The sequence below is a fragment of the Dasypus novemcinctus genome, chromosome 1 (assembly GCF_030445035.2).
Source record: "Dasypus novemcinctus isolate mDasNov1 chromosome 1, mDasNov1.1.hap2, whole genome shotgun sequence".
Classification (NCBI taxonomy): domain Eukaryota; kingdom Metazoa; phylum Chordata; class Mammalia; order Cingulata; family Dasypodidae; genus Dasypus; species Dasypus novemcinctus.
In genome coordinates this window covers 25,167,981-25,456,338 of record NC_080673.1, presented here as the reverse complement: position 1 = coordinate 25,456,338, position 288,358 = coordinate 25,167,981, and the positions used below count along the sequence as shown (strand labels likewise).

Sequence of the window (288,358 nt, the reverse complement as noted above, 5' to 3'; positions counted from 1 at the left end):
CTGGAAAATTCACAAATATATAGAAATTAAGCAGTGCCCTATTAAACAACCAATGGATAAAATAAATAACAAGGGGAGGTAGGAAATATTTTGAGATGAATGAAAATAAAATACAACACACCAAAATGTATGGCATGTAGCAAAGGCAGTACTCAGAGGGAAATTTGCAGCTGTAACTCCTTACCAAAAAAAAAACTCTCAAATCAGTAACTCAACCTCACACCTGGAAGAACAAGAACTATTGGAGCAAACTATACACAAAGTGAACAGAATGAAGGAAGTAAGATTAGGGCAGAGATAAATGAAGTAGAGAATAAAATTACAATAGAGGGACTTGATAAAGTCAAAAGTTGGTTCTTGGAGAAGATCAATAAAATCTACAGATTTTTCGCTAGACTTATAAAAGAAAAAAGAGAGAGGATGCAAATAACTAAAATTAGAAATGAAAGGGTGGGGGGGGACTTTACTACTGAAATAAAAAAATATAAAAGAATGCTGTGAATAAATGTATCCCCACAAATTAGATAACTAAGAGGAGATGAACAAATTCCTAGAAATACAAATTATCTAAACTGACTCAAGAAGAAAGAGAAGACATCAACAGAGCACAATAAAAAGTGAAGAGATTGAATCAGCACTCAAAAAACTCCCAACAGAGTTTCTGTTTGGTGTGATAGAAAAGTTTTGGTAATGGAAGGCAGTGATTGTAGAACAGCATTGTGAATGTAATTAACACCACTGAATTATATATTTGAATGTTTTTAAAAGGGGAAATTTTAGGTTGTATATATGGTACTATAATATAAATTAATTTATAGTAATGCAAATGTTTATCCTTTATCTGTCCATAATATATTGGAAGCAGTTAAATGATTTTGTAAGTTTCACAGGTCTACAGCAGACAGGACTTTGCCCCAAGACAAACTGTATTTCTTTAAACTGATTGTGATATGATTTTGTACTTATCATTGTACTGATGTAAGGTTTGTTTTTTTTTTAATATTGTAATGTCTTTTTGGAATTCAGAGGGTGGGTGTGGCAGTTTGGTATTATTTATAAACTCCAAAATTAAATATTGGATTGTTTGTAAACTGGTCTGTTCTGGGTGTATGAAATTCTGAGTGTATTAAATTCAGAATTTTCACTTTTACTTGATTAAATTATGATCAAGGTTTTGATTCAGCCATGTCAGTAATATGTTGAGTCTTCATCCCCTTGGTGGGCAGGGACTCACAGAGAAAACAACATGGCAAAAGAGAGAGTGGGTGTTTTGATGCTGGAGCCCCAGAAAGTAAGCACAGAGAAGAACACAGAGGAATAGAGAAGGCTCCATAGACACAGCAGAAGCCCCTACAAGAGAGAAAGCATGAGAGTCTACAGCCATCCTTGTGGACAGAACAGAGAAGCTGAGCCCAGGAAGAAATGAGCCCTGGGGGGAGAGGGGGAGGAGCCTTATACCAGACTACAGTTGAAACCAGAAGACACTGGGACCACAGAGCCTGAAGAGGAAGGCTGAACCCTTCCAGAGACCGGCAGCCATCTTGCTCCAACACATGGCAACAGACTTTGGTGAGGGAAATAATTTACTCTTTATGACCTTGTGACTTTATGCTTTTACCCCAAATAAATACCCTTTATAAAAACCAACCGATTTCTGGTATTTTGCATCAGTACCCCTTTGGCCGACAATACAGGCATCAACTTCAGCTACTGATTAGTATTTCAGATGGCTAAAGTATAATCCTAAAAATAGCTAAAATTTGAACCTGCCCAAGTTAGAAAGAGTCCAGTAGCTGCTAATTGTGCCCTTAGCATGAGGGGGAAGCAAGGCAGACTAAAAATCCCAGGGCTGGTATGGATCAGCTTCTTTCCATCCAGAACAGATTGCAGCTCTAGCCTAAGTCCCAGCCCCTCCTCCCGCAGGGAAGCTAGGGGACCTGCACTAACCTGTCCAGGGAACTAGAGGCCATGCTGGGAAAGCTGGTGACGATCCTACTTTGGCAGCACAAGCCATGTTATGGAAGCTGGTTGTCACCCTACTCTGGCAGCACAAGCCACCTCAGGAACTATTCTGTGGCAGAGTTGGAAGCTCCATTTGCCTAAATCAGGGGAGGAAGAGATAGCTGGCCACTGACTTCAGCTACTAATCAGTAAATTCAGCTAGGTAGAGTATAACCTTAAGAACAGCTGAAGTTTGAAGCTGTCCTAGTCAGAAAGAGGCTGGTAGCCACCATTTTGTCTTTACCCCTGGAATGAAGGGAAGTGGGGCTGACTGAAAATCACAGTGAAGGTAGGGACCATTTTCCTTCCATCCAGATTGAACTGCAGCCATAGCCTAGGCTTCTGTCCCACCTCAAGCAGGGAGGAAGCTGGCAGGCCCTGCATCAGCCTTTCTGGGTAACTGCAGGTACATTCAGCTGGCACAGACTAAATAGTCGGAAGTCTACCTGGGCAACTGCAGTCATTTTGGGCCCACACAGCATAGACTGCTGCCCACAACTGCAGTTCCATCCCCATCCCAGACAGGGGAGGAAGGGGCAAGAAGCTTCAGACAGTCTTAGACTGCATGGCTTGGATAATTACACACAGCTGTGGCTCTGTCCCAAACCCTGGCAAAGGAAAAAGGTGAGAGAAGCTTCATCAGTTCCGGGGCAATGTGGGCAGCTTGAGCCTCCACAGCTTACAGCACCAACTACATCAACAGCTTCTACTACACCACCAGCAAGTGAGAAAGGGCAAGAAAGTCCTAAACTAAAGAGGGAAACTACACTGAGAATAAACATATCTAGTAGACCAGATGCTACGACACCAACAAAAAACTGCAATCCATACCAAGAAACAGGAAAATATGATCCAGTTAAAGGAACAAGTTAAGCCTCCAGATGACATAAAGGAGTTGAAACAACTAGTCATAAATGTTCAAACAAATTTCCTTAATAAATTCAATGAGATGGCTGAAGAGATTAAGGATATTAAGAGGACATTGGCATGAAGAAGAATTTTAAGTGCACAAAGAAAATTAGCAGATCTTATGGAAATGAAAAGTGCAATAAATGAAATTTTAAATATACTGGAGAAATATAATAGCAGATTTCAGGAGGCAAAGGAAAGATTGGTGAGCTAGAAAACATGGCCCCTGAAAAGGAACATACAAAAGAACAGATGAAGAAAAGAACGGAAAAAAATTCTGAGGAAAGTCAGGAAAAAAGTTCCATTTACAATAACAACTAAAAGAATAAAATATTTAGGAATAAGCTTAACCAATGATGTAAAGCAATTGTATTCAGAAAACTACAACTCATTGTTAAAAGAAATTTTAAAAGATCTAAATAACTGGAAGAACAGTCCACACTCACGGATTGGAAGACTAAATATCATTAAGATGCCACTTCTGCCCAAATTGATACACAGATTCAATGCAATTCCAATAAAAATTCCACCAGCATTTTTAAAATAAATGGAAGACACAATTATAAAATTTATTTGGAAGGGTAGGGGGTCCTGAATAGTCAGAAACATCTTTAAAAAGAAAGGGAAGTTGGAGGACACTCACATCTGAACTTAAAATCACATTACCTAGCTATAGTGGTAAAAATAGCATAGTACTGGCATAAAGACAGAAACATAGACCAATAGAACCATAGTGATGTTTCAGAAACAGACCTTCACATCTATGGTCAAGTGTTTTTTGACTAGCCTGTCAAACCTACCCATATTAGGCAGAACAGTCCATTCAACAAATGGTGCTAGGACAACTGGATATCCACAGCTAAAAGAAAGAAAGTGGACCCCTATCTCACACCTTATACAAAAATTAGCTCAAAATTGATCAAAGACCTAAATATAAAAGCAAGAACCATAAAGCTCCTAGAAGAAAATGTAGGAAAACATCTTCAAGACCTGGTGGTAGGTGGTTGATTCTTAAAAGGGATAAGAAAAGAGCTGAGAAGGACTACTGAAGTTTAATGTATGTAGAAGTTTTGATTAACTTTTCTGTAAAAGTGTGGCAATGTATAGAGTTGATGGTGACATGTTACAGTGAGTAACAACTGGTTTATAAATGAGAATGTGACTAGAAAGGGTTATCTATGTTTGTAAATGTCAACTGAAAGAAAGCTAGAGAGCAATCTAGGGACTGAATAACACAGTGAACCCAGAGGTGGATGAGAATTGGGGTTGATGGTACAGATGCAAGTGTTCTTCTCTGGACTAGAGCAGATGCACATCCACTATTGCAATGTGATGGGAATGTGGAGAAGCATGGGAAAAATACAACTGTGTTTAACAGCTATACTGTAATATTCATGCATGTATACCAAACATGTACTGTTAATAATGGGAGAGTATGGAAAAGTGTGCCAAATTATACTATGGACCATGGTTGATGTTAATAGTCTAATGATATTATAGCATAATCTGTAAAATATTCCATCATGGTGTGGTATGCAGATGAAAGGGTAGTGTATGGGAATCCTACACATGTGCATGATTGTTTGGTTAAGTTCACAATTTCTGTAATAAAAATATATTTTAAAAAATAATAATATGGTGGGTTGGGGGGGAAACACACCAAATGTAAGATACTGTGGTTAGCAGTCCTATTCTGAGGATGCTCTTTCATCATTTGTTAAAAATGTTTCACAACAATGCAAGATATTGGTGGTGGCATGAGGTATGAGAACGCTGTAGGATGTTATGCATGTTTGTTATGTAAGTTCACAACTTTTACTAAACACTTATTATTTATGTATATTTATGTATGAACGATATACTTCAATACATTTTTAAATGAAAAAAAATTATACATCATGATCATTTGGCCTTTACACCAGGTATGCAAGGGTGGTTTGACAAAAGAAATCATCAATGTAACACACCACACTAATAAACTGAAGAAGAAAAATCATAATCTTTTCTACTGATGCAGAAAAGGCATTTGACAAAATACAACATCCTTTCTTGATTAAAAAAAAAAAACACTCCAAAAGATAGGAATAGAAGGAAACTTTCTCAATTTTAGCAATGTGACAGGGTACAAGATTAATACACAAAACCAATATTGTTTCTATACATTACTAAAGAAATCTGAAGAGGAAGTCAGAAAAATGTTCCATTTACAATAGCATCGAAAGGAATAAAATATTTAGGAATAAATTTTTCTGAGGATATAAAGGACCTATATTCAGAAAACTATACAGCATTGCTAAAAGAAACCAAAGTTGTACGAGGTCGTGCGTTCAATTCCTCCTTTAAAAAAAATAAATTTAAAGCATATTGTCTAGCTACACTGGTAAAAACAGCATGGTACTGGCATAAAGACAAACATATTGACCAGTGGAATTGAAGCAGGAGTTTAGAAATAGACCCTCACATCTATGGTTAAGTGATTTTTTACTAGGCTATCAAACCACCTCAGCTGGGTCAGACTAGCCTATCATTAAATGGCTCTGGGAAAACTGGGGTCCCTTATCTCACACCTTACACAAAAGTTAATTCAAAATGGATCAAGAACCTAAATATAATAACTAGAACTGTCAAAGTGTAAGGAAACATATTCAAGATCTTATGCTTGGTGGTGGTTTCCTGGACCTTACATCCAAAGCATGAGAAACAAAAGAAAAAATAGATAAATGGGACTACCTCAAAATGAAATACTTTTGTTCTTCAAAAGATTGTCAAGAAAGTAAAAAGGCAGACTACTCAATGGGAAAAAAAAAACCTACAGAATCTGTATATCTGATAAGGGATTGATCTCCATGTTATATAGAGATAACACAACTTAATGGCAAAATGATGAGCAACCCTATTAAAAGATGGGCAAAAGAATTGAACAGACATTTTTCCAAAGTGGAAATACAAATGGCCAAAAGACACACGAAAAGATGTTTAACATCAATAGCTATTGAGAAAATGCAGATCAAAACTATAATGAGCTATCAATATAGTTTTGACCATTACTCAAAGAAGAGAAAACTTCAAGAGCTGAGGAGGATGTGGAGAAATAGGAACACTCCTTCACTGTTGGTGAGATGGAAATAGAGCAATCTCTGTGGAAGATGATCTGGCTGTTCCTCAGGAAACTAAGTATAGTTTCAGCAACACAGCTACTGAGATCCAGCAATCCCACTACTGAGAATATATTCAGAAGAATTGAAAGCAAGGATGTGAACAGATATTTGCATACCAATCTTTATAGCAGCATTATTCACAATTGCTAAAGATGGAAATAATCTAAGTGTATGTCAACAGATGAATGTACATAAACAAATGTGGGATATTCATACAATGGAATATTACTCAGCAGTAAGAAGAAGTCAATTGGGGAAGCACATGACATCACAGAGGAACCTTGACTATATTACATTGAATGAAGTAAGCCAGACACAAAAGGATGAATAGTGTATGGTCTCACTGATAGGAACTAAACAGAATGAGTAGACTTCTGGAGTTGGACTCAAATGTAGATTGGTGGAAGATGGCAAGTGGGATGAGAAAGGGGAGAAGATGATGGTTGCATGTAAAATGTTTAATAAGGTCAAATGTAAATATATGGTAATAGTTGGACTTGATGGTAACACATTTTAACAAATATAAAAAACACTTGATTCATGGATGTGATTGTGACTGAAACAAGTAGTCTAGGAAGATTAATGCAGTTCGAGGACAGTTGGAGCATAATATTGGGAATGTATAACAATGATTTTGGAAGTAGATGAGGATTGCGAATAATAATATAAATATTATTATAAGTATATATAATATTCTATATATAAGTATATATAAGTATTCTACTATAGCGTGTTAAGAACATGGTGATACATGGAAAAAATATAATGTAACTTATGGAGTATAGTTAACAACATTGCAGTGTATTTGTAGCAAAAGCAAAATTGGTACTATATTAATTCAAAAGGTAAAAAAGAATATGGGGTTTAGTTTTGCAAGGTATGAATACAATTACACATTTTTTCCAATTTTTTCATTAATAAGGAGAACTTGACTGTGTTATTTAACTAATCTGTGTTCATCTGTGTATCTTTCCGAACACTAGAGAAACAACTGAGTTGGCAATTGGAATTAGGAAAGAACTTTTTAGGAGTAATGTTTTCAAAACTTGTTAAGCTGCCTTTTTCTGTTCTTTAGTTTTGTGAATTTGAAATAAAGTTGTTAATAAAAAGGATTCATATCAATGCTGCTCAAAGTCTTCCAAAAAATTGAGTTGAGAGATGACTTCCTAACTCCTTCTATGAGGCCAGCCATCACCCTAATTCCAAAATCAGATAAAGATACTGAAAATATAGAAAACTACAGACCAATATCCCTTGTGAATATTGATGTAAAAATCCTCAACAAAATATTAGTAAAGCAAATAAAAATGGACATTAAAAGTATTATACACAATGATCAAATGGAATTTATCTTAAGTATGCAAGGGTGGTTCAACATAAAGAAAATTAATGTCTTATGTAACACATTAGAATGGGAAAGAAAAAAGCCACATGATCACTAAGATTGGTGGTGAAAAGGCATTTAACACAATCCAGCACACTTTTTTAAATAAAAATCATAAGAAACTACTAATGGAAGGGAAATTCATCAACATGATAAAGGACATACATGAAAAACCCACAGCTAGAATTACACTCAATGGTACAAGACTGAATGCGTTCCCTTTAAGTTAAAGAACAAGACAAGGATTGCCTCTTTCACCACCGCCATTCAACACATACTAGAAGTTCTAGCCAGAGCAATTAGACAAATAAAGGAAATAAAAGGCATCCAAATTGAAAGGAAGAGGTAAAATATTACCTATTTGCTAACGACATGATCCTAAATATAGAAAATCCCAAAGAACCTAAAAGAAAACTATTAGAGCTAATAAATGAATTCAGCAAAATGTGGGGTACAAAAACAACACACAAAAATGAGTGTTGTTTCTATACACCAGCAATGAACAATACAGAAAGGAAATTAAGAAAAATTCTACTTAAATAGCAAACACAAAACTTAATTATCTAATAATAAATTTAACCAAGGGTGTAAAGGACTTGTACATGGAAAACTGCAAAAGATTACTGAAAGAAATTAAGGAAGACATGAAAAGATATTCCATGCTCATGGATCAAAATGCTTAATATCATTAGGATGTCAATACTACCCAAAACAATTTACAGATACAATGTGATCTGAATAAAAATTCCAGCAACCTTCTTTGTAGAAATGGAAAGCTATTCATCAAATTCATATGGAGGAAGGAAGATAAAACTTGTAGAAGAATTCCACAAATGCTGAAATGAAGGAATAAAAAGACACAAGAGGGAAGCGGATGTGGCTCAGGTGATAGGGCCTCTGCCTACCATATGGAAGGACTGAGGTTCTATCCCTGGGGTCTTCTGGTGAAAAAGAAGAGAAAGCATACCTGGACGGCAAGCCAGTGCCTGTATGGCAAGCTGAGCACCCACACGGTGAGCTGAGTGTCCTCGTGATGGACCAAGTGCCCGCATGGTGGACCAAGTGCCTGCGTGGTGGACCAAGTGCCCATACAAGTGCCTGTGTGGTGAGCTGAGTACACATGTGGCGAACCAGTGCCCAAGCAGTGAGCCAGTGCCCACATGGCAAGCCAAGTGCCTGCGCAGCAAACTGAGTGCCCACGTGGTTAGCCAGTGCCATGCAAGTAAGTCACGCAGCAAGATGATGACACAAAAAAAGAGATGAAGGGAAGAGTCAAGGTAACTCAGGATGAGTCAAAGACCAGGAACTGAGGGGGCGCAATTAACAGGGAAACTCTTTCCACATCACAGGATCGAATCCTGCTGAAACCTAGAGGAGAAAGCTGAGAAGAAGAGACAAAAAAGAGGAATAGGATCAGAAGATCACAAAGTGAATGGACACAGACAGCAAAAACATCAGGGTGGGGAAGGGAGGAAAAAAAGCACTAGAAAAGGTAGGAATTCCGTGACTTGGACCTGCCAGCCTGGCCCCTCCTCTTCACTTGGCCGTGCGTGGCTTGTGCCACACAGTGGCAGCTCTGATCTGAATACCTCCTACCACAGAGCCACTCACACCAGCAAATTAGAAACCCTTGGTCCACGCAAAGGGACCAAGGTCACAAGACCAAAGGTGGAATGCAAGCTGCTGATGAACACCATTCACACAAAAGAGCCCCACAGGAAACAAGAGAGACCTGCAGTGGACTGTTGGCAAGAGGTGCAAACACCCAAACTGGCCTGTAATTGCTGGAGCACCTAAAGGAAAAAACAGGTATTTTAAAAAATTGACCTCATCTGTCTCCCAGGGGCAAGACACCCTACTATGGAAACAAAACAGATTCATGGGTAGAGCATTTGGCAAAATGTGTACACACCCAACCCAGACTCTAACATCTGGACACATAAATGAAAACATGGACATTTTTTAATGCTGATCACATCAGGCTCCCTGGGGTGGTATGCCTTCATATGGAAGTTAGCAGAGGCAGGGAACCTTCACAGAAACAAGGGAAAGCTGAACTGCTGTAAGGCAGGACAGGTTCTAGGACTGAAAAGTGTAATGAAACGGAGGCTTGAGTGAGGGAAGGCAGATGAGCAAATCACAGGAGCTGGTGAGAAAAATCTGCACAAAAACAAACAGAACAGCTCAGGACTTCCAGAGATGGAACAGGGGAAAGTAAGCCTTCTCTTGGATGTGAAACAAATGCATATAAATGGACAATCTTAAAAGTTTCACTGCATGTGCAGGGTGAGAAACAAGTGCAGAAGACCTGAGAAAATCTGAACAGTTAAACATAGGCTCTTCTAATGAAGCTGCCTGAGCTGGCCCAAGCATCAAATAAGAGGTTTAACACATAGCCACGCTACAATAAGACCCTAGTCAAGAGGGAGAAACTGACTTTCAGAATTAGTACATCAAAATAATCAGATGCCTATATATCAGCAAAAAATTACAAATCATATTAAGAAACAGGAAGATATGGCTCTGTCAAGGAAACAAATTAAAATTTCAGAAGAGGCAATTAATCAAAGACATTCAGTCAAATCTCTGAAATCAATTCAAGGAGTTGAAGTAAAATATGGGTAGAAATAAACTAAATATGGATATAAAGCTAAAGGATATTACAAAGAAAATGTGAACAAAAAAAATTTGAAAGCTTAAAAAGAAACATAAATTATGGAGGGAAGTGGACTTGGCCCAGTGGTTAGGGTGACCGCCTACCACATGGGAGGTCTGCGGTTCAAACCCCGGGCCTCCTTGACCCATGTGGAGCTGGCCCATGCACAGTGCTGATGTGCGGAAGGAGTGCCCTGCCACGCAGGGGTGTCCCCTGCATAGGGGAGCCCCACACACAAGGAGTGTGCCCCGTAAGGAGAGCCACCCAGCACAAAAGAAAGTTCAGCCTGTCCAGGAATGGCACCGCACACATGGAGAGCTGACACCACAAGATGATGCAACAAAAAGAAACGCAGATTCCTGTGCCGCTGACAACAACAGAAGCGGACAAAGAAGAAGACGCAGCAAATAGACACAGAAAACAGACAATTGGGGCGGGGCAGGGAGGGGAGAGAAATAAATAAATAAATAAATCTTTAAAAAAAAAAGAAAGAAATTATGGAGAGGAAAAGCACAAGAATGGAGATTAAAAATACACTCAAGGGGAGTGGTTGTGGCTCAAGCAGTTGAGTGCCTGTGGAGGTCCCAGGTTTGGTTCCCTGTGCCTCCTAAAGAAAACAAAGAAACAATGAGCAAACCAATGAGCAAAACAATGAATAAACAGACAAGGGAGTCAACTCAAAGGAACCAATGTGGCTCAGTAGTTGAGCACCAGCCTCCTGTATATGAGGTCCAGGATTCAATCCCCAGTCCCAGCACCTCAAAAAAAAAAATACACTCAAAGCATGTGAGAGCTGATTTGAACAGGCAGAAAAGAGAATCTGTAAACTAGAAGACAGAATAATCAAAATCATATAGTCAGAAGAACATATAGAGAAAAGAATTTTTAAAACCGAGTAGTGGGAGTAGATGTGGCTCAAGCCATTGAGCACCTGCTTCCCACATGGGAGGTCCTGGGTTTGGTTCCTGGTGCCTCCTAAAAATAAACGAAAACAAACAACAAGCAAACAAATGGAAAAAACAACTCAGGGGAACTGATGTGGCTTAGTGGTTGAGCGCTGGCTTCTCACATACAAGGTCCTGGGTTCAATTCCCAGCCCCAGTACCTCAAAAAGAAAACAAGTCAGTAGCATCTAAGGCACCTGTGTGAAAGCATGAAGCATACCAACATACTCATCATGAGAGTCCCAGAAGAAGTAAAGGCAAAGGGGGCAGAAAGAATATTTGAGGGAATAATGGCCAATAATTCCCCAACTCTTATGAAAGACACAAATACGCATATCCAAGAAGCACAACATACTCCAAACCAGGATAAACCCCAATAGACCTAGTCTATGGCACATACTAATCAAAATGTCAAATGCCAAAGATAAAGACAGAATTCTGAAAGCAGAAAGAAAAAAGTGATTTGCCACATAAAAGTGATCTTCAATAAGACTAAGCAGATCTCTCATTAGAAACCATGGATGCAGGAAAGCTGTTGTATGCTGTATTTCAAATACAGAAAAAGGAAAAACTGCTAGCCAAAAATTCCTCAGGAAAATGAGGTAGAGTTTAAAATATTCACAGGTAAACAGAAACAGAGAGAGTACATCAAGAAAAGACTTGCCCTATAAGAATTGCTAAGGGAAACTCTTCTGGTTGAAAGGAAAAGACAGGAGAGAGTGCCTAAGAGGAGGAGGAAGAAGTGAAAATCTTTGGTAAAGGTAACTAAATGGGTAAATGCAAAATCCAATAGTACTGTATCTGCAATGTATAATGCTACACTTAATAGAATATAATTGAATAAAAATAAGCATAGGAAGCAGATGCAGCTCAGTGGTTGAGTGCCTGCTTCCCATGTACGTGGTCCTGGGTTCATTCCCTGGAATGAAAAAAAAAAAAGCATAATACCTGATAATGACCATGCAAAATGTAAAAGGATAATATAAGGCCAAAGCACATAGAGGGGAAACAGAAGAATATGAAAGCAGAGAACATGCGTGCTATTGAACTTAAGTTGGTGTTTTTAGTCTCCTTGGCCGCTTATCAAGTATCAACACAATGCTTGGTTTTAACAGGGTTATTTATTTGCTCTCGCTGTTGAGGAAAGTCCGTATCAAGGTGTTTTCTGGGACTGGCTGCTGGTGATCTTTGGTCCTAAAGTTGTCACATCACAAAGCACATGGCTTCTCCTGCTCTCTCCCCTCTCTTTTGGGTTATGTTGATGTTCAACTTCTGGCTGCTCCCTCTGTGACTTTCTATTTGTTTGAATTTTATTCTCTCATAAAGGACTCCAGCAATAGGATTAAGACCCATCCAGACTGAGGCAGGCCACGCTATAAATGAAGCAACCTCATCAACAGGTCCTCCTTACAGTGGGTTCACAACCACAGCAATGGAATAGGATTAAGAGCATGTTTTTCTGGGATATGTACAGCTTCAAACCACCACAGTTGGAATCTTTTCAAACTAGTAGGTTTTAGACTTAGGCTGCATAGTACAAATTCCATGGTAACCACAAAGAAAATATTTTAAAAGTATAAAGAAACAAATGAGAAAGGGAACAATCGGATATATCACAAAAGATCAACTACACAAAAGGAGGCTATAATAAAGGAAGAGAGAGACAAAACAGATATGACATATAAAAAAACAAAGAATAAAATGGATGAAGTAGAACATTTACAGCAAAAATATCGAATGTTAATGGATTAAACACTCCAATCAAAAGATGCAGATAGGTAGAATGGATAAAGAAGCAGGATCCAAGTATATTTTGTTTACAAGAGACTCACTTTAGGCCCCAAAACATAAATAGGTTGAAAATGAAAGGATGGGAAAAGATAATCCATACAAATATTAACCAAAAGAGAGCTGGGGTAGCTATACTAACATCAAACAAAATGAACTTTAAGTCAAAAACTGTTACAAGTTTTTTTTTAGGATAATGCTCTTGCATAGTTTATAACCAATGTATCACAACAACGGAAGATATTGGTGGAGAGGTGATATATAGGACCCCTACATGGTGCTTTGTATATTTATTTTGTAAGTTCGCAACTTTTACTATACATTTATTGTTTATGTATGTTCATGTATGAATATATACTTCAATAAAAATATATTTTTTAAAAACTTATGAGACTAAAAACTATACTATAGATTAAGAAAAGGGCCAATCCATCAAGAAAATATAACAATCATAAATATTTATGCCCCTAAACACAGAGCACTAAAATACATGAGGAAATCACTGGCAAAAATTAAGGGAGAAATAGACACCCCTACAATAATAGTCACTCATTAATATATAGACCATTTAGATAGAATAAGGAAGCAGAGAACTTAAATAATATGAGAAATGAACTAGATCTAACAGACATATACAGAACATTCCACCCAAAAACAGCAAGATATGGATTTTTCTTCTCCTTAAGCACATATGGATCATTCTCCAGGATAGACTACATGTTAGGTCACAAAACAAGACTCAATAAATTGAAAAATATTTAAATTATAGAAAGCATCTTCTCTACTACAATGAAATGAAGCTGGAAATCAATAACAGGCACAAAGCCGTAAAATCCACAAATACTTGGAATTTAAATAACATGCTCTTAAACAACCAATGGGCCAAAGAAGAAATCACAAAGGAAATCTTAAAACAAATGAAAATGAGAACACAGCATATCAAAAGTGATAGGATGCAGCAAAGGCAGTGCTCAGAGTGAAATTTATAGCCCTAAATCCTTATATTAAAAACATGAAATAGCTGAATTAAAGACTTAACCATATAACTGAGTGAACTAGAAAAAGAACAACAAACTAAACCCAATTCAAATAAAAGGAAGGCAATAACAAAGACTAGGGCATAAATAAAGGAAATAGAGAATAAAAGCAATAGTGACAATTAACAAAACCCAAAGTTGGTTCTCTGTAGACATCAATACAGTTGACAAACCTTTAGATGACTGACAAAGAAAAAAAGAAGGAGGACCCAAATAATTAAAATCTAAAATGAAAGGAGGGGGTAGATTATAGAAATAAAGATGACCATAAGAGGATACAATTTAAAAATGTATACCAACAAATTAGACAACCTAGATTTAATGAAAAAGTTCCTAGAAATACACAATCTTCCCTGACTCTAGGAAAACTAGAAGATTTCAACAGACTAAATACAAGTAAAGAGATGAAAGCAGTAATCAAAAAACCTTCCATCAAAGAAAAGCCCAGAACAAGATGGCTTCACTGGTGAATTATACCAACCCTTCCAAGCAGAATTAACTTCAATCCTTCTCAATTTCTTCCAAAAAACACTATCTTACTCTTTTCATGAGGCCAACATCACCCTCACACAAATGCCAGGTTAAGATACTACAGGAAAAGAAAATTATAAAACAATATCCCTTATTGCTTATGAATAAAGATGCAAAAACTCCCAACAAAATACTAGCAAACCAAATCCAACAGCATGGTAAAGAATTATAGAACATGATCACGTTGGTTTTATCCCAGGAATGCAAGGGTGGTTCAACATAAGAAAGTCAATTAATGCAATACATCACATTAACAGAGTAATGGCATAGAGAAGCAGGGTGCCTAAGAGTTACCACCTGAGAGCCTTCATGTTGCTCAAATGTGGCCATTCTCTAACCCAAACTCAACATGTAAATGCATTACCTTCCCTCCAACATGAGACATGACTCCTGGGGATGAGCCTCCCTGGTGCTGAGGGATTATTACCAATCACCAGCTGGTGATGCGACTAGAAAAAGACCTTGAATAAAAGGGGGAAATAGTAAAGACAAACAAGTTTATATGGCTAAGAGACTTCAAAATGAGTTGTGAGGTCATCAAAGGGGTCACACTTAAGCATGTCTCAGCAGGATTCCAGAGACAGCTAAAGTAGATACAGCCCCAGGAAGTGGTGCTGCTGAAGGCTACAGAGACACACGGGTTCTATGGTCATGGCAGATGGCTCTGGAGTTCAGTGCCTTGCCAGTGGGCCCTACTTTGGAATTTGTGTCCCTGAGTGTAATAGAGTTGGACTCATGTGACCTTTCTACACATGCCTCTTCTGTCACTTTTACTGAACCTTTGGTGGGTGCCAGGGTTGGTGTATACTCAGGAGACTTGAATCTCTGAACTGGCCATTTGCCTGTTGGGCCCTGAGTCTCAGCAGAGTTGTAACACCTACTTTCAGTTCATTGGACTTAACCAGGCCAGCTAACAGGGAGGTGAAGATGGTCAACCACCACACCAGGGAACTGAGAGTGCCTACAACTGCAAACAGGAGAACTGCAGCCATCAGCCACGTAGAATCTAAGCCCCTCTTGATTTAGAAGTGGAGTGGAAAACACCATCCCAGGGTCCACAGGATGGAGGAATAAAATATGGATTAGAGTGGACTTACTGATATTCTATTATAGAACTATTGTGACTCTAGCAATGGTAGAAATTGTATCATTGATGTGGAAACAGTAGCCACAGGAGTTGCTGAGGGCAGGGAAAGGGAAGAAAAGGTGTGATGTGGGGGCATTTTTGGGACTTGGAGTTGTCCTGAATGATATTGTGGAGACAGAGGCAGGACATTATATATCCTGCCATAACCCACTGAATGGACTGGGGGAGAGTGTACACTACAATGTAAACTATAATCCATGTGGTGTAGCAATGCTCCAAAATGTATTCACAAAATGCAATGAATGTGCCACAATAATGAAAGAAGTTGTTGATGTAGGAGGAGTGGTGGGAGTTGGGGGATGGGATATATGGGAACCTCTTACACTTTTTAATGTAACATTTTTGGTGATCTATGTATCTTTTAAAAAAGACAATTATATTTTAAAAATTAAAAAAATATATGTCTAATCACAGAATAGTATTATACTCTCAAAAAACAAAAAAAACCATGTGACCATCCCAATTGATGCAGAACAGGTACTTGACAAATTTGAGCATGCTTTCTTTTAGAAAATTGGGAACAGAAGGAAACTTACCTTTCATTTAAAAAACTGAGAATAGAAGGAAACTTACCTCAACCAGATAAAAGCATATAGGAAAAACCAATAAAACATCATGCTCAATGGTAAAACACTGAAAACTTTCCCTCTAAGATCTCAAACAAGACAAAGATGACCACTGTCACCACTGTTATCAACATTGTATTGGAAGTTCTAGCTAGGCCTGAAAAATTAACCAAAGGCATCCAAATTGGGAAGGAAGAAGCAAAAGTTTCATTAATTGCAGATAATATCATACCATAAATAGAAAATTCCAGAAAATCTACAACACAGCTACTAGAGCTGATAAATTCAGCAAAATGGAGAGGAGGTACAATATCACCATCCAAAAAATTATAGTGTTTCTATACATTGGTAATGAGCAATCTGTGTAGGAAATTAAGAAAAAATTCCATTTACAATAGCAACAGAAAGAATCAAATATCTAGGAATAAATTTAACCAAGGATTTAGAGTACTTATACATGGAAAACTACAAAACACTGCTAAAAGAAACTAAAGAAGACCTAAATAATTGAAAAGTCACTCCATGCTCATTGATTGGAAGATTGAGTATTGCTAAGGTGTCAATTCTACTCAAAATGATTTACAGATTCAATGCCATCCCAATCAAAATTCCAACAGCCTATTTTGCAGAAATGGAAAAGCCAGTTCTTAAGTTTATTTGGCAGATAATGGGACTCAAATAGTCAAAGACTCTTGAAAAAAAAAGAACAAAGTTGGAGGACTTAAACTTCCTGTCTTTAAAGCTTATCACAAGAGTGGGTGTAACTCAGTAGTTGAGCTCATGCTTCCCATGTATGAGATCCTGGGTTCAATTCCCAGTACATCCTAAAATCAAATAAAAAATTAAAATAAAAAAATAAAGCTTATTAGAAAGCTACAGTGGTCAAAAATAGCATGGTACCAACACTAGGATAGATATAACCATCAATGGAATCAAATTGAGAATGAGAAATAGACTCCTTGCATCTATACCCATAGCCAATTGATTTTTTACAGGGTTTCCAAGTCTATTCAACTGGGAAAAAAATAGTCTCTTCAACAAATGGTGTTGGGAGAACTGGATATCCATATGCAAAAAATGAAAGAGGACCCCTATCTCATACCGTATACAAAAACTAACTCAAAATGGATCAATGACCTAACTATAAGATCCAGGACTATAAAATTCCTAGAAGAAACTGTAGAGAAGCATCTTCAAGATGTTTTGTTAGGCACTGGTTTGTCAGACTTTATGCTGAGGGCACAATCAACAAAAGAAAAAAATAGATAATTGAGACTTCATCAAAATTGAAAACTTTTGTGCATCAAAGAGCTTTAATGTGAAAGTGAAAAGACAACCGACTCAACTGGAAGAATATCAGAAACCACATATCTGATAAGGACTTAGTATCCAGAATATATAAAGAAATCCCACAGTGCAACAATAAAAAGATAAACAACCCAATTTAAAAAATGGGCAAAAGGTTTGAATAGACATTTTTCCAAATATACAAATGGCTCAGAAGCCCATGAAAATGTGCTCAACATCACTAGCTATTAGGGAAATGGAAATAAAAACTACACTGAGATACCACTTCACCCCTACTAGCATGGCTACTATTTTAAAAAACAAACAAACAAAATGAAAAATTACAAATGTTAAAGAGGATGTAGAAAAATAGGAACACTCATTCATTGTTGGTCATCATGTCAGGAAGCTAAGTATAGAATTACCATATGACCCAGCAATCCCACTACTAGATATATACTGAGAAAAATTGAAAGCATGGATTCAAAACAGATATTTGCATACTGATGTCCAAAGTGGCATTATTCATAATTGCCAAAATATGGAAGTAACTCAAGTGTCCATCAACCAATGAATGTATAAATAAAATGTGGTATCTACACACAATGGAATATTATGTAGCCATAAAAAAGGAATGAATTTCTGACATATGTAACAACATGGATGAATCTTGAAGACATTAGGCTGAGTGAATTGAGTCAGACACAAAAGGACAAATATTGTATAATCTCACTGATATGAAATAATTTGAATAAGCAAACTCATAGTATTAGAATCTACAATATTGGTTACCAGAGCCTGGGTTGGGGCCAGCAAATGAGGAATTAATGCTTAATTTGTACAGACTTTCTATTTAGGTTGTAAAGTTTTGGATAGGGATGGTGGTGATGGTAGCACATTTTTGTGAGTATAATTAACAGCGCTGAATTATATATGTGTGCGGGGTTAAAAGAGGAAATTTTAAGTCATATACATGTTACTAGAATAAAAATTAAAAGATGAAATATAGGACTCCAAAATGCAGTAAACCCCTATAAACAATAGACTATAGTTAATAGTACAGGTATAAAAATGTTCTTTCATGAATTATAACAATTGTACCATGCACATACACATACACACAAACAGTAAAAAAACAAACAAATACCATGCAATGCATTGATTGGCTTACTAACAGGAGGTTATTGGTTCATATTCAGACACTAAAACACTTGCTTCCTCCCAGGGTCAGTATCTTTTGGCTGGCTGGCAATCTTTGGGGTTCCTTGGATTCCCCGTCATACGGCAGTGCACATGGTGGCATTTTCTTCTTTCTTTTCCAGGTTCCATTGACTTCTAGCTTCTGGCTGCTGCTTGCTGACTTTCGGTCTGCATATAAAAGACTCCAGTAATCTGGATTAAAGCCTAGCCTCACTTCAGTTGGGCCATACCTTAACTGACAAACATCTTGAAGATACTTTTTTTTTTACAATGGGTCCCCACCCAACAGGGTGTGGATCATGACAAAGAACATGTCCAAACTGGATACATAATTCAATCCACCACAGACACTACTAGGCTGAATTTCTATTTCACAAGTTAAGTTTGGTAGATTCTTTTTTTTTTAAAGACTTATTTTTTATTTATTTCTCTCCCCGCCCCCCCCCCCCCCCCGCCCCCGTTGTCTGCTCTCTGTGTTCATTTACTGTGTGTTCTTCTGTGTCCGCTCGCATTCTTGTTAGCAGTACCAGGAATCTGTGTCTCTTTTTGTTGCATCATCTTGCTGCATCAGCTCTCCGTGTGTGCAGTGCCACTCCCGGGCAGGCTACATTTTTGTCATGCCGGTTGGTTCTTCTTGCAGGGGTACACTCCTTGCACGTGGGGCCCCCCCACGTGGGGACACCCCTGCATGGCACGGCACTCCTTGTGCACATTAGCCCATGGGCCAGCTCACCACATGAGTCAGGAGGTCCTGGGTTTGAACCCTGGTCTTCCCATATGGTAGGCAGATGCTCTATCAGTTGAGCCAAATCCACTTCCCAAGTTTGGTAGATTCTTGACTCTCTGTTGATAGTTAAAAAGAGCAAAGTGGCACAAGGAATCCCAAAAGGTCAATGTAATACATTCATATTTCCAACATTGTCTATGAAAAATGTTGAGAATTAAGCAATCAAAATGTTATGAGTTTATTTAATCTCCAGTTCAAAACTTGAGAATCCTTCATTAAGGGATTTTAAAAAATATGTAATAACCCACATAAAAAGAGAATGCATTAGGAAAGAAGGAAGGGAAGCAGACGTGGCCCAGTGGTTAGGGCATCCGTCCGCCACATGGGAGGTCCCCGGTTCAAACCCCGGGCCTCCTTGACCTGGGTGGAGCTGGCCCATGCACAGTGCTAATGTGCACAAGGAGTGCCCTGCCACGCAGGGGTGTCCCCCACGTAGGGGAGCCCCATGCGCAAGAAGTGCGCCCTGTAAGGAGAGCCTCCCAGCATGAAAGAAAGTGCAGCCTTCCCAAGAATGGCACCGCACACACGGAGAGCTGACACAAGATGACGCAACAAAAAGAGACACAAATTCCCATGCCGCTGATAAGGATAGAAGCGGTCACAGAAGAATACACAGCGAATGGACACAGAGAGCAGACAACCGGGGTGGAGTGGGGGCGGGGGGGAAGGGGAGAGAAATAAATAAATAAATCTTAAAAAAAAAAAAAAGAAGGAAGATGATAATTGGGAAGAATTGAACAGAAAAATATAGTTAGCTCGCTATTAAACTGTGAAATTTTTTTTGGATATTGGGAAAGTAAATCTAAATAAATGATAAGAAGAAAAGTTAGGTAAAGCTAAAGAGAAAATAAATCAAAGCCAAAGAATAAAGGAGACTATGCTTTGATAATAATGGAAAACTAAAATGAATCTCTTTTTACAGGAGGATAAAATTTAAAAATAGAGTAAATAACTAATTTTGGGAATTACTGATAGAATAACGAGTTAAAAATAAGGGTAAGGCTGACAATAAAATATATGAGTATGTTCAAGTATAAGTAGTATTTTAGAAAGAAATGTACTTAACAATTGTGGAAAACATAATGAAAGAGAGAGAGAGAGAAGAAAAACAGAACTAGATAGTGAAAAAATCTCATAAATAAGTTTAATTTCAGTTTCTTTGCAAAACTTTGAGCACATAAGCCGATAACCCTTTGTTCATAAGTTGATAATTGGTGTCATGCACCTTATTAAATGAATATTAACTGCTTGTCTAAGTGAAGGGAAGTGCAGAGCAATTGTTTATCTGGTGAATTAAATACATATTTAAAACCAAGCCACGAAAAGCAGTAACTGTATTTGTGGTAGTTTGAAGCTGTATGTATCCCAGAATAATATGATTGTAAGCCTACTCCATTCCTATAGGTGTGAACCCGCTGTAAGCAGGAACTTTCCATGAGGTTCACTTAAGGTATGGCCTGCCTCTATCAGGGCAGGTCTTACCCCCAGTAATAAAGAACTGGAGTCCTTTGTAAATGGAATGAAATGTGGACATAGAGAGAGAAAGCCACAGGAAGCAAGAAGCTGAGCATCAGTGGAAGCCAGAAGAGAAGGGAGAGACCAGGAGAAGCCACCAGGTGCCTTGCTATGTGACACGCTAAGGACCAAGGATTTGGCAGCCAGCCCCTGAACACCAGTCTTAGGGAGAAAGCGATGCTTGGATAATGCCTGATTTGGAATTTCTTTTAGCCTCAAAACTGAGTAAATTTATTTGTCCATTGTTTAACACAACCTATCTCATAGTATTTGCTTGAGCAGCCCCTGGAAACTAAAACAATATTGTATTTTAGAAAATATATTTTTCCTCCAAATAGTTTTGGGGAACCTAGTTGACCTGAACTATACCCTAAACCCTCTACTCTGCCAAAAGGCAGAGAGATGTGGATGAGACTATCAGTTGAAGGGTGAGCTTTCCTGCAATTAGTAGGATTTGTTCTCATTTGAAGGATGCAAGCCAAACCAAATTGCTTTGATTCATTGGTGTCTGCCTAGATTCTTAAATAAAAATATTAACAGAAGGTACATGAACAGAAAGAATAAAATTGTAATGCATTAATCCTAAAAGAGAACACCTAAACGCCATTCTTATGATTGTGCTATTTCATATCATGTCTGCTCTCACAAGGTATTGCAGGTGTGTGTCTTGCAGACTAAATGTCTAATTTCCTAAACATATATAAACCATATACATATATAAAATTTCCAAGAATACATTCGTGTAATTGAAGCGCCACTTCATCCTTCTCCTCCTAATTAGGATAGTTTTCCTTTTGTATTATTCATGGTGGTTGTTCCCCAACAGAGATTTTGCTGTTTGTAATTATTACATAAACAATACACCTGACATTCAAAGCCATGAAAATAAGGACAGTAGATCAGAGTTACATGATATGTATACTTTACTAACAAAGTACCTGAACTTTAGTTTGTTATGTGGAAGTTAAGAGGTTCAGGAACTTAAAGGCTCAGAGGCAACAAAAACCAAGTCTAAGTACCGGGTGGAAAATTGGGCAAAGGCCAAGCAGACCTATGTTTTCCAAATGTATCCCCAAACACTACATCTGTGTACCCCAGCCTAATTACCTCTGTGCATATTTATTTCCAGACCCATTCATAATCTCTTTAAACTCATTTCTCTTAAAGTATAAGCTTGGTGAACTAATTTTTACTTATTCTGTAACATCTCTAAACTGGGACTAAAGGCAAATGAGATGGAAGGAAAGCATTTCCAATCTCCCATTACCTTATGGAAAAGGCTAGCACATAATTATGTGATATGCACTTCAATTTTAGTGTAAACAATAATGTTTATTATTTCAGTTTTTGATACAAAATATACTTTCATTTGCCTATTGCTGGTCTACTTCCTACGGATTCGTTTTTCTAAAACTGTTTTATGGAACTGGTAAAAATTTTATCACACCAAAAAGACCTTAAACCACACATTTTACTTGGATCATTTATGGAGTAACAATGCACTTCCATATGACAATAAACCTCCCTGAAATAAATCCAGCCTTAGAAAAATGGAGTAGTCTCTGAATGCTTATATTTCTCTTTACAGACATATTATATTTCCAGACAACTTACAGAGAAATTAAGGGGTAAGGCAGGTGTTATGGGGGAAATTATGTCCCCTAAAAGATAGGTTCAAGTCCTAACCCCTGGAACCAGTGAATGTCTCCTTATTTGGATATAGAGACTTCGGAAAAATGATTAGTTAGGATGAAGCCAAACGGATTAGGATGGGTCCTAATCCAATATGACCGGTGTCCTTATTTTAAAAAAAAGGAAATTTGAACATGGGGCCAGACAGACACAGAGAGAAGACAGCCATGTGAGGACAGAGGTAGAAATGGAAGTGATGTATCTACAAGCCAAGGTACGCAAAAGGTTGCCAGCAAACATGAGAAGCTAGAAGAGGCAAGGAAAGAATCTCCCTTACAAGTTTCTGTGGGCCCTGCCAACACCTTGAATTTAGACTTCTATTCTCCATAACTGTGAGAAAATAAATTTCTGTTGTTTTAAGCCACCCTGTTTGTGGTATTTTGTTACAGCAGCTCCAGGAATCTAGGACAGTAAGAGGATGATGAGGTATCCTACATTTGGACATATGATTTTTCCTTTAACAGTAGTTTTTTAAAAGTGAATTGTTTCAAGGGAAAACTTAGACAGCCTGCTATTATATGTTTTCGTTTTCTTAATGATCACTAAATCCACACCTTTTTGCTTCCACACATTTAGAGCTGTTAAAGGCAGTTATAGTTTCTCAAGCACTTAAAGTGAGATTATCTACCTCTGGTTTCCTGTTATCGCTACTACTTCCTCTTTTTTCTCGCATAATCACCACCAATTCACCTTTCACATTTACTAAACATTTATGATATGCCAAGAACTACCCAAAAGACAAAATATCTTCCATTGAGATAGCAAGTTAGTGTAAATATAAGAATGTTCTTTCATCAACTAAAACCAATGTATATCACTATTACAAAGTATTAATAATATGGTGCTATATGGGGAAAATATGACTAAGGTAAATTATGGATTATAGTTAACAGTAATATTGTTTCATCAATTCCAACAAGGCACTAAGGTACTAAGGATCAAAAATACTTTTCTTTTTGAAGTACTGAAAATGTTCTAAAATTGACTGTGGTGGTGAATGCACAACTCTGTGATTAGACTGATATCCATTCAGATGGAATGTACAAAATACGGGACTGTGTAACACAGTGAACCCTGTTGTGGATGGACTGTGGTTAATAGTACAAAAAAAGAATGTTCTTCCATGAATTATAACACATGTGCACCACTATTACAAGGTGTTACTAATAGGGTGTTACATGGCAAAATATACCTAATGTAAACTATGGGCTATAGTTAACAATAATATTTTCATATTCTTTCATCAAATGTACCAAAGGTACCACACTAATACAAAGTGTCAACATTAGGGGGTTATATGGGAACATTGTATTTTTTACATAACTTTTCTTTAAACCTATACCTTTCCTAATTAAAAAAAATTACAGTAATTTTAAAAATTAAGCTAAGTGAAAGAAAGCACACATAATGTATGATTCCATTTATATAAAATGCAAATATAAATAAACGTATAGAGTTGGAATCAGATTAGGGGTAATGTAGAGCTGAGGAAGGATAAAGGGTTTGAGAGGTGACTGCTAAGGGTTATGAGGTTTTTCTTTTTGGAATAATGAAAATGTTCTAAAACTGGTTGTGGAGATAAAGGCACAACTCTGCGATTACATTAAAAGCCACTGATTTGTAATTATTGGATGGATTATAAGGTTTGTGACTATATCTCAGTAAAACTGCTTTTCACTTGGGGCAGAAGAAGAACTTGTAAAATATTGGTTGTAGTATTTTAAAAGACAAACCACTAGAAATAAACAATAACGACTGCTAAAAGAAACTACTTATATAAAAAATGAGATTTACTACCTCTGGCTCCCTGTTAAAGCCAGCACTTCCTCTTTTTTCTCCCCTTAATCACCACCAAATCACATCTCACATTAACTGAACATTTATGATATGCCAAGAACTACATAAAAGACCTAGCAACTTAAAGCATTCCATTATTTTTGACATGTTATTATAGGTATTTGGAGAGCATTTTTCTCTATTGCATGTGCACGCATTTTCAGAAAATAAAGGAGCTGGTATACATCTGAGAAAGGGAAATTTTATGCACAAATTAGGCTGATTGTGAAAGCAATGGGTATCTAGGCCGGGGCTCCCAGTATCGGCAGTGCTGGACTAGAAACTGGAAAGACCAATATTGACAACATGGAGCATAGGAGAGAGGCAGAGCCAAGGAAGGGAAAAGGGAAAGAATGAACAAGCTGATGCAGAGAGCCAGAGAGAGAAAAGCAGCCCTACCACCTGGTGAACATAAAGAACTCCCAAAGCACAAATGTCAGATGAAATCGCTCTGTGACTGCGGGAAAGGGTTAAGTTTAATTTTCACAAAGGGGAGAGCCGGAGTCACTCTGCCTTTGGGGGAGGGTGGGAAGGAAGGGGGTTGCAGGGGCTTTGGCAGCCAAGAATTTGAAAAGTGGCCCCAAAAGGAGGGAGGGCCAATGGTGAGTGCTGGGGGTGGGGCCAGAGTGGGGAGGGCCAATGGTGAGTGCTGGGGGTGGGGCCAGAGTGGGGAGGGCCAATGGTGAGTGCTGGGGGGTGGGGCCAGAGTGGGGAGGGCCAATGGTGAGTGCTGGGGGTGGGGCCAGAGTGGGGAGGGCCAATGGTGAGTGCTGGGGGTGGGGCCAGGGTGGGGAGGGCCAATGGTGAGTGCTGGGGGTGGGGCCAGAGTGGGGAGGGTCAATGGTGAATGCTGGGGGCGGGGCCAGAGTGGGGAGGGCCAATGGTGAGTGCTGGGGGTGGAGCCAGAGTGGGGAGGGCCAATAGTGAGTGCTGGGGGCGGGGCAAGTAGTGAAAGGGGCACCAAATTTGAAAATCTACCAGGGTTGAAAGCAGGGCCAAATTTGAAAAGCGAGCTGGGGGTGGAAGCTGCGCTGAGCCAGACCCGTCCCCCCTTCCCCACCCCTCACCCCCAGTGTAGGGAACAGGGGAGCCGGGAATCAGAGCAGGAACCTCGTGAGTTAGTTAGATGTCTCCCATAGGCTGTAACCCCTGAAGTACCCAATCAATGGGGAACTGGGGAGGGACCTGCATGTTAAGTTTAGGTTATAAATATCACTCTTTCTCCTTGTTTGGTGGCAACCATTTTATCCAGGTCCAGCACCCATTCTTGCAAGATTTTTAGTAAAATTCTTTTCTCCTCCACAATCAGGTGAGCTTTTGTTCTCTTACAGGTGCAGCTTTCTTACAGATGCAGCTTTCTTTCTAACATGGCCATGAAGACGTAAGTCAAAAATAAGACCACTCCATAACTATGTCTGAGCACAACACAAAACGAGGAAACTGAAACCAAACAAATGATCAAATGTCTCCCTCTCCCAGATATGAGTACCTGCTGGCTCTTTACCAATTACAATGTTAGCCATTCTTCATTCCTCTTGTTTTCCAGATAAAAAATTACTAAGGGTAAGTTGAGCTCCTGCCTCCCAAATGGGTGGTCCAGTTCCAAGTGCTTCCTGAAAAAACAATAAAACAAGCAAAAACAAATGATAACGCCAACTTAGGGAAGCAGATGTGGCTCAGCAGTTGAGCGCTGGCTTCCTGCATTCGAGGTCCCAGGCTCAATCCCCAGTTCCAGATAACTAAAATAAAATTTTAAAAATTACTAAGCTGCCCAATCACAGAATTGTTCCTCTTTCCACACAACACCCAAATACATAGCAAATTCTTGCTTCTTGGACCTCCTCCTCCCAAATCATCAAACACAAGTCCAATTCTTGCATACATCTTTTCTAACCTTTGTTTTTCCTATCATTTTTTTCTCTTTATTTTTTTAAAATGTTACATTAAAAAATATAAGAGGTCCCCATATGCCTCCCACCCCCTTCATCCCACTCCTCCCATCAACAACCTCTTTCATCCTCGTGGGACATTCATTGCATTTGGAGAATACATTTTGGAGCACTGCTTCACCACATGGATAGTGGTTTACATTGTAGTTTACACCCTCCCCCAGTCCACCCAATGGGCCATGGCAGGACATACATCTGTCCCAACAGCACCACCCAGGACAACTCCAAGTCCTGAAAATGCCCCCACATCATATCTCTTCTTCCCTCTCCCTACCCTCAGCAGCTACCATGGCCACTTTCTCCACATCAAGGCTACAATTTCTTCCATTACTAATCACAATAGTTCCATAGTAGAATATCAGTAAGTCCACTCTAATCCATACTCTATTCCTCCATCCCATGGACCCTGGGATGGTGATGTCCACTCCACCTCTATATCGAGAGAGGGCTTAGATTCCACATGGATGATGGATGCAATTCTCTTGCTTGCAGGTGTAGGCACTCTTGGCTCCCTGGTGTGGTGGTTGACCTTCTTCACCTCCCTGTTAGGTGTCTGGGGTAGTGCCAATGAACCAGAGGGTAGGGGTTGCAAGTCTGCTGAAGCTCAGGGCCTGGCTGTCACATGGACAGTCCAGAGATTCAGATCTCCTGAGTATACACCAACCCCAGCGCCAACCTCATAGTTCTGCTCCAGTGTGTGGTCTCCTTGGTTGCATCTAGCTAAGCCAATAACCCAACTCTGTTTGACTACAGATGTGTTATTGGTGGTCTTTGACTGAAAGGTATTAATAAAAGGCAAGCCATGTAGAATTTGTATATATTTTCTTTTCCAAATACGTCAGATCACCCAAGCCTGCTTTTTTTTAGTGTTTAACTTTTTGTTTGTTTCTTTATTTGTTTATAAGCAAAGTTGCTATAATGTTTTTTAAGCTGATTACAGAACAATCATGTAGAAAATGCAGGATTCCGATACACCACCCCACCCCATGCCTTCCATTGGTGTGGAACATTTATTACAATTGATAGCAATTTTTCTTTATGTGACTTATTGTTTTAACAATAGTAGTCATAGGGAAGCATACTTGGCCCAGTGGTTAGGGCATCCACCTACCACATGAGAGGTCCGCGGTTCAAACCCCAGGGCTCCTTGACCGGTGTGGAGCTGGCCCATGCGCAGTGCTGATGCGCACAAGGAGTGCCCTGCCTCGCAGGGGTGTCCCCCACGTAGGGGAGCCCCACGCACAAGGAGTGCGCCCCGTAAGGAGAGCTGCCCAGCGCGAAAGAAAGTTCAACCTGCCCAGGAATGGTGTTGCACACACGGAGAGCTGGCACAACAACAACAACAATAACAACAACAAAATAGTAGCCAGCATTTTTTTTCCTGCTTAATTATTTTTAATTTAAGTACTTTTTTTATTTTAAAAGAAGCTTTAGATTATATAAATGTTATATTAAAAATATAAGGATTACCATATGCCCCACTCCTTCTTCCCATACTTTCCCACATCAACAACATCCCTTGTTAGTGTGGTACATTTGTTACAATTGATGAAAACATATTGAAGCATTGCTACTAACTGTGGGTTACAGTTTAAATTATAGTTTATACTCTGTTCTGCATAATTTTTTAGCTTATGACAAAATATACAGTGGCCTGTGTCCATGACTGCTGTGTAATGCAGGACAACTCCAATGTCTTGAAGATGCCCCTATATCACACCTATTCTTCCCTACTTTTAAATACTAAGATGTAGCTCAGGGGTTGAGTGCCTGCTTCCTATGTACAAGGTCTGGGTTCAATCCCAGTACCTCCTAAAAATAAAACAAAAATAAAATTAAAAAACAATGAAGATTCCTGGGCTTAAACTGAATACCTGAACCTGATTGCCTGAATCTGAATCTCCATTGAAGTCCAGGAGTATGAATTTTCACAAGCTCTCCAGGTGATTCTTACATGCATGAAATAGTTCTTCTCGGCTTTATAGATTTCTGCTGTGTGTGGAAGAACTGTATAGCCAGGTAAAGCCAGAATGATACTGTACACTTTACTCAAATCTGTACCTATCTCCTTAGGAGATGACTTCCAAAAACCGACAAACTTAAAGATATAATTTAGTAAATAATTAAAATAATTGGAAATAATTAAGAAGCAATATAAGACAAAACCTGCCATTTGATGGACTCAGAATTAAGTGACAGCTCGCAAATTTTGAAGGAATTCTGCTGTTTGAGCATCAATTTCCTTTTAATAAAATACTAATTTTTGTCATTCATTTTTCAAAAAACAGGCAGACTTCATTTTATTGCACTTTGCATTATTGCATTTTTTTACAAACTAAGATTTGTGGCAATCCTGCCTTGACTCCAGTGTAATTTTTCCAACATCATATGCTCACTTCATATCTCTGTGTCACATTTTAGTAATTCTCATAATATTTCAAACTTTTTCATTACTATTATATCTGTTATGGTGATCTGGGATCCTTTTTTTCTTTAAGATTATTTTAGTAAGATAGAAAGTTATATATTGACATCTGTTTATAACAGCATTATAACTTAAATTTTATAAATACAACTGAAGTTTCTACTGCCTGCCCAATTGACATTCTTACAATCTATCCTTTCTTTTTGGCTGATTTTAATGTCTTTTCTTTGTCTTTGGTATTCTTTAGTTTTGTAACAGTTTGTCTAATGCACATTTCTTTAAAAAAAAAAACTTTTAGTCACATGCCATACAATCCATCCAAATTGTACAATCAGTGACTCTCAGCATAATCACAGCGTTGTGCGTTCATAACCATAATTTTAGAACATTTACATTGCTCAAAAAATAAAAACCTCATATCCTTTATACCCTCTATTATTGACACTTGGCATTGATATGGTACCATTTTTACAACTGATGAAAGAATATTGCAATATTGCAGTTAACTATAGTCCATAGTTTGCATAGTTTGTATTTTTCCCGTATACTACCCCACTAACACCTTGTAATAGTGACGTACATTTGTTCTTGTTCACAGAAATGTTTTCTTATATTTATACTATTAACAATAGTCATCACCTACATCAGGGTTCACTATGTTACAGAGTCTCATGTTTCATCTCCTAGTGTTCCTTCTAGTGATATACAAGACCCTAAACTTCCCCTTTAAACCACAATCACACCAATAATTCAATGCTATTACTCTCACGATAATGTGCTACCATCACCTCTATCCATTTGCAACATTTACAATCAATTTTATTAAAATTTTGCACAATTTAAGCGTCAGATCCCCATTTCCTTTTCTTTTCTTTTTTTTAAAGATTTATTTATTTATTTAATTCCCCTCTCCCCTGGTTGTCTGTTCTCTGTGTCTATTTGCTGCGTCCTGTTTCTTTGTCCGCTTCTGTTGTCGTCAGCGGCACGGGAAGTGTGGGCGGCACCATTCCTGGGCAGGCTGCACTTTCTTTCGTGCTGGGCGGCTCTCCTTACGGGGAGCACTCCTTGCGTGTGGGGCTCCCCTACGCGGGGGACACCCCTGCGTGGCAGGGCACTCCTTGTGCGCATCAGCACTGCACATGGCCAGCTCCACACGGGTCAAGGAGGCCCGGGGTTTGAACCGCGGACCTCCCATGTGGTAGACTCCCTAACCACTGGGCCAAGTCCGTTTCCCCAGATCCCCATTTTCTACCTTCATTCTATCTCCTTGTAACCTATATTCTATATTTTAGGTCCACGCATTTGTTCATTATAATTAATTCATATTAGTGAGACCATACAGTATTTGGCCTTATTGCACCTGGCTTATTTCACGCAACATAATGTCCTCTAGGTTCAACCATGTGTCACATGCATCAGGACTTCATCCCTTCTTACAACTGAATAATATTCCATCATATGGATATACCACATTTTGTTTATCTCTTCATTGGTTGATGGGCACTTGGATTGTTTCCATCTTCGGGCAGCTGTGACTAATACCTCTATGAACAGCAATGTGCAAATGTCTGTCTGCATGACTACTTTAAGTTCCCCTGAGTATATACCTACTAGTAGGATTGCCAGATTATAAAACAATTCTATACTTAGCTTCCTGAGGAAACGCCAAACTGTCATCCACAGCAGCTGCACCATTTACATTCCCACCAGCAGTGAATAAATGTTCCTATTTCTCCACATCCTCCTCAATACTTGGGGTTTTCTGTTTGTTTTTTTTAATAGTGGACATTCTAGTAGGTGTGAAATGGTATCCCCTTGTGATTTTGATTTTCATTTCTCTAATAGCTAGTGAAGTTGAGCAGCTTTTCATGTGCTTTTTAGCCATTTGTATTTCCTCTTTGGAAAAGTGTCTTGAGTAGACACTCTTGAGAGACTTGAGTAGTCTCTTGCCCATTTTTAAAATGGGCTATTTGTCTTTCTATTTTTGAGATGAGGATTTTTTTATATATGCTAGATATTAGGCTGTTATCGGATAAATGGTTAACAAATATTTTCTTCCATTGAGTAAGTTGCCTTTTCACTTTTTTGACAAAGTCCTTTGATGCACAAAAGTTTTTAATTTTGAAGAAGTCCCATTTATCTATTTTTTTCTTTCATTGCTTATGAGTTTGGTATAAAGTTTAAAAGCCATCACCTACTTCAAGAAGCTTCCCTACATTTTCTTCTAGGAGTCTATGGTCCTGACTCTTATATTTAGGTCTTTGATCCATTTTGAGTTATTTTTGTATAAGATGTGAGATAGAGGTCTTCTTTCATTCTTTTGAATATGGATGTCCAATTCTCCCAGCACCATTTTTAAAGAGACTGTTCTGTCCAAGTTGAGTGGATTTGGTAGCCTTGTCAAAAATCAATTGATCATAGATGGGAGGGTCTATTTCTGAACTCTCAATTAGATTCAACTGATCAATATATCTATTTTCATGCTAGTATCACATGCTGTCTTGACCAATGTAGCTTTGTAAGATGCTTTAAAATCAGGAAGTCTGAGTTCTCCAACTTCATTTTACTTTCTCAAGATATTTTTGTCTATTTGGGGTCCCTTACCCTTCCAAATAAATTTGATGATTAGGTTTTCCTTTTCTGCAAAATAATCTGTTAGAATTTTGTTTGGGATTGCATTTAATCTGTAAATCAATTTGGGTAGAATTGACATCTCAATGACATTTAGTCTTTGAATTCATGAACACAAAAAACCCTTCCATTTATTTAGGTCTTCTTTGATTTCTTTTCAGCAATGTTTAGTAGTTTTCTGCGTACATGTCCTTTACATCCTTGGTTAAATTTATTACCAGATATTTGATTCTTGTAGTTGCTAATGTAAATGGAATTTTTCTCTTGATTTCCTCCCCAGATTGCTCATTACTAACATACAGAAACATTACTAATTTTTGCATATTATGTGATCTGTGATCTTTGATATTACTATTTTAATTGCTTGGGGACACTGCAAAATGTACCCATATAAGATCCATATTTCTGCTCCAGAGATGGGCCATTCACTATCTCTTTTCCTCTCCTTGGGCCTCTCTATCTCCTGAAACACACACAAAAAATTGAAATTAGGCCAATTAATAGCCCTACAATGACCTCAAAGTGTTCAAGTGAAAGGAAGATTCACACATCTCTCACTTCAAATCACATGCTAGAAATGAGTAAGTTTATTGAGGAAAGCAGACTGTCAAAAGCCAAGATTGGCCAAAAGCTAGGCCTCTTGCAACAAACAGTCAACCAAGCTGTGAATGCAAAGGAAATTTCTTGAAGTAAGTTAAAAGTGCTACTCCAGTGAACACATGAATGTTAAGAAAGTGAAACAGCTCTTATTGTTGATATAGAGAAAGTTAGAGTGGTCTGGGTAGAAGATCCAACCAGCCACAAGCTTCCCTTAAAACAAAGACTAATTCAGAGCAAGACCCAAGTCTCCTCAAGTCCATAAAGGCTGAGAGAGGTAAGGAAGCTGCAGAATAAAAGGTTGAAGCTAGCAGAGAGAGATTGGATCATGAGGTTTAAAGAAAGAAGTCATCTCAATAACATCAAAGTGCAAGGTGTAGCAGCAAGTGCTGATGTACAGTCTGTAGCAAGTTATCCAGAAGATCTAGTGACGATCATTGATTAAGGTGGCTACACTGAACAACACATTTTCTATTGGAAGAAGATGCCATCCTATACTTTCACAGGTAGACAGAAGTCAATGATTAACTTCAAATGTTCAAAGGATTGGCTGACTAGACAGGGCTTAAGGGCTAATGCAGCCAGTGAGTTGAAGTTGCAGCCAATGCTCATTGACCTTTCAAAAAATCCTAGGACCCTTAAGAATTAAACTAAATTTACTCTGTCCATGCTCTCTAAATGGAAAAACAAAGCCCGGATAACATAACATCTGTTTGCAACATGGTTGACTGAATATTTGCAGCCCACTATTGAGACATACTTCTCAGAAAAAAAGATTCTTTTCGAAAGAGTTACTGCTCATGGACAATGCATCTTGTCACCCAAGAGCCCTGATGGAGATGTACAATGAGATTAATGTTGTTTTCATGCCTGCAAACACAACATCCATTCTGCAGCCCACAAATTAAAGAGTAATTTTGACTTTCATGTCCTATTATTTAAGAAATACATTTCATAAGGCTATAGCTGCAATAAACAGTGATTCCTCTGATGGATAGGGGCAGTCAATTGAAAGCCTTCTGAAAAAGATGTGCCATTCTAGATGCCATTAAGAACATTCTTAATGCATGGGAAGAAGTCAAAATATCAACATTAACAAGAATTTAAAGGAAGTTGATTTAACATCCAAACTCACATGGTTGTTGGGAGGATTCATTCCTCGTAGGCTGCTGCACTGAGGGCTTCAGTTCCTTACTGGCTGTTGGCTGAAGCACCCCCTCAGTAACATGCCACATGGGCCTGTGCAAGGAGGTGCTCACAACACGGCAGGTGGCTTCCTTCACTGCAGAGAAGAATGACAGAGACCTCTTGAGAATGCTCAAGACAGAATCTACAGTCTTCTTTGCACGTTTCTCTTGAGAGTGGCCTCCCATCTCTTTCCTGTAGTCTATTGATTAGAAGCAAGACTCGAGGACCATCCCACACTCGAGTGGAGGGGATTCCACAAGCATGTGACTATCAGGAGGCGGGGGATCCCTGGAAGACATTTTACAGGGTGCCTACTCCAGAGTCAAAGGAATCGGGATGAGCTGTCAAACTGTGATATAGGACCGACTCCTGTGAACAGAAGGAAGACATTAGGGGTGGATAGGCATAGTCTCCGACTGCAACACAGTTCTGAGAATGTTTCAGCTAGGCTGATATAAAGTCCTCAAGCCAAAGCTACCCCATCAGAGGAGACTCAGTATCACAGGAACAGTCTTCTCTTTATATCCCTGCCATCCTTAGTCATTGGCTAAGAGCAGCATGTGGGAGGCCTGGCTTGGGAGGGAATGAGGTGGTGGATTTAGAGTACAGAAGCTGGAGGGGAAGTTACACACCTGCAGCAAATCTAAGTGCTGCAATTTCATGGCCGCCACAGGGAATAAAAATAGTACTTTCCTCAAAGGGCTAGAGGATGAAATGAATTACTATATGAAGAGCATGCAGGATAGTGCCTGGCCCATGTAAGTGCTAGTTATTATTATTATTACCCTACAAAATATATAATTTTGCTTTGTTTTTTAAAATTTACATCAATAGAATATTACCATAGGTAATATCTTGAAGCTTGTTTTCAAATTCAGCATTATGCTTTTGAAGTCTCATCTTTTGTTGCATATCATTCTAATTAATTTCTTTAGGTATTGAATAACATGACATAATATGAACAGGCCACAAAATTGATTCATTTACCTGCTGATGAACATTTGGGATGTTTCCAGTTTTTCACCATTAAAAACCATACTGTGATTAATATTTTTGACCATGACTCTGAAATACATGTGTAATAATTTCTCCAGAATGTTTCAGGGAAAGATAAAATTGCAGCGTCATATGGGGCATGCACATTTTCAGCTTTACTAAGAATTGTCAGATTATTCTCCAAAGTGGTTGTATTAGCTTACACCACTACTAAATGCTTGGGATTTTCAATGTTCTCCCATCCTTAATTATTTCTTTTGTGCCTTATTACAATCAAACAAATGTAGGAAAAGAAGGAAAACAAACATTTACTAAGTGCTCAAATCTGTGCCATGTAAGTTTTCACATCCTGCTTTCATAAATGCCATTACCTGTGATTCTACCCCTCTTTATATTATTTATTCCCTTCTATCTTCATTTTCCACATATTTCCCCCCATACACACAAGTTCTTGAAACCTTTCTAATATGTTTAAGGTATGTCATTTCGTTTGTACAAGTTCATATAAGATTGTATTGCACTTTTCATGCATGGATATTTTATGTACATAAAAGATATGCATAAGGCATCTCATGCTGTTTCTTGTTCTTTTTAATCAGCATTGGTGGTTGTGAAAACCACTATTGTTATATGTATACATGGTCCTTTACTTCCAACTTCTGTGCTTCAAGTTGTGCTTACTTCTTGGTGTGCCCATCTGCTCCCACAGTGATGGATATCTAGTGGCTTCCAACTACCACCACCACGATCAGTACTGCAATGAACATTATTATCCAAGTCGCTTCATGGACCTGTGTGAGAAAGTCTTTGGCATATATACTGGGGAGAAAGTTTGTTGCGTCACAAATTCTACATGTATTTAATCTAAGTACTGCCAGATAGTTCTTCAGAATGGCACATGAGTCTTTCTTTAGTCCTACAGCTTCTTCATCAATTTACATTAGCCAGTTTTTAAATTTTTGCCAGTCTAATACATGTAACATGATATCTCATTTTTGTTTTAATTTACATTTCTCTACTTATTAATGGGCTTGAACATCTCATTAGCTTCTTGGGTTTCTTGGCTGTAAATCACCTGTTTCTTATTCCTTGCCGAAACTTTACCAGGACTTCTTTCCCCTGTTGGTCTGCAGGGTTTCCTTGAATATTCTAGGTTAATCCTTTGTTGGATTTAGCATTGCAATTATCTTCTCCAGTCTGTTATGATTCTGATAGTGCTGTGTATCGTGTTTTTTGTTTGGTAGAAATCCTCAATTTTTATGCAATTAAATTCATCAATATTTTGCCTTTCAATATCAGTGCTTTTAAAGTTGGGATAATTCCTTCCCCATCTTTAGGCTACAAAAATATTTTTTTCTTCTACTAACCTTAGAGTTTATAGGTCTTTCCCATTTAGGTCTTTAATCCAGCTGGAGTCCACAATTGGATGTGGTGTTAGTAGGCATCCAGTTTTATATTTCCTTATTTAGCAAGCCAATTTGCCCAACACTGTTTCGAAACAATCTGTCTCCACCCTTTTTTTAAAAATTTGCTATACCTTTGTAGTACATCTTATTATCTGATAGGAAAAGTGCTCCTTTATTTTCTTTCATCAAGATTAAAACTTTTTTTGAAAAATGTAAAATACACAGAAAAAGTACATTTAAAAAACTACAGTTTAATGAATTATTACAAGGAAAACAAACCACATATTAACAACAACAACAACAAAAGACTTGATTGAGGTGTAGCCAACAGCCAGTTCAAAAACAAAACAAAACAGCCATTTCCAGTACTCCCTTCCCAAATATACTCTTCTCACTCCCGCTGAAGCAAGCCGCTCTCATAGTTTTAGTCGTGATCATTTCCTTGCTTTCCTACATGGTTTTATTACCTTAAGCAATAGAATTACCTGTTTTTAACTTTATGTAAAATGGGATTTTACAATTATACTAAGGTATCTTTTCTGTCTTGATGGTTCACTCAATATTATATTATTAAAACTGAACCATGATTTTTAAGTAGCTGTAATTTTTCATTTTCATTACAGTATATATTCTATTATTCTTAAATCTTTATGCTTTCATATACATATTAATATAAGTTTATTAAGTTTCTCCAAAAAATCCAACTGGAAATTTAATTGAAATTGCCCTAAAAATATAGATTTATTTAGGAAGAATCACCATGTAAATAAAGTTACAGTGCCCAATTCAAAAACATCAAATTTTTCTCCATTTATTCTGTCTTCTATAGCCACTTTTAAAGTCTAAAAGTATTTTCTATAGAAGCATTGTGTGGTTTTTTTGTTAAATTAATTCCTAAGTGCCTTATAGATCTATTACTGTTGTGAATAGTATCTTATTTTGGTAATATTTTGTTTTTTAATACATTGTTTTATCTGGTGTAGAAAAATGATATTGATTTTCTTAAAATTAATCACATATCCAGTGCCCATGCTGAGTCTATCTCATTAGCTTTAATAATTCATCGATTGATTTTGTTATTTTATCTAAAAAAAAAAAAAGACAGTTTTGTCAGTTCCCTTGGTGGTCTGAAGCTGTAGGTAGCTGAGAAAAGTGTGTTCTTAAAGTTAATCCATCACTTGGGGTGCAGACCCATTGTCAGAAGGATCTTTAAGATGTGATCCACCTCATTCAGGGAGGGTTTTAATTCTCTTACTGGAGTCCTTTATAAGAGAATGAAATTCAGACAAAGAGCCAGAACACCAGGGAAGGAGGAAACCAAAAGCAATGAAACCCAGAAGAGAAGGGAAAGACCAGTAGATGCCACCATGTGCCTTGCCATGTGACAGAGGAGTCCAGGTAGCAGCAGCTGGTCTTCAGGAAGAAAGCATCACCTTGATCATGCCTCGATTTGAACATGTTCACAGCCTCAAAACTGGAAGCCAGTAAGTTAATAAATTCCCATTTTTAAAGGCCAGCCCATTTTTATGGTCTACTTTCAGCAGCTTAGCAAACTAAAGCAGTTCTTTTCTAATTCTTATACCTCTTACTCCTTTTTGTTTCTAATAGCTTTGTCTACTAGGAATAGGTTAAAAAGCAAAAAGAGTAGGCATTCTTTCCTCTTTCTGAACTTAACAGAAATTTATCTATCAAATTTTCCTGCATGTTGATATATAGCCTCTAAGGAAGTTTTCTTTCATTCCTGATTTATAAATTGCTTAGATCACAAATAGTTGCTAAACATTTTCAAATGCTTTTTCTGCATTGATTTAGATAATCATAATTTTTCTCCTTCAGTGTACAATGTGGCAAATTGCAAGTAATTGTTTTCTCTGATGCTGAACTACCCCATCATTCTTAAGATAACTGAAGCCAGTTCATGATATACTATTTTTTAATGCACTGCTGGTTCTAGAAAGTGAGTATTTTATATAGGCCTATAAGTAAAATGGGCCTATAATTTTCTTTTCTTGAATTGAGCTTATCTGGTATTGTGGTTGAATTGTGTCTCCCGGAACAGGTATGTTGAAGTCCTAACCCCTGATAGGTTTTTGGAAATAGGGTCTTCGCTGATGTAATTAGGTTAAGATGCATTCTTATGGGATTATAAAGGATCCTAAACCCAATGACTGTTGTCCTTATAAGTAGAGAAGTATTTGGCAGTACACAGACACACACAGAGGGAAGAAGGCCATGCGAAGATGGAGGCAGAAATTGAAGTGATATAGATACAAACTAAGGAGCACCAAGGATTGCTGACAACCACCAGAAACTAGGAAGAAGCAAGGAAGGATTCTTCCTTAGAGCATTCAGAGGAAACAAGTTCCTGCAAATACCTTGATTTTATACTTCTAGACCCCAGAACCATGAGAAAACAAATGTCTGTTATTTTAAGCTGCCCAATTTATAGTAATTTGTAATGGCAGCTCTAGGAAACTAATACATACGATTTTGGAATAAAGCAAGCCTAATTTAGCCTGACAAAATGAGCCATATATCTCTCTTTCTCTTTGTGGCAGACAATTACCTGTTTACTTTCAGCTCCATTTCCAACCTTCTGTGTGTCCTGCCAGTGCAAGTCTTATAGTAGGAACTAGGTAAATATTTGTTGTCATTGAATAAGAATATCATCAAGACATCAGAAATGGGTCCAGCTTGAGGAGGCTTTGGCAGTAAGCCAGCATCTTGCTGATATCACTCTTGTTGCCTACTTGTATCATTTTTCATCCCAACCCTAGATCATCAATGAGAAAGGAAACTAGAGGCTGGTGCTCAGATGGTGTATGGATTTCTAGTTTCTAACTTTCAGAGACACCTACCAATGTCTTATTTTGCATTAATTCTACAAATTTGGATGGCTACCACTCAAAAGTGACCCCTAAACACCTACATATTCATTTTTCAGGCCAGATATGTGATACAATAAGATACAGAATGGGTCAGCTCAACCACAGAGAGAGAAATAATGACATTAGCTGCTGCTAAAACATTCATTTGTGTTGCAAATAAGAATTCATAATTTTAAAAGTCACCTAAAGAACCAAAGGAATGCTAGGGGAGCAATATATCCTTGGTCTTTGTCTTTTCCAAACTTATTTCTCCTGTTTACCTTTGTACTAAGAATTTTCATGGTAACAAGAGCCCACGTTGAAGAGTTTATAAAGATGGCAAACACCAAGATTTGGTGTACATGTGTGAGCATTTCAAATAGGCCTTGGGGAAACATAAACCATACTTCTTCCATTGTAACTCAAAGATACTGCCAAATAGTCCTTTCTATAAAGCTACAAATATGCAAATTTAAAGGTTTATTAAAATAAATCAATTTTATTGGTACATATTAATAAAGCATAAATTCATCCAAAGTGCACAATCAATGGTGTTTGGTGTAAACACACACTTGTGCATTCATTACTTCAAACATTCTCAAAGCACTTTCATTATTCCAATAGCAATAATAAACAAAAAACAAAAAAACAAAAATCACCTCTCAACCGCTCAATGCTTCCCCTGCTATATATAGTTACTATTCTTTTTCCTTCTCTCTAGTATATATTTATATTTTGCAAAAACAGTCTTATAGGAAGCAGACGTGGCTTAAGTGATTAGGCTTCCATCTACCATATAGGAGACCCAAGGTTCAATTCCCAGGGCTTCCTGGTGAAAGCAAGCCGGTCCAAGCAGAGAGCTGGCCCACACAGAGTGCTGGCCCATGTGGCAAGTGGGCCCAAGTAAAGTGCTGGCCCATGCAAGAGTGCTGGCCCATGCAGCAAGCTGGCCCCAACGGAGAGCTGGTTCAAAATGATGATGCGACAAAAAGAAACACAGAGGAGAGACAATAAGTGATGCAGTAGACCAGGGAGCTGAGGTGGCACAAGAGATTGAGCACCCCTCTCCCACTCTGGAAGGTCTCAGGATCAGTTCCTGGTGCCACCTAAAGAGAAGACAAGCAGACCCAGAAGAACACACAGCAAATGGACACAGAGAGTAGACAACGGGGGTGGGAGTGGGAATAAATAAATAAATAAATAAATTTTTTGAAGTCATATATGCAATATCACCTATATTTGTGTTTTACATGAGGTTTCACTGTCATATATAGTCCCATGTTACAGTTTTTAGCTTTCCTTCTAGTAATATACATGACCTTAGACTTTCCTTTTCAACCACTGTCATACCCATACAATAGCACTGCTAGTTACAAACACCATGATATGCTTTCACCATTTCTAGTCATTTCCAAAGATTCACAAACAACCTTTTTTACCAATTTACCTTTTTTTAAGAAATATACAAGTTATAAGAGATTTTAAATATATATATACGTATTCTGGATTTAAGTCCTTTTCCAGATAAGTGTTTTGCATATATTTTCTTCCAATTTGTGTCTTACCTTTTTATTTTCTTAATTATGTCTTTTTAAGCATAATTTTTTAAAATTTTGGTGTATTTATATGTGTGTATGTGCATGTGCATATATATATATGAGATATTGTAGGTTTACAGAAAAATCATGCATAAAATACAGATTTCCCATTCACCACTCTATCATTAACACTTTGCATTAGTGTGGTACATTTGTTAAAATTCATTACAACATTTTTATAATTGTACTATTAACTATAATCCCTCATTTACAAAAGGGTGCACTGTTGTGTTATACAATCCTACGGGTTTTTAAAAAATTTTAATCTAATAATATATGTACAACCTAAAATTTACCTTTTTAACCACATTCAAATATATAATTCAGTGACGCTTTACATATTCATAAGATTTTCTGCCATCACTGCCATCCATTACCAAACATTTTTCATCGAACCAAATAGAAACTCTGTACAGTTTAAATCTCCATTCCCTACCCCAACACTGGCCTCTGGTAACTTACATTCTACTTCTGAGTCTGTGAATTTGCTTATGCTAATTACTTTCATATCAGTGAGATCATACAATATTTGTCCTTTTGTGTCTGGTTTATTTCATTCAATAGGATGTCTTCAAGGTTCATTCATGTTGTCACATTTATCAGAACTTTATTCTTTTTGTGGATGAATAATACTCCATTGTGTGTGTGTATATGTATATATGCATATATATATCTTTTTTTTTTTTAATCCATTCATCGGTTAAAGGACGTTTGAGCTGCTTTCATCCTTTGGCAAATGTGAATAATGCCACTATGCACATCAGTGTGTAAATATCTGTTTGAGTTCCTGCTTTCAATTCCTTTGGGTATATAGTTAGAAGTGGGATTGCTAGGTCATATGCTAATTCTACACTTAACTTTCTGAAGTACTGCCAAACTCTTCCACAGCAGCTGCACCATTTTACATTCCCACCAAGTATGAATGAGTTTTCCTATTCTCCACATCTTCTCCAACACTTTTAATTTTCTGTGTGTTTTTTTAAACCAGTAGCTGTTTTAGTCAGCCAAAGGGGTGCTGAGGTCAAATACCAGAAATCTGTTTGTTTTTATAAAGAGTATTTATTTGAGGTAAAAGTTCACAGTTACGAGGCCTTAAAGAATCCAACTCAGGTACCATAAGAAGTACTTTCTCACCCAATTTAGTTGCCACATGTTGAAGTAAGATGGCGGGCCTGGTCTCTCTTTCCTTCTTCCTCTTAAGGCTCTGTGTACCTGTTTCTTCTGATCTCAGCTGTCGGCTGGCATAGAGATTGTTTCTTTCCAGGCTTCCTCAGTGCAGCCACTCTGTTCTCTTCAGCTGCAATTATCCAGCTAATGACTCATCTCTTCCTGCACCGCAGGATCAAAGTTCTCTTCTCTGGCATATCTACAGCACTCTCTTTCTTCCTGTGCCGCCTTCTGTGTGATTTCTTGAGTGTCCGTCCATTTGTATATCAGCTTACCAAAGGGTGGGGACTTAACCTGAGTTACACCCTACTGATGTGGTTGAATCAAAGCCCTAATCTTAACATAATTGAATCAAAGACATCTCAGCTGAACCTATTAAAATCAGAGGGGCTCACACCCAAAGGAACAGACCAGTTTACAAACAACATCTCTTTTTGGAATTCATAAATAATCTCAAACTGCCACAGTAGCCATTCTAATGGGATAAATCGGCTGTGACACACATGTACTCCAGTATGCACACAGGGGCCACACTGCTCCCTCTGGAACAATGCCAGCGCCCTGCAATTGGAGTGTGAGCTGGCTCTACCCTGCATGGTGGAGGGGATGGACGAGAGGCCAGCCAGGGCACCAGGAGCACCTTCTATGGCTCTTGAAGCTATCTTTTCTCAACGCAGCCCTTGCCTCATTAATGCGACCCTTTAACTGTTTTCAGTAGTTTTGAGGAATGTTGCAGTCTTAAGATTACTCTGGAGTGTTGGTACAATGGCTACCCTCAAGGCTGGCTTCAAATTTTTTCTTATTTGGTTTCTGCTCTTCATGTATTCTAAGAATTCTTTCCCTAACCAGAGGTTACAAAGACTTTTCCTGTGTTTTCTTCAAGTTTGAGCTCCTATATTAATTCAAGTTAATATATGTGTATGGTGTGTATGGTTCTTGTTTCTTCCATAGGAAGTCAAACTGTTGTGGTCCCATTTTTTCTGAAAGACCATCCAGTTTCAGTAAAGTGGCCTTGGTACCTTTGTTGACCATCAATTAATCATATATGTGTGGGTCTACTGATAGACTTTCTATTCTGTTTCATTGAGCTATAGATCTCACATTTCATTACCACAATCTCTTGATTACTATAGCATTATAGCAAGTCTTGGATTTAAGTAGGGCACATCCTTCAAAATTTGCTCTTCAAACCATTAAACTTTATAAGTAAAAGTCAATTATTAGGTAATTTGTGCAACAGTCGCCCTTACCCTAAAACTATTTCTTCACTCTCCCTATCACTGAGCTTATTGGTCCATGAATTTGAGGAAGGGTTGAGGGAAGGGATTGTATAGCTGACACTGTTGTTTGTCTGACCCAACACAAGCCATAACCCTGATCTTCTCAATCAACCCCCTTACAAAAAGGTATCCATGTGATATGATATATGTCATCAGCTCTCATACCTGTCACACAAATATATCCCTTATGAGAATATCTTGGCAAGAAAGTGATAAGAGGTTAGTACAAATTCATCACCACTGTAGGAAAAATCTTAAAATTTATTCTTAATAAACAGGCACATCTTCATCCATGAAGACATATTTTTAACAGATTTTCCTTCTCTGGGGTGTTTGCTAACATAATAAATTCTTCAGTGCTCTTCATTTGTTTGCTTATCAGGCCTCCTATTCTTCTTTTAGTTTAAGTCTAAATATACTAGACAAGGACATACCTACATTATTATTACTATTACTAGTTGTAGTAGAAGTAATATCGTATTTTACTGCACTTTTAAGAAAATATCAAACATTTTCCATTGTGTAAATTTGTTTCTTGAAGCAGGCATGTAAGACAGAAATCCAGCCTGAACAACTAACGGTAATAAAAACTCCTTAAAATGGCTTTCAAAAATTAAATCCAAGTCTCAAAGACATAGGGGTACATATTCAAAAAATTTTTCCTATGTGAGAACTGAAACCAATGCTACTGCAACCTTGAGCACTGTAATTTCCAAATTATTCAGTGCTCATTAACACACCTTGCTGAATTGGAAATTAAGTATTTAAACACAGACTTGATTACATTTTCCTAAAAAATCCCTAGTCCAGATTATAACTGACTGATTGCCTGAAACAACATGATCCTTTAGACAACAATAATAAAAGAATAACTGAGTTTTTATACATGTCTTACATGAATTGATGTGGTCTTTTAGGGATTTTAGTGAGAACTGGAAGTCTTAGGATAGTACTTGGGTCTGACAGCAAGTATGGTAACCTTCCCAACAAAAGTATAAAGCTTGGAGAAAATTTTTATGGATTACAAGCATCCTTCCCTGACAAACATGTCACTGTTTTCCTACACGTCTATCACTGTTGACACTTTGTCGACCTTCTCCACCCATATACCCATCAACCACTCCCAGGAATTTTCTTACTACCTTGTAGTACAAACAGAGCAGAAGATCCATAAAATCAACTAGATTCATGCAAATGTATTTTAAGTTTATATCTTTTAAAATGCAAAGCCCTGAGTAATATCATGAGAAATGACAATACAGAAAGGACTAAGGGATAGTCCTCCAACCAAAGCAAATATTGGGCTAGAAAGCAATTTGAATAAACTATTTTGCAAGTCTGGAACCTTATTGGATGCTTATGATGACCAGAGGAGCACTTGATGAAGGAAGAGGCTGCTACTTCCTTCTGCTACTTCCCAGCACTGCTGTTGAACCCCTCTAGTGAATTTTTCATTTCAGATATTATACTTCTGAGCTGCAGAATTTCTGTTTTGTGGTTTTTTTGTAGTTTCTACCTCTTTACTGATATCTTCATTTTGTTCATGTATTATTTTTCTAATTTCCTTTATTTGTCCATAGTTTTCTTTAGCTCATTGGACATATTTAGGATAGTCGATTTAACATCTTGAGTAACTAGTAATTCCAATATATGGACTTTCTCAGGAATGGTTTCTGTCAAATGCTTTGTCAACCTTAATTGATGCAGAAAAAAATTTTGACAAAATCAAACAACCTTTCATGATAAAAACACTCAATTAACTAGGAAAACAGGAAACATCCTCATTATGACAAAGGTATATGAGAAACCCACAGTTAACATCATATATCATTTTCAGTGGCAAAAGTAAAAAGCATTTTCCCTAAGATCCAGAACAAGACAATGATGCATGCTTTCACCACTTCTTCAGCATAATATTGGATGTTCTAGTCAAGAAAGAAAATCTGTTTTAGTCAGCCAGAGGGGTCCTGATGAAATGTACCAGAAATCTGTAGGCTTTAATAAAGGGTATTTATTTGGGATAGAGCTTCAAGTTGTAAGGCCCTAAAGAGTCCAACTCAAGGTTACTTCCTTTCCAAAGTCTATTGCCATGTGGTTTTTTTTTAAAGATTTATTTATTTATTTATTTCTCTCCCCTCCCCCCCTGCCCCAGTTGTCTGTTCTCTGTGTCTACTTCTGTTGTTATCAGTGGCATGGGAATCTGTGTTTCTTTTTGTTGCATCATCTTGTTATGTCAGCTCACCATGTGGGCGGTGCCATTCTTAGGCAGGCTGCACTTTCTTTCATGCCGGGCAGCTCTCCTTATGGGGCGTACTCCTTGCTGGGGCTCCCCTATGCAGGGGACACCCCTGCGTGGCAGGGCACTCCTTGCACGCATCAGCACTGTATGTGTGCCAGCTCCATATGGGTCAAGGAGGCCCAGGGTTTGAACCACGGACCTCCCATATGGTAGACGGACACCCTAACAACTGGGCCAAGTCTGCTTCCCTATGTGTTGAAGCAAGATGGCAGGCAAACTAGTCTCTCCTTTTTAGTTTCTCTTAAGACTCCATGGACCCAGCTTCTGATCTCAATTGTAGGCTGCCACAGAATTGATCTCTCTTCCTGGGGCTTAAGCTGTTTAAGTCTTCTCCTTTCTGTCACATGGCAGGACTGAAATGACCAAGTTCTCTCCTCTTCTGTGTCATGATTTCAAGGCCTCTGGCATCTATGGAGCTCTTTGTCTTTGCTCATGTATCTTCTTCTGTGTGTTTAAGTGAGTGTCCATTTATATAGCACATCAAGGGGGGGGGGGGGCCTTAAACTGAGTTATACCCTACTGACACGGTCAAATAAAAGCCCTAATATTAACATAATTTAATCAAAGACATCTCAGCTGAATCTTATACAATCAAAGGGTATCATGCCCAGGGGAACAGATCAGTTTACAAACATAATCAAAATCTTTTTTTTTAATTCATAGATAATATCAAACTGCTACAGCATCCAAATTGAAAAGGAAGAAGTAAAATTATTTCTCTTCACAGACAACATGGTCATCTATGTAGAAAACCCTAAAGAATCCACAATTTTAAAAAAAAACTGTTAGAGCTAATAAACAAATTCAGCAAAGTTACAGGCTACAAAATCAACACACACAAAAATCAGTTGTAGCTCTATACACTAGCAATGAACAATTCAAGAAGGAAACTAAGAAAACAGGTACGTTTACAATAGCGTTAAAATTAATAGAATACTTAGCACTAAATTTAACAAAGGCGGTAGAAGACCTGTACACTAAAAACTACGATATATTGCTGACAGAAATTAAAGAAGATCTAAATGAAAAGATATCCCATATTCATGGACTGGAAGACTTAACATTACATACTTTAAAATGTCTAAATTTGAAAACATTAATTTATGTATATTTTACACAATAAAATGAAAAAATGTACAGTCCTTTGTTGGCAAATTTTTAGACAAAGAAATCTTGCCTACAGTTTTCTAGTGTTGATCTACAGTTTGTGGTTGGAAATATCATCCGTTGCTCAATCTGCAATAGTCAGAGATTTAGAGTGTTCTTTTCTCCTCTTGCAGTAAAGCCTCAGCTTTTAAAGGGGTTTTCAAAATTCCTAGAATAGTCTTTAGAAAGAGAAAAGAAAAGGAGCAAATAACTTCTTCTCATCTGTGACTTCAACAATTCCCCCCAGATAATATTTTTAAATAACCACTTCATTAAGATATTGAGATATATTTCTTTACCATAAAATCCAGCCTATTAAAGTGTATAGTTCAGTAGGTTTTAGTACATTAACAGAGTTGTACAACCATTAGCACTATCTAATTTCGAACATTTTCATCACTGCAAAAAGCATCTGATAGCCACTGGTAGTCCCTCCCCACTCCCCAGTCTACTCAATCCCTGACAACCACTAAACTATTTTCTGTCTCTATGGATTCCTCTGAACTGGACATTTCATTTAAGTGGAATCATACAATATGTGGGCTTTTCTGAATAGCTCCATTTACTTAACACAATGTTTTCAAACTATTAATTCATGTTGTACCATGCATCAGTATTCCATTTTTTATTTTTACAGAAAAACAGTTTTATTTTGATCATTTAACAATTGTACAGTATTCAATCTCAAGAGATTCTGAAAGACTTTACACTAAAAATGGTTTTCCTGTCAACAGATTAGAAATTGAATCTGAGTTAGCAGAATTCATAAATTACACAGCTAATGAGAAGTGGAATACTAAAATCTGATTCCAGATTCTACCTTGTACCTGATAATGCAAGGAAAAGTGTTTTTTCACTTTAATGTTGTCAAAGTGTGAGGACCATAATCCTGATTTTTTTTTTAAAGATTTATTTATTTCTCTCCCCTTCCCCTCCCCCCACCCCGGTTGTCTGTTCTCTGTGTCTATTTGCTGCGTCTTCTTTGTCCGCTTCTGTTGTCCGCCCGTGTCATCTTGTTGCGTCATTTCTCCGTGTGGGTGGCGCCATTCTTAGGCAGGCTGCACTTTCTTTCGTTCTGGGCAGCTCTCCTTAAGGGGTGCACTCCTTGCGTGTGGGGCTCCCCTACACAGGGGACACCCCTGCGTGGCAGGACACACCTTGTGTGCATCAGCACTGTGCATGGGCCAGCTGCACATGGGTCAAGGAGCCCGGGGTTTGAACCGCGGACCTCCCATGTGGTAGACGGTCGCCCTATAGGTAAAAATAAGATAGACAAGTCCCATATTACAGGAATGAAGAGATTGATCAGACAATTTATACAGTAAATGTTAAAGAATTGGCAATAGAAAAGGCCTGGTCAAACAGCCAACACAGCCAGTCGGCAAGGGCTGCCGAAAGTCCATATATGCCATGCATCATTTTCCATGTAATGGTTTGGCTTTGTTTAGAACATAAAGACAGATTGACAATGTAAGCCCTATTAAGTACATCTATAAGTTTCTAGCTCCTTCCGAAATTATTTGAATGCAACATATATTAGGAACTTATGCAACGTTAGTTTTCTGTTGAAGTTTAGGAAATCAGGTTGGCATCAGATTTACAGAAAATGTTAGACGTGATTTCACATTCAATAGCTCAGAACTATAAGATAATACTGGGTGATTATTTTCAAGAATGAGCTATTGGTGTACTGTAAAAGCCCACATGTAGAAAAAGTTTCTAATTTGATACTTTCATACCACCTAGAAGGGGGGGAATAATTTGAGAAATTAAATGTTACTGCCCCTCACAGGTGTTAAGACCGAGCTCATCAGCAGTCAGCCCAGAAAACTCCTCAATTCCTAGTAAATTAAGTTAGAAGATTTTACCTGAAAGATCAGCCTTAGAAAAAACTAACACCTACTTTTCTTTTATCCCAGGATACTCTAACTCAACATGCACAGCAGTGCTATAGGATAAAACACACAACCTGTCTTCTATGTGGCCTCAACTTGGCTAATAGCCATGCACAGGTTGGAATCAAAAACACATTTAAAAAAAGTTTCTTTTTAAGATTTTTAAAATTTGTTTCTCTGTCCCACCCCCCGCCCCACCCCCATTGTCTGCTTTCTGTGTCCAGTCGCTGTGTGGTCTTCTGTGACCACTTCTATCCTTATCAGTGGCACCAGGAATCTGTGTTTCTTTTTGTTGCATCATCTTGCTGTGTCAGCTCTCCATGTGTGCGGTGCCATTCCTGGGCAGGCTGCACTTTCTTTTGCACTGGGTGGCTCTCCTTATGGGGTGCACTCCTTGCCCGTGGGGCTTCCCTACGCAGGGGACACCCCTGCATGGCAGGGCACTCCTTGCACGCATCAGCACTGCGCATGGGCCAGCTCCACACGGGTCAAGGAGGCCCAGGGTTTGAACCGCGGACCTCCCATGTGGTAGGCAGATGCCCTATCCATTGGGCCAAGTCCGCTTCCCTAAAAAAACATTTCAATTCATTAAAGAAAATGCCTCATCTGTACAAGTTTAACTATAGTCACCTAGTAAATATTGAATAGGCTCCCATTAAGTAGTAGATTAAATCATTTGTGTTTGGTGTAGAAATCAATGAAGTTCAGCTGTATTAGGCTTTCAGCTTGACAGTTCAGTGTTTACTTGCAGGTAAAATGCCAGTTTTAGATACAAAAAGTAAACTTTAAAATCTGCCTTGCAGCAGTGAGGATGACATCGTCCAACGGCCTTGAAGGTTTAACCTTGCTGAATCCAACTAGCTTAAGGGTCTCCTCACTCAAAAGCCAAATTTACTCCTGGTTCAGATGTAGGAGAATCATCTATAGCTAACTTGCTGGCAAAAACCAAACACTGACAAGATTTTTCACAAAAATCCTACTAGCCTCTTGTCTTAGATGTCCTCTTTCTAGGCAATTCCACTAGTAATATTATTAACAGGACCCACTGAGGTAGCTACACAGTTTAAAGATGCCATCAAAGAATATCCCTATTAGGGTCAATTTATGGTATAGCAGGGTGATGTTTCAAGTAGCTGAAAATAAGAATACATCTTCAGTTCACTTAGTAGTCAGCATCCAAAGTAAAGGAATTTTCCACTGAGCTCACAGCATTCCCATCCTCTGATAGTAGTCCATTCTCTTCTCAGAGAAGCTGGTCTTTCTTCCAGTAAAACATTCCCCATGAAGTCAAATGGATTCTCTACACTGAAAACCTTGCTGACATCCAGTTCCATTCAGTATAAATCTGTCTGCTATGAATTCAATGGACAGCTTCATTAAACCACAATTCATTCCAGTCAGCTTCACAGGCAGGGCCTCAGTGAGGAACTCCTGGTCTACCCTAACAGGGTTGATAATTATTTCTTTTACTCTCTACGCTGAAGGTTTGTTGAAGTAGGTGTTTTTGAATATTAGGTAGTCAAAGTTACAGGGTAAAAACTCATCTCTGGTAATAAGTTCATTGGAAAACATGAAGCCAGGCATCAATCCTCCTTTCTTGAACCAGAAGATCGATAAAGAAGAGCCAGGAAAGAAGAGTCCTTCTATTGCTGCAAAGGCTACATCCTGTTCTCCACTGGTAACTTCTTCGTTTCCAATTCAACACAAGGCCTAGTCTGCCTTCTTCTTTACACAAGGCATCATTTCAATTACATTGAAAAGAAATTTCCTTTCTTCGGGATCTTTAATGTAAGTATCAAAAAGGATACTATAGGGAAGCGGACTTGGCCCAGTGGATAGGGCATCCGTCTACCACATGGGAGGTCCGCAGTTCAAACCCCGGGCCTCCTTGACCCATGTGGAGCTGGCCCATGTGAAGTGCTGATGCGCGCAAGGAGTGCCCTGCCACGCAGGGGTGTCCCCACGTAGGGGATCCCCACGCACAAGGAGTGTGCCCCGTAAGGAGAGCCGCCCAGCATGAAAGAAAGTGCAGCCTGCCCAGGAGTGGCGCACACACACGGAGAGCTGACACATGATGATGCAACAAAAAGAAACACAGATTCCTGGTGCTGCTGATAAGGATAGAAGCTGACAAAAAGAAGAACATGCAGCAAATGGACACAGAGAACAGACAACTGGGGCGGGGAGGGGGGGAAGAGGAGAGAAATAAATAAAATAAATCTTAAAAATAAAAAGGGATACTATCCATTTTAGAATGTATATTTCCCATGGCAATTGGAAGCCATAGAAAGAAACAGTGGGTTTCTGTAATCTGAACTTCTTGGCTAAATTGCTCCACCAAGTTTTAATTTACTATGCGATCACTTGCTGCAAAGAAAGCCAGAACATGTGGTACAAAAATATCTCTACTCTCAGGCTTCAGGGTTTCCCAGTGCTGAATATCCTTGGAAAGATCCACCTCCTCAGCTGTCCAAGAAGAAGCCTCACCTTTCTTATGTATCTGCCAAATATCATGATATTTGAAAGGAAAATTAACAAAGACCCGGGATTTTCTCTCAGGAGGCATTCAACCTTCACACTGGGGGCAGGTGTTTTGATTTTCTCCAGCTGGCCAGGACACAGGGGCTGCTAAGTGCAAGGACATGATCTCCTTGTCCACTAGAGTGAGCCCCTGCAGGAGTGAGAGTGGAGCTGCTGCGGGTCTGCCAGGATGCAAGCAGAATGCTGACCGAGAGCATGGCAGTCGCAGAATGGCCCGTGATGATGAGATCAGGCGGCACTTCCATTTTATTGCTGAATAATATTCCATTGTATGGATATGCCACATTTTGTTTATCCATTCATCAGTGGATGGATAGCTGGGTTGTTCCTAATTTGGGGCTATTATGAATAATACTATGAACATTCATGTATATATTTTTAGGTGGGTATATGTTTTTTATTCTCTTGGGTATATATATACCTGTGACTTCAAAATTTTAATGCAATTAAATTATTTAAACAAATTCACATAGACTGGTTCACTTCATAAGGGTGAATTCACACATAGGTTCTGCCCTCGCCCCCATTTTATAGTACATACAATATTTTTAATTATGACTTTGAATTTACTACTTGAAGTAGGAGGAAAGAAGGTGAGACTGTAGAATTAAATGTTAGATAAATAATTCACAGGCGGCGGATTTGGCCCAGTGGACAGGGCGTCCTTCTACCACATGGGACATCCGCCGTTCAAACCCCGGGCCTCCTTGACCTGTGCGTTGCTGGCCCATGTGCAGTGCTGATGCCCTGCCACACAGGGGTGTCCCCCGCGTAGGGGAGCCCCACGCACAAGGAGTGCGCCCCTTAAGGAGAGCCGCCCAGCGCGAAAGAAAGTGCAGCCTGCCCAGGAATGGTGCCGCACACACGGAGAGCTGACACAACAAGATGACACAACAAAAAGAAACACAGATTCCCATGTCGCTGACAATAGAAGAGGACAAAGACGACGCAGCAAATAGACAGAGAGAACAGACAACCGGGGTGGGGGTGGGGGAGGGGAGATAAATAAATAAATCTTTTAAAAATAATAATAATAATTTATAATCAAACTATAATACAAAACTAATCTTGAGTATCTTGAATTGAATCCAGAAGTACCTTCCAAGATGAATACGCCATCACCAAGTGGAATTTATTCCAGAAATGTAAATGTGGCTTATAGCTTTTAAAAAAACTATTAGTATGATTTACCATATTAATAGGTCAAAGGAGAGCAACCATATGATCCTCTTGGTGGATGCCATGCATTTAATAAAATTTTACATGCATTTCCAATGCAAATACATAGTAAAGTAAAATTAGATATATATCAAACTCATTTTTTTAATGAAAATTTCTTAACTCATTAAAATCAGGAGTAAAATAGAGGTTCAATTAATGTATTAAGCCAAAGAATCAAAGAAGAACTTAATGGAAGCAGCAAAGCAATCATTTTTGCAAATGATCTTAAACTATATTTACAAAATTACTAGTTTGCTTATACACAAAATACAAGCTGTTAGATAATATTTTGGCAGAAAACACATCAACCTCAATAATAACAAAAAATGTAAATTACATAAGAAAAACTAACAAGAAGTGCTTTGTGAAAGTAATGATGAAACTCTATTGATACCTGTCTGATCTCAAATACAATGCTTTAACCGCTACGCTGGATATAGTCATATACAGTCATTATTTGAAAAGGGTGGCATTTCAAATAAGTGGTAGAAATGGAGTTTCAGTAAGAGAGTTGGAACAACAGGCTGGTTATCTGGAAAAAATGAGCAGATCAAGATTTCAATACCTTACCTCCAAATACCTTCTAGAGCAGGGGTTCTTAACCAGGGATCCATGGATCCCCAAGGAGTTCATGGAGAGATTTCAGAGGGTCCATGAACTTGAATTGAAAAAAAAATCAGCTCGATTAAATGTCCAACATGTTATCTTGCCAAATAGTTCACCACAGTTTAATGTTCTTATTCAAGGTGAACAACAGTCTGCACACTGACATGATTTTAACTTTCCTATGTTTTTGACATATTGGACTACTATGTTAAGAAAAAAGCAGGGAAGCAAACATGGGTCAAGTGATAGAGCAACTGCCTACCATATGGAAGGGTCCAGGGTTCGACACCCAGGGCCTCCTGACCCGTGTGGTGAGCTGGCCCATGTGCAGTGCTGCCACATGCAAGGAGTGCTGTGCCATGCAAGGGCTGCAAGGAGAGCTGCCCTGTGTGAAAAAAGCACAGCCCACCCAGGAGTGGCACCACACACATGGAGAGCTGACACAGCAAGATGACACAACAAAAAGAAACGCAGTTTCCTGGTATCACTGAGGGTGCAAGCAGACACAGAACACACGGCGAGTGGACACAGAGAGCAGACAACAGGGGCAGGGGTAGAAATTTTAAAAAATCAATCTTTAAAAAAGAAAAAGAAAAAAAGCACATATGTATAATATTATATTGTATATTTTTTTATTTTACTAACCATATTTCAATATATGTGATTGATTCCCTTTGTAATTTTTTTTTATGCATTTAAAATATCATTCTTGTGGGATGTATTTGTACGGGTGTGATTTATTTATAAAATAGTACACAGTAGAGTGTGGGCTTAATATGATTTTTGTTTAGTGGATAACTGCCTGTAAAAAGGTCAGTAAGGAGGCAGAGATGGTTTTATGATGCCATAGGAAAACTCAAATTTCTAAAGGTTTGCTGAAAATGACCATTTGAACAGATGTTGAACCGTCTTAGGCAATCAGCTATTGAAATTATGGGAAAGTTGTGAAACATAATTTTGAGTAATCCTAAAATTTAATTTAAAGACATGTCAATATTGAGTGTCATAAAACTATCTGCTGCTACATTCTGAAAAGGGGTTCTGTGGTTTTCACCTGACTGGCAAAGGGGTCCGTGGAACAAAAAAAGGTTAATAACCCGTGTTTTGCATGGATCACAGATATAAATATGACTGATGAAACATTGGAATTACTAGAAGAAAAAAAATTGGATAGATATTTTTTCCATTTGGGGTATGACTTTTTCACAAAAATTCAGGAACCAAAGGGTATAAGATTGTAACTTTGACTTTTTAAACTTCTGTTTTGCAAAGAACCAAACAAATAACAACAAACAAACTCATAACTCACACTGTAAAGAAAGGAGGAAGACAGATGACAAATTGGGAAAAGAGTTTTACAGCATGATGCATAATAAAGGATTAAAAAATATGTATATACAAATCTGTTTTAGTTTCCTAGACTGCGCAAAGCAAACACCATGAAGTAGTTTGGCTTTAACAATGGGAATTTATTTGTTCACAGTTTGAGGCATCACTGAGCCAATACTTTCTCCCCAAAGTCTCAGGCTTCTTGGGCTGGCTGCTGGAGATGCTTGGTCCTTGATTTGTATTATGTCAAAGCACTTAGTGGCTTCTGCTGGTCTCTCCCTTCTGTTGCTTTCAGCTTTTTGCTTCCATGGCTTCATCTCTTTGTCTGAATTTCACTCTCTTACTAAGAATCCCAGTAAGAAGATTAAGACTCATCCTGTCGCGGTGGGTTACACCTTAACCAAGGCAGCCTCATCGAAGGTCTTATTTAATGGGTCCATACCCACAGGAATGGATTACTTTTAAGAATATGTTTTTCTGGATTACATATGGTTTCAAACCACCACAGTATATAAGGGAAAAAATGAAGAGAAAAAAGACATAATATGAATAAGAAATTTACAAAAAGAAGACATCCAAATAACCAATAAGAACATGAATTAAACAATTTTTTTTAATTTAAATTATTTATTTATTTTTAAAAATTACGTTAAAAAAATATGAGGTCCCATTCAGCCCCACTGCCCCCACCCCCCACTCCCCCCACAGCAACACTCTCTCCCCTCATCGTGACACATCCATTGCACCTGGTAAGTACATCTCTGAGTATCACTGCACCCCTAGTCAATGGTCCACATCATAGCCCACACTCTCCCACGTTCCATCCGGTGGGCCCTGGGGGGCTCTACAATGTCCTGTAATTGTCCGTGAAGCACCACCCAGGACATTTCCTCGTCCCGAAAACGCCTCCACATCTCATCTCTTCCTCCCATTCCCCAAACCCAGCAGCCACTATGGCTACCCTTCCCACACCCATTCCACATTTTCTCTGTGGACATTGGAATGGTTGTGTCCATTGCACATCTATGTCAAGTGGAGGCTTAGATTCCACATGGATACTGGATGCACTCCTCCTGCTTTCAGTTGTAGACACTCTAGGCTCCATGGTGTGGTGGTTGACCTTCTTCAACTCGATGTTAGCTGAGTGGGGTAAGTCCAATAAATCAAAGTGTAGGAGCTGAAGTCTGTTGAGGCTCTGGGCCTGGGTGTCATATTATCAGTCCAGAGATTCAAATCCCCTAAATATATCTAAAACCCCAGCACCAACTACAATTCCATTAAAGTAGCATGCAAGTCTTGTGAAAAGAGATCCCCTCTGAGTCCAATTCCATCATGCAGAAACACCAGCTCCAGAGAAGGGCCATCTGCCATGGCAGTGAACCCCATCTGCCATGATCATAGAACCTGTGGGTCTCTTTATTCCTCAAAAGAACCAATACCTGGGATTGTATCTACTTTATCTGTCTCTCAGACTCTGCTCATTTGTGCATAAGGGCATTCCTTCTGACAGCCTCCAGACTCTTTTTTAGAGACTCATAGCCTTATATTCTCATTTCTCCTTTCCATTTCCCCCTTACATTAGGTCAAACAGCATTTTGAAGTCATGTTATTATATGTAGACAGGGATATTCTGCTGATCCATGTTGAACCTTTAATTCAAGGTCCTTTTCTAGTTGCATCTTCAGCTGACATGTGGTAGTGATCCCTCGGTGCCAGGGAGGCTCATCCCCGGGTGTCATGTCCCACGCTGGGGGGACTGCACTGCATTTACGTGCTGAGTTTGGCTGTGAGAGTGGCCACATTTGAGTAACATGAAGGCTGTCAGGAGGAAACTCCCAGGCACAGTGCTACTCTAGGCCTTATTCTTATTGGAGGTGTATAGGCTCAAAAGCATAGCCATAAGTATCAGGAGCCCACTGTTGGGCCCTCCTTCCTTCCTAGTTCTTGCCGTTGCACCTGGGGAACTGCCGCTGCTCCCCCAGGGTCCATGACAGTGACCCCTCGGCCAGGGGCCCAGTACCCCCCCCCAGCTATTGTTTTTAATTGTTTCCACTATGAGTATATCTAGACATTACTATATACGCTGGGCATATGCCCTTTATAACTCCCTGTCAACCATATATATCCTGTCAATAGCATCCTATATCAGTATTCCTCCGCTGCCATTGTTGAACCACTCTGTGATCCAAAACTTCCTGTAAATTCAATCCCAGCATAATGTCAGCTTCACAAGAGTCTTAGATCACTGAAATTCATATATACAATATAGAGTATTTCCCCAGATTCACCATAAAACCTTTTCCCTTCCACAGCAATAATCTCTTAACTTGTTCATATCATATTTCCTGAAACTGATGTACAGATTCTGAGACAATAGCTTTCAAACAAGGTGACTTCTGTGCTTACTATGTGGTCCATACTTTAGGTTGTACAGTTTTCTAAATTTTTTAGTTATCCTATGTTTTGCCTTATGGTTTACATTATTTGTCTGTCATCTCCTATATGTTTTTGGAGTAATATTACATGTTTTATATTCATCTTCGTGTATTCTCACAAAACTCCTCTCTTGCCCCCATATTTACCTTGGTTCCATCCATTCCACATCCATTTTTCCCTCCCTTTGGGGCCCACAACGCCAGCCAATCTCCCTTTCCCGAGAAGCCATGTCCAGAGATACTTGCAGCAGTATTCAGGGCCTGACTTTCTCAACTGCCCTAATGCCCTGGGAGCCATCCTTTCTCACTAGAGATACAGTTCTCTCTATTTGATGGCATTAGTCCTCCCCAGGATGTGGGTCCACCCCAACTCTCACTTCTTGGGTCTCTTCCCAATGGTACAACCCACCTTGGCAAAATGAGCCTTCAGCTATTTGCCCAGAGTCCGTCCCACAACAGCCCATACCCCCTGAGCATCCTAAACAGGTAACCCTCCTACTTATATTTTGATACTATTTTCTCAACATTATGTTCTCAATTAACACCTGACACTCTCCCATGTTCGTATGTTGCCCCTCCCTCCCCCCGATTTTTGGACAATATTATCCCTCTGCCCATCCCCGGCCCCCCTCAAACCCACAAAGCCCCACCCGAAGGTAACCCCTTGCCCCCATTTTGTCCCTTCTTTGTGCTCATACTTACCGCCAGCTCATCACAGATTCCACCCCTCCAGACGTTAACTCACATCCTTCCTCCACCCCCCGATTTCCTGTAAGCCTCTTTTCCGGTGTCTAGCTCTCTGAGTCAGTTTGCTTATTTCATATCATTGAGGTCATGTAGTATTTGTCCTTCAATGCCTGGGTTGCTTCATTCAACATAAGATTCTCAAGGTTCATCCATGTTATCACGTGTGATTGTAGTGTATTTGTTCTGACAGCCGAGTAGTATTTCATTGTGTGTATATACCACATTTTATTGATCCACTCATCTGTTGATGGACATTTGGATTGATTCCAACTTTTGGCGATAGTAAACAATGCTGCTATGAACATTGGTATACATATATCTGTTTGTGTCCTTGTTTTCAGTTCTGATGGGTATATAACCAGCAGTGGTATTGCTGGGTCATATGGCAAATCTATGGTTAGTTTTTTGAGAAACCTCCAAACTGTCCTCCAGAATGGTTGGATCCTTCTGCATTCCCACCAGCAGTGGATGAGTGTTCCCCTTTCTTCACATCCTCTCCAGCATTTGTATTCTTCTGTTTGCTTCATAGCTGCCAATCTTATGGGAGTGAGATGGTGTCTCATTGTAGTTTTGATTTGCATTTCCCTGATAGCTAGAGATTTGGAGCATTTTTTCATGTGCTTTTTAGCCATTTGTATTTCTTCTTTGGAGAATTGTCTGTTTACATCTTTTTCTGTTTGGAGAATTGTCTGTTTACATCTTTTTAAATGGGTTGTTTATCTTTTTGTTTTCAAGATTTATGAGTTCTTTATATATGCAAGTTATAAGCCTCTTATCAGATATATGGTTGCCAAATATTTTCTCCCATTGTGTGGGTTCCCTTTTTACTTTCTTGACAAACTCCTTTGAGGTGCAGAAGGCTTTAATTTTGAGGAAGTCCCATTTATCTATTTGTTCTTTTGCTGCTCGTGCTTTTGGTGTGAAATTCATGAAGCCATTTCCTATTACGAGGTCTTGTAGATGTTTCCCTACACTGCTTTCCAAGATCTTTATGGTCTTAGCTCTTATATTTAGGTCTTTGATCCATCTTGAGTTGATCTTTGTATAAGGTGTGAGATGGTAATCCTCTTTCATTCTTCTACATATGGCTATCCTGTTCTCCAGGCACCATTTGTTGAATAGGCCATTCTCTCCCAGTTGAGAGGGTTTGGTGGCTTTATCGAATATTATATGGCTATATACATGAGGTTCTATATCGGAGCTTTCAATTCGATTCCATTGGTCTGTGTGTCTCTCCTTATGCCAGTACCATGCTGTTTTCACTACTGTAGCTTTGTAGTATGTTTTGAAGTCAGGAAGTGTGATTCCTCCTATTTCGTTTTTCTTTTTCAATATGTCTTTGGCTATTCGGGGCCTCTTTCCTTTCCAAATAAATTTCATAGTTAGTTTTTCTAGTTCCTTAAAGAAGGCTGTGTTGATTTTTATTGGGATTGCATTGAATGTGTAGATCAGTTTTGGTAGGATAGACATCTTAATAATATTCAGTCTTCCTATCCATGAACAAGGAATATTCTTCCACTTATTTAGGTCTTCTTTGATTTCCTTGAACAGTCTTGTATAGTTCTCGGTGTGTAAACAATTTTATTAGGAATCAAAACCAGCCAAATAAAATATCGATGAAATATTACATTTTTTTGTCAGATAGGCAAATAATAAAACAGTTAATAACATTCAAAGTTGGAGATGGTTTCAGGAAATGGATAGTTTCACGTCCTATTGTTGAGACTGTAAATTGCTAAATCATTTCTAGAGGATAGTTTAGCAATATAAAAAAATTGATCCAAATAAATTCCACATGTAGGAGTTTTTCCAAAAGAAATAACTGAATGAATGAGAACAGATGCAACCATAGGGATATGGGTTTCATTTTTGTTTTTCATTGGCTTTTTAATTTTTTATTTTTTTATTTTTTAGGAGGTACTGGGGATTGATCCAGTACCAGGGAACCTAGGACCTTGTACATGGGAAGCAGGTTCTCAGCCACTGAGGTACACCCACTCTTCAGCTTTGTTTATAATAGTAGAAATTTAGAAACAGCTAGATCATTAAGTAAACTTTGATATGTACATTCAACAGAATACCCTGCAGCCTGTAAAATAGTGAAGCAGCTCTGTATTTATGGATCTGGAAAGATGTCTGAGACAAATGGTTGAAGGAAAAGAAGCATGTTTCAGAACAGAGTGTACATTATGATTTCATATATGTAAATTTGCATTCATCTAAAATGTGTATATAGGCATAAAGAAAGGTTTGGAGGATGTTTACCACATGATAACATAAATCTTCTCCAGTGGTAGGATTTTAGGTATATTTTTAGTTTCCTCTTTGTACTTTTCTGTCACGTTAGAATTTTGTTTACAATGAGCATGTATCATATTTTAAAGCCAGCAAGTTATTTTTAATATATTGACACTAAGTGCAGCTTCTTTTCAGCATGGCAATGCATGTGTTAGCAGTTTCACACAGATATTGGAACTACCATCATTCGTCAGGGGTGTTTCTCCCTGAAAACACTTAGTCCTAAAGAGAAAAGTAAACAAGCTCAGAGGCTAGAGGATATATTGGGAGATATTTAGTACACAAGAAATAACGTGGTTCATATAGAGTCAGACAACTCCATACCTAAAAATGTGGCCTCAAAGAGTTCATGTAGCTTCCATGTATCCCTTTAAAAAATTCTACCACCAAAATATCACATTTATACTAAAAAGTGGCATTCAATGTTCAGAAACTTAAATGTTTTTAATTTATACACATTCTCATGGTAGAATATATATATATATATTCATATAAAGGACCAAAAAAAAGCGTCACTATAATATATGCTCTGATAAAGGAGACTTGGATTTGCAGTCAGAGGCAAAAAAAAGCTAGTATCAAGGCAAGGCCAAGTACACTGCACATCCTTGCCAGATACATATTTCTGGCAAAGTAACAAGGATTGGTAATTGAACTATCAAACATATTTCAAGAGGGTGTTATGTTGTGGAGGAAATGGAATAGATTTAGAGAAATATATATTCTTTTCTATGACCTGAGAAGTTTCTGAACACCGGAGGAGTTAGGCAAATTCTAATAATATTAAAAGCAATATATGGCATGCTTTATTATATATTTCCTAGAATTTTTCACATACATTTATTTAGGAGGTATTGGGGTTTTGTTTTGTTTTGTTTTGCTTTTTTGAATGTAATGATGCCAATAGCTAGTTTGTTTGAAACTATACATATTCAAGTTAATTTTATATCCTACTAAAACTTGATTGAGAAATTTTCAACCCTATAGTTTTGAATTCTATTTCCAGCTCCAGCACTATTATACTGTTGAAGTTGGCTAAACTTACTTTATTTCTAGAAGCTTTGGCCAATTCAAGAAAGGAGAGAACAATCCCTTACTCCACAGGGTGGCAGTAGGGTTAATGAGATAATATTGAGAAACCGTTTTTAACACAAGGGAAAAAATGCTCCGGATAGGCCTACTGCATATTGACATCTAAAACACAAAATGTAGTTTCATGAATAAAGGCATGTGTCATCTTTAATACTTTTTATTAAAGCAGTTATAGTCATAAACCATATCTTGAATATTTTTAATGTTTCACGTCCATAGACTAGTCCTAAATCAGTACCTTGCCAAGGAAGCTAAAAACCTCAGCTTCAGAAATGCAGAAATTCCCAAGTTCAGAGAAATGCTAACAGAAGGCAAGCCTATCACATTGTTCAAGTGTTTTCTGCCTTATCCGTTAGTCAACCAGGAACTTTTGGATCTCATTTTTCAAGAATGTGCATAAGCTAATTTTCTATAAAAACTGAAACACAGAACAGCGTATTTTGGAAAAGGGATTGAAAATAGAAACTCATTTAGACTCGACAATCACTTTAAAACGGATGGAAGCACAAGGATTATCATGGACTACTAGTTTTTATTAATTGCAAAAGCTAAAGTCTTTATTGCAAGGTTCTTGCACCAACTGTACAGCCTCTTAGAAAACTAAACATTTTCTCAAGGGACCAGCTAAGTCCCTATTTACAGGCTCAAACTCTTGGTTGAATGCAATTTGAATTATCTACAACAATAGGACTTATTCTTTAGAATTTTTGCAGATTTACCAAGTAAGTTACAAGAAGCAGTACAGTTAGACCAGTGATTCTCAAAGAGGGTGTGGTGGAGAGTTGGGAAGCTATTCTATCTTCCCCTTCTCCTCACTCATGGATAGATAAGAATCTCCATATGTGTATGAGTAGAAAGAAGTTCAATATAGTAATTTTATATTTGGGGGAAAATCTCTAAAATTTAGTATAGTATAACAACTATGGAAAGTAAACCTCGGGAAAAAATGCAGTTACATAGGTTAAAAAATTGAGCAGCTCTAGTAAATAATGAAAATTACTATAAAGGAAAGAGCATTGAAAAGAACTGGTCATTTAGCTGGGATTGTAAGAAAATTTTCTTGGTAAAAAAGGTGGCAGAGGGACAAGGAGGATCATGCAGTACCCAGAATGTTCCAGTTTCCTCCTCCATCCCACACTTGCCTAGTTTGTGAGCAAGCTGTGAATTTGGATGGCTTAATCTATGACTTGATTAGGTTGATTAAAGGCTGAGTTAAATTGAAATCTTTGGCACTGTGCATTTCAAACAGATAAACATAACACTTGCCAGGAGGCAATTCTAGAAGTTTAACATTTTTTATTGGGTTGGAGATAGAGAGATTTGCTTGTAGGAAACAAAAGGAAGCCGGCAAGGAAGAGGAGGAGAGGGCGAAATAGGAAAATTTTACTTGATTTAAAATTCTTAAATCAAAAACAATAAATCATCATAAAGTTGAACATATAGTAATAATTAAAAAAAAAAAAAAGCCTGCACAATGATTTAACATTTTAGGGTAAATCTATTGCTGCTCCAAACTAGAATTCAAAAATAATAATGAAAATCACATATTATTTGGAGTCAATAGCACAGCAGGCACAACATATTTGCTTTATAAGAATTACATTGACCAGTTAGAGAAATGCATTTCCTAGAGAACAAATGAGGACATTCCACCCATATCTTTTAAGATATTAGGAGAGCCTCTTCTGGAAAGATAATGCTCGTATCTTTTTGTGTTTCTCATGACCTTTCTTTTCACACAGTGTCGTGCAGTTGGGTTCTGCACTATGCAATGGGGTTTGTCTCGCTGACTTATCTGGGTTAAAATACCCAAAGTAATTTTCCATTTGCTCTCTCTCCTAAAATGCTTTGTTAAAAGTCATCAGTAGGTGGGTAAAATTGTTTAACACAGTGAAAACTCTAATTCAGAATAATTATCTGAAACTCAAGTGAATTAGTTAAAGTCTGATTTATAAAGTTCTTTCTGAGATCTACAAGTTTGTATTTTAAAGCTTTCCTGGAACTTGAGCTGATTCTTAAATTTCCAAGGAGAGCTCCTTTGGACCTGCTTTGGCAAACAGTTAAAAATCAGTTTTTGATTAATTCATCATTCATATGCAAATAAATGCCGCTACAAAATTTCAAGAGTGCTTGAAAGGATTTCCTAAGGAAGGTTAATAGTTCCCTCCGGAAATTTTTTTTCATTAATAATTTATTTAGCAAACATTTTCCTCAGAAAATGTACAAAGGCCATGATCTTGCCATACTAAAATTATTCCAACTTCTTAAATACCAGGTTTATTTAGTGAGATATTACTAGAATCCTTGCCCCTACTTTCATCACATGAGAACGACAGTTGTGTTGTGTGTATAAACTGTGTGGAAAAACAGTCCAGAAGGTAGTTCCTTATGGCTTGATTTTAGCTATTTCTAGGATTTGTTTCAACATCAAAGAGGATTCTGGAAAATTTTGTATTGATTTTTACTAATGATTATTTACCTGTATCATTTTCCATCTAAACAATGTGCTAGGAGATGGTGTAGACACAGGTAAGGGCCTAGAACAGTGTTTGAAAGTGATAATGAAAACAAACTAGAGCATGCTGAGGCTGGAGGCTGACGCATGGCCGCCCATCCAAGTCCAGGCTCTATCTGCTTCCCCAGAAATCCACGAGTGTGAGGATCAATGCTGTAAACTCTTAACTGGTGGGGTGCTTATATATGCAGCGTGTTGGCAGCAATGGCTGTCAAATGCACTTACATAAGCTGTAATAGTGTCATTACAGACATGAAGATAAAAGGAAGGAAACAAAAAGAAAGAGCATAAAAGAGAAGACGGGTAGCAACTATCGAGATCCAAGCCATATTATGCAAAGTTCAACTGAAGTCTCTATTGTATGACAGAGCAAGAGATGGAGGTGGAGGTGGGGTGGACCTTCCAGAGCCTCAAAGCCTCTTCTTATAGAGGAGGATATCTGTTCTTAATCTGGGTCTCACAGTAACTTCTTTCACATTTTAAGGGGGATTGAGTGAAGTGATGACTTTTCTGGTAAATGGTACATTGCCTCTAAAGAGGATAAATCAGAAGGTTGCCAGGGTTCTAGAGACTACTACTGATTGGAATTTGGTCCTAGAGTTTAATGGCTTCATTCCCAATCTTTGGGACTCTGGTGTGTGTGCAGAGTAGAGGGCATGGAATGGCCCTCACCAGAGTGCCTGCCCCACCTGCTCTTCCTCATAGTCCTCTCTGTTTCAGCACTAACCAAACCAGACAGTTGTCTAGAGAGTCTATAACATTTTAAAAATAATGTTCCTTGATTTTAAAAGTAATCTATTTTTATTGCTAACAAGTGATAATAAAGAACTGTATGGAACGAAAAGGAAGAGTCCCCACCCTTTCCCATACGTTGTCCTCAATCCATTCAACTGAGGTCATAGATGATAAAAACCTAACTCTGAGAGATTCAGACAGATTACACCAGTGCCAACATTTGAAAAGAGAAAGTCTTACATTCAGAGGAATTCCGTGTGTCTTCCAGTAATTCATTTCTTAACTTTGATAAGCCCTGGTTAGGTTCTTTAAAGGATTTTTAAGTTTTTACACCCAGTGCACCATGTGTGGTGCAAACTGCCAAATGTACACCTTGTATTATCCTTCTTACATCCTGGATTCCTGGGGAGAGGGTGTATGATGTGGGCGTGTTTCGTGTGCTTGATATCTATAAATACACTCAGAGGCAGCTCAAAGCTGCTCACTGTTATTTCAGCACATTGACTATTCCCGGTTTCTGCATACACCCGCACCCTCACACAAAAGGAGTAAAACTGAATTTTATTTCTGCTATGGTGACCACGATTCCAGATAGTTACAAAACTAGATATCATTTTTTAGGCCTACCCCACTCTCAAAATGCAAAATTAACTTCTGATTTTTTAGCAAAAAATTTTTTTTGCCTTCCTTCAATGTTGACTTGCAAGATGTTGACTTCTATTTATGCCTCCACCTGACTTTTGTAGTTTGCTTCAGGGTTCATTTCCTCCCAGCCCATGATTCTGACTGCATTTTTTAGCTAAGATGTTAATCTCTCCTTTTTCCAGAAATCCCAGCCTACAGAGCCCTGCCCACTGTTGCCCGTACCTTATCCTTGCAGTCTTCACTGACCTGAAAGATGTAACCTTGCCGGTTTCGAGGCCTTAGTGATCTCTCCTTAGACACCTCTCCAGGCTCACTGCCCTGGCTTTTCCTCATGAAAAGCATAGTCATTGAGAGTCCAATCTCTGGAGCCAGGCTGTCTGGGTTCAAATCTTGGTTGTGCCCCTTCCTAGAATGAGTTACTTAATCCCTGGTTGGGCTTTAGTTTACTCATCTTCAAAAATGTGATTATCAACCCTCCCTACCTCACAGCGTATTTATAAAAACTGTGGTGGATTGTTGCAGTAATAGAAAGTCCAAAGAATCACGCCTCTCTCTGTACCCATCCCCTTGTCACATCCCCTCCCACATAGACTTTGAGCTTGGCCACATGGTGTACTTTGGCCAATGGCACAAGCAGAGGCTTGATAAGTGTTTACACATTAGGACTTGCCCTCTCTTACTTGCTGCTTTTGGAACCTAGCCTCCACATGAAAAAGCCTGGTTTAGCCTGATGGTTGATAAGAATATCCCTCCCAGTTGACACCACTTCCCTAGCCAACCTCTGGACATGTCAATGACACCACCTAACTTGTCAAGTATTTGTATAAACATGAGTGAGTCCAGCTGACCCTACATGGAATAGAGATAAGTCTTTCCAGCAAAACCCTGCTCCAATTGCCAATCCACAGAATCTTGAGCAAATAAGTGGTAATTAAGTCATTAAGTTTTGGGGTGGTTTGTCACACAGCAATAGTTAACTAATACAAAGGCAAGTGAGCTTTACATGGCACATGGAAAGTGATTAGAAAAGTGTTTGGTGCATAATATCAGTCATTGTTTATTATTATTTCTCAATAGTTCAAGCCATACTGATCATTCTGGAGACTCATCAATTTCCTGAACCTTCTTATGCAACCATGCCTTTGTACATGACTAAAACTTTCAGGCTGAATCACTGACTGCCTACCTTCTACTTGTCCCTCAAGCAGGGAGATATTCAAAATATTTAACAACTGCTATGGCCTGGTACCAATTAGGTGTGTTCCACCTGGATATCAGCTCTGTCTTCAAGACTCACACCAAACATCATCACCTATCACCTGGATTACTACAATACTTTACCAGATCTCCCTGTGTCTGTTCTTATCCCAACCCTCTATAGTTATTTCTCAACACATTAGTTCTTTTAAAGCATAGTTGATCCTTTTAATACAAGCCAGATCATGCCACCCCTCTGTTCAAAACTGCAATCTTTATCTAATTCATTCAGAGTAAAATATAAGATCCTTATAATGATTCATTAGCCCTACATGATCTGGGCTCTCTAGCCCCACCCCTTACCTCTTTTACCCCCTCTTTTACTACTCTCCTTCACTCACTATGCTCTAATCACACTGGCCTTTTTGCTCTTCCTCAAAACTTTCTACCTATGGCTTTTACTCTGGTTGTTCTCTCTGCAATGCTCGTCCCAAAGGAAGATACTTGTCTAACTTCTGTATCTTTTTCAAATCCTTGCTCAAATCTAAATTCACCCCTTGTCAACTTGGAACACATACATGTCTCCATGAACTATACTTAATTTACAAATAAAGACAATAACAAAATCATACTTCTGCTTAACCAGATACAACTCTTCTGTGCACAACTGAAAATGTACTAACCCTTTCCCCAGAAGAGGATGCAAAGTGGTGATTTTTAATCTTCTGCTTTGATGTTCTGTAATTTAAATAACTGATCAAGCAACAAAACCACATCTGGAGCAGGAACCACAGTTGGAGTTACCACCTGGATAATTGTGGGGACCCAGATCTACCCCCCACATCCTCAGCATGTAGCCACCTGTGCGACCTCGACATAAGTTAAAGGTTAACAACCCTCTCTGAGGGGAGATAATGCATAGATGGTATCCTAAACTATAATCTCCCCAAAGCAGTAAGCATCCTTGACAAATGTCCTTCTTACAAGCATAGTGAAAACATCACCACACCCCATGTGTTCACTTCATGTGACCCTGCGGGAACTCTGTTCTCATGCCCTATGGAATGTCCTTGTTCTGAAACTCTTTATATATATCACCCCTCATTTTCTCATCTCGTTGCAGAGCACGATCTTCATTCCCTGAATTGCCACCTTCAGAGATGCTCTCCTGTCTGTAAGTCCCAATAAAGCTTATGCCTGACTAAGTGCCAGATGTGTTCTTTGATCTTGTGGCTGCAGCAACTCGTGCCCTTCAGGACAATAATCCATTGTCATTCTCCAAGATCAATTTGTTTTCTGCACAGGCCAAATAAGTGAGTTGAATGCAGCTATGGTAGTAATCACCAACACTGTCTTTCAACTCCTTGATGATGGCACTAATTTCTGAAATCCCTCCAAGAATGTGGTATTGCTTTTGGTGAACTGTTTTCATGGGTAGAGGCAGTTCTAGCAGTTTCTGTAGAAGCTATCCACAGGTCATTAAACCATATGTAGACTATGGTAGTTGCTGAATATGTCTATTCTACTGATATATTCCAAAAATAAGAAAATAACTACAGGATAGTTTCAGGGACCCACTGACCCTAATGTTAAAACTCTATTGACCACCTGACCTCCATAAGCCCTTATTCTGACTGATAGACCATCACGACATCTTGGGTCTCCTGAAATTAGCATCAGTTCAGAGCCAGCATGCAATAATACCCCAAAGTCTGATAATTTCCCTTTTTCTAAGGCACAGTCACTTTGGTAAATGGCCATAGGGCCCTTTGGAGAAGGTAGGAAGAATGATTAATAGTATAAAATTTGGGCAGTGAAGCAGGATCCTTCTTCAAGGGGACCTAACCTCTCATTCTTTCAAGGAGTTCTGGGTTGATAAACTGACTCAAGTCTGGAAATTGATTGAGAGGCTGTAACTCTCTGTTTTGATGATCCACATTAGGCTACTGTTCACTCAACCTAGAACTATTTCACTTAGAGTTATTACTTATATTCCAAGTACTAATTGATAGATTGCCCATCTGTTTCTTTTCTAGGGATGTCGATGCCATAGGTCTCTCTGCAAGTCAGACTGTTTTGGTTACTGCTTTGACAGCACTGTATATTAATCATGCCTACCTTAACTTTTGTGATTAAGTGCTGTCACTTGCCCCTCCTATCCCAGCATCTCATTATCCGCCTTGCATTTAGGTATTTCACTTCATGGTAGTAGTTTCCACTGTAATTTCTGACCCGCAGAGAAGGGTAATCATGGAGCTCTTCAAGGATGCTGGGGCTCTCACACAAATTTATTTCCCACAGTTGTGGTTGAAGGTGTGTCCTGTGGATCCTCCTAGTGTGGATGAGCTTGCCTTACAAGGTAATTCCACTCTAACATTTCCATCTCCCTGAGCCTTTGGCTTCCTTCCTCTGCCATATACCAGGGCGGTTCTAGCGTTTGAATTTCATTTAGTGTAGGCCACCTTTCATTCCATGTTTGAGCCAAACAAACAAACAATCCAAGCCCTTTCTAATCCCTTGAGCTAAAACATTAAATCTAGATCTCTGCTTAGTGACCCCATATCGATAAATTGGCCCTGATCCAACGTTACGTTCCTTCCTTAAGTGATATTTTGTGAATGGTATTGCCTTCATTCATTAGTTTAACTCACATGTTGAATTGGTCTGTTTGGAATTTTATATTTAAATCAATTGTCAACATTGGAAAGTTGGTACATTTTACATAAAAATCAGAATTTCTGGCTTGCCTCAAAATACCAGAAAATCCAGCAACACAACTTGTATTTCGATATAATACAAGCAGGCCTGAGGTGTAACTGCTCCCTTCTGACTCAGCAAGAGCTCTCTATCTCCAGGCCACAACATTGACTGCCACTATACATTGCATCCCCAACATGAAGGTCACATGGCAGTTGCTATTCATCACCTCACACCTGGCCTGATTCAATCATTTAGGCTACCTTCCTGGTGTCCCACAGGCATTAACTCTTTGGATCCCTAGTCTAGTAAGTCGTATTTGATAGTCTACTCCTTAAGCACTTTTTAACTCTGCAAAATTATTCTGTTTCTATGATATAATTTGGTATTCACAAAAAATCTGAGATGTAGGTAGACTAAGTATTATTACTTCCGTTTTTCGCACTAGAAAAATTGGAGTGTTTAGCTCACTAGTCCAGAAGGTAGAAGTGGTCATAGAATTCAAATTCCCTGATTGGCCATCCTAAGTCTTAAAGAGTATTGCAGAGGGATCACGTCCTCCCCTCATGTTGCCCCCACACATGGGACCATACTTTACACAGTATATTGTAACTTGCTTTTTCCATTCATGAATATGTCATCTCTTTCAGACGTTGATTGTTCTTATATTGTATCAATTGCGATGGTCTCACAGTAGTCCACTATAGGGTGGTATTATAATCTATTTAAGAGGTATATATTGGTCAATTGGGCCTGTTTCCAATGGATTGTTATACAAATACGCTGCATGATTGTAATATATTCTGTAGCTGACTCACCATGTGTACCTATGAATTTTAGGAAAAACTTCTAGAAGTGCAATTGCTGTGTCAAAGTGTATTTCTAATTTTAAACATTTTCGATGCATATGTAATGTCTCCTTAATCAATACCTTTCCATCTAGAATCTCTCAACTCCAGTTATCTTCACATTTCAGCCAGATAAATTACCCTAAAGTAATGCTTGCATATTCTACTCCCTTGTTAAAAATTCCCTGTGACTTATTAGCTTATTAGATCTATTTCAAACCACCTCTCACCCAGGTTTTGGGAGCACTTGGGGAAATGCCTTGCTTTGCCTGTCCAATCTCACCTATTACACTTCCACTCCAGTTAGTGCAGGCCTGTAACTACTGCCAGTCCACCATTTGTTTTTCTACTTCCCTACCAGAGGAATGTGCTCCTTTTTCTTCTTTATCAATCTAAATCCATTGTGTCCATTTAAAGCTCAGATCAAATTATACCTCTTCCAGAAAGTTTTTGTTGGATAATTCCACCCCAAATGCTTTTTCATTCATGAATCATATTGCCCTATAACTTTAGGTATGTATATATCATTTCCTCAGGGTGGGCAAGCTTTCCCCAGGCAGTTCAATTTTTTAATCTGTTTCCACAACAAACACAGTGTTATATATGAATCTTGAAAAGGACTCTAAAATTGTAGAATGAATTACTAGGGAACATTCTGGAATGCCTTTAAAACAGGTTATATTCCTTTATGAAATCAGGTGGATGGACTGGATGAGTTTTCAAAGTGGCTTTCAACCATACCTTCCTACTAATATGATTATAATAAGTTACTGTTGAAATATTTTAAATAATTTTCAGCTGGATCTGTGAAAGACACCTCTACTTAAGAAAATTGCTATGGAATTCAGTACAGGAGAAAAATCTTTCAAAGATGATTTAATCACCACAATTATCAAAGCAGTAAGTGGTAGTCATATCACATGGATTTTGAAAGCCACATTAGTGAGGCTCCATTGTATAAAGATATTTTTATTCATAGCTTATGATATAAAACAGAACCAAGGAATTTAAAAATTACCCTAAATACTGAACATTTAAAAAAAACACACAACTTTAGTTCATTAAAAATACATAAATTATTTTGATTCCAGCCCCCCCAAAGTATGATACTTCACTGTTCCAAAAATATTACACATTCAAATAAACTGTAATTATGAACATATATAGCTTCCCACAGTTAGAATTTTAAAAATGGATTGTGCTAAATAAAATGCATGTTACAGCCATTTTTAAACACACTTTAAAGTAAATCATTTATTATAAGTAGACATGTAATTACTATGGTTTTAAGAAGGTTTAACCAGGAACGAAAATACAAAGAGAATGAAATTTTGGCAGCTCTTGACCAACATCTGATAAACAGATAGCTACTGTAACTTAACTTTCCTAACCTCTTATTCAAGATCTTCCTTATAACCCTGTGTTTCCAAGAGAAAGCCTTTCCAGATGAGGTAAATGGAATGAAAAATTATGAAGAGAAAAAGCACAGACAGGAAAAAAGATATGAAAAAATACCAATAGAGAATCTAGAAAGACTTAGGTTCAGTAATGTAAAATGAACATTTTCAAAACTTCATCTTTATTGGAGAAGTAATGACTTTGAATCTTGCTCCCTGAAGATTGGAGTAAAAATATGATTTCCAACAGAGTGTGTATGTTTTGGTGAGAGGGGAGGAGAGAAAATGCCTGGGGTACCAATATGCAGTGGAGTCTCAACCTGACTGTATATTATTTAATTCAATGCATATGTCAACCTTCTGATGTTCAAAACCTTGCCTGAAATTAGTATCAGTTTAAATCCTGGATGTGTTGGCAACTAGTAGCTGAGCCCTCCTTACCTCGGTTCCCCCACAGCTACAGCAAATTGGCAGTGAAACTTCCTGAGCAGCTCCTAATGGGCTGATGATACCATACAGCATGATTCCACTTATCTAAAACAAACACAAACCTGTACATTTTTATATTTTATATGTACCACATACATATGTATCTGCACAGAGAACTATCAGGGAGGACACATGTACCATAGTTAACATGTGCTATTTCTGGGGAGGGGATTGAGGGGACAGGATAAGGAAGAGCAAATTTCATTTTATGGTTTGAATTTTTACGATGAGAATGCAATCATGTTACTATTTGCCTAATAAAAAAAAAATAACAACGAAGAAAGCAGTGCTGGGACGCCAAGCTTTCCAAAGAGAAATGTGGAGAAACTGTTGGAGGGTTTGCATCTTGTAACAGATTAGCTCACCACAGAAAGGAGCATTACCAGTTTCTTCAGGGACCAATAACTTTATGAGTGTGATTCTATCCTTTGTACCAGGTGTTTTTGCCCCAGTTCATCTACAACTTCCTGCTGGACATTTTACTTGAATATCTTGCCATTACTGCAAACTCTGAAAGCCTAAAACCTGCACGTAAGTATCTAACCTACATGAATTTCTTATTTTTATCAATTCTGTCACCAGATTCTCAGGCTCAATACCCTGAGATATCTGACTATTTCATCTTCCTTGCCCCAGGATTCAGTTAGTCAGTTCATACTGATTCCACCTTTCCCATTTGGCTTTTCCTTTTAACTGCATACTATACTACTCCACTTAAAGCTCTTGTCTCTCACACATGAACTTTTTTTTGGGGGGCGGGGGGACCGTGGCTGGGTTTTGAACCCACGACCTCGTATATGGGAAGCCAGTGCTCAGTCAGCTCCCCTGACTTGGTTTGTTCATTTGTTTGTTGTTTGTTTTGTTTGTTTTTACTAGCCACCAGGAAGCAACCATGTGGGAAGCAGCACTCAACTGCTTGAGCCACATGCACTCCCCTTGAACTTTTTTTAAAAATTTATCGAAGTAAAGCACTCATACATAAACATACCTAAACAATACGTGTATAGTAATGGTTGTGAATTTACAAAACTAACATACATAACGTCATACAGGGCTCTCATACCTCACCCTACCAGCAATAGCTTGCATTGTTGTGAAACATTTTTAACTAATGATTGAAGAGCATCTCAAAATATTACCACCAACCAAAGTATCTTACGTTTGGTGTACTTTTCCCCAACCCACCCCATTATTATTATTATATTATTATATTATATCATTTATATATGAGCATACACAAACAATAAGTGTGTAGTAAATGTTGTGAACTTACAAAGCAAACATGCATAACATCATACAGAGGTCCCATATATATTCCCCCACTACCAATACCTTCCATTGTTGTGAGACATTTGTTACAAATGATGAAAAAATGTCATCAAAATCTTACTACTAACTATAATCCTTATCTTACATTTGGTGTATTTTTCCCCCAACCCACCCTATAATTATTCATTAAATATATTTTTATGACAGAAGTTGTAAACTTACAAAAAAAATCATGAACATGTGCAGAATTCCCACACATCACACTGTCGTGGAACATTTGTTACAGATTATGAGATAATATCATCAGAATATTACCAGATCCGTAGCGTATATTTGGCACACTTTTTTCCATACTCCCCCATTATCAACACAGTACATCTTTGGCATAGATGCATGAATATTGCATTATTACTGTTAACCACAGTCCATAGGTCACTCCAGTTGTATTTTTCCCATGTTTCTCCACGCTCCCACCAATGAGCCATAGTGATGTACATCTGCTCTAGCTCACAAAGGACAATCTTGCATCTGAACCATTAACCACGATTCTCATCCACCCCTGGGTTTACGGTGTTATTCAGTCCCTAATTATTACCTAGCCTTCTTTCAATTGGCATTTGCATCCCTAGACTACCCTTTTCAGCCACATTCTGATTTATAAACCCGCTGTTACTCACTATAATGTGTTATCAACTCTATACACTTCCACACTTCTACAATAAAGTTAATTAAAACTTCTATGTACATTAAACATCAGTAGTCCATCTCAGTCTACCTCTTATCTCTGTTGAGAACCACCACCAGAAGCAGATGTGGCTCAGTGGATAGAGCATCTGCCTACCACATGGGAGGTCCAGGGTTCAAACCAAGGGCCTCCTGACCCACGTGGTGAGCTGGCCCACACACAGTGCTGATGCACGCAAGGAGTGCCATGCCACGCAGGGGTGTCCCCCACATAGGGGAGCCCCACACACAAGGAGTATGCCCCATAAGGAGAGTTGTCCTGTGCAAAAGAAGTGCAGCCTACCCAGGAGTGGCACTGCACACATGGAGTGCTGACACAGCAAGATGATGCAACAAAATAGAGACACAGATTCCCGGTGCCACTGACAAGAATGAAAATGGACATAGAAGAACACACAGTTAATGGACACAGAGAGCAGATAACTGGGGCAGGGGGGTGGAAGGGGAGAGAAATAAATAAGAATAAATAAATCTTAAAAAAAAAATCCAACACCTACAACCAGGTCTTGAAGATATTTTCCTACATTTTCTTCTAGAAGCTTTATGGCTATTGTTTTATATTTAGGTTTTTTATCCATTTTGAGTTACTTTTTGTATAAGGTGTGAGATAGGAGACTTCTTTCCTTCTTTTGCCTATAGATATACAATTCTCTCAGCACCATTTATTGAATGGACTGTTCTGCCTGAGCTGGATGAGTTTGACAGGCTTGTCAAAAATCACTTGACCATATATGTGAGGGTCTGTTTCCGAACCTAAAATTCATTCCATTGATCTATGTGTCTGTCTTTATGCCAGTACAATGCTGTCTTAGTCACTGTAGATAGGTTATATGACTTAAAGTCTGTAAGTGAGAGTCTTCTAATTTTGCTTTCCCTTTTTAAGATGTTTCTGGCTATTTGGGACCCCTTACCCTTCCAAATAAATTTGATAATTGTGTTTTCCATTTGTTAAAAAATTGCTGGTGGAATTTTTATCAGGATATTATTAAATCTGTATATCAATTTGGGCAGAGTTGACATCTTAATGATATTTAGTCTTTCAATACATGAACATGGAATGTTGTTCCAATTACTTAGGTTTTAAAAAAAATTCTTTTAACAATGAGTTGCAGTTTTCTGAATACAAGTGCTTTATATCCTTGGTTACATTTATTCCTAAATATTTGATTCTTTTAGTCATTATTGTAAATGGAATTTTTTCCCTGACTTCCTTCTCAGATTGTGCATTGTTAGTGTCTTTTACAGTCTATTTCATCTAATATAAGTATAGCTACTACAGCTTTTTTTTCTTTCTTTCTTTCTTTTTTGTTACTGCATGCATGGAATATATCTTTTTTCAGACTTTCACTTTCAATCTATTGATATCCTTGGGTCTAAGGTGAGTCTCTTGCCGACAGCATGTAAGCAACTCATATTTCCTTTTCCATTCTGCCAGTTTATGTCTTTTGTTTGGGGAGTTTAATCCATTATATTCAATGTTATCACTGTAAAGGCAGTTCTAATTTCACCCATTTTGATCTTTGGGTTTTATCTGTCATATTTTTTTCACCACTCTTTTGATACTTTTAGTTACTTTTAGTGATATAATCTTCATTTCTAGACTCTTTTCCAAGCCTCTCTTTCCTGTCTTTTCTTTTCAGACTGTAGGACACCCTTTAGTATTTCCTACAATGCTGGTCTCTTGGTTACAACTCTCTCAGTTTCTGTTTATCTGTTAGTATTCTAAACTCACCCTCATTTTTGAAAATCAGTCTTGCCAGATATAAGATTCTTGACAGGAAGTTTTTCTCTTGTAGTATCTTAAATATATCATACCCCGTCTTCTTGCCTCCATGGTTTCTGATGAGAAATCAACACTTAATCTTATTAAGTCACCCTTATATGTTATACATTGCTTTCCTCTTGCTGCTCTCAGTATTCTGTCTTTGTCTTTGGCATATGACATTCTGATGAGTATGTGCCTTGGAGTTGGTCCATTTAGATTCATTTGGATGGGAGTACACTGTGCTTCTTGGATATGGATATCCATGTCCTTCAATGAGGTTGGGAAATTTTCTACCATTATTTCTTCTAATATTCATTCTGCCACTTTTCCCTTCTCTTCTCCTTCTGGGACACCCATGATATGTATGTTTGCACATCTCTTGCTCTCATTTAGCTCCCTGAAAACTTGTTCAATTTTTTCTGTGCTTTTCTTCATCTATTTTTTGTATGTTTTCTTTCTGAGGTTATGTTTCCAAGCTCACCAATGCTTTCTTCTGCCTCCTCAAATCTGCTATTACATGATTTCAGTGTATTTTTTTTTTCATTTATTTTACCTTTCATTTGCTAAGATCTGCTATTTTTCTGTGTGTGCCTTGAAATTCTTTTTTGTGCTCATCCAATGTCTTCTTAATATCTTTAATCTCTTTAGCCGTCTCCTTGAATTTATTAAGGAGATTTGTTTGAACATCTATATCTATGATTAGGTGGCTCAACTCCTTTATGTCATCTGGAGGCTTACCTTGTTCCTTTTACTGGGCCATATCTTCCTGTTTCTTGGTGTGGATTGTAATTTTTAGTTGGTATATTGGCCTCTGACTTACTATATATATTTATTCTGGGTGTAGTTTCTCTCTTTAGTTTAGGGCTTTCTTGCCCTTTCTCCCTGTTGATTGTCTAGTAGGAGCCAAGGGTATAGTTGGTGCTATAAGCTGTGGAGGCTCAAGGTGCCCACATTGCCCAAGAGACCAATGAAGCACCCAACTTTCTCCTTTGCCGGGGTAGGGACAAAGCCATAGCGATGTGTAATAATCCAAGTCGTGCCGGTCTAGACTCTAGTTGCCCAGAGAGACTAATGAAACTTCACACCCCTGTCTCCCTTGCCTGTAAGGTTGATGAAGCTGCAGATGTGGGCAGCAGTCTATGCCATGTGGGTCCAAAATGACTGCAGTTGCTCCAGTAGACTTCTGACTATTCAGTCTGTGCCAGCCAAAGTTACCTGTAGTTACCTGGAGAGGCTGGTGCAGGCCCTGCTAGAGTTGGGGCTGAAACCTATGGTTGGGGCTGAAGTCCAACCTAGGAGTAAGGAGCCGATCCCAACCCTCACTGTGATTTCTAGTCTGCCTGGTTTCCTCTCATGCTGGGGGTGGGGCCAAAATGGCTGCTGCCAGTTTCTCTCCGACTTGGACAGTTACAAACTTTACCGGTTCTTAAGCCAGCCAAATTTACTAATCAGTAGCTGAAGTTGATGGCCAATCATCAGTCCCTCCCCTGTTTTTGAGAATGGAGCGTCCAACTCCACCCAGAGACTATCTCCTGAGGCGGCTTGTGCCTTGAGAGTAGGATGATCACCAGCCTCTATGGCATGGCCTGTATTTTCCCAGAAAGGCTGGTGCAGGTCCTCCCAGCTTTCTCCCTGCTGGAGATGGGGCTGGGGCTTAGGCTTGAAATGCAATCCAATCTGGGTGGAAAGAAGGCGGTCCCTACCAGCACTGTGATTTTCAGTCTTCCCTGCTTCCCCTTGTGCCAAGGATAGAGTTAAAATGACAGCTACCAGCCTCTTTCTGACTTTGATAGGTTCAAACTTTAGCTGTTCTTAGGATTATACTTTAGTCCGCCAAATTTACTAATCAGTGGCTGAAGTTGGTGCCCAACTGTCTCTTCCTCCCCCATGTTTGGGAAACGGATCTTCTAATTTTCTCTGCAGAATAGCTCCCAGGGTGGCATGCGCCACCCGTGGAGGATGGGCACTGGCCTGTGGAGGATGGACACTAGCCTCTGCAGTGTGGAGTGCTCTACTTACAAATCCTCTCAGCAAATAGTCAGTCTCCTTCTTCCATTCTTTCATGGATGTTGCAGGATGCTCTTCTGCTCTCCTGGAGCTCCCAGACAGGTGCTTTATATAGCTCTGGGTGGATTACTAAATGCCCTGTAGCACGAGCTGACTCTGGGAGCACTTAACTCTGCTGCCATCTTGCTGGTTGTTCGCCTAATGAACTTTTGTAATAGCTTCCCAACAAATTTTCCTGTTTCCAGTCTTCTCCATTTCCCAGTAATTTTATACACCAACACTAAATAAAAAGTCTTACAATAGAGTTTATTCCACTACCCAGCAAAAGGGCATGTGTGTACGTCTACATATACTCACACTCATATGCATGCATGTGCTCCTTCAATTATTGTCTACTTACTTAAAATAAAGCCCCCAATCCATTCAAGGATCCCCCAAACCTGACCTTAACATTTTGGCTTTATTTCTTGGAATCATATGTCTAAAATCCTCCCTTTCCTGCCCACTCCACACATCCCCTTTCCCACTAAGTACCTTTCCTTAAGTGCTCAGGACAGCATTCATGTTACTTGTTGTGACAATGAGATTATTTTTTGTGAATCCCCAAGATAGAAATATTATGTTTGTAAACTAACCTATTCTTCCAGGTGTGATACACTTTGATCATTTTGGATTCTGTTGAGGGGCCCTTGATTAAAGTACGTGTTAAGATTAGGGCTTTGATTTGTCCATGTTAGTAAGGCATGACTCAGTTTGAGTTCCTGCTCCCTTGGTGGGCTGATATAAATGAATACTCACTCAAGAAGACACACAGGAACAGAGCAAGCCCTGTCATTTTTTTCTCCTGGGGCCCCTGGGAGAGATGAGCCATTTGCCTGATAGTTTTCAGCTGACCTTGGGAAGAGACCAGAAGAGCTGAGAGCATAATATAAAAGATGTATAAAGAAACAAGCCCTGGGTCAGGAGAGAGAGGAAGCCCTGAGAGACAAGAACTATGCCAGCCTTCAGGTGAGAGAGAGGAAACCCAGAGGGGAAAGCTGGACCCTCACAGAGATCAGCAACCATTTTGCTTCTTCACCATGAGGCAACTGACTTTGGTGCGGAAGCAACCTTGAGTTGGACTCTTTTGGGCCTTGTAAATTTTACCCCAAATAAATACCCTTTTAAAAGCCAACAGATATCTGGTACTTTGTATCAGCACCCCTTTGGCAGACTAATACACTTGTGAAAACTTTGTGTCTGGTATTGTCGTTTAATATGTTGGATTTATATCTGAAGTTGATAGCAAGTCTCTTAAGGATAGAAGCCTTCCCTTAAACTTTCTGTTATTCCTGCCCCCATTCTGGCACCTATCAGAGTGTATTCACTAAAGAAAGCATTCATTAAATGATGGTTGATTGAAAAATTTTTTAAAAAGTTTCTCTGTGCCTTCTTAAAATTCTTCTAAAGGTAAAAGAAGAAGAAAATGTAATATATAGATTTGGTATATATCTATTAAAATGTACATTGCATAAATTTGAGTTAGAATATATATTCCTGGAGGTAATATAGTTTGTAGAATGAATTATGCCAGTACATTCATTCAAAGATCTGTTGTATGCATACTAGGGGCCAGATATTCTTCTAGGGCCCAGGATATGGCAGTAATCAAACACATTAAAATCCATGCTTTCATGGAGTTTACTTTCCAGAGGGAGAGGATAGACGACAAATGAAGTACATAAGCAAACTGTATAGCTTGTCAAATTGTGATAAGTACCATTGGGGAAAAATTAATCCGAAAAGGAGTTTGTGGGGTGTAGAAGGTCAAGGGATAGTTGGCAACTTTAAATAGAGTGGTGAGTATTTTTCCTATCTGGATAGTGATGAAGTTGATATAATACAATTAAGATTGGTTTGAATCAGTTTGCCTTAGAAAATATGACTGGAAATATTTTTCCCATGTTTTAAATTTCATTCTCTCTTAACAAAGACTCAAAATGGCAGCTTAAGTTCATTTTTAGTTCAACGAAGAATAGTTCTCATACATATGCAGTCTGGATTCAATTCTATTTCTTGGGTTGGATTATTACCAAGATCTTAACAAGGAAAATGAAGAAATATGGGTGCCTCAGGAATTGACTAACCGCTTATATTATGCATTATACATGTTCTCAGCATCCAGAAGCTGACTAGTACCAGATTAAGAACTAGAAAGGCTTTTTTGGCAAAGGGTCCTTAATTGAAACTATAATCCCAAGGCTTGGGAAGAGCTCAAAGTTTAGGATTTATGGGGAAATTCAATATATCTTTTGACTTTACCATTTGAACACATAAGAAAACTCCAGAGATTTGGTCTCAAAAGATCTAGAGTTCAAAAATATTCTTCTCACCCCTAATCAGGGTTGTCTTTTATTAAAGTAAAATATTCCATTCACAGTGTTAGAGTAATATTTCTATTAATGAAAAAGGCACATTTTAACGTCAACTTTTTTTTTTTAGGTACTGGGGCTGGGGATTGAACCTGGGACCTTGTATATGGGAAGCCGGCTCTCACCTGCTTGAGCTACAGCCACTCCCTAAATCAACTGTTATAAAAATTTTGTGATTAAAATAATACAGAAGGCATTGGAATGCATTCAAGAGGAAGGAGAATAGGATCTGAAGATATTATTTTGTTAAAGTAATACCAATATGAAGTTACCTTGTGTCTAAAAGCCATTTATATTAAAGCATAATTTTCTAGTCAGTATGTTAACTGACTGATAGATAAATTCTAAGTTTAATTAGGGATGAAGAGAAGACACTGCAGACTTGCAGATGGTAGGGGTCAGAGGTGATAAGTGAATTGAGGCTAACAGGAAAAAAGGAAACAAAATGGGGAAAATGAGAATACCCAAAACAAACTTTCTTCACATTTTTACTTAGGGTCTATGCTATTAACAGTTCAGCTGTACACAGACAAACAGAAGCTGTGATTAGAAGTTTTGTGTGTGTGGTGTTTTCATATGCATAACTTGAGATGAATGACAACAAGCTAATAATGCTTCATGTAATTTGTCAAGAATTTTCACTTATTTTTTCTCCCTGCAGCATTGCTGACTGTGTAGAAAAATGTTTAGTCCCAGATAATTCTATAATGAGGTTATTACATCACCAAACTACATAAATAGATACCATATAACTACATACATATAAAAATAGATTAAGTAAATTTCCTTTTCTTAAATATAGTACAGAGAAACTGCTTACCTGATATACATTAGTGTGAAACCTATTTTTGGGTAGTTCCTGTACCAAATGCAGAAGATTTCCAATTAAACTTTGAAAGAATTTGCTTTCATTTCTCAAGGAAATTCTGATAGAGGATAATGGGCAGGGATGGCGTGCTAGAAGTAAGATTTGTATCTTAAAGACTACAAATGAAGCAAGTATTTGAAAATAGGGTACATATAAACAAGCACCCCTCCAATGAAATATTTCCTATTAGTCCAGATTAGAAGACTCGTATCACCCATTTGACATCACAAACCTTGTAACAAATACCTTAATGTATTGTCAAACCCATTTGATAAATAGCAAAATATTACAAGAATATTTTGAAGCTTCATAATATGTACATAATGTTGCCTCCAAATCAAAAGGAGCAAAAACCCAAATTCAAAGGTAGAAAAACAACTCAAGTAATGCATTTTAAGCTAACTTAGCATAGCAAATAAAATATCTTAGAAAGTCTCCATCTTTGTTAGAACCATATTTTTTGAATGAGTGGTCCTTTTCATACTTGCCTTCTTTACACCAGAAGGAATTACAAAAACAGAATCTTACAGTTCTATATTCTTGGTTGAAGTTATCTTTTCTTTTTTACAGGAGCAATTCTCAGTTCCTAGACTCTTGCTGTTAGATGCTTTTTTGCATAATTTACCTAACATGTGTCTAATGTACCTAATATGACTAATGTGATATCATTAGTTCTACTGTAACATTTTATTTCAACTCAATCTAGCAATTTTTGCCAACAGCTGTTGCCACGGACTTGTCTCCTCTGTGTGATTTCTTGTTCTTTACAAGTGATGATTTGTATTTGATTTAGATTATGGTTACTAATATGTCTAAGAAATTGAAATATACTTCTGTTTCAACAGAAAAAAAAATAGATGGGCTCTTGTAAGATCTCATCCCTGTGTGGAGGTGAAGGGCTCATCTAAAGAATGATCCAAAGGTGGGTTTAACTAATAATCTAAGTGGGATGGGTTAAACAGCCGTGTGTATCAAGTCAGTTCTTCTGCCAAGGGGAAATGAGAAGTCCTTGATAATCTTGGGTAGGTTGCTCCTAATTCTTTGTGTCTTTTACTTGAGAAGACGGTGAAACTGACAGACAAAGAATGTGTTACAGGATTTTCCCCACAGTACTGACTGATTAGTGTTCATCCTGTCAAGCTTTTTTTTAAATTTCCTTTTTCTTGGGAATGGTAAGGAAGGATTAAGGGTTGAGGTGGATTCTGGCTGCTCATCAGCTTTGTGAAGTGACTTGACCTACACATAGATGAAAATGGAGGGGGGGTGGGGTTGAATGGGACCTCACATATATATTTTTAATGTAATATTATTACAAAGTCAATAAAAAATAAAAAAATTTAAAAAAAAAAAAAAAAAAAAAAAAAAAAATGGAAGCTTTGGACTCATAAACTGCTACTGATTGTACGTAGGTCTACTATTTCTGAAAGCCATGGGTTCCATCACCGTCTTGTCAGAAAACAGCAAAGACTCAGTGTGGATGCACGGATATTTTCAAATTGCTTCAAGATTCTTAGAAGAGAAGTGTATTAGTTTGCTAAAAGCTGCTGGGAGCAATATACCGGAAATGGGGCAGCTTTTATAATGGGAAATTTATGAGATTTAAAGCTTACTGCTCTGAGGCTGTGAAAATGTCCACATCAAGGCATCATCAGAGATGCTATCGCGCAGAAGGCCAGCTGCTGGCAACCCTGGGCCCCTTCCCTGCGGAAAGGCACATGGAGGCATCCGCTTCTCTTCCTGGTCTCCTTGCTTCAGCTTCTGGCTGTTCCGTCTGTGGCTTCCTCTCTCCCGGGTTCTTCTCTGAGATCCTGGGTTCTTTTTCTTCCTGTGACTTTTTTCTCTGTGTATTTCTGCATCTTTCTCATATTTATAAAGGACTCTAGCAAGAGCACCTAGACCCACCCTGGGTCACACCTCACTGAAGTAACACACTCAAAGCCCTCCCAATGAATCCAAGCCAAGCACAGGGCCCACACCTACAGGAACGGATTAGCTTTAAGAACACAATCTTTTCTGGGATTCACAAAAAACTTCAAACTGTCACAAGAAGCTTGATTGAGTCCAAGTCTCATCTAGGTTTCAGGGTCAGGGTGGTGGTTCAACTCTTTCTCTTTTCTGCAGGGAATGAAGTCCAGGGTAGCGACTTGGGTTAGGAACACAGACTGTCTTTGAATCTACTCAGTGCCACTACACTAGGATGTTAGAATTTGTGGACCAATATTTAATTCTTATCCAGTTTGGACTATAAGTTGGTGAAAAAAACAACAGCACATCTCTTCTCCATACAATTGTGTGTGTGTGTGTGACACATGAAAAAGAAAATGTCTGGTAGACATTCAGCATGCTCCAACCTGAACTCTTTTTAAGAAGTAGAGAACTGTGACAGACAGGGCTAATTCCGAGGAGGATATGAAAGGAGCTGTTTGGAGATGTGTGTGTGTATATATATATATACCTGTCAGATGGACATATCCTAATTTTTAGTATTTATTTGTACATATCACATTTATTTCAGATAGGAGTGTACAAAATACAAAAACAATAGATGAGGTGGCTTTTCCCCTCCGAAAGAGCTCCTGAAATGGCTGATCATACATCCCTGCTCACTCAGCTAGCAAGAAGGAAGTTAGGACAAAGGTATGATCAAACCTAATTTAGTGAGTACCTCCTGGCTCTAGCATTTAACCACAATTCCTACCTGAGTCAGATGTTACTGATGGTCAAGAAATGTACAGAAATAATACTGGCAACTAGCACTTAATAAATGCTTTCATTACATACTTATGTGCTACAAGTTTTACAGGTAAAGTCCATGTCATCTATCACTACTGCCTCCACTCCCACTCCTACCTGTCTCCTGTACTCATTCAGCTTCCATTACACCAGTGGATCTTAGCTGGCATCAGCATCTGGAGGGCTTGATAAAACATACTGCTGGCCATCATAAAGGATTTGGCATCTATCCTGAGTGAGATGAGAAGCAATCAGAAATTTGGGAGCAACTTGATCTGATAATTAATAGCATGGCTTTTCTTTTTTTTTTTTTTTCCAAAGATTTATTTTATTTATTTCTCTTCCCTTCCCTGCCCCACCCTGGTTGTCTGTTCTCTGTCTATTTGCTGTGTCTTCTTCTTTTGTCTGCTTCTGTTGTTGTCAGCAGCACGGGAATCTGTGTTTCTTTTTGTTGCGTCATCTTGTTGTGTCAGCGCTCCATGTGTGCAGCACCATTCTTGGGCAGGCTGCACTTTCTTTCACGCTGGGTGGCTCTCTTTATGGGGCGCACTCCTTGCGCATGGGGCTCCCCTACGTGGGGACACCCCTGCGTGGCAGGGCACTCCTTGCGCACATCAGCACTGCACGTGGGCCAGCTCCACACAGGTCAAGGAGGCCCGGGGTTTGAACCACGGACCTCCTATGTGGTAGGCGGGGGCCCTAACCACTGGGCCAAGTCCGTTTCCCCAACATGGCTTTTCTGATAGTGCTTTTAAAATACTTTACTGGGAAGTGGCTGTGGCTCAATCGATTGGGCTCCCGTCTACATATGGGATGCCCTGGGTTCACGTCCCAGGGCCTCCTTGTGAAGACAAGCTGGCCTGCGCCTGTGGAGAGCTGACGGCCCATGCCCACGGAGAGCCGGCGCAGCAATAGGACGCAACAAAGGGAGACAAGCAGACACAGAAGAACGCACAGTGACTCCACACAGAGAGGAGACAGCGAGCAAGCTGCAAGGAGGGGGAATAAATACAAATAAATAAATCTTTAAAAAAATACTTTACCAAAAAAAAAGGCAGGTAGAGATGGAACAAGATTGGTATATTTTATTTTTTTGGCTGAGTGCATGGGGTACACGCATGCATGAGTGCATGGAGGTGGTCATGATAGGATAAGGTAGTTGTAAGAATTAAATGAGATAATCTATGTAAATATTATGAATCTGAACAAAACCACCACTAATACTAGAGAAATAATTCATCAAAATGCCACCAGGATATAGAAGTTAGCTCATGCTACAGCCTGCTTAAGAATTGCCTTTTCTTGGAACACTAGGCTTCCTTCTCTGAATCATTGCTTCTTATTTTCTAAATGTTGGGGTGCCTCATGACTCAGGTCTTGGTCTTTTCTTCTTTAGCTACATTATCTAGTTGACCTCAAATCGTCCTGTGGCTTTAGAAAATCTTTAATTGAAGGAGCACTTTTTTCTACGAACACTGTTTACAAATACTTGCTTCATTTTTAGTCTTTAAGACACAAACCTAACTTCCAGCACAAAACACCTGCCCATTACCCTCTATCAGAGTTTCCTGGAGAAATGAAAGCAAATTCTTTGCTGCAGTTTAATTGGAAATCTTCTGTAGAAGAGGAGTTAAAGTTGATTCCAAGGGTTTTGGTTTGAACACTTGGGAGAATGGTGTCATTTACTGAGATGGGGGAGATTGGGGAGGAACAAATTGGGGGGGTGATCGACTTGTGCACTTTGATTTAAACACGGTAAGTTTGAGATGTCTGTTTAATATCCATATGAAGATCAAGTGTCCACAATTAGATACTTGTGTCAGGGCGTTACAAATCTGGAGGGCGTAGCATATGTATGGTGTGTGTTTTATGTTTACTCCTATCCTCAGTTCGCTTCTTTTGCACTGGTGGTTTTTAGTCTGCATCTCATCACCCTGGAGGGCTTGTTAAAACAGATCACTGGGTCCTACCTCCAGTTTCGGATTCTGTAGGTCCCACAGGGGGAGGGGAGAGTGCGCTCAAGAATGAGCATTTCCAGGCACAGCTACTGTCCAGCGGATACGCTGGGAGAACCACCTGCTACATTATTCTCCTTCCCGTTCCTCAACAAGCCATGGCAGTATCTTGCCTAGGGGTCTTTGCACTGCTCTTATTCTCTCTCTGTTCAAATGACACTTTTTGAGAGGCCTTCCAGATCATTCCTTCTAAATAGCATCCCCTCCTCTCACCCTGATCTCTCCTCATAGCAGGCCTCATTTGTTGTTTCTTTCTTCCCGGTTTAGATCTACAGCTTTTCAAGCACAGAGGCTTGGCACTGCCTCTCCCCTGACTCCAGCACCAAAACCTCGTCTAGTAGGTGTTAGCTCACTCATCCAACGAATGGATAGCATTTTGAGCAGGGAGGCCCCGCTTCTTGGGTGGAAGCCAAATCATATCTTTTTGCCTCAGTTTCACCATTTGTAAAGGAAGTGGTTGGTTGTGCCTACCCTTCCCTACTCCCTGGGCACAGGCTCAAGTCAAAAGAGGATAACGTGAGCAGTCTGTGAGGCAGAGCAGTAAGTGAATACTGAGTTATCTGGGCTTTTGGCAGCCCCTTTCCTGCCCAGAGAACCCCCTCTTATCACATCTCTCTCTCCACTCAGGTGACCCAGACTCTGCTGCAGGGAGGGCCCGCGTCTGGGCACGCCCGCCCCGCCCCGGGCTCGCCTCCGCCGCCTTCCAGCAGCAGCGGCGGCGGCGGGAGGAAGAGGAGGTGCCGAGGGAGGGGGCCCGGGCGCCGCGGGAGGCCGCATCGCGGGCCCGTCACGGCGTCGGCGCCGGCGGGGCTGAACCCGGAAGTGGCCGAGCCCGCGCGCCCGCCGGCCCCGCCGCCGCCGCCCCGCACTCGGGCCAGCGCGGGAGGCGCGCAGTGGGACGGAGCGCTCTCGGCCGAGCGGGCCATGGCCGCCGGGGCCGCCGCCGCAGGTGGTGGCGCGCGGTGAGGCGAGCGGGGCGCCCCCTTTCCGGGGCGCATGGAACGCGGGTCGGCGGGCGGGCTGTGCCGGCGTCCGCGGCTGGAATGGTGCTGGCGGCGGCGGTCGGTGCCTGCGTTCTGAAGCCCGGGAGGAGCCACAATGGAGACGCCGCCGCTGCCTGCCGCGTGAGTGAGCGGCCGGACGGGCCGGTGCCGTTGCGGAGAAACGCGGGGCTGCGGCGACGCGCCGGCCGCCGCTGGGGCCGCCCGCCCGGTTCCCGCCGGCGGAGGATGCCCGGGGCCGCCGGGGAGCGGGCGCCGGGGGCGGCGGGAGGTGCACGCTGCGGGTCGTGACGGGGCGCGGTTGTCCGCAGTCCCGGGGAGGACGCGGACGGAAACTCAGCCTGGCCGGGCAGTGATTTGAAAACGCGGCTCGGAATTGCCTGGCACGGGTCTTCCCAATCCCGGGCGAAAGGAAGATTCGGGATGGGACTGTGCATGGGGACTCGCCCCATCCTGGGTACAGATACCTCCCTGAAATGCACGCGCTGCTGGTGCCCAGCTTGTCGACCCTTTCCTAGGGGCTAGAGAGAGAGGATGCGCGCAAGTCTGTTGGTAAAAGGAAACTGGAAAGTACCAGGAGGGCGTCTGAAGCAACTGATCTTAGGTTTTTTGCTTCCTCGAATTTCTAACAATATCTGAGGAGCTTTTGCATCACTCTCATTGAGCCGCTGCTTTCTCGGCATGTGACCTCCTTTACCTGGCACTGCAGAAAATTTTATCCAGAAATCAGAGTTATCTTCCGTTTCCTTGGTGCCCTGAGCAAATTAATGGTGTAGTGACCAGCCAGGCACAGGTGTCTTTTTCCTTAGTACCCAAATACAGTTATGATCACGTTCAACAAAATTACTTTCCAGAAATAATTGCTTAAAATTTATGTGGCAAGTATTGCATTGTTCATCACAAGATTAAAAAAAAAAACATTTTAATAAAATTAGACTACCGTTGAAAGGTTTGAAAATTTCAGGTTAGATTTGCTCTCCTGAGTTTAACATTTAGGAAGAAATAAGAGCTCTTTGAATCCGAATTTACCGACTGTAGACAACTCTCAATCTGAAGAACTGTGTGCCTTTTCGTGAGAGCTTATTCTTGGAGCCTTATCATTTTTCATTTAGATTTGGCTAGTGTCACTCCTTGGCAGTTGTACCACACCAGCCTCTTGTAGTTATGGGCAAAATTCCAGCCAAAATATGGATATTTGGTTTGAGCTGAATAGTTTTTTGATATTGAGTCCATTTAGGAGAGCTAATAAGGTCTGGAACTACACAATTTCTAAAAGTGCCTTCCAGAATTTTTAGCTTGAGTGGAACAGGTCATGTGGAATCAAAGGAGTAGATGAAAAGACTCTTGAGTTGACCCTTCTAGCCTGATAGAAGCAGGGGCTCAGTGGCTTCTTAACCGCTGTGGCTTTGACATCTGGTCATGTTCTTTAGCAAGTTCTGGAAGGCTTCTTAGCCTCCAGGAACCGTGGTGAATTGTCAGCATCATGACCACAGTGCTTGGACATTAGGTTTCCATCCAGGCTCAGGGGCACCTAAGACAGGATATGCCACCTGTATGTAGATAACACATAGCAAATAGGATATACCGTGTAGGTATGTTCTCTGTAGTCAACTTGTCCCTTCTTATCAGTTATCTGCAGTCCCTTTTTACTTTTGGAGCAGAGGGAACTAAAGGAAGGAGCAAGGTGATCTTAGAATACAGGTGAAAAGAAGGGTATGAAATAGCGGACTATGGAGGGAAGGAGTAGAGACATAGAATATGATTTAAATCAAAATAATTAAACGTGAAACATTTGCGTGAAAATACTGGTAATTGAATCTAGGGTAGATCATAATTTTGGTGTCCAGTAAAATTCTTTGGTGTTGAGACCCCATCGGTCATGCCAGAACAAGGAGACTCTGAGATATATTGGAAAGCCTGGAATGCCAGCGTGGATGGAAGAATTGTTAAAACTCCTTTCAGTCATGGTTGGCTAAAGTTCCAAGACTTTTTTCATTGTTTCTGTCCATATAATTATAAATATAAATAGGTTTAGTTTCATTTGTCTATCCAGGGTTTGCTATAATTCCAGAGCTTATTATACTGTTATTGCATTCCTGTAGGCCAAAACTTATTTTGTTTTCCTTTTGCCCCCACTCCCATTCATTTGTTTTTCCTTTCACACTGGAACATGGTTGGCGTTCTGAGAAATTCAGGCAGTGTCTTTGGGAAGGAACTTCATCAAGCCCCACTGTGCTAGAGCTGATCTGGGACAGAGGCCAAGGGAAGTTATTGAGAGGGCTCAGCTTTTTAAAAGGTTAGACTTTTAGCCTGAGCTTTAAGGTAAAGAAAGTTGTTTGACCTGGAAGCAAAGTGCCTTGGATGATGTGGTTGGTAGCAGGGACTCAGATCCTTTTTGTGTGTCTATTTATTATTCATTCATTCAGCAAATATTTGAATGCCTGCGTTGGTCTGTTACTGTGTATGTGCTTTTTCTTGTGCTTCCCTTTTCCAGCCAAGTTTACAATGTTCTCAAAACCCACTTTGGCTTGTTAGCTCATTGTCTTGAAGGGATAGCCGTTCTCTCTACCCAGGCTCCCTGCTACCTTTGGGGTGGGCTCAGTGAAATTAGGTTTTTATTTGCTCTGCTCTTTCCACTCCTTGCCTCTAAGTACTTTTTCAACCTTTTAGATTCTCATATTGGCTGTCATTGGACTTTATATCTCTACTTATTGCTTTTGCATCCTTGAGTAAATGTGGCATTTAAGCTTCTGTGGCACTTTGGGGTCTGGGTGATATTAAGACCACGTGGCATTTGCCTCTGAAAGGTGTGCAACTGGAAACTAGATGTAGATTAGTGAACGATTTTGGGGATCAGCTCACACCTCTCGAATGTTTTACACTTTTATAGTAACTGTAAAAGATTTTCACAGTTACTAAATTGAAGGAAGAGTGCAAGGGATGGGACTGATTGCATCCCTTTGACCTCCCCTCACCAAACAGTTTTCTTATTGGCTCCTTTTTCATAAGTGGATTTATTCTCCACAGGACTTTTTTGCTTTTCCTTCATAAAACTAAGCAAACATGCTTCAGATACAACCACATTTTTTTTTTCTGATTGATGATTCCACGTCACTGAAGACTCTCATTGGTGGTATTTAAGCATAGGCAGATAAACATCTTGTCGACTGTGTGCTAAGGGATTTAGGCATCAGAAGATTTGTTAGATTAGAGCAGAGGTTCTCAGATTTTGGATTTCTCTAACCTGTCGCCTTTTTAAAAAAATAATTGGAGCCCAATATAGAATTAACATTTTTTTATTTTGCTAGGTAAAATAATTACTGTTAAAAACAATTATCAACTGCTATCACCATCTTCTGGTGAAAGGACATTTTAATTTCCATCTTCAAATAAAAGAAGAACATATTTCAAACTAAAGAACAGTCCTTAAAAAAAGAATAAATATAATTTTATGAAAATTATATTATCCTCAGTAAAAAGTTCATAGAAGCCTGACGTGTTTGATCCACTGGACCAGATGGTCTTTAATGTTCTCTCTAAGATTCAGTTACTGTGAATTTGGAACCTTACTATGGGTTACCCAATATTTATTTGTCTTTTGTAGCATATTGGATTGTACTCTCATTTTTGTTTATGTAAATTGGGCATCTCTCAGATCACAGTGAAATCTCAGTAATAGGCAAAGATGTTTAAAGCACTTAGGAGCAATAATGGTCCACATGGTAATATTGGAAAGAAGAAATGGATCATTGTGTGTTTGTGTCATGAGGAGAATTTTGAGGTGCATTTTGAGAACTTAAGAAGTGGATTCTGAAAATTGGTAGAATTTATATAGTAGTCTTAGAATTTTCTGATGCTGGGACACCACCTCCATCCCCACCCTACCTTTTTAAAGAAACAAAAACAGAAAAATCAAAGAACACACCCCAAACCACTTGTTTCTAGTTTACATTTTTTAATGCACCTAGAGAATATTTAACAAATAATAGTAAGTGTGCTTTTGTGAAAGTGACTTTAAATTTACTCGTATGTGCCGATTATGGACCTGCACCTGGAGTGTTTATGAAAACCATTTCTTAAGATCAGACCGAAGGCTCTTTCAAGGTGTTAGAATGAAAACTGCCTTTCAAATGCTCTTCTGTAGGATTGTATCAAATTCAAAATATATTTAATAACTTTGGGGCTATCTCAGAAAACAAAACAAAGTTCATTTTTTCCATGGTTGAAACTGATGGTAAAAAAGATATAATATTGATAGTGGTAAGTACTGTGAAAAAAAATGAAGCAGGCAGAATAAGGGGCTAGAGAATCTTGAGGGGCAGGGGACACTGTTTCAGGTAGGGTCAGGGCAGCTCTGATGAGGCGATATCTGAGGAGAGAAGAGGTCGTTAAGGACATTTAGTCAGAGAATAACAAGTACAAAGGCCTTTTTGCTTTCTTTCCCTCCTCATGTAATTTACATGGACAAATCCTCCACCCCCCCACCCAGGAAAGGTGGTGAGTGAGTCCATATACTTTCTGTGTAGTATGCAGTGAACTTTATTACATTGCAGACTTGGCATTTGCGAAAGTATACTTTTGACCAGTTCTTTTCACTGATTGCCTTGAAAAACAAGCCCTTGTTTTCCTTAACAACTCATTTTCCTAGCATCTTTCTTGCTAAATGTGATTCACATAGTTTATTACTTTGTTTCATTTAATCTTGTCAACAATCTTGTAATATTGCTCTCATTTATTTTTTTTTCAGGTGAGGACATAGAGGTTAAATTGCTTTCCCAAGCTCATCAAGAATATAAAAGCTGGGACTCTAAGGAAAAAAGCTGGGGCTCGTCATCCCTTTTTTTCTGATGGCTTACGTGACTTCTCTTCCTTTACTGTTTGTTGACAGTAGCTGTTCCTCACAGACTCAGCCTTCGCCTACTCTTCTTTTCAGTCCACTCTTATCCTCAAGGTTATGGTTCCATCTCCATCTCCATCTCCATCTCCAGCCTGGGCTCTGGATCTGTGCTTCAGTCCTAAATTCTGAGCTTCTTCCAGAATTCTCCCCTCTTAGCTCATCTTGCAAGCTCAGCACATCTAAAATTGAGCTCGTAATCTTTATTCTCAAACTGACTTCCCTTTACAGCTTACTCAGTGGGATAATCATTCTTCTAGTCCCTGACACCCCAAACCTTGAAATTGTCTTTGATTTAGTTCTCTTTCTTTTTCTGCTGTGTCTTATCAGTCCCTGGGCACTGAGAGTCTTGGTTTCTACTGTCCATTCTGACTGCCACTATTCTGATGAACAGATTTTGTCACTTGATACCTGAATTTTTCAGTAGTTTCCTCCTGAACTCTGTATTTTCTCTCCACCATTTAATCCACCTCTACTTTAATTCTGACCTTTCAATATCTTAGGGCCATGTCATATGGTATATCAGAACCAGAGAGTTCAGCCAGGTTGTCACATACCTCTATCATTTAGGTCTGATTTATATGTTCACAATCTTTATGTGCTTTGTCCTCCCACTGTAAATTCTGGTTTCCTACAGGCCAGGATTTGCCCACCTTTTTCCATGATTCTCTAACCTTTTTCCTATGCTTCCATCCTCTTGTCCCCATTTAAAACTGGGGTTTGTCCATGGTCCATTTGGAGCACCATCTCCTTCCCAGAGCCTTCCTTATTATGTACTCCAGCTTATTCCAATTCATTCCTATAGTATTTGCAATCTGTAGTCTATAGTCTTGCACCTTGTAATGAGTTGTGCCATTCCCCGTGGTTTCAGATGTGCCTCCCCTGTTAGATGGTAACTGGAGAAGGATCCCTATTCAGCATTCTTCATATCCCTCACCCTGATTAGTACAGGGCATGCAGGGGGCAGCTAGGCAGTGATTGCATATGATTTATTAACAGCTGTGGTCATGTGGAGTATTGCTAATAATTTTATTTATTTATTTAATATGAAATCTACTATGTTTTCAGGGAATTCTAGTGCCAAAGAAACTGTAAGTCTGGATTTAATAGCGCTGATGATTTTTTTTAGGTGGTACCAGAGAATGAACCCAGGACCTTGTATATGTGAAGTGTGCATTCAACCACTGAGCTACACCTCCTCCACAACTTCTATATGAGTTTTGCAATTAAAAATGAGGAATACCAGTGAAAATCCATAAAAATATATGTCCTCATTTCAGTTTAACCCATCACCTCAACATTTTTCTTCTAAACTTTATATTTAAAACCAGTAGTGTTTAGTGAATATACTGTTCCTGAGCCAAGTAGGTATCTTTGACTTTCATATTGCGTTTCACATTAGATATATTTATTGGACAAAAATTTATTGTGTAAGTAAACAGTCTGAAGCCCTAAGAGGCTAAGTGACTAACCTACTTGGTTGGTATTTGGCATAGGCAGGACTAAAATTCAGGTCACCTGCCCAATTCAGGTCCTCTTCTAGTATTTTTTCATTCAAGAATGTGATAGAAAACGTAGCCCAGACAGTTCAGTTACCAAGTGATGGCAAGTCTAAGGAAAGTGGGAAAAGAAAGGTCAAGAAAATGAGTGATCAGAGACATGGAAATGTTTAAAATAGATCATCTTCTTCCTCCTTTCTGTTTTAGCCCCTCACAAATATCACTCTGACAGTGTTTTGCCAGTTGTTTATAAAATATTCTTTAAAAGATAGATATTGCATAAGATGGTCTTTTACCCTAGTCCCTTTCCTTGTAATAGTCACTGTCAGGGACAAAAAGTGCCTGATTGTGCTGTTTGTCATGTAAGTGGGAGGGAAAAGGAGAGAGAGTGGAGTTGAAGTGAAGCAGAGCTTTTTACAGCTCTATTGTTCTAGTATCAGGGAGCAATTATACTCCAGCTTCCATCAACCTCTCCACCTCAGACATCCTAACACCTCCTCCTGCCAGTGCTTCCCCACACAGTCGTCGCATGAAGCCACACGGCCAGTTCCTGGGGGAGTTTAGGGGTTGTATGTAATACCTCCCTCTGTCCTCCCATAGGTTCAGCACTCTGGTTTTTAACTGCTAACTCATTTTAGCAAAAGTGGGCATTCCCAGCATTTTTAGGTGTTTTCCTTTCTACTGTGGGAAATCAGAAAAATAACTTCTAACAACATATGTATTAAAACTAATGTGTTGTGGCATCATTATTATGTTGTCTGTAAGGTATTCCGTGAGTGAGTTGATGCAGGATAGGTGGTTTTCATCTCACAAGATGTTTTGTATTGAATTCTAAGGATCTACATACCAAAGGTATAATCTGAGTTCTTACATGTCTATAGGGCTGCCATTCACATTTTTTCCTTAATACCTCTATTTAGTTGATGATATGGCCATATGTTTGTCTATTATAGTTAGAATACTGGTTCTGTCCCTAAAAAGATTTTAAATTCCAGACACTTGAAGAAAATTTGCAGAACATGTCTCTTTGCCTTTAGTTAATTGCAAAACCCGAAACCACAACCCTACCACAAACCAAAACATATTTCCAAAGGAGAAAACCCTCTACTTTCATAGCCTCTAAGTATTATTGTAGCTATTTGGGTGAGATGAAGAATCTGAAAGTGTTTTGGGGGGTAACTATAGCGTAACATAAATATTAGTTAAAATATTGGTTATGGTTGACTCTCTAATATCTTGGACTTGTGTGTGAGAGCAGTGTTAGGATACCAGCTCCTTCAATCCTAGTTTAGCTGAGAAGGCAGCATAGAAAACTGGAGAAATATTATAAAGTAATGAGAAACTTCAAAGCAGTGAAGCACGGATGGTGACTTTGAAAACAACAGCTGTTGACATGAACTTGGCAGAAATATGTGAGCAATGGTGGGTGACTCATTGCAAGCAGGGGAGTCTTGCAGCTTTTGAGGTGAACAGGCAGAGGGAAGAGCAGATATGGTGGCCACCCAGAGGCCAAATATTTATGTCCTGCATGTGAAAATCTCCTCGGTTCCCTGTTAAATTTTGTAGCTGCATCACTCACATGAACTGTAGCATTGTTTCTACCAGAAAACCCTAGAAATCTAAACACCCCATATTTTCTAAAGTGCCTGTTCTAAACCTGGGATAGGGAGGTAAGTGTGGTGGGGCATACTATATCTCCTTTTGTTGTTGTTTTAAATCATATCTGGCTTCCTTCCACCACTACTCCTGTAGGTGCTGTCATTCTGATATAGCCAGTCCTAAAAAGGGCCTGCCTGAATCTTCTAGGTGAGGAGGGGTGGTTAGTTACTTGGGTGATTCTTTTTTTTTTTTAAGATTTATTTATTTATTTATCTCCCCTTCCCCCCCCCACCCCGGTTGTCTGTTCTCTGTGTCTATTTGCTGCGTGTTCTTCTTTGTCCGCTCTGCTGTCAGCGGCACAGGAATCTGTGTTTCTTTTTGTTGCGTCATCTTGCTGTGTCAGCTCTCCGTGTGGGTGGCGCCATTCCTGGGCAGGCTGCACTTTCTTTCGTGCTGGGCAGCTCTCCTTACGGGTGCACTCCTTGCGCATGGGGCTCCCCTACGCGGGGGACACCCCTTCGTGGCAGGGCACTCCTTGCACACATCAGTACTGCGCTTGGGCCAGCTCCACGCGGGTCAAGGAGGCCCGGGGTTTGAACCGCGGACCTACTTGGGTGATTCTGATCCTTGTGTTTTCCCTATGTTGAAAATCACTATTCGAAAGCAAGTAATATAAATCTGAAGAAATTATACCTCATTTCCAAGGTTTCCTCGGAATTGTTGCGGCAGGTTTAAAACTTTGCTGGCTGTAGAATCTTGAGTATTCGAAGGAGACAGCCCCGTTAGAGCTTTATTTTCTTCCTTTCTGAGAATCAGTTAAGTCAGTGGTGTATTCTTAGGCAAAGTCAGAATGTCACCTTGTCTGAGAGGCTACCCTTGCCCACCGCAGGGACTTTGCAGAAGAGTCAGTCATTGAAAGAAGGCTTTAGGATTATCTATTGTAAAGCATACCAGTGTACCGAAGCCCAAACCCTTTGAAATTATGTTAGAGTGTTCTTTCCTAACAGTAAGCTATTGGGTGATTCTAAGACTTGTCATAATGTGTAGTAGAGCTGGGAAAACTTAAAGAAGAATCTTGAAAAAGTATCTTCTCCAGATATTTAAGAAAAGACAGTTCTCAGAATGAGAAGTTTTTGGTAGTAGGCTAGCTCTTTGCTTCTTAAAGAAAGCAGGGAGAAAGTGTAACAACTCTGGACTTCATGGTATAACTTAAGGGGTAAACCTTTACTTTCACTTCCTGCTTGTTCTTAGTATCCGTACGTGTTTTACATCTATAGTTTTAGACATGGTGCGTCATTTTCTGTTAACTCAGTTCTGCTTCTGAATGACAGACTGTCTAACACAAAGCCACATAGGAAATGGAAAATTATGGAAAGGGCATTAGTGTTGAAAATAGACCTTTGCAGCAGGGGTGCTGTATTTGCAAGTGGCTCTCAGTACAGAGAACACTTTTTTAAAAATTCAGTGTTTTACTTATTCCACTAAGCCTTTTGAGTGAAGTCTTTTCTTTGTAGAATTTCTGGTCCCTAATGTGTTTTCCCTGCCCTAGAAAGGAGTACATCAGAAAAAACAGGAGCTGAAAATAGCTTTAAGGAAGCACCAGTGTGGACATTGATTATTGTATGGTTGCTGTTTTAAAGTTAATCCTCTAGTGCAGGGAGTTTGCAATCCTAATTTCTTAAGCAAATATAAACACTCTTGATTCTTAAATAAGGATGCTCTTTCCAGGACAGAGCTGCTTTCGTTTCCACTGTGAGCACTGAAAAGTCTTCTCTGATAGTTTTGCCAGTCTTTAGTATAATATTTTTCCTTTCTGTTTGCATCCTCTAGATTATTAAACTGGAAGCAGGTGTCGGTAACTATATTAACTTGTTTTATATGTGGACATTGTTAAAAATTGAGAAAGCTTGCATAGACTGCTTATATCTATGTAATTCCTCTTTTTCTACTGTTTTCTTTATGATAGGATTGTGAGAAATGGCATTATGAAAATTCCTGTTTTACACTGGGAAGTGCTTCCTCAGCTGCTTCCTTCAGATCTGGATGTTCTTCCATCTTTTGTCTTCTGGACTCACCAGCTCTTTCCATTTTTTCGGACCAGGAGTAACTCATCCTTTGCACGAGGCCCCCAAGACTCCAGGGAATAGAGCGTACCCTCCCATAACCCACTTTATGTGCGAACTTTGTCACTGGGGCAGTGCCTTGGCCTTCTTCATTTATAAGACTCCTTGAAATAGTCTTAAGAAGAGGGGAAGCAGGACTCCTGTCTACTGCTGGGCAAGCCCTTGAGGAATCTGGTGTTTCACCTAATGTTGGTTCTGGGGACGGGGTGAAGAGCAGGGATGACTTACATGATTGATGTTGGAGATTACCACAGTGTAGTCTGTGGCTATCTTCTCTTTTCAGTCTGCATTTATTCTTAGTGACCAGTTTCAAGATTTTGTGTACCAGTCATGTATCTAGTGATTCCCAAGTTTGTGTATGCAGCTAGACCTTTCTGTCCAACTCTAGCCTTGAATAACCAACTGCTGATTTGACATCTTCACTTCGATGTTTGATCTTAAAATCAACGTGTATAAAAACTGGGCTCTTAATGTTCCTCCCCCAGACCAGTTCCATTTGCAGGCTTCCCGAGGTCGGTTAATGGAAACTCAGTCCTTCCAGTTGCTTGGGCCCCAAAAGTTGGGACCATTTACTTCCTTTGATGTCTCACATCCATTTTGTCAGCAAAACCTGTTGGCTGTACCTTCACAGTATATCCAGAACTCAGCTAATTCGATCGCCTTCACTTTCCTACCCTCCTCTGAGTCACTGTCAAATCTCACTGGATTACTGCACTCATATGCTGAAGAGTATCCACCTTTCCATCTTTGACCCCTACAGACTATTCTTAACCAGGAGCCAAAGTGGTCTTTTTAAAGCATAAGTCACATCGTGTTACCCTTCTGAAATGCCTCCCCGTTTCACCCAGGGTAACAGGCCGATGCTTTGCAGCGTCCTTCGGGGCCCTGGGTGATATGTAACCTCAGGCCTCCTTCCTCCTCGCTTTGTTTTGGCCACTCTGGTCTCACAGATCCTGGAACACACCAGGCACTTAGTAGCGCTTCCTTCTCTGGACGTTCTTCCAGATATGTACTTGGATAACTCCTTCACCTCTTTAATCATTGTTCAATTTTGAATTCTTCTTCCTTCCCTGATCACCTTATTTAAGATTATAAATTACACACCTTTACCACCATTGCCTCACACACCTGACTTTCTTTGCCCTGCCCGACTTACTCTTTCTTCCATGCACTCTTTTTCTAATATGCCATCTCCTTTATCGATTTGTTGTATTTATTGTCTCTCCCCTCCCAGCTCCACCACTAGACTCCAGATGCTGTGAGGGCAAGGATCTTTGTTTTGTCCACTGACAGGTTTCCAGCTCCTAGAATAGTACTTGGAAAGTGGTTGGCCCTCAAAATTTTTGCTGATTGAATTAATGAAGGACGATATTTAAAAAATGAATCATCTTTTCAGAAATGGTTCAGGAGAGGAAGAGGTGTGAAGAGAAATGTAGCAATAAATAATGATGTCTTCCTTCTGTTCTTTGTGTGATATGTATATGTACACTTATAAGTGTGATAATTTTTAGGTTTAATTCGGTACCCTGATTTTTTTTTTTACCTAATAGCTTTTTTGAAGTATGATTTTCATCCCTTCAAATTCACCCACTATAATTGTACAGTCCAGTGATTTTTAGTAAATTTAAGGAGTTGTGTAACCATCATGCCACAAAGTTCCCTAGTGGTCATTTTCAGATCCCTACTCCCACTGTAGTTTCCTGATTTTACTCATTAATTTTTTATACCCAAGTCTTGAAAGGACAGTGCAAAATTTTAAAAGTTAAACATGAGGTTAAATATCCATTGCTTAATATGTAAGAAGTGGTACTAACTGATTAAAAGCATGAGATCAAAAGTCAGTTTGGCTGCACTCTTGCACAACTGTACCACTTTCCATGTTACCTATACTGTTTTTGCCTCAGTTTTTTCATCTGTTAATGCAGATAATAATAATTCAGTAGAGTTGAGGTGAAGATTAACCAAATAATGAAACAAACCACTTAGCACAGTGGCTGCTGTGTAGTAAGTACTCAATAATCATTATTGAACATGGTTTATTTCTTGTTAGAGTAGGTCCAAAACATAGGGTGTAAATATCTTTGCCAGGTGGAGAGCAAAATTTAGTCAGATTCTAAGTTTCTGAAGTTTGTGTAAAATATTTTGCGCTAGTATTGATTTGTAAATAATGTATGACTCTAGCAGATTGTAAAAGCAAGCTAATTTCCAAAAGAGGTGATCATTTCATAGTATTTGTATTTGGAGGTATCTGCTAACTGCCTTTACTGAATTTTCTGTGCTTATCTTTTATAGTTGACACCAGAGAGGTGACTACCCACTTTTTATTTTGAAACTATTGTGATCATTAGAAAGTTTTCTGAGTTGTGTTTCAGTCTTACACTGGGTATACTGTGAAATTTCTTCCACATGAGGGGGGTGGAAATATTTCTTTGTACCATTTTTAGCCTGATAAGCCTGAACTAAATTATCTTTAATAAGGCCTTTCCTTTTTTTTTTTGTTCTTCTCTCTTATGTACAGATGCACAAAGCAGGGTCATCAGAAGCCTCTCGATTCAAAAGATGATAATACTGAAAAACACTGCCCGGTGACAGTGAATCCTTGGCATATGAAGAAAGCTTTTAAGGTCATGAACGAATTAAGAAGGTATCAGTATATTAATGTTTATGTAACTTTGGGTCTCTGCCCTTTACTTTCATTTGTTTACACTGAATAGCCACCTTGTATCCTCATTGTTTGTTTGATACAAAGAACATTTTGGCAGCTTTTTAAAGAAAGGAAGAGCACAAGTAATTTATAAAAAATGTGCTTGGTGTGGGGCTGCTCTATCCACATGTGGCCACTGAGCATGTGAAATGTGGCTAGTCCAAATTGAGATGTTTCGTAAATGGAAAATATGCGCCAGATTTCAAAGACTTAATACAAAAAAAGAATATAAAGTGTTTTATTAATAATTTTTAAGAAGATTTGATAATGTTAAGATGACAACATTTGGGATACTTTTTGTTTGATAAAATATATTAAAATTAATTTTACTCCCCATCTTTTACTGTAACTCTTAAATTTGTAACTTGTAAATTTGTATAGGTGGCTCACATTTGTAATGGACAGCTCTAGTCTAGACTTCTAATTTAACACTGCAAATAATATGGAAAGAAAACTTTTGGCTGGGAAAAATGTAACTTTTTTTGGTGGTGGCGGTGGTGGTAGTTTGGGGAAGTAGTGGCATACTCCATTGCTAGGTAATTCTCAAGGGTGTTAAGAGCCACTGCAATGAAAAGAGTCAGTTTAACAGTTGATTGAAAAATGAGTAGCTTTTTTTTTTTTTTAATGAAAAGGCCAGTGTATGTATCAACAGTCTTGGTTTTGTTTTCTTAGCACTTTATGAAAGACATTTATTTTTCTTCTCACTTCCTTTGTGACAGTATTCCACACATATCTTCCTGAAATGCTGAAAGCTTGAGTTAGAATGGAGTGGCTTAACTTTTCCCTTCACATCTCTGTTCTGTGTATTCCTAAAACTCTACTCTAATTTAGGGCCATCATCTTTCCATTTATTTGATCATTTCTTCTTAAATTAAAGACTCGATAAATATTTATCTACTAGGTGCTGGGGATACAGTGGGGAGCAAAGACAGTCATGGTTGCTCCCCTCATGGGGCTTATGGTTGATGGCAGGAAAAAGGCATTAATCAAACAATCACACAAATAACTGTACATTTTAATGGTAATAAGTGCAGTAGGGGAGAGCTGCCTGGTACAGTGAAGGTGGACCACAGTGGTCAGAGAAGGCTTCCCTAAGAAAAAAGGAATAGGGAAGTGGACTTGGCCCAGTGGTTAGGGCGTCTGCCTACCACATGGGAGGTCCGCGGTTCAAACCCCGGGCCTCCGTGACCCGTGTGCAGCTGGCCCATGCGCAGTGCTAATGCACACAAGGAGTGCCCTGCTCCATGTAGGGGAGCCCCACGCTCAAGGAGTGCACCCTGTAAGGAGAGCTGTCCAGTGCAAAAGAAAGTGCAGCCTGCCCAGGAATGGCGCTGCACACATGGAGAGCAGACACAACAAGATGACGCAACAAAAAGAAACAGATTCCTGGTGCCACTGATAAGGGTAGAAGTGGTCACAGAAGAACACGCAGTGAATGGACACGAAGAGTAGACAACGGGGGGGGGGAGGGGAAGGAGAGAGAAATAAAAAAATAAATCTTTAAAGAAAAAAGAATAATTGTGCTGAGATCTGAAAGTAATAGAGGTAAGGAGAGAAAGTTAGAATGGAGGTGGGAGAGATGAGGGAACAGTGTTCCAGCATGGGGAACAGCAGTGCCAAAGTCTTGTGGTGGGAGAGCCGGCCTCACCGGAGGAACTAAAAGGCTGGCTAGAGTGCAGATGGCCAGGGGAAAACAGCGCAAGGAGGCTTGGAGGGGTAGCGGAGAGCCAGCCTACTTAGGGCCTTAAATGTTTTGGTGTTTATCGGGAGTTGCCATGGGAAGAACCCATTGGAGGGTTTTAAGCAGGGATGTGACATCAGATTTATATTTTGAGAGGAGCATACTGGCTACTGGTTGAAAGTGGGGTTGGAGAGGGACAAGAGAAAGTTGAACCGAATATTGGATTATTTGATTTGCTTCTTAGTACTACTTATCTGACAACATTTGAAAAGTATAGGCTTTCATCTTTTCTTGGGGAGAATATATAGCTGAGATAATCCAACAGGTCTGGCCGTGCTGTTTTAGTTTTTTAATTCTCTTGTGAAAGCACTATTAGAATGTAAAATGCAGTTAGTTATTAATTAGAACTGAAAAAAAATAGTCTGGTTATTTTAAGACAGATGTCTTTAATGACTTTTCTTTTTGAAAAGGCAATAAAGACTGACTTTGAAAAACAAAGTCATAGTAGGGAAGTTGTAGTTTACAGAAAAATCAAGCAGCAAATACAGAATTCCCCTATACCCTCCTCACACATGCATTTTTTGTTATAAATGATGAAACATTATTATTATTATTATTTTTAAGATTTATTTTATTTATTTCTCTCCCCTTCTCCCCTCTGCCCCAGTTGTCTGTTCTTTGCATGCATTTGCTGCGTGTTCTTCTTTTTGTCTGCTTCTGTTGTCAGCGGCACAGGAATCTGTGTTTCTTCTTGTTGCGTCATCTTGCTGCGTCAGCTCTCCGTGTGTGCAGTGCCATTCAATATTATTATAATTATGCTATTAATTGTAATCAGTAGTTTACCTTGGGGTTGTTTGTTTTGTACAGTCATGAGTTTTTTAAAAAAATTAGTGTCATTCATACAATGTAAAAAATTAGTGTCATACATACAACCTGAAATTTCCCCTTTTAACCTTCATATATGTAATTCAGTACTGTTAATTACATTCCTACATCTTGTGCTGCCATCACCAAAACTGTCCATCACCCAAACCTAAAGGCTATACCAATTAAGTATTAACTTCCTCTTCCCCGCCTCCACTCCAGCCCCTGGTAATTCTTTATTCTATCACTTTGCTTATTTCAATTATTTCATGTCGGTGAGATCCTACAATATTTGTCCTTTTCGCTTGATTTATTTCCCTCAAGCTGATGTCTTCAAGGCTCATGCTTGTTAGATAAGTCAATACCTCATTCCTTTTTACAGATGAATAATAGTCTGTTGTGTGTGTATACCACACTTTATCCATTCCTCAGATGATGAACACTTGGGTTGCTTCCATCTTCTGGCAATTTTGAATAACGCTGCTGTGAATATTGGTGTGCAGATATCTTTTTGGGTCCCTGCTTGAAAGAATGACTTCACATTTCCCACCCAACTCTTGTAGGTCATGGATAGTCTTGGCTTCCTACTTGGGTTTGGGGGTGGGTCTTTTGACCCGGGCTTGACTCAGTAAACTGCAGGGAAGGTGACACCTCATTTTCTCTCCCCTGAAGTGAATGACAAGAGTTTTGAGACACTCTGTGGCCTCCCACCAATTGTTTTGCTTCTTTAGATTTAATTATAAAATGAGAGTGAGCAGGATGGTATTTAAGGTTTCTTGTTACTCTGACATTTTCTGAGCCTGTGAGATTTTTTTCCTTGCTTACTTGTAAGTCTCGCAGTATTCTTGCCTCTTCCTAGGGATTATTTAGCTCTAGCTTTTCTGCTCCTATTTGCCAGGTTTGGCGTGTGAACTACATACCAGCAAAATAGTACCACCTTGTTTTTTTGTGCTGTACCATTTCAGGAGATAGTGTCTCACTAGACTGGTAGTTGATGCTGGTTTTGAGAACAAAGAATGACCTTTGAGTAGCCAGAGTGTTGGCTGCCTGGTCGATAACCAGGATTGTTTTAATGAAGCCATAAACTGTCAGTGTTTTTAAAAATGGACTGTCTTTTGGGTTCATCAGAATCTTTTTTTTTTTTTTAATGTTAGTCTCTTCCTCTTTATCCCTTATAGCCCATTTGAGTAATTCTTTAAAATTAAAAAAATCTACGAAGAGGCCTACTCCTTACGGAGCTGGAAATCATTAATTATTTCCTGTCCTTGCACCAGTTTCCTGCTGCCAGGAAAGGGTAGCTGAGAGTGGTTTCCTGACTTCTGGGAAGGGAGAACTTCTTTGTTCTCACCGCTTTGCTCTTTGGCTGTAGGTGGTAAAATACCAGCTATATGCTAGATGGTGTTTTATGTACCTTTGGCTGATGGAAGCTGAAATTTTAGTATAAGTCACTTGTCTTTGAACTACGATTGGTCTCAGGTGTGGTTGGAATGGGTGTAGGGGACAGGAACTTTTTAAAGGTTTAAGGTATAGAATTCAGATTGCTCTATAGTAAAGAAACTTAGCATTTTCTTTTATTATTATTATTATTATTATTATTATTATTTTAAACAGGAGGCCCAGAGGCCTAGGTCTATATCCTAGCCCAGTGTGGGCTTGTAGAATTTAAAAGTATTTGGTTTAACATTAAAATTTCCAATTAAACCCAGCAGTTACTTCTTTACCAAGTATTTGTAAGCAACTGCTGCGCTCCTGAAGCAGTTAGTAGGCCCAAAAGGCTGTGAGTGATCCAAATACAGTATTAGGCTTGGCCAAAGCCCTTCAAGTGTTTTGAGAGCTTCAGGGAAGTGTTCAGAGAAGAGGATGAGGTGGTGGAAGATTGTGTGAAAAGTGGAGGTGCTGAGAAGGATTCTCACAGGATTCATTCGCAACAGCCGGCAGAACTGGCCTTCGCCTGGGCCTTGAAGAAAGTGCAGTAGGATTTAGATAGGGGAGGGGAGAGGGAAGCCGGTTCCTGGTTTGGATAATTGCACAAGCTCTAGGGAAGGGATAAACATAACCTGTTTGCATAAAGGCCTCATGTTAGGGAGTCTGTAGAAAAAGTTAGGAAATGGGAGAAGGATAGTAGCGTGGCAGTATTAAAAAGTGGGAGAAGGATAGTAGCGTGGCAGTATTAAATATGATGATGAATTTGGACTTAATTCTTTGGACAGTGGGAATTGGTAAAGGTTTTTGAGAAAAGGGAGTACAGCATTGTAAGATTAATGATGTTGGAGAAACAGTCTGGCAGAGATGTAAAAGGCCGGATCTAGTGTAGTCATAAATCTAACTCAGCTCTTAACTTTAAATTTTCCAAGCGTGGTAGGGGATGTGTTCAAAACACCAATATTTGCAAAAGCAAACCAGTAGATCTTTACAGAGGATTTATTATGTGTAACACTTAGTGTTGGGTTTACCTGGGGAGACAAAGAAGCAGCTTTATCCCAGACTGAAGTTTTATTGAGAAAATTAGACTTCAGGCTTTTTGAGATGATCAAATAAGAACTGTCAACAGGTAGCATTTTAGCCTTTATATAAATTTGAAAGACTGCTTTTTCTTTAAAAGTTTCAAAGAATATCAGTTGAGCCCACCGTGTTTAGTTTTGTATTTGTTTAGAACAGGGGTTCTTAGCAAGGGATCAATGAGCTTGAATCTTTAAATTTAAAAAAAAAAAAAGATATTTCTTGTGGGAGTGTGTTGGTGTGGTGTGATATATTTATTAAACAATGGACAGTATAGTGTGGACTTAGGAAGGGGTCCATGGTTTTCATCTGACTGGCAAAGGAATCTGTAGAACAAAACAGGTTAAGAACTGCAGGTTTAGAAGGTAGGTAATTTTGATCCTTAAATTACATTTAGAAGTTGGATCTTTTCTGTAAGGGTAAATCATGAAGCAATTTAAATATTCACTTACATGTTACACACAAGCCGTAGTTCAGTTATATAGCAGTTCTTACTTTCCAGAAGATATTTAAACAAAACGACCTGAAGCTGTCTCTTATTGGAATGGTTATTGTATTCCCCTTTGGGACTTTTAGACATCAGGGACCCGGATTACTACTCAGATTAAATTATTGTGTGTATATGAAAAACTTGAGTTCTGGCTATTCTTTGGTTATTTGTACTTTGTTGCTTAGATGGCAAGTAATTTAAACAACAGATTAGCTTTAAGTGAGTTTGCTTTTCTCTTCATAGTTTTACATCACTGTTTTAAAAAGGGATTTTAGAAAGATACATAATGTTTTTTGTTTTTTGTTTTTGGTTATTGCACTAACCTATATATTTTATTTCTGTAATAGCATATTGTCAGGTTCTTCCTATTGTGCTAGAGTAAAATATGAAACATTCTTTGAAGGACAGAGCAGTTGGGAAGATCCGTCAAATAAAGCAGACTTCTTTATTGAACAAAGTTTGAAGCCTACAGTCTCATTTAACTTTAATCTTCCACAGTATTTCTTAAGCACTTGTGATTGATTTCTTTTTAAGTGGTCTTTTTTGAGCATGGATAGAATCATTAAATATGTGAAGAAAAGAATGGATACTAGTAAATGAATTTATTAAACCAGCCTCATTTTCTTCTTCCGTGCCTCAGCATTACTAAACAAACACCTACCAAATTTGAGTCACCATGCTACTTTAGTTGGCCTTCAGTACCTTTCTTAAATCAGAAAATTTACTTACTTTGGTGATTTTTTAAAAAGTTATTAATAGCCAAGAATATCTCTCATGATTTATTTCAACTTAAAAAAAAAACTTTTGGGGACGCGGACATGGCTCAACTGATCGAGTGTCTGCCTACTATATGGAGGGTCCAGGGTTTGATCCCCAGGGCCTCCTGACCCATGTGGTGAGCTGGCCCATGCACAGTGCTGCCGCACGCAAGGAGTGCCCTGCCACATGGACGCCCCCGCGTAGGGATACCCCAAGCGCAAGGAGTGCACCCCACAAGGAGAGCTGCCCTGTGTGAATAAAACTGCATCCCGCCCAGGAGTGGCACCACACGCATGGAGAGCTGACACAGCAAGATGACACAACAAAAAAGAGATGCTGGATGATGCAAGCAGACACAGAATCACACACAGCGAATGGGACACAGAGAGCAGACAATGGGCGGGGAAGGGGAGAGAAATAAATAAAAGTAAATCTTAAAAAGCCAAACTTTTAATGGGGAAGCTTTCTTTGTACATATTCTACATTTTTGTTTTTGTAGTCATGATTTGCACCCACACATTCAGAAACTCATCTTTGTATTACTGTTTCTTCCTCTGAAATCCTTTAGCCTTCTCATTGCTTTACTCTGCCTGCTCCCCAGCATCTCTTCCCTGTCTCTAATCCTCCTTCACTCTTCTCCTAATTATTCTTTTCAACTTTTTCTTCTCTCAACTGTGACAAGGTTTTCTTGCAAGTCTATATGTTACCTTACCTTCTCTTCAGATATATACAGTTATCATGTGTATTAGTCAGCCAAAGAGGTGCTGATGCAAAATACGAGAAATTGGTTTTTATAAAGGGTATTTATTTGGGGTAGGAGCTTACAGATACAAGACCATAAAGCAGAGGTTACTTCTCTCACCAAAGTCTTTTGCCACATGTTGGAACAAGATGGCTGCCAACATCTGCCAGGGCTCAGGCTTCCTGGGTTCCTCTCTTCCCAGGGCTCATTTCTATGTGGCTCAGTTCCTCCGTTTTCTCTACTGTAGACTATGAGTCTGTCTAGGCTTTGCCTCTCTCTGCAAGACCAGCTATAGACTATCAGGCAACTGGCTCTGTCTCTCTCCCTGGGGCTCGATTCTCTCCAGGCTCAGCTGCTCTGCTCCTGTGTGTGCTCACTTCCCAGGCTCCAGCTCAAAATTCCCAACTCTGTCTTTTGCTCTGTCTTTTATCTGTGAATCCCCACCCCATGCCGTACTGACATGGCCCCATCAAAACTCTAACCATAATTTAATTAAGTAAAAGTGAAACTTCAGACAGACCAGTTTACAAACATAATCCAATATCTATTTTTGGAATTCATAAACAATATCAGACTGCTACATCATGCTCTCCCCTTTTTAAATTTTTATTTCTCTCCCCTTCCCCATCCTCCCTTGTCTGCTCTCTGTCCATTGTCCATGTATTCTTCTGTGTCCACTCGCATTCTTGTCAGCATCACTGGGAATCTTTGTCTCTTGTAGCATCTTGCTGCGTCAGCTCTCTGTGTGTGCGGCACCACTCCTGGGCAGGCTGCGATTTTTTCGCATGGGGCGGCTCTCCTTGAGGGGTGCACTCCTTGCGCGTGGGGCTCCCCTACGTGGGGGACACCCCTAGGTGGCATGGCAGTCCTTGTGCGCATCAGCACTGCGCATGGGCCAGCTCACCACACAGGTCAGTAGGCCCTGGGTTAGAACCCTGGACCTCCCATATGGTAGGTGGACGCTTTATCAGTTAAGCCACATCTGCTTTCCCCCAGAATCTTTTTTATAGCTCTATTTTGTTTGTGATTTTTTCACTGTCATCCTGCTATCTCAATACTATCTGAAAATAATGATAGATTCTCTATTTCTGAGATCCTTTATTAGTTTAAAGCAGTTTCTAAATCACTGACTAGTAATTTCACCTATGACTTTCAAGTTGAGTGTCATTTCTTCCTGCTTTCCTCTTGGACAGTCTCAGCCGGTATAAGTCTGTTGAGGGAACTAATGTTTTTAGGACTCTGATTGTGGTAGTAAAACTTATTAAACCCAGTATCTTGGTTTTTCCTGTATTTAAATGCCACAGAAATTCAAAGGTGCTACCTATGGGTGCTACCTACTATCATGATTTTCAGAAGGAAAAGGAAGATAGCATGAACACTGTGTTGTTCTGTTGCTCGTCCAGGTTATTGACATTCTAGCCAGGTTGCATCTTCCTTGTCTATTAAATGACGTTGCCAGTTATAGGAGGTTGGATTAAATATGATGAATTTAAATTGACTCTCAAGAAGGCGTTTACCTTTAAATCAGTTCATTTCCCTATCCTACCTCCCTCTGGTTTCTTTTTATGCCTTGCTCTTGTTTCTTTCTTCTAACACCTGATACTCTTTTTCCTGATTTTCCACAGTTCCTCATCTGCTTCAGGTCTCCGTGCCACAGCCCATACTGTTCTCTCTGCTTGGTGTTCTTATGTTCTTTCTAGATTCCCATCGTGTGATTTGTGTTTGCCCAGTGGTCTCTGGCTAACAACTAATCTTACCAGTCTGGCACCTTAAGTATTATTTCTGATTCTCTATGTGGCAGGAAGAATCTCCAGATTTCCCTGGTGCTTGAGGAAAAGAGACACTTTCTGCATGTTTGATGAATTAATGAATAAATGCAGACTTTACTAAGTAACTTAAAAATTCCATTCTGCAATCCTTTTCCTTATTAAGTTGCAAACAATAGGAATATAAACTCAGCAACTCACCTTGCAAGACTCTGGGCCTGGGCTGCTAAAACAAGTTTTTCTTACTTATATTGCCATCTTATTATCCTTAGCCCTCTCTACCTCACCCAAAAGTCATTTACCTTCTTGTAAGCATGCATATTTGGAAAGAGGTAAGGACCAGAAGACTAGTTGAAAGATAGGAAGATTTTTCTGATCTCTTGATTTCATATGCCATTTTAATTATGTGATGGCTGGAGAAAAAAAGATTTTTTGAACACTAAAATTAAATATGTTCTTGATTTGTATATGTAGCCCTCAAAGTCAATGTGACCTGACCCAGGTTGTGCCTACATAATATTTTGGCACTGTTTTAACCTTATTAGTTAACTAGCATGAACTAATAAACCAGGAGGCTGAGCTAATTACGTGACAGCTAGCATGTGCTATGCTAGAAGGATGGGATCACTGAGTAATTGTAATTGAGGCTGAATATAATTAATTATGATTTTGAGGTATTCAAGTGTAATTCCACTTAAGTTCCATCATGAAATTGGAACACTAGAAAGGATTCTGACAAAAGGAGAATTGGCATAAAGATGCACTTGGCTCATGTTTGAATTATGCCCAAATTCCCTGGCCACAATAGAAAAATCTGGATGGCCCTCTTCTAGAGAGACTGCGAACTCTGCTGACATTGGTCTCACTCCCACCTGTCTTCGCTTCCTCCCTTTTCTCTCTCTACTCTTACCATTCCACAGTTCCCCGTTGTGCTCCCCCACTTCCGGTGTCCACGTCACAGCCCAGACTCTTCTCTTTGCTTGGATTCTCTTGTTCCTTCTAGATCCTAACTCTTTCTTGTTTTTAGAACTCAGCTTTAATGTCAGCAGCTGAAGGAAGGCTTTTCTGACCGCCAGTCTGAATTAGGTGTTATTTATTATGGTGCTTTCCGTTTTATTCTTTAATTGTTGCCTTGACAGTTTTTTCCACTAGCCTCCTTAAGGGCTCTGCTTTGTCGAATGAGTAAATAAACTTTATTTGAATTTTCTAAATATTTTGTAGAGGTAGAGTTAAAAATTCACTAAAATTTCAGGCCTTTTTAAAGTTACGTGTAGTTTCTAATATATAGTATGTCAAATAATAGTTACTTTATGTATCATTTCTAGCCCATATTTTATTCGAACTTTAACACATTAAGGCTTTAATCTTTAAAATCCATAGCTCTGGGTAGTAGTTAAGAGGTCTGGAGTCAGGCTCCGCGGATTTGAATCCTGGTTTTGCCATTAGTTGGGGAACTTTAGGAGGGTTATTCATCTCATGATTGGGTTTCCTCAGTTATAAGTTGGAAATAATAAGAATAGTTCATGAGATTATGGTGGGGATTAAGTGAAATAAAACATGTAGATAAAGCTTCTGCATCGTATCTTCCTGAAAACACCACTGACTTTTCCCATGTGGAATTCATGGACTTGCAGAGTGATTCAGTTCTCTCAGGGCCGACAGTAGACTTCGTCAGTTCTCCACACTAATCTCAAGAAATGACAAATTAGCGACATCGGGCCACCTTTTATGACTAATATGGGACCTGCCTGGCGTCTCATACAGCATTGTGAGCCATTAATTCTGCCTCGGCATCGCCCATGAGGCACACTTCAGTCTAAAAGGCACAGCAAGCTCATCAAGAGTGAGGCGCTGGGACGCGGTTAGCACTGGTGCTGCATACTCCTGTTGCTGCAGTTTGTCATAGATGGGAGGGAGAATAGATGCCTGTAGGACTCCAGAAAGTTTCAGTGTGAACTCAGCAGGAACACAGTGTAGACCAGAGGAAAACTTTTATAACTTGATTAAGTTTGTACAACAGTGTTGCTTGTAAGTCACCAGAAAATTACAGAAGCACTTAGCCACCCTGCTAGGAAATAGGCGTAATAGTTGGAGGGTGCAGGGAAGTGTGACCTAAGAGTACTTTACACATGCACTGGAATACAGTGCTCAGAGATTTGCCGTGTGGTAAGGGCTTCTGGTTTCACCACACTTGTTTCAGCCACAAGTATCATGAAAATGGTCATAATTTGTCAGCAGGATTTAGAGGCTGAGCACTCTTGCTTATTCTGGAATAAGCATCAGCAACCTTTTATTTTATTTTATTGTTTGCCAAGAAAGATACTCTGTGACATTCTTAATTTAGCTGGAGAGACTGATTTAGCACCACCTGTAACATATAAAAAATGCTCAGTACATGTTTTTGAATTAAAAAGGATGTTTTGAAGTTGGAGGTGTAATTATGGTTGCTGAATAATGGTTTGTTTTAAGGTAACAAAATGCTTTTTAATTTTATATATGGTAATATTTTCTGGTCTTGGGAACTGCAATATTTTGTATTGGTAATATGTTCTGATTAAATTAAACTTCAAATGCTCAAATACCTTTTAAGCAGCAGGTGATGAATATATTTGAATGTAATTTTACTTTTGCTCGATGACCCACAGTCATTTCTTTTTCTGAACTCTGACCCTATTTAGTTTTCTGTGAGTGTTATTTTTACTTCATCTTAGTATCTGTCACATTTGACGTTTTTGTTCTCAGTTCAAACAGCCTCCCCTCCTGTAGTTCGTTGGTGGTTTGCTGTCAGTAATTTCCTTTAGGTGGAAAAAATCAATAATCACGTTTGGAAAGATTTCTCTGTTAAATAAAGGGAAGATTTTGAGTGAGGGCCCAAGGAACATTGGGCCTTCATCACGAGTCATTTCTATGTACTCTGTGTTTAGGGAATCCTGGTCTAATGGTTGGCAGGTAGAGTTAGTCTCACCTTCAGAAAAATGGGCATCTACTGTAATAGCTTTGCACTGGGTGTTCAGTACGTTTATTATTGGTATCATCTTAAATTTTTTCTCCTCTCTGCTTTGTAAACAGTCAGAATTTGCTGTGCGATGTCACAATTGTGGCGGAAGACATGGAAATCTCTGCTCATAGAGTGGTGCTGGCTGCCTGTAGCCCTTATTTTCATGCCATGTTTACAGGTATGAAATATTTTAGTTACGGGGTATTTTGGTAATGTACACAGATCTCATGTTTTCTTTCTTTTCACATTTTCTTTTGTTATTAATATTTCATTTTTATGAAATTCAACCTTGTAATTGGAGAAACCACTTTAGTCTCATTCTGTATTCTTTCTCCTGTTGCTTTTCATTGTTGTGATCCATAAACAAGTACATCTACTCTCAATCTTATGCTCAGCTTTTCATCTTTATATGTATCTTTACATTTATTGGTTCATTTCACACACACACACACACACATACCCCCCGCCTTTTGTAACAGTTTTTTGGGCTCTTCACAATTTCGGGAAAAGGAAAGTCTTTTTAGTATTTTGTATTTTTTCAAATGTTTCTCACATTTGCTTCATCCAGTGTTTATAGTGAACAAAGAGCTGTTTAATGTCCTTTACTTTGGAATTATATGAAAGTAGGATGGTTTTCCATAAGCTTAGATTTTACTCAGGCAACTGGCTATAAAAATATGTAGAATAATTTTAGTACTTCTGGAAAAGAATTCATTTATGTCCACTAAACTTAAAGCCCTTAACTGTATTCTTAAAATTAAATATATAATACTGCACAAAGAAATTAAGTTTTCAGTTCCATCAATGATTATCTTAAGGTTTTGGTAGAACAAACAGAAAATACCAATAAATATAAATGTTGTTATATTTAAAAAAAAACTCAAAACATAAAAGTACAAAGCTATTCATACTTTAGTAATTAGTAAGTGCCTCCTATTTTTCTGGGAGCAAACGTTTTACTTGATAGTGTAAGGAATACAAAGGCAACGTAACTATGGTCCTTTCCCCAGTAGCTCACTGTATAGTTGAGGAGATGAGCTGTGCATTCTTTAAGTAAGTAATAGTACATTGAAGATCTGTATACCAAAAATAGTGATACAGCCAGTGGGGGCTGTGATGGGCAGCAGTGTGTGGAAGCATTGGGCGCCCTGGCTGTTGGAGAAAATGCTGTGAGAAGAGGGTCCGACATTTCCTGATATTTAATAGATGTAAAAGATTTACACTGGTACTGATGCAAGCCGGAGGCAATGTGGAGAGAATGGGCTTTCTGTGGTGTGTCTCAGGAGTTGAGAGGGGGACTGGAGTCTCCCTTGCTTTTTTTTTTTTAAAGATTTATTTTATTTATTTAATTCCCCCCCTTCCCCCCGGTTGTCTGTTCTCTGAGTCTATTTGCTGCATCTTGTTTCTTTGTCCGCTTCTGTTGTCCTCAGTGGCACGGAAAGTGTGGGCGGCGCCATTCCTGGGCAGGCTGCACTTTCTTTCGCGCTGGGTGGCTCTCCTTACGGGTGCACTCCTTGCGCGTGGGGCTCCCCTACGCGGGGGACACCCCTGCGTGGCAGGGCAATCCTTGCGCGCATCAGCACTCCGCATGGGCCAGCTCCACACGGGTCAAGGAGGCCCGGGGCTTGAACCGCGGACCTCCCATGTGGTAGACGGACGCCCTAACTACTGGGCCAAGTCCGTTTCCCTCCCTTGCTTTTTTGTTGTGTTGTTGCAGTTTTGCTGTTTCTGAGCAGAGTTAAATAATCAGGAGTGTAGAATGGATAGCAGGAGTTGGGAGCAAAGTTGTGTGGGTGTAATTTGGGAGGGTGCCTTCAGCTGAAGCTGATTTGAAAAGCTAATACTAATGAAGTGGGACTAGTCAGATTTTTATGTGTTGGGGTGCACTTCAGTCTCTTGGTTTATATCTTATTTATTGCTCCTGCACACTGTTTAGGAAAGTATCTAGGTTTGCAAGAGGAGGACTCAGTCTGGAAAGTATTGGTCTGTTTTAGGAATTCCCTAGTGATACGCTGTCCCCTCTAGGTGGCCTTGCCTCAGATGACACTGCTATTTATTGCCACTTCATTTCCAGAATTGAGGAACTCACTTGATCAATCTGTGCTTCAGTTTCTTCACCTGGAATGGAGTGGCACTATTACCTACTTCACAGGATTTTTGTGAGGCTTAAATGAGATCGTATATATAAATTTCTTAATACTTTACTTGGTACAAAGAAAATGCTCAATTAATCTTGGCAGTAATTATGATCATTATCTTTTTTTTGTTTTACTCTGAATTCCTAAATTTCTTTATTCTGTATTCTGCAAGAATAGAACATTGAGAGAGACTTAAACTAGACTTTTTTTTTTAATATTTTATTTTCAACAGAATACACAAAAATACAATATTAACTTAGAACTATACCATCAGTTAGTTTCCTTTCCCCTCTAAAGGCTGCACTTAGAGTCTACAAATTCCATGAGTCCCAGACACCCAGAGAAATGAATACTAGAGGGAGAAGGGAGAGCCTGGTATGTCTTTAGATTTTCTTCTGTTTACTTTATAGTCTAAACTGTATTTCAGTTTTCCTCTTCTGTTGTCTAATGTTTCTCTCCTCTTCATGTTTTAGTGGCATACAATTTATGAATATGCTGTGATTTGCTTAACAAAGGAAATGAGGTCCTCAGGACATTCTGATTCTATAAACATCAATATTTCTAGTGTATCTTAGTTAACTAGTCAGTGGGTATTTCTTGCAGTTCGACTTGTTTCTGCCTGAGAGTATACCTGCTATACTTGGTCAAGTTTTAGATTGCCATTTGCTGAGGTAGCTTTTCTTTTTTAGGTATATTGTATTAGTTTCACATGTAAAATATGAAATTACTTTGAGTACCTAAATTGCAATTATACAACTTCAGTGAGGTATATTTTATATATCATAAAACATACCCATTTAAAATGTACAATGCAGTGAACTTAAGTAAATTCACTGAGTGGTTCAACCATTACCATAAATCGGTTTTAGAACATTTTCATTCCCACTTAATGTTTTTGAAGTTCGTCCGTGCCATTGTATGTCATTAGTTTGTTCCTTTTTATTGCTAAATAGTAGTCATTGTATGGCCTACCACACTTTTGACCACTATTCACCAAATGATGGATGTTTGGATTGCTTCCAATTTTTGGCTATTAAGAATCATGAATCATGCTGCTATGAATATTTGATTGTAAATCTTTATGTGGAGATATATTAGGAGGTCCTGTGGATTGAACCCAGTAACGCATACATGGGCAGCAGGTACTCAAGCACAGAGCCATATCCGCTCCCCAAATGAGGACTTTTTAATTAAAAAAAAATTTTTAAGGAGGTACAGGGAATTGAACCTGGGACCTTGTACATGGGAAGGTACAAGCTCATACCACTGAGTGACACCTGCTCACTTGGACATATATTTTTGTTTCTCTTAGGTAGACCTGAGAGTGGCATTGTTGGACCATACAGTAAATTTATATTTAACTTTTTAAGAAACTGCTAATTGTTTTACAAAGAGGCTATAACACTTTACATTCCCACCAATAATGAATGAGGGTTCCCATTTCTCTATACCTTCAAGTAACACTTGTTACTATCTGTCTTTTTTATTATAGCCTTTCTAGTGGGTGTGAAATGGCATTTCATTTTGATTTTTAATTTGCATTTCCCTAATGCTTCTTTTCATGTGCTTTTTAAGAGTTTTATGGTTCTCCAGCAGTAAGTGCTGTTTACCTTTCTGGCAGTCTTTGTACTGTTTTCTGCTTTTGAATCCACTGTATCGTCCACAATTTGCCAGGAATTAGGTAAAGAAGACACAGAGATTCAGGATTCAGTCTTTGTGGTTTAGTGTAAGTGTATTCTTTTAAGTATTTGAAGAGTCAGTTATTTCTTTATCTGTTTTTCTTGGTCTGAAGTCCAGTTAAACTTTATTGTAAAAAATATATCGAAGCCATTGAGTAGACCTGGGGGTACTTCCATTCCAGCAAACACCACATGTATTTCTATTCTCTTGCACATTAGATGATCAGTAGTGTTTGTGTTGGCAGAGTGTGACCCTTCCCTTTTGTTTTCCCGTGACTCACATAGTAGGAAATGGAGAATATTCACATGTTCTTTCTTGACCCTTGTTTTTAATCTCCCCTAAACTTTGGTGGGTTTTTTCATTCAAATTATATCTCCCTAAAAAGAATTCTGCTAGTTGTAGTAGTTCCAAGTGTTTAGTTAGAGAGGGAGGTGAAAAGTAATTCTTTGATGTAGTCCCACGTTTTTACTCTGTGAAGTATGGGCCTATTTAGAGCGAGGCCAGGTTGCTTAACTGTATAACTTGTGTAAGACCGTATCAAATTGGGTTCTTTTGTTTTAGTATTACTTTTTTGTTGCAAGTGTGGCATTTAAAATGTTTTTTATTTAATTTACTAGGTGCCACAGACTATAACTTCTGATATCTGGCAAGAAATATTTTTTTACTTTTATTCTTTTTCTGTGCTCTTGTCATTTTGAACGTAATTTTTATGAGGGGAATTTGATAAGAAAAGGTAGAGTATTTGAATAATTAAGAAGTTAGGCTTTTTAAAGTTGTATGCATGATTATGTATCTCTAAGGTTCATCCTTTCATTCATCAAGAAATATTTATTGATCATCTTCTATGTGTTTCCTTGACTCTGGAAAATATAGGCATATCTCAGAGATATTGTGAGTGTCATTCCAGACCACAGCAATAAAACAAATATCATAATAAAGCGAGTTACACGAATGTTTTGGTGTTCCAGTACATTTTTAAATTATGTTTACAGTATACTGTAGTCTGTTAAATGTTCATAGCATTGTGTACATAGCTATATTAAAAGATACTTTGTTGCTAAAAAGTGCTAACCACAATCTGAGCCCTAGTGGAAATCTTTTTGCTGGCAGAGGTCTTCCCTCGATTTTGATGGCTGCTGACTGATCAGGGGTGGCTGTGGCCAGTTCTTCAAATGAGACAACAAAGAAGTTTGCCACGTTGATTACTCTTTGTTTCACAAAAGATTTTTCTGTAGCATGCTGTGATAGCGTGTCACCTCCTGTAGAACTTCTTTCAAAATTGCACTCAGTCCTCTCAAACCCTACTGCTGCTTTATCAACTAAGTTGATGTAATATTCTAAATTCTTTGTTGTCTTTTCAATGATGTTCATAGCACCTTCACCAGGAGTAGATTCTATCTCAAGAAACCATGTTCTTTGTTCATCCTTAAGAAGCAACTCCTCATCTATTAAAGTTTTGTCATGAGATTGCAGCAGTTCAATCACATTTTCGGGCTTCACTTCTGAATCTCATTCTCTTGCTCTTTTCATCACATCTTCACTTACTTCCTCCACTGAAACCCTCAACTTCAAGTCACCAGCTGCGTTGTCCCCTAACAAGAATGTCAGCCTAACTGCGCTCTGAAGCTTTGAAGTCAGCCGTTGACTTCTCTCTAGCTAGGAAAGTCCTGTATGGCATTGTCTTCCAAAAGAAGGCTATTTTGTCTACATTGAAAATCTGTGGTTTATTGTTGCCACTTTTAACAGTGATCTTAGCTAGATCTTCTGGATAACTTGCCCCAGCTTCTACATCAGCACTTGCTGCTTCACCTTGCATTTTGATGTTAAGGAGATGGCTTCTTTCCTTAGACCTCCTGATCCAGCCTCTCTCGGCTACCTTCAGATGTTGATTCTGCAGCTTCCTCACCACTTTCAGCCTTCATAGAAGTGAAGAGAATTAGGGCCTTGCTCTGGATTAGACTTTGGCTCTTCTCACACAGACATGAAGTGAGCACATTTTGTTGAAAAAATGACATAGATTGCTTACCACAGTCCTTCAATTTGTAAAAAAACACAATATCTTTAAAGCACAATAGAGCACAGTGTGATAATATCAGGTATGCCCCTATAGAGGTATACAAAACAAAACAGACACGCCTCTGTTCTTATAATTCAAGTTGCAGAGAAGTAGTAAGATTAGAAAGACACTAAATACCTAAGGAAAAGATAATTTTGATATTGGCGAATGTTAGGAGGATGAGAAAAATAGCAGAAGTTCAAATGCCTTAGGCTGCATGTAGCCAAAAGCTCTACTCAAACAGGTTTAAATAGGAAGTGTATTATCTCATAATTGGAATGTAGGCTGTGCAGCAGGCACTATTGGATCTACAGTCTGAGAATTTCAGCAGGAAACTACTTCCTTTTGTCTCTATACCCTGTTATTTTCCAATAAATATTTTATCCTAAGGCTTGTTCCCCTCTTGGATACAAAATGCCTATGAGAGGAAACTCAATCTCTTGAGGAAGAAATAGGATCAGCCCCTTCCCCTCCCCCTTCCCTCCCTCCTCCCCCTCCCCCTCCCCTTCTTCTTCTCCCTCTCCCTTTTCTTTAGGAAACCTTTCTCAGAAGTTACCGAGACCAGTCAAAAACTGGCAGGTACCAGGTTTCCTTTGGTTAGGTGTAGAGTTAGGAGTTACCTACCATGACCACCACAGAGAGTGGCTGGTGCAGGCATCTGAGTCAGCTTACCAGACTGAAAATATAATGTGTGCCAGTAGCTTTTTTACAGTCTGGCAATAATAGTGAGCAAAAGGGCAATGATGATTAGGGTAGATGACAAGAGGAACTTGAAATGTAATGGAATAAAATTTATTTATTGAGTGCAGCTGTAAATTTGTCATTCACTTCTTACAGTTTCTGCTTAATAGAAGCCTCTGTATTATAGGTTTTTATTTTCATATATTTTTGTATTTGAAACAGAAACTAAAGTTGGAATCATATAATTTTTAAGTTGAAATGGATCTTAGGGTTTTTCTTCTTTAAATCTATTAACTTTTTAGAACTTCAGAGTAGATAAATGAAATTTACCAGTTTGTGCTAGGCTTTGGGAGCTCTCCTTTCAGATGCTTGAGGTGGAAATGATTTCAGCTATATATGTGTCCTTAAGCTTTTACAATTCTGGAAATCTCATTTCTTTTCTCAAAAAAAAAAAATATGTAGAGATGAAGCGTTCAGTAGTAAAAGTCCTTGGCTCAGGTTGGAATGTATAGGGGATGTTTGATACATGTTTCTTGACCTAAACCCTTTGTTGCTAGAATACCTGTTTTCAAGTTAACTTAAATGTCATTAATTGTGTTAAGTAAAGATGCTACCTTTCAAATTGGACTTGCTTTACTCTTCATTCATATAGTCATTCATTCATCTAGCCAAATATTTATTAGGTGTCTTCTCTATGCCTAGAATTGTGGAATACAGTGATAAGAAAGACTTGATCCCTGTGCTCAGGAAGCTCAAGAATGCAGGTGGGGAGAACCAGGTAAAGAGTTGGTTCTGATAGTGTGTCCAGGGTTGAGAGCCTAACCCAGGCTTGCGGCAACGATAGAAAAGGTTTCCTGGAGAGGTTCTGGTTGAATCTTGAAGGATGTGTGGGCATTAGCTTGGGGAGTGCGGTGGGTGGGGAGACAAGGAGGACAAAGGCATCATGGTAAGAAATGGCTGACCATTTTCTTACATTAGTTAAAAAGGCTCTAAGTGAGAGAGGGAGAGAAAGACAGATGAGGCTAGACAGTGAACCTGGGGCTGGACAGGGAAGGAGTTTGAATGCCTGGATTTTTTCCCTAGGTAATGGGCAACAGCTGAAGGATTTTGAACACCACTGTCAGATTTGTGGAATCAGTCCTGGAGGCAGGAAGAGTTAGGAGGTTGCTGCAGTGGTGTTGGCAGGAAATGATGGAAGCCCCAAAGGGCACAGCAGCAGAATTTATGTAGAGAAGGAGAGGGATTGATTTGAGATCTTTCTGAGATTAAATCTCCAGGTTGTGGAGAATGTTGGGGAGTGAGTGGAGAAGGAAGAGGGGAGAGTCAAGGAGGACTCAGATTTATGGGTATTCTCATACAGCTGCAGAGTTCTACATGATCAGAACATAGAAACAGAAGACTCTTAATTAGTAGAAAGATTATGGGAAGTTACAAATGGGGCAGAATAAATTGTACAGTTTCATTTAAAATACAGTATAAAAAATAAATCTCACAAAGCCAGACTGTTTGAAGATTTCATCTGTAAATACAGTGAAGGGCAATAACTTATATAACTTTTGCAGTTCTTTTAGGTGTGTGTTTCAATGCGTAATAGTTACTGGAATTTTTGTGCTACTAATGCAGTCTATTGTATTTCTCATTGTTTTTGGTAAATTAATATAAAAAGCAAGATTAAAATGCTTGAAAACAGTATATGATTGAGAATGAATTTGTTGGAAGTAGATTTAGTTTATGGAGGGATAATATTACAAATGACACTTAAGAAATATATGAATTATAAAAGTACATCTTTCAGCAATACTTTTTAAACTATACTATTTTTTTAAAACATCTTAGCAGATGACTTTTTCAGGCATATCTGTAAATTAGTTACTTGTTTTTGTCTGTGCTAAATCGTGCCTAATTCCTGAGGCTCAAATACATTCCTTGAGAACTAGGTAAACGACTTTATGCCCCATCCCCTGAGAGCTTTGCATGTGACAGCAGACCTATAGGTGATTAGATGTGGACTTTGGCTAATAATATCTGAGTAAGTATCACAAAAGGGTCTAGTTTTAGACACAGAGGAGCTTCCAGATTATATAGATTTTGTCTGTCTCTACGTGTTACAGAGAGGGTTGGATAGAGGAAAGTGTCTTCTATGCAGATGAGGAATTATTTTTTTATATTCCTTGACCTTGTTTAGCCCTTTCTATGAGGGAATAAAATACTCCTTTATGGTTGCAACAGACAATAACCCAATCCCCTTTCTCTCTGCTCTGTAGGCTCTTTCTCATTAACTCTCCTTCCCTTATAATATGGACGGATGCCCCACGTTGGAGGTAGCAGGGTAGTTTTTGAGACATTTTAGCTCTTAGAAAAGCAGCTTCTTTCAGAGTTCTTGTCAGAGATAATCTCCAGGGAAGCAATAGTTAAATGTACCTCACTATTATTTCACTCCTCAAGGTTTGTGTTTGCAAAAGAGTTTTGTGTAATTTTGGGTTCCCATAGGCTTTCTGATAGTTTACCATCACTGATGGTACACTGTATCTGAAAAAGAAATGAGCTTTCGAGAAGTCTTGAGGCCATTGTGTCCAGGTGATGCTGGATTAAAGTGAGAGTGATGGATGGTGGTGTCGTTTTCCATGCTTCTTTTAACTTTGAAACCTAATGAGTTTTGGAACCAAACATTTTGCTAAGGGTGTCCTGTGGCACTCTGTAATTTTTAGACCCCCATTGTAGATTTTAACTGAGTTTCCACCCTCCCCCTGCTATACCATTCAGTTGCCTGTGGTCTCCCTATATCTTGGGTCAGTCTGTGCCGTCCACACATAGGAGCTCAGACCTTCTTTTCCTCCTCCAGTCCCTTTGGTCTAAGGGCCATCCCTTCTCTTGTCTGCTTCCCTCTCTTTCCATGAGGAAGTGTCTTAATTTGTAATCCCTGAACGCTTGAATTAACCCACTGGGTATTAGGAGTGGAGTCTTGTAGCACTTTTCGGGTAGCTGTGATGTAGAAGGGTACCTGGCTTTAGTTGTAAGTGGTGGTAAAAGATGGCTTCAGGGTGAAGTTACCGCAGGTGACACACAGGAGGTGAGCTTGGGCTAGAAGATTTCAGTAAGAAGCCTTAGCCGTTGACTGAGCCCTTTATGATCCCTTTTTGCCTTGTAGTCCCTCAGCATCTTTGAAATATGTTTTCCAGTTGTTTCCTGCATGAGGGTGTGTTCCCTTCTGAGGGCAGAGGCTGTGCATATCCATATGGGCATTCCTGCGCTTGCTGAACAAATGGTGCTAACCAGCAAGGAAGCCTGCCCAGAAGCATGGGCAGCCTCATCTTGCAGCTGCAGGTGTTGATTTTCATGCAGTTGGACACATGGCATGTTCTTTGTTGTGATGTGATTTTCAAGTGCATTTTACAGTTTGCTTAGCTATGCTTTTGTGGGGGGGTAGGGTCGTGTTTCAGGCCTTCAAATAATGGCAGATCTAGTTGCCACTTGATACAGAGAGTGGCAAAATGTTGGATCAACCTAACTTTGGTATTACTGTTATTTCCACAGCTGTTCCTTGCTGTAGCTTTATTCTTACTCCTTTGTGTTTTAGGTGAGATGAGTGAGAGCCGAGCAAAGAGAGTTCGAATAAAAGAGGTAGATGGCTGGACCCTGCGGATGCTAATTGATTATGTGTACACTGCAGAAATTCAGGTTACAGAAGAAAACGTACAGGTAAGAGTAACACTTTGCACAGTTTAGCTCTTTTTTATGCCAGTGGTTTTTTTGTTTTTTTGTTTTTAATCCAAAAAGCATGCCCACACAGTATCTATTTTGTACCAAAGTAATAAGATTTGTTGTTAAAATCGTATTTCCAAAAGGCATTTGGAATGACTGCATCATTTTAATAATGTTTTTTTTATTTCATTATCTTTTATGTTCTTAAAGTTGTAGGATACAAGTGCTTTAGTTCCCTGAATGATGTTCATCCTTTCATGAAAACACTGTCATATTCATTTATAACTGCTGATTGATGCTGCCCACAATTTTCTTTATTCCTTTGAAGAGTGAAGTCTACAAAGGATGTTTTTGACTGCCAACAGTCTTACTTCTTTTACTATTTAAAACATCTTCTCTCAGTGATTCTAGAGTTTAGATGGAACTTGACATTACATCTTTCTTATTTTCTATAAAGAACAAACGTGTTATATATACAGCTGACTTAAACATTTAAATAGTACAGATGCATATGGAGTAAAAAGGGAGAGTCCCTCTTCAAAAGTGCCCTTCCCCTCTGGACCTGCCCCACCACAAACACGTTTATCTACTCTCCTTTCCCAGATAGGAACCTCTGTTCTCAGTTTGGTCTGAATCCTTTCAGACCATTTTTCTGTGCATTTATTCATACACGTACACGCACACCCTTTCCTTTATAAAATGTATTTTTACTATACATTTTGTTCCGCCACTTGCTTTTTTTCACTGAACAAAATGTCTTACAATTCTCTACACATCAGCACATATAGATCCAACTCATTCTTTGTGTAGTATCCTGTATATTTATCAGCATGTATGATTTTTCATCTTTGCGAAAATTCTACCATGAATACTTTTTGTATTTGCAGCCATACATTTTATAAGCTGGATTCTTCAATATGGAATTTGTGGACCCAAGAGTACATGTACTTTTTTTTTTCCCACAGTGTATATATATATACATTTTTTCCACAGTATATATTTACATGCATATTTTAATTTTTAATAAAATATGTCAGAGTGCCATCTAAAAATTTGTATCTTTTTCTCTTTCCCATAGAGTGTTTGGAGGACAATGAAAAGAACTAGGATTGAACAGTTAAGAAATAATCTCTAAGTTTTCTTGTACGAATAGGAAATTGTGGGGTCAGTCTTTTGTCTCCTCTAATTAGTTAGATATGCTACAAAATACTTTTATTTGAAGACTTAGTTCTTTGCACTTTAACTTAAGAAATGCTGTTGATTGTTAAATCTGAACTGTTGACAGTGATAAGGTCTCCTGTTGATATTTCCCGGATGGCCTCATTGCTTGAAAGTCCCATTCATGAAGTTAGGTATTTGATAAACTTTGGTCAGCATAAAGGTGCAAATCAGAGGCTAAATGAACTTTTGTTCTTTGACATGAGAGAAGGTATTTGGTATAGGACATGCAATAACAGTGCACTGATCTGTCATTCCATTTTGTTCTTTCCTATATAGTTTTTTGTTTGCCGGATTCCAGGGCATTGTTTTCACAAGAATTTGTCTTTTGTTTCTATTTGCTGCCTCTTTTTATCAGTTGTGTGTATGGACCACGTTATACTCTATTTCTGACCTTGAACCAATGAATTACAAGTTAATTTCTTTAATTCACATAATGGGCCATATGGGAGAAAACTGCTAAAGGTGGATTTGGGTCTAAGAGACTAGACCACATGAGCTCAGCTCTGAATGTCTGTAGTAGTTATGGGTTAGGAGACATGTGCCTGTTAGGAACCAGGAGAATGCTTCTCATGTTTCTTTTAATAACTATCGTGTTCCAGTCCTAAAATATTAGTCATCACAGCCTTTCAGAAAATCTCTTGCTGTGCTAATTTTTAGCCTTTTGTGTATATTGCTCAGCTCTTACAGGAACATATATGAAGAGTTGTATTTGGCGGACGTATTAAATGCTTCACATTTGTATAGTTTTTTTTCTGTTTTGTTTTTTGTTTTATCTCTTCAGCATAGGGGTATCCTGGTAATTAAAATGTTATTTTATATTCCACTGAAAAATACTTGCTTCGGAAAAGGCAGTTGAGAAATAAAATAGATTAAAATAAACTACCTTTTCGGAAGCAAGTATTTTTCTTGAAATACAAAGGAAGACATTACATGCCAAGATACACCAAATTGCTCTTTGCCCTGTTCTGTGTATTCTTGTCTATCTAAACTTTGCTAAATTTTCCTAGTAAGTGCTGTTTACCTTAAGGAAAGGAGTGTCATGGGGAAGATATCTGCTGTTCTTATTAATGTTAAACTAAATTTTAAAATAGGCCAATTGGAATCCCTGCTTTCAGTGTACCTGCCTTTAGTGTGCTCACAGTAGGGGCAGAACTTTGTATAATTCAAGTGTTTATAGTTGTAGGTATATTTGCTCATTAGATCTAGAAACAGTTCTCATGTCATATGGCCTCCCTTTGTAAATACCTGTTTTAGTAATAAAGTACAATATTAGGTATGTTAGTCTTCTACTTTGGAATTGCATGTTTCCATGTGCAATCATAAAGTCATGGAATGCTGCGCTCCAGTTATCTTGTGTCATTTGGTGACAACAGGTTCATAATCCTGGTTTCCTGATTCCTAGTTTTGGGTTTCCTCTGTGATTACCATTTAATCTCCTCATTACCCAATAAAAAATATATATACTAGCTATTTGAAATGACATTTGTTAATATTGAGTCAGATTGAGGGAATAAAGTAATTTGAAAAATTAACTCCAAAGAAGGAATAATTCTTACTGTATGATACAAGCAATAGGGCTTAAATTCTTGGCTATTTTAGATTTTCCTGAATTGTTGTCATTATTGCTACTGTTTTTTGTTTAGGTTTTTTAAACTTTGGTTCTCAATTTGGATATTAGGGTTTATTTATGGCAAAGATGGGGGATAATTTGAGCAAAATGAATATATGCTTATTTTTTTCTTTAAGGACATATAAGAACATATATTTACCATGACCATGCTTTTAATTCAGCTTTTTTGTTCTTGTTGCTGTTGTGCGAATTAAAATTTAACCTAAAACATGTAAATGTACAATTGTATATCAGTCTTTTGTGAAAAATTAAGTGTGGTAAGCTGATTAGAGTGCCATGTACTCTCTCTTGTACAAACCACACCATAACAATGCATCAACTGCTAAGGATTTAAAAATCTATAGCTGGACTAGGCTAGATGGGGCAAAGTTTAGTAACCATATTTCTGTTTTTAAATATGAATTGCTCTTTCCCTTTCCAACTTCCAAGCTATTGAGTTTGCCCATTCTTTTAGTGGTAGTATTGATCCTGATGAACTCCAGCTTTTAATCAATAGTTCATTAAATATTTATGGAGTATATTTTATCTGCCAGGCACTTTTCTAGCCTTTGGAAATGCAGTGCTAAGGAAGACATGCAAGGTCCCTGTACTTGATAGCCTTTACATTGTGTGTTTGTGTGTGTGAGTTAGAGAGACAAATAATAAAACACATTGATAAATAAACAGTTAATTTTACATTATCACTCTCTGAGGAGGAGTCATTTCAGTAGAGAGCTGAATGAAGAGGAGGAGGGAGCCATGCAAAGACACAGGCAGAGAACATCCAAGTAGAAGGAACATCACGTGAAAGGACCCGAGATGGGAATAAGCTTGAAATATTTAAGGACCTGAAAGAAAAAGGTGATTGTGATTTAAGTGGAATAAGTGATCGGGAGAGTAGAGAATGATAAAGTAGGATTTGTAGCTCTTGGTAAAGAGGTTGTCAAGAGCTGAGCTGGAGAGAACTGAGTTGCCAGGTGTAGAACTAGTCAATTAAAACAAACCAAAACTAAAACAGACAAACCTTTAATTACTTACCGTGATAGGATAAGCAAGAGACTATCAAGGTGGAAGTTCCAGTATCCCAGGGTCTTCCCCCCCCACCTAATGAAACACCCCATGAGAAAAGTGTCTTCAGGGCCTTTCCCACCCCCTGCAAAGGAGTTCTCAGGAGAGGTGCCTTGTGGAGACCTGGGCTGAGGCCTCTGTAAAGGAGGCCTCTGATTGGAGGTGTTGGGGTTAAGATGCGGATAAGCATAAGAGCGTGGTCGATCAGCAGGCCTGAGCTTTGATTGCAGTTCCCTTGATACTGCAGTGCACTGGCTGTGCCCCAAGTTTGGTGTGGGAGGACAGTTTTCTCCTGTGAGGCCTGCCAGGTAAATCCTTTGTAATTACCTATGGTTGGACCTGAAAAATTATACATAGAATTGTGGCCAGAATCCAGATTCCTTAGAGATTGGATTTTATTCAGGTTTTAGGGTTTTATAGATTTATGCTTTAGACAGATTGCTCCCCCTCCTTCAGCTGCTGGAGAGTGGACTTAGGGGGCATTAGTAGAAGATTGGGAATGCCTTTAATATCTGTTGGGGTAGGTTATGTGAGATATTATGGTGGCTTGGACCTGGGTTGTTGGCATGAGACAGTGCACAGCTTGGGAATATACTTGGAGGTATGGCCAACAAAGCTTACTAATGGATTTGCATGAGTGGATGGAGTAGGAGAATGATTAAGGATGGCTCCTGGGTTTTTGGCCTGCATAACTGGGCAGATAATGGTGCTATTGTATGTGATGGTGAAGACATGGGATGGGAACATGTTTTTGGGGTGGTGGGTAGTTCTTTTGGCCATGTTAACTTTTGCCTTTTGGACATATATATGGAATGCTGGGTAGACATTTGGTTTTGAGATAGGAAAGGGTCCAACTAAAGGGGTAGGTTTGGCAATATGAGCATGTGGTGGTTTTTAAAGTCCTTGAACTGGATAAGATCATTTCGAGAAGTAGTATAGACAGAGAAGGAAAGAAAGCCAAAGACATATTCTGGGGCATTCCAGATTTTAGATGAGCAGATCAGGGAGACTGAGCAACTAGTGACAGGAAAACCAGGTGTATGTGGTGTCATAGAGCTGTAGTTTAGAAATGTTCCAGTGTAAATGATAAATTAGAAGATCACTGTAGTCATTGGTAACCTTGATAAAAGCTGTTTAGATGTGGTGATGGGATTGGATTTGAGTGAAGAGGGGTAAATAGAGTACAGGTAACTCTTCAGGCTAGCTGAAGGGATTGATGGGATCAAGGGAGGTATTTTGTTTGTGTGTATTCTTTGGATGGGTAATAATTTAAATCATGCTTATATGCCAGTAAGAATGACTCAATAGAGAAGCAGAGATTGAGGAGACTGAGGAGATAAAGGGGATAAAGAATAACAGTAAGTGTGTAATTGAGAGTCTTTGCAAAAGTGGGAGGGGTTGAGATGTAAAACAAAATGGGGTGGGGAGGGAAATGCATACCTTTTGCCTTGTTAACCTGATGGAAGACAGAAAATATTTGTAGATACAGGTAGGTTAGAGGATTGGATCATGGAAAGCTTAGGCAGTTTTCTGTTGGCCTTTATAAAGGCTGTGGCAAGACTCAACCAAGAACAAGGCAAGGAAGTGAGATGAAAATTTGAGGAGAGAATAAAGATGTTAAATCATCATTGTTTTGAAAGGATGAAGGTGAATTTACCAGTAAAACAGTCAGGCCAGTTTGAGAGCTCACTTGAGGTTTGTGGCCATAAATTTGAGTTTAGTGGTACATGTGAAATGGTTGTGTGATTTTCTTCAGCCAAGTTCAGTCACTTAAATATAGACATGGAGATGATGAATGTATCGGGTAGCTTTTGCCACAGAATTGCTGCAAAACAAACTATGCCAGAGCTTAGCGGCTTAAAACAATAATCATTTGTTTCTTAGAGTTCTGCAGATTGGCGAAGGATTGACTGATCTAGACTGGGCTTGGCTGGGTGATTGAGTCTTTAATGCTTCTCCTGGGATGGCAAATTCTAAAGCAAGACCATGTGAGGAGGAGGAGTATTTGAGGAGGCCTGGAGGAAAAGATTACTGGAACTCAGGAAACTGAGGTGTATGTGCGGATGTTGAACTCACCAAAAGTTGTCAAATTGTAATGGAGAGAATAGTGACTTAAGTTTTGAAAAGATATCAGTAAATGATTGAGGGTGACTGAGGTATCGTGACATAATCCCAGTAAAGAAGGTGAGGGGACATGTGCTTCAATGGAGCAGGAGTTCTTAGGAAAACGTAGACGGAAGCAGCAATGTGGAGCTACATCTCTATGCTTGAAATTAGTATTTTTGTTTTTCATGTGTGGATGACAATCAATTAGTAGGTCAAGAAATAAATTTCCTGGGAAACGGACTTGGCCCAGTGGTTAGGGCGTCCGTCTACCACCTGGGAGATCCACGGTTCAAACCCTCGGCCTCCTTGACCCGTGTGGAGCTGACCCATGCGCAGTGCTGATGCGCGCAAGGAGTGCCCTGCCACGCAGGGGTGTCCCCGCGTAGGGGAGCCCCACGCGTAAGGAGTGCGCCCCGTAAGGAGAGCCTCCCAGCACAAAAGAAAGTACAGCCTGCCCAGGAATGGCGCCCCCCACGCTTCCCGTGCTGCTGACGACAACAGAAGCGGACAAAGAAACAAGACGCAGCAAATAGACACAGAGAACAGACAACCGGGGGAGGGGGAGGAATTAAATAAATAAATAAATCTTTAAAAATAAATAAATAAATAAATTTCCTAATCATTGTTAGTATTCAAAGGAAAAAATTAAGTAGAGACTAGAATAGAAAATAGATCCTAGCAAGACTCCATGTTTGTAAAACTTAAAGTCTGGGTTGTGATGTCAAAAGTACTTTTTACCATGGATTGTGGTAAAAAATGTTTGAAAATTCGGTCATAAGTTACATGGTGTGTAAGAGAAGAATTGCCATGCTTTAATGAGCAGTAGGTATGTGACTCAATATGTTTGATTGCATAAATGTGTTGATTTTTGTTATTTGTGTATGTTTTGATCCATGGACTTTATTTTTTAGACGTTTTTTGTTTACAGACCTATTGAGCAGAAAATACGTAGTTTTTACATACCTGACCCCCTTCTCAGTTTCCCCTATTATGAACATCTCTCATTAGTGTGATAGATTTATTCCAATTAATGAACCAGAATTAATACATTGATATTAACAAAAGTCTATAGTTTATCATAGGGTTTACTCTTTCTATTTTACATTTCTGTGGGTTTTGACAAATGCAGACTGTCATGTATATGCCGTTACCGTGTCAAACAAAATAGTTTCACTGCCTTAAAAATCTTCCTGTGCTCTACCTAGTCATCCGTCCCTTGCTTCTCTTTCTCTGTCCCCTCTAACAACCACCTATCTTTTTATTCTCTCTATAGTTTTGCCTTTTCCAGAATGTCATTAGTTGGAATCAGGGTATGTAGTCTTTTCATCCAGGATTCTATCACTAAACAATACGAATTTATGGTTTTTCTTTGTCTTTTTGTGTAGTTTGATAGCTGGTTTTTAAAAAAATCACTGAATAATACTCTATTGTGTAGCTTGTACCACAGCTAAGTTATCCATTTACCTATTGTGGGACATCTTAGTTTCTTTGATGTATGTTTTTTATTCCTTTTTCCTAGATTCTTTAAAGGAACTTGTAACATGAGAACAACAGGTAACTAATAAATGTTGACTGCTTGAACATCAGGAAGACGTTTGTACTCAGTAATAATCCAGGAAGTATGTTTTGTAATCTGCGGGCTCGCGGTGCAGTCCCCAGCAACAGTGCAGAGATGCAGATGGACCCAGTTGGAGATGCATAGCAGTGAAGATGATGTCAGAGTGAGGGGCTAGGCATTACATTCTGGAGTTTATTTCTTGGCTTTGCAGGTCTAAAAACTATTTTGTCACCTCTCTCAGAATATACCAAACTCTTGGGGAATATTTCAGACTAGCCAAAATAACAAGACTGACATATGAACCTTAGTGATCTTTGATTGAGTATCGGTGGGGTAATAGGCATTTCTAGTGACTATACATATGTGTAAACATTATCCAAGTGGCGTCCCAAGAGACAGAATCAGAGGATGATTTCATGAGCATGGAATTAGAAGGAAGGGAGGTCAGTGATTTGCTTCAGGGGAGTGTCCTGATAAACTATCATCTGAATACAGAAAACAAGTTTCTAGTGACCAAAAGATGGATTGAGTGCTGCCAAATTCAATATCTCACCTGCTTCTGGATTTTTATAATCTGCTTGTTACCTTTTTCTCTTCTCAAGCATTGGAAGTTATGACAAACTCTGCTAGCCATGGTGCCTCTTCGAGGTAGAGGGCCTGGGTATTTTGAATTCTCATCCATATCTCTATATGGAACCTTAATTATATGGACCATTTTAAATAGGCTATACACTTGATTAGTTTTGTTTTTTTTTTAAGTTACCAAGGCTGAAGATTTGGAGATTGAACCCAGGACTTCATGTGGGAAGCTGTGCTCAACACCGAGCCACATTGGCTCCCCTGAGTTGGTCCTTTTGTCTGCTTGTTATTTTTTTTTGTTGTTGTTATTGTTTTGGGAAGCACCGGGAACTGAACCCAGGGCCTCCAATGTGGGAGGCAGGCACTCAAATGCTGAAGCTACATCTCCTCCCTTGATTAGGTTTTAAGCTTATAGTCGTATTCTAGATCTGCTTCTCTACCACTGCCCTCTTGATAAGACGGCCATTCTTCATTCATAGCCACACATTTAGAAGTTGCCCCAGTACCAAAGGAGTTCAGGAGAAGGCTCATCTTTAAAATGAACTGACATCTACGGGGCAGTTTGGTAAAATATTTAGAAAAATCATTTGAATTAAGTGTATAATGCCATATTATTAAAGTACTGTTGAACAACTTAGAAAGTGATAATGAGCCCTAGATTAACCCTCTGCTAGAAAACTTCATGGTCCGGTGGACTCTAACTAATTATCACACTAGAATTCAGAGCTCAAATCTTGAATTTTCCGTACACTTCAAGAATGGCCTTGAGCAAAACCTTTCTATATGTTTCTCAGCTATTAAATGAGGCTAGTAATGTTCTGAATGTTCTAGAAATGCTGTAAAATATACCAGTCAAAGCATATAAAAATATTTAAGTGCTTTATGAATGTTGAACAGAAATAAGAAATTGGGCAACAGTACAAAGACTTGAGGCTGTGAGGAAGAAAAACTCATTAAGATTGTTTTGGATCACTAGATAGAAAATGGCTCATGTAACTTCTCTTTCACTTTTTATATTCTGAATCAGAATAAAAAAAAAAAAGAATCCTTAATTTGCTGTAGATTTCTGTGTACCCAAAGAGGATTGAATACTTGGGTTAGTATAGAGACAGCACTCTGGGGTGATTGCAGTCGTGTCTCTATCTGTGTTTAGAACAGCTTTTTCCATTGGTTTGATATGGTGGCTGGAGGAAAAGTGAGGTTTCTCCCAGCAGTCTATGGAAGACTTATTATTTTTCCTGTCATCTTCTGTTTCTCTTATAACATAGAGCTTAAGTTCTTTGTGAGTAAAAGAATTTGGCAGATATGTGCCTGGAAAATGCAAGTTACAAAGGAAAAAAAAATACATGAATATTCCTTAAATTAAACATTAGTGATTGGTTATGGGATAGCAGTGGGAAATCCTATCATTACAGTGAATTTATCTGGTATTTTAATTCACAGAAATCTGCTAAGGTGATGTTTTATCACTTTTAAGTTTACCTTAGTGATACTTGAAGTTTATTATCCAGATGTGCAAAATGATTAATTTTTTTGCATTAGTAATTATAAAATTTAAAATTATTTACAATTGAATTTTCTTTAATTAAAAAATTATTTTTTCTTCATTAGAGAAATTGTGGGTTTATAGAAAAATCATACATAAATTATAGGATTCTCTTATACCACCCCACTAACAACACCTTGTATTGGTATAGAACATTTGTAACAATTGATAACACATTTTTATAATTGTACTATTAATTAAAGTCCATAGTTTATGTATTAGTCAGCGAAAGGGGTACTGATATAAAATACCAGAAATCGATTGGTTTTTATAAAGGGTATTTATTTGCGGTAGAAGCTTACAGTTACCAGGCCATAAAGCATAAGCTACTTACCTCACCAAAGTCTATTTGGAGCAAGATAACTGCTGATGTCTGCAAGGGTTCAGGCTTCCTGGGTTCCTCTCTTCCTGGGGTTCATTTCTCTCTGGGCCCAGCTCCTCTGTTTTCTCCACAAGGCCAGCTGTAGATTTCAGGTCACTGGCTCTGTGTCTGTCCCTGGTGCTTCAAAACTCCAACTCTCTCCTTTGCCATGTCTTTTATCTGTGAGTCCCCACCCACCAAAGGGTGGGGACTGAACACCCTACCGATATAGCCAGTCAAAGCGCTAATCATAATTTAATCATGCCCAGGTACAGACCAGTTTATAAACATAATCCAGTATCTGTTTTTGGAATTCACAAACCATATCAAATTGCTACAGATTAATTTAGGGTTCACTGTTTGTATAGTGCAGTGACATGAATTTTTAAAAAAATTTTATTCTTTTACCACATAAACAAGCTAGCATTTCCCCCTTTAATCATATTCAGATATACATTTCAGTGCTGTTAACTGCATTCACAATGTTGTGCTACCATCACTACCATCCATTACCAAAACTTTTCTATCATTCCAAATAGGAACCATGTACATTTTAAGCCCTAACTTCCCATTCTCTAACCATCCCCTGGTAGCCTGTATTTTAGATTCTGACTCTGAGTGTGCTTATTCTAATTGTTTCAAATCACTGAGGTTATACAATATTTGTACTTTTGTGCCTGGCTTATTTACTCCACATGATGTTATCGCATGTATTGGAACTTTGTTCCTTTTTATAGACGATAATATTCCATTGTATGTTATACCATAACATTTTATTTATCTCTTCATCATTTGATGGATACTTGGACTGCTTCCATGCATTTGGCAATTGTGAATATTGTTGCTATGAACATCAGTGTGCAAATATCTGTTCAAGTCCCTGCTTTCATTTCTTTTAGGTATATACATAGTAGTTGGATTGCCACGTCATGTGGTGGTTCTGTACTTAACTTTCTCAGGAACCACCGAACTGTCTCTCATTGCAGCTGTACTATTTTACATAGCCACCAGCAGTGAATGAGTGTTCGTATTTCTCTGCATCCTCTGCAACACTTGAAATTTTACATTTTTCTTCTTTTTTTCTAGCAGCCTTTCTAATGGGTATGAAGTGGCATATCATTGGGGATTTTGCTTTGCTTCTCCTGATGGCTAATGATGTTGAGCATCTTTTTCATGTGCTTTATGGCCATTTCTGTATCTTCTTTGGGGAGAGAGTTGTTCAAGTTTCTTTGCCCATTTTTCAAAAAACTGAGTTGTCTTTTTTTTTTTTTAAGATTTATTTATTTATCCCCCCTCTCCCCTATTGTCTGCTTTCTGTATCTATGCGTTGTGCATTCTTCAGTGTCCGCTTGTATTTTTATCAGGTGGCACTGGGGATCTGTGCTTCTTTTTGTTGCGTCATCTCGCTGCGCCAGCTCTCCATGTGTGTGGCACCACTCCTGGGTGGGCTGCGATTTCACACTGGGCGGCTTTCCTTTGTGTGGGGGCCACTCCTTACGCGGGGGGGCATCCTTATGTGGGGGCATCCCTGCGTGGGCCAGTACTCCTTGGTGCGGCAGCACTGCGCATGGGCCAGCTTACTACATGAGCCAGGAGGCCCTGGGCATTGAACCCTTGGACCTCCTATATGGTAGGCAGATGTTCTATCTGCTGAGCTACATCTGCTTCCCTTGTTGTCTTTTTGTTGTTAAATTGAAGTGTTAATATGTTCTGGAAATTAATCCTTTATCGGATATGTGGCTTCTAAATATTTTCTGCCATATTTATGTTGTCTTTTTGCTTTCCTGATAAAGTCATTTGAGTAACACAGTTTTTTAATTTTGATGAGGTCCCATTTATCTTTTTTTTTTCTTTTGTTGCTTGTGCTTTGGGTATAAAGTCCAAGAAACCATTGCCTAAAACCAGGTCCTAAAGATACTTCCCTACATTTTCTTCTAGGAATTTGATAGTCTAATGCTTATATTTAGATCTTTGGTTCATTACAAGTTGATTTTTGTATACAATGTGAGGTAGGGGTCCTCCTCTTTTTTTTTTTTGCAAATGGAGATCCAGGTTTCCCAGCACCATTTATTGAAGAGACTATTCTTTCCCAGTTGAATGGATGTTGCTACTTTGTCAAAAATCTTTTGGCTATAAATGTCAGGGCTGATTTCTGGGCTCTTAATTGTATTCCATTGGTCTGTATGTCTGTCCTTTGTGCCAATATCATGCTGGTTTTTTTCTTTAAGCTATTTTATTGAGACTTATTGGTACACCATGCAAACTATCCAAAATGTACATTTATTGGGTTTTGGTATAATCACAGAATTGTTTATTCATTACTGCAGTCAATATTAGAGCATTTTCATTTCTCCAAAAAGAACCTCGCTCCCACCTTGGCAGTTACCTTTCAGTCCCTCTGTCTATCCCTTGCCATATATATCTGCTATTCTATTTCCATCTCTGTAAATTTATTTATATTTTTAATTTAAATAAATGGAGACAATATGCAGTACTTTGTGTCTGGTTTCTGTCACTTATGATAATTTGCTTTTTTTTTTTTTTTTTACAATTGATGAAAAAATATTACTATATTACTATTGATTACAGTTCATAATTTGCTTTAGGAGCATTTTGGATTAGATACTACCCTATTATTAACGTCTTATAATATAAAAGTATGCTTTTTCTGATTCATTGATGAACATTCTTATATCTGTACTATTAAACACACTGATTCTCTGAAACAGAGTTTACCATGCTATATGATCCCATGTTTCAATCTTTTGCTTTTCTTCTAGTGACATATACAATCCTAAACTTTTCCTCTCAGCCACAATCATACCCACATATTGGTGGTGAAAATTACATTCATTCTAATGTTGCTATAATCACCTCTCTCCAAGTCCAAGCATTTACAATGAACCTTATTACCAGTTGTGCACACATTAAGCCACTGCTTCCCATTTACTATCATCATTCATCTTCTGGTGATGACTCTTCTAGCTATTAACTCTATGACTGCTCATTATATTCAGTTCATATTAGTGGGGTCATACAATATTTATCCTTTTCTGTATGGCTTGTTTCATTCAATAGAATATTCTCAAGGTACATCCATGTTCTCATGTGCATCATGACTTCATTTCTTCTTACAGCTGAATAATATTCCATTGTATGTGTAGACCACATTTGTTTCTCCATTCATCTGTTGATGGATGCCTGGATTATTTCCATCTTTTGGCAATTGTGAGTAATGCTGCTATGAACAGCAGTGTGAAAATGTTTGTACTTTCAGTTCTTCTAGTATATTTACTTATAAGTGTGATTGCCTGATTGTATGGAAGCTCTATATTTAACTTCCTAAGGAACTGCCAGTCTTCCAGAATGGCTGCACAATTCTACACTCCTACCAACGGGGAATAAGAGTCCCTCTTTTTCCACATCCACTCCAACACTTGTAGTTTTCTGTTTTTTGTTTTTTTAAAAATAGTGGCCTTTCTAATTGGTATGAAATGATAGTCATTGTAATTTTGATTTGCATTTCCCAAATAGCTAGTGGTGTTGAACATCTTTTCATGTGCTTTTTTGCCATTTGTATTTCCTCTTTGGAAAACATCTATTCATGTCTTTTGCCCCATTTTTCAATTGGGCCATTTGTCTTTTTATCATTGAGTTGTAGGAGCTCCTTAATATCATGGGTATTAAACCCTTGTTGCATATGTGGTTTCTAATATTTTCTCCCACTGAGTAGGCTGCCTTTTCAACTTCTTGACAAAGTCCTTTGATGTACAAAAGCATTTATTTTGAGATGATCTCATTTATCTATTTTTTTCTTTTGTTTCTAATGCATAGAAACACTACTTATTTTTTGCATGTTGATCTTGTATGCTGCCACTTTGCTGAATTTATTGCAATAGTTTCAGTGTTGATTTTTTTGTGGCTTTTGAAATAGAGCATTATGTCATCTGCAAATGATGAATATTTTACTTCTCCCTTTCTGATTTGGATTCCTTTTATTTCTTTTTATTTTTCAGTTGCTCTAGCTAGAACTTCTAGTACAATGTTGAGTAACAGTAGTAACAGTGGGCATCCTTTTTTTGTTCCCGATCTCAGAGGGACAGCTTTCAGCCTTTTCTTCATTGAAAATGATGTCATTGTCTGAGAGTTTTTCTTATATGACCTGCATCACATTGAAGTGTTTTCATCAAGAAAGGATGCTGAATTTTGTCAAATGCCTTTTCTTTACCAATTGAGATGAGCATGTAATTTTTCTCCTTCAATTTGTTAATGTAGTGTAGTTCATTAATTGATTTTCTTATGTTAAAGCACCCTTGCATGCCTGAGATAAAATTCACTTGGTCATGGTGTATAATTTTTTAAATGTGCTTTTGGACTCTGTTTGCAAGTATTTTGTTGAAGATTTTTGCATCTATATTCATTAGAGAGATAGGTCTGTAATTTTCTTTTTGTAATATCCTTATCTGGCTTTGGTATTGGGGTGATGTTGGTTTCGTAGAATAAATTAGGTTATGTTTCCTTCTATTCAGTTTTTTTTGGAAGAGTTTGAGCAATGATTGGTAGAATTCCCATGTGAAGTCATCTGGTCTTTTCTTTCTGGAAGGTTTTTGATTCCTGATGCAGTTCTTTTACTTGTGTTTAGTTTGTTGAGGTCTTTTATTTCTTTCTGCCCATGTTGATTGGTTTTCTGTTTCTAGGAAGTTGTCCGTTTCGTCTAAGCTGTCTAATATGTTAATATACAGTTGTTCATAGTACATCTTCTGATCTTTTTTATTTGTGGGATCAGTATTAATGTCCCTCCTCTCATTTCTGATTTTATTTATTTGCATCATCTCTCCTTTTTTCTTAGTCAGTTTAGCTAAGAGTTTGTCATTTATGTTGATTGTCTCTGAGAACTAAATTTTGGATTTGTCAATTCTCAGTTATTCTTTGTTTTTGCATTTCTTGTATGTGATGAATGCTTTTTTTTTTTTTGCTGCTTCCAGATTTTTCTCTTTATGTCTGGTATTTGACATTCTGTGTAGTATGTATCTTCAAGTTTGCCTGTTATGATTTATTCTGTTGGGATTACATCTTCCTTCCTGGATGTTAATGTTTATGTATTGCATAATGATTGGGAAATTTTCAGCCATTATTTCCTCAGATATTCTTTCTGCCCCTTTTCCATTCTATTCTCCTTCCAGACACCCATAGAATATGCTTGTGCATTTTCTGCTTTCATTCAGTTCCCTGAGACTCTGTTCAATTTTTTACCATCTTTTGTCTGTCTGTTCTGTTTTTTCAAGTTCAGATGCTATTTTCTAATTTGTTTATCCATTCTTCTTCCATCTCTGATCTGCTGCTGTATGCCTCTTATGTATTTTAATCTCACCCATTGTGTCTTTCATTCCCATAAGCTTTGTTATTTTATCTTTGCAAATTCTTCATTTTCATCCTGTGTCTTCTTAATATTCTTTATCTCTTTAGCCATATTTTCCTTCAACTCTTTGAATTGATGTAGGAGCTTTGTTTGAAAATCAATGATTGATTAGTTGTTTGAAATTTTGTGTCTTGTCAAGTTTTTTGACAAGATACAAAAATCCTTTGGCTGAACCCCATTTTTTGTTTCTTTGTATGGCTTGTAATTTTTTGCCGCTGTCTAGTTATCTGGTTATGTTGGTGAGTTTACTCTGGCCAATGTCTCTTTCTTGCCTAGAATTTTACTGTTGGGTGATTTTTGTTTCATGGCTCCTCTTTCATTTTGGCTCAGCTTGTTCTAAACCTTTAAAATTGCCCTGCTTAGGTTATCAAAACACAACCAGATGCCCACCAATGGGGTGCATACCAGATCCAAGGGGTCCTGGGAATAAGGGATAGGAGACTCCAAAAAGTCCTATTTTCCTCCACTTTCCTGGCCTGCTACCAGATAGTGCTCTTCTTTCCATGGGTGTGTCTCTTCCAACCTCCATTGCCTGGTGTTTCCCAGCCAGTCAGAACCAGGATTCAAAGCTGGGCCCTGCTGTTTATACTTGCTGAAGAGAAGCCACATTCTGTTGCTGTTTACACTTGTTGAAAAGAATCCATGTTCTCTGTGCTGCTCCTTCCCTTTTCCAGGGAGGAAAATGTCTGCTCCCCTCCATTGGTGGCAGTTAACCATAGGTTTTACCTAGGTCGCTCGCCTTGAGGGTGGGGAATGGGCACTCCCTTGTTCTGCAGATCCCCAGAGCAGCTGTTTCAGACAGCTTCTGCCCTTCTGCTGTTTTCGTAAGAGAGGTGAGCCCTGTTGACCTACTGTGATGCCATCTTTCTGGAACTCCTCCATCCTGTTTTGATTACCTTGGCTTTGTAATAAGTTTTAAGTTTGGGGAGTGCAAGTCCTCCAGCTTCATTTTTCTTTTTCAAGATGTCTTTAGCTGTTTGGGGCCCCTTACCTTCCCCTATAAATTTGATGATTGGCTTTTCCATTTCTGCAAAGAAGGTTATTGGGATTTCGATTAGGATTATATTCAGGGAAGTGGACTTGGCCCAGTGGTTAGGGCATCCATCTACCACATGGGAGGTCCACGGTTCAAACCCCTGGCCTCCTTGACCCGTGTGGAGCTGGCCCATGCGCAGTGCTGATGCGCAAGGAGTGCCCTGCCATGCAGGGGTGTCCCCCGTGTACGGGAAGCCCACGCGCAAGGAGTGCCCCCCATAAGGAGAGCCTCCCAGTGCGAAAGAAAGTGCAGCCTGGCCAGGAATGGTGCCACAAACAGAGCTGACGCAGCAAGATGACGCAACAAAAAGAGACACAGATTCTCGTGCCGCTGACAACAGCAGAAGCGGACAAAGAAGAACATGCAGCAAATAGACACAGAGAACAGACAACTGGGGGAATAAAATAAAATAAATAAATCTTACAAAAAAAAAAGGATTATATTCAGTCTATAAATAGCTTGCATAGGATTGACATCTTTTTTTTTTTTTAAAGATTTATTTATTTATTTAATTCCCGCCCCCTCCCCCGGTTGTCTGTTCTCTGTGTCTGTTTGCTGCGTCTTGTTTCTTTGTCCGCTTCTGTGTCGTCAGCGGCAAGGGAAGTGTGGGCGGTGCCATTCCTGGGCAGGCTGTACTTTTGTTTCACACTGGGCGGCTCTCCTTACAGGGCGCACTCCTTGCGCGTGGGGCTCCCCTACACGGGGAACACCCCTGGGTGGCAGGGCACTCCTTGCGCGCATCAGCACTGCGCATGGGCCAGCTCCACACGGGTCAAGGAGGCCCAGGGTTTGAACCGCGGACCTCCCAGGTGGTAGACGGACGCCCTAACCACTGGGCCAAGTCCGTTTCCCAGGATTGACATCTTAACGATAATTCATTTTCCAATAGATGGACATAGAATATCCTACCATTTATTCAAGTTTCCTTTAAGTTCTTTTATCAGCGTTTTGTAGTTTTCTGCGTACAGTTTCTTTATATCCTTGGTGTATTAGTCAGCCAAAGGGGTGCTGGTGCAAAATACCAGAATCTGTTCGCTTTTATAAAGGGTATTTATTTGAGGTAGGCGCTTACAGATACCAGGCCATAAAGCATAAGTTACTTCCCTCACCAAAGTCTTTGGACATGTTGGAGCAAAATGGTTGCTGATGTCTGCCAGGGTTCAGGCTTCCTGGGTTCCTCTCTCCCCGGGGCTTGCTTCCTTCTGTGCCCAGGGTTCCCAGGGCTTCCTTCTCTTTCCTCACAACCAACTCTGTGTGCTTACCTCCTGGGGCTCCAGTTCAAGACTCCAACCTCCCTTCTCTGCATTGCAGTTTCTCTGTGGGTCCCCGCCCACCAAGAGAGTGGGGATGCCACATCCTACTGACGTGGCCCAGTCAAAGCCTCAATCATATTTAATCAAGTAAAACCTCTCAGTCCAATATACTGTAATATGCCCAGAGGAAAAGACCAGTTTACAAACATAATCCAATAATTCTTTTCGGAATTCATCAATAATATCAAACTGCAGCACCTGGTTAGATTTTTTCCTAGATACGTGATGATTTTAGTTGCCCTTGGAAATTTTTTTTCTTGATTTCTTATGCTGATTGTATATTGCTTGTGTATAGAAATACTACCGGTTTTGTGGTATTGGTCTAGAACCCCACCATCTTCTTGAATTCATTTTTAGTTCTTGGAGCTTTGTTGTAGATTTTTCAGGATCTTTTGTATATAGGATCATATCATCTACAAATAAGGAGCACTTCTTCCTTTCCAATTTTGATGAGTTCTATTTCTTTTTGTCGACTGATTGCTCTTGCAAGAGCCTCCAGCAGAGTATTGAGTAACAGTGGTGACAGTGGACATCCTTGCCTTCTTCCCCATCTTAGAGGGAAAGCTTTCAGTGTTTCACCATTAACTAGGATGTTAGCTATGGGTTTTTCTTATGTGCCTTTTATCAAGTTAAGGAAGTTTCCCCCTATTCCTAGTGTCCTAAGTGTTTTTATCAAGAAAGGGAGCTGTATTTTGTCAAATGCCTTTCCTGCCTCAATTGAGGTAATCATGTGTTTTTTTTCCTTTCCTTTGTTAATGTGGTGTATTACATTAATTGATTTTCTTATGTTGACCCAACCTTGCATACCAAGGATAAATCCCACTTCAGCATGGTGCATACTTAGTTTAATATGCTTTTAAATTAGATTTGCTAGTATTTTGTTGAGGATTTTTGCATCTGTAGTCATAAGAGATATTATTGGCCTAAGTTTTCTTGTGGCATATTTATCTGGCCTTGGTATGAGGGTGATGCTTGTTTTTTAGGATGCATTATGGAGTGTTGCTTCTTAGTTTTTTAAAAGAGTTTGAGCAGAATTGGAATTAAGTCTACTTGAAGGGACTAGTAGAATTCTTCTGTGAAGTCATCTAGTTTCTTTGTTGGGATTTTTGATTACTGTTTCAATCTTTTTACTTGTAATTGCTTTGTTGAGATCTTCTATTTCTTCTTGAGTCACTTTAGGTAGTTTGTGTGTTTCTAAGAATTTGTCCATTTCATCTAGGTTATCTAATTTATTGATATACAGTTCATAGTATCCATTTATGATCCTTTTTATTTCTGTGAGGTTGGTAGTGTCTATCTTTTCATTTCTGAATTTTGTTATCTCTATCCTCTTTTTTTCTTAACTCTAGTTAAAGATTTGATTTTATTGCTTTTTTCAAAGAACGAGCTTTTGGTTTTGTTTATTCTCTCTTGTGTATTAGTTTTCTAATACATTTATCTCTGCTCTTTGTTATTTCCTTTGTTTTGCTCACTTTGGGTTTAGTTTGCTCTTTTTCTAGTTCTTACACGTTTGAGGTTAGATCTCTGATTTGAAGTCTTTCTTCTTTTTCAGTATAAATTTCAGATATAAATTTCCCTCTTAGCCCTGCCCTCACTGCATCCTATGTGTTTTGGTATGTTGTCTTTTCAATTTCATTTGCCGTAAGACATTTCTGAATTTTGCTTCTGATATCCTGTTTAACTCATTGGTTGTTTAATAATATATTGTTTAATTTCCATGTATTTGTGATTTTTCCCTTTTTCCCTCAATTTTGATTTCTATAAGCTTCATTCCTTTGTAGTTTGAAGAATATACATGGCATGATTTCAATATTTTCAAATTTAGTGAAACCCTTTTTGTGTTCTAACATGTGCTTTATCCTGGAGAATGATTCATGTGCACTCAAAGAATGTGTATGCTGCTTTTCTTGTGTGCAGTGTTTTCTATATGTCTCTTAAATCAAGTTGGTTCGGTGTATCATTAAAATCCTGTTACTTCCTTATTGATCTTCTGACTATGTTCTATCTGTTATTGAAAGTTCTGTGTTAAAATCTACTATTAATGTAGAACCAACAATTTTTCTCTTAAAATCTGTCAGTATTTGCTTCATATATTTTGGGGCTCTGCTCTTAGGTGAATATATATTTATAATTGTTATACCTTCTTGTTGAGTTGTTTCCTTTATCAGTATGCATCTTTTTCTGTTGTAATTGTTTTGACTTAAAGTCTATTTTATCCAGTATTAGTATTGCCACCCCAACTCTCTTTTGGTTATTACTTGCATGGTATATATTTTTTCCATCCATTGCCCTCAACCTACTTGTATCTTAGGCTTTTATGTGAGTCTCTTGCAGACAGCATATAGGGGGCCTTTCTTTTTTATTCATTCTGCTGGTCTTTGTTTTTTGGCTGGAGAGTTTTATCTGTATACATTTAAAGTCAAACTGATGATATAGTATTTTTTCCTGTTTTGTTGTTTAGTCTTTGTTAATCTTATATCTTTCTTTGTCTCTCACTTCTATTAAACCCTACTTTTATGTTTGTTTGCTTTTTTATGTTCTGCCATATTGAGTGCCTTCTCATTTCTGCCTGGATATATTTTTCATCTCTTTTCCTTGTAATTACCGTGGTGTTAAAATTTAACATCCTAAATTTTAATATACACAGTTATATTTGGTTTGATGCCCACTTAACTTTCATAGCATGCACATATACCCCTCTCTTCCCCCACCATTTTTTGTATTTGTAACCACTACATCTTTATGTATTATACATCCAAATACCTAGATTTATCATTACTTTTAATGCATTTGCATTTTAGCACCTGTGGGAAGTAAAGGGTGGAGTTACATACCAAACAATTCAATACAATAATACTAGCATTAATAATTACCAAATGGTTACATTTACCCCAAATCTTTGTTTCTTTATGCTGCTTTAAACCACTGTCTAATGTCCTTTCATTTCTGAAGAACTCCTTTAGCATGGCTTATAGAGCAACCCTTGTGGTGATGAATTCCTTCAGCTTTTGTTTATCTGAGAATGCCTTAATCTTTCCCTCAGTTTTGAAAGAGATTCTCGCTGGATATAAAATTCTTGACCAGCGTTTGTCTTCCTTCAGTACTGGAAGTATTTCGGTCCACTGCCTTCTTGCCTCCATTGTTTCTTATGGGAAGTCACCACTCAGTTCTAATTGTGACTCCCTTGTACGTAATACATTGCCTTTCTTTTGCAGCATTCAGAACTCTTGCCTTGTCCTTTTATTTGATAGTGTAATCAGCATATGACTCAGTGTATTTTCCTTCACAGTTATTGTGTTTGGTGTTCTCTGAGCTCCTTAGATGTACATGTTCATTTCTTTTGCTGTTTGGGAAGTTCTATCATTATTTCGTAACTATTTCATAAGTTTCTTTCTCTTTCTCTTTTCCTTCTGGGACTCCCATAATGTTTATATTTGGGCACATATTGTGTTGGATAGCTGTCCTAGGCTATTTTTAAATTTCATTAGTTCTTTTTCTTTTTACTCAGCTGGACTCATTTCAAGCATTTTGTCTTCTAATTCACTGATTCTTCTGCCAGCTCCAGTCTGTTCTTGAAATCTTCTGGGCATTTTTCATTTCAGTTATTGTGATCTTCACCTCCAGTAGCTCTGTTTGCTTCATTTTAAAATTTCTAACTCTTTACTTAGACTCTTTTATTTATTTTTTTTTTATTTAATTTTTTTATTTTTTATTGACTTAGTAATAATATTACATTAAAAATATATATGTGAGGTCCCATTCAACCCCACCCCCCCACCCCCCCTCTCCCCCCCCCCCCCAACAACACTCGTTCCCATCATCATGACACATCCATTGGATTTGGTAAGTACATCTTTGGGCACCTCTGCACCTCATGTACATTGGTTCACATCATGGCCCATACTCTCCTCTATTCCATCAAGTGGGCCCTGTGAGGATTTACAATGTCCGGTGATTACCTCTGAAGCACCATCCAGGGCAGCTCCATGTCCCGAAGACGCCTCCACCTCTCATCTCTTCCTGCCTTTCCCCATACACTTTGTCCATTATGTCCACTTTTCCCAATCCAATGCCACCTCTTCTATGTGGACATTGGATTGGTTGTGTCCATTGCACCTCTATGTCAAGAGGAGGCTCAGATTCCACCTGGATGCTGGATGCAATCCTCCCATTTTCAGTTGTAATCACTCTAGGCTCCATGGTGTGGTGGTTGTCCTTCTTCAACTCCATCTTAGCTGAGTGTGGTAAGTCCAATAAATCAGATTGTAGGTGCTGGAAGACTCTTTTATTTTCATTCATTGTTTTCCTGGTATCTTTTACTTCTTTTTTCATATGTTCCTTCATCTCCTAGCACATTTTTAAGATCATTTTTTAAAAGGTTTTAAAGGTGTGTCGTCATTATCATCATCTTTGTTGGTATTTTCTCTATTTTTATTCTCTTAGTTTGGATTGGTCATCATTTCCTTTTTCTTTGTCTTGTTCCCTTTTGTTGTACACTGTACGTTTTCATACTTTAAAATACTAACTCTTGATTTTACTCCCTGGGATGTCTGTTTCTTGGTTTTGCCACCAGCTGTTGATAAGAAAGAGATATTCTTGAGCTACAGCCCTCCTATTGGGAAGGTCTGACCGAGGCAGATGCAGTGTGCAGGGTTTTCCCTGGCTTTCTGGGCTTTTGCTTGTTCCTTGTTTTGGAGATCCCCTGTTTAGATGAATTTGATTGTCTACTGTTTTTCCCAGGGCATACACCTTCCTCTCCCAAGTGTTTGAAGCCTGCAACCCTTTGTCCCAGACTTTTCACTTCTATAGTTTTTTTTTTTTTTTACACTCTTTTATTGTTTCATGCTACTTTTTACTAGAGTCCAAATTCTGAGAGGAAGACTGCTCCATGGAGGGAGGACATTCCAATTCAATCTTGCCCAGCCAAATCAGGGTTAGACACCCATGAATGGGGCACAGACCATCTCCAAAGTGTCATGTGGAGGGGTACAGGAAGGGCGCCAACACTTCGTCAATGGCTTCTGAGAGCTTAGCTTTTCTGGCTTGCCCAGCAAATGGAACCCTTTAACTAACTTCCCCCTGCAGCCCTAAGGAGACCCTGCATCTTCCAGCGTCCACTGTCTCTGCCCATGTCTGGGAAGGATTGAAACAGTGGCTCCTGCTGCCTTTGTTGGGGGGGAATGGGGGTTGAAACAATTGCCCTCAGAGCCAGGAGCTTAGTAATTAAAAGTTGTGACCAGTAATTGGCCATGCACACACCCTTGTTCTTAGGGAAGAGGATTTTTCCGTCCCTTTCTGTCAGTGGCAGTTAGCCAGGGACTGGCTCCACAGTGGCCTGCAGCATACGTGGGTGATGAGTGCCAGTAGCTACCGTGGGGAGAGAACAATTTATAGTTCTTTACCATAATTTATCAGTTTCTTCCTTTGCTCTTCCCTGGATGCAGTACAATGTTTTTCTGGCCTTGGGAGTTTCAAAATAATTGTTTCTGGCAGTTTTTGCCTGTTTAATTATTGTTTGGTAAAGGACTCAGTACTGGGTCGCCCTACTCCACCATCTTCCCTGGAGGGCTCCCTACAATTGAATTTTGATGTTGATGTATTTCATTATATATAAAAGTCTTTGAATTTGTCGGTCCACATAATTTTTGTCAAATGTTTGATGAACTGTAAATCCATTTTCTAACCATGCCCGTTAAATTGTATTTTATTCTGTGCAAGTTAGGAGTACAGAACAAATGAAATGTTTCTTATGTAAAATTTAGGATGGACGAGCCTACTAGTATAAGAAAAATAGAGACCCTATCATCAGAACATCTTATGCTAGATATACATGAAATGGTTTTTTAACCAAAACCAGGTACTCTGGAAGTGTTATAGTAGTAATTAAGTAACTTGTCATAGCTTTAAGTCATTAAAATATATAAACTTTGAAGATGTCTACATAGTTGAGTTATTTTGTGATTCATGTTTTAAGTAGCTTCATATGGTACATAAAAGGCATTTATCCTATTTTTTAAAGATATCTTTTTATTAGAGAGGTTGTGAACTTACAAAACAAGCATGCACGAGTGGAATTCCCATACAACATCCCTCCATCAACACACTACATTGTTGTAGAACTTTTGTTACAGATTATGAGATATTACACTAGTACCACTAACCTGGTCTATAATGTACATTTGATATATTTTTTCCAAACCCCCCTATTATTAGCACAGTACATCTTTGGCATTGATGCAAGAATATTACAGTATTGCTGTTAACTATAGTCCCTAGTTACAGTAATTATATTTTTTTCTTCTCCTCTCCCACCCTTCTGTTTTTGCTGTGTCCATTTGCTGTGTGATCTTCTGTATCTATTTCTCTTTTTTGTCTTCTCTTCTTGTCTTTATCTCTAGGATTCACTGGGACTCAATCCTGGGGATCTCTGGAGAGAGATTCCCTGTCAGCTGTGCCACCTCAGTTCCTGGTCTCTGCTGTGCTTCACCTTAACTCTGTATTAACTGTATTTTTCCCATGGTTTTCCACATTCTTTCAGCCTTGCAGTAGTGATGTACATTAGTTCTAACAGGTCATAGAAGTACATTCTTGTATTCATACTGTTAAACACAATTCTCATCCACCTCGGGATTCACTATGTTATTCATTCCCTAGATTATTCTCTAGCTTTCTTTTGATTGAAATTTACATCCGTAGACTACTGTATTTGTCCACAATTCCATTGATAAACCAGCTGCATTAGTTCTACTCACTATGATGTTATCAACTCCATCTCCATCTCCATAATTTTACAGACAAGTTAATTAAAACTTCTACATGCATTAAGTACCAGTACACCTTCTCAGCCTCCTCTTATCTCCTAATAACCTATACTCTAGGTTTTAACTCCATGTGTTTATTCTTCGTATTAGTGAGAGCTTGCAATATTTGTCCTTTTGTGTCTGGCTTATTTCACTTAACATGATGTCTTTAGGGTTCATCCATGTTATCATATATGTCCCAATTTCATTTCTTCTTACAACAGCATAATAGTTCATCATATGTATATGCCACATTTTGTTCATCCATGCATCAGTTGATAGATACTTGTGTTGTTTCCATCTTTTGGCAATTGTGAAAGATACTGCTCTGAACATTGGTGTGCAAATGTCTGTTCACATCATAGTTTTCAGTTCTTCTGGATATAATCCTAGTAGAGGAATTGCATGATCATATGGCAGTTCTATATTTAGCTTACTGGGAACCATCAAATTGTCTTCCACAGAGGCAAGGGTCGGTGTACATTGTTTGTATGGTCCTAGGAATTTTTCCATTTCATCTACATTGTCTAGTTTGTTGTCATACAGTTGTTCATAGTATTCTCTTATGATCTCTTTTATTTCTGACTCCATTTTCATTTTTGGTCTTCTTGAAGAACCAATTTTTGCCTTTAATTCTGTTGTTTTTTGCTGTTAATTTCATTTATTTCTTCTCTGATCCTTCTTATTTTATTCCTGCTGCTTGCTTTGGGAATAGTTTGCTGTTCTTTTTCTAGTTCCTATAGTTATGTAGTTATGTCATTGATTTTAGCTCTCCTTTTTTTTTTTAACACTTCTTTATTAAAGTTAATAGATCACAAAGAACGTTACATTAAAAAACCTAAGAAGTCCCCATATAACCCACTCCCTACTCCCCCACTCCCATCATTGTAAAATGTATTTTTTGAAAGATATATACATCTTTTAAAATGTTACATTGCAAACCATAAGAGGTTGCGGTATACCCCCCACCTTTCCACCCCCACTCCTCCCACACCAAAAGCCTCCCCCATCATTGTGGCACACTCATTGCATTTGGTGAACATATTTTGGGGCACTGCTGCACCACATGGATAATAGTTTACCCTGTAGATCACACTCTCCCCCAGTACATTCAGTGGGTTATGGCAGGATATATAAAGCCCAGCATCTGACCCTGCAGTATCATTTAGAACAACTCAAAGTCCCCCAAATGCCCCCATATCACATCTCTTCTTCCCTCTCCCTGTCCTCAACTTCTGTGGCCATTTTCTCTACCTCAGTACTACAGTTTCTTCTATTATTAGTCACAGTATTTTTCTACAATAATATCAATAAGGCCACGCTAATCCATACTTTATTCCTCCATTCAGTGGACCCTGAGATGGTGATGTCCACTTCACTTCTAGATCAAGAGGGGACTTAGATTCCGCATGGATGATGGATGCACTTCTTCTGCTTGCAGTTGTAGGCACTCTTGATTCCCTGGTGTGGTGGTTGACCATCTTCGCCTCCCTGTTAGCTGACCTGCGTAAGTCCAACGAACCAGAGAGTAGGAGTTGCAACTCTGCTGGGTCTGAGGGCACATGGGCAGTCCAGAGATTCAAGTCCCCTGAGTATATACCATCCCTAGCACCAACCACAGGTTCAGTAAAAGTGACAGAAGAGGCATATATAGAAAAGTCACATCTGAGTCCAGCTCCATCACACTCAGGAGCACAAATTCCAAAGTAGGGCCCTCTGACGTGGCACAGAACTCCAAATCCATCTGCCATGACCATATACCCTGTGGGTCTCTATAGCCTTCAGGAGAACCAGTACCTAGGATTCTATCTGCTTTGGGTTTTTTTGGAGTACTGCTGAGATGTGCATAAGCGCGACCCCTCTGATGACCTCCCCACTCTTTTTTGAAGCCTCTTAGCCATATAAACTCATTTGTCTTTGCCATTTCCCTTTACTCAAGGCCAAAAAGCAGTTCTTAAAACATGAACCTGCATGTAGGCTTAGGTATTCTGCTAGTCTGAGTTGACCCTTTTATTCAAGGTCTCTTTCTGGTTGCATCACCAGTTAGTGATTGGTAGTAATCCCTCGGCACCATGGAGGCTTATCCCCGGGAGTCATGTCCCACACTGGGGGGAAGGTAATGCATTTACGTGCTGAGTTTGGCTTAGAGAGTGGCCACATTTGAGCAACATGAAGGCTCTCAGGAGGTAACTCTTAGGTACCCTGCAGCTCTAGGCATAGTTCATATTTGAGGCACACAGGCTCATAAGCATAATCATCAGTATCAAGGGCTCATTATTGGACCATCCTTCCTTGCCAGTCTTTGCCATTGTACTTGGGGGATTATTGCTGTTCCTTTGGGAATGTAACAGAGCTCCCTTGGGTAGGAACTCGGCATTCCCTCAGTTGATGTTTGTAACTGTAACTACTATGAAAATACCCAACATACATCAGAAGGTTTTTATGTTCCCTATATATGTGCCCTGGCGAACTCCCTTCCACCCATGTGCCCCCCATCAATAACACCCCACACCAGTATTCCTTCCCTGCCATGATTGAACTTCACTGTGGTCCAAAACTTCTTCAACAATGAAACCTAATATAATGCAAAATTCAATTAATAGGAAATTGAAATATAGTGAAATAGAATACATACTAATTTAGAAATAGTAAAAGAAAGTAAAAATAAGTTGGTGTATTAAAAAAATGAAAAATATTATAAAGCTTTGTTTTTAATGTTTTGCCTTTCATCTCTGTAATAGGTGTTGCCCTGTATGTACAGTGGCAAGGCACTTTCTTTCATTTCTTCCTCAGTGTCTACTTCTTTTTCTTTTTTTTTTCCTAATTTTTAAATTTGTCTTCAAAAAAGTTTTAGATCACAGTAATTCTCACATGCAATATAGGAGACTCCCATTTATCCAACATCAAACCCTTTTCCCCTTTCCCCAGCAATGTTCTTTTTACATGTTCGTGTTATATTTGCCACAGCTGATGTACAGATTTTGAAATATAGCTGTCAAACATGGTTCTATTTTGGTTTATATTTTAGACTTTACACATTTTTAAATTTTTAGTTTCCTTATGTTTTACATTATGGTTTACATTTTAGCTTATAAACTTTTATACACTTTTGGTGCAAGTTATCATGTCCTATATCCATCATTACATGATCTTGTGGAGCACTTCCATTGCCCCCCAGTTGTCCTGCTTTCATATATTCTACACCTCTACCCCCCTCCCCTTAGGGCCCACAGTGACAATCATGCTTCACTACTTGAGTAATCAGATTTACAGATACTTGCAACAATGCTGAGGGCTCGACATACTAGACTGCGCTAACCGATTGGGAGACCCTGATTCTCTCGAGAGACACAATTCCCTGTTTGAGAACATCAGGTCTTCTCAGGATGTGGATACACCTTCACACTCATTGTATGGGTCTCCACCCAATGATATAATGCACTATGGCAAAATGAGCACTCACATACTCCCTTGAAACCTGCCTCTGTACCAGATGCCCCCTTTAAGCACCTTAAACATGTAATCCTTCCTTATTATATTTTCTAAAGAGTTTTCTCAGCATTATAGTTTCAGCCATATACCTGACAATTTCCCATATTCAACTGTTACCCGCATCCCTCCCCGCAATTCCTTGGGCCATCTGACCTATCCTCCCAAACCTAGCCCCTCTTAAGCCTACAAAGCCCCACCCAAAGGTATCCCTATGCCCCCATCTTATCCCCTCCCTGTACAAGAACTTACCTCCAGCTTATGATAGACTTCACCCTTGTAGGTATCAGCTCACAACCTTCCTCTTCCCCTGAAATTCCTTTAAGCCTATCTTCCAGTCTCTAGCTCTCTGAAACAGAGTGGTTTGCTTGTTGCATATCAGAGAGGTCATGTAGTATTTGGCCTTCAATGCCTGACTTGCTTCACTCAACATAAGGTCCTCAAAATTCATCCATGTTATCACATGTGTTTGTACTGTATTCCTTCTTATAGCTGAGTAGTATTCCATTGTATGTATATAGCACATTTTATTTACCCATTTCATCTATTGATGGGCATTTGGGTTGATTCCAACTTTTGACAATAGTGAATAATGCTGCTATGAACATTGGTGTGCATATATATTGGTTTGTATCCCTATTTTCAGTTCTTCTGGATATATACCCAGCAGTGGAATTGCTGGGTCATATGACAAATTTATAGCTAACTTTTTTTTTAGTAAGTCTTTATTTTTTTTTAAGATTTATTTATTTATTTCTCTCCCCTTCCCCCCCACCCCACCCCGGTGGTCTGTTCTCTGTGTCTATTTGCTGTGTCGTCTTCTTTATCCACTTCTGTTGTTGTCAGCGGCACGGGAATCTGTTTCTTTTTGTTGCGTCATCTTGTTGATGTCAGCTCTCCATGTGTGCGGTGCCATTCCTGGGCAGGCTGCACTTCCTTTCACGCTGGGCAGCTCTCCTTACGGGGCGCACTCCTTGCGCGTGGGGCTCCCCTACGCAGGGGACACCCCTGCGTGGCACGGCACTCCTTTGCGCGCATCAGCACTGCACATGGGCCAGCTCCACACGGGTCAAGGAGGCCCAGGGTTTGAACCTCAGTCCTCCCATATGGCAGATGGATGCCCTAACCACTGGGCCAGTCTGACTCCAGATAGCTAACTTTTTGAGAATCCTCCACACTGTCCTCCAGAATGGCTGGATCCTTCTGCATTCCCACCAGTGGTAGATGAGTATTCCCATTCCTCCACATCCTCTCCAGCACTTGTAGTCTTCTGGGGTTTTATTGATAGCTGCCACTTTTACGGGAGTAAGATGGTATCTCACTGTAGTTTTGATTTTTATTTCCCTAATAGCTAGTGATTTTGAGCATTCTTTCATGTGCTTTTTAGCCATTTGTATTTCTTCTTCGGAGAAACGTCTGTTCAAATCTTTTTTCCATTTTTTGAATGGGTTGTTTTGCTTTTTATTTTCGAGATATAGGAGTTCTTTATACATGCAGGATAAAAGTCTCCTATCAGATATATGTTTACCAAATATTTTCTCCCATTGGGTAGGCTCTCTTTTCACTTTCTCGACAAACTCCTTTGACAAAAAGGCTTTAATTTTGAGGAAGTCCCATTTATCTATTTGTTCTTTTGCTGATCGTGCTTTGGATGTGAAGTTCATAAAGCTGTTTTCTATTACAAGGTCCTGTAGATGCTTCCCTACATTGTTTTCCAAGGTCTTTATGATCTTGGCTCTTACATCTAGGTCCTTGATCCATCTTGAGTTGATTTTTGTGTAAGGTGTGGGATGGTAATCATCTTTCCTTCTTTTGCCTATGGATATCCAGTTCTCTAGGCACCATTTGCTGAAGAGGCCATTCTCTCCCAGTTGAGTGGGCTTGGTGACCTTGACAAATATCAGATGATTGTATATCAGAACTATCTATATCAGAACTCTGAATTCAGTTCTGTTGGTCAGTGTGTCTGTCCTTGTGCCAATACCATACCGTTTTCACTACTGGAGCTTTGTAGTATGTTTTGAAGTCATGTGGTTTGGTTCCTCCATTTCATTTTTCTTTTTCAATATGTCTTTGGCTATTCTGGGCCTCTTTCCTTTCCAAATAAATTTCATAGTTTTTCTAGTTCATTAAAAAATGCTGTGTTGATTTTTATTGGGATTGCACTGAATCTGTAGATCAGTTTGTGTAGGATAGACATCTTAATAATATTTAGTCTTCCTATCCATGAACAGGGAATATTCTTCCATTTATTTAGGTCTTCTTTCATTTCCTTTAACAGTATTGTGTAGTTATCTGTGTACAAGTCTTTTACATCTTTAGTTAAATTTATTCCTAGGTATTCGATTTTTTTATTTACTATTGTAAATGGTGTTTGTTTCTTGATTTCCTCCTCAGACTGCTCATTATTGGTGTGCATAAATGCTACTAATTTTTGTGCATTAATCTTATAACCTGTGACTTTACTGAACTCATTTATAAGTTCTAGAAGCTTTGTTGTAGACTTTTCAGGGCTTTCTATGTGTAGGATCATGTCATCTGAAAATATTGCAATTTTGACCTCTTCCTTTTCTATTTGGATCCCTTTTATATATGTGGTTCTTGTCTCAGTTCTCGAGCAAGTAACTTCTAACACAATGTTAAAGAGAAGTGGTGATCGTGGGCATCTTTGTCTTGTTCCTGATCTTAGAGGGAAAGATTTTAGGATTTCACCATTGTAAATGATGTTGTGGGTTTTTCATATAACCCTTTATCATGTTCAGAAAGTTTCCTTGTATTCCTATCTTTCGCAGTGTTTTTATCAAGAAAGGATGCTGTATTTTGTCTAATGCTTTTTCTGTATCTATAGATATGAGCATGTGATTTTTTTCCCCTTCAGTCTGTTTATATGACATATTACATTAATTGATTTTCTTATGTTGAACTATCCTTGCATACCAGGAATGAAACCTACTTGGTCATGGTGTATAATTCGTTTAATATGTTATTGAATATGATTAGCAAGTATTTTGTTGAGGATTTTCCCATCTAAGTTCATTAGAGAGATTGGTCTGTAACTTTCCTTTCTCGTGGTGTCTTTGTTTGGCTTTGGTATTAGGGTAATGTTACATCATAAAATGAGTTAGGCAGTGTTCTTTCCATTTCGATTTTTTTGAAGAGTTTAAGCAAGATTGGTGTTAGTTCTTTCCGGAATATTTGGTAGAATTCACCTGTGAAGCCATCTGGCCGAGGGCTCTTCTTAGTTGGGAGGTTTTTAATGACTGATTCTATCGCTTTACTTAATTTACTTGATTGATTTGTTGAGATCATCGATTTCTTCTTTCATCAATGTAGGCAACTTCTGTATTTCTAGGAATTTGTCCATTTCTTCTAAATTGTCATTCTTGTTGGGATATAGGTTTTGAAAGTATCCTCTTATGATAGTCTTTATTTCAGTGGGTCAGTGGTGATATCTCCTTTCACATTTCTTATTTGGTGTATTTGCATCGTTTCTCTTTTTTTCTTTTTTAGTCTAGCTAAGGGTTTGTCAATTTTATTGATCTTCTCCAAGAACCAGCTCTTTGTTTTGTTTATTTTTTCAAGTGCTTTCTTTTTTTCTATTTCATTTAGTTCTGCTCTGATCTTTGTTATTACTTTCTTCTTTTCTGGGGGTTAGTTTGTTGTTTTTTACTAATTCCTCCAATTGTCCAGTTCTTCCATTTTAGCTCTTCTTTTTTGATGTATGAATTTATAGCTATGAATTTCTCTCTCAGTACAGCTTTTGGCTGCATCCCATAAGTTTTGATATGTTGTGTTGTCATTTTCATTAGTTTCAAGGTAGTTATTAATATCTGTTGAGATGTCTTCCTTGATCCACTGTTTTTCTAAAAGTGTGTTGTTTAATTTCCATATCTTGGTGCCAAATCTGGATCTTTGGCCCTTCCAGATTTCCATCTTCATTCTACTGTGGTCAGAGAAATTATTTTGTATGATTTTAATATTTCTGAATTCATTGAAATTTTTTTTGTGGCCTAGCATGTGGTGTATCTTGGAGAATGATCCATGTATGCTTGAGAAGAAGGTATATCCTGCTATATTTGGGTGTATGTCCGTTAGGTCCAGATCCTCTAGTATATTGTTCAAAGTCTTTGTTTCTTTACTGATTCTCTTTTGAGATGTTCTGTCCAATGGTGATAGTGGTGTGTTAAAGTCCCTCACTATAATTGTAGAGGCATCTATTCCTTCCCTTAGTTTCTCCAGTGCTTGCCTCATGTATTTGGAGGCTCCCTTGTTAGTGGCATAAATGTTTATGATTGTTCTTTTTTCTTGAAAGATTATTCCTTTCACCAAATGTAGTGTCCATCTTTGTCTCTCAAAAAAATAGTTTTGCATTTAAAGTCTATTTTATCTGATATTAATATACCTACTCCTGCCCTTTTTTGGTTGTTTGCCTGTCAGATTGTTTTCCAGTCATTCACTTTCAATCACCTTGAATCCTTCGGTCTAAGATGTATTTCTTGTAGACAGCATATAAATGGGTCATATTTTCATATCCAGTCTTCCCATCTGTGTCTTTAACAGGTAGTTTAATCATTCAGTGTTATTACTTTCAAGGAATTATGTATATTAGCCATATTGTCTTTGGACTTGTGTTTGTCATATGTTGTTTGATTTTTTTTTCTCTTTTTGTCAGTTTACTTGTTCTTACACTTTCCTCCAACTATGTCTCTCCTGTTTTTTTTCCTTTCCTCCTGCAGAACTCCCTTTAGTATTTCTTTTTTTAAATTTATTTCTCTCCCATTCCCTGCCCCGCCCCACCCCACCCCACCCCACCCCACCCCACCCCAGTTTTCTGTTTTCTTGTGTCCATTTGCTGCATGTTCTTCTTTTTGTTCGCTTCTGTTGTTGTCAGCAGCACGGGAATCTGTGTTTCTTTTTGTTGCGTCATCTTGCTGCATCAGCTCTCCATGTGTGCAGCACCATTCCTGGGCAGGCTGCACTTTCTTTCGCGCTGGGTGGCTCTCCTTACGGGGCGCACTTCTTGCACATGGGGCTCCCCTACACGGGGGACACCCCTGTGAGGCACGGCACTCCTTGCGCGTATCAGCACTGCGCATGGGCCAGCACCACATGCGTCAAGGAGGCCCGGGGTTTGAACCGCGGACCTCCCATGTGGTAGGCGGATGCCCTATCCACTGAGCCAAGTCCGCTTCCCCCTTTAGTATTTCTTGAAGGACAGGTTTCTTGTTGGCATATTTTCTTAGTTTCTGTTCATCTGTGAATATTTTGAACCCTCCATCATTTTTGAATGCCAGCTTTGCTGTTTAGAGTATTCTTCATTGGAAATTCTTTTCTTTTAGTACCTTGACTATGTCATACCACTGTCTTCCTGCCTCCATGGTTTCAGATGAGAAATCACACATAATCTTATGGAGCCTCCCTTGTCTGTGATGGTTCTCTATTCTCTTGCTGCTTTTATTATTTTCTGTTTGTCTTACACATTGGATAATTTGACAAGTATATGTCTTGGGGTAGACTTTTTGGGATTTTTGCTGTTTGGGGTGCGTTGTGCTTCCTGGCCATGTACTTGCATCTCCCTCAATAGGTTTGGGAAGTTTTCAGCCATTATTTCCTCCAACACTGCTTCTGTCCCCTTTCCTTTCTCTTCTCCTTCTGAGATGCCTGTAATGTGTATATTTGTGCGTTTTGCATTGCTATTCAGATCCCTAAGTCCCTGCTGGATTTTTTCTATCTTTTTATCGATAAATTCTACTACCTGTTTGATTTCAGATGTACTGTCTTCCACATCACTAATTCTTTCCTCTGCCTCTTCAATTCTGCTGTTATTTGCTGGGAATTTTTTTTTTTTAAGTTCACATCAAAGTTTTATTTTAGATAGTTTCATTGCATTATATTTTTTAAGTATTTTATTTTTATTAGAGGATTAAGTAAGTAAGCATACACATTAAATAAGTTTCAGTTAATGAAGGAAAAAAGATACATTTATGAAACTATCCTGTAATGTTAAATTTGATTTGGCAATATAAGTTCATGATCTTTATGAAAAATAGCTTTCCTAGCTCTCTATTCAGAAGCCCCAAAAGAATATAACCTCAGAAGCAATGGGACAGTTCATCCAGCATTTGCTTCCTCAAAATTGCAGCAACTAAGTGGAAATGTATTTTTGATTTCTTGTGTTGTGCTGTTGATCCCCATCATATCTGTTATCTTTTTGTGTATGATTACGGTTTCTTCTGTATGCTAAGTTTTTTCTTAATATGCTTAATCCCTTCCTTCACTTCATTAAATTGGTCCATGATACATATTTTGAGAGCTTTAATTAGTTGTTTGATATTTCACTCTTCTTCCTGGTTTTTAGTTTGTTCATTGGGTTGGGCCATGTTTTCCTGATTATTGGTATGATCTGTAGTTTTTTGTTGCTGTCTGGTCATCATTTTATTTTGTTGGGTTTAAGCAGTTGATTAGCTTCTTTGTCCCGGGGTTCAATTAGTTGTTGTTTCTGTGTGCTTGTTATGTCTTCTCTTTGTTACTTTGTTCTTCTTATTCTCTTTCTTTGTTGTTGGTTAAGTTCCCTTGAAGGAAAATATTAGGGCCAGAGAAAGCAAAAGGGGTAAGAAAAAAATATATAGTAGTAGTATTGATAATAAATGTTAGCAGAAGATCCATGTCAGATCTAGTAGAATGGATGTTGAACTCATGTAAGCTGTGTAGAGTTATAACAGTAAAAAGGTAGAGTACCTATAATATGATTGTAAACTCAATATGGGGAGGAATATAGTATGAATTAAAAGGCCAGTGTGGTCAGGAGAGAGGGAAAGAGAAAAGAAAGGATAATAATATAAAGAGTGAGGGAAGCGGACTTGACCCAGTGGATAGGGTGTCCATCTACCACATGGGAAGTCCGGGGTTCAAACCCCGGGCCTCCTTGACCCATATGCAGCTGGCCCATGTGCAGTGCTGATGCACGCAAGGAGTGCCGTACCATGCAGGGGTGCCCTTGTGTAGGGGAGCTCCAGGTGCAAGGAGTGTGCCCCGTAAGGAGAGCTGCCCAGTGTAAAAGAAGGTGCAGCTTGCCCAGGAATGGCACTGCACACACAGCAAGCTGATGCAGCAAGATGATGCAACAACAAAAAAGAAACACAGATTCCCATGCCGCTGACTACAACAGAAACGGACAAAAAGAAGAACACGCAGCAAATGGACACAGAGAAAAGACAACTGGGGTGGGGGGGGAGGGAATGGGAGAGAAATAAATTTTAAAAAATAGTATAAAGCGTGAGTAAAAGATCGTCATTAGATAAGAGGTATTAGAGATTAAAAAGTCAGGAATATTGGGGGCTTAACAAAGAGGTGGAATGTAAGAGAAACAATAGATGATGGAGGATAGAAAGATGTAAAGGAAAGGGGATAGCGTTGTTAGCCAAAACGAGTACACACAGAATAGAGGAAATTGAGGGTGAAGAAGTACAGCAAATAAGAAATGTTGCCTCCAGCACCTAATATAAAAAAAGAAAAGAGAAGAAAAAAAGTGGGGGGGGGGGGGGAGAGAGAAGAAAACTAAAGAAAGGGCAAGCAAGAAAAAAAGGGTTGTGGATGGAATGGATAAAGAGAAGATAAAATAAGAAAACAAAGCAACAAATAAGACCAGACAAGGCCCTCAGACAAGGAACCCTCTTTGCAACTGAATAAACTGCTTAGGAGTCTGACCTTCCCCCTTTCTCCCTTCCTCACTTTCCTCTCTCCCAGGCCAGTAGGAAGGCTTTGTGAGGGCTCCCGTAGATCAAATGGGTCCCTGGTGAACCAACTCACCTCAGAAAATCATGACTCTTAATTTCTTGAGAGAGAGCTCCCACCCCTTGCCAGGAACCCTAAATATGCTATTGGAAGCCTGCAAAGCATGTCCTACTGTCTCTCCCTGAGGCGTGCTACTGGGGGGCTAGTTAGTTTTCTGACTCCACCTTCTCCCAGACCAAGTTTCCTATCCCAGGGTGTTTAGGTAAATTGGGCTCTCTCAGCAGATTCGCCTCTCCTCTCTTCCTAGGCTCTCTGCAAGTCAGCTGATATGCTCCTCCAAACTCAGTAAAAAGGGGGGAACCAGACACTTGAACCTGCACTCTTCAGGCCCCTCTGCCCCTTCCCTAAACCCTCCCACCCCTGGAGTTAGTCCAAGACTGGAGGGCTAGGGCAGTGCCAGATTTCTGGCGGTGCTGGGCTTGGGAAACAGAGGCCCCAGAGAATGTGGATTCGGGGTACCTAGGTCTGTGAAATGGGGTTGTGGGGGTTCAGGGAACATGGCCTTGGGGTTCATGTGTTTGGGGAACATGGGGCTTGGGAATGCTGCCACACGACCGGCAGTTCTCAGGGAGTATTGCGGCCCTTAGACCTGGGGAGAAGGGATTTACCTTCCCAAGGCTTCCGAGTTCAGTGTTAGAAACCCGCCGTTTTACCTTGAGCAAGTACTAATTTTGTTGCAGTCTGTCCAGATCGATGGCCAGATACCTCCTGCTTTGTAGTTTTCCGAAACACCCTGCTCCTGCAGGATTCCATCATGACTCTGCTGCCCTGGTGTCCGTGTGGGTCTTTGGCGGAGAGCTGTGCAGACGCTTTTTATTCATCTGGCAGGAACTTGGTGCGCCTGCGTCCAGCTCACACTTGCACTCCTGGGATGGTGGGGACTGCAGGGTGGGGTCCCTGCTCCTAGTGGCCTGTCTCACAGTGAACAGTAGAGGCCCCTCGCTGCGCCTGAGACGGGCATGAATCCAGCTCCAGAAGGCGGGCACCACCTGCCTGCCTGTGCCTCCTGCTCTCGCTCTCCCTCCCGTTCTCTTCTTTTTTAATGTAAGTATTGAGGGCTATAAATTTCCATTTCAGCACTGCCTTGGCTGCATCCCACAGGTTCTGATATGTTGTGTTCTCATTTGCATTCGTCTTGAGATATTTATTGGTTTCGTTCACAATTTCTTCTTTGACACATTGATTATTTAAGAATGTGTTTTATCTCCATATATCTGTGAATTTTCCTTTTTCTGCCTGTTGTTGATGTACAGCTTTCTTCCATTATGATCAGAGAAAGTGCTTTGTATAATTTTGGTCTTGTTGAATTTATTGAGATCTGCTTTTTTACTCAAAATATAGTCTATCCTGGAAAATGATCTGTGAGCACTTGAGAAGAACGTATATCCTGTTGTTTTGGGGTGCCATGTTCTATATATGTCCATTAGGTTTGGTCCATATATCATATTATTCAAGCTCTATTTCTATATTGATCCTCTGCCCAGATGTTCTTTCCAGTACTGAGAGTGGTGTATTGAAGCCTCCAACTATTATTTTAGGGACATCTATTTCTCTCAAGTTTTGCCAGTGTTTGCCTAATGTAATTTGGGGTATCCTTCATATACATTTATGATTGTTATTTCTTCCTGGTGAATTACCTGTTTTATTAGTATATTTCTTGTCTCTGATAAAAGCTTTGCTTTTAAAGTCTATGTCATCTGATATAAGTATAGCTACTCTAGCTTTTTTTTTTTTTTTTTTTTGGTTAGCGCATGCTGGAATATTTTTCCAACCTTTCACTTTCAATCTGTTGCTATCCTTGGGTCTACAGTGAGTCTCTTGTAGACAGCATATGGATGGCTCATATTTTCTTACCCATTCTGCCAGTCTTTATCTTTTTATCGGGGAGTTTAATCCATTAACATTCAATGTTATTACTGTTAAGGCAGTTCTTCACCCATTTGGCCTTTGGATTTTATCGGCTTCTTATTTTATCACTCTTTTTATACTTTTAGTTACTTTCACTGGTATAATCTTCATTTCTAGACTCTCTTCCAGTCCTCTCCTGTCTTTTAAAACTGCAGCACTCCCTTCAGTATTTCCTTCAAAGCTGAACCTGTGGTTCCAAACTCTCTCTCTGTTTATCTGTGAGTATTCTAAACTCACCCTCATTTTTGAAAGACAGTTTTGCCAGATATAAGATTCTTGGCTGGCAGTTTTTCTCTTGCAGTATTTTAAATATATCATACCACTGCCTTCTTGCCTCCATGGTTTCTGATGTGAAATCAGCATTTAATTTTTATTGGGTATTCCTTGTATGTGATACATAGCTTTTCTCTTGATGCTCTCAGGGTAAAGACATTTATCTTGATAACAAAAACAACTCCATCCCGAGTATGTCTTAGCATGTTGTAATAATTTGAGCAGGAATGAGAAAAGTTAAAAATAAATTGGAGTTCTTATTAGGTGGATTTTTTTTTTCTTGAGGTTTGATATTTGTCTCATACTGTTTAGATTTGTAACCCAGCTGTGGGTGGGATATTACATTTATATTAGGCTTGTTGCCTGTTTTCAGGGTACCTCTCCCAGGACAAGCTGCTCTTTTCCTAGGATCATTAAAAGATGGTTCAGTAAGCCAGTTTAGGTGGTGAGAGTCTAGAGTTTTTAGGTTATCTGTGGTTCTGGCATGCTTAGGTTGAAATGACCTAAGGGTTTTTATAAACTCCAGAGTTACTGATAAATAATTTAAAAGGTATTACCTTTTGGACCTCAAAGACCTAGTCCTAGTGTCAGGTTAATAAAGTTAATATGTTTCTTATAATTTACTTTGTGTATTGTGGCTTTCTCTGATATATAATTTTTGAAAGCTTATTTATTGTGAAAACTAGTATAACTAGTATTCTTAAGCTTCTGTTTTAAATTAATTTTTTGAACGTACATGTAGACATATTGGTCACTTAAATACCTTTGGTAGTTTTTTATTTACTTTCTTATTTTGGATATTATCATAGAATTATTTTGCATTTAAATTTTTTGGTCCATAGTTAATAAGTGCCTTCCATTACTCAATGGGTACTCTCTTAGTGTGACTTTAAAACACTCCTTTTTTTTCCCCAGTGGCGTATAATTTACATACCATAGATTTTAACTGTCCGGTTTGATAAGTTTTTAAATTTAATTTATTTATCCCTCCTACCCACCCCCACAGCTTGCGCTCACTGTCAGCTATTTGTGTCCATTTGCTGCGCGTTCTTTGTGTCTGCTTGTCCTCTCTTCTCATCTTTAGGAGGCACTGGGAACCAATCCCGGGACTTCCCGCTCTGGGAGAGAAGCACTCAATTGCTCAAGCCACCTCAGCTCTCTGGCTTGTTGTCTGTTTCACTGTCTGTCCTCTGTGTCTCTTTCTGTTGTGTCATCTTGTTGCTCCAGCCCTCCACACCACGCGGGCCAGCTTGCTTTTTACCAGGAGGCCCCGGGAATTGAACCCAGGACCCTGCATAGGGTAGACAGGAGCCCAGTCTCTTGAGCCACATCCATTTCCCGATATTTGATTAGTTTTAACAGTGCATATCCCTGGTAAACCCACACCCAAATCAGGATATTGAATATTTTACACCTTCATTTCCCCTCCGAGTAAATGCTGTTACCCCACCTGTCCCTGGCAACCAACTGAAATGATTCTATCACTATAGATTAGTTTTGTCCATTCTTTAATTATATATGAATGGAATCATACAACATTATTTTTTTGAGACTGGCTTTTTTTTTTAATTTAACAAATCAATATTATTGATACTAATAAAGTGTATAATTCATCCAAAGTGTATACTCATTGGTAATTGATATAATCATATAGTTGTGCATTCATCATTTCAGTCTTTATTAGAGCATTTTCATTATTTCAATAATGATAATAATTAAAAAACAGATAAGCAAATTTTTCACCTTTCAGTGTCTCTGTGTTTCTCCTGCTGTACATAGCTGCTATTTCTGGCTATTCATGCATATTTATTTATTTAGCCATTTTATTGAGATATATTCATATACCATACAATCTATACAAAGTATATTATCAGTGGCTTTTTAGTATAATCACAACAAAAAACTTCAGAATAATTTCATTATTCCAAAAAGAAAAACTCCATACCCCTTGGCAGTCCTTCCCCAGCCCTACATAACTACTAATCTAATTTCATCTTTTAAGATTGATTTATATATTTATATTTTATATAAATGGAATCATACAATATGTAGTACTTGTGTCTGGTTTCTTTCATTTAGCATGATTTTTTTTTGTCTGATATTAATATCTCATAGTATTAACACACATTTGTTTAGCTTCAGAGAGAATGTCTTATATATACAATTTTACTCATATTCATATTTCACATGCAGTTTTACTAGGCTAAATAGTTCTGCTACATTTTTAGCTTTCCTTTTAGTAATACACATGACCTTAGACTTTCCCTTTGAACCATTTTCAGACCCACATAATAATACTGCTAGTTACAAACATTATCTTGAGCTTTCACCTTTTCTGTTCATTTTCAAAGGTTAACACACATTCTTTCACCAATTCTGTACAAGTTAACCCTCAGCTTTCCATTCTCCAACCTCATTCTATTTCCTGGTGACCCATATTCAAGTTATTAACTTGAAGAGATTACACAGTATATTTAGATCATAGTAGTGCAGTCACACAGTACTTGTCCTTTGTGTCTGGCTTTCTTCACTCAACATAATATCCTCCAAGTTCATCCATGTTGTCATATGCTTTATGACTTCATTTCTTCTTGTAGATGCATAATATTCCATCATGTAAATACACCACTTTTTGTTTATCCGCTCATCAGATGATGGACACCTGGGGTTGTTTCCAACTTTTGGTAATCATGAATAATGCTGCTCTGAACATCAATGTGCAGATGTCTCTGTCACTGCTCTCAGTTCTTCTGGGTGTATACCCAGTGGTGGTATTACTGGGTCATGTGACAAATCTATATTTAACGTCTTTAGGAACTGCTAAACAGTCCTCCGCAGTGGCTGTCCATTCTACATTCCCATCCACAGTGAATAAGTGTTTGTCTCTCCACAGCCTCTCCAACATTTGTAGTTCTCTGTCTTTTTAATAGTGGCCATTCTGATAGGTGTGAAATGATATCTCATTGTAGTTTTGATTTGCTTTGCTTTTCCCTAACTACTAGTGGAATTGGAACATTTTTTCATGTGTTTTTTCGCCATTTGTATTTCTTCTTTGGACAAATGTCTATTCAAGTCTTTTGCCCATTTTCTAATTGGGTCATTTGTCTTTTTATTGTTGAGTTGTAACATCTCTTTATACATCATGGATATTAAACCCTTATCGGATATGTGGTTTACAAATATTTTCTCCCATTGAGCTGGCTCCCTTTTTTCCCTTTTGACAAAGTCCTGTGAGGTACAAAAGTGTTTAATTTTGAAGAGGTCCCATTTGTTTATTTTTTTTGTCATGTGTGCTTTGGGTCTAAGGTCCAAAAAACCACCACATATGACAAGAACTTTAAGATATTTTCTTTTGGTTGCTATTGTAAATGGAATTTTTTCCCTGCTTTTCTCCTCAGATTTTTTTAACACTGGTGTACAAAAGTATTACTGATATTTGCATGTTGATTTTGTATCCTGCAACTTTACTGAATTCATTATTCAAGTAGCTTTGTTGTAGACATTTCAGCATTTTCTAAATACAGGATCATGTCATCTGCAAATGAAGTTTTACTTCCTCTTTTCCTGTTTTGATGCCCTTTATTTTTTTCTTATCTAGTTGCTCTAGGTAGAACTTCTAGTTCCATGATGAATAACGGTGACAGTGGGCATCCTTGTCTTGTTCCTGGTCTTAGAGAGAAAGCTTTTCAACCTTTTCCCCTTGAGTACGATGTTGCCTGTGAGTTTTTCATATATACCTTTTTATCATATTGAAGTATTTTCCTTCTGTTCCTATCTTTATAAGTGTTTTGTGTTTTTTTTTAAATCAAGAAAGGATGCTGGAATTGTCAAATGTCTTTTCTGCATCAATTGAGATGATCATGTGGTATTTTTTCCATTCAATTTTTTTATATGGTGTATTACATCAATTGATTTTCTTATGTTGAACCACCTTGCATACCAGGAACAAATCCCACTTGGTCATGATATAGAAGTCTTTTGATATTCTGTTGGATTTGATTTGCAAGTATTTATTGAGAATTTTTGCTTCTATGTTCATTAGAGAGATTAGTCTGTAATTTTCTTTCTTGTAGTGTCTTTATCTGGTTGTTATTATGATGATGTAACACATAAAAAGTGTTGGGTAATTTTCCCTCCTCTTCAGTTTTTGGAAGAGTTTAAGCAAGTTTGGCATTATTTCTTCTTGAAATGGTTGGTAGAATTCACCTGTGAAGCCATCTGGTCCTGGACTTCTTTGTTGGGAGATTTTTGATGACAGAATCAATCTCTTTAAATGTGACTGGTTTGTTCTTGTATTTCTTGTAGAATCATTATAGGCTATTTGTGCATGTCTAGTATTTGTCCATTTCATCTAGGTTGTCTAGCTTATTAGCATACAGTTTCTTATAATACTCTCTTATGATCCTTTTTATTTCTGTGGGGTCAGTTGTTACTTCATCTCTTTCATTTCTAATTGTATTTATTTGCATCTTCTCCCTTTTTTCCTTTGTTAGTGTAGCTAGTGGTTTGCCAATTTTACTGATCTTCTCAAAGAACCAGCTTCTGGTTTTGTTGATTTTTCTCTTTATTTATTTTTTGTTGTTCTCTATTTCATTTATTTCTGCTCCAATCTTCTTTATTTCTTTCTCATTGCTTTGGGAATGGTTTTCTGTTCTTTTTCTAGTTTCTCCAGTTGTTCAGTTAGATCTTTGATTTTGTTCTTTTTTCTTTTTTAATATAAGCATTTAGGGCTATAAATTTCCCTCTCATGATTGTCTTTGCTGTATCTCATGAGTTTTGATAAGCTATTTCTTGTTTTCATTCGTCTCAATATATTTACTAATTTCTGTTGCAATTTCTTCTTTGACCCACTGATTATTTAGCAGTGTATTTTTTCAGCCTCCACACATTTGAGAATTTCCCTCTTTCCTGTCCATTATTTCTTTTATGCATCTTTATTTTTCGTATTTTGAAAGAAAGTGTAATTTATATAAATTTCGCTGTTACAATACAGGAGCTTCATTTTATCCAGACTCAGTTCCCTTTCTATTAATGATTTCCAGTTTCATTCCGTAATGAATTGAGAAGGTGCTTTGTATAATAATTTCACTCTTTTTATATTTATTGAGACCTGATCTTTGGCAACCCTCTCACTTCAGTGTCTGGTAGGAGTGTGTTTGCTGCAACAGGGACTGGATCAATGTGACAAAGGTTTCTGACTGGAGGCTAAAAGCCTGGTATTTCAAACTTTCTCAGAGGCAGTTCTCCAACCCTGTCTGGCAGCTCCCTCCCTTTTCCTGGGTAGGAAATAGTTCCAGTTTCCTCTGCATCCTCACCAACCAGTCCTGGTCAATAGAGAGGGAGATTGAGTGGATGGGTCTCTTTAGTCCCTTGGGGGTTCTCAAGCAAAATAATGGCTTAGACTCACTGGCCTGGAAGGGCTCATGGGTCACAGCAGATAAAACTTTTGGGTCAAAAGCTGAGTCACCCTTCAACTCTGTACCTGTCACTCTCCTTTCTTGGGGAGGTGTAGGTCCCTGGGGCCCTTTCTTCTATAGCTGCTGGCTCTAAGACCTGAAATTTCAAAAGTGTCTTTAATATGGGGGAGGATACTGGCATTTGCAGCTGTGATTATTAACTCACAGTTTGCCTTGGTGATTCTTTTCCTTTGCCTCTTTCTCCTGGGCAGTGTCCTAAACCTTAGAAGATTTTTTTTTTCCAGGCTGCCTGTCCTGTAGATATTTTTCTGGGAGAGAAGAGAGTCCCTTGCTTTTCTAGTCCGCCATTTTCCCCAAGACTGGCTTCCTTTGTGAAATGTAACATTTGTGATATTCATGAATGTGATTTTAGTTTTTGCTTAACATGAGCTTTGCTATTATATATTTCTCATAATACATAATAGCATACATCTTCCAGCATTTAATTTTTTTATAACCTCTCTTTTTTTCATCTCAGGCATTGACTTTGAGAAACAACATTGGTAGGAAGTATATGAATACTGATTGCGGACAGGGTTGGGAGGAGAATGTGTAAAATAATTTCTGGTGAAAAAATCTTTTACTGTGGAAAAAAGCTATTTGTATGGGGGTAAGAAATTATATGTATTTTGTTTGAGCGTTAAGAAATCAAAAAATCTTTTAATTATTAGCAACCTTCTCAGCCTTGAAAAAACTCATTGGAGTCAACTAGTAATCTATGGGGGCCATTGGTGTAACTCATTTTAGAAAGATGAAAAAAAGATCAGACCCAGAAGTAAAGGCAGGAGAAAAGAACAGGTAAAAGGAGAGAAAGAAAAGGGAGTTTTATATAGGAAAGTAATACCGTGTCTTAAGGAACTCTTTGGGTTGCTTTCCCTGTTTTAGAGAATGACTCCACAAAAGAGAAGGTAGAGAAGATAAATTACTTTGATAGCTGTATTTGGGAATTAATAATGATCAACAACAACTGTAAATGTCCCAGTGCAGCCCCTTTGTAAGGCCAGAGGTGTCATTAGTCCCATGTGTTAAGAGATGTCTTACCTGTGATTTATAGTCTTAGTCCCTTAAACTTGCTTTTTAATATTTTAATTGTTTTTCTTTTTTTCTTTTTTTTTTAAGATTTTGAGGGCTGCTGAATGTACTTGTTGGTCCCTATATTCTCTCTTAGACAGTGAGTCAATACTTCAGTCCCAACACTGATTCAGCCAATTTAAATTCTGTTTTTGGAATGTGGATGTGGGGTCAGTGAAGTCAGTTAGTCTGTTTCTTTATTATTCATGAAATTCTGAGGTTGTGGAAAGGAGGAATAGTTTTATTCTTTTGGGATCCTGAAGGATTCAGTGGAGATACAGAAGAAAATTTTGAACTGTTAGAGTAAAAGTTCGTGTTTAGTTGGTCGAGAGACTGGCAGTTATGTTTTTTGATTTGTTGTCATTTTGAAGAGGCAATAAGTATATCAATTCAGATAAGTGAGAACAGAAATAGAATAAAATATTCATGTTGGAAGAAGGTTTGTATACATTTTGTATTCCAGGTGCTTTGCTAAGTACTGACTTTATTTAGTTTTACAACATCCTGTACAGATAAGTACTTTTATTAATACAAATGAGAAAAGAGCAGCTCAGAAGAGCGAAGTGACTTTCCAGGGTTCCTTGAGATGAAAGGAAATTATGGCTGTTAAGCTTTTCTAATATGATTATAGGTTTTCTAATGTGATTGTGGCTGTGTCCATTTAACTTTATAATATTATATGCTATAGCAAATATTTATAAAATGGTAGTTACTTTTAAACTGTTATTAGTTTTCATTTTCATTAATTATACTTTTCATCATGTGGATTTACCGTATTTAATCACTGATATATTGTTTGATCTTTACTTGTTTCTCTTTTTTCCCTATTCTTAAAAGTATGCAAAAGGAAAATTTATGAATGTATGTCCCCTATTTAGAATTATTTTCTTGGGATAGAGTCCCAGAAACAATTCCAGGGTCAAAGGCTTTAAACTTTACTTTTTGGTGGCTCTTGATGAATATTGTCCATTTGCTTTATGAGAGCGTTGACTGGTTTACGTTGACAACAAAAAATACACCAGAGAACCAAGTCTTAACTGTATCTTGACTTGAATGTGTGTTGTTTAAAAACAAAAACATATCAGTAATAATAAAATACTCTCTCATTGTTTTAATTTATATATATGATAACTAATGAAGTGTCAAATACATTTTCCATTTTTGTATGTTTGGATTTCTTCATTTGCAAATTGTCCCTGCTTATATCTTTTACTTTTGGAATATTTGATCAAAAAAGAAAACAGCCTTATGCTATTGTGAATGATCCAGTTTAAAATGTCATGCTGTGATAGAGAAAGGATATTCTGATGGCATTCTGTTGTAAAGGGTGGAATAGTCAATTCAATCCAATCCAAGAATAAAACATTGAATTTGTGCTAATCTATCCTTGTCATGTATACTGCATTGAATTTTTTTGCTAGTTTATTTAATTTTTTTGACAGTGCTACTAGGGAAGTACCAACTTCATTATACATTTGAGAAACCATTATATAAATAGAAGATTTTAGAGAAATCTTGGGTTAGAAATAATGGAAGAAGGTATCCAAAGAAAGAGAGTTTAGGACAGGTGGCTGGAGAGACAGGCCCTCAAAAAGAACCTGTTAGTCACACTGACCCAAATTTCTTCTTTCCATATCGCCAATGCTTTACCACTTCATTGATTATACTGTTAGGAATTCCACCAAGTAGAGATGTATTCTTCTTAAGAGTCAGCTCTCTTAAAACTCCACATGCCCCTGTAAGGTGTTTGCTCTGGAAGGTCTGATTTTATTGACCATGGACATGAATTAATAATAAAACAGCTTACCTTTTAACCATGCTGGCAGGAGCTGTCCCAAGGGAAGAAGCGTGGGTAAGGTATGTTGGGAAGAGGGAGGAGAGGTGGGAGTGTTTAGAGGATGAAACACATAGGAGTCAGGAAGGACAGACAGATTTAGGTGGAAAGTAATTGTGGGGTGCACAGATCACCCCACAATGGCTGAGGCCTAGGACTTGTTAGTGCAAATAAGGGGGTGGCAGGGTGCCAAGGACAAACATTTCCTATTTCAAAACTCAGCTGTGAGTCAGCCTTGCATCCCAGAAAGAGGAAGGAAATTTTCTTACTCCTTTTTTCCTGTACCCCACACCCCCTGAGAGCAGAGCAGCCAGGTATTTAATATTATGCTCATTGGTATTGTGGTTTATAATCATTTAGAAATCTGTTTCTGCAAGTGAATATGCAGTGTTAAGCAGCCAATTAAAAAAAATAAACTTACAGAACATGACATTTACAAGTTGGGGACTAATTGCAGATTTTAAAAGACATGTGCTAATCAAAGGTACAGATTCTATTTTATAACAACACATTTTCAGCCCAATAACATTTAGCTTCTTTAGTTTGGGGACAGTTTCTTCCCTCTGCTCATGCCCTTTAGACAGCTGTTTCCTTGTTTTTTTTATTTCTTATTTTTATTTTTTCAGATCATTGCTGGCACACAAGACCCTTGTACTTTAAATAAAAAGCTGTTTCTGGGATATTATAAAATGGCTGAGAGATTAATAAAATATCTACATTTTAGCAGTGCATTTGCTGTAAAATTAACAGTGACTGAGCTCTGAATTTGCCATGTTTGCATGTTTCTGTAGACATCTGGGAGTCTTACTTTATATGTGGAAGAATCAGACCCTTTGGTAGTCTTTAATAATAAATGAAATGCTGATGGCTCTGGATTGAAAGGACCTACTACATAAATTATTTCCCCCTATGGAGTAAATGCCCAAGCTGAAAATAAACTACAGATCCTAATAACCTAGCAGAAGGGGTGTATTTGTCTAAGCAAAACATCTTATGTGTAATTTGGCTTGTCAAACACCATGAAGTAGGATGAAAGCATCTTACTTTAAAATGTGCAGCTGGCGTACGAGTATCACACGGATGCGAATTGTTCAGCCAGGGTGTTGTCCTTCTCTGGTCTTCTGCTGTCCTCACTCATCAGTGGTCTCTGACTCCCCTCTTCTTTGTGCATGGCAGAAAGCATCTCCACAATATAAAATGCTTAGCCTTTTATGTGTCTGCTTGTTGGAAATTGACATATCTAGAATGAAAATTTTACAAAATGATAGCACTTAAGGGTAAGTTTGTTTAATCAACTGGCCATGAGTCTTTTGGTTCATGTTTCTCCAAGGGTTTACAGATACTGCTATTTTCATGGACAAGTAGAGTCATGTGTAGAACTACATCCTTTTTTTTTTTTTTTTTAATAAGTTTGTCGTTACAAAAGTTTTAGATCACAGTAATTCACGTATGCAATGTAGGGTACTTCCACATATCCAACATCAAACACTTTGTGCCTTCCCCAGCAATGGTCTTTTTACATGTTCATATTATATTGGCTGCAGCTGATGTACAGTTATTGAAACTTAACTTTCAAACATAGTTCCATTTGGGTTTACATTATGGTTTATGTTTTAGACTATACAATTTTCTAAATTTTTAGTTTATGTTTTACATTATGGTTTACATTTTAGCCTATAGACTTTTATACATTTTTGGTGTAATTTAACATGTCCTATATCCAGCATTGCATGATCTTGTGGAACACTTCCATTGCCCCACAGTTACACTGATTCCATCTATTCAACACCTTTTTCCCCCTCCCCTCAGGGCCCACCCTGACAATCAGTCTTCATTACTTGAAGGACCATATTCACAGATACTTGTAACAATATTGAGGGCTTAACATACTCGATTGCCCTAACCCATTGGGGGCCCCCAGTTCTTTCGAGAGACACAATTCCCTCTATTTGAGAACATCAGTCCTCCCCAGCATGTGGGTATACCTTCACTCTCATTGTATGGGCTTCTACCAAATGATATAATCTACTATGACAAAATGAGCACTCACTCCCTAGAAGCTTGCCCTGTGTCAGATGCCCCCCTTAAGCATCTTAAACAGGTAACCTTCCTTATTATATTTTCTAAAATGTTTTCTCAACATTATAGTTTCAACCACATACCTGACAAATCTCCTATGTTAAAATGTTTCCCCCACCTTCCCTAATTTCTTGTGCCATCTGACCCATCCTCCCATCCTTAGCCCCCCAAGCCCCACCCAAAGGTATCCCTATGCACCCATTTTATCAAGAGTCATGTGTAGAACTTACTTAACATTCTACCAAACACTGACTTGATGATCAAATGCCTTTGACTCTCTTGTTCCTAGAGGATAGGCCAATGTCAGACCATCTCCAGTGAGCTGTGACTGATGGTCACTGGAGAAGCCATATTCCATAAATAGTCTCTGCTACCCACTGCCACATTGGCTAGAATTCTAGAGATCTATTAAGACATTCCTTTGCTTGCTTCTCCTGACTTTCTTTTAAATAATGTGTGACCATTTAAATGATTCATACTCATTATTGAACACTTTAAATAGACAAAAATAAGTAAATGGAAAGTCTAAAAATTATAATACCACTCACTGGAGACAATCCTTGTTAACATTTGGGCTATATCCCTGCAGTACTTTCTCTTTGTTTATGTGTGTATGTGTTCAGAAAAAAAAGGGGGGGGGGGCGTTGTACTGTATATTGTGTTTAGAAACTAACCATTTATACTTAATATATAAAGAACATTTTTCCAAGTCATTAAATATTTGTCCACCATATCTCTTTTAATAGCTTATTGATAGCGTAGGACTTATTTCATCTATCTATAATTAATGGACATTCAGTTTCTTTCCAATTTTTGATATTATAAAAAGCACTATAAATAATATTCTTGTGGCTAAGTTATTTCCACATTCACTGCTTGTTGCACTGTATATTCTAATAGCCTGGGTTCCCTGAAAACAGTACTGTGTGCCGTTAGTTTGTTTGGGAAGTGGTCCTAGGGAGCAGGAATAAGTGAATGGGGCATTTGAACTAAAGAAGAGGGAAAGCCAATTCAAAGATCCAGTATAGACCTGGCCATAGCTAAATAGGATGGTTTTTATTCTAGCTAGGATCTTTTAAGAAGCCTTATGAAATGTCTCAAAACTGCTTGGGGGAGTATGGGGGTGCATTTAAACCATCTTCTTTTGGACCATTCTCCATTAGCTGAGGGCGTCCCCACAAGCTTTGTCTTTTGTGCTTGCTTGCAGGCATGAGTGCCCAGGACCACACCAGAGTCCTGGGATAGGAAGCCAGAAAGAAGTGTGACAGGGGCTGGGGTGAGACACGATGTTACATGTTCACAAGCCTGCCGGTGATCCAAGCCTGCCGGGGCCTGGTTGCTTCAGTGGTGGCTTGAGCAAGAAGTGGGCTGAGAGGATTTACAGTAGGACCCAAGAACTCTGGGTCGGAGGTCCTGCAAAATTGTATCTTCTGTTTTCCTTTTAAAATACAAATACCAATGGGAGTAACAGTTAAATTAATTTCCATTCAGGTCAATTGGTTTATGAGGTCCCTAGGTATTCTTCTAGGACCTGAGGATATAGCAGAGGGTAAAACAGACATGACCTTACTGTCACAGAGCTTATATTCTTTTGCAAGGAGAGAGACAGTATACAGGGGAACAAATGAATAAGATAAATCCTGACGGTGGTGGGTGCTGTGAAGCAATTTCTGACATGGAGCAATGTTGAAGTTAGCGACCTGGAAGGTACTGAGAACACAGTGGGAACACTAGTGTCTGAATGGAGAGGTGCAGTTTTGATGGACTAGATCTAAAGGAGAGAGGTGGAGGGAGAAGAGTGCAGAGGAGAGGTGAGGATCCCAAGATGAACTGCCTACTTGGGATCCCATATTAACTGCCTACTGAATTTTTTCCCTAGGGCTTGACATACCCAAGAGAGGTTTTGGGTTTTGGAATGTGGCCCTTTCTGAGTATATACAGTATATGGGAATTAATTACTTTTAAAGTTTTTAGAATATATCATCAACAATCAGAATATATAGCAAAATGTAATTATTCTCTATTTGAAGTTTTGATGTTTTGGGATATTCTTCAGGATCTTGGGGTTATTTTCATCAATTTCAGTGTTAATACCAGTAAAATGTAAATAAATGGAAAATTTCCATTAGATCAAAATACTAGGAGACTGGGAGTTATTGTACCAATTCATTTATACTTCACATAAAAAAACAGCACCATTTAACTGCTTCTTTTCTCTAGAGAGCTCAGAAAAATTAATTTTAAAGACATTAACTTATTCTTCCTACTTTTTAGTTACAGTGTCCAACATTGCTAATTATGTGTTTTTTTTCTCCCATATTTGTTGCCATTAGTATAACTCATTCACTTTAAAAGTAGAAGTTAAGGCATGGGATTATGATACCCCAGATTAAAGCACATTTTCCTTTTCAATGGTATGTAAAACACATAAATCAGAACAATACCAGATATTGAAAGATTGAATACTAAATGTGATCCCCTAAATCAATGTACTCTAAATTTCATTTATTTATATGCTACCTTCATGATTTTGCAATATCCTATACTACTGATGTATTAAATATTTATGGCTTTTCTCTATATTGATTTCAATTTTTGCTTATGTAAATTGACTTAAAGAATATTTAAAGGAAAGCTGATATGGCTCAAGTGATTGGGCTCCGATCTACCATATGGGTGGTCCAGGTTTTGATTCCCAGGGCCTCCTGGTGAAGGCAAGCTGGCCTGAGTGGAGAGCTGGCCCACGCAGGAGTGCTGGCCTGCGCAGCAAACTGGCCCGAGCGGAGAGCTGGCGCAGCAAGATGACACAGCAGAAAGAGACACAGAGGAGAGACAATGAGACACACGGCAAACTGGGTTGCTGAGGTGGCACAAAAGATTGAGCACCTCTCTCCCACTCTGGGAGGTCCCAGGATCAGTTCCCAGTGCTGCCTAAAGAGAAGACAAGCAGACACAGAAGAACACACAATGAATGGACACATTAAGCAGAGACAGCAAGCATAAAAACAATGGGGCGGGGGAGGGGAGATAAATAAATCTTTAAAAAAAAAAAAGAATATTTATATAAATAGAAGGTGTGACAGTTTGAATTTGGTGAATCCCAAAATGAAGATTATGTTTTGGACCTAATCTATTCCTGTGGATAGGGGACCCTTTTTATTGGGCTATGTGTGTAAAGCTCAGGTTGGGTGTCTGCCCTCTAATTGGAACTTGATATAAATGGAGACACAGGGAGAAAGGAAACAACCATTTTTGATCCTACTGGGAGAGAGAACTGGAGGATCACTAGCAGCCAAAGCTTAAGCACGAAGCCCCCAGGAGGCTGGGCACACAGGGCAGCTCAAGGCTGAAGGCATGAGCTATATGCTTGATAGCTCACAGCTGAACTCTGGAAGAAAGAGCAGCCGAGACCGACAGAGGAGGCCTGAAAAGAGAGAAGCCCTGTGCCTGGTGGCCCACAAGTAAGCTCTGGGAGACAGTAGATTCTGGAGGAAAAGACAGAGACTGGTGGCCATCTTCGCCATGTGGCAGGACACCAAGATCACCAGTAGCTGACTTTGGTGAGAAAGCATCTCTGATGGTGCTTTGCTTTGGACATTTCATGGCCTGGCAACTCTAAGCTTTTACCATAAATAAAATCCACCTTATAAAAGCCAACACATTTCTGGTACTTTGCATCAGCAGCCCTGAGGCAAACTAAGACAGACGGTAAACCTTAAAAATATATTCCTAACTATTAATATGAGAATGTTTTTCTTTGTGTCATTAAAATAATAATATCCACTGTTCACACACCACATTAAACCTGTCTCATACCAGGTGTATGACCTTGGGCAAGTAACCCAGCCTCTGCAAGCCTTTTTATTTGCTTCTTCATAGTAGAGATAATGAAATATTGCCTGTCAAGTGCTTAGCACAATGCCTGACATAGTAAATTACTCAATAATGGCAACAACTGGAAGACTGCATTGTTGAAATGACTATTTTCTTTATTACTCTGGCTGGCAGTATTGAAGATTTAGAAATTAGGTAAGCATTGCCATTGTGTATCCAGAGATAGAGCTTAAGAGAGTGGAAAGAACAATAGACCTAGCTTTCCACTGACTAATTATATGACTTGGTCTAGTCTTTTAGCCTCTCTAGAATTTTGTTTCTACCTGATTGTGGGCTAAGGGTCATCTCAAAATTGGAGCATTTGTTACTTTGTTTTGTTTAACACACACTACTCTAGCCCCAGGTGCTTTCCTGTTTTCATCATGATTGACTGATGGTCACCAGGGGTCCTATTTGTAAGCCTTGGTCAGTTGTTAATTGTTTTTGAAAGCTGTGTTTAATTAATTACATAATTATGAGCTATTGAAATTTAGTTCCGATAACATTGTATCATAAAACTGAGGGATTTATGAAAGATTTTACTGACAAAAGGAAAGAATGAATAAACATATATTTGATTCACATTGAAGGTATATTTAATATATATTTAACAAGCACGGAGCCATTTTGAAGCTGGTTAGTGAAACAGGGAATCAAAAGATGGATCTGGAACCTGGCAAGAAGTCCATGTGGACATCAATAGCCCCAAGATGGCTGCTGGAAGACCTTCCCCAAGATTCTGCCACTCAGAGGATGACTTCCTCTGGAAGCCCGAAGAAGCCCCGGATATTCCCCAAGGACTTTATCACTGGGCCCTCCTAGGAGATTAATGGGAGAAATAAGCAATCAAAATGGTAAATAGCTGCAACTCCTCCCCTGTGGTTAGCAAAGGGGTAGGATAGTTAGCAGTTTAAAAAGGCAGGCACAGGGTCTAAGCTCTCTCTCGTGCGCTCTCTCGCCTCTGGGCCTCTGTGCACCGCTGTCACTTGTATTCCCCTGCCACGTGGCCATGCAAGTCAACCTATGGTGGGGAATTTGTATTCTGTGAATCAGCCCTACTTATCACTTTTCAGCCCCTTCCTTTCTACCTGGGACCCCTGATCTGTTATTTTCTCCCATTTCTCATCCCTCCCTACCTGAATAAATAACTGGCCTAACTCATCCGATGTGCTCTTAAAATCCATTTCTGCAGCATAGTCAAGAATGTAATCAAAATCTGGTAACAGTTTGACTCATCATTTCCATCAATAAAAAATTATATGTGAATGTCTAGTCCCGTGGTCCACTATCAAAATAGCTTTTATATTCATGACCTAGATGACTTGTTATGTCCCTTCCAGTCTAGGGATTCTATGACTTGATTTGTACTTGATAATGATAAAGTTGAAACCAAAAATAAGTAAATAAACAAAGAAGCCTACAGTAGCCACTTTTGTAGATAAATGTATGTGTATTTTAGCATAACATGTACTATTCACTACTCTTTTTCCTTCACTTAAGAATGTATTGCTGGACATTATATGTCCTGCCATAATCCACTGAATGGATTGGGAGAGTGTAAACGACAATGTAAATTTAATCCATACTGTGTAGCCGTGCTCCAAAATGTATTCATTGAATGCATTAATGTAGCACGCTAGTGAAAGAAGTTGTTGATGTGGGAAGAGTGCAGGGTATGGAGAGTGGGATATATGGGAACCTCTTACATTTTTTAATGTAACATTTTGTGTCATCTATGTATCTTTAAAAAAAGATTTAAAATTTTTTTAAAGGAATATATATAAGATATTGTCCTATTTGTATAAAACTCCCTCATTTTTTTGAATGGGTAATTATAATTATTTAGTTTCCTCATGATGGATATTAAGGATCTTTTCTAACTTCTGCTAGTACCCAAAATAATGCTGTAATGAATGTCCTTCTATGTATGAGATTTTGTGCACATATTAGAGTATCTGTAGGTTGAATTGTTGGGTCAGATGAAATACACATTTGCAGTTTTTATTGAAACAGACTAATTGCTCTTCATGGAGGGTGAATCAATTTACATTCTCACCAGTAATGTATGAGTGAGCCTGTTTTTGCTCAACTGTGGTGTGTTTTTTTTTAAGGAACCCTGTGTTACCACTGTACTATATTGTGTTGTCTCTAAGAAAATGTAGATTACATGGGTGATCATTATTTGTGCAGATTTCACAGATTGAATATTCCACTGAAGACCATTTTCTAAACTACATGTATTTGCTGAATTAAATGGCTATACTGTGAAGCATGTTGGAATTTGCTTCATGTTGCCTCAGAGCACAATTTTCCCAGCATAGAAAACCCTCCAATTTGCCAATTACCACCAAATTAAAGCTTTCCATGGAGATTCATCCTTTTAACGTAATGAAACACATGATACAAATTATGCAAAAGGTTTGGTCATAAAAACATTTTTGTACTTTATTTTTTTTAATTCAGAAGGAAAAGACATTATCTCTAGATACTTTATTTTTTTTCAGAGAAAACTTATATTTGGTAGAATTGGGCTAAAATGCAAGAAGTCACCCACCTGGTCCTTTGTACTGCCTGCCCAGTTACCATGTGTGCACACATGTACACATTGCCTTTAGGTGTGGAGTTTAAGCTTCCTTGTATCCTTTAAGAAAATAGAGAAGTTTGTGTTACAGAAAGACATAAACGAGTCTCTTTTCCCCAGTTAGGGTTTATTGCATGGATTTGGGGAAAATTGTAAAAGAGATTCATAAACCACTTTCTTTTCTCTAATTATTCTCTTTAGGCTATAGCTTGGCATATATGAAAATCAATTCCTGAGGGAACTTAGGTTTTGTATACTTTTATGCTAATATGATCTTTTCTAAAATTGACCTTTGTTCTAATAGTTGAGTTTTTTTCTTTTGATTTTTATAAAAGAACAGTAGATGTTCAATAAGCCATTCTTTAATGAAGTTTCCTTACTTAATTTGACTTTCTAATGTGATCCTTTACATAGCACCATACATGTTATTTTGAATGAAAAATTTTCCATTACTGACCTATTTGAAAAACAGTTGTAGAACCAGATTCATAGTGAAGACAGTGGTTAAATCTCATAGAATAACCTGTAATTAATATAAAATTGCTTGGCATTATTCAAATAAAAACAAAAAATTAAAAAATTATTAGGCAATTAAATATCTTTAATGCTTTTTTTAATATAACATATGTTACATTCTAGAGAAACTGCTATTCTGCTTTTAGGGAAAGCAGTTTGTTGTATTATTCAGACAGAAGAACAGGCTTTATCGTGGTATGTTTTATTCTGGACTCACCTCTTCCCCACATGTGGAAGCTCATCACTGCTAAGGGAATACAACCATCTTCATAGAACCATAGCACCCCCTAGCATCACAAAAATTTGGGTCCGTTAAATTCAAAGGAATGGTTTTTTTTCATGCTTATAAAAAGGACCATTAATCTAAAATGATTTGATGCCTCATTCTTGTGACCCGGAAGAGACCTTTGAAAGAGTCTATAGAAGTTATGGGGAATGTGAGGAATCAACCTTTTTTGCAAATAATTTTCACATTTTTGTTTTCTGTGGAATATTTGGGGCTAGTTACAGATCATAAACTATGGTTGGACTTCTTGTGCCCTATTTTATCAGCGATAAAAAGTGACAGTGTTTTTCCAGCCAATTGGCTAAACATGCTTGCTTGTATGTTACAGGTACTTCTCCCAGCAGCTGGTCTGTTACAGTTACAGGATGTGAAGAAGACTTGCTGTGAGTTTTTGGAATCCCAGCTTCACCCTGTCAACTGCTTAGGAATCCGGGCTTTCGCTGATATGCATGCATGCACAGATCTCCTAAACAAGGCCAACACCTATGCAGGCAAGTAGACTAGACCCCTAAGCATAAGGGTGGCGCTGCGTATGAAAAAGTCTTTGCCTCTGAGACTGTCATTTTATCTCTGTGATTCTTTTACATCTTTTTTTTTTTTTAGCATTTTGTGGTTTAAATAACTTTAAAACATTGAAATCTAGATGCCTTTGGGTGAAGTAGAAAAAGTAGATCCCTAATAAAGGTAACCCTCTACTTCAGGGGTTCTTAAGGGGTCAATGAGCTTGAATTGAAATTCAAAAAAGCGTTATTCTTGTGGGAACGTGTTGGTGTGGGTGTGCTATATTTATTAAATAGTAGTGCAGTATAGTGTGGACTTAGTAAGGGGTCTGTGGTTTTCACCTGACTGGCAGAGGGGTCTGTGGAAGAAAAAGAGCTAAGAACCCCTGCTCTGCTTAGACACTGTGCTTTCCATGACCTCCTGCTAGCACCTTCTCCCTTTGGCAGATTGAGGCCCGTTGCTGTTGTTGAGGGAGCCATCATGTTAGTAGCTTTACAGAATTCAGATCCAACGCCCCACCGCTCCTGTATGTGAGGAGAGATGCTTACTATGGCTGTGGATGTAGTTGGAAGTTCACAATAGTAATCTGTAATTTAATTTGTTCTGCATTACTAACATTTAAAAAATACATATTGAGAGTGATTATTAGGAAGTTTCCTTTTATGCTTCTTAGTTTTTTTTTAAACCATCTCCTGAAAGATAAACCTGGTGAAAGGTGTACTTTCCAACAGCCACACCTAGTAGGAGCAGTCCTACGGAAGCTTTCATGGCCAGTGTCTCCTAATAAGTTCTTGAACTTTGGCTTCCCCTCAGCCCCCTTATCTACTCTCTGCTTCAGTGTGCTTAGTAAGTGTTCTTACTCTGTAATGGGTAAGGAAACATTTTGGCACTTAGACCTGGACAACATGATTGTCTGTGTGAGGGGGGCAGAGTGGCAGGGATTGGGGACAGAAAGTGGTTGATGCAGAGCTTAGGAGGGAGAAATATTACTAGAAGCCCTATTGAATTTACTGAAGAAATATGGGTACTAGGGGTCTCTGTGGTTGTTGGAAAAAACCCTTAGTGCTTCAGTAAAACACAGTAGTCAAGTAAATCTGAACTTGCTACTGTGCGGTGGCCTGATGGCCCAAGTACCCTTTATAAATTGCTTCAGTGGGAAAATGTGGTCTGCGTTCCAAATAGCTGATTTACAAATGAACTTTAGAGCACAATCCATCTGTAGGTTGGGGGATGCCTCTAATGTGCAGTGATATTCATGTCATCCTTTTGAGTGGGATGAGGCATTTTAAGAATAAAGGACAGATTTGGATTCATTGATCTATTTCAGTATGGCCAATTCTGTTCTTCAATAAAAAGAAACTATTCTTTCTAAATCTAAATGCTATTAACTGCTAGATAAACCTATTATCAATAGTTTATATTAGGAAAAAAGACAAAGAGGCATGTGTGTTTTTTGGTAGTTTTTCTGCATGAAGCAATTGCTATTAAACATCATACATTTCTCAGACTACTAGTCTTCTCCACAGTGCTTGATAAATATTACTGACTCTTAAGGGAGAGGAAAGATGGGTAAGAAGGAGTCAAGTAGGATTAATGCAAAAGATGTCCAAATAAAGTCAATATAATGTAATGGAACAACTCTTAGTTTCACTTACACCAGAACAAGCTCATTTGCTCTGTTTCTAGGCCATAATTGGATGTTCTTTTATTATTTTTCCTCTTATTTAAAAATCTTAAATTTATTGTAATATAATACAAAATATGAATAATTTCCACTAGAATTAGAACACCTCGTTATCTTAGTTTATAGACTTCTTCATAATTATATCAAAATTTTTAATGGAAAATGGTCACTTTCATCAAAATTATAAGGATTGCTTATTCTTCATTTTTAAAGCACTGTATTTTAAAGAAGTGTTTAATCTTAGAGGATGTGCTGCTTTCATGACATGATTCTGAATATTTGCTTGAATTCCTTAGGTTATAGGTAGCATTTTAAAGCACTTGTTAATATGGAAATCTTGAGACACATGAAATTAGAATATTGCCCATATTCTAACTTCAACAGTTGTAAATTCATGGCTAATCCTGTTTCAGCTATATCCCTCTTCTATTATTGTTTCTTATATTTGAATTTTTTATTCATGTCTAATATAGATATAAAAATGTACACAAATCACATCTTTAGCTTGATGAGTTATTTTATTAATGGTATTTTGAAGTAAATTTTGACATATTATTTCATTCATATAGTTTATCCTTTCCATTTTTAAACAAATTCTCTTATAAGGACCGCCTTTTCATAACAGAGCTATTTCCATGTCGTTGGTGTTTTGATGACTAGTTATAACAGATTTTCTAAATACATAATCCAGTATAATAATAAAAATTATTTGTTCTTCATAATGAATCAGATTGCTTTTTATGTCTTAAGCAAAAAGGAGGGGAGATAAGGAGTCCATGCAGGAAGATGTCCATAGTGCTCTTTTTCTGACATAAACAGTTATTTTCTAATGTCCTAATTAATTATGCTAAACTAAATACCTTATGTGTCCAGAAAAATCTACCCATGTCAAATCATATAGAATGTGAAAGGATCTAGGAGCATGAAGTTAGTAGCTTACCTTTTCTTCTCGTCATAAGCAGTGGGCTTAGAAACAAGGGAGGGAAGAGGTGAATAGCAGTGACAGGAGTGTAAAAATAAATTATTCAATTAATGGATGGAAAGAAGGGAGAAGAAGCGAAGGAGATGAGTAGGGAGAAAAGATGGGAAAAGGAAGGAACTCTGCCAGGCTTGGGGTAACTTTTCTCTTCTGAGGTCTGACTGTTTGTGCCCTAGTGCCTAGAGCACTCCCTGTCCTTTGAAAACTCACAGAAATTCTGCACGTTAAGAGCCACTCCATTCCTTTCTCTTGTAGACTGGAAAGGGAATTTCTAGTATTTATTATAATTAAATTGTGCAGGTTCAATGAAAGAATTAAGGTGTTCTGGGAAATCTCTTTGATGAACTCGTGCTTATTTTTATTCATATTAAAGTCTTTAGAGAAAGTGAAAATGTGAGAAGAGGGGTGGAGAGAGTCTGAATGAGAGGGTGTAGCATCCACCCTGCTCGTCCTGGGCACTTGTGGCTCAGCAGCACCACGAGGCTGGCCGTCACAGTCTGTCGCAGCGTGTCAGGCTGGCCTGCATTGCTTCTCCAAGGCATGTAGTGACAGCTTCAGAGCAGTGACAACTGAGAGCCACCAGACCAGCCAGGTTCGATGACCTGCATGTTGAGGCCAGGTGCTCTTAGCTCCAGTCAGCTTTCACAGTGCTCTTGAATGATTATTTCCTTAGCTGAAAAGTGTGTGACATGTTTTGCTTCACACCTAAAAATGGGATGTTTCACAACTTACTGCAAGTGTACCGACTTGTTTGGAGAATGCTGGTTTGTAGACTCTCAAGGGAAAAAGCAGTATTTTCTGGTTGGTGTTCATATTTTAGCCATTTTCCAAATCATTAAGACCTTTACTTTTAGTCTTTTTTGGCAGACCAAAAATTCGGAGGAGTTAAAAACAAACTGATCAGTTTGTAGATGCCTTTTAGCAGTCCCAGTAAATTGAAACATGAATTTCATTTAACCTTCCTTGTTGATAACCAGGAGTTACCAGTGGCTAGATTTCAAGAATTTCAACAAATTTAAGGGAAAAAATATTTCAAATTCTTAGTCATCCCCATGTCTCCCCCCCCCAATTAAAATTTGAGAAACTACTTAATAATACCAGTTCTAATTGACCTTTGGGAAAATTTTACAGTATGTTCAATCCTGGGCTCTCATTGAAATTCTGGGTTTGGTAAATTCTCTCTATTCCTTCGGAACAGGATTGCCTACGAAGGAGTCCTCTTCTTCCCCAGTCACTAATATACTTTCAACTTATTTCCCATTCTCTTCCTGCTCTTAACCCTGTCATCTATTTATACCTCCCAGGCCGAGGGATAGTAACTACCCCTCCCCATGCCTCTACAGTGGCACCCCATATTGTGCTACTATCCTTTCCACTGCCTGTGAAATGATCGAACTCTTATATCCCCCACTGTTTTCATGTGTGTCTTCCTCCCCTTGTCTTAACTGAAACTTGGCTTTCCCAAAAATCTACCTGTTGGGGAAAAACTTCTTTAAGGGTCCCCAGCTTACTGGGAAGGTGGGTGGAAGGGAACTCCTTCCAGACTGTTGTTCTGTCACTGTCACCTTCCTTGGTTCTGCATTGGCTCACTGTTGGCTTATAGAGTTCTTCCCAAAGCTCTTTTTTATAGGCCTCCATGAATATTTCTACCTTAACACCTGGATTATATTTTTCCCTCTGTACCTTGCGGCTCCTGCCATCAGCTCAGAAACTTCAAAATCTATACTGTTGACTCCCTTGAGATCCTTCTTTCTAGTTCCCCGTGCCTGTCACCTTTCCTCCACTAAACCCATTGCTCTCCTCAGACCACAATTCCAGTCCCTGGTGAACATTTTTGATATTTGGAACTAGAAAGTCTTAACTGTGTGCTGACCCTACTCCTATCTTCTTGTTCTCCTGTATTGGCTGCTCAGCTTAGAACCAATGGTCAGTCATTTCAAAGCTACCCGCTTTATATGGTTGGCATTACCCTAACTGCTGCAGACAATGCAGTAACAGGCACTTACACGATTTAGCCTCTTCTTGTATCCAACGTATGCCTTATTCTGTGTAAAAGTAGTTTCCCGTAACCTTTTCTTCTATCATAAGTTTACTTCAATCATTTACTTGCCATTCTGTGATTTATGCCACGGATCACTACTTCGGGAAAACATCTGTGAAAATCAACCCGTGATTTGGAAGCTGCCCTCTTGAAGAAAATCTGTGTTGAGAGAATAGTATTAACAGTAGTATTATTAGCTTCAACTGTGTGATACACATACTAGAGAATAGGTATTCATTATTTGAGGGTGCAGTATTAATTTACTGATACAGAAGATCCTTCCTTTGGAGGACCGTGAAAGCATTTGATGTACAGCAGTTTTTGACTGAACTCGTACCACTTTAAAAGAATTAATCATTTTTATATTTTGTAGTCATGTTTTTCATTTATATCTTAGGAAACTATGTATAGTCTCTTTTCTCTGTTTTGCTGACAGTTTTTCTAGCTGAGATGAGTTAGCTGTTTTCAGATTTCACCAAAACTACCTGTGCTGATGGAATGGCTGCATTTTTTTTTTCCCTTAGAGACTCATAGTATTCAAAATCAAAGAATCACAGTGTTAATTCAGTACTTATAGAAAACCTTAGCCATTATCTAGTCTAACAATCTCATTTTTATAAATTATGAAAATGAAGAACAGATATTTTGATTTTTCCCAGAACACTTTGTTTTTCAGAAGTCAGCTGTTGTGGGTCTAAGATACTGTTGTTATCCATGTGTTTACTCTCACTTCTCAGATGAAATTCTGCACGAGATGGAGTATGGAGAAATGATAGGGACCTCTCACGACATTTCATTTCTTTTTTCGTTTGTTTATTTGTTTGTTTTTAATAAAAGGTGCTTGGTGTTTAGAAACCAAGGGTACTTTGCAGCATATCACAGGGCATAAAAGAGAACAAGCAAAATTTGGAGCTTCTATATTGTTGATTTCATTGGACTTAATTTGGAATGAGAGCCCTGACCTAATAGGTCTTCTTGATCTGGCATGATCAATCCTAGGGCTTGTCTTTTGTTTCTTGATGAGCTTATTTTATTTGCTGGAGGGAAGCAACCAGGAAAGCGCCTTTGTTCTAAGGAGTGTGGAAAATCCTTACATAATATATATTGCTAATTATACATGCACAGTGTATATGTTTAATGTATCTTGCATCCTCTGTTTAATGTATATTACATATTTGTATAACTAGGTATTATGCTCTATTGCAGTTATGGTATTTGTTCAGACTGAAGGAACGAATATTGAATGCCAGTATAACTAGGTTGAGCTTTTTTCGGTGGCCAGTAACAGTTTACTAATATCACAGTGAAAATTGTGCTCTATAGAAGATTAATTTGTCAGCACATGGGTGAGAGGATTGGAAATAACAGTTAAGTTTGGTAACAGGGTGAGAACTAGGGTGGCAGTGGTGAGGATAGTGAGGAGGGGACTGAAGCAAAATTGCAAATATGGAAACTAGGTATGAACTGCCCAAACTAATACAAAGACATTAGGTTTTAATTGATAGTGTATTTAATATGACTCAATTCTGTAATTGTATCAAGAAAGACATAGGGTAAATATTTCATTCTCTTGTACCCAGTTCAGACTATATCTGTGAAACTGAGTTAGTTTTCAGGTGCCGCATTTTGAGAGAAACTGATGAACCAAAGACCTGAATTCACAGCCAGGATGAGGAGGACCCCAGACCACATAGTACAAGGAATGCTTGAAGAATCTTGGAGGATACACCAAGAAAGGGAAATTTGGAGGAATTTAATGCTTTCTGCAAAATTTTGAAGAGATTTCATAATCTTGTTCTTACGACAAGAACAAAAATCAGTGTTACAGAATGAGAAGGAGGAAGTTTATTGCAGTGTAAAGAACTTTCCATCAATTACAAGTGCTCAAGGATGATGTGACCCCTTTTAATTTGTTGATGTGTGCAAACTGTCGCTAGATGACCATTTATTATGAGTATTTTGGATACGTATGATAAAAGTTACAGCAGGTGACCTTTCAAATGCCTTATACTGTTCAATCTTAAGATTTCTTTGGCATTCCTTAGGGTGAACAGAATTGGAGAAATGATTTATTTAAGGGTTTAGGGAGAGGGAGAAATCAACTGTGACTAAAGCTCCACTCAGACTTAGAAACAAAGTGGTTAGTAGGAGCCATTAAGACACCGAAGGAAAACGGGAAGTGGAGCAGGTCTGGGAAGGAAGGTGTGAAATTGAGGAGCATGTGGTGTTGGGTTGTCATCCTCATTGCCTGACAGAGAACCAGCAGTGGAGGGCACTAGCAATTTGGAGGTTGTTAGACTGGGCAGGATTTGTCTATCACAGGGGATACATCTGTGCTGTCCAAGTATTTATACAACCCAGGGAGAGAGGGACCCTGCCACTGAGAATCCCTCTCTGAATGTCGAGGCAATGCCTGTTTCTGGTTTAGGTATGGTCAGGCTGCTCCATTTACCCAAGTTACAGAATGGAAACATTGAAACATCTGCAAGCAAGACAAAATGGGGGTGGAGGGTAGGTGAAGGCTGGTATATCTGTGACTTCCCCAGCAGCTCACCCCTTGACTTCCCCACCAGTCCTAGCCTACTTCTCCCCATTAGCTTCCAGAACATAACGCCCCATCTTCCACCTCAGACACGAAGGCTGAGATGGGTCAGGCCTGCAGTCCTGTGGCTCTCAGCAGTGTTCTCAGTAAAGGTCCGGGAGCACCAGTGACCGGGGCACCTGAGGAAGCTTCACCTGTGCATCCCGTTCCTCCAGGCCGGGTGTCCAGGCCTGGCTGGAGTCATGCTGCGTCCCCACCTCCCTGCCCACTGGGAGACCACTCAAGAGGTCCGACGTGGAATCTTTTTGCACACTTGGCAGCCAGTGGGTTTGCCACTGGGTTTTTTGTTGTTGTTGTTGTCGTTTTATTTATTTTTATAGATTAAAAAAATTTTTTTAAGATACATAGATCATACAAAATATTACATTAAAAAAAGCTAAGAGGATCCCATATACCCCCACTCCCCAGACCCCCCACTCCTCCCACATCACCAAATAGGGAAGAAGAGGTGTGATATGGGGGCATTTTCAGGACTTGGAGTTGTCCTGAATGATATTGCAATGACAAATACAGGACATCATATATCCTGCCATAACCCACCGAATGGACAGGGCTAGAGTGTAAACCATGCTGTGTAGCAGTGCTCCAAAATATGTTCGTCAAATGCAATGAATGTGCCACTGGGTTTTAGTTACCTCCTGTTCTGCCTCCTCGGAGGTGTTAACCCACATATGGCAGGTGATGTTAGCAATAGCATATATGCCTCCTTGTTGGGCTAGGAGGAAGTCTAAGGCAATGCAATTATCAAACACTACTTTGCCTACAGTCTAATGATCTTTTGCTAAACCTGAAGGACTCATGTGACCTCAACAATTGTCAACCAACGTGGTTAACAGAAAGAACCACATATTCACTGATGAACCTCGTGGAAAGAATAGTGAGCCAGTTTCATCGTACAGGGAGTTATTGCAGCCCTACAGGTTGTCCAGGGGTATGGGCAAGAAGAGTGCACAGCCAGTGGCATTGCCATTATCTTTGTCACAGGGCATAAATGAAGAACTCATTGATGTAAGTTCAAACGTGAAGCAGGGAAAATCAGCTCCTTGAGTGTCAGTTTGGACTTGGAAAAGAGGGAGAGGGTGCAAGGGTTCAGATGGCCGATTCAGCAGTGGTCATGTTCCCTACAGCTGTGATAGCCTGGGAAAGCTGGACCAAGGTGTTTTCCTTCCAGGTTGCAACGGGGTCACATCTGTAGAAAAGAGGAGGGGAAGCAATAACTAGTCCTGCAGGGTAGTTGTGCAACCATTTCCTATCGGAGACGCTTTTGTTGACCTATTTGCAGTAACTTGTCCTATTTGCAGAAAGGCCATCCAGTCTTTCTGCCCCTTGCCCTGAGCTATAATCTCACCTCTTTCCCATTGGTCTGAGTGCCTTACCTATATCTTCCAACCTACTTCCACCGCTTCCTGTTGGGAATTGTCAGGACTGTGCAAAGATTCCTTGAGTGTTCCCGAGGGTACTGGTAGACCAATCGGGTAGGCGTTGCCCACTAACCTCTATACATGTGTCAGGCCCCATGGGTCTAGCCCTCTGGACTGTCACCCCATATGTGTTAAACACTTCTATGCCCAACTCCATCATCCCACCCCTCTGCCTGCTAACCTCCCACTGTCCAGGGAATTGTGTGGAGGGTATAACAGAGTAAAAATTGGCATTATCCCCAACAGTGGCTGAAAAGGAGAGTCCCAAGTGGGTATGTCCTTGGTCTCCCTTAGGGGACCAGTCCTCTTCTTGATGGGTGTAAGAGCAGATGCGCAGCAAGCCTGGGTTCCTCTCCTACTCTTGTCCATATCCTGTGTTAGAAAGTAAGATAAGGCTGTGTTTCCCTTCTGGGGAGTTGCTGAATTCAGCTTCCCTAGGGCCCAAGTAGTTGTCAGGCTGTAGACACCAAAACTTTTTTAGGTGGCCATTAAAGTTCTCCACAATGCCAGCTTCCTGCAGGTGTTGGGTGACATGGGATGTCCATCTAATTCCCTGAGTCTGGGCCCATGGGATCCTTGGTCAGAGGATATGTCATCTGGGTACCTGAAGGGGTGGCAGAGCTGCTTTCCCAAGGTATCCATGTATGTACTGTGTCTACACGATAAACTGGAAAGGCCTGGTCATAGCCTGAAGAGGTGTCTACTGTGACCAGGACATAAGACATACCTTGGGATGGTGGGAGAGGGCTGGTGGTGTTCCCTTGCCATGAGAGGCCCAGTGTCGCCCCCCTGGAAGTGACACTAAATGCCCTGTTCAGCCGTTGGCTTGTAATTGACATCTCTTATATTGTTAAATGGCCGATTAGGCATCTTTTAAGGAGGGAGGTAATCCATGTTCCTAGGCCCATAATTTTGTGGTGTTAGAATTTCCACGTTCAGTTTGGTGGTGGAGCCATCTCGCCGTGGAAGCAGGGAAGTTCAGCTCTTTCATGAATGTCGCCCAGGATGAATTCGTTGTCCTCATCCTCCAGGTACGGTTTATCCTCTGCCTCCCTCTCAAGAGGATCTCCAGCTTCGTCCGGTGGAAAAAGCATCTCAGGGAATCCCTTATAGGCCAAGGCATTCCAAAGATGTTTACTGTAATATGGACCTTTGCCATGTGCCTCAGCATTGTTTCTAAAGGTCGCGTCCCCACACTGGGGATCCCTTGCTTCTCCAGTCCCATTCTGTCCATGAACCTGACTGGACTGCTGAGCCATTGGCAATGAGATTGGTACACAGTGGTGCTTGAGTCTGAGTGTTTCAGAGCTAAGAGAACTGCTTGCATTTCAGCCCTTTGGTCACTTTTTCCAGTGCCAGAGGTGGTATATAGTCTCCCTGAGGTAAAGGAAACAGCAGATGCTGCCAGAGGTGACTTCAGCTTGGCTGATCCATCAGTGAACTAGCACTGAGCATCTGGTGGGGCATCTTTGAGTCAAGATGCCAAGATGCCATTGCAGGGAGGGAAGGGCCCACATCTGGTGTTGCACCTGATCATTGCTGAAGGGAGCCTCTGGCACCTACTCACGCAAGTGTGTCACTCACTGGGGGCCCACGTGAGCAGAACCTGAATGTACCACCTCCATTTAATGATGCTCTGCTGTTGGGCTCTGCCTGGACAAGTGTTCTGCCAGGACCCAGGATGTAATGGGGATTTCTGGCCTTAGGAGGACCTGGAAGTTCTCAGCAATCCTTTTCGTTTCCATGAAGGCCCAATAGCACACTAGAAGTTGCCTCTTGAAGGAGAGTAGTACTGGGCTGCATTTGGGAACTTCTTAGTTCCAAAACCCTGGGGTTTGCAAATTCCTTTTGCTCCCTCCTTTAGCCAGAGGGACTAGTTGGCATGGGTCTAGGGGACAGAAATCTGTAGCTCAAATGGAGAACTAGTCTCTAAAGGTCCTAGAGGCCTGGAAACAGCCACTTTTTACCTCTTACAGGGCTTGTTCCTCCTCTGTTCCCCAGTGGAAAGTACTTGCTTTCCATGTCACCCAATATAGGAGTACCAGAAGGATACTGAGATGAGGAATATGCTGGTGCCATTATGCAAATTAACCCAAAGTCCAGGGCCACTGGGGGCACTTCTGCATTCATGCACCCCTGGTGCATTGTCAGCTGCCAAGCTCCATTTACCTTTTCACTGGCCATACTAGGTTGTTTTAGGCAGAGATGGTGGGAACGGAGGAGACCCAGAGATAAAAGGCCCTTTATAGAGTTCAGTGATGTCCTTTTTCCCACCAGGGAGCTGATATTGCTACTGCAGAGATGGGAACACTGCAGGGCTGTGGTCTGTCACTCACCCAGCTGTGATGGCCAGAATTTGTTGGGATAGAGAAGTGTATCCTTGCAGTTGTTGCTAGGATGTGCAGCAGTGGAGGATGTCAGATCCCCATAATGCATTCCTTGGAGGAAAACACGACCACAGGGTGGCCAAAGGGACCAACTCACTGGGTGACAGTAGCCACCCATCCCCAAAGTCTCATGGCGTGCACAAAACTCCCAAAGCTATTCATCACCCCTCCACGCTACGTCTTCTGCAATGATGATGATGACTTGGGCACCTGTATCCAAAAGCGCTTTAAAGATTTGTTTACTGCCTCCAGATTGTGAGTGCCTTCAGTCCCCGGGGCGTGGGGGTTGTCAGGGCCCTTCGCTCCACCCATAGGCTTTTTTCACTTTAGTCAAATCTGGGCAAAGGCATCCTGCCAGGGTCTGAAGGGAGGAGCAGGAGATCTTAAGGATCCTCATCTCCGTGACCACTGTGTTTGGGATTGTTGAGCCCACGGCCCTCCTATTAGATTATATTTTTCCCAGCATTCTCCATTGGAAATCCCGTCTATGGCACTCCTTGCTCTAGTAGCCACAAGAACATAGCATGGCGAGTGGAGGCCCCAAGAGGAAGGAGAGGCCGCCAACCCATCCTGAAGTTTTAGGATTGCTGGGTTAGCAGGTGTGTGCCCACTGACTGCTGTTCTGGCTCTTCTGACAGTTACCGTGGCAGCCATCCTCCAAGTAGGAGCCCTGCCCCAAGCAGGGAGCGTATGATAAACCCACTCAGTTGTGTCCCCTAGAGGAAGCCCTGGTGTGAGGAGGAGGACCAGAGTGTCCCCCTACTCAGGAGGGCGCTTTCTAACAAAACCATCAAAGTCCTGCTGCAAAATGGGAATCTGGTAAGTGTCTAAATCCCTCTGGCGGGGGTAGACTGCATCCACGTGCCAAAACGCAACTGTCGCAGCGGGATCACAGCTTCCTCCTTGTTACTCCAAGGCTTAGCCGAAATTTCAGGGGAGATCACCCAGAGTGGGATAACCCAGTCAGACGGGTGGACCGTCAGCTGCGCCCTCCCCATCCCTGCCTCTTCTTCCCTTAACTGCAACTCCAAGCTTATTGGAGGATGGTGTTGGACGTGAGGCTGCCAGGGCTCCTCCACTCAGCTCGGTTGGTCAGGGTGGTAGCGGTGCCCTCATCGTAAAGTCAGGACAGGATCTGTCCACACCTCTCTTCCAAGTCCCTTACCTCCCACTCTGTAAAAATGTATGCTTCAGTTTTCATCTCCAGGTCCCCATCTTCAGTTCTAATAGTCTCCTGAATAATGACCGGCCTCACGCTAACCTCAGTATCAGTCTGGGTGCCTGAGTAGAGGTATGCCTGTTTCCAGAATGAGAACAGATATAAGAGGCCATGCCCAGGGGAGTGTACATTGGTGGTGGAAGCCACAATCTCATTGATCTCAGCATGGAAACAGCTAGCAAAATCCCTGGCTTTCATTGAGGGATTCACAAAATCCTGTTTATCTCTGCCCTTCCCCCAGATGACAGAGACAGTATACCCTAGGTTCCCCAGCCACGGGTTGGTACCTCACCTAGGCTCGTAGGATGAGACAACCTTTAATTTAGTCCACAGTCATGAGACTTGTGTCGCCCAAGACACTTCTGTACAAAAAGAGCACAAGAGTGATGAGAAGAAAGGCCAAAAAATCAATCTACTCCATACTTGCCTGTGTACTCTTTTTGTTGCACCAAAATCTGTGGAACAAGTTGCTCTATGGGGCATTGTGGGAATACAAACTCAGACACAACAGAAGCTTTCAGCAAAGGACTGCTTTCTTACTTATACAACACAAACGGTCCAAAAGAGCAGGGGGAGAGATCTCACTGTGGCACGTTCCCCATGGAGGCCAATAGCTTGCTTGGGTCAGGGTTGGTAGACATAGCTCTGCATATCCCAGTTCACCTTGGAGAGAAGGCACCAATCTGTGCTGCCCCAGTGTGCGTGGTATTTATATAACCCAGGGGAGGGTCCTACCACTGAGAATTCCCTGCCCTGGTTAGCAGCTGTGGTGGTTTGTTCCCTGTTTTGGGTTTAGGGTTTAAGGCACTGTCCAGCTGCTCCATTAGACCGATCTTCTCCCCAGGGTTGCAGAATGAAAACATTGAAATATTTGCACACAATAGGGAGGGTGGGAGAGGGGCAATCAGGGAAGGAATGAGAGATGGCCTCTAGGTGTGCAGGTGACTTCCCTAGCAGCCTGAGAAAGCACTTGGTTTGTGTTGGGGAGAGAATCAGACATAGTCAGAGAATCTTTACCAGAGGGTGAAGCAAACCCACAAATGGAAAAGTACGTAATTGATATCAAGTAAAAGCAGGTTGTTTTCTCCCAATGTACCTCTATAGCCAATTTCTCAGACACTGGAGTGTCAAAGAAAGAGTTTATTTGGTTACACAAACAAAGGAGCACAATGACCTAATGGCCTAAAACTGCCTCCTGGATCAACAGAAATTCTAATATTTTATAACTTTGGGGTGCTAATGAATAATTGGGATGGAGCTGGACACAGGTTCCTTTATTAATAGACATTAAGGGGCTGAATAGGATGGGAGTAAGCACCAAACCAGGGTATGTCACAAAGTAACAGTCGTTACAAGAGATCCAAGTTCTAGGACAGGAGAGATCAGTCAAGGTTTTCCACATAGATTTTAGACTGTAGGTGAGTGGTTACCATCACAATATAAAGCATACACAGGGGTGAGCCTGGCTTTGGTATAATCCTAAACAAGAATAAGATCTAGCTAGGAATTACCATCACAACAGTAAGCATACACAAGGATGAGGCTAAGTCTAGAGTAACCATAAACAGGAGAGATCTGTTTAGAATAAAGATTATTGTAGCAGGTCTAAGCCAAGTCCAGCCAGTTTTGGCAATTTCAGATACTAACCTTAATTCTTAACCCTTGGTTACATAATGATGAAGAAATTAGGCCTAAGTGCTTAAAGCAGGCTAGGTATTTGACATTAGGCAGTATGTGAGGGCTTTAGAGGACCACTGTGTGGTGGTTGGTGGGGCTTGATCTGTTTATAAGAGCCGTGAGGTTTAGGTCACATTCATATTGTGACTACCACATAGCTGGAAAAACTCAGACATTGGAGTTGGGGAGGGAGAGTGGGTCTGGAAAACAACCCTGCTGGAGGGTGATAGTTACAAGTGGGGACACAAAAGTGGATGAGAGGGATACTTAAAGGAGAGTAAACAGAGAATGAAAAGAAGACTGGGGGCAGGAGCCTATGTGGTACTTAGTTTTAGGGAGCTGAAGGAGACAGATTGAGTAGTAAGATACGTCTCCTCTGGTCACATTTGATGTAAAAGCTTGCCAAGTCTGGCCCAAGAGGGAGAGGGTACTAGTGATCTTTTTTAAGATAGCAGATACTTACCCACTGAAGTGAAGGCAGTAAAAGGTATTAAATATTCATAGCAACACTTTTTCTTTCTAATTGGGGAAGGAATCTAGTTGGGCCTAGTTTTTAAAAAACAGTCTTTTAAACTGCTAGAATGTTCACTTGTTCATATTTAAATATTTGAAAGGTATATATATATAAAGAAAGTCTTCCTTTCACTCTTCTCTCTTCTCCCTCTCCTCTACCAAATTAATCACTCTTACTTATTTCTGTTGTTTATTTGGGGTGGGGTTGTGTGTGTGTGTGTGTGTGTGTGTGGTGTGTAGTTGGGGGGGGGGTTGTGGAGGAGAGTAGGTAATCCATTCACTGTGATCCAGATAACAAAACAATGTAAAAAGCTATATACTGGAAAAACTTGTTCCCACAGGTATCCCACTCCCACATCTTACTCTCTGCTATAGAAAACTATTTTTATTAGTTCCTTTTATATCTTTTCACTGTATATGAAAACATAGTCTTATTCCTCTCCTTTCTTGCACAGAAGGTAGCTAGCATGCTACAGTATATACTGTTCTGTGCCTTCTGTGTTTTTTTTTTAAATGACAGTAGTTCCTGATGCAGGATATTCCATTGTGTGGATGAATATTTTAACCAGTGCCAATGGATGAACTCTCTTTAATATTAAAACAGTGCCACAATGAATAACTTCACATCATTTCACAAATGGTCAAGTGTATTTGTAGGATGAGATTTCAAAATTGCTCTTTGTAGAGCTTGTTCTAATTTACAATCTAGCAGGCAGTATATGAGATATCCTATTTCATAGCAGGGATCTGTTTAACGTTTGTTTTCATGGTTTTGTGGCTTGGGGTCAGAGAAGAAATAGTCACATCAAATCATTTTTTATTTATAGTAATAGTAATGCTAGAACATTTAACAGCAGGAACTAAGTACCAGACAAATAATAATTTACATCGAGAACATTGAAAATATAGCAGATGGGCAGTATCAACTTTCTTGCCTTTCTTTCTGTGGAATCAATTTCTATCCCAACATGTTTTCAGTTGCTTTTTGGTGACTAGGAATTTGAAGAGGTAGGTGGGAGTCTTAGAATTGAGAGCTGTCACTACCAGTTTTACAAGATACATGATTTCTTAACATTTTTTGAAAATGACCCAAGATTTTACAGATTAATTCATTCACAAAAAGATATTTTTAGAAAGCCATGCTATTTTTTTTTTAATGTGTTGAAGATGTAATTTGCTTGATGGTAAATATCTTACATAAATTGACTAAAATTTGTGATTTCACCTTACTCAATGCTATTCCTTCTGAGGCAGCTGAGAGATTGATTCCCTTTGGAAATGCATTTTGGATTTTATATATTCTTAAAACAGCTTTGTAAAGTTCCTTTTGCTCTTAACAGTTTAATTATTTTTCTCCAATAAACATAGCGTTAAATGTTTTCCCCTTCAGACAACAGATCTGCTTTATTTTAATTGAAGGGAATTCCTTGTTGGTACTTCAAAGAAAGCCACTTCTCCTTCTCTTATTGTAAAGCATTCTGATGCACGAAACTAAACTCTTGCAAAATAGGGCTAAGAGAGTAATTTAAATATGCATGTGTCTGTGGTTGTCTAGATATGCACAAAGATATAATAATTGCTCTTGAAAATGAATCTGATAGTCTGTCTTCACCATTTTGTAACCCTGGTCTGAGTTTCTCACTATATTCTAGCCCAGCGTCCTAAAAGCAGGATGGTTTGATGGCAACAGTACAAGTGTCATATTCACCGTAAAGTTTGCAAATCACCAAGGTGAAGATAGTAGATGAATTCAAAGTACACTCTAATCTCATTTAGAGAACGAGTCATTAGTATATTATTTAGATGTGCTATATTCTCTTTGCAATTCATTACAAATATTTCATTAATTGAGCAATTATTCAGTCCTCTTTTCCCAGTTTTCAGAAGTGCTTGCCCGAAGCTTGAGTGGCCAAATTGCTTTTCACTAAATCTTTTTTTAATTTCTTATAGCATAAGGATTAGAAAGAAGGAGGGAGAATGATAAATGCTTTTGAAAATGACTGTAATAGGTTGGGAACTCTTTTTAGTTTAATAAGACTGAATTGGTTAAAGGTTAGGGTTGGTAGCATCATGCAGAGAAAGCATGGGTTGATAAGCATCAGAAACAAGATTGCAGAGGCAAAGCACAAAGCAGCTCTGGACACAGAATCAAGGTTGAGCTAGGGATGGAGGCCCTAGGATATCCATAAAGCATGTGGTTTGTGTGATGGCATCGCACTATGTAAATTGTGATAATTCTTGTAGAGAAGTGTGGAGAATCTTCAGTTTCAATGAGAAAGGTCAGAAATGCCCAGGTAAATGACATTAAATCGAGATTATTCACAGAACAAATATGTATAGCCAAGAAAGTTAAAAAATATTTGAAATGGGTGCATCCTTTAGTGTTCCTCAGCCATTCATTCAGTGCTTCCTTCTGTGGGTTGTGCAGGACTGTGCTGGGTCACTGGGGAGTGTGACCCAACAGGCAACAATTCCATTAAATTGCCTGTAAATTAATAGAAGAGAATATTTCAGGAACACCTTGTTAATATAAATAGAGAAAAGGCAGTCCCTGAAGTGAATTAATTTTCTGCTCCATAATTTTCCATACATTTTACAAAGAAAAATTAATGTGGATATGTAAACATTATATGCCAGTGCTATAAAGAGGGAAGGGGAGCTATGCAAGTGGAAGGAAAAAAAGTATGTGAGATCTGGAAATATTTGAAGATACCAGTATGTCTGCAATAAAAGTTACTTTCAACATTTCTTCTTTCTTTGCATTTTGTCCAGGTTTGTTGTTGTTGTTATTGTTGTAATTGGTGAGGGGAATAGTTTATTTGCTTGAGTAGCAGATAATGTCATAGTCATAGTTTTGGCAATACAGTTGTAATGGTTGAATTTTCCATGACTTCTTAACCTTGAATACCTTGATAAAGAGTATACAATGAATTTAGATCCCAGACTTGACTTTGAATGGAGCTTATTAATAGCCTTACTACTTAGTTTATGTAATTGTGATTTAACAAATCACCAACTTTTTTTTCCCAGCAAGTTCTGATTGATAGGGATAACGTGTAGTTAAAGTACGAAAAAAATTATGTTCTCTCTGTTATGTTTGTTACCACTAGAGATGTGTCCCCCCCATAAAAATCTTGATTCATATTTAAGACTGACCGAACCTTAGTCCAAAACTATTATATATTTTAGAGGTAAAAAGAGGTTTTTGTTAGATTCTCTTTTATTCAGCAGATACTGTATTTGTTTCCTATTTGAATTTTCAAGTTGCTATACATAAATATTTTTAAATTTGTGTGCTGTTTGCTAAGTTTTCATTAAAAATGAATTTATTTCTGTTTTGAAACTTTTAATATAAAGAATCTCTTTATGCTTTCTAATGTTCTTTCTTTAAAAAGCAAAGTCACCTGAAAAGTTTTCACTTTTCCTTAGTGCATTAAAAAAACCTTTAAAAAAAAACAAACCTTTAAACTAATTTCTTTATATAAAATATTGTGTTGAGGGCCAGAGAATAGTAGAATCATCATATTTTAGATGTAGGAGGTAACTTTGCAGTTACTCATGATGGTTTATTAAAATCTGTAACAATTTTTAAAAGTCTTCCTTAACTAGGTTTTTTTTATTTTTTTTTATTTTTAAAGAAGCTTTAGATTACATAAATGTTACTTAAAAAATAGGGTATTCCCATATGCCCCACTCCCGTACCTCCCACACTATGTCACATTAACAACGTTCTTTAGGAACAATGTGTTGGAATAGATGAACACATACTGAAGCATTGCTTCTAACTGTGGACTATAGTTTACACTCTGTCCCACAAAGTTTGTAAGTTATGACAAAATATATTGGCCTGTATTTGTCCCTGCACTGTCATGCAGAACAATTCCAGTGTCCAAAAAGTGCCCCCATATTACATCTACCCTCTCTCTCCCCTCGGAACCTCTGGTGGCCTCTGCACTTACGTCAATGATAAGGGTTCTTCCATTGCTGGAATAATAGTAAGTCTATAGTAGAATAATAAGTCTATTTGAGTCCATTGTTCATTCCTCAGTCCTGAGGATTTTAGGATGGTGAAGCCCACTCTGCTTCTAATCGAGTGGAGGCTTAGATCCCATGGGGCCTTAACTGGGTTTTGAAGAACTATTTTGATTTGCCATAAGGATAGATATCTCATAAGAGTAAGTATTTTCAAAATGACGATGAGGTATTATCTCACACTGCAGAGAATGGCTATTTTTTTAAAAAGAGAAGAATAAGTGCTGGAACGGATGTTCAAAAATAGGAACACTCCTTCACTGTCGGTGGGAATGTAAAAGGGTGCAGCCTCTGTAGACTGTTTGGTTATTCCTCAAGAAGCTAAATATAGAACTGCCATGTGATCCAGCAATTCCTTTACTAAGGACAAATCCAGAAAAACTGAAAACTGTGATGCGAACAGACATTTGCGCACCGGTGTTCATGGCAGCATTATTTGCAGGTGTCAAAAGATGGAACAACACAAGTGTTCATCAACCAATGAATGGGTAAACAAAATGTGATATAAGAAATAAATAAATCTTTTTTAAAAAGTGATACATTCATATGATGGAATACTATGCTGCTGTAAGAAATGAAATGGGGTCACATGATATCATGGATGAACCTTGAAGACATTATACTATGGAAATAAGCCAGACACAAAAGGACAAATATTGCATGTTCTCACTAATATGAACTAAATATGAAGAATAAATGCATGGAGTTAAAACCTAGAGTATAGGTTATTAGGAGATAGGAGGAGGACTGAGAAAGTGTACTGATGCTTAATATATGTGGAAGTTTTACTTAATTTGACTGTAAAAGTGTGGAAATGAATAGAGTTGATGGTAACACATTATAGTGAGTAGAACTAACACAGCTGGTCTAAAACTGGGATTGTGTCTAAAAGGGGTAGTTGTATTAGTTAGCCAAAGGGGTGCTGATGCAAAATACCAGAAGTCAGTTGACTTTTATAAAGGGGATTTATTTGGGGTAGGAGCTTACAGATACCAGGCCATAAAGCACAAGTTACTTCCCTCACCAAAGTCTGTTTTCATGTGTTGGAGCAAGATGGCTGCTGAAGTCTACGAGGGTTCAGGCTTCCTGGGGCTTCTTCTCTTTCCTCTGTGAGCTTAGTTTCCAGGGCTCCAGCTTAAGGCTTTGGTATCAAACTCTAACATCAAAACTCCAACATCAGAACTCACAACTCTGTCCTTCGCCATGTCTTTTATCTGTGAATCCCCACCCACCAAGGGGCGGAGACTCAATGCCCTAATGATGTGGCCCAATGAAAGCCCTAATCATAACTCAATCAGGTCCAGGTACAGATCAGATTACAAACATAATTCAATAGAATTTATAACCATATCAAACTGCTACATTAGTCTAGGGATGTAAATGTTGAAAGAAAGCTAGAGGGAAGCAGACTTGGCCCAGTGGATAGGGCATCCGTCTACCATATGGGAGGCCCGCGGTTCAAACCACGGGCCTCCTTGACCTGTGTGCAGCTGGCCCATGCGCAGTGCTGACGCGCACAAGGAGTGCCCTGCCACGCAGGGGTGTCCCCTACGTAGGGAGCCCCATGCGCAAGGAATGCGCCCGGTAAGGAGAGCCACCCAGTGCGAAAGAAAGTGCAGCCTGCCCAGGAATGGAGTCGCAAACACGGAGAGTTGACACAGCAAGATGACACAACAAAAAGAAACACAGATTTCCATGCCGCTGACAACAACAGAAGCAGACAAAAACAAGAACACGCAGCAAATGGACACAGAAAACAGACAACTGAGGGGGGATTTTGAGTTAGAGCTAGATTTGCAGGAAAGGTTATTTTGTAAAAATTCTTTTAAAATTTGAAATTAGTTTTGAAAGGGTTTTCCCCCCTTTGGGAGGGCTGTATTCACTTGTGAAGTCAAAAAAAAGTATAATTTTTAGTGTTTTAAGAATTACCAATTTTACAATTTTCTGTAAAAGTGTTAGGTATAAAATTGTATAATTCCTAAACTAACTTCAAACATAAAATTCAGAGCTTATTATGTCATAAGCTTATTCTGTTTCTTTTTAAAAACTCACTCTGGTCATATATTCAGATTGACTGGCATTTAAAATTTCTTCATTTAGTTCTAGATAGTGAAAAAACAACAACAACAAAAAAAACATGTTTTAGAAATGAAGACCGTACTGTATTCAGAGAGATTTGGTAAACACTCAGACTTTAGCAAAGATTTTTAAAAAGTGTTTCCTATCATTAGTGTTGGTTATTGCTGCACAGTGTCTTCTTTATCTCATCAAATAGAGCAGGGTTTTCTTCCTTACTCGGTTATGCTGTAGAGCTCTCTGTTTTACATAATGCATTGAAGTGTTTGAATTTTTAATGTCTTGTACACTATCTGATTTATGTAATCAAAAGTTTTTACAAATGTGAATGCTGATAGTCTTATCACCATGTAAGGAATGGGTGTTTAAAATACCACCACATAGGGAAGCGGATGTGGCTCAACCAATTGGGCTCCCGTCTACCATATGGGAGGCCCTGGGTTCACGTCTCAGGGCCTCCTTGTGAAGATAAGCTGGCGCAGCAAGATGACACAAGAAAGGGAGACAAGCAGACACAGAAGAACGCACAGCGAATGGAGACAGAGCAGACAGCAAGCAAACGGCAAGGGTGGGAATAAATAAAAAATAAATACATCTTAAAAATATATATATTACCGCCACATAAAACAGATGATGTCACTAAGCCCAGTGTGTGTATTAAGGCAGCCATCTAACTGGTGCTTCTGCTTTGCTCTGCTATAAAGAAATCACTCAGGTACAAACATTTCCTCAGGTGTCTCTGAGTTTCTTCGGGTTTGTGTTTTTAGTTCTTATCTACAGGAAGCACAGTTGGTTTTTTTCATTCTTGGACATTGTGTGACCTCTCATTTTTTAAGCATTCTGAAACTGTGATAATGGAATATTGGTGTTAATGGATTTTCCTTTTAACCCACAAACAGAACAACATTTTGCAGATGTTGTACTCAGTGAAGAATTTCTCAATCTTGGCATAGAACAAGTGTGCAGCTTAATCTCAAGTGATAAACTTACCATTTCCTCAGAAGAGAAGGTATGTATTTTTCTTGTCCCAGTTTACTGTAATATAATATAATATAATATGGTATTTCCCCTTTCTTTATTCTAGATAGTTTCATAACTTTGGAATTCCATTTATGTAGTAAAAGCCAGTTTTAATCTTTAATCTGGAAGTTAAGAAACTCAGCTGGTTGACATAGTGCTTGTCTGTGAAACTTAGTTTCTCCACTTCTTAAGAGGTTGGTTTTCCCTAAATTTTTAGCCGTTAGAGTTTTACCCTCAGCCAAGAGCTTATACACATTAAAATGTCTGCAACAGTTGCTTTATGGAAACAGGGTTCTTTCTACAGTTAGATGCCTTTAAAGATTGTGATCCAAAAGCTGCATTTCTCAAACCAAAGTAACTTTCACCATCCTGTGAGCCAGGAGAAGTTCCCCCAGAGTGACAAAGTTTAGCTAATCCAGAACGAACGTCTTCATCATCCTCTTCCTTTAGCTTGGTTCCCCGTGCCTTGCCTCTGCACCCTGCTGGTGCCTCCCTCCTTCCAGAGCGCTGGGCAGCTGCTTTGTCTGATTGTAGCCCACATGTGGGGTTGCTCTCAGCCACCTGCACCTGTCATATACTTGGAGAGAGAAGCTTCTCTTGTGAACTTTGCTTTAGGTGGGATTTGTAGCACATGGGAATCAAAACACAAAAGTTTGTGAAAACATTGTTCTTGGTGAAAATGAAACTTGAGTTTCTCCTTTGTGTATTTTGCTTTATTTAAAATTATATGAACTATGATCTTATTCCTCAGTGCTCTTCTTTCCACCTGGTGGTAGAAAAACACATTTTCTCTAATATCTACAGTATGAAAAAATGTGTGAAAGGTGATTGTGAAATGTATAATCGTAGTATTCTAGAAATACAAAGTAGGAAGACATTACTTTTTAACATGTAATAGACATGTACTGAGTGCCAAGCATGTCCCAGACTCTGTCCGAGGCCCTAGATATGAAATGATTAGGAAAATAAAATGATTTACTCATAGACTAGAGGAATAGTTAGTAGAGAAAATAATGATGATGAAATTCCGTGGAGAGTACTGTAAGAGTTCTCTCTCCCTCTATCTCCTCCCTCTCTCCTGTCGCCAGCCTGGGCTTTCTTTGAATGGTATGTCCAGGTAATCAAAACTTCTTAAATGACATCTGGCTTCTCCCAAATGAACATTTCAAGAGATGGGGGTGGAAGCCTCAAGGTCTTATGACCCAGCTTCAGAACTTACAGTGTTTCTTCTACCACATTCCATTAGTTTCACAAGGCCAATCAGATTCAGTTTGTGGGAGGTTATTATATAAAGTTGTCAATATTGGGAGATGCGGTATATTAAGGGGCATCTTTGGAGACCAGTGTCACAGTGGTAGTGTCTAGAATGGACTAAAAATAGGATGAGAATGGATGTGGCGGTTTAGTAGTGGGTTGTTGAAGTCATACTGGTGAGCAGTAAGATCTGATGCAGGTTCATAGAAGCAGCGGTACAGAAGAGGACACAGAGCTGAGAAATAGTATGTAGAATTGGCAGGGTATGGTCCATCAGTTGTTCACTTCTTTAGCACCTAGCACACGTAAATATTTGTTGAATAAATTAATTAAAAAGGGATGTTAATTATGATGTGGACTATTTCTAGTTTCTTACTGTATTCCTGCATCAAAATAACCATTTTTTACTCCCATAATCCATTTATATATTGTCAAACATTTTCTTCAACCTTTTAAATATTATCAGATGATATGTTGTTCAGACTGAAATTTCATAGTAGCTCCGTGTTAGTTTGTTATTAACTTTCTCATTGGTATATATTGTAAGGAGTAATGCCCCTTATTTAGTGTATTTAAAAATCTCAAAATAGTACATTTTAATATATTCTATGATTGTGGAAAAAAAAAAAGGGGTTAATCTGTTCTTTAGACCTTTGATTTAGGTCCCTGGGCCAACATTTGTTTGTAAACCTTAAAAAAGGAGCCAAAAATAAGTTGTTTATAAGGGTACATGATTTTCATTCTAGAACATCACTTTGTTTTATTATTTTGGGTGCTTTACTATCCTTAGTTCAAAGGGACTTGAGATGTAAATCTAGGTAAGTAGAACTAAGTCCAATTTGAAAAGGTTATCAACAGTGAAGACCATATATCATCAAATTACTCAGGTTCAAGAAGAACAGGTAACGTACTTGGTGAAATGCTTCATTAATGCCAGATGAACTTGTTAAATACCAAATTGGAGAAAGGAAAAAAAAAAGAAATGGAGTGACTGGCTTTGTAAGTATATCGTAAGTCAGAATTTTGTTAAACATTTGAGCCATGGATTAAACTTGGATGTCTTTTTATCCAGATATGTAAGTATGTAACTAATTACTTATTTTTCCTTTCCCCACCTTTTCTGGAAGGTATTTGAAGCTGTAATAGCTTGGGTGAACCATGACAAGGATGTAAGGCAAGAGTTTATGGCCCGACTGATGGAACACGTACGGTTACCTTTGCTTCCTCGGGAGTATTTAGTTCAGGTAAACATGCGCGAAGTGCTTGACTGCATGTGGCACTGTCACCAGCCTGAAGAGCTGTAGATCCCCTCTACACAGTGAAGATGGGTGCAGAACACAGGAAGATCCACGTGGTGAAGGACAGAGGACAGTAAAGGCACTTGTGGTCTTTGGCACCTGCTCCCTTGCAGGCTATTCCCTGTCTTAGAAATTTGCTTGACATCCCTTTTTCTCATTTGGGTAATCAAGTGCTAGAGCTTATTGAGGCAGTATTTGTCATGGTCATTTAACTAATAAAGAAGTGTGCCTCTGCCTCTAAATCACTGTTGCATTCTTTGCTTCTCATTTGGTAGTCTCTTCTGATTTACTTGCAGAAATGGAATTTTGTTGATTTGACCAAATACTGTTTAATTCCACTTTGTGATTTCACTAAGCGATGTGCATTTGGCACTTCATCTTTATTTCTAAGCTAAGGAAAATCAGGTTATTAGAAATAAATAGGAATAAATAGTTCTTCAGTAGTCCCTGAATAATTTAAAATTTACTCTCTTATTATTCTCATCCTATAGGAACATTTTAACATTTTTATAATTGAAACCTTCTAAAGCAGCATTTCTTTATTAAGAGGTTAGATTTGTATTTTAGGATTTCTAGATACATCTATTATAATCTATGTAAACATCGGTCCTTTACCATTAAAAAAAGTAAAAGAAACTGTCCAGCTTTTGAGGTCAGGCATAGCAAAGACAAGACTTATTGTTGGTATAGACACATTATTTTAAACTATTTTGAATCTCTTTTTTAGGTATTTTATTTGTCTTCCTATGTTTGAAAAGTGTGTCTTTAATTTATTAGTATTGCCTAGCCCTCCTGAATTTTCTAAATTTTTTCTTACTTTTCTGTTTGGCTTGATATTTAATAAATAATGAATATAGTAGTCTCCGAAGAGTTGATCATATTGTATAGCTGACATTCAAGTATATCATTTTTTTTTTCATTGCATTCTTCTCATCATTGCCATATGTATTTTTCTTGGCAGGCCAGATACCCAAGCACTTTTTGTTTTAATTTATTTTTCTCTTTGTGATATTTATAAACTTTCCTTTCTTACTTTTAGGTTGAACTGGAGATGGTAGTTACTGATTTTTCATTTGTTCTTTACTTTACGTTTTGCTGTCACTTTTATCATGAAAACTGCAGTCTCATGGGGTATGTCTGATTTCTTCTTACAGAGGGTTGAAGAGGAAGCATTGGTCAAAAACAGCAGTGCTTGCAAAGATTACCTCATTGAAGCTATGAAGTATCATTTGCTGCCAACAGAGCAGCGTATATTAATGAAGAGTGTCCGGACTCGACTGAGGACACCTATGAACCTTCCCAAAGTAGGATCTATTGTTCATTCTTGTTATTAATTTACAGGAAAGGCCCATAGTGAAGCAAACTGTTAAATTTCGCTTGCCTGAATTTCTGTGCTTTATTGCTTTAATTTCCCTGCCACAGAGAATACCATCTGCCTAAGAATTCATTATTGTGTATTTAATTCAACCCCTCTATTGAGTTTGTCTGTCAAAGGTGGGGTTTTTGGTTCATTTAATCTTTATAAACTGCATGATGTCACTCTTCTGAAACAGAAGGCAACTGGTTTTTGTCCCTTCTGAGTTTTATGAGCTCCTGTTTTAATAGAAAGAGGCAAATCTGACTAGGTAGCAAAATGTCTATGTTAAATGAGGTGTTTATATAACTGGAAACCCGTGGTTTCACAGAATTACGTATTAGAATTAAGGACGATAAAATGACTTGTTCAGTTCATCTCCTTACTATTCCCTTATATGTGCTATTTGAAGGTGCACTCAGACATCATATGTAGCCATCTCAGCATTGATTTCCCATATGTCTTCCCATATCATCAGTGTTCATATTTTCCTGTGTAAGAACTTCATATCCTACCTTTATTCTTTTAGTTGAAGCCATCATTTTTATAGATTTAATTTTCCTTACAGAGATTTCTGTATTTCTGTTTGCAATTCCTTCTGCTCTGTTTGCATCTTTACAATACTTAGAAGACCAACACTTTAAGCACCATTTTGTGTATGGTCTTATCAGAATGAGCCATAATAAAAAGCTTTTATTTACTTATTTCTTTATTTATTTTCAAATTGTGGGGGGCAATGATAGATTAATAATCTGTTACCCACTGTTTTCGTCTATCTTTCATCTTTATTTATTACTCTCTATCCTTTCCATTGAATTATGTCTTTTGAATTCTTTCACTTTTATGTTTTTTTCAATTGAATTCTTTCACTTTTATGTTTTTTTCAATGTTCAATGTTTTTTGGAGTAAACATTTTTTTATTACTTCAAAACTGTATTGATTTTGTTGTTTTTCTGTTTTGCCCAGTGTTAACAACAGTTCTCAATTTAGAACCAACTGCAGATTTTGCTAGTGTAGTATTTACTCCTTTTTCTAGATCATTAGTAAACATTTTAATTAGAATGAACCCAACACTCTCCCTGGTTAACATCTCATTGCAGTACCCACCCACTGACACAATCTATTTGTAGAAAATTTAAGTCCATATGATTATGTTTGTTACTTAAGCCCAAAATAAAATAATTTGGCATATAATAGCCAAAGAGATTCAGGATCAAATGAATTCAAATTTGTCATGCTTTCTTTTAACGTCCCTGTGTCTATTACTTGTCATTTTGTTGGCCCCTAGAGTTTTGAACGTTTTTCTCAAAATAGTCTAAATTTTTACTGAGAATATTAGCAAAAGGTATTTACAAGGCATTCACTTCCTACCCTGTTCTGAAAATTGGTATTTGCCTTTTTTAAATGTTCTGATCTCTCCTCAGTTCTCCAAGATTTTTCAAAAATAATTGTAAGTGGCTCAGTAAGTACACTAGCTAGTTCCCTAAATACCTTAGTATGCATGCCATCTGGGTCTGCTGATTTTATAAATGTTTACATTTTCCAAATTCCCTTTTACCTGCTTTTATAAGTAGTCATCTTTATAAGCCTTCATTACTTCATAATTGTCCATATTTTTTGGTGTCAGTTTTTGTTCTTGCAAAAAATAAATTTATAAACAGTTGTCAGTCTTGGCCAGTTTAAAGTTACCATTTTCTCTCATGATAGTCTTTCCAACTTGTTTCTGAATATTTTGTTTTGTTTTTAATACTTTTTAAACATCCCATACTTGTAAGAGTAGCTCTTCTTAATTCATAGAATCATCTTCTGGCATCTAGATTTGCTGTTTTTAGCTTTGCTCCAGAGACCTTTAGGTTGAAAACTAACTTACTTGTAATTTCTGGAATACACGTCATTATTACAAATCTTCTAAAGAGTGCTTGGTAAAATCCGTCAAGTATTTTCTTTTTCTCTTTGGAGGAGTTATGCTGTCTGCTCAGTTTACATTGTTTCTGGGCTTTTCCGTTGTAGCCTTGGAGTTACCCTTCTACCTGTGTTGTACTTTTGAATCTCAATTCTTTAGCTTTTATTTTTTCACGGGTGTAATGATCCATAAACATTTATAATATTCTCTCCTTGTGGTTAGGGAGGAGGGGCAGCAGAGCTGGTGGACAGCAATGAGCAATGCTATTGCTTTGACTTTGCATGTTCCACTGGCACCATCTCTTTTTTTTTTCCTCTTTTCAAAGTTTATTTACCCACACGTATTTTAGAAAAGTTACTTGTGTTGGATGCTCTTTCATCAGCACCATGTGTCATTTTTAGAGTGGTTATTTGCAAGATTAGTTCTAAGTAAGTAGATTAGAATGAAGAAAAGATTAATTTCTAGTGTTTACATGCTTCATTGTAATGATGCATTTTAAAATCATGAGTTGAATTTGACAAGATGTGGTAGTAGTGCAGAAGAGAAAGTATTCTTAGGTTTTGATTGTATTTCTACCATGGCAATGACTTAGTCCTCTTTAATCAGGCTCTAATTGTGTCAACTGGTACTAATTAGCATTAATGATTATTTTTATATTTTAAACACTTATTTTGTGTCCTTGACTAATAGTTTTGGGATTGCATAAGACATCTTTGGATTTTGACATTATAATAAAAAACTGTATATGTATACTTTACTGTTAGCTTCTTTTTCTCCTGAATTCTGTTTTTACCCAATGCAATCATATTTCTGGGTATATATCTTTCTAATTTGTATTAGTCAGGATTCTCCAGGGAAACAGAATTGACAAGAGATGTCTTTAAATATTATGAGATTTTATAAAAATTGTCACACAACTGGGGGCGTGTTGTACAGGTCCAAATTCTGTAGGGCTGCAAGCCGGAAACTCTGATGAAGGTTTTTGAAGAATTCCCCAGGAAAAGCTTACTGGCCTTACAGCCTTCAACTGATTGGATGAGTTGTCTCTCATAGTTGAAGGCAAACACCTCAGTTTATTGTATATGTAAAGAGCTGTAAATGCAATCAACTTACTGATGATTTAAAGTTCACAACATGCCTTTACAGTATCAATCAGGCCAGTACTCATTTAACCAAACCATTGGACATCATCACCTGGCCAATCTGACATGTGAACTGAACCATATTATGCATAGCCCATCATAGCCCATCATAGCCCAGTAGATCTGGAAATTTCCAATTGTAAAATCACAAAACTTGATTTTTAACTAATGTCTGATAGGTGGAGAAACTGAAAAGAACAAAGTTGAGTTGACCTGTTGTTGGGGATAGTGATTTGAATTTGTTTAACTCCTTATCCTTTGGCCCATCTCAAGTTTATTACATTTAACTTTTCCATAGGTAAGTTTTCTAGTTCCTTTAAATTAGCATAATTGGCATACAGTTTCTCAGATACGGACAGGTAGCTTTTACAAATAACTGGTTGTCAGAGCAGCTCATTTGATGATAGCCACATAGTGGTTTTTAGCATTCTCTTGATCTCATACAAATGTCCCTGCTATCGGGTCCTCCCATTGTACATTCACCCCTGTCTCTGTAATGCCTGATTCATGGGCCCCAAATCCCCAATCCATTCACTTCACTTGGGTGAGTTAAGAACAAATAGTACTACTATTCTCTGTATCTTTTTCTTCCACCCTCATTTTGATGTGCAAAAGTGAACTGCTGCATGGAAATCATGAGATTCAAAATTTGAGAATCATGGAATTTATAAACCAGTATTTTTTGTGTGGTTTTTGTATTCTCTTCTGAGATTTTTTTCTTTTAATTGATCTTCATCAGATACATTACCCAACCTTCTTTCTGCAATTGCCTAACTCTGCCAGGTAGAGTTTAGAAGTTTTGACATGGATATACATTAAATAACCCCCTACATACAACATTGATCTTACTGAGCATTCTGCCTCAATGATTTTGCAACCTTGCTCTTCTCCAGTTTTTTTCCTTTGGTTGTGGGAGGGCAAGGTGTTTGTGGATATTCTTTGTTAATTATTTCTTTTATTTATTTTCATTCTGCATTAGAAGAATGGCAGACGTGAAAGAATTGTTTGGGTAGTCTATGTTCAGTCTTCTTTTTTAGAACTTTATAATTCCTTCTTCTCCTTAGTTACTAAATTATTAAATAGGCCTCTTTTTGGAAACCTGAAAATTTGCTCTGATTCAGGTATTATGTTTTCTATGTATACCCATCTTTCTGTAGTTTATAGTACTAAGCATAGGTAGGTCATTGCCCAGTCAAGGTATAAACCCCCCTCCCTCCTTTCTGTGTGTACGAATTACTCCCTGCCCTGTTCATTTTTATTTATTTTTCTTTTTAACATCTGCTTTTCATATCACCATCTCATCTTTTTCCCAAGATCCATTTCCATATAAGACATTAACATTGATGTTCGTCTAATTTGACATCGATGTTTTCAGTATTGTCAGAGAGTGCCTATTTGTACTCATAAAACACAAGCACATTGATTTCCAAATTCCTTCCTCTCTAAAGTCCCTAGATAAGGTTCCACCATCTTCTCAAAATTTTCACTAAATTAAGTCAACTTTCCATTTTCTGATCAGCAATACCAGTTAATGTCTCTACTAATTACATAACTTTTTGATCACATGTAATTGTGTGTTGTTCTTGAATTACTTTATGAGATCTTGTTTGCTAAATGAGATACATAAGTTCTTGGAGGGTAGAGACCAGGTCTTCTCTTTCTTATGTGTAACACTTAGGACAGGTCCTGTCAGATACAAGTAGTAGGCCCATGGTAAATAGTTGTTGGATTAAGCTGAACTGAGGAAATTTATAGACATTTATTCTTAGCACCAGACTATTACGCATTTGTTCATTATGATTTCTAGCATCTCCATTATTGGTCCTGTTAGGCTGTTTTATTTGTGGGGCACCAGGGAGTTCTCTCTACAGTTGAGCTTGAGGAGTCTGTGCTCTTATGAGCTTCCATTCACTCTTTTTTCAGTAGGGTTTTTTTCCCCTTTTTCCATCTTTATTTTAATACCTAGCTGTCCTTTTCACCTCACCTCCTCTTAACATAAAATTCATTTCTGTCTGCTCTCCTAGATTGTGAAGATCTAGTCCTTGGTCATTGCAAATCCAGGCTCTAGTTTATAGCAATTACTAGGACATACTGCAGCCTTGCCAGTGCTGACTGCCTGCTGTTTTTTGGCTTATATACTGCTTTTGCTTGAAGGATCAGAAACTTTCAGTTTCTGAAATCCTTATTTTTATTTATTTTTTTACTAAATGTGCTAGATAATGGAATTTTAGTTCTAACATGTGCCCCATTGTTGATGTTTATTAAATGTTGACTAGGTGGTCATGTTCCCCAGGCTTACCCTGCCTTACCATCTTCATCCTACTACTCTCCACACCAATGTCTTTGTAGGATGTTTTAAATCCCTGAATAAGTAATGGTCATTTATTCAAATGCTTATATTTTTGCCCTTCCAGTTGATGGTTGTGGTTGGTGGACAAGCCCCAAAGGCAATTCGCAGTGTGGAATGCTATGACTTTAAAGAAGAACGATGGCACCAAGTAGCAGAATTACCTTCCAGGAGGTGCAGAGCAGGTAAGCATGTAGTGCTATGGTCACAGTCCTCCTTCTGGGTCATTGGGAGTGTCTCTCTCTGGTCTTTATTAATTAAAAGAATCTTTATTTAAAAAGCTGTGAGTAAAAGAGCTGTGTGGTTAAACAGTGATTCAGGAGTCTAGTACAACTCACTTAAGACATAGATGGGAATAGCTGCTTTTGTGTTCATATTTACCTATCTTTCTGATTATGAAAGTATAAGGTAGAAGAGTTAGTAACATGTAGGGTGTTTTCCCAATTACCTTTCCTAAAGTATTCAGAAGAGAATTCTTCAGTTTGAGACTCTTAGTTCTAGTAGATTCCTGCCTCAGCTATAAGCCATAACTGTCTTCCAGGTATTCATTTTATAAACAATTGTTGAAATGGACCTTGTTTAGCCAAAACTGCAATCTCGAGAGGCATGTGCAAAATCTTAGGATCTTTCCTGGGACACAACTTAGATCCATATTTTTTATAATTTTTACCTCCCTCAGCAAGACGAGTTCCAAGTGTAAAGGAATATTTCTGTGATTCTAACACTATATCTTGGAAATTATGACATGTCTGCATCTAAGGTTATTTCATTATTTAAAAGCTGTCTCGTATCAGGGGTGAATTCTGGATGTAGTATAATTTCACTAGTTTTTAATTGAAGAACATTAAAGTTGTTTTTAATCTTAGGCAATTCTAAATAATACTACAATGAATTTCCTTATACATCATTGTGTACATATGCAAATATTTTTCAGTAGATACAATTCTGGTTTATGAGTATTCTAAAAGAGTACACCAGTTACTATGTCCACTAACAATAAAATATGAAGGTGCCAATATCTGCACTCTTGATAATACCTTGTAGTTAAATGTTTTGAGTTTTGCCAGTCTGATAGGTGAAAAATGCAACCTCATCTTCATTTGTACTTCCTTAATTGAGGTATACATCTTTAATTGGTACTTCTTTAATGAAGAAGGTTAAACATCTTTCTCTGAATTTTCAGTTCATGATTTTTGCTGGTTTTTTATTTTGTTTAATTGTTTTGACAGATACATTTATATATGAAGGAAAGTAACCTTTTGTCAAGAATATATGGTGTAAATATTTATTCATAGTAATCTTTTATCTTCTGACCATGCTATTTTTGACATGTAAATTTTTAACTTGATTTAGTTCTATATATCAGGGTTTTGTATCTTTGGACTTAGAGATTTGTTTCTAACTTGGAAAAGTGCTACTCCAAAATTATTTTTATGTGTGCCCACACACATACTTTTTAAAACTTTTTATGTTGAAATAATTTTAGACTTTAGAGAAGTTGCAAAGATAGTACAAGGAGTTCCAGTATACTCTTCACCAAGCTTTCCCTAATATTAACATCTTATATAACCATGGTATAATTATCAAAACCAAGAAATTAGTAGTGGTATAGTACTGTTAACTCATCTACAAACTTTATTCAGATTTCACAAGGCTTTCCATGAATGCCCTTATTACTCCATTTCAGAATCCCACATTGCATTTAGTTGTCATGTTTCCCTTCTCTTCCCATCTGTGACAGCTCCATGTTTTTCCTTTGTCTCTCATGCATGACCTTGACTCTTCTGAAGAGTACAAGTTAGGTAATTTCTTAAATGTCTCTCAATTTGGGATTGTCTGATATTTTCTTGTGATTAGACTGAGGTTTTGAATTTTGGGAGAGAAAGACTCCAGAGGTAATGTTTCCTTCACAGGGTGCATTATGTCATCGTGATTGTTTCTGACGATGTTAAACTTGATCACTTGGTTAAGGTTGTGTCTGCATGATTTCTGCAGGGTAACTAAAACATAAAATTTTCTAGTGCTTTTGCAGTTATATTTTCTACATTCATCTCTGAAATATCTAGACTCTAGTTTTTAAAATATACTTCACAAAAATGTATTGCACATTCATTGAATACGAATACAGGTACTTGGTATTTGACTCTTCGTTGGTGGCTTAAAAGATCAATATCATATAGTAACTGAAGCATAAATTTGAATTGTGTTAAGTAGTGAGGCTGGTATGTGGAAGCAGGTCATAGAGCTGGTGAGTGACTTTTAACTACTGACTAGCATCCACATTTAGGTTTGTCACGTATGTAATAACCCTTTTTTTTTTAATTAAAAATTTATTTTTTTATGTCAGTGTTATAAATTACTCAGTTAACACAAGACAGTAACTACAATAACAGTAAATCTGCTTTCATCAGTGGTTACTCTCACCACTTGTTGTTCTTGTTCATTCCTCAATCTTGAGGGATTTGGGATGATGTCCACGCTGACTGCTTCAGTCTGAGAAGTGATGCAGATATTATGGCAGAGAGGAATGGAGTTGTTTTGCTTGCAGTTGAAGACACTCTTGGCTTTGGGGATGGGGCTGGTCCATCTCCAATATTTTGTTAGTTGTCCAGGACACGTCCGAAGAGTAGACATATAGAGTAGGAGTTGTCTGAATATCTTCTGGATTTCTGTTCCTCAGCCAGCATAGGAACAGTGTGAAGGCTTTAAGTTTCTGAGAAATATACTTAAGTATATTGAGAATTAGAAGTTTGAATAAAGTAGAAGAATAATGATTAAGAGATTTATAAATGAGTACAATTATGTTATATTGGGTAAATAGCTTTTCGTATATTCCCAGATAGAGCCTGCTGAGGGGGTGTTAGTGTGGCTTACCTGTGGTATCTGAACATCCCTAGAGTCCTCAGGAGCTTTTTGTTTAGAGCTTTGTTTGCTGTGGCATTTTTTGGAGTGTACCAGAGACATACATAAGCATAACCTCTGGAGTGACCTCCCAAATCACTGAAATTTCCTAGCCTTAGAAACTTCATCTTATCTAATATTTCCCCCTTTTGATTAAGGTCTTTTTCCAGATGCACTGCTGATTCATGCTTGATAATGATCCCTCAGTGCCAGGGAGGCTTATTCCAGCAAGTCATATCCCATGTTATGGAGGGAGGTAATGAGTTTATTTGCAGTTTGGCTTAGAGAGAGGAACAAGCAAGCTTTCAGGTGGTAGGTAACTCTTAGGAAATAATTAGGCTTAGTTTCATTATTACAGGAGTAAGGTTCCTATGTGCAGGCCTTAAGTTTGAGGGCTTGGCTTATTAGCCTGTTTTCCTTTATTAGGCAAGACTTCTATAATATATTCCAGAGCTTTTGGCCATCTTATTGAGAAACTAGCAGGACTTCCCTTGGAGGGAATTTAATATTTTATTAGCTTCTGTGAGGTCCTCTTTCTAGCCAAAAAAAAACAAAAAATATGGCAACAAGGACATTTTTATATCCCATAAAAGTCTATAGCCATATAAAGTTCAAGATGTTTAAAAGGCCCTGTTTGTCACCACACCTGGCTGTGTCCCACCTTACCTTCATCAAGGTTGTGTTAACTGACAGGTAGAACTTAATTTATTTGCTTTTCATGTAAAGTTCTTCTGTTTTTTGGACAGTAATTTGATATTAGAAGTAAAGCATGCATTTTTGTATTAATGATTAGCTAGTTGTAACAACACCCTTTATTGACTGCACTCATTTGAAATTCTGCCTTTAACATATACTAAATTTCCACATTTATTGCTTTATTCTAAATTTTCTCTTCTTGTCCATTGATTTGTCTTGCCTAGTCATATGTCAGACTAGCAGTTTTAATTTATGATATGTTTTAATATTTTTTGACAAATCAATTTTATTGAGACCTATTAATAAAGCTTAAGTCCATCCGAAGTATACAATCAGTGGTGTTTGGTGTAACCACATATTTGGCATTCATTGCTTTAGTCATTCTTTGAGCACTTTGATTATTCCTATAATAATAATAATAAAAAACAAAAAGCAAACCACCAAAACTCATCATCTCTCAATATCTATGTTTCCCCCACCATGTATAACTGCTATTCTTTTTCTTTCTCTCTAGTATATTTGTATTTATATTTTGTAAAAAATGGTCTTATATATGCAATATCACCCATATTCGTGTTTTACATGAGGTTTTACTATCTTGTAGAGTCCCATGTTACAGTTTTTAGCTCTCCTTCTATAATATGCATGACCTTAGACCTCACCTTTCAACCACTGTCATACCCATACCATAGCGCTGCTAGTTACAAACACCGTGATATGCTTTCACCATTTCTGTTCATTTCCAAAGATGTACAAACAACCTTTTTACCAATTCTGCACAGATTAACCCTCAGATTTCCATTCTCTACCCTCCTTCTATTTCCTGGTGACCTATATTCTAATTATTAACTCCATGAGTTTACACAATATATTTAGTTCCTATTAGTGCAGTCATACACTATTTGCCCTTTAATGCCTGGCTTGCTTCACTCAACATAATGTCCTACAGGTTCATCCATGTTGTCAGATGCTTCATGACTTCATTTCTTCTTATTGCTACATAATATTCCATCATGTGTTTTCACGGTTTTTGCCATTTATCAGTTGATGGACACCTGGGTTATTTCCACCTTTTGGCAACCATGAATAATGCTGCTATGAACATCAGTTTGTGGATATCTATTTGTGTCTCTGCTGTCAGCTCTTCTGAGTATATATGTAGCAGTGGTATTGCTGCGCCACATGGCAAGTCTATATATTCAGCATTCTTAGGGAAGTGCCAACCAGTCCTCCATAGTGGCTGTACCATTCTACTTCCCACCAACAATGAATAAGCTTTCCTGTCTCTGTACATCCTCTCCAACATTTAGTTTTCTGACTTTTTAATCGTGGTGAGTCTAATAGGTTTGAAATGATATCTCATTGTAGTTTTGATGTGTTAGCCTAAATTACTAGTGATGTTGAACATTTTTTCATGTGTTTCTTTGCCATTTATATTTCTTCTTTGGACAATTGTCTTTTCAAATCTTTTGCCCATTTTTAAAATCAGGTAGTTTGTCTTTTGTTGAGTTGTATCATCTCTTTCTATATCCTGGATATTAAACCCTTATCAGATATGTGACTACCACATATTTTCTCCCATTGAGTCTGCTGCCTTTTCACCCTTTTGACAAAATTCTTTGTGCTTCAAAAGTCTTAAATTTTGAGGAGGTTCCATTTATCTGTTTTTCTTTTGTTGCTTGTACCTTGGGTGTAAGGCTTAAGAAACTACCACCTACTCAAAGATCTTTTGCATGTGGATAGCCAGTTCTCCCAGCACCATTTGTTGAAGAGACGGTTCTGGCCCAGCTGGGAGGGCTTGACAGCCTTATCAAAATCACTTAACTATAGAAGTGAGGGTCTATTTGTGAATTCTCAATTTATTTCCATTGGTCAATCTGCCTGTCTTTATGCCAGTACCGTGCTGTTTTTACCAGTGTAGGTAAGTAATATGCATTAAAATCTGGAAGTGACAGTTCTCCAACTTTGTTCTTCTTTTTTAAGATCTCCTTGGCTATTTGGGGCCCTTTACTCTTCCAAATAAATTTGATATTTGTTTTTCTACTTCTGCAAAATTGGCTGTTGGGTTTTTATTGCGATTGCATTGAATCTGTAAATCAGTTTGGGTAGAATTGACATCTTAACGATATTTAGTCTTCCAGTCCATGAACTTGGAATGTCTTTCCATTAATTTAAGTCTTCTTTTATTTCTTTTAGCCATATTTTGTAGTTTCCTGAATATAGGTTCTTTTTTTTTTTTGTAAGATTTATTTTATTTATTTCTCTCCCCTTACCCCCTGTTGTCTACTGTCTGTCCATTCACTGTGTGTTCTTCTGTGTCTGCTTATATTATCAGGCGGCACTGGGAAACTGCACATCTTTTTTTGTTGCGTCATCTTGCTGCATCAGCTCTCTGTGTGTGCGGTGCTACTCCTGGGCGGGCAGTGCTTTCTTCATACGGGGCAGCTCTCTTTGCGTGTGGGGCTCCCCTACGTGGGAGCACCCCTGCGTGGCACGGCACTTCTTGCACGCAGCAACGCTGCATGTGGGTCAGCTCACCACACAGGTCAGGAGGCCCTGGGTATAGAACCCTGAGCCCTCCATATGGTAGGCAGACACTCTATTAGTTGAGCCACGTCTGCTTACCATCTGAATATAGGTTCTTGATGTCCTTGGTTAAGTTTATTTCTAAATATTTGATTGTTTTAGTTGCTATTATAAATGGTATTTTTTTCCGATTTCCTGCTCAGATTGCTCATCAGTAGTATATAGAAATGCTGTTGATTTTTGCATATTAATCTTGTATCAGCCACTTTACTGAACTCATCTATTAGTTCTAGTAGCTTTGGTGTGGATTTTTCAGGAGATTCTAGATAAAGTATCATATCCTCAATGAATAGTGAAACTTTTATGTCTTCTTTTCCTATTTTTGTACCTTTTATTTCTTTATCTACCCTAACTGCCCTAACTAGAACCTCTAGCACAATATCGAATAACAGTGGTGACAGTGGGCATCCTTGTCTTGTTCTGATCTCAGCAGGAAAGCTTTCAGTCTTTCACCATTGCGTACAATGCTAGCTGTATGTACACTTTACCATATTGAGAAAGTTTCTTCTATTCCTATCTTTTGGAGTGTTTTATCAAGAAAGGGTGGTGTATTTTGTCAAATGCCTTTTCCACAACAGTTGAGAGGATCATGTGTTTTATCTTCCTCAATTTATTGATGTGGTTTCTTACACTAATTGCTTTTCTGGTGTTGAAACACTCTTTGCATACCTGGGATAAAACCCACTTGATCTTGGTGTGTAATTCTTTTAATGTGCTTTTGGAGTTTGTTTGCAACTATTTTGTTGAAGATTTTTGCATTGATATTCATTAGAGATATTGGTCTGTAATTTTCTTTTTGTAGTATCTTTATCTGATTTTGGTATTAGGGTGATGTTGACCTCAAAGAATGAGTTTGGGGAAGCGGATGTGGCCCAATGGATAGGGCATCCGCCTACCACATGGAAGGTCCGCGGTTCAAATGCTGGGCCTCCTTGACTCATGGAGCTGGCCCATGTGCAGGGCTGATGTGCGCAAGGAGTGCCGTGCCACACAGGGATGTCCCCCGCGTAGGGGAACCCCACACACAAGGAGTGCACCCCATAAGGAGAGCCTCCCAGTGCAAAAGAAAGTGCAGCCTGTCCAGGAATGGCACCGGACACACGGAGAGCTGACACAATAAGATGACACAACAAAAAGAAACACAGATTCCCGGTGCTGCTGATAAGGATAGAAGTGGTCACAGAAGAACACACAGCAAATGGACTTAAGGGGGGGAGGGGAGGGGAGAGAAATAAATTTTAAAAAAAGAATGAGTTTGGTATCATTCTGTCCTGTTCCTTTTTTTTGGAAGAGCTTGAGAAAGATTGTTATTAAATCGTCTTTGAATAATTGGTAAAATTCACCTGCGAAGCCATCTGGGCCCAGGCTTTTCATCTTGGGAGGTTTTTGATGACTGTTTATATCTCTTCACTTGTGATTGGCTTGTTGAGGTCTTCTATTTCTTTTAGGATCAGTGTAGGTGGTTTGTCTGTTTCTAGGAATTTATCTTTCTCCTCTACACTGTCTAGTTTTTTGGCATACAGTTGTTCGTGGTTTCCTTGTACAATCTCTCTTATTTCTGTGGCATCAATGGTACTGTACCCCTTCTATTTCTGATTTCATTTATTTGCATCTTCTCCCTTTTTTCCTTTGTCAGCCTAGCTAAGGGTTTGTTGATTTTGATGATGATCTGAAAGAACCAACTTTTGATTTTGTTGATTTTCTCTTTTTTTTCCCTCGAATTCATGTATTTCTGCTCTGATCTTTACTGTTTCATTCAGCTTGGTTTGGGGTTAGTTTGCTGTTCTTTTTCTAGTTCCTCCAGATGTGCAGTTAGATCTTCAATTTTAGCTCTTCTTTTTTGATGTAGGCGTTGAGGGCTATAAATTTCCCTCTCTGCACTGCCTTTGAAATGTCCCATAGGTTTTGATATGTTGCGTTCTCATTTTCATTTGTCTCAAGATATTTGCTGAATTCTCCTGCAGTTTCTTCTTTGACCCACTAATTGTTTGAGTGTGTTGTTTAATCTCCATATATTTTATGAATTTTTCCTTTTTCTGTCGATTATTGATTTCCACCTTTACTTTGTTATGATCAGAGAAAGTGTTTTGTATCATTCCAATCTTTTGAAAATTGTTGAGACCTGTCTTGTGACCCACCATATGGTCTGTCTTGGAAAAGAATCTATGAGCATTTGAAGAGAGTTTATCCTGTTGTTTTGGGGTTCAGTGCTCTTTAATGTCTGTTATGTCTAGCTCATTTATCATATTGTTCAAGTTCTCTGTTTATCACCTGTCCAGATGTTCTATCCAATACTGAGAATGGTGTATTGAAGTTTCTAACTATTATTGTAGAGACATCTATTTCTTCCTTCAGTTTTGCCAGTGGATGCCTCATGTATCTTGGGGCACTCAGGTTAGATGCATAACATAGGTGTATAGTCATTTCTTACTGGTGAACGGCCCCATTTATTAATATATAATGACCTTCTTCATACCTTTTAACACTTTTACATTTGAAATCTATATTGTCCAATATCACTACTCCAGCTCTTTTTTTGGTTATTATTTTCATGTAATACTTTTTTCCAATCTTTCACTTTTAACTGGGTTGTGTCCTTATCTCTGAGGTAGGTCTCTTGTAGACACCAGATAGATGCTCATATATTTTTATCCATTTTATCAAAGTCTATATCTTTTGATTGTGTAGTTCAATCCATGAACATTCAGTGTTATTACTGTTGTAAAGGCATTATTACTTCATTCATTTTGTCCTTAAGCCCTCTGTTGTCATACTGTTCTGTTTTCTGTCTTCTTGTCATTTAGTTTACCCTTCCCAGTAATCTTCATTTCTAAACTCTTCTCCAAATTTCTCACCCTTGTTTTTACCTTTCAGGCTGCAGCACTCCTTTTAGTATCTCTTATAATTCTGGTCTTTTAGGTACATATTTTGTCAGATTTTGTTTGTCTCTGAAGACTTTGAACTCACCTTCATTTTTGAAGGGCAGTTTTACTGGGTACAGTATTGTTAGCTGGCACTTGACCTCTTTCTGCACCTTAAATATATCAGACCACTTTCTTCTCTCCTCCATGTTTTCTTTTGCAAGGTCAGCACTTAATCTTACTGAGGTTCCCTTGTATGTGATGTTTTGCTGTTTTCTTGCAGCTTTCAAATCCTCTTTGTCTCTGATATTTGCCATTCTGAATAATAGATGTCTCATTGTAGTTTACTTGGATTTATTCTGTTTGGGATGTGTTGTCCTTCTTGGATATTAATATTTATGTCTTACATAAGGGCTGGAAAGTTTTTATTCATTATTTTCCTCAGATGTTCTTTCTTCCCCTTTTCTATTCTCTTCTCCTTATGGGATACTGATAACACAGATGTTAGTGCATTTCATATTGTAATCAATTCCCTGAAACTCTATTCCATTTTCCCATTCTTTCCTCTTTCTTTTTTCCTGTCTTTTCCAGTTCAGATATTCTGTCTTTGAAATCACTAATTCTGTCTTCTAGCAGTTCAAATCTGCTGTTACTTGCTTTTAGTGTATTTTTAATCTCATTCATTGTGTCTTTCATTCCCATAAGGTCTGTTACTTTTCTTTGTAGGTTTTCAAATTGTTCTTTATGCTCACCCAGTTTCCTTCTTAATATTCTTTATTTCTTTAGTCATATTTCCTTTACGTTCTTTCAAGTGGTGTAAGAGAGTTATGTGATTATCACTGATTAATTGTCTTAAATTCTTATCTTTTTAGGATATTTAGTTAGGTCCTTTTGCTGCTGGGCCAGCTCTTCCTGTTTCCTAGTATGGCTTTTAATTTTTTGCTGATGACTAAGCATCTGAATTGGAGAATTTACTCAGATGGCCATTTCTCTTTTTTGCCTAATGTTTTATTTTTTTCTGCAGCTCTTCCTTGATATTTGGCTCATATTATCCTAAATTTTTAAAATTCCCTGACTTAAGTTATCAGAATTGGACCAGGGACTCACTAATGGAGCACAGATTTTCTCCCAGGGGTAGGATACAGAGAATACCATAAACAGCTTTTGTCCAACCAACAGTAAAGTATATATATACATTTTTTTATTATGATGTCTAAATCCAAGGATGCCTTATGCAATCCTGAAATTATCAGTCAGAGACACAAAACAAATGTTTAAGATATAAAAACAATCATTTGTGCAACTTAGTACCAGTTCACAGAATTAAAGCCTGATTAAAAAGTACTAAGTCATTGCCATGGTAGAAATACAAGCCAAACCTAACAATACTTTTTCTTTTGTACTACTACCCCATTTTGTCAAATTTGACTCACTGTTATAAAATGCATCATTACTATGAAGCATGGAAGCACTAAAAAGTCATCTTTCCTTCATTCCAACCTACTTATTTAGAATTAAATCTTGAAGATAACCACTCTAAAATGACAAATGTATTGGGTAACTTTCCCTCCTCTTCAATTTTTTTGGAAAAGTTTAAATAGGATTGGTGTTAATTATTTTTGAAATGCTTGGTAGAATTCACCTGTGAAGCCATCTGATCCTGGACTTTTCTTTGTTGGAAGATTTTGATGACTGATTCTCTTTAAATATGATTGGTTTATTACTTTCTTGTATTTCTTGTAGCTTCGATTTAGGTTGTACATTTCTTGGAATTTGTCCATTTCTTCTAGGTTGCCTAGTTTGTTGACATACTGTTTCTCAATATCCTCATATGATCCTTTTATTTCTGTGATGTTAGTTATAACTTCTCTCTTTGATTTTTTATTTCATTTATTGCATCTTCTGCATTTTTCTTTGTTAGTCTAGCTAGGGGTTTGTCAATTTTATTGATCTTCTTCAAGATCCAACTTTTGTGTGTGTGTTTTTTAAATTTTCTCTATTCCTTTTTGTTTTTAATTTTGTTTATTTCTGGTCTAATCTTTGTTATTTCTTTCCCTTGCCGGTTTTGGGAATGTTTTGCTGTTGTTTTTCTAGTTTCTCCAGCTGTTCAGTTCCATCTTTGATTTTAGCTCTTCTTTTTTTGTATGGGCACTTAGAGCTATAAATTTCCCTCTCAGCCCTGCCTTTGTTGTATCCCATAGGATTTGATGAGTTGTGTTCTCATTTTCATTCATCTCCATATATTTACTAATTTCACTTAGAATTTCTTCCTTGACCACTGATTGTTTTGGAAGTGTTGTTTAGCTTCCACACGTTTGCAGATTTTCCTCTTTCCAGTCTATTGATGATTTCCAGTTTCTTTCCATTATGATCTGAGAAGGTGCTTTGTATAGTTTCATTCTTTTTATATTTACTGAAAACCTACCTTGTGGCCTAACATTTGATCTATCCTGGAGAATGAATCCATGTGCACTTGAGAAGAATATATAACCCACTGATTTGGGATGCTACTCTGTATATTTCTGTTAGGTCTAGGATATTCATCATTTGCTCAAGTTCTCTGTTTCTTTCTGTTATCTGAAATACCCCAAAGCTTTGAAAGTACATTTTAATATCTCTTGGAGGTGATAGCTTTTGGTTTGTTTCATTTTGTTTCTAGGGAAAGGAAAATGAAAATTGCATTGGCCGAGTTCCCACAGTGAACATTTCCCCAGTGTCACTTAACGATATTTGGATACAGGATATTTTCGTGATGAAATATGCTACCTGCTGTGTCAATGCTTGCTTGTCCCCCGGCCCTCCTAAGAAAGTCTACCACATTCCTTGTAAGCTCAGAAAATCTAGTGATTACCATTGATCATTTGCTAGTTCTCTGCCTACTTAAACTATCCATGGCCCACATCTTGCCTTAGACACTCTGTTTACCAGGAAGTAGCTTGAGTATTCATTTCCTATTGAAGTCATTCTTTTCTCTAACAGAGCTGCCAGAACAGGTTCATTTGAAATGTAAGGTATCTTTATGCCATGTAAAGAACTGACTATACATTCAGATATTTGGGGGGGTTTGTGGTGGGGCAGAGGGAAAGGTAAAGCACCTGTGGATCTGACAGTAGGGAGTAGTGGTGCTTGCCTCACCTGATGGCATTCAAATACAGACATGATATAAAACATTGAGCTAGTCAAACATTTGTATCAGATGAACTCACTTCTTCCTGCTGGAGTTCAGGGAAATGTGAGGCGCAGTGCCTGCCATTAAGTAGTTTAATAATATAGCTGGAGCAGTGACATAAACATGTATAATATTAAGAACAATAAAATTTGGACAATTTAAAGCCGTGATAATGCAGGGTATGTAACATTGCACTATATAGGTGCGAGGCTTCAGGAACTGGAGGGAATCCCTTTAGGCTGAAGTGGCTCAGGGAAGTATGTGAAGTTTGAGCTGGGACTTGAAAGTTGACGTATGCAGAATAAGAGAAGCTTCCCAAGTCAGGAAAACAGAAGGGACAGAAGTTCAGAAAAATGGAAAAATGGTTGAAGCCCTGAGTGTAGCAGTACAGTTTCTCCATACAGGGGTCCCCTAAAATCTTGTTAGCCCAGGGTCGGCACACTTTTCGTAAAGAGCCAGAGGTAAATATTATAGACTTTGTGGACTATATGGTCTCTGTTGCTGCTTCACAACTCTGCCCTTTGCTAAAGCAGCTGCGGACAATATGGAAATGATGAGTGTGGCTGTGTTCCCATAAATTCAGGTGCTGAAATTTGAATTTCGTATATAATTCTTATGAGTCACAAAGATCCTTTTGATTTTTTTTCTCAGTCATATAAAAATTTAAAAACCATCCTTAACTTATGGGCCATACACAAATAGCAGACCAGATTTGGCCTTAGTCCTGTCCACTTTAATGTGCCAACCCTGATTCAGCCCACTAACCTAATGAACTGGGAGCACATTCTGCACATAAAGTATAAACATGAAGAGCCTTATTTATAAATAACATCCGATAGAAGCTCCAAAAGGGATTCAAAATTGAAAGGCTTAGAAGATGTCTAGAGGTTCAAGCAGTTAGAAAATATTGACTATTTAAGCCTATAAATTAATATTTGAAAATCCACCACAAGTCAAAATGGTAATTACACCTTTTGCTGTCATGCTTTCAGTAACTGTAAAAAGGAAGACAATTTAGTAGTTATATATCAAATGAGGAGCATCTCTTAGGACCTGCCCAGTCAGGGTCCTACTAGGAGAAACTTACCTTCTGAATTCTGTAGACTTGTTAAAAGGCAGCCTTTACATTGCGTGGTACTTGGTAGCATGTTCATATTTAAATGCTCTATCCTTTTAGGGATGGTCTACATGGCCGGGCTCGTGTTTGCTGTTGGGGGCTTTAATGGCTCACTGAGAGTCCGCACTGTCGATTCCTACGACCCAGTGAAGGATCAGTGGACCAGCGTTGCTAACATGCGAGACCGGAGAAGCACGTTGGGAGCTGCTGTGTTAAATGGATTGTTATATGCCGTTGGAGGCTTTGACGGGAGCACAGGCAATTTCCTTTTCATCTTTTCTACATTCCTTTTTGGAATTAAACCAATAATCACATTTATGGAACAAATTACAGCAAAATTATAAGACATTTGAGTATTTTTGTGGGTATTTTTAAAACTACATTTAAAAATTGTATCAAGTAGTCCTTTACATGATGTGAGAGTCCTGATTGTATATATTTTCTTTCATGTGCAGCAGTTTCCTTCGTCTTACTAGTTTTAAAAAGCTAATAAATGTCCGTAGCTTGGATAGGAGCCCTCTGGGAAGGGACGCTATTCCTGTTTGTCATGTGTTTGTTATATTTACATTCCACCATTTTCTTCTTTAATGTTAGTCCAGTTTAGTATACCTGGAGTATTTTCCCCTAATATTACATATACATGGGCAATTAGGTTTGTTTTAGGGGAGGAAATGACGAGTTGCCGTGCTTTGTCGTAGGTTTGTCATCTGTGGAAGCGTATAACATAAAGTCTAATGAGTGGTTTCACGTGGCCCCAATGAACACGAGGAGGAGCAGTGTTGGTGTCGGGGTTGTTGCAGGTGGGTGCTGCCAGTTCTTTCAGGTGAACATTTCCGGTGCACAGGGCTGGATTGTTGGGAGTGGGTTCCTCTAGTAGCCTAAGGACTGCTATAAATAGGCACGCAAATGACCATTTAAAATAAGAACGTAATAATTGTAGAATTTTAATAATCCTCTTTTAAATATTAGCTTGTGTGTATAAACTTACCTGTGTAAGGTCCCTTTTTGCTTACTCCCTACCCCATTTTTTCTCCTCTTTCTTTATGTGTGTATTTGTGTGCCCTGTGTAAGACTTCAATTGATCTTCATACATATATGGTGAAGGACTGTTTCCATTTAAGGGATAGAGTATCACCTTTATTTATTTATATCTTACTTTAAGGGAGGCTATAAGTATTATTTTATTTTTGGTGTGATTGACTTGGGCAAATTCATCGGTTCCCACCCCTCTCCACTGTCAGTGCCCTGTACTAACATTTTTTTCTCCCGTCTCCATTTTTTAATTTATTTTTTAAGTAATTTCTTCCCTTTACAATGTGTGATCACACACACATACATACACGCATATGCACTTCCACACACATGACTTGAGATGGGCAGAGAAACAAGGATAGCCTACAGTTTTTGTTTTTACAAAATTCAAAGTGGATTACATTTATGTGTTTTTCATTCATTACAGAACATACAGACATGATTCATATAATGATTTATGCTTCCCAAATGGTTAAAGAACGAGGCTTTTCTATGAAAAGAGTATACATGAAGCTTTTTAGACGCAAAGACCTGTGTTCAGCAAAAACCAATCTCAGGCATACATTTTGTGTATATGTCCTTGAGACTTACTTTTTTTAGAATAGTTTTATTGAGATATAATTCACATATAATACAGTTCAACCATTTAAAATGTATAATTTAATAGCTTTTAAAAGTATTGTCACAGAGTTATGCATCCATCACCACAAACAATTTTGAACATTTTCGTACCCAAAAAAGCAACCCTGTTCCTCTTAGCTGTCAACCCCCAATCCCACGATTCTCCTCAGCCCTACACAACCATTCATCTACTTTCTGTCTCCACAGATTTGCCTCTTCTGGACACTTCATAGAAATGGAATCATAAAATATGCAGTCCTTTGTGACTGGCTTCTTTCACTGAGCATGTTTTTAAGGTTTATCCATGCTGTAGCATATAACAGTATTTTATTTCTTTGTATTGCTGCATAATATTCCGTTGTATCCTTGTACTAACTCATGGTTTAACTTTTATTTTTCAAGTTTACTAAGATAAATTTGATACTTAATATTTCCCAGGATGTTATTTACTTATCAAATACTGTTATCCAAAAACATAATGATTATACTTTCCATTTTAAAATTATCTGTACCTGCCACCTTTCACTGATAGGCAAAGTCTTAATATTAGTTCATAAAAATCAGTACACTTTACAAGGAAACTCTGTTAATATTGAGGAAAATATATTAATAATTTCTGACTTGAAAAAATAGCCTTTCATGAATTTGGTTTTTTTTTGTAACTCTTTGTTTAGGTTTGCTCTATGCTGTAGGGGGTTATGATGGAGCTTCACGCCAGTGTCTTAGCACAGTCGAATGCTATAATTCTACAACAAATGAGTGGGCCTATATAGCAGAAATGAGCACCAGGCGGAGCGGAGCAGGTCAATATGAACCTTATTTAGTAACTGAAGCATGAAAGGATGGAGAATAAATAAACAAGTGAAATAATGTATTGACATCACTATACATTATCTGAAAATGTATGCTGATTTTAATGGCAAGCTCAAATGTCTTTTGAATGGTGCACGTAGTGGTGGGTAGCTGCACTTAAATTGTACTTTGTAAAATTTAATTTTGAAGTGCTACATCAAAAGTCTTCTTTTCTGTTTTATTCATATATTTATATTGTTTGGCCTTTTTTAGTTTTTGTTTTTAGTGCTAATAGAACTTGTTTAATGGTTAAGTGTTTGTATCTCTACTTGTTACAAATGATGTGTTTTAAAGCAAATTTCCTGTTCTCAGAAGGATTATGTTAAAAGACTTACTCCTTTCCTGTGTTTTGTGTATATTATAAGACTAATCATTCTTTTTAGGATACTTGTTTAATTGACAGTTCTTTTTCATCTCCGTTTCTTAAATTGTGTGCATTAATATCAACTAACTTTTATTATGAATAATAATTTGATAAGATTTACTTATAAGTAATTTTAATAAGCCCTAATACGTTATGTATTTCTTGCCCCTGTTGATGACCTATAATTTGGTTGTTTGTGTGTTAAAGGCGTTGGTGTGTTAAACAACTTACTGTATGCTGTAGGAGGTCATGATGGCCCTTTAGTACGAAAGAGTGTTGAAGTTTATGATCCCGCCACCAATGCATGGAGGCAGGTTGCAGATATGAACATGTGCAGAAGAAATGCAGGTATTTGTCTAGTTTAAGATTATGAAATTTATATTCAGTTCTAGCTAAAGCGTCACTAGTATCGCTGTGTATCTCTGTGAGGTTTTTTTTGTTGTTGTTTTGGGTTTTTTTTATTGCTCTGGATTTTGTAATAGACTCTGAGCCCTAAAAGGGAGAAACTTAAGTAATAGCTCTATACTGTGGATCCCTAGGTACTATAGGAATCATAGTAGGCTGTATGACGCTGTAGTTACCATTTCTACATTAATCACCAAAAAGTAGTCTTTTGGGTGATAAATATAGGAATGATAAGTTAACTACTTATCATTTTATGACTACTTTTTGGTGAATGAGGTAGACTAATTAGGGTAAAAGTTCTCTTTGATACTTGAATTCATTCATTTTACTGCAGACATTTTTTGAGTGCCTACCATATTGAAGATTAGAGATGGATAAGCTGTAATCCTGGGTCTCCGGGCATTTTGTCTAGTTGATAAAAATTTATACCAGGTTAAAAAGCTAGTTGAATATCTTCTTGAGGGAAAGCCTGAAGAGGGTGGCCCAATTTAACGCAGTTCAGGATCTCTAGAAAATGGAAAAGCTAAAGCAACCACATCAAAAAATACAATTTTAAGAAGAGGTCTTCAAGGTTAGAGAACTTACTGCATAAAAAAAAAAGATCCGTGGAAGGGAACTATAAGTGGAAGATAGATCAGGATAACTAGATAGTATTTTGAGAAATCCTAGTCCTTTTTAAAATGCCATTATCTTCATGCCATTTCCCATCATCTAAAAAAAGGTCCCCATGATCCTTAAACTCAGTGTACACCACTGGATGATGTTGCAAGATGCGTCAAAAATTACTCCAATTTAAATGTGTTACTACTAGAGAATATGAAACTGCAATGGTCAACAACAAAATAGAATTTATAATTCTACTTGACCTTGTACCTTATCCAATCAATTTATCTGATGAGGTACTAAAAGCCTTTCAGCTATAAATAGTCCAGAACCATGATAAGATTCACAAATCTGGGCACTGAGTAGATTAATTGCTTGATCCAGTATATACTAAGTTAGAAAAGCAATAGCGGTCTGTGCAAGTGTTTTCCTAAATTAGGAAATGGAAGCAATTTGAACTTTCATTATTATTTCTGTAAAGATCAGAATATTCTTATTTTTTCTAGTAATTTTTAAATCAAAATCAACTCATTTCTTCTGAACCAGAAGAATAAGGAGATAGTTGGTGTTTGTAGAGCTGTTGTTGACCCGCTTTTTGAAAAATCTTCTGAGAAAGGTTTAAATTTAGAAAGGAAAAGTGGTTTCATAATTTTATTTGGACAGCAGTTAATTGAGCTTTCTTTTTTGGTAATGATCAATAAAGTTAAGTATATATATTTTCTATTTGTAATTAATGGAGCTTGAATAATTTACAAGATAAAATTAATCCTACCAAACACATTATTTTTAATTATTTATATGAACTCATTAAAAAGTAAAGTGTTGGGAAGCGGACTTGGCTCAACAGATAGAGCGTCTGCCTACCACATGGGAGGCCCAGGGTTCAAATCCAGGGCCTCCTGACCCATGTGATGAGCTGACGCACGTGCAGTGCTGATGTGCACAAGGAGTGCCGTGCCACGCAGGGTTGTGCCCTGTGTAGGGGAGCCCCACACGCAAGGAGTATGCCCCATAAAGAGCCGCCCACTTGAAAAAAGTACATCCTGCCCAGGAGTGGTGCCACACACACACAGAGCTGACGCAGCAAGGTGATGCACCAACTATGGTGTGGAACACGGGACATGGGGTGCAGCAATGCCCGGAGATGTACTCACCAGACACAATGGATGTGGCATGATGATGGGGGAGAGTGTTATTGGGGGGAGAGTGGTGGGGTGGGGGCAGTGGGGGTGAATGGGGACCTCATATTTTTTTAATGTAATATCTTTTTTAAAAATGAATAAATTGAGTAGAATTTGGGAAAAAATAAAAAAATTTTAAAAAAGATGCACCAAAAAAAGAGACACAGATTCGCAGTGCCGCTGACAAGAATATAAGTGGACACAGAACACACAGTGAGTGGACACAGAGAGTAGACAACTGGGGCAGGGCATGGGGATGGGAAGAGAAATCAATCAATCTTTTAAAAAAATTAAAAAGAGGATGAGCAGGCACCACCTCCCGCCACAAGGAACTAGGAAGCTGTTTCTCACTGCAAGGAGCTAGAAAGCTGCCTCTCGTCACAAGGAGCTAGCTGCAAGAAACAGAACCCAGATTCACTTCCAGGTGCGTCCTGGAGAAGGTGAGCAAACAGTGAGCAGACGAGTGAACCATCTGGGGGAAGGAAGGGGGATAAATAAAGAAAAATAAAAGTAAATAAAATTAATCTTTAAAAACAATAAATGAATAAAAAAAATAAAAAATATCACTTTCATTCCTTATTTCTGATAATCTAGAACCAGTTTCTGATGAGAACTATATAGCCTTTCCTTTTCAATATCCTATAACGAGGACCTCACTAAAGCACTTAAATTGGGAAGAAAGGGCTAAGCTGCCAAAAGGATGTTCAACATTAAATGGAAAAAGAAGTGACTGTGTCTTTCTAAAGTTAAAATAGCAAGGAACCTAGGAGTCAGATTTCAAAATTTTGCGTAAGCATGGTAAATTGTGACATCAAGAGTGGAGGAAAAATAAAGTAAACTTGGAATTAGATTATATACAGCCATAAAATACCTAGCGCTTCTATTGTAGGTTCTCATTATGTGATTGTGATGAGTTAAATGGAGCAGACTGAAGCCATCAAACACTGTTTACAAGCATGTGTCCCTTTGGCTAAGAGATTTGGCTCCCAGTTGCCTAGAAGGAATGTGGCATTGTGAAATGGATTGGTAGAATTGAAGTCTTTTGAATGTATCTCTAATATATTCAAACGGATGTGGAGATTGACTTCCTCCTCTGTGGTGGGATGCTCTCTCTTCTGTGAGCCCCTGGAAAGTCTAACTGGAAAGGCCCTTGAGGAAACCTAACCCCCTTACTCATCCCTTTGTGAGAGCAGAGCCATTTGGGGAGCCATTTTATATCCGCACGTGGTACTTGTCTACAGTTGGCTAGAATTGAAGCTTGCACACACATACAAGCAACAGCTTTGGGAAGATAGTGTGACAGCAATATTTGGCTCTTGCTTTCGAATTATTTTGACAAAGCTATTTAAAATGGTAAGAGTTTGCTTTCTGTCACGAGAATAGCATGGTGATTTATTTCTTCACAAAAGGAGTTTGAGTAAAATAGAGAAGAGCCACTCCATTTGCAAGAAAAGTATTGCTAATACACTTTTAAGACTGTGTGAGATTTGGGTTCATTATTGTTCTATGTTAAAAACCTACAAGCATTTATTACGTTAGCAAAATCAGTGACAAAACTACAGAGACCAGTGTGTGCAGAGCATCCTTCTGGATTTTTTATGCCCTCTCCCTCTAGTATGAGTTCATAGTAGCACTGCACCTTTTTTAGGATATTAAATATACTTTAAACAAAATTAAATTGAAATAAATAGCCTTTAAAAGTCATTTGCCTTTTAGCAGCAATTTTTTCCCTAAGAATTTATGTTAAGAAGATTGACAAGCTTGCAGGAAAAGTATGTTGGGGGATCTTTGTTCATTGCAACATCATTAATAAGAGCAGAAAATTAAAAAACAAGTAAATATCCATCCATAAAAGATGAAATAAACTATAGTATTATCATAAATGGGATAATAGGCAGCAATTAAAAATGATGTAGATTTATTTTTTTTGATTGGGGAAATAGCTAAGATTTAGTGTTTGGTAGGAGAGAAGAGGGATTAAAGTAGTATGTGTACTGTGAGCCACTCTGAGGTTAAAAAAAGAAGTAACTGAGTATGTATGCATAGAAAATCAAAGAATCAAGATTAAATTTTAATGACTAAACGTGATCTTTTCTTTCTTTTTACTTTTCTAGGTGTTTTGAGTATTTCCCTAAAGCATGAGTTATTTCTAATAATCAAATATATAATATCATTCTTCCCTTTTAAAGGAAATAAAATAATTAACCAATTTAATAATTAAAATTAATAATTTTTGCTTTCCATTTAATATATACTTTTTCCTTAGAACTCCCTAAGAGGTAAGCTTGGGAAAGTTAACACTAACCTATTTTGGCTTTTAATTTTCTTTATTTTTATAAAATGAGGATGAAAATAATTTCTAACTTATAAAAGTGAGGCTCTTGTGAAAATTAAATGAAATAATGCATATATAAATCAACTACTTCATAACTGACATGAAGTAGGTGGGAATATAGAGTGGTAAAGTGGAATCAGATCGCTCACATAATAAATTTTTTACATGTTCACTATCTTCTCCTCTTGCCTCCTTTCGTGGAAGTAAGTGTCTGCAGATCACCTCACCAGGCATGTACGAGAATCTTCAAATAATTGTTTTCTTTCTCTGTGTAATTTTCTTAAAGGAGTTTGTGCAGTTAATGGTCTGTTGTATGTAGTTGGAGGAGATGATGGGTCCTGTAACTTGGCATCCGTGGAGTATTATAACCCAACAACTGATAAATGGACAATTGTGTCATCTTGTATGAGCACGGGGAGAAGTTACGCAGGTAATAATCATCTGTGTGCGTGGAATGGAATTCATTATGTGGCATGGCTTCACTTTTCAGATCACCAAGAAATATATATGACCTTTAAAACATCTCCCCTGGTAGGGCTCCTTGAGATAGTATTATATTGTAGCTGTGGGTTAATTTTTTTCTTAAGCATGGATGGATAACGTCATGTTTGGTCCATTTTTTAGTGAGAGAAACAGTAATATTCTTTAAGAAATATAGAAATCGGATTGTTTTGAAAAATTAGGACTTTGTAGGGAGTTTTTAAAACCATATATTGCATTTTAATTCTTTCAGGATAGATATTTATAGTGCTTTCAAAATTAGAATGTTTCAGTGACAAAATTAATCCAATAATGGGAAAAAAGAGAGAAATGTATACTAATTAGCCATCACTGTTGTTTATGCATCATCCAAACACCACCTCATAGAAGAGTTATGTACTAGGATCCCAGAATAACATGACTCAGTATTAGGTGAATTTAAGAGCTTCATTAAGGTATAACTGACATGCAGTAAACAGCATATATTTAAAGTGTGTAATTGGATTAGTTGTGACATGTGTGTACACCCGTGCAACCATCACCGCAGTCAGGATAATGAATGTATCCATCACCTCCAAACATTGCCTTGTGCCCCTTGGAGTATTAAGTGAATTTTGGTTTTTCTTGAATAAACTTATTTTCCCCAAATTGTTATTACAAAGAGCAAAGACTAGCTCTGCATTAGATGGTCTCATATAGTCCTATTCTATATCTAAACAGAGATCTTAGTAGCATTTAGATGAAAATGATAGTACTATTAAAGTTTAAGAAGGGGATCCTGAAACATGAATTGCTTAGTCCTTGCTGCTTTAGTAAAATAATAAATCAGTGTTTTCTTGGAGGTGTAGAATGCTGCCTTTGACTTCTGTTTCATTTCGTTTCTTTGCTTAGGGGTCACAGTTATTGATAAACCATTATGAGCCTGGAAGACATTATCAGTATATTTATACATGAGCAACAGGCTTCAGCAAGAATTTCTGAAGTGACTGAGATTCTAGCACTTCTCTTCTTAGAGCTGCACTTTACGTCTCAGCAAAAGATAAGATTGTCTGCCTTTCTAGGCCTTGGATACTGAAGATTATTTTTGGTAGAAGCACCGTGTAGGCTTTTTCTGCAATGGGCAGCAGCTGACTGAATTTTAATAAGAAACCTTGACTGCAGTACATGTTCTGTAGTCTTTAGACAGCAGTTGCTTTCATAAAAACGTTCATACAGATGACTGGTGGTTAAAAAACCTTAAACAACTGTGGATTATTTTGTGAAGGAGGATAAAGTAATGTGTGTTCTTGTAAAATTAAATTTGTATCTTTAGTCCTTCTTCTGAAAATCAGTCTCCCCAGGAACTGAAAATCTTTGAACAGGTATTAAAATCTACATTAAGTATACAAATAAGATGAGGGATAAAACTGTTTGCTTTTATAAAATATCTTTGATTACATGAGTATAATAAATTGTGTGCATATGAATGTGTGTCTATATGCTTTCCTTTAAATACGTTTGAAAAGATGTTTGAAACTTGATTATACTATTTATAATTGGCACAGTACTTTGAATTATGCCAGTACTACATTGTAAAACAGAGTTGTATTTTTTGATATTTAACAATGCTTAACACTTTAAAATGCCACTTCTGAGGAATGAATATGGTGTAACACACTTGAATATGTGTGATGCCAAACTTTTTAAATAAAATATAAATTATGCTTATTTATTATTTCCTTTAGTTTAATCTTAGTCATGTTTTGGTGTATATTTTTAATTTTTTTCCTAAAGTAACACTTTGGCATGAACATTCCTGCAGGTTTTTGATGAATATAATGAATGTATGGAATTCAACTGAATTTGCATGGTCTTAAGAATTTTTTCTGTGTGTATAAAAATTAGCTGCTATTAACAGAAAAGATAACTTTCTGTGAGTAGCCATGTGCGTTGATCAGATACAATTTTTCCGAGATCTTCCAATCTCACATTAAAAGCGACCAAAAGGTGTCTTTCTTGAATTATCTTTGAATAAAAGTTTGTATATTATTTGTTTCTCAGTGCCCTTGATTTTCATCTGTTTAATTTACTGTTGAGAAAATTGCTTCTTGAATTTTTCTTTATTTGTGTAAAATTTGTATTTTCTAACTCCACAAATATGTATTTTAAATTTGTTGCTAAAGAATCCTATAAAGCAAAGCTGTTAAGTCAGTAACTGAAATCACTGAAAATTGTTCACCAGGAAAAGCAACCTTAATCATCAAGGAAAAGCATCCCAAAGGTCAGTGAAATTCAGGATTTTTATAGTCCTCTGTTCCCAGTTGTGGCAGGATATGAGATAAAGATAAAGCAAGTAGCATTTGACCAGAAAAAAAGTCAAAGAAAAAATAACCATTCTTAAACAACGAGAAATAAATAGTGGTTTTGATACCAAATAAATAAATTGAGGGAAAAGAAGGGGGTGGGGGCAGTTGTGGAGTGGAGTGCTGAGGTACTAGACACAGAAGAAGGGAAGCAGGTACTGGGATATTGTGGCTTTTTGTCAGAGGAATTTCAAGGTTAGCATGAACGGTAAGCCAGAGCACTTGGTTATCAATAGGAAAGATAATTATACCTGTGCTAAACTTCGCTTCATTAAGTGTTCAAATTTAATCATACTTAAAAGTGAGTTGAGCTTTCCATTGTAGGTAGAAATACAAAGAATTTAATCAAAGAAAAAGGCTGCACTTCCGTGAAAACAGGCATAAGCGTATCTTCTGAGCACAGTTGTCAGCAAACAGATACTGAAGGTCTAAAGAACTTGGACCACTGTTAGTTGTTTTTGACGGTGGCCTCAAGAAAAACCTGAGGTTATTTTCTTTCCTGATCACTTCCAAACACTCCAGTGATGCATGAAAGTGTCTAGGAATCTATCTGTGGTACTTTGAGGCCTTTATGGGCCCCAGAAAATCATATCATTAGGGCTAATCCATCCTGTGGGTATAAACCCATTGGGTTACTATTGATTAGATTACTTCAGTAGGGTGTGGTGCAGCTTGGGTCTTAATCCTTTTACCGGAGTCCTTTATTAATAGGATGAATATGGAAAGAGAGTCCTGGAAGCCAGAAGCTGAAATCAGCAGAAAACAAGCAGAGAGAAAGCCGTGAGTCAGGAAGCCATAGGCAAGGAAGCGGGCAGGAGGAGGGAGAGCCCCAGCGGGCGTGGCACGTGGCATTGTGCTTGCCGTGTGACAGCGGAGGCCAGCTGCGGGCCGCTAGTCTTCAGGAAGAAAGCCATTACCCGATGAAGCCTTGATTTGGACATATTTGCAGCCTCAGAACTGTTAAGCTTTTAAGGTAAATCCCCATTGTAAAAGCCACCCCATTTCTGGTACATTGCATTCTAGAAGCCTAGCAGACTAAAGCACTAGCCAAGAAAAATTTATCCAACATCTGTAAAGCCATTCATTTATATAGTCTCAGATATTAGGATAGCAAAGTTTTAACTACTTAGTGTGTCAGATATCTCACCTTGCTTGCTCACTTTGACACTTTAGTATCGTTACCCATAGAGTTGTTTGCCAAGGTTGGTTGGTAGTGGGATCCATAACTCTGCTTTTAAAGACTTGGATCACCCTCCCTCCTCTGTCCCCTACCCTGCTGTTCCAGGCTTTGTTTTGGCAGTTTGAACCTTTTTTTTTTTTTTAAAGACTTAAGGAAGCGTTTCAGGCTTGTTCTATTGTGTGTAAGAAAAAGTAAAAGATCAGAAGTTAAGGCACAAAGATGTCTTACAAATCCTGCAAAAGTAAAGTGCCCCAGGTTTGAGCAGAGCTCAAAGTTGTACCCAAGTATGTTCATTGTGAAGCAAGACTGCTGCCTGCTTTGCTTGGAGCTCTACCTGCTGGGGTGAAAGCAGTGGTAGGGTTTAGGGGGATAGTGTATATGTGCTGCCAGCAGATTTGCCTTTCCCTCTTATTCCCCATGGGCCCTGGCATAAGGCTCCTTTATTTATTGCCTACTTCTAACAAGAAGTTCCAGCTTCTGAGGAGTTGTAAAACTTTTATATTAGCAAACACAAAGGGTATCATTACATAGCATTGTTTAAGCTGTCCCTCATTCCAGTTTGGTCTTGAGTAGATTGCCTCCTGCCTTAATGACTGCCAGCTCCTCATTTTGGAGGGAAGACAACATGGGAAAGTGGAACCACTGTTTGGGTATAGAAAAAGCTGTGTGGTTTATTGGAAAACCCCTGGGCATAGAAATCAGTAAGTTCTGGATTTGCATCCACTCCCATCAGTTGCTTGCTATGACTTTGAACACATAACTTAGCCTCTGGCCCTTATTTGCTTTTCTTTAAAATGGCAACAGTAGTCTGTGTTCAAGGTTATTGTGAGGTTCTAAAGAAATGATACGTGTTAATGTGCTTGAAATATAAAAGGCTTCCAATAAATTACAGCTATTATTGCTGTTCTTTGAAATAAGGGAGTTGACATAACTACATTGCCAAGATTTAAACTAATTTGACCCCTACACACACACACAACACACACATCCTTTTCGATAATGTGTTGTACTCATACACCTACTTGGATTTAGAAAATATACTGTGATAGGATTCTAACCCGGGAATAATAACCAATATTTACTGAGCACTTCCTGTTTGGCAGGCACTGTGCAAAGGGATGGAGTAATTAATGGTTTAAAAAGCAAGTGGGCAAGCAAACCAGCCCTGTCCCTATCTCTGTTCCTGCCTTCTGTGCCCTGCTCTCGCCATTCTTCCCCTGCCATGATGACTGCTCAAGTAAACCTGGGCATTTATAATCTATAATGGGGAATTGTAATTTAAATTGGCCGTTTTATCACTCTTCAGCCCCTTCCTCTCTCAGGGACCCATGATCTGTCATTTTCTCCCATTTCTCTTCCCTCCCTACCTTAATAAATTACTGGCCTAATCAATGTGGTGTACTCTTAAAATTCATTTCTTGCAGCTTATCCAAGAACGTAGACAAAATCTGGCAATATATTTTGGCGAGCCAGCCAGGAGGTTATTGGTGAGTGGATCTATGGCCTACAGCCAGCTTAATGCCTTCTTTTGGTTCTCCATTTTAAATAGGTTTGTCTACAAGCCCCCACAGGATGTAATCGTAGAAGGGAAGAGGACAGGGCACGGGAACTCTGTCCATGCTGCACACTAAGGCTTGTTAGGCCTGACCCCAGCTGGAAGTCAGGGGTGCAGGACCAGGCCCCAGTGCAGGACCGTTCTGAGATGGGGGTTCCCCAACCAAGCCCTGGGCCCTGTGAAGCCACTTTTTTGAGCCATTTTAGCAGTTGCTAGCTCTGCCCTCAGGCCTGGCTGTCATCACCTTCTCCTGTCCTTTCACCTTTGCCCTAACAATGACAGAAAACTGGAGGGCTTGTGCCTCCTGTGGGTCCACGCCTTTGCAGGCCCACCTGGCCTGAGATGGAGTGGGAAGGTGGCAGCAGGTAGGGCCAAAGGAGATGCTGTGGGAGTCCCTTTCCCAGGGGGCCACAGTCCAGGACATCCTTACATAATTAACCTTTATTGACATTTTGCCTCCCTACTTCCTACTACTGAGTTTCTCATTGCAGGTTTGTATTAAAATGCTTTGGAGTGTCTTAGAACTATAAAACTGAAAATGTATTCGCTAGTGAGATTTGGCCTTACCCATGGAGCAAGGAGGTTTTTGCCTTGGGGCCCCAAGGCCTGGTAGCTAGAACAATTCATCTCTTAAAGGCCTTTGATGGCTATAACTGGGGAACTCCCAGGCATAAACTGGGACTCTTTTGAGATCTCTGTAAGAATAAGAAGAAATGTTTTTGCTTCTCCAAAAAGGAGCAGTATTCAGCTTGGAAGCCATCAGATCTATTCGCTGTGTTTCCCAAGTCCAGAACGGTCCCAGAAACGCCCGGCGGCAGGCGCTCTGTGATTCCCGTGGACTGCTATAGTTAAATACCTTTTAATTAACACCTTCACAGTAAAAGTGATAAAAGTCAACAGATAGGCTTCAGCATTGTCAAACTCTCTTGCATATTCAAACCAGGTCTTCAATACACTGCATTTTTCCTTCCCATTTGAGTTATTGGCTAGATTGGTCACTGACCTCTAAAACAATGAAAATATCTACTACATCTCTGGTTGTGCTTCTGAAGTCGATGGAGACTATGTTGCACTTTCAAATTCCTGCGGTAGCTGACAGTGACTGGATATAGCCAAATGTACAATGGATATCATCTCCAGGCTGGCACTGTTTCATAGTGCTGAAGAGTGCTTTGCATCAGGTCAGTGGAATACTGGAACCCACTTTCCCAGCTTCTCTCTAGAGTCAATGTGCTAAAGCATGCTGGCTGTGCGAAGGGTATACCAAGTTGAGCAGTGATTACCAAAGAGATGTAAGTAGAACTTAAACACAATTGGCATATGGCCTGCTCCCATGGAGAGATAACATGTAAGGTATTGCAAAACTGGAGCTTAAATTCTCAATTGCAGCTCAAAGAAAAACTTACAATGCCTTGTGTAGTGCATTAATTAGTATTTAGTGTTGTACCTATATTTCAACTACTCTAGATATATGCCTGGTGATTATGGTGATATCATTTCTATTCTAGACCATATACAAAGGGATATTGAACATGTTAAAAATACTAGTAAACTTAATTTTCTAAGTAGTTCATGTGCCTATAAGATTAAAAAAAAAAAAAGGCCGCCTTGCCTGAAAGCAGTGGGGGCAACAGCACTTTTAATTTAAAAAGCCACCAAATTAACTTGGGAGCAACCTCTCAGTCTTCACCTCACACCAGGTGGAAGACATGCTTAATCCAGGTCTGCTAGCCCTCATTCCAGAACCTGTCCCACTCATACCCTGGGGAGGACTGGCAAACTCATAGACCATCCTGCCAGGACTAAGCATTTCCCACCAGAAGGGAAACAGCAAACAAGGTGGCTAGGACCCACTTCAGCTTAGCCCCTTTGAGATGTCCACAAACAAGCTTTCCTCACTCAGCCAGGACCTGGAAACCAGGTTCCAGTCAAAACTTGGCAAGAAAACAAGCCTCACTCAATTAGAGCCAAAATGGACGGGACTTTACTCTGTAGTTCTGATCACGCCCACAGCTATTAAAGTTAAGGAATTTCCAGCTGGGTGCACTTATCCTGAGTAAAGCCAGATGCCCAAGAAAGTACTGACTCACCAGAAGCACCTGACAGGTCATACGAGTATCAGTCATTGGACAACCTGAAACATGTCTACAAGAGACAAAACTGGAGAGCGGGAAGGAGCATGAAAGTGGGAGGGAATGCAAGAGCGGGAGCCACTGACAGGAAATTAGTGCCTGTTCTCAGGGCCAGCAAGGGGACTTGACTGTTTACAGTGAGCCAGGCTGCTAGGAACAGGGACCCCCACCCTGCAGTCCCCCTGCAGTCCCGGGAGTGCATGTGTGAGCTGGATGCAGGGCCCACCAAGGTCCTGCCAGCTGACTAAAAAGCATCCACAAAGCTCTCCAAGGAAGACCCACATGGACCCCAGGACCGGCTGATAGTGACGTGATCCTGAAGGAGGAATCTGGATGTCATCATGAGAGAGAGTGGCAAAATTAGTATTTCCTCAAGGTAAAACTGCGGGTTTCTAACACTGAACTTGGAAGCTGTGGAAAGTTAATTCTCTTCCCCCTAGGGCAAAAGGCTGCAGCTTCTCTTGAGAACTACCAGCCACAAGGCAGAGTACACAAGGCCTGTGTTCCCCTAAATGCATGAGCCCTAAGCCCATGTTCCCTGAACCCCCACAACCCACAACTCACAGACCCACGTACCCCGAATCCACATTCTCCGGCCCTCTGTTTCCCAAACCCAGTACTCCCGAAACTCTGGCCTTGCCCTAGCCTGCCAGGCTAACTCTTGAAGTGGGAAAGTTTAGGCAGGAGGTGCAGAGGGACCCAATGAGTGCAGGTTCAATTTTCTGGTCCCCTCCTTTTGCTGTTTGGAGGAGCATACCAGCTGACTTGGGGAGAGCCTAGGAAGAGAGGAGAGGTGAATCTGCTGAGACTGCCCGATTTACCTAAATGCCCTGGGATAGGAAACTTGGTCAGGGAGAAGGTGGAGTCAGAAAACTAGCCCCTCTGTAGCACACTTAAGGGAAAGGGACAGGTTCTGTTTGGCAGGCTTACAAAAGCGTATTTAGGGATCCTGGCAAGGGGTGGCTGCACTCTCTCTAGAAATTAAGAGACGTTATTTTCTGAGGAGAGTTGGTTCACCAGGGACCCATTTGAATCTCCTCCAGGATCCCTCACACAGCCTTCCTGCTGCCATGGGAGAAGGGAAGTGAGGAAGGGAGAAAGGGGGAAGGTCAGACTCCTAAGCAGTTTATTCAACTGCAAAGAGGATGCCTTCCTTGAGGACTTGCCTGGACTTTTTTGCTGGCTTGTTTTCTTATTTCTCCTTCCTCTTTATCCCCCCATGGCCCTTTTGTTTCTTTTTTCCTTTCTCTTTCTCTTTCTTCCTTTTTTTCCCCTTCTTTTCTCTCTTTTTTTATATTAGGTGCTGCAGGCAACAACTCTTATTCACTATGCTTCCTCGTCCTCAATTTCCTACTTCTATGTGTACTGATTTTGGCTACCAACTCTATCCCCTTTCCTTTACACCTTTCTAACCTCCATCATTTATTATTTCTCTTACATTTCACCTCTTTTCATTTAGCCCCCAATATTTCTGACTTTCTATCTCTAAACCTCTATTCTGTTTTCTATCTTTATTCACTCTTTATATTATTGTCCTTTCTTTTCTCTTCACCTCTCTCCAGACCACACTGGCCTTTTAATTCATAACATATTTCTCACCATATTCAGTTTACTATCTCATTATAGGTACTCCAATTTTTTTACTGTTATAACCCCACACAGCTTACATGAGTTCAATATCCATTCTCCTAGATATCACATTGTTCTTCTGCTAACATCCACTATCAATACTACTATTACCTTTTTCTTTTCTTACCCCTTTTGCTGCCTCTGGCCTTAATATTTCCCTTCAAGGGAACTTAGCCAACAACAATCAAATAGAATAAGAAGAATGAAGGGACAAAGGGAAGACTTAACACGCACACAAAAACAACAACTAGTTGAACCCCAACATGAAAAAACTAATCAACTGAATAAACACATCAAGATACAATGATGACCAAACAACAATAAAAAACAAACCATACTGAAAATCAGGAAAACATGACCAATCCAATGAACAAACTAAAAACCTGGAAGAGGAGTGGAACACCAAAAAACTAATTAAAGCTCTCAAAACATGTATCATGGACCAATTTAATGAAATGAAGGAAGAGATTAAGGATATTAAGAAAACACTTGGGGAGCATATAGAAGAAATTGTAATCATGCACAAAAAGATAATGGATATGATGGGAATGAACAGCACAATCCAAGAAATAAAAAATACATTCCCAGCAAATAACAGAAGATTTGAAGAGGCAGAGGAAAGAATTAGTGATGTGGAAGACAGTACATCTAAAATCAAACAGGTAGTACAATTGATGGAAAAAAAGATAGAAAAAATCCAGCAGGGACTTAGGGACCTTAATGGCAATGCAAAACACACAAATATATGCATTACAGGCATCCCAGAGGAGAAGAGAAGGGAAAGGGGACAAAGGAGTGTTGGAGGAAATAATGGCTGAAAACTTCCCAAACTTATTGAGGGAGATGCAAGTACATGTCTAGGAAGCACAACGCCCCCATAGCAGCAAAATCCCAACAAGCCTACCCAAGACATATACTTGTCAAATTATCCAATGCACAAGACAAAGAGAAAGGACTAAAAGCAGCAAGAGAAAAGAGAACCATCACTTACAAAGGAGGCTCCATAAGATTAAGTGCTGATTTCTCATCTGAAACCATGGAGGCAAAAAGACAGTGGTATGACATAGTCAAGGTACTAAAAGAAAAGAATCTCCAACCAAGAATACTCTATCCAGCAAAACTAGCATTCAAAAATGATGGCGATTTCAAAATATTCACAGATAAACAGAAACTGAGAGAGTATGCCAACAAGAAACCTGCCCTTCAAGAAATACTAAAGGGAGTTCTGCAGGAGGAAAGAAAAAAAGAGGAGAGACAGAGTTGGAGGAGAGTGTAAGAACAATTAAAACTACAAAAAGGGGATAAAATCAAACAACGTAAGACAAACACAAATCCAAAGAAAATATGGCTGATATAAGTAACTCCTTGAAAGTAATAACTGAATGTCAGTGGATTAAACTCACCTGTTAAGAGACACAGATTGGAATATTGGATAAGGAAATATGACCCATCTGTATGCTGTCTACAAGAAACACATCTTAGACCCAGGGATTCAAGGAGATTGAAAATGAATGGCTGGAAAACAACCTTACAGGCAAACAATAACCAAAAAAGGGCAGGAATACCTATATTAATATTGGATAAAATAGACTTTAAATGCAAAACTATTGTGAGAGACAAAGATGGACCCTACATATTAGTGAAAGGGATAGTCTTTCAAGAAGAATGAACAATCATAAATATTTATGCCCCTTAAAAGGGTGCCTCCACATATGTAAGGCAAACACTGAAAAAACTAAAGGAAGGAATAGATGTCTCTACAATTATAGTAGGGGACTTTAACACACCACTGTCCCCATTGGACAGAACATCTCAAAAGGGAATCAATAAAGAAACAAAGACTTTGAACAGTATGTTAGAGGATCTGGACATCATAGACATATACAGAACATTACACCCAAATAAAGCAGGATATACATTCTTCTCAAGTGCACATGGATCATTTTCCAAGATAGACCACATGCTAGGCCACAGAGAAAGTCTCAATAAATTCAGAAAGATTGAAATTATACAAAACAATTTCTCTGACCACAGTGGAATGAAGCTGGAAGTCTGCAAGGGCCAGAGACTCAGATTTCGCACCAAGATACAGAAATTGAACAACACACTCTTAGAAAAACAGTGGGTCAAGGAAGAAATCTCAACAGAAATCAATAACTACCTTGACACTAATGAAAATGATAATACAACAAATCAAAACTTATGAGACACAGCAAAAGCTGTACTGCATGGGAAATTCATAGCCATAAATTCATACCTCAAAAAAGAAGAAAGAGCTAAAATCAAAGAACTAACTGCACAATTGGAGGAATTAGTTAAAAAACAAACAAACAAACAAAAACAAACTAAAAGAAGAAAGAAAGAAATAACAAACAGCAGAGCAGAACTAAATGTAATAGAAAATAAGAAAGCGCTTGAAAAAATAAAAGAGCTGGTTCTTGAAGATCAAACCCTTAGCTAGGCTAACAAAGAAAAAAAGAGAGAAGATGCAAATACACAAAATAAGATGAGAAAGGGGATATCATCACTGACTCCACTGAAATAAAGACTATCATAAGAGGATAATTTGAAAAACTATATTCCAACAAGAAAGACAATTTAGAGGAAATGGACAAATTCCTAGAAACACATAAGCAGCCTACATTGATGAAAGAAGAAATTGATGATCTCAACAAACCAATCACAAGAGATAGAATCAGTCATTAAAAACCTCCCAACTAAGAAGACCCCTGGGCCAGATGGCTTCACAAGTGAATTCTACCAAACATTCTGGCAGAACTAACACCTATCTTGTTTAAACTTTTCCAAAAAATCGAAATAGAAGGAACATTGCCTAACTCATTTTATGATGCCAACATTACCCTAATACCAAAGCCAAACAAAAACTCCACAAGAATGGAAAATTACAAACCAATCTCTCTAGTGAACTTAGGTGCAAAAATCCTCAACAAAATACTTGCTAACCTTATTCAGCTACACATTAAATGAATTATACACCATGACCAAGTGGGTTTCATTTCTGGTATGCAAGGATGTTTCAACATAAGAAAATCAATTAATGTAATACTCCACATAAACAGATTGAAGGAATAAAAAACACATTATTTTATCTATAGATGCAGAAAAAGCATTCGATAAAATACAGCACCCTTTCTTGATAAAAACACTGCAAAAAATAGGAACAGAAGGAAACTTTCTGAACATGATAAAAGGTATATATGAAAAACCCACAGCTAACATCATTTACAATGGTGAAATCCTAAAATATTTCCCTCTAATATCAGGAACAAGGCAAGGATGCCCACTATCACCCCTCCTATTTAACATTGTGTTAGAAGTACTTGTCAAAATTTCACTATTTGCAGATAACAGGATCCTACGCATAGAAAGCCCTGAGAAGTGTACAACAAAGCTTCTAGAACTTATAAGTGTGTTCAGTAAAGCCACAGGTTATAAGATCAGTAGCATTTCTGTACACCAATAATGAGCAATCAGAGGAGGAAATCAAAGAAATACCATTTACAATAGTAAATAAAAATATCAAATACCTAGGAATAAATTTAACTAAAGATGTAAAAGACTTATACACAGAAACCTACACAACACTGTTCAAGGAAATCAAAGAAGACCTAAATAAATGGAAGAATATTCCCTGTTCATGGATAGGATGACTAAATAGTATTAAGATGTCTATCCTACCGAAACTGATGTACAGATTCTATGCAATTCCAATAAATATCAACACAGCATTTTTTAATGAACTAGAAAAACTAACTATGAAATTTATTTGGAAAGGAAAGAGGCCCAGAATAGCCAAAGACATACTGAAAAAGAAAAATGAAATTGGAGGAAGCACACTACCTGACTTCAAAACATATTACAAAGCTACAGTAGTGAAAATGGCATGGTATTGGCACAAGAATAGACGCACTGACCAATGGAACTGAATTGAGAGTTTCTGATAGAGAGCCTCATATATACAGTCATCTGATATTCGACAAGGCCATCAAACCCATTCAACTGGGAGAGAATGGCCTCTTCAACAAATGGTGCCTAGAGAATTGGATATCCATATGCAAAAGAAGGAAAGAGGATTACCATCTCACACCTTATACAAAAATTAACTCAAGATGGCTGAAAGACCTGAATATAAGTGCCAAGACCATAAAGACCTTAGAAAATAATGTAAGGAAATATGTACAGGACCTTGTAATAGGAAATGGTTTCGTGAACCTCACAACCAAAGCACGATCAGCAAAAGAACAAATAGGTAAATGGGACTTCCTCAAAATTAAAGCCTTCTGCACCTCAAAGGAATTTGTCAAGAAAGTGAAAAGAGAGCCTACCCAATGGGAGAAAATATTTGGTAGCCATATATCTGGTAAGAGACTTATATCCTGTATATATGAAAAACTCCTATATCTCAAAAACAAAAAGTCAAACAACCCATTTGAAAAAATGGGCAAAAGACCTGAACAGATGCTTCTCCAAAGAAGAAATACAAATGGCTACAAAGCACATGAAAAAATGCTCAAAATCACTAGCTATTAGGGACATGCAAGTCAAAACTACAATGAGATACCATCTTACTCTCATAAGACTGGCAACTATCAAAAAAACAGAAGACTACAAGTGCTGGAGAGGATGTGGAGGAATGGGAGCACTCATCCACTACTGGTGGGAATGCAGAAGGATCCACCCATTCTGGAGGATAGTTTGGCCATTTCTTAAAAGTTAGCTATAGATTTGCCATATGACCCAGCAATTCCATGGCTGGGTATATACCCAGAGGAACTGAAAATAAGGACACAAACCAATATATGCACACCAATGTTCATAGCAGCATTATTCACTTTGCTGAAAGTTGGAATCAATCCAAATTCCCAACAACAGATGAATGGGTAAATAAAATGTGGTATATACATACAATAGAATACCACTCAGCTATAAGAAGGAATACAGTACAAACACATGTGATAACATGGATGAATCTTGAGGACCTTATGTTGAGTGAAGCAAGCCAGGCATTGAAGGCCAAATACTACATGACCTCTGATATGAAACAAGCAAATCAAGCTGTCTCAGAGAACTAGAGACTGGAAGATAGGCTTAAAAGAAATTTGGGGATGGGGGAGAGGAAGGTTGCGAGCTGATGCCTACATGGGTGAAGTCTATGATAAGCTGGAGGTAAGTTGTGTACAGGGAAAGAGAAAAGATGGGGGCATAGGGATACCATTGGGTGGAGCTTTGTGGGCTTGAAGGGGACCAGTGTTGGGAGGATGGGTTAGATGGCCCAAGGAATTGGGAGGAAGGCTGGGGGAAACAGTTGAATATGGGAGAATCTCTGGTATATGGTTGAAACTATAAAGTTGAGAAAACTTTAGAAAATATAATACAGAAGGATTACATGCTTATGGTGCTTGGAGGGGGCATCTGGCATAGGGACAGGCTGCTAGGGAGTGTGTGAGTGCTCAGTTGTCATAATGTGTTAAATCATTTGGTGGAGAACATACAATGCGTATGAAAGTGTACCCATGTCCTGGGGAGACCTGATGTTCTCAAACGGAGAGAATTCTCTCCCTCAAGAGAATTGGTGGCTCCCAATGGGTTTGGGCAGTCTAGTGTGTCAAGCCCTCAACATTGTTGCTTTGTATCTGTAAATCAGGTCCTCAAGTAGTGAGGATTGATGGTCTCTGTGGACCTCAAGGGGAGGGGGAGAGTTGGTAAAAAATAGATGGAAGCAGGGCAGCTGGGGGGGCAATGGAAGTGCTCCACAAGATCATGTAATAATGGATATAGGACATGTTAACATACACCAAAAAGGTATACAAGTCTATAAGCTAAAATGTAAACCATAATGTAAAACATAAGGTTTCTAAAAATTTAGAAATTTGTACAGTCTAAAATATAAACCATAATGTAAACCAAAATGGAACCATGTTTGAAAGCTATGTTTCAAAATCTGTACATCAGCTGCAGCAAATGTAGCATGGACATGTAAAAAGATAATTGCTTGGGAAGGGGGAAAGGGTTTTATATTGGATATATGGGAGTCCCCTATGCTATATATGTGAATTACTGTGACTTAAAACTTTTTTGTAGACAAAATTAAAAATTAGAAGAAAAATTTTTTAATGGAATGGATGTAGACACTGAGGATGAAATGAAAGACACTGTACATACAGGGTAACACCTATTACAGTGATGAAAGGCAAAACATTAAAAACAAATCTTTATAATATTCATTTTTATTAATATACCAATTTATTTTTATTTTATCTTAGTATATCTAAATTAGTATGTTTAATTCTAATCTTTAAACCCATCACTATATTTCATTTTCCTATTAATTGAATTTGGCAATATATATATTTTTTAAGATTTTAATTTTTTATTTCTCTCCCCTTCCCCCCCTCTCCCCACAGTTGTCTGCTTTCTGTGTCCATTCGCCATGTGTTCTGTGACTGCTTCTATCCTTATCAGCGGCAGTGGGTATCTTTTCATTGCGTCATCTTGTTGTGTCAGCTCTCCATGTGTGCGGCACCATTCTTGGGCAGGCTGCACTTTGTTTCACGCTGGACAACTCTCCTTACGGGGTGCACTCCTACACAGGGGACACCACTGCGTGGCATGACACTCCTTGCGTGCATCAGCGTTGTACATTGGCCAGCTCCACATGGGTCAAGGAGGCCCAGGGTTTGAACCACTGACCTCCCATGTGGTAGGCCCATGCCCTATCCATTGGGCCAAGTCCACTTCCCAGAATTTGGCAATATATTAGGTTTCATTGCTGAAGAAGTTTTGGAACACAGAGAGGTGCAACTATGGCAGGGGAGGAACATTGGTGTGGGGTGTTATTGATGGGGGCACATAGTTGGGACAGAGTCTCCAGGGCATATATATAGGGGATATAAAAATGTTTGGATAACAGTTACAAATGACAACTGAAGGAGTGCTGAGTTCCTAGCCAGGGGAGCTCTATCACATACCACAATGGAACAGCAACAATCCCCCAAGTGCAACAGCAAAGACTAACAAAGAAGGATTTTCCAACAATGAGCCCTTGATACTGATGATCATTCTTATGAGTCTGTGTGCCTGAAATATGAACTAGGCCTAGAGCTGTAGGGTGCCTAAGAGTTACCTCCTGAGAGCCTCCATGTTGCTCAAATGTGGCTACTCTCTAAGTCAAACTCAGCATGTAAATGCATTACATTCCCCCCAGCATGGGACATGACTCCCAGGTACGAGCCTCCCTGGCACTGAGGGATTACTACCAAGCACCAGCTGGTGATATAAATAGAAAAAGACCTCAAATAAAAGGGTCAACTCAGACCAGCAGAATATCTCATCCCACATGTAGGATCACATGTTAAAAACTGCTTTTTGACCTTGAATAAAAGGGGAAATGGCAAAGACAAATGAGTTTTTACAGCTAAGAGTCTTCAAAAAAGAGCAAGGAGGTCATCAGGGGGGTTATGTTTATGCATTTCTCAGGAGGACCCTAGAAACAGCCAAAGTGGATACAACCCCAGGTACTGGTTCTCCTGAGGGCTATGGAAGCCCACAGGGATATGGTCATGGCAGATGGCTCTGGAACTCAGTACCCTGTCAGTGGATCCTACTTTGGAATTTGTGTCCCTGAGTGTGATGGGGTTGGACTCAGATGTGACCTTTCTACACATGCCTCTTCTGTCACTTTTACTGAACCTTTGGTTGGTGCTAGCATTGGTGTATACTCAGGAGACTTGAATCTCTGGGTTGTCCATGTGCCAGCTGGGCCCTGAGCCTCAGCAGAGTTGCAACTCCTACACTCTGGGTCTTTGGACTTACACAGGTAAGCTTACAGAGAGGTGAAAATGGTCAATCGCCACACCAGGGAACTGAGAGTGCCTATAACTGCAAGCATGAGAACTGCATCCATCATGCATGTGGAATCTAAGCCCCCTCTAGATATAGAGGTGGAGTGGCTATCACCATCTTAGGGCCCCCAGAATGGAGGAATAAAATATGGATTAGAGTGGACTTACTGGTATTCAACTATAAACCTTTTGTGACTACTAATAGGAAAAATTGTATCATAAATTGGGACAAAGTGACCATAGTAGTTGCTGAGGGGAGGGAGAGGAAAGAAGAGATGTGATGAGGGGGCATTTTTGGGACTTTGGAGTTGTCCTAAATGATATTGCAGGGTCAGATACTGGACATTATATATCCTGCCATAACCCACTGAATGTACTGGGGGAGAGTGTGAACTATTATCCATCTTGTGCAGCAGTGCGCCAATATGTGTTCGCCGAGTGCAATGAGTGTGCCACAATGATGGGGAGGTTGTTAGTGTGGGAGGAGTGCAGTGGGGGGTGTATGGGAACCTCTTATGTTTTTTATGATGTAACCTTTTTTGTGACGTATGTATCTACAAAAAAATACAATTTACAAAAATGATGGTGATGAGGGGGTGGGGTGTACTTTATATGGGAACCTCTTACGTTTTTTTAATGTAACATTCAATGTGATCTATTAACTTTAATAAAAAAATTTTTAAAAAAAGAGACAAAACTAAGTAGTGTCTGTGTCAATGCCTGTTGTTCCCTCTAAATCTATCCCAAATGCTTATTGCTAGGGTGGAGAACAAACCAGACATCCCTTAAGAAATCTTGTCTGTTTTCATTTCCTAGTTTCTCCCTATATTATAGCTAAAAGGAAATGTCTCTTCTCATTCCTCTCCTTTACCATAAGAACTGGGATTGGCAATTTATACCTGACCCCATTGCCTATTGCAATCTCTGCCTAGAGTTAACCAATAGCATAAAATAACTAAAGGAAGAATACTGTTTCCCACCAATTTCAGGAAGATGCAGCCTTTGCAGGCACCTGACCTGTTTTCCTGTTTTGGTGTAATATCCTCTTAGTGAGGCCATATATCCTTGAGATTCTAATCAAGTTTATTTCTTCCAGAATCAATATCTTGTTAGCCATGTGGGAATTTCATCCTTCTGTACCCAGGATGCCAGATCCATCTCCCTCCAACCACGATAGAATAGCAAAAGGGTTTTACACCTTGTCAGGTAGGGCCTACTGCCCCTAACCAGCAGGAAGTAGCTACAGAAGAATGACCATCACCCTTCAGCAGCCCTTTAAGAAAAAAAAGGTGTAAACTCTCTGAGGGGGGAATGAAGCAGGCCATATAGGGAATCATAGATGGATCTGGGACCTGGCAGAAACACTGCCGACATTTACACACGTCCTCTGGTACCCCCAAGATGGCTTCTGGCAGACCTTGAGAACTCCCATTGAGAATGAGATTTCCTCTGTAAGCCAGGAAAATCCCCAGATATTCTCCAGGGGCCTTATCATTGGGCCCTCCTGGGGGATGGACGGGTAGGTAATCTTTCAAACAGCGAACAGCTGGGACTCCTCCCGTGTCATTAGCAAAGGGGTGGAATAATTAAAAGTTTAAAAGGCAAATAGGAGGAGAGCTGTCCCTGTGCCTGTTCCTCGCTCTCGCTATTTTCCCCCTGCCATGATGGTCACACAATAAAACGGGCATTTGTAATCTGTAATGGGGAATCGTAGTCTGTAAATCAGCTCTCTTTATCACTCTTCAGCTCCTTCCTCTCTCTAGGACCCAAGATCTTTTATTTTCTCCCATTTCTCTTCCCTCCCTACCTTAATAAATTACTGGCCTAATCAACATGGTGTGCTCTAGAAATTCATTTCTTGAAGCTTAGCCAAGAGTCTAGCCAAAATCTGACAACAATCGGATTCCCTATACACAGTATTTTAGTGTTGAAGAATGGCAGAAGATGAGGCTAGAACTGTGGACAGGGCTAGACATGTGTTGGCCCTTCCCCCCATCCCCAGTAGGTAGCAGGTTTAAGGTCCATCAGTGCTGCCACATCCCCAATGTTATCCTATCATTTTCTAAATCTCTCAGCATCAGTGTTGTACTATAAGAAAATTATTAAGAACTATGAATTCATACGCTTTCTAATCAATAGTATCAGCTGTTTCAGCCTATAACTGTGAATGATTAACTTGTCCACTGCCCTTTGGAATGTGGTAACGCTATGCACGCAACCCCCTCACCTATTAACCAAAAAACAAATGTTTAAAAGGAACAAGTTACCAAATGTGGCATTTGCACGTCCTGTTTGTATATCCTATAAAACTAAAAGCTGAAAATCTTTATGTTCCTGTGTACCGTGAATAGAACAAAGACCCCTCCGATACACCGCATCTCTCCTGTGGAGGGCTGGCCACCGCCACCCCCACCACTAGATAGATTTGGTTACTTTTGATGAGGTCATTCCTTACGAGTTGCAAGACTTCTTGGAGTTCTGAGGTTTGGAACGCTCCCAAGCAGCCAGCTGTAGTCTCACCCAGGAGAGGATGCTCTGTCTGGAACCTTTTTTCCAATTGGGACTCTGGCTGCAAAGGGACTTCCCGGCGTTGTGTGACATCAGACGTTGTGTTTCCCCCCAATTTGATGAGTAGTTGTATATACTTTCATTCTTTCCTATGTTTTTAATTGATTACTCTTCTTTTCTGTGATTGCTCAATTGTTATCTTTTTATCTAATCTAAAACTCATTTGAATAAAGCTGCTTTTTCCTGGCATTTACAGTTTCTGCCTCTAAATGGGAAAAATGACAATCATCTCTGGGCGGTTGCAGGGTGACATTAAATTTGAAATTCTCCATCTTCCAAGGCTTATTAAATGTTACTTGCTAGGGTTGGGGAAACAAAGGCAGAAGGATGAGCTAAATTCAGGATAGACCATAGAAAGGTGGAGCTGACTGCAAAGATAAAACAGTTACAACGTTCTATTTACACAGTTGTCTCTCCGGGTTTTGGCGATGTAGACGTCACAGGGTTCACGTCTTAGACGAGCCCTGGAGACGGTGCTTCCTACTCTCCAGGTGCAGCGGGGACGCGGGCTGGGAGCCCGCTGGGAGCTCGCGGCTCTAACTGCGCCAGGACCCGCTCGCCCGGCGGTCGCTGCGGTCCCCGCGCCGCCCGCGCCCCGGCCTCTCCCCGCCCCCGGAGCGCGGCGAGCCAGTCCTCTGGGTGGCCGCCCTGGTCTCACTATTCTCACTCCATCCGCGGAGCCAATGGCCGGGCCGCCGGCATCCCTTTGGACGAGTCACACCATGACGTCAACCGCACGGACCAATCACAGCGTCGCGGGACGCGGCGTGCGCCCTCTGCAGCCAGTAGCGGCGGGCGCTGCCACACTCGCCCTCTCGGTTCCGCCCCCAGCCTGGGAAAGAGGTTTACCACGCCGCCTCCCGGGCCCAGCGTTCCTGACGGTGGCCCGCGGTCGTCGCGCGGCGTTCCCGGTAAGGCGGCGGGAGAGGCTGGGCGGCGGAGGGCTGGGGCGCGGGCAGACTCGGACCCGCTGTTGGGCGGGGTCAAGGGGAAGCGCAGGGCCGGGTGCGGGCGCCGGTACCCGCGTGGAGGCAGCCCGCGACCCCCAAGGCTGGTGAGAAGGACCCTCGAGTGAGGGTAGGGGGCGGCGTGGTGCCTGGTAGATGGGAAGGAAGCGGTGTATCCTAGAGGTGGATTCTTAAGCGGTGGAGCTGGGTGGGCGTGCTCCTTCCCTTTGTGTTTGCAGTCACTGGAGACTGGGTACCTGACTAGTTTACAGACAGCAAAGCGCCGCAGGGTGCGTGTGAGCCTGGGGGAGTGGGGCGGGGCCGTCTGAGAGGGGGACTTTGGAGGAGGAATAGGAGTCGGAGGGCTAGACCAGCAGCGAGGCCATGCTGCTGCGTGAGCGGAGAGGAAAGGAGCGGCGGGAGCCCTGAGCGCTCAGGTTTTGCGCTCGAGGTGAGAGGGGAAGACTGGGGAGGCCCGGCAGGGCGCCCTGCGCGTCGCTGAAGAGCGGGGAGGCGCTCCGTGGACTTGGAGGGTCTTAGCTTGCTCTGTTTAGATTGATCCTGGCTTTGCATCTTAGGGTTGGAGGAGGGCGAGCCTGGAGGCGGGGCAGCTCCTGCAAATGGAGGAACTGCTGGCGCGGTCTTGGGCGGACTGAGGTCTAGGGCCCGAGACGGACACTGACCGTACACAGATACAGCTAACCTTCAGGGTTTCTCAGGGACTCCACCAATAACTGAGTTTCTTTTTTCTGAAGATCTCAGCCCAACTTCCTTGGTAGCTTCCAGTTAATCCGATTGCCCAAGGGGAAAAAAAAAGAAAATTCACTGTTTCAAGACTTTCCCCCGCCCCTCTCCTAGTGTTTGCCTTTTCCCAGTTGACAACAATGTGTCCCATTTTCTCCCTGGTGTATAAGCTCCTGAATGTTAACTGTGTCTCTAAATTGGGTAAGAATTTGAAGGCTTTTAACATCAAGTGGCAGCAGAAATGGGAGAGTCTTTCGACATTCTGTCTTAGATGACGAGGTAGGTGATGGAACAGCTCACCTGTTAGGAATTAAAGGAGGCAGAGAGTTTCGAGATTGAGAAAAGTAGTTGCTGAATTTTTGGTGTGTGGAATTTGATGTGCCTCTATACATTCTAATTGGATAATCAGAACCTGGAGTTTAGGGGAAAGGGTTAGAAATAAAGATGGGGGACATCAGGATATTTTTAGAACAAGAATAAAGTGGTAAGGAGGAAGGCCTCTTTGGGACTTTCTTGTGTCAAATTTCAAGTCTTTCCTTCTCAAAGCCTATATACCACTGACAAAAAAATTTGAAATTCCTTATACACTGTTATTCTTTTAGGTTCTGCTCTTTCAATCAGTATCTACAAATTGAGGTGGTGATCACATCTAATAGATTTCTAAAATCACATGTTTGGGACCTGAGAAATTGGTTTTCTTTTAGTAATTGTCGTTTTAAAAATTATCAGAAGATGCAACTATTTTCCTGGAGTTTCAGTTTTAGCTTATATATTTGTTTATTTTGTACAGAATCATCAGGCTATCTGAAGATACTTGAAAAATGGCAACAAATGAAAGTGTCAACATCTTTAGTTCAGCCTACTTGGCTGTAGAGTATGTCGATTCACTTATTCCTGAGAATCCTCTGCAAGAGCCATTTAAAAATGCTTGGAATTATATGTTGAATAATTATACAAAGTTCCAGATTGCAACATGGGGATCCCTTATAGTTCATGAGGCCCTGTATTTCTTGATCTCTTTACCTGGATTTTTGTTTCAATTTATACCTTACATGAAAAAGTACAAAATCCAAAAGGTGAGTATGATGGACTTGAAATGGAATTTTATAATTAGTATTGGTGAATGCTTTTAAAGTGAATATAACATTGTTTTGAGAGACTTTATATGATTTTTGTCCAATGGAAATACAACGTGAGCCACATATGTAATTTTGGATTTTCTGATAGAGCACATAAAGTAAAAAGAAACAGGTAAAGTTAATTTTAGAGTTACCATTTCAACTGGTAATCAGAGTAAAAACATATTTAATGAGATATTTTACATTCTTATTTTCCTACTAAGTTTTCAGAATCCAGTGTATATTTTACACTTACAGCCCGTCTCAACTCAGACTAGCCATATTCAAAGTATTCAGTAGCTACATGTTGCTAGTGGCTACTATATCGGGCAAGAGAGCCCTGGATCATTACTGATAATGTTTCAAGAATAGTTTGTTTAATCAGGCTTGGGTTTACACATTTTAATTTTCAATCTAGGTGGAAAGGCAAGAGAGAAGGTTTTGTGGGTATTACTATTGCATTCACCCTAACCCCTCATGTCCCAGCAAATCTAAGTGTATGCTAATGTGTTAAGACCTTGTTCAAGGCTACTAGGGTTGTGTTTTTTCCCTAAATATATGATGGGTATTTCTGCAGCATCCATGACATCCTGAATAAGGAAGTGATGCTCTTCTTTTCAGTGCACTAAATGTTTCTTGAGAGCTCACTATGAGCATGACAAGGCATTGAGACATACAAAATGTCCCTTCTTATTTGTAGACAAAGGGAATATCTCAAACTTGACAAATATGGAGTCTTGGCATGGTTTCCAGGAGATAATTGGAGGTCGTTTATTATAGAGGTGATTCTAAAACTTCATGCCAGACTAGATCTCCAAAGGACATTGTCTTGGTAGAAAGTAGACATATGGAAAGCGTTCATGTCTAGAGTGATTTGTGCTCACTGAGGACATATCAGGTGGACAGTGCGCACATTCTCTCTCAGCAGTCTGTCAGTGAGTCTCACAAGCAAGTTCTAACATTGATTCTTCTGTGGAAGTACTGGAGATCAGGTGACTGTGGACTCCCAGCCAAAGAAGAGAGGAACAAAGAGAAAAAAGGGGAGAGAATTAAAAGGGATGTGACCCAAAGGAGAGTATTCTGTCACTCTAAATTTAGGACACAGAAGTTCCAAAAATGCTTTTATAAAAGGGCCTGCTTTGAAAAGCAGAATTCATTTTGGATGTCTTAAGTTTTAATGCATCTTTGGGGTTATTCTGGCCGCCAGGTGTCACCCACTGATTTGTTTATAGGGCTGATATATGTGGCTGGCCCGGCAACAGTATGCTAGGCCTTCCTTGCCCTTATGTACATTTCATGCTGTGGTTGCTTTAGTGGTTGAAAGTGGTGACCTTTTGTCAGTCAAGGTATGTGAATGTTTTTAAAATTGGCAGAAGATAGAACAAGCAGTAATCTAGCTAGTTACAAACTAGTTGTTTATAATCTCATGTTGTGATCAGAGATTCAAAGGCTGGGTGGTATGGATTCAAATTGATACTCAGGATGATTTTCTTTGAGTTTCAAAACCCTTTAAGTCCACTCTGAGCTTTTTGTGATACTAAAATAAATTATTGATGATAAATCAGCACAGGTTTTCACAATATAAAGAGGTTTAAAAGCAAACAATGCGAGTGAATTACAGATTTATGTATTTTGAAGGCAGACATTCTGAATAACATTGAGGGTGAAAGAAGTTGGTGGTGGCAATGGTGAAATAGACTAAAGCCTTTTGCTTTCAAAGAGAATAGACAGCTTACAGTTAATACACCTGCTTACTAGCTGTGGGGAAATTTATAGGGATGAAAAAAAGTAAAGTAGATCTTGCAGGATCTATTTCTTAAAGAATCATGTCTTAATTTTACAGAATTTTTTCCTTAAGGATTCATGTACTAAAACATTCTTTCTGAAGTCTGTGGCCCTGGTAAAGACATTCTTTCATATTAGGCTGCAAGTTATATATAAAGAAGTAAAATATAGTAAACTGATGTTATACTAAGTATGAGTTTTTGATTGCTCTTTTTTAACTAATTTATGTACACTTTAAACAGTATACCGTGTAGTTGTATTATTTATAGTTAATTTGTGTGTGTGTGTTCCATGGGTATTTCTTTAGCTAGTGGGTAATCAGCTTGCAAATTAAGTCTATTAAAAATAGTTTTGGGATGCGGACTTGGCCCACTGGATAGGGCGTCCGCCTACCACGTGGGAGGTCTGCGGTTCAAACCCGGGGCCTCCTTGACCCGTGTGGAGCTGGCCCATGCGCAGTGCTGATGCGCACAAGGAGTGCTGTGCCATGCAGGGGTGTCCCTCACGTAGGGAAGCCCCACATGCAAGGAGTGCGCGCCCCATAAGGAAAGCTGCCCAGCAAGAAAGAAAGTGCAGCCTGCTCAGGAATGGCGCCGCACACACAGAGCTGACACAACAAGATGATGCAACAAAAAGAAACACAGATTCCCGTGCCGCTGATAAGGATAGAAGCGGTCACAGAAGAACACAGCGAATGGACACAGAGAGCAGAAAACGGGGGGGGAGGAAGGGGAGAGAAAAAATATATATGTGTAGTTATTATGGGAAACAATGCCATTATCATCCCAAGCCCAAATCTTCATTTTACTTGTCCCTAGTCACAGCCTAGAGGTTTCAAGGAGTCAGATAATATTCAGGGTAGAAATAGAAGAATTATAAACAGTTCCTCATTTTATTTTTGCTGGAACTGAGTTGTGAGCATAACAAAGTAAGCTAACTGGAGGCTCCCCTGGGATTACAGCCTGAGTCAGCAAATTGATTCCCAGTTCATTGGAAAGGTAACTCCTAATTTTAAGAACAGAATTGGATTTAAACACCTGGATTTAGTTAGTTCAAGTTCTGCTACTCATGACTACGCATAGGTCCTGGACACACAGGTGGCTGTTTGGGCCTCTGCTGGTGAGCAATGGTTCCCATACTTTGAATATTGTGTGGTTCAGTGAAAATTACGTTGGCCTTATGCATGATTGCTTAGTAAACACCAACTTCTTTAATAAAAATATATAAATTGCCCTTGCAACTTTCTGAATTTTTAAGTAAGGAAACCAAAGCAGTAACTATTAATTATCACTGCAATCTTCTAAGTTCAGCCCTTTAAATTTAATAAAATTAGTTTTATGATATGGTTTGCCGAGTCAGTTGGTATTCTAATGAAAATTTGTGAACACCACAGTACACTGGTCTCACTTCTTGTTTTGGCATGAATTTTGTGAACTCATCTGTAGGCAGATGATAAAGTTCAATCCTTTTGGAGCCACTAGACACATCTCTGAATTTCTTCTAGATCAGAGTTTATCATTCTTAGTATATGAACAAAACGGAGCTGCCTGTCTTGGAATGAATGCCGCTGAATTACTGGAAGCATCTCCTCACCCCTGCAATAAAGGCTTCTAATGCTAGTGTGCATAACCTCTTCAACAGTTAGGACCTGTCTGTAATCTTACCATGATACATTGCTGCTTCTCGGGAATTCCTGCTAAAAGTGAATGATGTGTAGTGCTTCTGAAGTTTGAAAATATTTCTTTGCCTAGGATTGTCTATTAACAACCTCATCACCTTTTTCAAGTAGTGAGAGTACTTCTTAAGACTGTAAGAGGGAAGGTTGTTGTGATTCTGGGCCTCAGTTACTGTAACATAGAATTAAGGTCCCATATACACATTAAAGAAAAACTTAGGAATTTACTTTTAAGTTGTCCAGTTAAAGTGCTGATAACAGAGGCTAATGTTAATACTGATTTTTCTCCATAGAATATACCAGAAACATGGGAAGGCCAATGGAAATGTTTTAAAGTGCTTCTCTTTAATCACTTTTGTATCCAGCTGCCTTTGATTTGTGGAACCTATTATTTTACAGAGTATTTCAGTATTCCTTATGATTGGGAAACAATGCCAAGATGGTATGTAGATATAAATTTGATTTTTATACTCAGTCATGTTTATTCAGTTAAAATATCTTTCTATATTCTAATTTATTAACTTACTGGAGAGGGTATTTCTAGCATCAGAAGTCTCCATAGCATCCTTTTCATAATTGTATATCAATGCACATGGTTATATTGAAAATAGAGAACTTGTGTTGAAAGATACTAATGAAAAAAAGACTACATTTCAAGTCTAAAATGAGTGAAAAAAAAATGAGAAAATGTTTTTTGAGGTTTTTAAAAATTGTGTCCATATAAACAGAATTATAAATGGTCAGAGTGCATCTCTACCTGACATTACCTGAACAGAGATAACATATAGATATGTATTTTTTCTATGTAATATATAATCAACATATAATGGAGTTTTCAGTTTTGTTTGTTTGTATTTTTAATGAGAGATGAGGGCATGGTTTATTGGTTACCTCTCTGCTGTGCTAAGAATTTCTCCCTTAGTAGCCCTCTATTCTTCCTTTCCTAATTTTCTTTTAATTTTTTTAAGGAAGCTTTTAGATTACGTAAATGTTACATTAAAAATATAACATGCCCCACCCCCACCCCCCACATACACTCCCCCCCACACCAACAGCTTTCATTAGTGTGGTACGTTTGCCACCATCAATGAATACACATTGAAGCACTGCTGCTAACCATGGGCCACAGTCCATACCATAGTTTATACTCTGCCCTGCACAATTCTGTAGGTTAGGAGAAAATGCACAATGGCCTGCATCCATCATTGTAGAGTCATTCAGGACAATATCCAACATCCTGAAAATGTCCCCATGTTACAGACACTCTTCCCTCTCCCTTCCTTCCCTCTCCCTTCCCTCTCTGATGGCTACTGCTTTTCTATCAATGATAAGACTTCTTCCATTGCTCTAATTATAATAAGTCTATGTTAGTCCATTGTTCATTCCCCAGTCTTTAGGATTTGGGGATGGTAATGCTCATTCTGTTTCTAATTGAGAGGGGGCTTAGACCCCATGGGGCAGATGGATGAATTATCTTGCTTGCAGTTGCAGACACTCTGTTCTTTGGGATGAGCGTTATACATTATCATCTCCTTGTTTGTTGTCCTGGATGAGTCCTGGGAACTCGAGAGTAGGTGTTGGAACTCTGCTGAGATTCAGGATTCAACCGGCACATGAACAAGAGCAAAGATTTAAGTCTCTGGGACATATATTTAACAAGTATAGTGATAATTATAGCTTCAAATAAAAGGGCCAGAAGAGCCATGTGTAGGGAAACTATAAATAAGTCCAACTCTGTCACACTGGGGAACATAAGTTCCAAAGTAAGGCCCACTGACAGGGTATATAATAGAGTTTTTATGTATATGTGCATTTAGGTAAAACTTTTGCCCATCACACTTTGGTCATGCCCTTCAGTGGAAAAAAGTAATGGTTTTGATATTATTAATCTCCGGCCAAGTATTTTATTGATGTGATATAATGGGCAATCTCTTTGATCTTAACTTTAAATCATATCCTACATCCAGTTTGTTATCTAGTGGTTTTGAAAATTAGTTGATCAATATATCCAAAGAGGTTAAGGTGGTAAGTGGGTTTTTGGTTTTATGTAATGTCTAGGTTGCTTAAGTAGAAATTATTTCATATTCAATACAGTATTTCATCCTAAAGGTACATGCTTCTGGCAAGATGCTTTTGCTGTGCAGTGGTCGAGGATACCTGGCACTATTTCCTGCACAGGCTCTTACACCACAGAAGAATATATAAATATATTCATAAAGTTCATCATGAGTTTCAGGTATGTTAGAATTATACATAATACATTTATTTTCTAGGGTAGAATATCATTTTTATTGCCTGAGTGTTTTTTAAACTTCAGGGGTGTTTTTATTTCCTCTTCCTTTGGCATGATTGTTAAGAATATAGCACACACAATCTGTTCTACAAATTTTTTTCATTATCTAAATTTGACAGTAAATTAAAAACTGGAAAAAAAAATTTACATGGAATATTCCAGACTTTTCAGCCTTGCTGCCAGAGCGATATCCTGACACACTTGGTTACTTGGAGTTTGGCAGTAGCTTTATTGTCAGTAGCTTCATTTAAATGGGAACTAAAAGCAACAAACCTTTAATCTTTAAATTTCTAAAACAACTTATGTCTAACACATTTCCACCACATTCCTGACTCCCAGAATATCAATGATATTTTAAGCTTTTATCAGAATTGTATTGATACAGCTTTGAGAGACTGGCTATATCAGAATGTTCTGTATTGATTCTGATTTACATGGTATCAAGGATCCCTTTTTTTGGCAGAGTATATTTAAAGGAATAGATCAAAATTAGTGTTCAAGTCCATTGCTTAAGGCTTTTATCTTAAGCTATTAAGACAATTATAAAGATTTTACTGAGGTTATCCCTAGGCCTTTTGATTTTTGGTAGATACAAAAGGATGTTTTTATTGAGAATTACTTTTATTTATATGTGTGTGCCTAGAGATATTATCATTAGCTGTAGAAGCAATATAATTTTATAAACTTACATACAAATAATATGGAATATACTAATAAGTTTTTATCTGTTTATTTTAGGCTCCATTTGGAATGGAAGCTGAATATGCACATCCTCTGGAAACCCTAATTCTTGGAACTGGATTTTTCATTGGAATCTTGATTTTTTGTGATCACGTAATTCTTCTTTGGGCATGGGTAACCATGCGTTTGATAGAAACTATTGATGTTCATAGGTGAGTTATGGTTTTTATAGTTTTGATAAGGTATCAAAATATCTTTATTTTCTTGGTAATAAGATTATCTATATTTCTAAGTAGACTAATAGGAAAAGTTATTTTTGTTAATGTTGTTATTTTAAAGAAAACAGGAGAGCATAATCATTGGGTAAAAGGTCAAATCATAACAATGTTTTTACAATACAAGAAGACTTTTGCCCTATCTATGCAGTTATTGTTTTTACAGTGAAAATATATTCTTGTATTATTTGGACAAAAAAAGAATTTGTTAGGTACTACCAAAATGCCCTCTAAGCATGTCCCTATTTATGCTTCATCCAGGAATGTATGAGAATGCTTTCCCTCCCCACCAACAGACTTCCAGTCCTACATATTTTAGTCTTTTTAATCTTTGTCAATAATAGGGCAAAAGAGTTTTCATTGCTCCAATCTCCATATGCCCCATGACTAATGAGACCGAGTATCCATTTGTATGTTTATGGACCAATTGAAATTTTCACTTCTTTGAATTACCTTTTTAATATCCTTTGCTTGTTTTCTGTTTATAATGTTTTTTTTCCTACTGGTTCATGTAAGCTTTGTTTTCTTATATATGTTGTAAATATTTTCTCCCTGACTGTCACTTGAATTTTAACTCTAGGTTCTTTTCTGGTACTGAAGTTTTAAATTTTCATGTAGTCAAATCTATCAGTCATTTCCTTTTTAACTTTTGGTTTTTGTGCCTTGGTTAGGAATAGGAAGGCCTTTGTGAAATATGAATGAATATTCCAATAAAAATGTTGTGTGGTTTTCTTAAAAATTTGGTCAAGCACCAAAAGTGATGAACAGCAATTCTTCATCATATTTTGTCCTGAACCTAAACCTATCTTTTATTTGAAAAAAATGTTGAAACTATTAGTCTTCACTGAGTAAGAATATTTCTAATCTCAACTGCCCAGTAATTTGTTTTAATGATAAAAGCTGTAGGCTATAATAGGTAATATTTCAGATACTTCCTTTCTATAGATTGGGAGATATTTTGCATTCAATTAAGTGTATATAATGACAAATGCCTACTATCCTAATTTTTCATTATTTTAAAATTACTATATGTACTTACATTTTGGTCTGGGACGTAGTATGCCTGTGAAGGCAAAATCTGAGAATGACTTTAAACCATGGAAGTAGGAAAATAAATGCTTCTAACCTAGGTAGAGAATATTCTATAGGCATTTTTAACTGTCTATCCTTTTCCTCCTTCCTTCCTTCTCCCACTCAGCCCTGCAGGGGAGGGAGGAGAGGAGTTGGAGTGATTTGGACTGCTGTTGTACAGGTGTAATTATGGATATCAGAATTTAGATATGCAGTTAGTCATAAATAAAGGAGGATATTCTGAATAGATCTCTTTGAAATCATGTATCCTCCTAATTATAGAAATCACACTGGTAAATACTGGTAATCTTGGTACATTAAATTCCAACGTTTTATTGCCTAAAAAAAGTAAACAGTGGTTCTTAGGTGTAATATTTTTAATGCTTACTACTAATATCACATGACCTTTCCTAAAAGAGGTAAGGTGGTAAATGGGCATTATTTACAACCGTTATATTCTGTGATGAGAGAGTATCTCTAAAGCAGAAAAGAAAAATAATTCTTGAAAATATACAATTAAAAGTTCATTATTATAGCCTTTCTCTTTCATTTCTAAAGTATTTAATATACAATTTCCATAGATCTTTTTAAGTGTTTTGGTATTTCCTAATGTGGTTTCTAGAATATGTCCCCTTTTCTGTAAATTTTTGTCTTTTGTGAACACATCAGAAATAAAATGCCTTAGGCAAAGTGGAATGTTGTTATTTGAATTAGTTAACAAGTATATGCCTGTCAGTGAAAATGTTATTTGAGTTGTATTAATTACCTTAGTAATCTTTATCATTTTTATTTCAGTGGTTATGATATTCCCATCAACCCTTTAAATCTCATCCCTTTCTATGCTGGTTCTCGGCATCATGACTTTCACCACATGAACTTCGTCGGAAATTATGCTTCCACATTTACATGGTGGGACAGAATTTTTGGAACAGACTCTCAGTTTATTGCCTACAGTGATAAGATGAAGAAGCGTGAGAAAAAGACTGAATAAACATTTTTCATAGATCTCACTGAAGATACTCATTTTCCTGAATCGATACTAGTAGCTAACATTGCTTCTGGGGAGCAGAAATAAACATATGTTGTGGCTACTGTGTGATAGAAAGAACATTAACACCATTAATTATATTTCTTATGGGAACTTTTTCTACTTTACATATAACTTCTGTATATGTAGAAAAAAATGAATATATATTTAAGTACAGTTTTTTGAGGAAAGTTTAAAGGCCATATTGCTAACCTCATAAAAAGGTTTTAAGCACTGAAGGAAGTATTATCTCTTTTCTGTTGTAATACCATAGGCCTGAAGTTGGAATTGGTCTTTAAATCTTTTAAAGAGGTAGTGGCATTTTCAAAGAGCTCCTAGTGGCGATGTTTGCCTCATATTGAACTTCAGACATATTTTTAAGAATTTGCCTGAAGATCAAGCTGTCATAGGTTGGACCATATTAAGTTGAAGAAGTGAGTGACGGAAATTGCTAAAACAGAAACAGCCAGCCCTGGACACTTCCACTCTTGTCAGGAGCTGAGCAATTTGGAGTGTTCTCCCTTTCTTGGAGGAGTCCCTTTTGATTGTAAAGCACCACTGGCATCTGTAAATTAAAACATTTCTGTGTCGGTACCGATGGAATATTTTAGTCTAGAGGTTTCCAGAGTTACTTGGAAATTTTTTTTAAATAAGCACTACTGGCATCTGTAAATTAAAGCATTTCTGTGTTGATACCAGTGGAATATTTTAGTCTAAAGGTTTCCAGGGTTACTTGAAATTTTTTTGAGTTGAGCTTTATTTCTGCTATTTTCACTTTCATTTTTGTATATCAGGTTCTCTTTATACTTAAAACTGTATCTTGAAATTTTGTGGACTGACTTGCTCTACTTGTATTTTGGACTGTTGAGATAAATGTGATTTTTGTCTGACTGCCTGGTATCCATTTTAAAAAAATTAATTTATTGAAATATATCACCCATACTTGTATAAAGACATACACATAGACCAATGGAATCAAATTGATGGTTCAGAAACAGATCCTCACATGTATGGTCAAGTGATTTTTGACTAGCCTGTCCAACCCACACAGCACGGTCATAACAGTCCATTCAGTATATGGTGCTGAACGAAATGAATATCCATAGCAAACAGAAGGAAGGAGGACCCCTATCTCACACCTTATCCAAAAATTAGCTGAAAATGGATCAAAAATCTAAAATAAAAGCAGGAACCATAAAACTTAGAAGAAATTTTAGGGAAATATTTTCAAGACCTGGTATCCATTTTTGAACATCAGCTGTCACCATTTATTCTAATAAAGAAAAGTACAGAAATAATTTAATAATTACATTTTATAATTATATGTTATATATAATATATATTATATAATTATATTATAATGTAATATTCCTGTTTTTTAGCCCTTCATTTGCTAAACTGTTTCCTTCACAGTTTCAGTGTAATTATCAGGCTATTTTGGGAAATTCTGTTGACCTGATAAAGTGGAAGATATAGAAGCAGCTCTTTTTTCTGCTTAGAAAAAATGTTTTCTGTACAGATGGATGAATAGAGCTTTTGTTAGCTCTTAATTCTCAAACAGCAATTTGGAGTCTGCACTTAAAATACTGTTCAACTCTAAAATATAGGAATTCTTTTATTATCTACCTTTTATCTCTAATACTCATGGAATGCAGGCATCGGAATTAGCAGTAGTGACTTCACCATTTAGAGAAAGAGTGACACCTAGTGCTAGAAATGGCACTAAACATCAAACAACTTGTTATATTCTAATGCACTCTTAATACTATATAACATTTACTTAGCATTTACTATATACCCTGAAGTATGCTATGGGCTTTCAAAGTATGATCTCATTTAATCTCTCTGAGATAGGTGCTATTTTCTTCATTTTATAGATGAGAAAATAGCTCTAAGATTAAATTACTCAACATCATAAGGTTATTTTTTTTTTTAGAAGGTACCAGGGATTCTGGACCTCTTACATGGGTGAGCTACATCCGCTCCCTCATAGGGTTTTTTTTTTAAAGATTTATTATTTCTCTCCCCTTCCCTGCCTCTCCCCCACCCCCCCAGTTGTCTGCTCTCCGTGTCCATTTGCCGTGTGTTTTCCTGTGTCTGCTTGTATTGTCAGTGCCACCCAGAATCTGTGTCTGGTTTTATTGCGTCATCTTGCTGCATCAGCTCTCCGTGTGTGCTGTGCCATTCCTGGGTAGGCTGCATTTTTTTTCACACTGGGCGGCTCTCCTTAGAGGGTGCACTCCTTGCGCGTGAGGCTCCCCTACGTGGGGACACCCCTGTGTGGCACGGCACTCCTTGTGCACATCAGCACTGCACATGGGCCAGCTCATCACACGGGTCAGGAGGCCCCAGGTTTGAACCTTGGACCTCCCGTGTGGTAGGTGGACGCCCTATCTGTTGGGCCAAATGCGCTTCCCATCCCCCATAGCGTTGGTCTTTTTTTTTTTCTGTGTGGTTGTGTTGTCATCCTTTTGGTGCATTGCTTCACTGTTGCTTCACTGAGCTGGGGCCTGTGCCTCTCTGTGCCATGTAGGTCTGGTCTCTTTTTTTACCAGGGATTCCAGGGATTGAACCTGGGTCCTCCAAATGGTACATGGAAGCTCTTTTGGCCTCAGAAACTGCTAGTAGCTACTGATAAAAATCTCTGAGGAAATATTACTAAATTTCCCCCTCATTCTTCTGTCTGGTCTCATAAGAAAAGAGGTAATTGAAAAGGGAAAGTGTTCTGAATCACTAGTCATTCAGGAAGTAGTAAGACTTATATTTACAAGTACTTTAATGCAAAATAGATTTTAATATAATTTACGGGCCAGATTTTTGCATTTAAGATTACTTAAGCTTTTAACCATCTTATCTACTAGCACTTGACAATAGACACACAATAAAGTGAAACAATTTGAAGACGAGTACAAAACCGTGGCTCATTCTACTCCGGAAAATAATCTACAAAAACTCTTTGTTCTTGGATTACCTTTTTTGGATTTTATTAAAATAGTAGTCTGAAATTATACAGTTAAAATTATAATTTAAAAATGAATAGAGTATGTTTAGAGTTCTACCTGGGAGCCAATATTTTACTCTCTTCTCCATATTCTGGCTAAAGACATTTAGACCTTTGGACAGACTAGGGCTGCAATATTTAATAGACTCAGCACAACTCCCATTATTCTCTTGCATAAGACCCAGGGTTATTAAATTCTGTAATAAATTCCTTATGTCCATAGTTGGAAAAAGATTGTGTCTAAGCTCTTCATGAAGAGTGAGCGGTCAGACAATTGTATGTTCTTCTCTTGAGGGTTAAGCTCCTAATGTATTCTTTCGAAAGAATAGAATCTTTTTACCAGTACTCAGAATAGTGGCATGCTCTTTGTCAAATGAATGCTTTCCCTGGCAGGTGATGGTTAAATGCTGACATTCTTATAAAAAAATCACTAGATGGTCATTGTAAAATGTGTTTAGGAGATACACTTAGAATACTGTTGGGTTCTGAATGTCTAAAGAATAAAAATGTGAAAGGCTGGAGTCTACTAGATGAAGTATTACCTCCAAACTATTAAGAAAATAAGTCATTTCCTCAGGGACAGATGCATGCTCGCTGCAGACTCAAAGGAAAGGAACTATGGCAGAAAATAATAGAGTGGGCAACTAAGCACAAGTGCAGTTGAGGGGAGATTGAAATCACTGCAGGGAAAAACACAGGAGTGTATGTTTTGACAGCGTTTTCCTACTACTTTGCATTATGAAACTTCTTTGCTATTGGTAATTGGTTCACTACCTGGAAAGACTTTTGTCATCTACTTGCCTAAACCATTTCCTCATGTATGAAGTGAAGATAATAATACTTTACAGTGTGGTCCAAAGGTTTTGCAAACAGTTTCGGATAGAAATTGTAATGCTGGTTTTCAGTATTCTGCACTACTGTGATATTCATTTTAAATTGAAGTACATAAAATAACAGAAAAATGGCACAGCTTGATGAATGATTACACTCAGGTAATCACTACCTAGGTCAAGAGCTTGACCACCTTCAACGATTTTCCATTTCTGAAGAGAAGTATAGTTAGATTCCTCCTTGGTTGAACAATTGAATCCAAATGATCTTAACTAATGAGCATTTCTAATGTGTGGCACCAGGCTTTCCCTGTGGCCATGTCCATTGACTTGGAAAAAGCTGTGAATTGTTGGAAACTGAGGCACGGCCTCTCAAGGAGAGACGTGTTGTCTCTATGACTACGCTTGCAACCTAAGGAATGCGGTGATTGGGAGTTCCCTTGCAACCTAAGGAATGCGGTGATTGGGAGTTCCCGGCAAATGGGTTGAAGCTGTTAAAGGCTGAAAGAAAAGATGAGCTCATACCTTTTGTAATGTATACAACACTTAGACTTTGTACCTTGAGATAAGATTTTTAAAAATTCCTTAGACTATGGGTAATGCCGATAGTTAATACATGTTGCTCCTTAATGTTACGGACACTATGTTAATGCTAATGTTTATGCTTAATGTTATGTAGGCTAGTGTTTGTGTGTATAGGCGCATACACTGGGGTATATAAGACCCCCTTGTAAACAATAAAGTTGTCTGAGGAGTCATTACTTGCAGACCCGCTGATCCCAGCTCTCGTTCTTTCTCCTTGTTTCCTTCTCCCTTTTCTCTTTCTTTCATTCCCTATACCCTTCGGGTCCAAATCTCCAACATCTGGCACCCAACTGGGGCCTGAAGAAGTTAGTGAAGCTTCCAAGTCAGTATCGGGAACGGCGGAAAAGACCTCATCGAGGGTCGCGTGTGACGTCCAAAGCAGAGTGACTCGAGTCTTCAAGATTAAGTAAGTAAGTAACATTTCCACAAAGTCATCAGGGTAATGGGTAATCAAATGGGACGTGTGGAAGCATATATGCAAGTGGTAAAAACTTTGTTGAAAGCTAGAGGGGTGCCTGTAAAAAGTTGTGAGTTAATAAAATTGTTTGCTTTAATACAAAAATATTGTTGGTTTCAGCCACAGGGGCATAATGTTTTAAATTTGAAACAGTGGAAATGTGTAATGAAAGCTTTATGAAGAGCATATCAAAGAGGGGAATTCATTCCATTATCAGTAGGGGCCTTATGACACCAGATAGTGGCAGCCTTAGATCCTTTACAGTCTGAAGAAGGAGAGAAAGATGAAATTACTATATTTTCTAAGCCCATAAGTAAATTTGAAATAAAAGAATGTAAATTGGAACAAGAACAGGAGCATGAGGCGAATGGGGAACCGTCAGGTTTTCCCCCTCATCCTGATATTAACCCTTTCATCAACAAAAGCTCAGTGAAGTGTCCTAATGAAATCCCTTCTGTGTATCCAGTACAACCCTCTGTACCTACCGAATTGCCTTCTGTTACTAAGCCTAAGTTAGAAATGTTTTCAGATGTTGCCGATGCTTTGCCTTATGTTAAACAATTATTATCTACTTTCCTGGTAACATAACATGCAATACCACCAGATATAAATAATCTGCAAGGGGTGTCGAGTGTCATCCTGAGCCAAAACCTTTTAAACTATTGAAAGATTTAAAACAGATAAAAATGCTAAATAAAGTCCTTGTTAGTGAAATCAGGCTTGTAAGAAAACTCTCTGTTAAAGTGTTAATTAAGATAAGGAAACTATTCTGGCAGCAACTCTGCAAACCGCCTGCTGTCTACATGACAATGTAGCTGTGGGCTAGTGAGGATTAATAGAGTTAAGCCACTGAAAAAAGAGAAAAACATGGCAACATTGGTGTTTTGTTTTGTTTCCATGCTAATTCTGATTGGGCTTATTTAACCAAGATAAGAAAATTAGTACAAAATTTTTATCAAGGTCTAAAAGGAATTTTCAGTTTTAAATCTATAGTTTACCTCGGAACTTTAAGTCTCAGTATAGTCTTACAGAGTAATAATCCAAAAATATGTGTTAACGGTCTGTCTAAACTGCAAAATAAGAACTTAACTACATTTATGCTGCTCAAGTTATCTTAACTGATTGCTGATAACTAATAAAAATGTTTCCAAGCACAAGCTTGCATGTTACAGGCAACATGGATTCCAGAAGAAATCTTTAAAAGTAAAATCTAAGATGTGATATAACAGAGAACTTAAAAACAGCTATACCAAGAAAGTAAGAATTATGAGTTAATTGTAAACTGTATGTTTCTGTTAATGTGTTGTAATTGTTTTGTGTCTGTCTGTTCGTTCAATGTCAGTGTATATTTTGATACCTCCAGATGGTAATATAAATTAATTAGTAAAAATTTTTAAAAGAGCTCTATTCAAATGGCCAAAAATTAAGTAAGCGCTTATATTAATACTTAAGTTTATTATATTAATACATAAGTTTAAATGTTAATATCTACAATGATAAAAATTGTAATTCTTGATTAACAAAATTACTATAAGTCTTTTCATAAAAAATGGTTCTTGCCTAGATTGAAATGAAAAGTTTATTTTTCTTCACAGGATAAAATGAAGGATGTAAAACTTAAATGAATATTAAAGAAGGTTAAAAGTTTGTGGAAATGCTGACTGAAATTTAATAAGTTTTTTCTAAAAGGTGTGTTTTGTTCTAAAATAGGATGGCTAATTTTTCATAAACTCTTGGAACTTAATTTGCATGTGGCAAGTTGTAGAAGGTATTGTGGTAACTTTAAGTAAGGGAATGTGTTCTGTGAAGGTAAAATTTGTCTTAAAATAATATAATTATAGTCTATATGTTTATAAATAATTATAAGAAGTTTAATGAAGCATTGTTTAAATTAAGGTATTTAAATGGAAATTCCAAAAAGTCATTATTAAACAAAACCTGAATTGATAATACTACTAATAAAAGGTAATTTTATAACAGGAAAACTTGTTGGCGGCCAGTCTTCCCTGCAAACTGGCTTCTCGGGGACTGTTTCTGGTATTGCATGCTACTAAGTGTTTAAAGCAAAGAAAAGTATTTAAAGTGAAGTGTTATTTTAACAAGCTCATTTAGTGTTGATGGCAATTATATATTGTAAGAAGTTTGCCTGGTAACTTAGTATGTAGGATATATGGAATGTGTTTTTATTGTTAAGGAAACAGGAGATGATTTTGTCCTAAGATAAAAGGATTGATTGTTGAGAAAGAGTAAAATGTGGAACAAAACCTGAGTGAATACTGAAAGTGTAGAAGGTTCGTGGAAAAGAAATTTTGATTTAGGCAAAGTTAAAAATTTTGTCCTTTTTCGAAGTCTCTCAAATCATTAGTTAGTTTTGGTGAAAGTTTATGAAAAGTTTTTATCCTGAATAATCAGTATACAAAGAAAGTCTGTTTTATCAAAATAGCTTCTTGTGCTTTAACTTTATCATTTCCTGTGTTTGGGGAAGAAAAGATCTTATCTCTTTTAAAGGAAAATAATGTTTAAACCTGCTTTCTAAAAATCAAATTCTGAAAAGTAGCTTTTTATTTCAAAATAATTACAAGAGATTTGTTATTTTACCTTGAAAGAAAAATTAAAGTAACAGTTAAGTTCATTTAATATGTTATAAGTTGAGAATGTTTAAAAGTGTTATAAAACTAACAAGATTTTTTAACCCCCTGTTAATTAAAGTTGTATGAGTAAAAGTTTCAAATGAGTACTTAAGAGCATATAAATTTACCAATATTTCAGCATGCATAATATTAAACAAAAGTTCAATATGATTAATTATGGTTTTAAAAAGGTATGTGTCACAGAAACAACCTCTTATCATAAATTAAAACAACACTGTAGTATGCAGCAGTCACAAATATTGCTAGTTTGTTGCAAGAAGCTAATGTCCAGCTATGTCGCTATTACTTTGTTTTAAAAAGTGCTAAAACTTTCTTTAGTATTTCCTTAGGCAAGTCAAGCCAGCCTGCATTCTCCTACTTGTAGAAAAGTCAACAGTGGACTTTTGCAGTGCTTCCCCAAGGCTGTGTGCATAGCCCAACGATCTGTCCTGGCATGGTGGTGATAATCTAGCTGTGTTAAAAAAAAAAAAAAAAAAAAATTGGTGGCTGAAACTGAACTAATGACATTATGTTAACCAGTAATCCTTTTTTCAGAATGAAAAGAAACAACCAGAGACAACAGTATCTTATCTTAAGAGCCTGAACTAGCAAACAATTGGGACAGGCTGCAAAGTCCCTGCTGCTCTATCAAATTCCTTAATGTGGTTTGGTTGGGTGGGATAAAACTATTCCCTCTTGTTATAACTGATGGAATGCAATGTTTTCTCATGTTAATAGTTTGTGATAATGTTGAAGTGCTAAAAATCTTTCTTCTCTCACTTAGTCTCAAATATTAAAACCATTGTATGTATTAATTGGGAAAGGTCCTTCATGAAAGTAGGAAAACCTCCAGCAAGCTGCATTAAATAATAATAAAAAGAAGGTAAATTGTGGACATTAACTCAGCTTATGAATTGGATGTAGCAGGCATCCATATTGGCTTTGGGTGGAGTTTGTGGCAAAAGCAAAATTCTAAAAGTAACCCTTGAGTTTTAATCACAATTCTGGAAGGAGGTCAAAAGTACAGTATAAAAGGCAATTGTGTGCAGCATGGGAGGCCCTACTAAAAGTGAAAGAATTAACCCAATAGTGTCTGGTCACTCTAAAGATGGCCATCCCTATCCAGGGGTAGATTGCAAACACTAAAAACAAGACAGAAATGATGGACTATTGTAAATCACCCTCAAATTATGAAAAAACATCCAGGTGACTGTCATGTCCCTGCCACTCCTCTAACATCCATTTTAAGACTGTTAACTCAGATTCCTTTGTGAAGACCCAGGGCCTACCACTGAAACCTGAGAAAAGGCAGAGTGGCTCCACCAGAAAGGCGAACATCGTGAGTACCAAACCTTGTGGTGCCTAGCCCAGCAGTTCCAGCTGCCTGTTACTCACCAACAGCTCATAGACATCCCCCATAAGTTCCTTCATGCTTACTCCAATGACTGTGACATCAGATCCCTCCTGCTCTTGAGAGGAATGAGCCCTCAGATGCACTATTCAAACCCACTGAAGCTGTATTCATTACTTTACTAAAACAAAAAGGGGGAAATGTGGAAATATGGCCGAAGATTAAAATACTTCACTGAGACCTGTGGCAAATGCTGCCATGCATCACATTAACTTTAATCATAAAAATTTTCAATTGCTGCCATGCATTACACTAACTTTACAAATCCTGGAACTGTGAACCTGCAGCTTATGTCTGCCTATGGACTTTGGGCCTGTGTGCTCTCTCCTTATGCTATTGTGGTAGGAATTGTTAACTTTACAAAAGAAAATGGATACTTGTGCCTTGGACTAATGGCACTCATAGTCATAACCTGCAAAAGAATTCGTGGAAAATATTTCTTGGAATTGCCCCTCCATATGAATTGCTGGGAAATATAAATAAGACAGGACAGTATTTGACGCTTAATCAGACACATCATTTTAAAGCCTGTGTTAGCGATCCAGTTGTTTTCATAACTGGTAAGATAACTATTAAGAATGATTCACTGTTTTATGAAAATGGCCCCTTGTATACATATCAGGAAGTGTGTTGCAGGATGGAGAAACAATAGCCATGGCCAGAAGAAGAAAATGCATCTGGATACCGGTGAGAATGATGTAGATTTGGCAGTCATCTTCTGAAAGTCAATTATTGCTGCATATGAATTATTGAAATGGACTAAATGCTTTATTGGACTGCTTATTATAAGTATTTTGGGACTGATTGGAATCATTACAGCTGCTGCTACAGCCACCATGGCATTGCATAAGACTGTGCAAACTCAACAATACGTGCATGATTGGCATAAAAATGCTAGTGATTTGTGGCATAGCCAAGAACACATTGATGAACAGTTAAATAATCGGGTTAATGATTTAGAATCGGCTGTTTTGCATATTGGAGATCAATTGTATAATTTAAACTTGTTAAGAAGATTGAGGTGTGGTTGGAATGAAAGTAATTTCTTTATGCTCTACATATAATTCATCAGATATAGTATGGAAAATGAGAATCATTTATTAGGCCATAAAAGTAATATCTCTAGAAATAATGGAATTACAAAGAAAAATATTAGAAATGCCTCAAGATCAAATTCATGTAGGAAATTATAAGGATATTTTCTCAGATATGATTTCACATATTACAAAATTTGACCCAGTTAATTGATGGAAATCACAGCATTTCCTGTTAGCTTTAGGAATAAGGTTAATCATATTTGTTCTGTTGCTCATGATTCTCGCCTGTGCTGGACAGTGTTTTGAAGAAAATTGCAAAGCGTAACAGCCATGGGACATGTGAATAATCTGGTGCTAGCAAAAGCACATCAATAATTTCCCCAAGTCAGAGAGCTTGGCCGGTAGTCAATGATGGGTAAGACTCTCAGAGGAGGGCAACCTAAGACAGGCATGGTCACCTCGACTAAAACAAAAAGGGGGAAATGTTGGAAACTGAGGCACAGTTGCCTCTCAAGGAGAGACGTGCTGTCTCCATAACTACGCTCACAACTTAAGGAATGCGGTGATTGGGAGTTCCGGGCAAATGGGTTGAAGCTGTTAAAGGCTGAAAGAAAAGATGAGCTCATACCTTTTGTAATGTATAGAACACTTAGACTTTGTACCTTGAGATAAGATTTTTTAAAATTCCTTAGACTATGGGTATTGCTGATAGTTAATATGTGTTGCTCCTTAATGTCATGTATGCTATGTTAATGCTAATGTTTATGCTTAATGTCATGCAGGCTATGTTTGTATGTATAGGCACGTACACTGGGGTATATAAGACTCCCTTGTAAACAATAAAGTTGTCTGAGGAGTCATTACTTGAAGACCCCCTGATCCCAGCTCTCTCGTTCTTTCTCCTTGTTTCCTTCTCCCTTTTTCTTTCATTCCTGATACCCTTCGGGTCCAAATCTCCAACAGTGAATGGCAAGCATCTCAGAGTCATGACTGAGGGAAGGGAAAGAAGGACATTAATACTTTTTAGCTTGGCAGAATCAAGAACCAATAAAATTTTTGCCTTGAACTGTACAAACAGAGGATGGGAATTATAGACCTGGATTGATAGTAATATATCTCTGAAAGATCTAAGGATTGTGGTAGACTAATGCTAATTTCCCCAAAATTTTAAGCTGAATTATGAGAAGCAAACCTCAGTTATAGAGAGGGTGATGATCCCATTTTACTCTGCTTTGGTTATCCACACAGAGAAATATCTTATGCTTAGTGCATCATATTTTCACTAACATTCAAAGGGGAGTATCTAAGGATGATGTTAGGTCTAGTAATAATGACAAAAACAGTTTAAGAAATATAGAGGCAGTTCTGTCAAATATGGCAGTCACTGATGACATGTGGCTATTGACATATATGGCACCGCAGATCAAGGAACATTTCCTTCAGTGCAATGCTGTCAGATGATACTGGTTAAAGAAAGGAGGAATAGGGAAGCAGACTTGGCCCAGTGGTTAGGGCATCCACCTACCACATGGGAGGTCTGCGGTTCAAACCCTGGGCCTCCTTGACCCATGCGGAGTTGGCCCATGCACAGTGCTGATGCCCGCAAGGAGTGCCCTGCCACACAGGTATCCCCCATATAGGGAAGCCCCACATGCAAGGAGTGCGCCCCTTAAGGAGAGCCGCCCAGTGCGAAAGAAAGTGCAGCCTGCCCAGGAATAGTGCCGCACACACGGAGAGCTGACACCACAAGATGACACAATAAAAAGAAACACAGATTCCCGTGCCGCTGAAAAAACAGAAGCTGACAAAGAAGAACATGCAGCGAATAGACACAGAGAACAGACAAGCAGGACGGGGGGTGGGGGGGTGGGGAAGGGAGAGAAAGAAATAATCTTAAAAAAAAAAGGAGGAATAAATAGGAATATCAGTAACTTAAAATACATGAAATGCTGTTGTGTAAAAGAAGATGAGGTATTTCCCCAGAGGGCAAAACTTTACTAAGAAGTAAAGTTAGAGGAGGTATTTGCTGCTGCTTCTTAAAAAAAAAAATTTTTTAACCTCAACCTTTGAAAGAACTTGCCAACAATTAGAGCTAGTTTGCAAGTTTCCTGCTTCTTCAGTGATGGTTTAGGCAGTAGCTGTGTGATCCACAATCAGTGTGTAATAGGGAAGATAGCTTAAAATGAGGGTCACTTTGAACTAGGTTACTTTCTATTGATGCTTCCAGTTCTAACTGTCCATGATTCAAATGTAGACATTTTAATTTATTATTATAGCCATTTTTAATACACAAGGTTTTGCCTCAATTGACCCTACTTGTACCATTCTAGCCTAATCCATGCTGAGGTGCTTTCGGTTTCTAAATAGTCATGGTCTCTCTTGATTTTTGCCATTTGCACTTTCTCTTCCTGATGCCAAGAGCAATCTTTCCCCTCTGTGCATTTCTGTGCCCTCGTCCTGCTCAGACATCACTTCTGGCTTCATCTTCTGATCTTTTCTCCAAGTCTGGGTTAGAGTACGTAGATGCTATGCCATTACAGTGTTTGCTTCTTCTATCATGGTACTTACCACACTAAACTGTAGAGATTAATTTATCTTTCTGTATCCCCCACTATTCTGTAAAGTCCTCAGGAGCTGCAATACAGTTTATAGTAGTCACAGTATCCTCCCTAGCCCTACACAGTGCTTATGTGTTCCTAGAAATGCCATATAAAGTTAAAACATGACTTCTTTGTACTGAAATCAGAATACGCTGATAAAAATGTCTAAAAGAAAAATTATTTCAGTGTAAATATTTATTGAGTAAATGAATTTTCAATCGTTGATAAAAGTGAGAATACATATAGGTATGTGCCGCATTAATAAAATGAAAGACAAAAGCATATGGTCATCTCAATAGATGTAAAAAAAATTGTATGTGGCAAAACCCACACCCTATCTTACTAAAAATACTCAACAAATTGTGACTGGAAGGGAACTTCCTTAACCTAACAAAAGGCTCTACCAAAAATCGCACAGTGAACATCATAGTTAATAGTGAAAGACTGAATGCTTTATCCCTAAGATAAGGAACAAGACAAGATGTCCACTCTTGCCACTTCTATTTAACATAGTACTGGGGGTCTAGGCAGGGCAATTAGGCAAGAAGAAGAAATAAAAGATACACAGATTGGAAAGGAGGAAGTAAATTATCTCTGTTTGTAGATGACATGAGAAAATTCTAAAGAATCTACCAAAAAATATTAAAACAAATGGCTCAGCAAGGTTGTAGGATACAAGATCAAATACAAAAATAAATCATATACACTAACAATGAATGTTACAAAAAATGAAATTAAGAAAACATTTCCATTTCTAAAAACACCAAAAAGAAAAAAATACCTGAGTATAAATTTAACAAAAAGAACGCAAGACTTGTACACTGAAAAGCATAAAACTGCTGAAAAATTAAAGAAGATCTAAATAAATGGACAGACATCTCACGTTCATGAATTGGGAGACTTAATATTGTTAAGAGGGTAATATTTCCCAAATTCATTTAAAAATTCTATGATATACTTATCTGTGGGGAGCTGCCCGGAGCTACGTGCATTTGCGGTCTCCAGCAACATGGCGGTTTTCATAACTACGCCTACTCCACCCCTGTGCTTCCGCCTTCTTCTTCCGCTTTCCCCAGTTTCTCGGGCAAAAAGTGTCGCGCCTGCGCAACAAGATGTTGAACCCATGACCAGCATTAAAGGGTGTAACAGCATTTTATTGCCTTATATGGAAGAGCCACTTCATCAGCCTATCACCCCCTACTAATACCCTCCCCTTAGTATATATTCTGATGCTCTACCCTCAATAAAAGGAGACTTGATCAGAATCCTGTCTTGTCTCCGTTTCTCTCGCCTCTTGTCCCCCAATTCCCACTCCCTCTTTCAGGTGCCAGTTCGTTTGCCCTGTGGGCCAGGTCAATTGGCGCCCGGACACAGGGACCTGAAAACGAGGGATCCACTGAGGAACGCCGACAGACAGTCTGGCTGGACCAAGTGTAACACCCAGAAATCAAAAAGGAGAATCAGAGAGTAATAAGAGGACGCCGCAAGGGAACCTGCCTCCCAGTTGCGAAGCCTCGGTAAGTGATAGGCGAATATGGGTGCAATGAATGAGCACGAACTTTTTATTAAGAGCCTCAGAGAGGCATTAAAGGCAAGAGGAATAAAGGTTAAATTTAAGGAGCTAATAGAATTCTTTAGATTTTTGAGAGAAGTCTGTCTGTGGTTTCCTCAGGAAGGGACCATAAATGAAAGGTGGTGGAGTAGAGTTGGGGACGCTCTACAAGACTTTTATAAAACCTTTGGCCCTGAGAGAGTTCCCGTAACTGCTTTTTTCTACTGGAATGTTATCAATGACCTCTTCGCAATCCGCCACACCAACGTATTGGCTGCACAAGTAGTTGCTAAAGGTGAGGAACTCCTAGCACAGGACAGGTCTAAATTCCCCCCGGCAAAAAGTCCTGCTAAATACCACCCCCCCAACTCAGACTCGGTGTCTATTAAAATAGTGATGATGAGAGTGCCCCTTCCCCTTGCTCTAAGGGAAGAGCTGGCCCTAATCAGAGGAGGAGAGTTATTAGTAATGCAAACCCTAACGCCCTGTGTACGGATTCCAATAACTCCAACCCTGAGGCTGAAGAACGCTCTGTTGGTTTCCGCCCACCCCCCATATGCACCCCCGCTTCCGCCCCTGCTAGCCTAGACCCCAATTCAGATCTAAAGTTATGGCTCTCTTTCAAAAGAGAGAAAGGATCTACAATCTCAATGCGCAACTCTGCAGCGTCAGCTCAACTTAACCCCTCCTCTAAAAAATCCCCTAACTGCCAACTTCCGCAAACCACCCCTTTCTTCATTCCCTGTTATCGAGAGGCCTGGGAGCCCTAATGAGGCTGGTGAGGGGAGCGAGGTTGCTGTTGAACCTGAGCCTGAGCGCATCTATAACCCTTTCCCTTTCAAAACCTTGAAGGAGCTTAAGTCCGCGGTCACCACCTATGGCCCTACTGCTCCACACACCCTCTCTCTGTTAGAACACATTGCTGATGGGTGGCTCACCCCCCATGACTGGCACACCCTTGCCTGCTCCACTCTCAGTGCAGGAGATTATCTCCTCTGGAAGTCAGAATATTGTGAGTTTTGCAAGGAAACCGCACAGCGGAATCTCAGAACTGAGAATGGGTGGACTGAGGACATGCTTCTCAGCGCAGGAGATTTTAAGCAGAACTCAAATCTGTTGCATTATGATGCCGGACTTTTTGAACAAGTCCGTGCTGCAGCCCTTAAGGCCTGGAAAAGACTGCCTACCAAGGGACAATGCCTTACCTCCTTAACTTCTATCTGTCAGGGCCCGGAGGAACCATTCTCCAACTTTGTAGGTAGACTTTGCACTGCTGCTGAGAGAATGTTTGGTGATGCAAATACTGATGCTGACTATGTAAAACAACTTGCTTTTGAAAATGCTAATGCAGCCTGCCAAGCGGCTATCCGGCCCTATAGACAAAGGGAAAATCTCTCTGGCTACATTAAGCTTTGCTCAGACATAGGCCCCACAAAGCAGCAGGGCCTGGCTATAGCTGCCACCATAAGGGAGGCCACCTCTGAACAGGCCCCACGCCGCAGCCTTGAGAGAAGTGCTTCCACCCCCGGTGCCCCATGCACCTAGGGCCTGTTTCTCTTGCAGCAACCCTGGCCATCCAGCCAGAGATTGTCATCGCCAACCCCCTGCTAGCCAAAAGCCACCACCCCTTCCCAACTTCTGCCCCCTTTGCCACAGGGGCAGACACTGGGCTAATGAATGCAAATCAAGAACTGATTCTTCAGGTCGCCCACTCCCTCCTTATCAGGGAAACAGGGGAAGGGGCCAGCCCCAGGCCGTGACAAACAATCAGACTTATGGGGCAATCAGCTTTGTTCCCGCCAGGGGCAATCCATTTACGACCTCTGTAGAGCCACCTCAGGGAGCGCAGGATTGGACCTCTGTACCTCCTCCCACACAGTACTAGCACCGCCTATGGGAGTTCAAGCCCTGCCTACAGGCGTGTTTGGCCCCATGCCAAAAAACACCTTTGGCCTAATAATCAGACTAGGCAGTTCCCTTATCAGTGGCCTCCAGATTTCTCCTGGGGTCATTGATAATGATTTCACCGGTGAGATAAAGGTAAGGGTTTCAGCCCCACAAAGTATTATCTCCTTCCCTGAAGGGCAACGGATTGCCCAGTTATTAATCCTCCCTCTAGTACAAACTGACACTACAGTAAAAGGCAGTGACCGTAGAGATAAGGGATTTGGTTCTTCCGATGTATTTTGGGCTCAAGCCATTTCACCCGGCAACTACTCTTAGATGGAAAAAATTTTACCGGACTCATAGACACAGGGGCAGATGTAACTATTATAAAAAAGAAAGACTGGCCCCAATCCTGGCCCCTTATCCCAACGCTTACACATTTGACTGGCATAGGGCAGACTACTAACCCCGAAAGAAGTTCAAAACTGCTTACCTGGAGAGACAGCGAGGGCAACCAAGGTTCAATGCAGCCTTACGTCATAGCTAACCTCCCCATCAACCTCTGGGGACGGGACATACTTTCCCAGATGCAACTTATCATGTGCAGTCCCAACAGCATGATTACAGCTCAGATGCTCTCACAAGGCTTCAAGCCAGGTAAGGGCTTAGGAAAATTTGAATCAGGCATCCCCCAGCCTTTATCAATAAAGGGACAATATAATAGGAGAGGCTTAGGAAATTTAGCCTAGGGGTCGTTGATCTTCCTGTACCCCATGCAGACCAAATCACCTGGCTTTCAGATGAACCTGTATGGGTCGATCAATGGCCTTTATCATCAGACAAGCTACAGGCCGCCCAGCGGTTAGTGCAGGAACAGCTAGCGGCAGGACATATTACAGAAAGTGACTCTCCCTGGAATACTCCTATTTTTGTCATTAAAAAGAAATCTGGAAAATGGTGATTATTGCAAGACTTAAGAGCAGTGAACAAAACAATGATACCTATGGGAGCCTTGCAGCCTGGTCTTCCAACCCCTGTAGCCATTCCCTTTGGATATTATAAAATTATCATAGATCTAAAAGGTTGTTTCTTTACTATCCCATTACACCCGGTCAATCAAAAACGCTTTGCATTTAGCCTCCCCTCTGTGAATTTCAAAGAACCTATGAGGAGATATCACTGGAAGATTTTGCCCCAAGGCATGACAAACAGCCCTACCTTATGTCAAAAATTTGTGGCTGCCGCCATAAGAGAAGTAAGGGCAATGTGGAAAGACCTTTATGTTATTCACTACATGGATGACATTTTAATGGCTGGTAAAAAGGAACAAGATGTCCTAACATGTTACCGTGATATGAAAACAGCCTTAAAGGCACATGGGCTTCAAATTGCCCCTGATAAAGTACAATTACAAGACCCTTATACCTACCTGAGGTTTCATATGGCAGGAAATAAAATAACCACCCAGAAGGCCAACCTCAGACTAGATAGACTTAAAACCCTAAACAACTTCCAAAAGCTCTTAGGCAACATAAATTGGCTTCGTCCCTACTTAAAATTAGCCACAGGAGACTTAAAACCCCTATTTAACATATTACAAGGAGACTCTAACCCCAACTCCCCTAGAAGTCTTACTCCGGAAGGACGCCAAGCCCTTAAAATAGTCGAGCAAGCTATACAATCACAATTTGTCACTACCATGGACTTATAGCCAACCCTTGTTTTTTGTCATATGTAAAACTTCTCTCACTCCCACGGCAGTATTCTGGCAAACAGCCCCCATAATGTGGGTGCACTTACCCGCGTCACCTGCTAAAGTAATTTATCCTTACTACCAAGCTGTCGCAGATATTGTCTGCCTAGGGAGAGAACAAGGCAAACATTATTTTGGTAAGGACCCCGATACCATTATTCAGCCCTATACTAAGGAACAAATCAGCTGGCTGTTGCAGACAACTGACAGCTGGCCTATTGCTTGTGCATCTTATGCCAGACAAATAGATAACCATTACCCCAATGATAAGCTACTACAATTTTTGAGTACGCATGACTTCATTTTCCCCTTCACCACTTCTCTCCAACCCATCACTGGAGCCCTATCAGGCATCCCCCAGCCTTTATCAATAAAGGGACAATGTAATAGGAGAGGCCACCAACAGGTCCTCGGGAATGGCTGCTTATGTCTTTATAACAAAACTGTCCGGTTTCAAACCCCACTCCAAATCTGCAAAGGATGTATAATAGAAAAAATCTTGAAAAGTGAGAACAAAGTTGGAGGACTTATATTTCCCAACTTCAAAATGTATTACATAGCTACAGTATTCAAGATGGTGTGGAACTAACATAAGGATAAACAGATATGGAATAGAGAGTTCAGAAATAAACCCTAACAATGATAGTCAACCTATTTTTTTGTTTGTTTGTTTTATTAGAGAAGTAGTGGGTTTGAAAATGAATAGGGTGCTCTGTTGTGTAGTGTAGTTCCATGGATTTTTAAAAAAAGTTTTATTCTTCTACCATATATCTAATGTAACATTTTCCCTTTTAATCATTCAGATATATATTTCAGGGTTGCTACTTGCATTCATAATGTTATGCTATTATCACTACCATCCATTATCAAAACATTTCAATCATTCCTAGTAGGAAGTCTGCACATTTTTCTAAAGCAATTTTATTGAGATATATTCACATACCATACCATCCATCTAAAGTGTATATTCCACAGAGTTTTGCATTCATCACTGCAATCAATATTAGAGCATTTTCATGACTACAAAAAGGAAAAACTCTCAGCACCTAGAAGTCACCTCTCAATCCCTCTATACTTCCCTGGCCATGTATAACTGCTAATTAATTCCATCTCTATAAATTTATTTATCTTTACATTTAACATAAATGGAGTTAAACAATACATAGCACCTCATGTACGGTTTCTTTCACGTATTGTAATGCTTTATTTTTACAATTGATGGAAGAATATGGTGCTGGAATAGCAGGATATCATACAAAAGAATGATGTTAAATCCCTACCTCATAACATAAACAAAAATTAACCCAAAATGGATCATAGATAAAACTTTAAAACTCTTAGAAGTAAACATAAGAGTGACCTTGAGTTTGGCAGTGGTTTCTTAGATGTGACACCAAAAGAACAAGCAACAAAAGAAAAAAAAAATTACTGTGAAAAATAAAACTTGTGCTGCAGATGATGCCTTCAAGAGGGTAAAGATAAACCACAAAATGGGGTGAAATATTTGTGCATCCTGTATCTGATAAGGACTTGTATCAGGAATACATAAAGAACTCATAATAACTCAATTATAAAAAGACAACCCAATTTAAAAATGAGCAAAGGACTTGAATTGACCTTTCTCGAAAGAAGATATACAAATAACCAATAAGCACATGAAAAGGTGCTCAAGACCAGTAGTCTTCAGGTAAATGCAAACCTAAACCACAAGGAGGTACTCCTTCATAAACTAGGATGGCTAAAATAAAAAAGGCACACAATACACAAGTTTTGGGCAAGAATGTAGAGAAATTGGAATCCCATGCATTGCTGGTGGGATGTAAAAATGGTGCAGCCACTTTCGAAAACAGTTTGAAAGTCCCTCACAGGTCATATAACCCAACAATTCTACTCCTAGGTAAATATTCAAGAAAAATGAAAATATATGTCCACACAAAAACTTGAATGTGAATGTCCCTAGTAACGTGATTCATAATAGCCAATAAGTAGAAACTACCCAAGTTTCCACCAACTGATGAATGGATAAATAAAATATGGTATATCTATTCAATGGAATGTTACCTGGCGATAGAGAGAAATGAAGTACTGATACTTGCTACAACATGGAATTTCATATGCTAAGTGGAAGAAGCCAGTCACAAAAAGCCACATATTGTATGATTCCATCTATATTTACTATCTGGATTAGACATATCTATAGACACAGAAAGTAGAGTAGTGCTTAGAGTTGGTGGTAGGAGTGCTTAGGACAGGGGCTTGGGTGTTGATGGGAAATGGGGATTGACTGTTAAGAGTACTGGGTTACTTTTAGGAGGGATGAAATTGTTCTAAAATTAGATCATGGTGATGGTTGCACAACTTGTGAATATATTAAAACATTGAACTGTGTACTTTAAATGAGTGAATTGTTTGTTGTGTGAATGATATCTCTATCAAGTGTTTTTAAAAACTCAGTAAACAAAATAGACATTATTTCTTTGAGAATGAATAGAAGATCAGAGTTGCTAGAATCTTGCATACTTATAAAGAACTCACCACATTCTTTCTTTAAAATTGTTACACAGGGGGAAGATATTTTTCTACCTTCTGCTGGCTTGGAAGGAGTGGAGCTTTTCTGGGTCTTGGTGAAGAAATTTCAGAATGCTTCAAGGACCTTAAAATTAGTTAGTTTTAGTTAAATCACTTACACCAATTTTGAATCTCCTTCCTGTGATAGTGTGTGTGTGTCTATGTATATATGTTATGGGCTGAAACCATTAAAGAGCAAATTCACCATTCAGGTGTAGCTCCCTTGCCAACTGGTGGCACTATTATACCTGAAGCTTTGAGATCCTAGGAAAGGTGCAGAGGCCATCTAGACCTCTTGGTTTGTAGTCAGACTCTGTCCTTTACTGTGTGAACTTTCAGGTCATCTTGGATGTTGCTTAACCGAGCCTTTGTTCCCATACCTGTGAAATGGGAGTAATAATGCTTCCCTTGCAGGTTGGGTTAAACATAGTTAGCTATAAAGAACTCCACAGAATACTCTGCACATAATAAAAACAACAATAGAGACAAAAAGCAGCACATGAAGGATGGCAACTGGGCTTGATTTTAATTTTCTTAATTATTTGAATAGTAGACGGTTAACCAATTAGGCCAAATAAAGTGGAATGTTTGAGAACCAATGTAGATTCTTTTCATTGGAAATTATTATTTTCCCATATAATTCCATTTGATAGATACAGCTTTTTAAATATTTTTCTATAAAATGTTCTGTGTAGGAGCAGGTGTATCTCAGTGGTTGAGTGCCTGCTTTGCACGTATGAGGTCCTGAACTCAATTCCCTGTACCTCCTTAAAAAATAAATTTAAAAACCTATATTTTAGGGCGGTGGACTTGGCCCAGTGGTTAGGGCGTCCGTCTACCACATGGGAGGTCTGCAGTTCAAACTCCGGGCCTCCTTGACCCGTGTGGAGCTGGCCTATGCGCAGTGCTGATGCGCACAAGGAGTGCCCTGCCACGCAGGGGTGTCCCCCGCGTAGGGGAGCCCCACGCGCAAGGAGTGCGCCACGTAAGGAGAGCTGCCCAGCGTGAAAGAAAGTGCAGCCTGCCCAGGAATGGCACCGCACACTCAGAGAGCTGGCACAACACAGCAAGATGATGCCACAAAAAGAAACACAGATTCCCGTGCCACTGACAACAACAGAAGTGGACAAAGACGACACAGCAAATAGACACAGAGAACAGACAACCAGGGTGGGGGGGGGGGGGTAAGGGGAGAGAAATAAATAAATAAATCTTAAAAAAAATAAAAAATAAAAGCCTATATTTTAAAAAGAGAAGAGAGTGGTGTGTATGTATAGTTAGTAAATGAAAATAATTTATATAAATACCAGGTGACATTTATATCTAAAGTAGTTATAAGTTCTAATAACAAAAGTTTTGTGAAAAACAAACACCTATAAATTATCCTTTAATTTGATCGGAAATTTTTACATTGAGATAATGTTTGTCAGCCATTTTATCAGTCTTTCTTATTTCAGTCCAAATGAATCATGTTTTATTTTGTAGCATCTCTTTCAACACCTCAAAAATGAAAATGATTTTCGTGCTGGGCGGAGTGCTCTACTGTATTGAAAACACTAAACTCTGGAACTAGATAGTCCCGGTGGCTGTTCCTCAAGCAATTATGAATAGTCTTTTTCTTCTTTTTTTTTCATTCATTCTCTAGCCATCCCTTGGTTACTGCATTAAGCCCACACATTAGAAAGAATTCCATAGGGAAAACTATGAGGATTGTCTAATAATTGTTCTCTAAAGCCCTAAATCAGTGCAGTGTGGGGACCAGCAACAAGATGGCAACAGTATTCTGAGACTATGTGATTAAGAAATACTCCCTTTTATGGTGGCAGCATGCCTGGTCTACAAGTTTAATTGTTTACAGCCTGCAGAATCCCAGCCTGGGAACTTGGCAATGATTAACATCCAAATCCTGCCCAGGAGATGACTGGGGAAAGAGTGTCTCTCCCAGAAACAAGGAGCAAGTTACGAATAAGTGTGTTTACTTGGCCTTTACTAAGAAAATGAGCATTATTTAAAGCACAACTCTGGTCTAATGTAGATATAAAGGAGGACATAAAGTCTGGAAACACAGATAATTTTATTTTTCTTACAGATTGACTATAACCTTGCTGATGTTCTGTGTCTTCACACTTTGTAGTTACAAGATGTTTGAGGTTTTGCTTGTTCTTGGCTTTTAGATCTCAAGTGTTAGGTTTAGCCGATTGTAATACTCCATTTTCTTGCCTCCAATGATTGGACTAAGAATAGACTCTTGACCCACATTGGCCAGACCAATACCAGAGTCTTCCTTTGGAATTTTATGCATGGACATTGAGAGAAGCTAAGAGTATCTGCAAAAACGTGTACAGAGGTCTTCTAAACTGAATAGAATGAAGCTAAAAAGCTAAAGCAAGAAAGGGACACATGAACGGATGGATATCTGCAGATTCCCGATGCTGGTGGACTCCAGATGCTGATGAACTCCCTGGAAAAGGTTGGGTGAGAGGCCAACTCCAATCATATGAATTAATAAGTTTTTTTCCTTCTTTCCCCCTCCCTCCTTTCCTTCCTTCTTTTTCACTTCAGCCATTTTGAATTCAGTTTATTTTAGTTGCAACAAAGCCAAGTCCTGACTTGCTCTTCACCTACTCAGGAATGAGAACTAATTCCATGTTCCTTTTGGTTATAACATGTATTTCTATGTGAACTGCCAGAAATAGGCAGTGGCTCCTCATTAAGCTACCGTTAACATACCTCACAACAATGTTTTTCTCAGATCTACACACACCCATAACAGCCATTTTCCATAGTTATGGAAATTGTTGTGGCTTGATGAATATATATTCTGAGTGTGCTATTTTTGAGTTGGTGAGGCTCAACTTAAACGGCAGAATATCAGATGTCAACTGATGAGAAAACTTGATCTCTTTAAGGACTTATATATTCATTTAGCCAATAAATATTTACTTAGTATCCATTATGTATGAAACTCTGCTAGGCAAAAGATACACTAGGGGGAACTAGAGACATGGTTCCTGCCCTCTCACAATAATTGGATAAGGGAGATTATGTTCAATTAAAAAAGGAATTATTAAAAAGCTCTGAGAAGGTGAGAGGAACAAGGAAATTTGGTAACACATTACAGCAGGATCTTGACAGAAACTGTTAGAGAATGTTCCCATAATAAGTAATGTTTAATTTGAGCCCTGCAAAATTACTAGAAATGGAGATGGCAAAAAGGGAAAGAGTCATCCAAGTAAATAGAAAAAAATGTGTTAAAATCTGGTGATAAAAGGGAGTATGGAATATACCAGTCCTGAAAGAAGTTTAGTATGATTGGAAATGATGAGAGGAGAAGGTGGAGAAATGAACAAAGCTGGCTCATGATGTACCTTGGAGTTTGTGTCTGAAGTGTGTTAGAAAAGGGAACTTGCCCTGCTGAGAGGCTGTGCAGGCAAGGCAAGCCAAGGTAGAAGATCACCACAGGACTTTGTGGCTCTTTTCCTTCCACACCATCCTGTGAGTAACCCTCACATGCCCCGTATTTCCTCTCCTGCTTATTCCCAGCAGTTCAATTTAAGCCCCTTCTCTCTGTGTTGCTGCTGCCCCAGCCCTTGCTGACTGTCCAGTCAAGCATGGGTGGCTGTGTGTCTAGGAGTGGATGAATTAAATGGCCAGTGAAGAACAGGAGATGCCGAGAGGAAGCCTGAACAAGATCAGGAGACAAGAACCTAATTCCTAGGTAATTTGCTTAGAGATCATTCACCCCCTGAGAAGTGACAATGGTTGGGTTGTTGGGGTTTCTGAAAATGTTAAAGAAAATATAAGCAAAATCAAGGGCTGAAATATTAATTTGCTAAGGCAAGGGACCAGACAAAACCAGTAAAGATGTGAAGTTTGGAGGACTCCTCATGAAACAGTTTTGAGCAATGTGGCAGCTGAACCTAATTTCCTTAACCAACCAGACAGAATTAATGACTCAATGTGTTTGGTAACACTTCCTGCCATAAGTGACTTCCCAAGCAGCTGGGATATGGTATGTTCTGAATCTGTGAATTAATTAATTATTTAACCAATCTATTTATTGGACAGACAATACATTTTTGTAATTTGAAAATATACTCAAAATACTAAACAAGTTGCTTCTTAACAGCACATGTTTTGCCCAGACTGAAATTCTGTTAAATCCCAATTGAAATAAACTCTCTCATATGTGGTTACTGGTTCTAGTCAAAGAGCATGCTAATCACCGGACAAGGCAACCTTGTATTTCTAACTTGGAGTGTGAGCTCTGAATACTGCCCTGGAAAGAAGTGTATCTTCTTCAATTTTGTATTCTTCACTGACTACATCCCATATCCCACCCATTAACTACCAAGTACCTGGCATATATATATATATACACATACTGCAACTGAGGGTGGGGCAAACCAAACTGCCTTCCTCATTAACTTAGAGCAAGACTTCAAGTATGAGTTACTTTTCAACAAAAGGTCCAATAAAATGTTCTGTTTGGTGAATTCTGACTTAACAGCAGAGTCTTTGATGACTCTACATTGACATGCACACTAGCAATAATTATATGGGCAATAATAATGGGAACAGAAATAAGACAATAATTGCACAGATAGAATGAAAAAATTGACAAATGACTTACATTACCTGTGAACAACTTGGCAAATATGGTTGATGAATGAAGAGGAAACAGTGGTTATTGTATCATATCAAAAAAGGGGAACCTATAGGAGAATGTGGGAACAGAAGACCTTGCCGATTAAGAAGATTAAAACCGGGAAGCTGATTTGGCTCAGCTAATGGAGCGTCTGCCTACCACATGGGAGTTCCTAAGTTCAAACCCCTGGCCTCCTTGACCCGTGTGGAGCTGGCCCATGTGCAGAGCTGATGCGCGCAAAGAGTGCCATGTCACGCAGGGGTGTCCCCCGTGTAGGAGCCCCAAGCCCAAGGAGTGCACCCTGTAAGGAGAGCCGGACTGTGCAAAAAAAGCACAGCCTGCCCAGGAGTGGCACCACACACACGGAGAGCTGATGCAGCAAGATGATGCAACAAAAAGAGACAGATTCCCAGTACCGCTGCCAAGAATCCAAGTGTACACAGAAGAACACACACAGTGAATGGACACAGAGAGCAGACAACTGGGGGGGGGGGGGGAGGGGGAAGGGGAGAGAAATAAATAAAAATAAATAAATCTTTAAAAAAAAGAGAAGGTTAAAACCATGGGAAGACGCAAGAGTGCAATGATTAGAAGGAGATTGGTAACAGATTTATTAATTCATTCTTCCATTTGCAAACATATGTTAGACACCTATGACTGTGTGGGTGGTGGGGGCACTAAGTAGAGGGGATATAAGAGTCTGAGTCTTGAAAGCTATAAGTCTGAGAGTCAAGAGGGGATAATTGAAACCATGACAGTGGATGAACTCACCGAGAGCATGTTCAGAGGGAGTAGAGCACTGGACCAGGTGTGAAGTCCTGTGAAAGTCCAGTAAAGTTCAGAAACGTTCTGCTAATGGATCATTCAGACACAAAAGTCAAAGGAAGACAGGGTTTCAAGAAGGAAGAAACACTCCATTGTTTTAAGTAGAGAAGAGAGCTCCAGTAAGTTGAATACTCAAAAGCATCAGATGTGTTACCATTTTAGGAAGTCATGGGATGACATAGCATAGTAGATGAGAGCACACAGACTTGAGAGCTGGACTGCTCAGGGTCAAGTCCTTCCTATGTGACCATGGAAAAGTTGTTTAAATATTCTCAGGCAACCAGTTGAATTCCTGCAAAACAGATTCTGGGGTGTTAGGATTGTGTAGCAGTTTGATATAGTTATGAATTCCAAAAAGAGATAATGGATTATGTTTGTAGTGTGGTCTGTATCTGGGCATGATTAAGTTATGATTAGAGTTTTGATTGGGCCACATCATTAGGGTGTTGAGTCCCCATCCCTTGGTGGGTGAGGACTCACAGATAAAGGACATGGCAAAGGACAGAGTTGAGGGTTTTTGATGTTGGAGTTTGATGCTGGAGCCCCAGGAAGTAAGCCCACAGAGGAAAGAGAAGCAAAACCCAGGAAGAGAGAAACCCTGGGCCCAGGAAGAAGGAAGCCCTGGGAAGAGAGGAAACCTGAACCCAGAGAGAAGCAAGACCCTGGAATGTAGGAACCTAGGAAGCCTGAACCCTCACAGACATCGGCAGACTTTAGTGAGGGAAGTAACTTATGCTTTATGGCCTGGTATCTGTAAGCTCCTACCCCAAATAAATACCCTTTATAAAAAACAACCAATTTCTGGTATTTTGCATCTGCACCTCTTTAGCTGACTAATACAGTTAGCATGCAGGAGATTTATTAGGGAGTCCTCTTGAGATCTACACCTGTGAAAAGGAAAGGAAGCAGGATTGAGCAGAGGAAGAAGGTGAGCTGTAATGCAGTTTCAACAAAAAGGCCTCAGTTGACCCTATAGCATTCTGTGAAACTGGGATGACCCTTCAGAGTTGCTCTGAGTATGAGTGAGGGAGTTGGCCTTTGTACTGCCACAGTGATCAGCCTCTGGACTTTGGCTGACTGGGAAGGGAGTATGTATGCCTTTGTACACTGGCTTTCCTTGGCCCAGGAAATCCTCCAAAGGGGCTGACAGTTGAGGCCATCTGCTAATAGCACTCCCATCTGCTGGAGAAATAGCCCTTCATTCCTGAAGGGGAATCTGGGCAATTGCTTCCCAACATGAACATGTGGATTTAGATAGATACTGTACATAAAGTGCTTAGGGGAATACCTCACAAACGGTAAATGCCCATTGAATATTAAGTCTTAGTGGAGTAGAAGTTGTGCAGGAGGGTGAATGAGTTGTGAGAAAGTTGAGGTACGATAGCTAAAGAGGACAGCGAACTCAAGTGAGGGTTTCTTTTTTTTTAAGAGGATAGGAGAGATTTGAACAAAGGGAGAAGTGAAAGGAGAGAAAGAGAGCCCAGAAGCGCAGCAGAGAGGAAGGCTGCCCAATGGAGAAGAGGAGGCTAGACATAATGTCTAGGCTATAGGGTCAGCCTTGGGAGAAGGAAAGATGCTTTAGGAGGTACGGATGGTGCTGAAACTCGTCTACCTGTAGGTGGGAACAGTGGTGCAGAAATTGGATGTAATATCTGAGAGATAGAACTGAGGTAGTGAATGAGGCAGGAGGGGATACATGAAATGAGATTTCCTAGGGCTCTCTAATAAAATACTCTGAGGAAAAGGATTGTGGCTCTAGTTCTGATCCACAAGGAGAGGCGAATGCCGGGGTAGTGAATAGTGTAGTCAAGGAGGAAGATGAAAAAAGTGATTTTGTCATTAACTGGTGATGGGGATGAGTAACCTTAAGGGAAGGATGCTGCCATAGTCCAGACGAGAAGTAACCAGATCCTATACCAAGACATTAACTGTCAAGATAAAACAGAAGGAAAAATTCTACATGGAAATATAATAGCAGCAAGATTTGTCAGGTGTTCAATATGGTGGCGCTGGATAAATGTGACTACTGAACACTTGAAATAAGCTAGTGAGAATTGTGTAGGTGTAAATTACACAAATATTTTGAAATCACTGTGGAAATAAAAGGAGTATCTTGATATATTTTATGTTGATTGCAATTTGAATGATAATATTTGGGATATATTGGGTTAAAAATATAGCATCAGAATTTGTTTATCTGTTCCTTTTATTTTCTTTTTACCGTGGCTACTAGAAAATTTAAAATTACATATGTGCCTTGCATCATATTTCTTAAGAGCAGTGCTTCTGGGAGGGCAGTTGGGTGGGAGTGGCCCCTGGGATACAGAGAAATTGGTACAAGGTAGAGTTGTGGTGAAAGGATGATAAGGCTTCTGTGCCACATGCAATTTGAGTTGGTGGTTAGATATTTGGTGGTGACATATTAAGGATGGAATACCATTAAGCTGATTCAAGTGACATGTTCAGAATATATTTGGTTTTTACCTGTCTGCTCTGATATGTGTCTGCACACTTCTCTGATACAGATGGAACATCTAGAAGGTTGGTTCGCGGAAAAAATCAGGTAAAGCAGAGAATCCTGAAAAAATGAAGCATACAAGCACAAATTGTTTGAACTAAAACAGAAAAATATATTTATCCACCCATTTGTGGTTGGATGTAGGAGCAAGTCCATGTATAAGGACATTGATTGGAGTTGCTCTCATTTTTTTTTTAAAATAAAAGTATTTTCTATCATTTCTAGTTTGTTTCTTTAAAGTGAAGCAACAAATTTTTAACAAATCTGAGAGCAAAATCTTCATAGATTTTTGAGTTTACTTTGGTCTTAATATTTTTCTCATCCATACCTAATTCTATATTTTTTTATTGATTTTGTAAAAATATTACATTATAAAAAAAT

General features: G+C 38.8%; 2 protein-coding genes, 1 long non-coding RNA gene and 1 pseudogene across 4 annotated transcripts; 2 read left to right on the top strand and 2 right to left on the bottom strand.

Annotated features, from left to right (window-relative positions):
• Positions 1-45,475: 45,475 nt before the first annotated feature.
• Positions 45,476-64,571, bottom strand: LOC139439112 (uncharacterized). The gene is made up of 2 exons (XR_011648950.1): positions 64,293-64,571; positions 45,476-47,238 (listed from the first exon to the last, which is right to left on the bottom strand). It is a non-coding gene; the product is annotated as an uncharacterized lncRNA (long non-coding RNA).
• LOC101421576 (ribonucleoside-diphosphate reductase subunit M2 pseudogene) lies at positions 49,045-51,542 on the bottom strand (annotated as a pseudogene).
• Positions 64,572-85,307: 20,736 nt separating the features above from the next.
• On the top strand, positions 85,308-230,819 carry KLHL2 (kelch like family member 2). Of its 2 annotated transcripts, XM_058275240.2 has the most exons (15): positions 85,308-85,610; positions 98,121-98,246; positions 110,177-110,283; positions 120,238-120,359; positions 176,467-176,629; positions 198,170-198,279; positions 200,672-200,788; positions 201,997-202,146; positions 207,656-207,773; positions 220,979-221,176; positions 221,617-221,718; positions 223,246-223,374; positions 223,995-224,135; positions 228,598-228,741; positions 229,683-230,819. In XM_058275240.2, the coding sequence occupies exons 1-15, from the start codon at positions 85,585-85,587 to the stop codon at positions 229,709-229,711; spliced, it is 1,782 nt and encodes a 593-aa protein (XP_058131223.1). In that variant the 5' UTR covers positions 85,308-85,584; the 3' UTR covers positions 229,712-230,819. The 2 variants fall into 2 exon arrangements, with proteins under 2 accessions (XP_058131223.1, XP_071070322.1); XM_071214221.1 differs by lacking the exon at positions 110,177-110,283 and having other exon boundaries at positions 85,341-85,610.
• Positions 230,820-248,843: 18,024 nt separating this feature from the next.
• On the top strand, positions 248,844-260,565 carry MSMO1 (methylsterol monooxygenase 1). Its single transcript, XM_058275164.1, has 6 exons — positions 248,844-248,970; positions 250,541-250,826; positions 254,622-254,770; positions 256,438-256,564; positions 257,360-257,514; positions 259,444-260,565. The coding sequence occupies exons 2-6, from the start codon at positions 250,572-250,574 to the stop codon at positions 259,637-259,639; spliced, it is 882 nt and encodes a 293-aa protein (XP_058131147.1). The 5' UTR covers positions 248,844-248,970; positions 250,541-250,571; the 3' UTR covers positions 259,640-260,565.
• The last annotated feature ends 27,793 nt before the right edge of the window (positions 260,566-288,358 follow it).

Bases quoted from the DNA above. Each gene is read 5' to 3' on its own strand.
- KLHL2 (XM_058275240.2), top strand. From the start codon at position 85,585: ATGGAGACGCCGCCGCTGCCTGCCGC. The intron at 202,147-207,655 runs GTAGGATCTATT...TTGCCCTTCCAG, and splicing joins CACCTATGAACCTTCCCAAA to TTGATGGTTGTGGTTGGTGG. The intron at 224,136-228,597 runs GTATTTGTCTAG...ATTTTCTTAAAG, and splicing joins CATGTGCAGAAGAAATGCAG to GAGTTTGTGCAGTTAATGGT.
- MSMO1 (XM_058275164.1), top strand. From the start codon at position 250,572: ATGGCAACAAATGAAAGTGTCAACATCTTTAGTTCAGCCTACTTGGCT. The intron at 254,771-256,437 runs GTATGTAGATAT...TTCATCCTAAAG, and splicing joins TGGGAAACAATGCCAAGATG to GTACATGCTTCTGGCAAGAT. The intron at 256,565-257,359 runs GTATGTTAGAAT...TGTTTATTTTAG, and splicing joins AAGTTCATCATGAGTTTCAG to GCTCCATTTGGAATGGAAGC.